The 208,793-nt window shown below is 44.0% G+C and overlaps 1 protein-coding gene across 1 annotated transcript; it reads right to left on the bottom strand.

The window, feature by feature from the left end:
- Positions 1-2,994: 2,994 nt before the first annotated feature.
- On the bottom strand, positions 2,995-141,267 carry klhl29 (kelch like family member 29). The gene is made up of 13 exons (XM_084560689.1): positions 140,715-141,267; positions 104,758-104,905; positions 101,584-102,108; positions 80,005-80,143; positions 73,095-73,291; positions 70,968-71,080; positions 69,229-69,375; positions 56,486-56,684; positions 41,587-41,769; positions 38,132-38,312; positions 16,584-16,777; positions 5,835-5,979; positions 2,995-3,193 (listed from the first exon to the last, which is right to left on the bottom strand). Exons 1-13 carry the CDS (start codon positions 140,985-140,987, stop codon positions 3,010-3,012), a joined length of 2,628 nt encoding a protein of 875 aa, XP_084416815.1. The 5' UTR covers positions 140,988-141,267; the 3' UTR covers positions 2,995-3,009.
- Between the last annotated feature and the right edge of the window lie 67,526 nt (positions 141,268-208,793).

The following is a 208,793-nucleotide window of genomic DNA, read 5'->3' as shown; positions in this document are numbered from 1 at the left end:
TCTTCCTGAGTGTTTTTTTTTTATTATTATTATTATTTTTCAAACTTCATCTCATGATTATTTATTGTTAAAAATGTTTTACACCTTAATAGTCGGCATGTTGTCTTTTTGTACTGAAATTGAACTAAATCGGGAAGCGTCGCGCGTCCATTTTAACAGTTTTTTGCTGAATTGCGTAGCGTTTGTGTAGCAGGTTTATTTGGCGTGTACGGGGGGAATAAAGGGTTTACAGGTCTCTCAGGTTCAACACGCGACAACATGCTCTTTCAGCTCTTCTATTTATTTCACTGTTCAGAGTTTCCTCGTTGAAAGTGGTTAAGGACTGCGGCATACTGGAAGAGACTAGCGTTAGCATATCAGACACTCAGCTTCTGTAGAGCACATCCCAGAAAGAGAAACAAGGACCAGATAAACTTTCCTTTAAATGTCGTTCATTTTGTCTCTGGTTTCTGCCAAAATGATTATTTTTATGGAGTTCTAAACACATTTGGACGCAAAAAACGTATATGAGTAGTTTAATGTCATACATTGTGATCTTCCTTTTTCTTATTATAAATTGTAGCCAGTTTGGACTAACAACCAATTTTTGTCTGGTAGTTGACACTACTTAGTCCAGTATGCAGAAGGAAAAGGGTCGTTCTCCCCTGAATTACTTTGTTCTTCCCTGTTCTTTTTTTTCTTCTGTTTTTTTCTCTCCACCGTTTATTTAGTCGGGTCTTTTCATAGCTTTGTCGGTTCTGTTTGTTTGTGTATTTAACACACCTGTTCGCAGTTGTTACTTTAGTGTAAGTTATATTTGAAATGAAACATTTACTGTATTTCTCAAATAAACTGCTGTGATATACTTGAATAAAAGGTGCAAACTGTAAATTTGAAGTGTTTATTTACTGTAAATATGGACCAAAAATACCCCCGAGAGCCTAATTTAAAGGGGAACTACTGTTTTTTTTACAACCTGGACCTTATTTCTGGCATAAAATAAGATTGTTTACTCACCCATATAACTTTTGTGTAAGTTGTATTCCTCCGGGAGATAATTAGATCTGCGTATATCCATATATCCGTGACTGGGGCACCGAAACACAGCCTCTAAATAATGCATTATCTGCCATGAAACGCGTTCATTTCACCAATATTTTGTTGTCATACTATTGCACGTGCTATAGTAATTTGCTACTGCCATGGTTCATCCACAACCTCAAAAAATATTTAGCCATGTTGCAAAAAACTATCAGTAGCAAATTACAGGTAAACCAGCCGACTGTCACGTGTGCGCGTGGCGCTCAGAGATGACATCGTCCAGGTCAGAAGACATCATCAGGGGGCTATAGGTCAATCTACAGACCCCGGATGATGATAACGGGCAACGCCAGACTCAACGGGTGATAGCACTAGCGTACAATAACAAAATATTGGTGAAATGAACGAGTTTCGCGGCAAATAATGCGTTATTTAGAGGCTGTGTTTCGGTGCCCCAGTCACTCCCACTATGGATATACGCTGATCTAATTATCTCCCGAAGGACTACAAATTACACAAAAGTTATATGGGTGAGTAAACGACCGTATTTTATGCCAGAAATAAGGTCCATGTTGTAAAAAACCTTTAAGTTCCCCTTTAAGTATTTTTATATGCAGATTTGTCCTTCTGACTTGTGTTTTTATTTACAACCAAAGCAAAAGTGGTATACAAAAAAAAATAAAATAATAGACTTGACACCGGGTTCATGTTCTGGTATATGTATTAGGTTTCAATAATAACAATTGTTAATTTCTCCTTTCTGGGTACAGATTTACAGACATACCATTTTGAATCCAGCCTATCAGGTTTTTTTTTTTTTTTTCTAAAAACATTTATACAGAATTGCCTTCAGGTTTTTAAAATATACATATTTCCTTCCTGTATTTACAGAATACCAACCCGACGTAATCTGTGGGGTTGCAATGAAACGTGTTGTATAAAACAGAAAAGGGAGGACTGACGATGAGAGACGGAATAAAAACATGAATCAACAGATAGTTTCCATGGTAACAGTCACAGGTGAATATTGTGCTTTTTTTCCGGAGGAACTGTCCCAACTTGAACATCTGATTGGACGGCGGCGGAAAGAGGAATTCCCTCTCTCTCTCTAAATGTAGTGCTGCTTTTGTCTCCAAGAGCCAGAGAGTGCGATTTAAAGAGTGGAAAACAAGCCTCTCGCTCTGCAGATGATATTTAAATCAGGCTGGGATCGCGCAAGAACTAAGAAAACAACGATTTTCTCTTTTTAAAACTTTAACTGACCCAGATTTGATAGCTTTTCCTATGTTTTGCGAGTCGTTAAAAGAGGTGGGTTATACAGAGTTCAGTATCTGGATTTGAAATTATCTCATGAGTCCACATAGGAGGAGAGAGAAGAAACTCGTCAAATCCACCAATAAAAAACACAACAGATTCCTTTCCTTCGCTCTTCCTCCTGTCCTGTAGAAATCACTAGTGAAAAATCGTCATACACCACAAATCAACTTTTGCTAATGAATGACTATGAAAGCTACGCCTGTCAAATGTAGTTTAATCAAAGGGACAAATATCTGGACCTGCAAAGGCTTTCACTGAGCTGATTTAAAGTATACTGAAGAAATGGGGACGTGGTGAGTTTACAGAAATCTGGAAAAAAGACAGAACTGGAAAACCAAAACAACCATCAACCAAGGAGCTTGTAAATTACTAAGAGCGTCCCTGTGCCTGTTGGATGAGCGGATGAACTACTACCATGACACATACAGTACTGGAGGTTAGGCATCGTCACCTGACATGGCTGAGTAGTTGAACATGAGTACATTCTGCACAGGGTTTTATTTAAGGGGTGGAGGGACGGGGAACAGTGTGGATGGATGCTGGCGTCAAGTCTAGAGGTCGCCGACCGACCGACTGGCCAACCGGCCCGCCTCTAAGCTGCCGTCACGCATCGTCCCACAACTGGCGCTCAGCTGGTGTTTTGGCGTCGACCCAGTGCGATCCAGTCCGCCCTCAGCCGCTCTGAATATACTTCTTGATGACCACGCAGCCGTGTCTGAAGAGCGGGCAAGGCAGTGACTGCAGCAGTGTCCAAGAGTTGGTGCAAGGGTCGAAAGTCTCCATGTTGCCGAGGGCCGGGCCCTCGCTGCTCACAATGCCTCCTGTGGCGTAGATCTTCCCGTCTAGGATGACGGCGCTGAACGGGAAGACACAGAATCTAGTTTAGTTCAGAAGAAGTTAGAATCTCGAAGGCATACATATACATTTCTGGGAAACAAGCCTATTGGTTTTTCTGTTTCCGTGGGGAGAAGCTGAAAGCTAAACAAACAAGTTCATTTGTGAGCTTTAAACGTGCTGGAAAATATTTTAAGTTCAAAGCAAAGCCAGCAACATATACAGTTACATAGATGCACCGATCATCCACAACATTAAAACCACTGACAGGAGGAGTAAATGACATATCTTGTTACAATTCGGTGTTCTGCTGTGAAACTTTTGGACCTGGCATTCATGTGGCCATGACCCCATAGCAATGACACTCAAAATGCAGGATGCAGCCTGACACAGACACACACACAAAACACTTTAGGAACAACTCAAAAGAAAACATGAAGAACAGCACAAGGTGTTGACCTGGCCTCCAGATCCACTAGATCCCAAACTGATCAAGTATCTGTGGGATGATCCACAGAGGCCCTGTCTCCTCAAAGGCCCCCACTAACAACATTCTGTTACTAGACAGAAGACCCATCTCCATTCTCTGATGAGCCGCAACTGTTTTTGGAGGCACAAGGTAGACCTACACAATAGGAAGGTGGTCATAATGTTATGCCTGGTCGGTGTATACACAGTATGAGAGAGGTATCTGTCTCCTCAGCTTAATAAATTTATGATGTGAACACACACGCTGCTCTTATCTTCTCTTGCGTTTTACAGGTAGCTGCGTCCTGCCCTCAGAACTACCCACCAAGCCACACTTCGCTGCGGCGGTAACCGCGAGGGTCGCGCCGCCGGCTCTGACAGAAATCTTCAGGATTACAAGTTCAAAGTCAAATATTAATTTCTCGTCGGAACGCAGGCCCTATTCACAGTAATGAGAGGTAATCAGTGTCAGGGAGATAAGTAGCTGAATGCGAGTGTGAGCTACTCGGGCTTTGGTATTAGCCATGAGTCACAGCGGCAGGCATATTGTTCGGGTTGCTAATCACGATCAGACAACAAAGCCGCACGAAGACAGCATCTCCACAAACACGCTGATTGTCGTGCTGGGGGCCATGCCTGAGATTATTTGACATCCCTCACACATGCTCTCTATGTACTCAACCGGGCTACTATGTAAGGTAGGGAGGAAAGAAATAAAAAGGCGCACACACACACACACACTGCATTCTCTCTCGAGGGCGAGAGAGAAAGCTAATGAAAAAGCAAATATCTGTACAAATGTGCTCATTTGATATGAGAAACAGAAACAGGAGTTTGTATGCGCAGAGGATTAAAACTTGGGCTGTAAGCTGATTAGAGCTTTGTACTCCTATTGGGGTTTGGAACGATCTGCATTTACATAAGGTGCACGCTCAAACACACACACACACACACACACACACACACACACACACACACACAGAAACGCACACGGCGAACAACATGAAGTCCTATTGCACAAATACACAACACTGTTGGGACTGAAAAAGATTATTACATAAAGCCTAAATCTACTCAGAGAGAAAGCCCAGCTGATCCAAAATGGAGAGCGCGCGGGGCAGAGCCTGGAGCTGCTCTTCCCGATAAACAGAGGGGAGGTTCGGGGGCCCGCGGAGGGCCGAATATCTCCTCTCCTGCACGATGACCTGCTCGACTTCCGTGCGGCGCCGGATATTTCCGAGTATACCCTTTATTCGACGGCGGCCTGTTTGTTGTCGTGCTCAGGCTTAGTTAAATGTAGCAGAACAGCTGCCTGCCGCGTGCTGGAGCAGCTTATCAATAACTCTGACAACATGATTTATGTTCTACGTTCTGCACATAAGATCACTGTCTGTAATTGCCTCCCAAATGTATTTCATGCATTCCTTTTTGTCGAGATTCTGCGAAAGAGAGAGAGAGAGAGAGAGAGGAAAAGAAAAGCTCAAGCCTGGAAAACTGTGAGATCATTATCCAGCAAAGTGTACACCTCAGTGGCTGGAGTTGACTGGGATATTAGGGTGTGATCCCACCGCTGCTGTTAATTCTCCATTATGTGCTCGCGTATGGTTGAAAAGTTACAGTTGTACCTCCTACCCTTTTTTTTTTTCAGGTCATTCACTAGCTAAGTGCAAATTAACCCCGCCGTCCTCACACGAGGAGGGGAGAACCTGCTCGGATCTCGCTGTCGTAACTCAAACTGAGTAGATCAAATCGAGAGTCGGAGCTGTCAGGCGGTTGCTTCCCTCCGCGTGACAGGCATCGGCGGCGCAGATGAAGCGAGCCCGTAAGAGCGAATTAGAAAGGGCTTTTTTTTTTTCTTTCTCTCTCCACCGAATTGCATCACGTCGGAAGCACTGTCAGCCCACGACCGGCTTTGTTCAAGTTTTAATTAACTGGTCTGAACGCATTTTCCCTCTGCAACCGTTTACCTGTGTTATGACACAAAGACTGACGGATTACTAATAAGCCTGAGTTTTACATTTCTGTTTGAGGCTGTGTAACAGTATCAGATTGTCATTTTTGAAGCTTCACACAAGACAGGCCTGTAATTTGAGCATTTAAGGAAAAAAAAAAAAAAACAATAACACATATATCTTTAAAAGTCCACACTGGGGATTTAACCTACATGTGGTGCTGCTACGTTAATTATCTCTTACCTGCAGAACTGCCGGGAGTGATTCATGTTGGGGCCGGCCTTGATGTTGCCTTTGTCTGGGTCATAGATAGTGGTAGCTCTGGCGTAGGCTCCTCCCAGGATGAATATAAAACCGTTTAGGCTCACCGCAGGGGCGTATTTGTTATCTAAAGATATGAGAGGAGAGACAGAGAGACAGAGAAAGAGAGAGGGGGAGAAGAAGAAGAGGAGATTACTTTTTTTTTTTTAAAACAGAGTCATTGTTCGGATGTCATCCTCACATCACAGCATTCCCATCCGGTATAATGCCATCAGCTTGTTCTTTTTTTTTTATTCTCTTTTCTTTTTTTTTCTCCCACTCGCCGCATGCAAAAACGATCATCATCAACATTCTCCTTATCGCTTTACAGATATGCCCCTCTCAAGATTGCTTTGGTGGGGGAAAAAAATAAACAGAATGGATACCAAAACCAATGAAAAAACAGAGTTCATAAATCACTCTGGCTTTATTGGGTTCTACACCAAAATATGTTTGGGCTTTGAAGCAATATAAAAGAGTTACCTAAGTCCCAATAATTCACAATTGCATTAGGCCCACTGGCACCTCCATAGATTCACAGGGGGGGAAAAAAAGTGCACATGTATTGGAAATACATGAGTGAACAGGTGGGATACTGCATACTGGGCACATTGTATAATTCATTCAGATGCAGCGTATCGCACATGTGGAAAACAGAAGCGTCGGGGCAGCACTGCTGTAGAATTATGGATGACGGGAATCTAAATGAAACAGGGGTTGGCGCGCAACGATGCCATTGGAAGCCTGGAGTTTTCCTGAGCTGCCGTGTGGGAAGAGGAAGCGTATTCCCGACTCAGAGCGATCCCTTCTGCGGTGGGCTGCAGCTGGCCAATTTGCAAGCGGCATGAATAATGCACGGGCGGAGCAGCCGTCCTCGCCGTTTGCAGCCATAGACGGACACCCCCCCCCCCATTGGAGAGGAAGAGTTAAGCCTGACGCCTTAATAACGGCGGCGGCGGAGGCAGCCTCAAAGGCTACCACGAACCACCTTCCCTTCTCCGCGCCTTTTCCCCGCTCCCCCGGCTGCTGACAGGAAGCCCGACATGTTTAATTAACAGGTCAGCTCCGGAGGTCAGAGGTGCCTCGGCAGCTCCTCGGGCTGAACCTCAGCGTGAGCATTGTGTCGTGAAGTAGTCTACTACAGCCGTGCTTTAAACTAAACGCTAATGGCAGCATGCAAACACTCAAATCATGCTCGTGTTTTGCAGGGTTTTACAACACCCACCCTCTTACTAATTAGCACTAAGAACAGCACAGTCTTAGTCGTATCTGAAGCCACAACGCTCCGGCGGAAAATGGTGGATTTTTCCTGAAGCAGAGGGTGAGTTCCAGCGTAGTGCGGGAGTTTTATCGAGGAGAGAGCTAAGCCGTAAGACAAAGCTTTTAACTTAACATTCCATCTACGTACCAACCTTCACCTGTGGTCACCAACCTTGGGTAGTGACAGAAGGAATGAATGGCTTTGGGGCTGTAATTAGGCTCCTCTTTAGCAAGGCTGGGTTCAGCCTTAGAGATAGGGTGAGGGGCTCGGACGTCCGGAGGGATCGCGGAGTAAAGCCGCTGCTCCTTCTCCTTGAAAGGCGCCGGTTGAGGGGGTTCCGGCGTCTGGTGAGAATGCCTCCTGGGTGCCTCCCTTTGGGGGATTACCAGGCAAATGGAAGGAGACCCCAGGGTTGAATTCACTGGAGGGACTTTATATCTTGACTGGCCTAAGAAGGAGTCCCCTAGGAAGAACTGAAGAGCGCTGCTGGGTAGAGGGGACGTGTGGAATTCCCTGTTTAACCTGTTGCCATCGTGTAGATGACGATAGATGGACAGCAGAGTCTGATGTGAATATCATTAGTCCTGAACGTAAACCAGTACAGGACATATTTGGACCTGATCATGGTGTCAACATAAAAGAGCAGTTATTATAGTTTATCTCGAAGGTGACATTAAAGGCGAGGTATTAACTTTTATGACTGGGGATTTGCTAGTGCGCTTCCTGTCGGAAGGTCCGACTCCGGTTGGGCTTCAGCTCTCCGACAGATGGCCCCACACTCCCTTCGCCGCTCTTTGATACAAAGCAGAGAATTCAGAGTTGAATCAGTGGCTGCAAGCTGCCCGGTCCCCGAGGCAGAGAAACAACACCAAACATAACATTTCCACCACCATGCTTCACAGTTGGTATGAGACTCCTCTCCTGAAAAACCAAACACGTCTGTTGTTTCTGTGGCCAAACGGCTCTGCCTCTGATTCATCTGCCCAGAGCGCATTAGGACCGGTCTTTGTCGACCACGGTGCAGATGATAATGGATAGGCGGTCTGATGTGAATGTCATTAGTCTTGAACATAGCTCAAAGCACGGGACATATTTGGACCTCATGATGGTGTTACAGGAAAAGTTAAGAGCAGTTGTTAAAGTTTATCCTGAGGGTGGCGTTAAATGAGGGGTATTAATTTTTACGTCCGGTAGTTGTTGAGACATTTTGCTCAAAGTCAAAAATGTCAACCTCGTGGCGGCATTAGAGAGAAAGTTAGAAGATGACCAAAGTCGTTTGTGATTTATCCTCCTGGGACCCATTTGTCTGCATGGTAAATAGCTGGATGTGACCAACCGTGCTGCTCTCGTGGCTTCCACTGCCACCATCCGATGCGTCGGCTCCAGTTTCCGCCTCCGATCAGTCCTCCTCACACTCTGCCAGACGTGTTTATTTTCTTCTTTTACCAACTTCATCTGGTTGATATGCTGCTGCCAGTCTTTCTGAGCATCCGTGTGTCTGTGTGTGCGCGCGCCGGCATGTGTACATGAGGTTTTGTGTTAGGTCCCATAAACACAGAACACTCATTTCTCTCTGCTCGGCGCCCGAGGCAGAATAATAACACGACGCTCTCAAAGGAAAAACCTTTCTCTCCCGTTTTTTTTTTCTCTCCTCCCCCCCCACAGAAACACTCGCCACCGCTTCGTGCCTCTCTCTTGCGGACTAACGGTAAGCACCGTGTTTGAGTGCTTGGAAGAGCACCAGGCAGGTAAATCTCACTCTCGTTTGGCAAGCCTCAGAGGACTGCTCCTAGGGTTCCACATCTCTTCGCCGCTTTGCTTTGGGTCTTATCTCCTGGCCTTCGATGTGGAAAATGAGCAAATCTTTTTTTTTTTTTTCTTTTTTGCTGAAACAACATTGAGATACAGTGAAGAGTGAAAATAGTGCCTGAGTCAGCCGAAAAAACTTTTTTAATTCTGAGATCAACCTTGCCGAGTCTCGGAATGGATTTTGTCTGGTTTCGCCGCTCTGAGGTTAGAAACCCACAGCTGAACACGTTGTGCGTTATAAAAAAAATGAACGCAGACGAAAGGCTGAAAAACAAGGTTTTGACACTGCAGCCGTGATAGAAGTACAGTTGTGCCTGTGGGGCAGCGCGGGCTGACGCGGACTCTCACACCCTGATAAAACAGCTTAGTCACCAAGTCTGGGACCCCTCGGGTCGAGGTCAAGGACATCAAAACAAAAGAAAGCGCACACAAGAGCGCGGCTATGATGAATTTTGTGGCTGCTGTCCAAACAAACACCTCATCGCTCCCTCGCATCTCTTCCTATCTTCGGTAAACACGGCAGGTATCTGATTCTATAAAGCCGGAACACTACCTCAGCGATAACGCACAGATATGTCACAATCCACTCAATCAAATGCGTACTGTAATCTGCACACATCTAGACAAGACCTCATTCTCTGATAAAGACTCCCAAGCAGCAGCAGCGGCAGCAACCATTGTAAAGCCGCGACGTTACATCGACGTGGAAACCTGCGGCCGGCCGAATAAACAAGAGAAGGAAGGAGGATGAGGTGATGGGGCGCCCACTCCTGCTCGCTGCATCACAAGGGAGCGTGAGGAAAGGGGACAAAGGAGCTTCAGTTCTTGCTGCCAGAAGCGAAGATAAGATTACAACAAGGTAATTGGAGCAGCGAAAACATTTCTTTTCATACAATGTCCTTTTATGTGGTGTGAGGCGAACAGGGGCAGCCTTTGAAATGACGGGGGCCAAAATAGCAGAAAGAGGATGATGTACTTTAATTCAATATGATGGAGAAATGGGAAACGGTGGGGGGATGTGTCCAATTAGGTAGCTATGGTAACACTCCACCTTCTCCACCTCATCTCGGCCCGTCACTTCCCTCTTTTTCCACCTCCGTAATGGCGCTTTCGACGGCTGCGCCCGCTCGGCTGCTGCTGCTGCTGCGTCATTCACGGGAGTAATTGTGCCGCGGTCAATTTCCCGATAGAGCAGCCTTGGCGCGGCACTTCTGCTGTCGGGTCCCCGGGGTCGAACAGTCGATGGAGGCCTGTCTGTCAGCCCGGGGGTGCGTGCCGGGAAAAAACGCCGGAGGGAGCCAGCTGGAGTTTGAAGTGCGTGTGTGTGTGTGTGTTTCCATGTGGAAGGAAAAGGGTGCGAGACTTGTGTAATAGTAAGTGACTTCTTTGTGTGCTTTTTGAAGGGGTCACTTCACTCAAGTTAAGGAAAAGTGGTCCTGTAAATAGTTCAGCTTCTGGCTGTGTGTCAAGAGCTCTTACACACAATTCTGTGAGAAAACGACTACACATCATGGAAGTTGTTGTTTTCTTTGAAGTACTTGGCCAAGCACACATTTGCCTAGGATTGTTATCCTGATGGAAGGTCCGATTCTGGTTGGGCTTCAGCTCTCCGACAGATGGCCTCACATTCTCTCCGCCGCTCTTTGATATGTGCGGAATTCAGAGTTGAATCAGTGGCTGCAAGCTGCCCGGTCCCCGAGGCAGAGAAACAACGCCCAACATAACATTTCCACCACCATGCTTCACAGTTGGTATGAGACTCCTCTCCTGAAAAACCAAACACGTCTGCTGTTTCTGTGGCCAAACAACTCTATCTCTGATTCATCTGCCCAGAGCGCATTAGGACCGGCCTTTGTCTATAAACTATGTTCATTGGCAAACTGTACTTTTAGGTTCTTTTTGGATTGCAAAGGCTTTTTTTTTTTCCTGGCACCTCTCTGATTCAAGTCAAATTTGTACAATCCTTTTGAATGTGGATTCTTGGATTTTGACACCAGCAGTTCCGGAGTTCTCAGCAGGTCTTGTGTTGAAATTGTGTGTGAAAACTTACTTTTGCACCAAATGGTCCAATGTGGCGTCCAGTCTATTGCACTTGTATCTAAAAAAACAAGCTGAAACAAGGGCAACTGGATTTGAAGAGCTTCTTAAAGACAGTCCTGCTTCATCCAAGCAGCTTCTTCTTGAGCAAAACATCATGAGAAGTCCAGTTGCCCTCGTTTCAGCTTGTTTTTTGGATATACCATGACCTGGAGAACCTCCACTGTCACTTGTAGATGATTTCCCTTGCAGTGGAATAGCTTGCTTCAAAATCCCTTACCAGACTCATCTGCTCCCGTGACCTTCTTTTCTTTTCTGAAGGCCTTAGAGAGAGCTTTAGATCTTAGCGTGATGACACCGCACGCTTCAACGGCAGACATCACCGCCTTCACCTCATCACCCCTGGTGTCTTGAGGTTTAAGTACATTTTCACCTGTCACTCATGACGGAGATTCTAATCACGGGCTTCGACTCGTAGGCTCTACGTTGCGTTACGTGTGCTCACCTTTTCCCATGTGACTGACGTTATAATTTACTTGAATTAATCAGAAAGAAATGTCAATTTTAGATGTGATTTGTTTGAGCACACAGTTTCAGCTTAGCTTGTAGGCGTTGTTTCAAAGAGGGTAAGGTGTTCAGGTACGTTGAAGAGGTCATCGATTCCCACTTCCACTGTACTTATTTCTAATTTTCTTTTAGAATTAGTTTTCATAACAGCGGCTTCCTCACTTTTTGAAATGGACATGACCCTCGTAATACAAAAAAAACAGGATACAATTTTCATTTAGATGTGGTTGGGTGATAATGTGATTGAGGCTTAACCACATTAAGCACTTTTTTTTCTGTCAAATTGCACTTAAGGTTGCTGTAAACTTCCATTTCTAAGCATTTCCCATTATATATAATAGAGTGAATTGATCAAAATAACCACCAACATCTCCTCTTTCTTTCATTCTTCAGGCACCCGTGGCTCGATGTCTCCAACAGAACATGCTGTGAACACTTCGGTCGGGGCGTTTACAGCAGAAATCAGTTAACAGAAATTAGAAAGCAGAGAAGAAAAGCCCACAAAGGGCACATACATCAGCTCTGACATGAAGAAAAACACAGCCATGGCTCTGTGAGAGCGTACACAGGCAAAGCAGTGCTTTGAGCTAAATGATAATGCCAGCCTGCTGATACGCCCGGAAGGACAATGCCGACATCCTTACCGTGCTCAACGCGGTACAGCCTGTGTACAGCAAACATTAACAGATATGCCATCAGTCCTGCACGTATTTGTTCATATTTTGACCTGACAGTGGCACTAGATAAAATAAAACTCAATAAGGGGAGCTATAAATTTGTGCACCCAATTCTGATGGCTATCTATCCAGCAGTTGTTTGGACCAAAGTGGTGGACGGTGCTGTGCCGCTGTCAAGTTTGAGGAATTCAAAAGTAAAGAAGGCAAAAGGGGCTGCAAGGATTTTAATAGAATGTTGCAAATAAAGCTCCCTTTTTGGAAGGGATGTTGCTGCGCGAATGTAATGGGTAAATTAAATAGTTCTATGGATTACAGGAGGAAAACAGTGACATTTTTAAAAACATGTTGCACGCTGATTTTCTTTAAATGTCATCCATCGGCGCTGTGAGCACCACAAACAACCTCCCTTTTCGCCTCTGTACTCTCGAGGCGGAGGAAGAAATCGCAGAGACAGATATATCTCAAAACCTTGGCATTTTGATAATTTGGGTGAGCTGACCTTTTAAGAATGAAGCAATGAGACTTCATAAATAGCTTCCTGCATGTGAGGGTGCTCGGCTACGCTCCGCGTTCCAGTACATTTACCGCCCAGGAGACGGACATCTCGAAGACAAAGGACAATGCAGATGAATGAGGCTGCAGAGACTTGGTAGATCTCAATAGACTTGTCGAAGGCACTATTTTTGGCATGAGCAATATTATTTTTCACTCTGCGAGAGATAGGAAGTCAGTCCTGATAAGTGTTTGTGAAACCCATTTGCAGTCCATGCGGGAGATGGTCCATGCAGAGGGAAAACACACACACAAACACGAATACGCACACACACGTGCAGGAGCGCAATCGCAGAAAACGCACACAGCTGTATTTGTGTCAGTCGATAAGACAGTGCTGCGAGACCGAGAGGCGAAGGAGGGGGGGAGGAGGGAGACAGTGAGACAGAAAGAGGGTGAGATGAACAGAGAGATTAGAGATGGAGAGCAACGGAGGGAGGCAGAGGGCTGTTCGAGAAGCGCTCCCCACCGGCTCACCAAAAATCATCACCGGCCCAATTTCACAGGAAGCACTAAACCCGTGCATTATCTCCTGGTTCGATGACCGTCAGACGCGGGGCTCATCTGCATCCTGACAGACGACGGTTTGTCTGTCTGTCATGCTCAACAGAAAAAGAAAACAAACACAACGCATGCACACGAGCATGTGGAGTAACCTCCTGGCTCGTTACATAATTCATGCGCTGCGTACCTGTGCCCCCGGGGACGTATGGTTGATATGAGGTAAGCAGAGATTGCGTATGTATGTCTGGATCTGTGTGTGTGTGTGTGTGTGTGTGTGTGTGTGTGTGTGTGAGACCTTTCTCTCGTTTCTCCTTTGCCAGCTGCTCTGCCAGCCCTTTAATACCATTCAGCTCTCACCCAAAACACCCATGTTACATAATCATCATTTGCCTCACAGTAGTCCCGCTCTGAAAAGGCACTAATAACAGACAGCAAGTTTCTGGGCAACAGCGCTGAAGGAAGTGCGTCTGTAGTGGCGCTTTAATGACAGAAGAACATCTTCTTGTCAGGAAACATTTGAATTTAAATACATTTTTTGACTCTCTCTCTCTCTCTCTCTCTCTCTCTCTCTGTGTGTGTTGCTTGCTGCAATGGTAATTTTGTGGCGTATTTTTCCCTCTTATTAGAACATAAATAACCAGGGAAAGGAATGGCATGCAGCACAGAGGGGGCCTGAGCTGGAATTGAACTGCGGGCCGTCAGTGTGTTTGCAACCCAAGCCGCTGTTTACGGCATGCATTCTTTTCCTTCTCAGGAAAAACAAAAAAACAGCAGCGTGTGCAACAATTTGTAATATGCGGCCAAAATGGAGTCACCAAGCAGTGAGGATGGTTTTGAGGAGCTCTTACTTCTTGAAAGTAAAAACAAGTAAATATCGAATGGATCCGATCCCAGAGAAGACATCGAGGTAAAGGAGAGAGCAAAATCATCCTGATAGTACCAGGTCTGTTTAAGGAGACCACCAGATTCCTTGATCCAACTGACCTTATCAGCAGCTGACAGGAATACCAGAACGAAGGTCGTTCAGTCGTTGCCCAACTACTGTTCCAATTCAAAGTACGCATCTGACCAAGTCCAAATGCCCAGATGTGTTCTTGCCTCGCCTCTTTTATTACGGGAGGAATCAGGAGAGTGGACTTGGGGCAGCAAGGTAACCCAGAATGCATTTCGAGTATGCTGCTGTGCCAGTTCCAGAAAGACCATCCTTGATCCTCCTGCCCTTAAGAGTCCGTACTTCAGAATCGAAATGGTCAAATCCAGACTACCAAGTGCAAGTCTGCTACTTGGTATTCATAAATGCCCACAGTTTATCAGAAGCTGTTTCAGATCACGCGGTATGGCTGTGTGGTAGCTCTGAGTGGTCAAAAAGGCTTTGCTGGAATGCGAAAAATCCAGCCTTGTCCCAACAGCTTTAATGATGGACCTAAGTTTTGGAACTGGCATGTACTTTTCCCTTACGTCAAAATGTCTTTAGGCTACCAAGATGATGATGCTATAGAGCAATGATTTGGGGACATATGTTTATTATGAGAGTGAGCAGAGAAGCTGAGTACCACTGTTGTTTCAGTATGGACAATATAAGGCTAGGACCAGCAGTTTGTTGACTTGGGTTAGCTATATAATATATTGGAAGCAGCAAGTCTGTCTCTGGCCGAAGGTCACTAACTCAGCCTCGGAGCACTTCTATATCAGATTCATTCAGAATATCTTTTGTTTAATCTACACAAAGACCAACGTGTGAAAATGACAATTCCTCAGGGTCATGTCCAAGGCTACTTCCTGGCCTGGATGAGCAACTTCCTGAAGTTAGTTGCCTAGGAACCGGCTTTAGCAAACAAATAGTCCGAGTGTACAATCCCGCATAAACTCCACATCATTCTTCTTATCAAACTCTTTTCCCAAAACGTCAAACTGTTGCTTTAGCACCAAGAAGTTTGCAGTTTTGTTTTAAATTTCACATATGTGTGTAATAGTGTTGTCCAGGTCCGAATGTGAAGCAAAAAGACTCGCGGAATATGTTCAGATCAATAGCAATCATCCCCGCGCTGCACCTTTCAAAGACGCTTCTTTGTGAGAGAGAAAAACAAACCAGCCTGTGGATAAGATCTTTGCACTGGGAACATATCTGCCGGTGCTTTGAATCACACAGAGTTGTTCGCTGTGTGTTTTTTCCTGCTACCTCGGAGTCATGGCGGCTTGGTTAAAGTATTTCTGCTGGTTCTGCGTCCTTCACAGGTCCCCGGTGGCTCGGAATGAAATGTGGTTGCAGGTTTGCGCCGGTGAATAACTTCAGAGTTTGGCCAATAACATGTCAGGAGCTACGGGGGGACTCACATATCATTTCAGCCATGGTCTTCTCATTACAATGACGGAGCAGTAACGTGGGAAGAAGGGGGAATAATGGAACGTACTGAGTAGGATGATAATAGCGATGAAGAGAAAACAGCTGGAATGGAAAAGGTCATACCCAGATAGCTGAATTTTCTGTTGCCATGGGCGTAGGTCAACATTTTCACTGGAATTACCTCAGCTGTAGAGGACTAAAACCGTACACATAGAAAGCCTCCATTTATTTGCATGGTGTTTAATTGGGAAGAACTACGGAACAGCATGGCTTCATGTTCACTTACGTAGGACTTCAGGATATAAAACCTGTCAAAATCCACACTTCCTTGGCTCCTCTTGTGTTTGAAGTGCAAAGGATAAATTATTTAGCGCCATATAGCCACCGACTGTCAAAATATTAATATGACAACATTGTGTGTTGCCTTCACATGGTTTCAATAGGAAAAGTCAAGTACATGTATGGAAGGGAAGGTGCTCAAGAGGGTAGAGTCGTGAGAACGCTGTTGCTAGGCAACCAGGCAATTGTAATTGAGGCCCAAAGACTCCTTGTTCCTCTCTAATGATATAGCAATGATGTCAAATAGTAAAGGAATGCATGCATCCCAGTGTTTACACCAAAGCTGCAGCAGTATGCGGCATTCCCGCTGTTGGGTTTGCATTGCTAATAACAAGGCAACCACTAATATTGATGTTTTTTATGACGTCTCCAAGGCTCATTCTCATTCAGAAACGAGAACAAGAAGCCGCAACCGAGCACACAAACACACACACACTGGTTTAAAAATGAAACAGCTCTGTCGACAGACAAAGGGTGATGGTAACAGCGACAACGCGTCCCCTGAGGACGTAACATGTCTTCACTTCGTGCCGCGGCGTGTTGCGGGAAATCTGTACTTGTGAATCTGTGACAAAAACACTGTGCGTCGCCACCTGTCTTACCTATCATGGGCGATTCGATGAAACTCCAGGTGTTGCTCTGCGGCACGTAGGACTGGAGGACGCCCGCCGATCGCCCGGCCTCGTTCACACCTCCGAACACGAAGACCTTCCCTCCGCACACCGTGGCCGCGGCAGAGTGGACCGGCTTGGGGAGAGGAGAAACCGTCTCCCACTGGTTGGTGATCGTGTCGTACCTGAACAGAAAGATTTTTGGTTTGGTTTAATTGCAGATTTAAAAAAAATAAATAACTAAGAGAAACAAGCGGACATGCAGGTCAAGTTCAGACTTCACTGAGAATTAAAGTCACGACCCCTCTTTCATCAAACAAATCCAGGATGGGTTGGATTACTTGTGAGTTTAATGATTCATAAACTACTCTAACGCGCAGCAGTCAGTCGTTTCCACCCACACACACACAAGCCAATAGTTTACAGAAACGCTCTGATTTTTAAGTTCCCACTGCTCTGAAATCACTGCGAAACTCTCATTTTGGCTGCAGGGCTGACAGATATAATTAGCAGAATGCCTACACCACCAGGGAAGATGAAAAAGACCAACCATTACGTACAATGACAGCAATTAAAGCAATTACACAGAACAACATATGTTGGGAGCTACAAGCCATTAGTCTCCAGAGTTGGGCTGTGTGTCAGCGCTGAGCTCTGGACCTTTCTCACTGAGCCCTCTTTGGCAGAGACTTCATCGTCGAGCCTTAAACTCAACCGACCCAAGCCGGCGCGATAACACACAAAGCCAGATGAAAGGGCCTGACACACTGGGCTGCTCATGAGACCGTGCCCTTGTCAGAGGTTGAGTGTGCGTTTATATGTATATTTCTTGGATTTGCATTCGTGTTTGGTGTGCGAGCAGCACAGGTGTGCCTTTAGACATGTGCTTGCGTGCGCGCTACTTGACTCGAGGCTCCATTAGCGCAGTGTGTTAGCGGTGTAATCCCATGTCCATGGGCCGCTGATCAAAGCAGCCATGCCGACAGCCTTCCAGCTGGAGCAGTCCTCATTAAAGAGGCGCCAACGGGTCCAGGATCTGTCATTAAAACACACATCCAATCTGACTAAACTAAACCTCCTTAATCAAGGTGGCGTCTTTGTTGTAAAAGAAAAACAGCTTTGTATGGATAAAAAACATAAAGCCGTGGCCAGAATCTCCCCAACAACAAAACCTCACACCAAAAACACTAGAGGGATGCTTTCAAAAAAAAGTACACTCCCAGAGTCTCTGTTAAATTTTTTAGCTCACAGGTGTCTTTTACTTTTCTTTTGACTCGCTCACAGAGGTATTTTTTCAAAGCTATTTTTCAGTGTTCGGAGGCTTTACCGTTGCAGGTCCTGTGGCATTTGAAGTCAGGCAGAATTTAAATGACACCTGGAAGGACTCATTGCATCCACCTTCCTGCGAGAAGGCTGTTAGATAAAGTGCAAGAGGAGATGGGCGAATTAGCCTTTGGGAATATTCTCTCAGGGGGTCCGATAATGTCCTTGGCAACAGCTGCCGAGGGAATGGCTTTAAATGGCCTGTCAGTCAGAGAATGTGGTGGCACTGGAGCCACTCTAGCTAAGGTGGACTGGAAACACTCAAGAGTGCCAATTAGCAGTGTTTAAACACGAACACACACACACGCGAGCATCGGGTTGAGTAACTGCTGAGATAGAGGGACTAGCACGTGTCTCATTTTCTGGCAGATGTAATTACCGTTCAGACCACATCGAGAGAGGTTTATACATTTAAGGGTCGGACTGCTGAGTGATGCTGATTACAAGATGGACAAAGGTCCAACAGGACGGCTGCAAACAGCTGGTCGGGATGAGAAAAAATAAAATAATATAAAAAAAAAAAACACTTGTTTTAACACAAGAATACAATATTTTTTTCATGCACACAACATTGGCAATTTGGTTCACGCTCAATGCAGACCAAGTTAGCAGCTCTCTGGAGAACACAGCAGAGTGTTTGGCTACGTGTCACGACCTAGCACGAGGGCTGCAATATAAAGTGGAGACAGACGCCGGAGTTATGAAACTAAAGAGTTTATTTCAACGAATTATATATATAAATGAATCAATTAAAAAAAAAGCAAACAGGCAACAGATGATCCGTTCTCTTCGGCCTATCCAGCCATGCCTTTCTTCTGCACCTTGTAACCAGGTATGACTGGTTAGACTAATTAAGCTCATGCACCCACCAAAGACACTTGAACTGCCTCTTCAAGGGCAGCGGAGGTACAGAGCGACGTAACGCTGCTAAAGAGGCAGTTAAGGTATTTCCCCTGGTGCCTTGTAGAGTAAAAAACACAGTATCAGGGCGTTTAAGCAGAAACCTCTAGAATGGCCACTTGGCTGACTCCAAAAGTGAGTCAGTCCCCATAGACCTCTTTGTTAAAACAACGCTGTACAAATAGCAGTTTCAGTCTCTGCAACTAATTTCCTTTTTCATTGTCATAGTTTAGGGCGTTGCTGTTTTGAATGACAGTTGGAGCCATCAAGAGTCTAGCTAGCTATCTGCCTAGGTGTCACCTACCTGCCTGCCTTAGCTCCACTCACACTTCACCACTTTGCCTGTTTTTGAAATAGCCTAAAGTATGCATTCTGCTGGGGGTGGCTGCTGCCATCAAGGAGTGTCATTGCTATGGGGCGGGGGTGCCTGGTCTGGTCTAGGTGGGTGGTACATGTCTAAGTAACATCCACATGAATGCCAGGTCCAAAAGTTTCCCAGCAGAACATTGGATGTTTTCACTTCTCCTGTCAGTGATCATAATGTTCTGGTTGACTGAACTATAGAGAACAACCTTCCTTTTTGGGAGATTTTGCACCCAGCAGCAGACAGGATTGGAGAGAAATAACAGCGAGACCCAACATTTAAAAACTGAGATCATTTTGCTGTAAGACTTCCTGGGTGTAGTTTGATCACATTATCCGGTCCAGACTCTTATACCTTTAGAATTCTGGTAAGTGTGTGAAAACACAGGGTATTACCTCTCTCCTGGCTTCAAAGCAGTGAGGCAGTGAAGGGAAGACAAAACACGGGGATATTTCATGTTAAATAACTGGTGTCGTTCTCATGCTTCCAGAGAAGAGTGTGCGCATGTGAGACCAGATCTGTTCCAGGAAGAGGCAGGGTGGGGAAGAGGGCTTTTAAATTCTGTTTCTGTAAACACAGCACAGCCATCATCCAGTCAATCAGATGTGATAATGAGCAACAGGTCAGAAGAAGCTCGGCGTCTCAGAGGTCGCAAATCCGATTGAATTCATCGCACGTTTGATTCGCCATCAAGAATTTAATACGAACCGTAACATTAGGACTGACACTGGAAAGACTGAGAGTGGGTGTATGTGCTTCGATTATATCTCCAAGGCAAAGGAGATGAAGGAAGGAGAGAGACAGAAAAATAAAGCCACCGCGTTGATTACAAAAACACATTTGCACATTCTGTATCTGGCCCTCTCTTTCCTCCGATGCTCTCCGTCAGACGGAAAAGGCGGACAGAGCATTTCATTGTCACTAAGACACTTTAGGAGTTTATCCATCAGCATGTTGCGCTGCATCGATTGCTTTTTTTTTTTTTTTAAGTGTTTATACACAAAGACTGATCACGGCATGAAGCCATGTAATCGTCTGTAGCGCCTGACAGGGCTTGTTTCATCACGCAGGGACAATCATCTCAAAAATGCAGCTGCAGGGTTACAACGGAACAAACAACGCAGGATTGTGTTCTTTTATTTTGGGCGAGGGACGGAAAGAAAGACTGATAGGAAGCGTAGAGAGAGAGATAGAGAGAGAGAGAGAGCTGCGAATGAAAGAAAGAGGCCACGATCTGCACTGGATGTGGCTCTGAATATGTAATCTGGATGAAAAAAAACATGCAAACGCTCGCGGCGCGCACTCCGACTGAGGCAGACGTCAGCGACTAAAATTAAATAAAAATTAATTGTCAGCCAGGTGTAAGTGGTGCTGGTACAAGAGAAGCAACTAACATCTCTATGGTCCTTGCTCTCACACGACAAGACCGGATAAGAATCGCGAGGTCTGATAACAACTGGCAGAAGTTGGAGAGCTGCCTCGGAAAACACGCAGTTGCACCTGCCATGTTTGTTTACGTTGACAGCAATCGGATTTCTCTACCTGCCCGGCTGCTCTGCATCGTGAAAATCCAAAATTAAATCCAACATCAGTCACCAAATCAGCGAGGGAACCATATGGGCTGAAAACGCAGGACAGCAGCTATGCATGGAGGAGGAAGTGGAGGTGGCGGGGATAGAAAATGTCCCAGCCCATGCATGGGATTCAGAGGCCGCTTCATCCACGATGGAGAGATACTGCAGGTTCCTTCCTGCCTGCTGATGTGAGACTCACCAGAACTTAATCACGTCCTTCATCTGCAGCATCTCCTCTGTGCAATAAATGCCAGTAAATACCTGTGCAATTGTTCTGACTCACTGTTTCAAGAACTTCACTCATGATAGACAACTTGACTTGTCTACTTTTGTAATGTACACATATAATTTCGTACTTATATTGTGCGCTACTGTTCTAGCTAACAGTCTGTTACCAAATGAGATAACACAGTAGTGACAGAGCCTATGACCCACTGGTGAAAGTATGGCAACATTTCTATATTTACATTATTGGATGGCTGTACGAGAATCTTGTGGAGAAAATAATTATTTACTAAGTTACTGCCCATGTAATCTCTATAAACAGACATCTGGGTGTGAATATACAGTGTTTGTGCTGTGCATTGTTATGAGATTATAGCCAATAGGCTCGGAGATTGTTGCTAATGAAAACCAAACAGTACCCACTGCCGCAGCTTCACATTCAAAGCATGCACCCGACGCGAGGCTGATTTTACCGCGAGGCAGTCTCAGAAAACACAGCGCCTTCTGTCGGTGAGCTTGGCGCTCGCCGCTCGAAACGAGACAACAGTCATTTTTTGTTACTTTTTGACAGCTCATGAGTTTGTAATACTTCAGGGGGTAACGGAAGAAGAAGGAGCAGCCGCAGTGAGCGGTTAGATGAAGAGCTGCGGGCGACAGGCTGCACTCCTCCGACTTCTCGGCGGGGTGGCGAATTCCATTCACTGTGACCTGCCGTGTGCGAGTTCAAACCGTGTGCAGTGTAGAGCCAGATCAAGGCTGCTCACAGAATGATGGGAGTTACTTCCTGACTTCTTTATTAAAACATCAGTGGTTTGTTTTCCTGCCACCGGAATGCCGCGACCTGTAGCATTAGTTGTTAAAACCAGTAACTGGGGGTGTTGGCCACTGTAATAAAAGACTGGGACTATTCACAAGCAAACCCATTTATTGGAAAATGGTGGGCTGGTTCAAAACACATCAGTTAAATCTATATAACTCAAGTTTGAGCATATCTACTACCCCTGCAGTATGGAAAAAGTCTACGTTAGTCAATCTCTTTTCAACACCGTGTCCCAAAGACCAATCATTCTTAAAGCAGACGTGAACCGCTACAAAAACAGGTCACGCAAATCTAGTTTCCAAAGTAGTTTACAACAACAGGAGCACACTGCTGTTTTTAGGAAACGTTACTCAAACACAAGTAAATAGAGCGTTTATTGGAAAGTATTTTGGGCCGCACATTAATACACATTAGGTGCCCTTGTCAGTATTTACTGCAGCGGGGCGTGTTGGTGGGACTCACTAAAAATAAACTACAATGCCCACGTTCATTGAATTAATTAGCATGTCAACTAGTCCAAATGTGTGGCTCACTGATGTGTTCTTAATAGCGTTTGGGCAACATCGGAGATCTATTGGCACAGACGAACGGATGCACTGCATCAGTTACTGATGTCATTGTTGACTCGTTGTCTTTTTTCCGTCGAGAGGAAACGGAAATTGTAACAGAACGTCCCGAGCCTGTACATTTAGCCTTTTCCTTCCGCTTTTAACAGAAAGCTGGAGGAGTAATGTAATTCTGGTGTTGCTCTAAAATCCATTTGTGTCCTCTTTTAAAATTTGGAACGCGTGCCGGTACGTGGGCATCGCCGGCTAACAATTTGTCACCCACTGATGACATCATCACAGGCAAGCTGAGAAAATGTGGCGCGTAAGCAGATCTGGCCCCTCGGGGCCTCGCTCTGTAACATTAACAGCGAAACACACACATACATGTATGTATGACTCACAGGCCATAAAAATAAATGGATGCGGCAAGGTGTTATGCAGCCTGCCATCAGATGTGGCATTACAAGGCCTTGTGTGTTTGTGTGTGTGGTCTTGCTTTCTAATGGTTATGCTGCATCAGTATGCTAAAGAAATAAAGCATCAGTCACTACGTATGACATGACGTGAGACAGAGACAGAAACGCACTGCAACTCTAACAGCTGGTCACCTAAAGACCATGGGCCGATTCCTGCCTCGTCATGCTGACCATACAGTACGCAGACCATCTGTCTCCAGAACACACAAACAACGCAATCTGATTATCAAGAAGACTCCCCAGGCGTCGCAGCAAATTCACTAATATCGTTAACAGAAGAGTGTCTCTCTCCTTTTTGCACACATGTGATTAACTATAATGGAGGAGGGGGCCAGTCACAGAGACGCTGGCATGTATCATTTCCCCCGAGATCCAAACTACAGCATTCATAGAGTGAGAAAAGAGTGTAGAGTTACTGCAAATGGAGGAATGAAAAAAAAATACCTCACTCAGATAACAAAACCACTTGGGCTCTATACACCTCAACACAGGGAAAAAAAAAATCCATTAAGAGGCAGAAGAGTGCATCATGCTGCAGTTTCAACAACACTGGAATGGTGAACTGACTGCTTAACAATAGCAACAATATCCTCCACGGTTGCTATTAACCGCCTTGAGATTCGCACGGCTAATAGCAGAGGACAGTGTACGAACAGGACAGACACACTAATACAAACCTGCATTTATTCAAGCTGTTAAGTGTGCTTCCAGTGCTCAGGTCCACAGCCCCGTAACCTTTAAAAACCCGGAACGTGCACCGGAATGCAATTGAGGATTTTATTTTATTTTATTTAAGAAACGCATTCATGGCCTGCAGAGAAGGAGCTGATACTCTAGATTCTATCGAGCAGCAACTCATGCCCTCAAGTTACAAATGCACATTAATCCCTGCAACACTCCAGCTATCTGTCTCACTCGCGTGAACACTATCTCTACATTCTCTTCAGCACTGCCCACACACACCCTCAGATACACGTGCACACTTCAATGTGGATTTCAAAAACCTGTGTTAGTCATGTGGCAGAAAAAGAAACCCGACCTTGTTTGTAAGAAAAACCATCAAGCACGGGTTTAGTAAAATGCCAGTCTGTCCTACTTAATAACTCTATAATTACAATTTTTATTCGTCCAACACTTTGATTTGTTAACAAGCACTTGCACAGTGTATTTTCTTATTGGAAAGTGTATCTTAGTAGTATTGTTACATCGGTACCGTATGCTGACATTAGAATATAGCTCAAAGCAAATGCCATTAAACACAAAGGCATCAATATGAAGACCTTTGCATGTGCAACTATGTTCAACAATAGTCTGATTCTTTAATGCCACTGGAACAGGCACGAGAATAGAGTGCATGTGTGCGTGGGGGTGCATCAGTCCCTCACTGCCGTCTGTTTCCCGTCAGAAGTAGCAAACTGAGAGGTTGTGATTTGGCTTGAGGAGAAGCAGGGTGACTGTGCAAATGAGCCTCGGCCTGGAGGGCATTCAAATCAATTTGCACACAGATATAGGCATCATTTACTTGTGTTAGCGTTTTTTTTTCGTTTTTTTTCATATTTGCCAAGAACATTCATTAGCAGAGCCATGTAGGTGTGGGAAAATCTCAACGGCACGGCGCGATCCGCTCTTTAGCGTCCAGGCGAATGACAAAATGCTGCCGATGCTTGTCTGCTGGACTTTTATTTAAAAGCAAATTGGGCCGCGCGCGCAGAACGCATTTGTGCTGCACACGAGGGCCGTTTTGACAAAGGAAGCTGCTGATGGCGCCTGTGGATGTTCATTTGAAATCATTAGCCTGTGACTTCCTGCTTCTTTCCATATTTGCAAGTGGCTCATCCAAAAACTGCGCTACTCACACCTGGGCAAGATGTCTGCGTGGTCGAAGGAAGGGCACGAGCGAAGAAACGATGGAAGAGGAAAGGAGACCGGAGAAGGAAAGTGGTGATAGATTTTTGCATTAATCGCCCTATCAAATCAACAACGGAGGCGCGTAGCAGGGGAGAATATCCACTTTGGAGAGGGAGGAGGAGTGAGAGTGGGTGTGAGAGTCTATCTGTGTTGTGTCAGCTGCCATCTGTGTGTCAGTGCACATCACAGAAACTGCGAGGCCTGTGCCCACACCTCCAGTATCACCCTGCTGTCTGCTGGGCACCAACGCTCATACAAACACGTCTCCGAACCACCGTTGTCCCTCTTCTTCCTCGTCTTGCACATTTTGGTTATAATTTACATGCGCACGGACACACGATACACGTAATCGTTCGGTTTCCGGTGCACGAAGGCCTGTGTCCAATGTTCCTCACACGTGTTTAAATGTCCTGTTCTCAAACTCAGTTGCTGCACCAGTTTACCTCTTACAGCTGAAGCCACTTATCCTTGAAAATAAAACACATGACTCATGTAAAAATGTGCCCAGAAGTCAAGCTACATTGGCTTTTTATTTATTTTTTTATGTAACACCGTGTGGCTCCTAATGGATGTGCACTTCTACTTCCAGCCGCTGTAGAGAACTGATTATGACATTGTAACATTTAATTTAACATGTAACTTGACAGTTCATCCTGTTGTTTTATTTTTTTTTTGTATACACTAATGTCCTCGAGTGCGGCAGCAGTGACTCGCATAAAACTCACCTTCTGCTACGCTCTATTTCACGAAGGACAGCTCGACGCAAATTGTCAGAGATGAAAACCAAAACAGCAGCTTTGTGACAACTAATTTGAACTCGTTTGTATGCACCTCTGTTCCCCCGAGTTGATCGTCTCCGCTGGTGACAGCTGTTTGTACCTGCGTTCCCTCTCCCCTGGTTGCTAATCAATGTCTGGCGCTGAGATGTACCGAGTCCCACCTTGTAGGGGAAGGGCTCGGCGCAGCACAGAAATGCAAATCCTATAGGAAGCGCATCATTTAGCTGACATGCCTGCAGCTTGATCGGAGGGAGGGGGTGGGGGGGGGGGGGTGAGTCATGAGAATCTAAAAGACTTGACATGAATGAGTGTTCCCTGGCTCTTTTTAGCATCAGCCTCGGCACCAATAAGTTACAAATTTAAGCAGGAAATTGCATCCCACCATTGCTTTACTGTTTGCAGATTATGTTGCACTAATGCACTCTTATGCCTGTACTATAACCGCAGCTTCCTACAGTAAGCTCATAAGAACTCGAGTCATGTGTAAATATGCTGCAGAAACCACTTGCAGCAAAGACCAAAAACAGACATGAACATATGTAAAGAGGGTATTACTGCAGCGCCACAAGCTAACAGCCAAACAGAAGAGTTTTAGTTTAGGGGAGCAAGTATGCAAGCGCCAACTCTCAGTCATTTGTAAATGTATTTATGACTTAGAACCAATATTGGTATATGTGTAAGTACATGTAGCTTACACTGTAGAGCTAACAGTGTTCATGAAGGTTAGAAAGAGTGGGGAGCAGCCAGTTCTACGTATTCTATCTTCCGAGTTCACATACAGACTATTATACACCATTTGATGTGTTACTAATATGATTCATGACTACCTGACTGAGTCACATATTACCAAGTTGCTATAAGTGTTTTTCTATCAGCACTTTATGACGTTACACCTGGCAGTAACTATTAATTAGCTGTTCATACCGGTGGTGACTGTGTGACATAACTAGGCTCTAAAGATCTGTAGCAGATGGCTCTTGGTCTCGGAATATTTTTGATTCCTACCTCTGCATGGAATGTTATCTCCTATCCTAACTAGGATGTCATACAGTGACTTCAACAAAAGTAACCAATCAAGGCATCAGCAGACCAACATCTCCCTCTTGTTCTGTAAAATCGCTGTTTTTGTCAATGGAGTTTGGTGGCTCTACAGTGAGCAACAAAACAGCTTTGGCTTCTTGTTGGAAAGTCCCGCCTGACAAGGCTGCCTGAGGAAAATATTCTAAATACAGCTCACACTTAAACTGATATTGATTTTTTTTTAGGTAGGACCTTGTTGTGGGTGGCTAAAACATGCTCTGCTGTTGACCCCATCCACACCAGGTCACTGCTCAGCTTCGATGCCCTTGCTTCTGTCTGCTTCTCCAAACTGGGTGCATGCCAACCACCAACCGCTGTAAGCAATACACTGACTACGGGCAAGTACCTCATACAACCCCACTTCAAAGAAACTATCACTATAAATAAAAAGTCAACTTTCAACATGTTGTCCCAGTTTAAAGCCGTGGTGTGGACAAAGTTGCTGAATATGCGTTTCATATGAACTCTTTTCAGAGGCGCGGCAAAGATACGTTCACAGAAATTGAAGCAATGTAACAACTGACAAACTTTTGCACTCCTTGTGATTCGTTTAATCATCTTCGGACGTGTCAGATTGATCTTAGAGCCTCTTGGGCCGGGACTCTCAAGCAGGGAACCACCAATTTGACCTCTGACACACTTCCCCATTCGTGAAATCCCAAGACCCCCTCATTTCCCTGGAGCGCCGTACAGTTTTGCTTGTTGTTTGCTCAGGGTACAAACTTCTGACAGATTCCTCGCAACGACATCTGGGGTTCTGATGGAGTCCTGCTCTCCGTATGGAGGGCCTGGGAGTGTGCTCATCAGACAGACTGAAGTCAAGGTCAGTCAAAAGACATGCACACACAAAACACACATCGCTGCCATCGCCGGTGGAGAGCGCACACACGCAACTCATTAACTCTGATGGATTACCGAACATTTCGGGCTAATAACACTGACATGGTTGTACACAACATGCATAAACACACACGGGCACACAAGTCAGACTATGGCAGCGTACACAAACACAGATGGACGCGGACTTGCCACCTCCGTGTCACCTTCAGCTAATCCTTGTGAGACAGAGAGCAATCCATCCGCTGGCAACACAGATTTACCATAATCCTCGAAAATGAACTCATTCAGTGTCCAAGTCTATGTCACACATCCACGTCCTACTGTATATGTAGAGGAAAATGAAGACGACTCAGTACACTTAAACTCCCACTTAAAAGGCACCTTGAAAGACTATCAGGAAGAGAAGTTAAGGGAGCCATGATAATAGCGAGTGTGTGTGCTCCCTCTTTTTTTTTTTTTTGGCGCGGGTGTGTGTGTACGTGCGCGCGCAGACGCAGATTTAATTGGATGGGAATGTCACGTAGGACAGGGGACATGAGTGCTGGCGGTCTTGTAGGTCGTACACCAATTACTGCTCGGCACTTTTCAAAACTAGATGGGAGACGGAAGACTGAGACCCCACTTCATTACTGAAGTAAGCCCCCGTGTTGGTAGCGGCCAAGTAGGGCAGCACGGCGGGGGGTACGGAGTGGCGGGTAGCGGGGAAAGAGAGGGAGCGGGAGAGAAGGAGAGAGAGAGGGGGAGAGAGAGAGAGAGAGAGAGAGAGAGAGAGAGAGAGAGAGAGAGAGAGAGAGACGGTGTGTGTTCAAATTAAAATTGACACCCAAATAGCTGGGGTGAAAGCGGCTGCACCCAGAGCTTGGAGTTTGATCGTGTATTTTTTCACGGATGCTAGAAACTGATATGTGCTGAGTCAAGGTTGAGAAGGTGGATTAAATAAAAGGGAAAACTATAAGCCTTTAATCAATACATACAAGGTCTAACTAAATATTAGAAAATAAAGCGCATGTTCATCCACTTAATGCAGGTGCGTATTGGCTGCCCTCACTGGAGCACATGAATTAATGTTCCCCAGTAATTCCTGACCTCTATTTAACAGCCTAAAGGACAATTATTCATAGTCTGCTATATGCCTAGCTACAGCACTGGCCCTATTGTTCATACTCTTTTTATGTATGTATATACTGTACATACTGCACACACACACATTCACTAGGAAGACCTGCACAAAAGCTGAAAATAGCATATGTGCTAACCTCGTGTCGCGCCCTCACCTTGGCCACACAAACACAACACAGGACATATCTATATATAACAGCTAACCCTCCCACCTCCAGTGTCGATCCCTCCCTGGTGGTCTGGGAGGCGCGGCATCTCGATATTGCCGCCGTTTGCCAGGGCCGTGCTTTCCAAAGGTCAGTTTTTGCTTCCTCCTGAGCGGGGACAGCAGCGCGCTGACTGCCAACCATCTTTGCGGCATCTGTCACATCCTAACCAGCGATAATTAGCCGGCGACGTTCTGCCGCAGCCTGAGTGACTGGACGACTGACTTGGTGGTGGCGGGGAGACTACACACCGCGCGTTCAAGGGGAGTATAATTGAGCCGAAGAGTGAAAGATGGAGGGTGAAGGAGGGGGGGAAAAAAAGAGGAGAGAAAAGCACAGAAGCGGGAAGAAGGGGAGAGAAAAAAAAAGACTCGCCTCTCGGTAAAGGCTGAAAATTGTCCGAAGTGCCAGCCCATCGTTTATCAACGAGGCAGAAGCACATTCACCTCGTACTACTCATTACCTGCAGTCTCTCTCTGTCTTTCCTTAATACCATCCTCGGGCACACCTGCCGCCCCTCGCCAGCATTTTTCTGTAACTGTCACACGCGCACACATACACCCACGCACACGATGCGCTGCCTCCCACCTCCATCTACCTCCGTGTCTCCGAGACCCCAGTGCCCCATTAGAAGACAATGAGGAGGAGACACTGTCTTTGCTCGAGCATGTCAGACAGATGCGACATCACCGGCCTCGCAGGCCCCAAATACACCCATCATCTTCCTGCCCGCCTAATCAGCACTGTGACGAGGCGGAGAGAGGAATGGGACACAAGGTGCAGGAGAGGTTGGAGATTGTGTTTAAAAGTGGAAACCAGGGGGAGAGGATAAAGGGGAGGTGCGGAGGCACGGCAAAAAAAAAAAAAAAAAAAAAACTGCTTTTCCCAAGAGCCTTTAAAATCATTGAAAGAGACAGTAGCTCCTCCATGGAGCAGGGAAATGACTCTGCATGTTCAGACAATACGCACAGGACAGGAAATTGCTCCTTTCTCTGTCAACACATTCATGAAGTATACAAAAACAGCATGTATACACACAGAGGGGGAATTTTGACGTGGGTGAACTACTGATGGCTTAAAGCTGTGGTTCCCAGCCTTTTATGGCTCCTTAAAACAGTTCCTACCATCAATTCAGAATCCAAAGATAAACAATTGTCAACGACATAAAGCGGAGTAAAAAAACCAATCCCCACATCCGGGAAGCTGAATCCGCAACCGACTAATTGATTAATTTACCAGTTGTTTAAGGACTTATCGTGCTGCAGCAACATCTTGGAACAACAACATCATTTTGACAAAAGCAGCCTCGATGTTGACTGTGATGGATTACACAACTCCAGAAAGAGCTTACCAATGGAGTTTCCCATTGTCCTGAAATGAAGCCACGTAAAAATTGCATTCAGATTTCTAAAACTCTGCAGCGGTTTTGAAAAAATGATTTGCCGTGCCGCCACATAGGCAGGATCTGTGGTAAACAAGCCAGAACATGCAGGAGGAAGAGTGTGAGCAGATCAGAGAGAGCCACGGCAAGAAAGACATGGGGAGTGGAAATCGATAGTGACATTTCAGAAGGGACACGGGTATCATGGAGGGGTAATGAGGGTGTGTGTGTGTGTGTGTGTGTGTGTGAAAATGCGGGGAAGGGTGGACTGGTGGAGGGCTGGTGGTGTCTGGGGAAGGGTTTTGGAGGGTGAACCAATGCCTTGACAGCGCAGTAGGGGACAGCGCTGTGAAGTTGGTTAATCCTGTGGAGCGGGGATTAGCTCTGCAGGAGGGAACTGGCTCAGCATGGGGGCTCTAGGAGTCTGTTGTCCCCGACTACAGTGCCACGCTGCGTGGCTACTGGGGCCGGCTGCACCCCGCCCCACCCTAGCCTCCTCCTTTTCCCTCCTCCGAAACCGGCCCCGGGCGTCGTCTGACCTAGTACGTGCAGACAGATCCACATAGCATCACATGCGGATGTATAAAAGACATGCACAGCAGCTCGTCAGTTCATTATTGCGGCGGCGAGGCTGGAGGGGCTGGGAAAGAAGAGTTGGGGCGTCTTCACACGAGCCCATTGGTTTGAGTGTGACTGATGGCGTATAGCTCACAGGCCCACCTGGGGCTGCTGCATCTACAATCCCCTCTCATCTTCTCCCTTCAGCTCTGCGCTACTAAATTCTTCTTGGCTTGCTCCGGTTCCCTCTCCTTCCCTCTTCCTTGACTGTTTTCCCTGCAGGGTCCTGGACACCTGGGGCTGTAGAGCTGCGGGACGCTCTGGCGTTATTAGCATCATTGCCCTGCTTGTTATTTCCCCAATATCTCCAAAAGAGAGTGCTGTTGGGCAGGAAGCTACAAACGGACAAAGGAGGACCCTCCATCTCAAAGTCTGTCTGAGACTGTACATGTAGTGAGTATGGTTGAAATGCATCTGCAGTCAGGGATTAAGATCGAGAGGTGGACGGCAGACTGTGTTAATTTGAGTGGGCTGGACCAGACGGGATCTCCTCTTTCAGAAGAAGCAGATCCCCGCAGAGTGCGCTCACACGGGGCAACCCCTGTCTCAGCGCAACTGAAAGAGCAGCTGAAGCCTTTTACTTCAACCAGACTGACGCAAGGTCTCTCCCACGCCTGGCGTCTTACACAAGGGGACCTTTCTCCGGGTGAGCGTGCACACCCCCTGCAGACAACAAATACTTGAGGACTTGTCAGTTCACAGAGCAGCCCGTGGAAGACTTGGGCTGCGTTCGGGGCGAGGCATGATGAAAGCTCCCCCTAGAATCTCCTTCTCGGTGTATGTTCTTGGCCATGCTTGAGATGATGAAATTTCCCGGGAGGCGTTCAATGCTCCTCGGCAAGGTCGACGAGGCATTACAATATGCCTCCAGTGTCAGACTAAGCCAACGTTCCTGAAACGCACCATTGTGCACTTCACTTAAGCCATGCCCACACAGTGTCCATTGTAGAAGAGCTCAACAACCTTCATGGAAATAGAAAAGCAACTCTGACCATCAGGACTCAATGACAGACTCCTCGATCGGCATGTGTATACGACAACAACAACAACAACAAGCAGCATTTTCTAAAGCTTCTACGGGCACATACACAATTAAAAAGGTCATTTTATTTTGAAAAGCCATAAAAAATGCCTCCTCTCGCTTTCAGACTCGTTAGACAGACAGCAAAACATTCCTGATGAGAGATGCTAGTTGCTGTACTCAGTGTCATGTTGCTAACAGTCTTCATGCAATATTAACTTATAATAGAGCTTGGAGGACGCACAAACCTGTGCATAGTGCGCAATAAATAAAACAAAACCATCTGTGATTGACACATCATTAGACAGCCATGAATTATTCAATATCTGCAATCATATTGGTTTGCCAAAGGATCAACATGCTGAGGAGCATGCAGGCCCAGGGTACCTGATTGCAAGTTAAAAGCCTCCCGAACTCCACTGCTCCCATCTCTAAAAATCTGTCAGTCATTAGTGTGGAGAGCGGAGACAGGAATAAGCTGGCTCAGTCCTCCGAGTGTTGATTTGGACCTCCTGCCGTTCCCAAAGAAAGGCTGCATCCTACCAGCTCTGAGATGCCTCTGATTGAAGACATAATTGTGAATGTGGGTGAATTTCACGGTTAGGAGCGTGAAAACCCTCAGTGAGATGGATGGAGAGATGGGGAGCGGGAGAAGCAGGAAGGACTACAAATTAGGTGTCAGGGTGCTCGGAGCCGGAGCTACGAGGTGAGAGGCGCTGGACGGTGCCGGCTGATGTAGGTAGACACACACAGAAATAAACACGTGCGTGTGTCGGTACAGAAGCACATACTGTACGCACATATGATCAAGGAGCACTGACTACAGGAACACGGGAGTGAGTACAACGCAGGTAATGAAAAAAGACTCGCCGTGTGTGTAAACAATCTCTGCTTCAATCAATCTATGAGTGGAGCAAATCAGCTCTCGCTGCCGCACCATTTCATGCCATTCCCCAGCCTTCAGATTCAATCCCTCCCAGCCATCTGCATATCAAACAAGGCAGCCATTCACACACACTGACTAATGATTTTGAAATGTTATTAACTCTCCATATTACAACTGCACTTCCACCGAGAGCAGTTCTTCCTGCTTGTGCAGTGGCAACAACGACGACAAATAAACAGTTCCCTTATCTCCACTGGCCAGGATTTAGTCCTGCTGTGGACTGGCTGCCTCCCAGTAGAAGTCTCTACTATCTTTAGAGTTTTGGGCCCCACAGTACCAAGCTACAGTGGAGCCAACCGTGCAGACAGCCCCGCCTCACCTGCCAAATCTGGTAGTTTGCTACAAAATAAAGGATCAGCAGTTAATGAGGCTCATTTATCAAAGCAGATAGGAAAAAAAAAAATGCCTTCAGAAATGGCCCGAAAGTGATCTCAGCAATCTTCAGCCGTTTCATTTCTCCATGTTTGACAATTTGTGATGAATCATGTGAAAGCTCAAGTCAAAAGACACATTTTTAAGACCCAAAATGTGCTATCAGTGTGCGCGGAAGCACACTTCAAGCACTTGTGCCAAGGTTGCCACTGGTGTAAAATAAGCTGTTATTTCATTTATAGATGCTCAAGAGGGAAACAAACAAAAAAAAGGGTTCAAACTGTGGAGGTCTTCACGAGGAACTCAAAACAGAAGTAATGTCAGTTTCTGTGGTGAAAAGATTTATTATTATTTTTTTTCTTGGATCAGGTTGAATGTTCAGAGGAGTTATCTTTGAAATGGTTCTATTGGCCTGTACCCCGACACAAAAATCTGCTTGGAAGAATTAAACTCCTGGTTTTGAGCCGTGCGAAATTGCTGTTGTTAATCTGCCGAGCCCCTCACCAAGCTGTTGAGATTGTCTATGATTTATAGCACCTGTCTTTGAGCTGATTTGACAGACCAGCTGTCTGTTGTTCACAAATCCTCCTTAATCTTTGAAATAGCTCATTCCTGCTCGGCAAAACAAACATGCTTTCGGTATTAAGCTGCAAAAAAAACCCCGCTATCACACTGTTTCCCTCAAATTGTTTAAGTATCTTATCTTGAAATCAATTATTACCAAATCCATTCTCTTCAGCATACATTTAGCATTTAGTGGGGTGTTTGTTACCAAATAGTTAAACGACCTCACCAGCATCTGATAAAGTGAAATTGAAAAGAGAAAGGCAATAAGGAGCAATTTCGGCTTAGCAAAGAGCAACACAGTGCGACAGCAGCACAAACTGGAAAAAAGAAGAAGTAATAATTCGGGTGCTTTCAAAGCCATATTTCGTTCTGATTCAGAGAACAATTGCTACAATATTGTGATAATGGTTCGTGTTTATGAGGAAGACAAGACTCAAGACAAAGTTCTGTTGAAACATCCAGTTTTGTGATTGGTCACAACTTTTGCAGGAAAAATTGGATTTCAGGAAATCAAAAATGGAGCATCAACAACAAGTGTGGCACTGGCATTTACTGCTGTTTTGAGGTTCATATATCACTGTTCTGCATAAGAACAACCTGTTTAGTTTGATCAAGCATCTAGGCTACGTGTAGAAAGCAACATATTCACGAAGCGAGAGCAAACTGCTGCAGCCAGACACATCTATGGGGTGCGAACTCTTCCAAAAACACATCAGGCAATCTACTCGGTTATACAATTACAAGGTAGTCATACTGGGCTGTGGGTAACGTGTGCTCGCACTGCAAAAGAATCGCTCTGGAAAGCGACTACAGTCGGGCTGAGACCACCCTCTCTAACCGGGCTCAGCCCAGAGTGCGATTGCTGTGTTCATAAAGATCCAAATGAACCGACCTGAGGGATAAACGCTCTGGTTTCAAAACAACGTCGTAGCCTGGCCTGGAAGGCCTGGAAGCCAGCCTCGAACTTCCCCTGCCCACAAAATTCTGAATGAAGTTGGTCTGGAACATACCTGTCAAGTATCCCGTTTTGGCCGGGAAAGTCCCGTATTTTACCCTTCTTTCCCGCCGTCCTCCCGTATTAGTATTTTCCCGTAAATCTCCCGTATTTTAACATGCGTTATTAAAAAATAATAATACCCCGGGCCCGGGCGGAGTAAAAAAAATAAAATAAAAATATTCCCAATCTGAGCTCTGTCACTAGCCTCGCGATAACTGCCACCTGCAGTAGCATACTTGATCGCGATGGTAGTGCGGGTAGATCGCGTGCCATTGAATTATTATTATTATTTTATTTTTTTTTTGATGTTAGTCTAAAACATGCATCCATTGCAACTCCAAAACAAACAGCAAGACAAAGCTTCATCTTTATTTTTACTTTATAGTTGCAACATGCCCTCAGTTCAGAGGCACACATCCACAGCCACGCAACAACTCCAGACTCCCGTCTTTCTTAAAGAGACAGCGCTATTTTTGTAAAGGTGCAGTGCACCAATTTTTCTTGATAAAAATAAAAACAAAGATGGATAGAGCTTTTAACACTGTAACAACTATTAATATGACAATTAAAAAAAAATGTGTATATGTATATATATATATATATATATATATATATACATATATATATACGGGTAGATCACTTTGACTTGGTCATTGTAAAAGTAGCTCGCAAGCCAGAAAAATGTGGGCACCCCTGATATAAGGGATACTGGAGCTTGGTTGGGGTGGTGGGACTGCTTGCGGCGGGCGCCGGAAAATTTCCCTTATTTTTAAATCCAAAACTTGACAGGTATGGTCTGGAAACAGTTTTGCTCAAGAAAAGATCTGGTGGGCCAATCAGATAATTTGTGCGGGCTTTATGAGGTGACGGACAGAAGAGTAACAGCAACATAGTCATACACATCAGCTGAGCGCCGTTGAGTTGACTTTAGTTACAACTAAATGCCTCTGATTGGTTGTAGGACTATCCAATTGCGTGCATTGAGTTATTTTTTTCTTTGCATCAGCTGGCACACGCCCCATGATGAAATCCAAACCATGTGTTACCAGACTCGCATTCTGATATGAATCGAGTCTGGCTACACAAGACTAAACTGCAAAATATATCTCACAGCCTCAAACATTAGCTGCGGCAGCAAAACTGCACTGAAACAAAAAAAAAAAAAAGGATGCCTCTTCCTGCTGTGGGATTCATTTTTTTTCTTGTGTAAGAATAAAAATACATTGCTTCATATTAAAAAAAAAAAAAAAGAGGCTGCATTTAGAAGATACTCTAGCTGCACGGCTGCGAGTCCTCGCTGCAGGTCAGATGGAGGTTTTCACTTAATAAGTGGGATTAATTGGCTGACTCTGGGAGTCACTGATGCAGTTTTTGTAGTGCACGACAAAGGCGACCAATTACGGAGTCTTCCTTCGTGCTTACTTTAGTTATGAAATATAAATGACGCTCAGAGGTGATGCGTGATTGTTGAGCAGCACGAGTAGCTCTTTTTTTTTTTTTAAGTTTAAGGGAAGATGCAATATCGCTCTGACAAGGGTATATCATTATATGAAAGAGTGGCCCGTATTGTATCTCTGGATATCATCGAATTTCTATCAGCAGGAAGCAAAAATATTTGCAACCTTTATAATGCCTCTGTTGTATCCCAGTAACAGCTGACACCTTCTTTATGTTAATTATAGTTAGATGTTCTGGTGTTCATAAGTGCACATGGAGCTCACACACACATTTAGTCAGGGAAATGGCAGACTACACAAACAACACATTTTAAATGGAAATCTGAGCCATGAATGATGCATGTGTAATCATTATCATAAAAGGCTGAAACACATACTTGCACAAAACAGCAGATATAACAGCTACAGGAATATCACTCGTGCATTTTCTATCAACGCCCTCTTTAAAAGCTACTCTCAGAATAGTTAATGTTTAGACCTCCTGGCTCAATTTTGACTCGACGTAGTTGTTTTCTGAAAAAGGCAAAATAAAAGCCCAGGTTGCTTAGAAACAAGCCTGTTGACCGCTCAGAATATTTACCCAAACAGCTTCAGAGACCCGTTAGCTGTTGCATGATGAGGCCGGTGAAAATAACCCTGACCCCGTGTTACAAATGGCTCGCCTTGGCCCGAGCTCCGTGCGCTTTCTTGTTAACGATTACAAGTTCCACAACACTGTTTGGCGCGTGGTTTATTCTTCCCTGCGCCGCCTGTTCCAAAGAGCAGCATTAGGGCCGGCCACGCCGAGCAGAACGGCGCGCTGGTGGTTCTTGGAGAGAGGCAAAGTAGGTTAAAGTTTTACGGCGCTGATAATTGAGTCCAGTTGCCGAGGGGCCTCCGAGAAGCTTCGTGATTGCACGAAAACGCACACGAGGGCACGGGCAGGGAAGCGCATGCAAACACACCACAGTGTAAAACGCTGATGTCTTTGGAGCCAGGAATGCCCTAGATGCATCGGCAGCTCTCAAATTAAGCAGCTCAGAGACAGAGGAATCAAATGCGTTTCCATTACGGGGCAAATATTCCATCTACCCCCTGTCATAACGACACTGTATGGCAGCATTATGGGGAAATATCAAATTAGGCTGTTTCATTTGGAGGACTGTTGTGCATTGCGAACAGCTTTGGAGATCAATTGAGCCGCTAGGTAATGAGCGGCAGCGGCCTGCTCTAATATACTCAGTAATGTTCTTTTGATTGCTTTGGTTAATCTTGCTCTGCCGTGCAGGGGAGGTAGCCCCCTCTCCCTGCTGAAGCACACTCATCAGCCCAGGTTAGAGGGAAAAATAAGGAATAGGGAGCACCATTAAAAAGTCAAGTAATATGAATCAAACTATTAAATCTGGACTATCCGTGCTCACATTTAATCCCTCAAGGAATTCATTACCGTCTGTGTCTATGTCTGGTTTTATGCCGAGGCGTTTTCAGCAAACACGGGAAAAATAAGAAGACCCGCCTGAATAACCCGCAGTGTACGACCTTAAAATGAAGTAGTGGTGATGTGCTGGAGCTGAAGTGGATGGAATCAGACACAGTGCACCACTTTGATCTCTGAAAGCAAATCCTCTCTCTCATGCGCCCCTCACAAACACGCAAAGAGGCGCTCTGTCGCTCCCCACAACAACTCTCGCAGCTGTGACCATTTAATATGCTCCAGCTCAGAATCATTCCTCTGCACCTTTTGCTCTCACAGAAAATGCTAACAAACCTGTCCAAACACTTTTGCAATATGCTGCGCCGCGCTACTGCACACCACACCATCTGCCACGTTTCGCCGCGCATGGTGAATATTTATTTGCCCAAACTCGCACTGCGTAGCACCCAACCTACTTTCGCGGGATTGTCCACGCACAGAGTTGGCGTTAAAAGAATCGGGGTTAGAGCCGGTCGGGACTGTGCAGTCACCAGCTGGGAGCTGCTGGAGGTGTTTATTGGTTGTTTTCGGAGACGAGCGGCTGTGTAGCTCGAGTGACTTTTACCTCTCCACGTGGTCCAGGTTCCCTGACACACCCAGTCCCCCGATGGTGTACAGTTTGCCGTCGTACACCAGGCTGTTGTGTCTGCAGCGAGCCACAGTCATCCGGGACACCAGGTTCCAGTTGTCCAAAAGGGACATGTAGCACCACACATCAGCCACCATCACACCTGACTCTGTGCCTCCTGAAAGATATAGAACGAGAGGTATGCAGGTTAATCAAGGCACCTTTACCTGTTTTTCAATCAGAGCTAATATGGAGCAGTGTTGCATTGTTGGTTGGTTAAACCCAGACACACAATCGTCTGTCTACTGCTTCTTTCCCAAAAAGACAAAGTACAGGGTGGTAATTCTAAATTTGATATAAAGGCTAGAAATTCAATGTCCTGACTGTTAGCGTTAATAACAAATTTATGTTGTTTGCTTTCCCGCTGCTAGGAGCTCCTTCACATTTATGTTCTAAAATAACCATTAAGACTCTCAGCACATCGTTAGAGGCAGACTGCTCAGTCTCGTTTCCCACCCCTCAGTCATTACATCCACTCAGACGCACAGAAAGTCGTGAGTCATGTCACATTAAATACAAAGAACACGAGGATTAGGAGTTAATTTAGTCCCTTAGCAGCTGCAACTGTTCAGGTCAGGAAAGGATATAGGATTTTCATACAGTCTATAGCAGGGTAATTGCTGTTTATGCAGAAAACCTCTGCATCAAGTGATGGGGAACTAAATAAAAATAAGAAGAGCGGCAGACTTGAACTGACTGAAAGTTGCCTGCTGCTGTGTTGACAAGTCAACCAGCCGGCCAAGAGAACTGTACTTGTTTCAGCTTTCTTCAAGGCAGCCCTGTTAGCGGTGCAGTTTGACATGTAACACCAGCTGTGACTCAGTGACCCTGTTCAGAGTGTGGGGAAGGTTACAGACCGGAGCCTGTTGATTGGCTACATAGAACAACCCTGATTTCCCCACTGGCTGTCTGGCTCCCGGCGGACACATGCAGACCTGTTCCAATGCCCAAACACAAATTTACATTTATATGAAAAGAGGGAGAGGAAAGGTACATGCAGGACAAATCCTGTTGCATTTCCACGGTCCAGTGTGAAGGTCTGAGTACCGTGCAAGATTCCCGCACAAATGGACCGTGGAGGGGGAAATTCAGTCTACCTCTGGAGGAGCAACTTAAAGGTGTCTTATGGAGGGAGTCACAGAGTGCACAGTGTGCCACTGTTGAGCAAAATAAACTACAGAACACTGCGGCAACTGTAAAGCCAGACAGAGAAAAGTCAAGTTCAAATAATAGAAAAAAAAACTCTATAGAAAGTAAACAGGAGAGACCTTCTACACAAACAAGAGTCTTCTGAATAGAAATACATTAAAGCTGACAGCTGTGTTGGTCTATGCAAAGCGTTTGAAGCGACATACGAGTAAACTTTGAGATTGCCACCCCTTTGTAAGACTCTTTCATAAAGGTCACGAGGAGTGAGCAACGGCCTGGGTCGTTTCACTTTGCTGAATCACGGATTGGGAGCCACAGATGGGAAAACGTCCTCAGTAAGAATTCATAAATGTCAAGCCTGCAGACCTTTGTCAAGGCTAATATTAATAACCATTACTTTAACAAAAGAAAACTGAAATTGCTTGTTTTTCTTTCGTTATCTTAAACCATATTTTTTTCCATTTACACCGCGGCAGATCCTGTCAAGGAAGAAACAAACAAAACCAGATATAACGGCAAAATAATCTCACCTCAAGGTCCATTAAGTAGCAGTCTCGGAGCTTTTGATTTGTATTATATGATCTTTGCTGTTTGGATAACTGCTTTTGTCAAGAAGAAAAATCTTAGAAACTAAAATACAAACTAGGTGGGACAGTTATTTTATATGCTGGTTGCAGTTAATGGCATGCCTTAGCAGATCATATTAGAGATACTCAAATTTAAGCTGAAGCTGTTGCTTCCTTTTCCTTTTATTCCGTTTGACTACATACCTCCAAATAGATTCCATTAGGTTCACCCATGCCTGGGTTTTTATCGCAATTTATTTTCTTCTCCATGAGAGAAATGAAGACTCAGACTTAGAGCCGTGATATCTGTCCTGTGAAGCTGTAAACAGCGTCTTCTTTAAACGATGCTAACAAGCTCAGAATGACACTGTTAATGAGGCCGTGTTTGTGCAGATTTGTTTTTGCGTTTTATTCTTTACCGATTAGCAGGTGCAAGAACAGCAGCAGCTGAAGGCAACATACTGTATCTGTAGGTATTTGGTTAAAAATCTACCTGGTGAAAAATCAGCACACCACCCGAGTCAGTAGGATCAGCATGTAGACAAACTTTCAAGGCAAGCCAACCAGTACTTGGTGAGACATTGCAGACGTTTCAAAGCAACAAAGTTGTGGGTGGAATGGCCAACCAACGCACTCACAGGCATGCTAGAAACTCTGGATGTACCGATACTACTTTTAGTCAGACCAAGTGCAAGTGCTCCTCAGTACCAGTCAAAACTTTTGAGACACCTTCTTATTCTGTATTTTTTTTTTTTTCCTCACTTTTGATTATTTTCTACATTGTAGATTAATACTGAAGACATCAAAATGATGAAGGATCCTATATGGAATTATGTTCACAGAATATTTCATATTTTATATTCTTCAAAGTTGCTTTGATGCTTTGCACAGTATTGGCATTCTCTCGATCACTTTCGGGAAAAAAATATATATACCTCACACCCAGGGTTGAGTACAATTGCACAGTCCATGTCAGTTAAGTGCTTTTGGAGAGCTGCATCTAAGGTTGCCTTCATCATTTTGATGCCGTAGTATTTGTGTGTTTCCTTGTTTCCTGTTCAAATGTCTGTGAAGCAGAGATCACATCCGGAGCTCAGCTTTTTCTGGTTAACTCCTTAAACAGAGCCAGAACAGACGGAGTACTTTCTAGAGGCGGCGAGCAGTGAGATTGCAGGGGATCTCACATTCAGACCCAAACATACCCATAGTCTGATTCTGCCTAACGAGAGACCGTAGCCTCATGCTAGAGTAGTAGCTGAGTCTTGTTGGGGTCTTTTTACAGTCTGGTTGAGCTGAACCTGAATGTTTTCCAGGACCAGACCGATGCTGAATATTTAAAGTCTGAAATCAGCAGACTGATATATGAGGGGGGCAATGGTAAAGTGGATAGAACAACAATTTAAAACCACAAGGTCACTGGTTTGCTCACCTCTATCTCCTATGCCTTGTGCTAGCACCAGTTTTTCCTTTTTGAGCTAAAGACACAATTTCAAACTCAAAAATAATGACCATACTCCACTGGTAAATGAAGTATACATTTAAATCAATGGTATGATGCTGTACTTCATCACCTTCATAACCTTGAAAGACAACTGTGTGATAGACTTATGGTAATCCCGGTCTGTGCCTCTAAGTATCTCGGACAATTGTACTGCTGGAGTGGACAATTTAGCTCACCTGACAAGTAGATGTTGTCTCCTGCCGAGATGACGCTGAAGAACTCACGGTCGTAGAAGGGCAGGCTGGCCAGCGGGTACCACTTACTGTTCTGTGGGTTAAAACAGGTGACCGCTGTCAAGGAGCGCTGGTTCATCCCGATAGCCTGACGCCCTCCCACCAGAACTATCACCTCGGCTACACCTAGAGAACAAAGGGGAGAGAGAGGAGGACAGAGGAGCGGGATGATGGGGGTGGACAAAGGAAGGAGAGAGATGGGAGAAAACAGGCCATCAGGAAATGTCTCCACCAGTAAATCAGGGCCAAGATTGAATCAAAGGCTCTTTGAGGCAGTTTAGTGCTGCTGTAAGCAGCAGGCATCGTGTTGTGGCATGTCGTCTGATGATTATAGCATTTATATATGGGATCTTTTCAACATTCACCAACTAACACACACCCAGCCACAGATAAAATGTTGGCTGCTTTGGATTCAGCAGGCCTTGGCTCTTTCTGAGTCAATAAGTTTGTCGGAAAATGCAAAACAAAATACAAACTGGAAAAGTTTCCTCTTGGTCACAAGAAACTACTGAGTTAAACAGGAAAGTATAACTCTATTAGCAAGACTGATGGGGCTGCAGTTTGTTTGGTTGCCGCCCAGCTCTCAAAGCCCTCCTTCCTACAATTCACTCGTCCACTCACTCCTAGTGAAACACACTCTGTTTGGGCACGGCATAAGAGAATCCCAAAATCAATGAGCAAATCAATTTGTGTGCATTTGTATGTGAAGGTGGAACTCGGCTGATTAAGAAGATACTTGGAAACGCGTTCAGTTCGCGTCTCGATAACCCGGGCGCACACACAAACAGAGCTGGTGGATAAAGACACCAGTGATCCAAAACACACAAACAGGTTGGCAGGCTGCCACATGCATGTCTCAGGTCCTCTCCGTCTTCAGCGGCAGCAGCAGCAGCAGGCTCCAGTGAGCAGGCAAGGCGACGGGCCGACAGACAGAAATGAGCTGTGTTTGTAAGCGGCCGGCAGGCTGGCGGGCGGGCGGAGGGAGGCGAGCCAGGGAGGGAGAGGAAGACGATAAGGAGAGATAGAGACAGTGTGAGAAAAAAGACAGAGAGAAATAAAAAAAAAGGGGATGAGAGAAAGAGGGAAAAGGGGGGAGGGGGACGGGGAGGGAGAGCTAATCTTCATACACTCCAAACCAAGGCTCACCACTGGTTCACCTGCTCGGATCGATACTCTTTCACACATACACTCTCCTGACAGGGAACATCCACAGGCGGCTGTCTTTCCCTTCTGCCTCTTCCTCTTAAAACGATCCCCTCCTTTTTTTTTTTTTTTCTAAAGCTTCTCTTTTTTTTCAAAGCTGGTAAAAACAGAAAGCCTTTCTCCAGGAAGACGAACAAGGGTAGAAGAGGAGAAAGATACAAAAATTACAATGGGCTTTGCTCAAGCTGAGCAAACAGTCAGAGCAGTAAGCACTGCCTCAGACATATCGTGGACACACAGCTTAGACTTAGTGGACAGCTTAAAGCTGGCTGGCTCTTTTCCTCTGCGAGATTCCGAGAATGTGTTCCCCCTGCATAGGACAGGAGAGAAAGTGATGGCTCAAGGAGAAGTTGTGACAGCGCCGCTGCGAAGATGAAGGTCTGGTGCACGGGCTTAAAAAAAGGACAATCATGACAAAACGTGGAAGGCGGGGGGAGTCGCCGCCAACTCTGGCGGCGCGTGAAAGATGTGTGAACTTGGAGCGCCGCTGAAAGAGATTTCGGCTTGAACTTGTTCCCATCGCGGGCTCGTTTTCGCAGCTCCGCGGCGTCACGACCCGGACTCCAAGCCTCCGACGGCCTTGAAGACCTCCAACAGACCTTGGATATCCAGTTAACAAATGGGACTGTAGCTTTATAGGACAGTCACAGCTACGGTACCTCGAGAAAAGAAAAAAAAAAAAGAAAAAAAAAGAAGAAAAGCAAAGAGTGAAAACAGGCTCTTTGTCTTCCCTCTCATGAGCCTCCAAACATACCTACACACACACACACACACACACACACCCGCACACACACACACACATTAATTATACTGACTTTGTTCCGCTATTGTTCCATTTCATGATTAGTTTGCTTCTACTGCCGCGCATGTTTGTACACCATTTCCCTTTATCACGCGCCATTTTTCAACTTTATTGGATTTTAAGAGTACGACTGCTTTCTGGGCCTTTATTGGACCGAATTTCTCCTCCCTTTTCATCTCCTTTTCTTTCATCTCATAAGCCATTTCACTTTGTTGATACTGACTGCCTCAATTAACTTGGCAAAGTTTCTGTGTCAGTCTCGGAGCCAAACTGGGGATTCTCCTTCTGCGAGCACATCAATCAGAGCTCTGCTGTTAATAAACGGCTCTTCCGTATAGGTTCGTGGTGTCCAAGGAGAACTATTAGACATCTCCTTCCTGGCATCTCCAAATATTCAGGAAGATGTGCTACATTTGCAGATACCAAAGGCTTGTTCTTCACTTTAATCATGCAAATAAAAAAAATTAAAAAAAAATCTATTTGTTGTTTTTCTACGTATGACTTCTCTCCCCCCACCACATTAGCTAATTAGGCCAACTTCAGCAATTCCATATGCTGCTACATCGTGGCGAAAAAGTACGTGTCTACGCGCGCGCAGGTTTTTATCATCACCTAGCGCACATGTGCAGGGTTCTCCTCTGCTCTTTCTGCTTGGCCGGACACGTCAGAGAGAGTCCACATCTGGGCGCCGAGGCTCTGACCCCTGAAGCCCCGAACGCGTCCGCGAGCCAACACAGCCCGACGCCGGCCTGTCAGAACGCAACAAAACACGGGAGCAGCGCTGCTGACGGGGAGGGGGGAAGTCACGGCACCGGATCAGATGGTTACGTGGGTGTATGTGTGCATATGCGCCGGTTTTTCTCAGACAATGAAGCCTCGCAGGGACGGCTGTCAGTCAGTCTGAGGTTTGACGGGAGTTAGGTGGGGGAATGAAAGGATGGAGGATCGAAGGAGGGAGACGAGCGGTTGGGGATGAAGGGATAACCAATTCTTGACAGCTCTTTTTTTTCCCTGACAGACTTAATACCCATGGCAGTTTGGGGAGAAAATGTCTCCTTCCCTTGATTGTTACTGACCTTTTCCTATAGTGTTGGCATATTTTTAACCTTCCTTCGTTTCAGGAGAAAAATCAATTTAGCCCAAGCATTGAGCAATACAGTGCTTTATCAGTCAAAAAATAAATAAAACTTCAGAGGTAGTGAATATATTTCTTCTCTGCCCTCACAGAAAATCAGATCCTTCTGATTTAAACCAAAACCTCGGTAGAACTGACAGAAACTAGCTGGAACAAAGCTTTGTTTTGGAGGTTTAAGTGAAATTCAGTGATGTAGAACACTTTCACTCGCCCCCTCTTCCTCCCTCTCACCCTACAGGAGACTTCACCTTCTCTCTCCTGCGCTCTCTCTCTCTCTCTCTCTCGTCAAGTCCTTCTCTCTCAAACCCCAGGAGTCTGTGCTCTTGTTCTGATATCCTCTCCATTTCATCGTCTCTCACTGATACAGTACATGTACTTTTCACCCAAATGTTACATCCTTTTGTGACTTTAACCAATCATATTTTCCAGACTTCATCTCGGTTGGCAGCGTGTGCTTTTGCATAGCTAAGGTTAATAGCTGATATTTCTCAGGTTTAAGAAAAATAAGAACCACCCCGATGAGCCGGAGGGTTTGTTGCACAGAACTATGTGGGAGGTCGTCCTTGAAACAGGAAGCTGTTTGGAAAGGAAAGGGAAGGCAGGTTTGGAAAGGTCAGACACTTGCCAATACTTAGACAGTGGATGTTCTTTGAAGGGAAGATTTGCACATGAAAATCTTTCTTAGGAATGGTAAATGGTCTTGCATTTATGTCGCGCCTTTCTACCTGTTGGTACTCAAAGTGCTTTACAGTCACAAGGACAAACACCTACATACACATCAGCCACAGCATTAAAACCACTGACGCTAGAAGTAAATGACATTGACCATCTTGTGACAATCCAAAGTTCTGCTAGGAAACTTTTGGACCTGGCATTCATGTGGATGTTACTTAGACATGTAGCACCCACCTAGACCAGACCAGACACCCTCACCCCATAGCAATGACACTCCTTGATGGCAACAGCCACCCCCAGCAGGATGCAGCCTGACACAGGCACACACACAAAAACAACTCAAAAAAACAGCACAAGGTGTTGACCTGGCCTCCACATTCACTAGATCCCATACTGATCAAGTATCTGTGGGATGATCCACAGAGACCCCTCTCCTCAACCCATCGGACACCACAGGACACCCTCAGAAGGCCCATGTCCACTCTCTAATCTCAGAACTGTTTTGAAGGCACAAGGCAGACTTACACAACATTAGGAAGGTGGTCATTATGTTATGCCTGATCGGTGTAGCAACCCACTTCCCCACACAAATGCACACCTTCACAGTCTTCTTGGACAGCTCGTTCTTCCTACTGAGACACAGCTGCCATCGTGGGCATTGCATGCTTGTCGAGGCTGCCAGTGGTTCCTCTGAATAGTCTGCACCACGGTGGATCAGCCACGAATGCGTAGCTTGAAGCCCGGCAACGTGTAATGCCGTGTGATCTCGTAATCTCACAAATCTCAAGAAAATCCAGCTGCCTCTCAAGGTAAAATTAGAGCAGCAAGCAGTATGGCAACGGATATGACAGAGGCTGCGATGGAAAACATCTGGAGGGCAGCATTAATTCCTTCAGAAGGAGGTGTCAGTCGTTCTGATCCAGCTACTGTGTTTAAAAAAAAATAAAAAAAGGTGTTCTGAGGGACGGAGTAGCATGTGAAGAAGCAGAATCGCAAATTGAAGCTGATGCCCACCCATGGAGCGTGTGATGTGAATACACACATACACAAAAACACACCCTGACAGTGTATTGCTTCCACCCAATTCGACTAAATGAAACCTGTCTGTGACAGGAGCATGCCGCCCTCGCTTTACCTCACGCTGCAGCGAGCGGGGGATTCTCACCGCGGACACGAACGCGCGCGGATGTGCAGTCACAACCGGAAGAAGCTGAGGCTGACGGAAAGATGAAGACAGGAAGGAACGGTTCTGCCGGTTCCTCCCCCCCTGCTGCCACAGTTGGTCTTCTCTCACCTTTTTTCTGGGTCTCCTTGCTCTCTGCCTCATGCTGTGACCATCCCTTCCTTATTCCTCTTCTCTTCTGGCCCACAGCTAACACTTCCCCTCCCAGTCTCTCGCTCTCCCAAGCTACAGGAGATTCTACCATCTCCCTCTCTCTCTTGCTTTCTCCCCCTTGAAGTCTTTCTCTGTCAAACCCCGGGAGTCTTTGCTCTTGTTCCAGTGCACTCTCCATTTCATCTTCCTTCGCTGCTTGCTGTTCTTTCACCTCATGAACCCTTTACCCAAGTGTTGCATCCTTTTGCGGCCTTGCTTTAAGCAGCCATACTTTGCAGTCGAACGTGCTTGCCGGCCGAGAGTTGTCCCCTCAACGGTCAAGATTTCCTTTGGTTTGTACTCGCCAAAACAGTTCCACCCCAACAAATAACAGCTCCAGAGTCTCCAAGGACGCGAGCAAAAACTTTCCATTAAGTGCTTCAAAGAATTTTAATATCTACAATTTTTTACCACATCTGCAGATGAATATGATAATGTGATTGACAAGTCCATAACAGCAACTAAAGAAACCTTGAGGTGTGATTGCTTTAATACCAGCTTGATTTGTAAACCTGAACCCTACTGCTGCGACATAATCTACAAACTGCAAAAACACAATGAACGCGCTGCAAATTCTCTCACGCGGCGTGCTGAACACACACCTTTTATATTTGTACAGTAGAGGAAGAACAGTAACAAACTACCTGCTGATTCAAACCGTTCCCCCCGAGTTTGATGTTCCGCCTTTAAAATGAATCGTCACATCAGCAGGTGACAGGTCACACGCTGCTTTCAAAGGCCTCTTGGTTCAGTCTGGGTTGTTTGTGCGCTGCTGATTCGAACAGTCGGATTCGTTTGAGCACAAATCTAGGCTTTTGCAAATACATTTTGTGAAGCTCAGCCCACCCCGTTCAATCAATACGACTATCTTTATCCTCCCTTTCTTTTTGCTTCTCTCATCGGCTGATTACACGAGTTTCCGGCTCGGTGTCAATCAGCCGATCATTTCGTCGCTGTCAGACTTTAAATACGCTCTCCTCTGCTGCCGTCAGCTGTCACTTCAGTTGTCCACCCCGTCCGCCCCTCATCCCAGCATGCTCTTCCTCCCATCGCCGCCACCAGCAGCGTCCAGACCCGGGTTGGTTTCCTGTACCAAGCACGGCCTCACCCTGTCCCGCTGTAATGTGATCACAGTTGGGTTATATTTCCCTCACTGTGCTCATTATTAGATGAAATCTTTACCACTCACTCGGAGAGAAATCTCTCCTGATTGAAATAAGGTTAATATCCCAGCAACTGCCTATCTGCAGTTATTGCGTTCTAACCGTGTGTGGGTTTCACTGCCCTTTGGATATACTGTAATTGTAATTGTAGGTGAGTAGACTTAGCTCTTTTAGTCACCAGTGAGGGGAGCTATTGCCAAAAGCTACTGATCCGGGCAGTGACCCCGGTCTCCCCATTAAGCTTGGGGATTCAGTGTTAAAGATTTGTATGTTAATATAACCACCACTTCCAAGCAACTTCTCTACTTCTTCATATTTGCTGCATACCTCCTCCTTAATGTTTAGATTGAAATTGAAACACATGCATGTCTATACTTTACGAAAGAACTATTGTTCATGAAGGGAGATTATGACAGTTTCAGCTCTGCTTTTTCATTAGTCTTTAACTTTATTACTGTCCTCTATCAAATCTATCTGGTTTGCAGACATTGAGCACATAAATCACAGGACGGCGCAGATGACAATGACAAACAACCATCTAGTCTAGTCTGACAAAAAATAAATTAATAAATAAAAAAGGAAAAATCTCACGTTAACTACAGTGCCATTTGCATGAATATATATATATATATATATATATATATATATATATATATATATATATATATATATATGGAAAAATATGCATATATTGTATAAATGGGGGAAGAAAAGTGGAGTCAATGGTTGTCACGGCCACAGTGACACCAGCAGTCTGTCTCCCTCGTAGGGCTCAGAGCCACTTATATCTCACACCGCCGGTCCATAACCATTTCCTCTTATCTCTGCCGCTTCTCTGTTCTCTCTTTTTAGTATTTTTTTTCCTTGCTAATCCCATGATTTCTTTCCCAGGGTGTTAATTTGCTATGGTGAGGATCAGGGTGCCAAAGGCTGCCGAATAATGTCAGTGTCCAAGGAGGTACGGTGTGAATCATTTCATGTGCGCGTGGGCGTCCGCGCATGTGTGCTTTGTTGCAGTCTGTCAGCAAAAAAAAAAAAAAAAAAGAGTGCTCCGGTGACTGGCTGGCGTATTTGGAAGTGAAACCCTTTTTCAAATCTATACGCATCCTCGAACCATGTCAAAAGGCTCAGTTCACTCAAATGTCTCACTCACCAGGTCAATATTCGGCCATGAAGATTTGGCTGATTTAATTTGATTGGGGAATTTTTATTTTTAAACCCAATCCCCAGTACAAGACTCAGTGTGAACATCTTTCTACAGAGGAAAGTAGTTCAGGGTTTGTGCTGTTGATTTTCCAAAGTAACTGGGACACTGTCGCCGAAAAGAGATGTTCCTATTTAATTTTTAAAGTTGTGTATCGTTTTGACAAATCTACAGGACCGATGGGACTCAAAACCTGAGTGGAAAAGAAAAAGTAGCAAGACACAGCTAGAGAGAAGAATAACTATGTTTGTGTAGTTTTGGAAGAAGTAACCCTTGAACTCAAACTTGTGGTGGTTAAATCTCATACATCATGATTTGACGTGGGCACACAGGCACCCACAATCCCCCCCCAACCAAATCTGTACCATCAGCACATGCAATGTCACAGCTTAAAGCAGGCTCCCTGTTGAATATTGGATGAGGCTGAAGCAGCCTTCCAGCCTTGAAGCAGGTACGGCAGGTCAAAGTGCCAGATGTGGCATGAACGATGCTGAGGCTGATCCGTGTTCCTGTAAATGCTGTTCACTTTGGGTCTGAGCACGAACTGCAGCTCAGGAACAGAATGAGTCAAGTTTTTTGGCAGCAGCCGAGGCAATCGCTCACCCGTCTCCAGCTCCCTTTCCCTCCTTCCCAGTAGCTCAGGCTGACAGTAGTCACTAGTCAAAAGGTCAAGCGGAAGGAACCTTAATTTTGGCTGCAGACCAGAGGTTACTAATCTGGATTTACTGCCACCATGTTACATTTATGAGCCAAGATTGGCGTGTTTGCTTGAGATTTCGCCGGTAAGCTGAAGGAATATCAAAACCGCATACTCCCAATTCTCCAGTGAATTGCTGCATCCGACTTTCACTCTGTTGAGCTTACTTGTTCTGTTTCTTTCTCCCTCCCTCTCCCTTCCTCAAATACCATCTCCGACTCCAGAAATAAAATCGGAAGAGGATCCGCTGAAGGGCACTCTTCACACAGAGCGATTAAGACATTTCTGGCACATTCTCCTGCATCCTGCTTTTTCCAGTATGAGAGGTGAAACAGAGTAATCTCACGCTGCATTGGCTCTAAAAGACAAACCAGGCTGAATAATTACACAGAACAGGACAATAATCAACACAGTCCTGACATGAAAAAAAAAAAAAAAAAAAAAAGGCAAAGCTTATAATTGTCTTTCCAAACTGCTGACAGCTTCCCCGTCACCATCGCCTTGCTTAACGGTTAGTGTTGAGGGTGTGCAGCCAGACAGAAAGATGACAAATAAATTCAATTATTCCACAAAAAAAAAAAGTAGAAAGGAGCCACTGTCACTGCGGTTGAGGAGCAGTTGAGGAAACGAGAAGGGGGATCACTGAGGCAGACTGTTAATCGAACCAGAGCCAAAAGCAGTAGGTGGCAGACTTCTGAGGAAAGTCATCTGGCGATCTTTTATGCTCCCCTTACAAGGTGTGAATCTTGTACTCCTTTTCTTCGCAGCGGCGGCACGTTACGCCGGCTCTCCAAGGAGCTGCTGGCTGGCGGAGGTGTGAATGAATAGACGAATGTCATGCCCACGGGCCCTCGGACCCTCGGACCCCACGGCACAGCCTGTTTTTTTCTTTAATCGTGGCACAAACCACTTCATTGTGCGGGCTGCTCTAATGAAACCAAGCCGTATCAGACCACCACACAACCTGCGCAGTAGTGTTTTATTTGGCTTGCCTTGTGCTGCAGGAATGTGAAATGGTCAATAAGATTTGATATCAACATTTCCAGAGTGATTTTGGGAGCAGAGTATGTCCTGCTGTAACACAAGGCACAGGTCTGATCTCAGTTTAAGAAGAAAATTTTGTTCTAGGCGGCTTTGGAGTCAGTATTCTGCAACTGCAAACATGTATAAGGCATGATTACATACACAAACGCCCAAGTGAACCTGCAACATGCACAAAGTCTCATCTCAGTTGCGGCTGCCCCTGCTGTGTGTTACTGTAGTTTTTAACTCTGCTGCCTTTTTATACATGAACGCTTGATAGACAGATGATGAAAGGGACACGGAGAAAGACGGAGCGGGAGGAAAAAGTAGGGCTACTGTTTAAGGATTCCCTCCCACAGTGTATGCATTTAAAGGTTTAACAATGTGAGTGTGTGCGAGCGAGACAGAGAAACAGTGTGAGCCGAGCTGGACCCCCGCGTCTCCTAGTCATTACAGCTCATTTGTCTGAGTGCTATTCCACTTGGCTGGGTTGAGTTAACAGTTTGCCCTGGCGCTCTCCACCCTCCTCTGAGCCGAGGCACAGCGACACATGTGGAGACAAGAAAATGGGAGCGTAATATATGAGTTCGTCTGGACGCACGCGCGCGCACGCTCACGCACACACACAGCATGTACGCTAAAGAAAACTTTCCTCTCTGGCGCACAAACACGTGTTTTGTGCATATGTCAGCAACGAGAAAGTCAGAGTGCAGCCTGTGACTTACGCCTAAACTGTTTGTGTGGAAATTCACTGCACCGGCGGCTGTTTAATCCCCCCCCCCCCGGAAAGTCTAATGACAGTTAATCAGATGCACATCCACAGTCTAATTAACCAATTAGCAGCAAATGGATACACATAAACCACACGAAACGCCACCGATTCATTACAAAATGCTCTTAGTTTTCACTTTACACAAGACTCTTCTCTGGCCGAATGAGACAGACAGGAAGCTGTTACTGGCTACATACCCCCTGCCTTCCTGAAAAGTTCACAGTTGCAGAAAAAAACTGAGGTACGATACAAAAAAAACATTCAAACTGTTGTTTTCTGAAAAAAAAACACCATCTAGGCTTAGAAAAACCCAAGCTTACGTACCACTCTTTAAATTTAAAACTCAGATGAAGATTACACAGAGACAATTTTTATGCTCAATATCTTTTTCTGTCTCCTTAACTAGCGTCTAATAAAATGAATGAGCAGAGCATCCACTCAATAAAGCCCTCCAGAATTGAAAAATGAGTTAAAAAGCGAGACAAAAGACTCCCAGTCTTAGTTAACAAGGCAGTTAAAAAATAAATAAAACTGCATGTCACGGCCGTTCCACTGACTTTTATGACTCTCCCCCGCTCACGTGACACTCAAGAGTTTGCTTCAAACCTATTCTAAGCGGCGAACACGCAGAGCGGAACGGTGTGTTGATACGCCAGGACCTGTTGAAGTGACTGATCCACAATCAATAAACACTGAGGAACTGAGTAAAGAAGTTCCAACAAAGCAGCGCAGCGGGAGTCTATTTAAAGAAAAGCCTGGAAAAACAAGACAATTAAAGGGCGTGTAAAAACCATCTGCTTCTATTCAGCCACGACAGAACTAAGTTTTTCTTTTTTCTTTTTTTTTTTTTGTTGCTTACAGCTAATGGAGCAAGTGCTCATTAAAATGTCTCCATTTTTGTTGAACTGAAAAAAAAAAAAAATCATCCATGTTATTCTATCCTATAAACACACTGCAGATTGTGTCTTCATAGGCCATTAATATTCATATTAGCGGTTATCTAATCCTTGACATGAGTTATGAGCTTAATTTGTAAAAAACATGGAACTAGTAAATGTACATCATCTCAGAAATGATGCAAGCGCATTTATGCAACTGGTAACATTTTGACTGTCAAAAAATAAATCCATATTTATGTATAAAAACTGGTCAAATCTGCAGCCGTTTTGCAGTTCCCCTCGGCTGAACAGAATCTTTTAGTGTGCTTCATAATAATTTAGCGTCCTGTAACTTTATGTTTTTAAATTCATTTGCACGGCTCCCTCGTCGGGGTGTTTTTTTCCACCAACAGCCGACAGGTGTTTTCAGCAGGAAAGCCACTATTCACTAACTGCCCAGCATGCTCAGACTGGCAATCTGGCAAATCTGGCAATTGCCAGATGGGCTGGCCCACATAGTGGGTTGCAAGGCCACCAGCAATGTGGGATAAAATTGTGGGGGAAAAAAAAATTCAACCTGCTGATTGCGGTCCACTAGATGTTGGAACAGTGCCTCTGACCTTTGCTTGTGGTTAAAAAGACAATGGCTTCTTTATTTTCTGCTTTAATTGGGTTTATTGTCTCCTTATCTCCTACAAGAACTAAGTTCACACTGCATAATTATGTCTTACAAACACTACTGTCCATGCCAGCTTTATACTATATTTATATTCCTTAGCCCATATACTGCGTGTTATAAATAGCAAGATATTGCTGCGTGGTTGTTGGGAAAAATGGAGACAGTCCAGACAAAAATCTACGCAACCATGCTGGCCAGCATCAAACTGCAGTCAAGGTGAGCAACTAGCTATCAACACTGGAGCAACATTGACGTTATCATTGTTAACACGTTTGCCGCGACAACCTTAGGAGACGTACTGGTCTTGATGCTGAAATTGTTGTATGCCAACCACATGGTGGTGTTTTAGCAGCACAGTATGGTGTTGCAGCGAACTGACCTTTGACCTTTTGGATACAAAATGACCTTTCTTGAGTTCTGGCCACTTTAACTTACACAACTGTAATAATTTCAACTATAAGTCAAAGTAGACATGTGACAAATTTTAAAAAAAATCCATCAAGGCATTCCTGAAATATCGCTTTCACAATAACAGGCTGTATGGACGTATCGGACAACCTAAAGACATGCGGCCTCCGCACTTGAATTATACTCTAATAACGTCCTAATCCTTATTTCTTTAAAAGAGGCAATTATTTGAGAAGATTGATAGAGCTCTCCTATCGATCCATCAGGCGACATAGCCATCAGCCGATTAGCTTAGCTTCAAAAGAGACTGAAAGCGGAGAGAAAGCAGCTGGTCTGGCTCCGTCAGAGCCAACAGATTCCGCCTCCTCGCAAGTCTAAAGCGCGCTAATTAACATACCGAGTCTCATCGTCTCCCGTGATAAACCCATGTGAAGAAAAACAATAAGCATACTCCCCAAATAGCACACTTCTTGCTTTGCCAAACAATTTAAGAGATTGTAATAAAAATTGCTTATCTTATACGCTTGTTAAAAATGAATATATATCACTAGCGTTCCTTGTTTCGTGTTTTAGACTCCAATATTGTTTTGGTCACAGTAATCTAGCACTGGTTGGTCTCTACGAACAAATGGTATAGAAATACCTGAGGTCAGGGCTCCGAATGTGAAAAAATGTTAATTAAAAATCTGTCTCACAAGAGTAACTTAAATTTAGAGGCTGAAAGAGGGCAATTCAATTCCTGTTTATCGCAAGCGGAATGAATGAATGTGTGAGGTCTTCAGACATGTGCCCATGCATGAACAGACACACACTCACGCGCGCGCAAAGTAATACACCGCACATATGCACGCGACTCACAAGTTCACAGATTGACTGCGCTCAGCAAGAAGTGCTTCACGGATGGCAGTTTTCCTTTCTTTTTCCGCTTGACAGACTTATCAGCCCAGCTCAGGTGGTGCCCCATCTGCTTGTGCACATTTAAAATACACACACAAACACCCACTTACTGCTTACACAAGGAGACACATGCTCAAGGAATAAACTCAATCAAATGTCTGCCCTTCAAATTTCATTTCTGATCCCCCTGGCTCCTTCTCTTCCTCTCTCCCTCCCTCTTTCCCTCCCTCTCTCTCTCTCTCTGACCACGTGTTGACCTCTCCTCCTGTTCTCTCACGTCCTTCCACTTTCTTATCCAACAACCTCGAACTCCCCTTCCAGGCTGTATCTCATCTTTCTTGCCGCCGCCACTGCCGCGTCTTCACTGCAGTCCCAGTGACCACGCGCCCCGCTGTGCAGAGCCCACCCTGTCCAGTGCAGCAGATGGTTGAGCTGCACATGCATGCAGACAAGCAATCACGACTGCTGACACATACACGCTCAGGCATAATAAACACACTCGGGCCTACAAGCGTACATATGATCACACTGGGTGCCAGGTACAGAATATTTACGGCCGGAGTACACAAACAGAGATGAAACGCTCGGCTCAGCTAGTCAGTCATAATAAGAACTTTGGCTTCAAGACGAGTTCAAAACTTGATCGGGAAAACTTACATATATTTCTTATTCATCGAGCCATTGGGGTATAATGCATCATGAATGTATTCATCCCGGCAGCATTTATGCATTTATATAATTCTGTTGTACAGAGCCACGGGCTACTGTGAATCAATACACACTTCAGCCTGCATAATGGGGATGTAGAACGCATAACATATGCACATACCAAACACAATAAAATGGGCCTTGACAGAATATGCTTCAAGAAAGTGCTGGGAACAAAAAGAAACAACTGGATCGTGGATGAGTAATGGGATGGCGCTTAGGGTATGTAATGCCACAAATGTCTTTTCCCATGAGGCTTTATAAAGCCTGCATGCGACTGCATTAAGGGCAATTAAAGATGCTAAAATACTGACCCAACACAATACTCTCCATGTTTGTTTATTAGCAAATAAACACGATGGCTGGACAACAATCGGCTGGTAAACTGACCTCTCCATAAAGTGCCATTTGTTAGGCAATTATCTTTATTCTACCAAGCAGAAAATAACTTGTGCTGAATGGTAAGGTGTGCTGGTGCGAAACTCATAATACCATGCAGACACTATAATTAGGCAGCTCTTTACAGGGGAAAGAGTGGAGTCCTGGCCGACCTGGGGGAAAAATCCAACGGCCAAAAGCAATTTGCAGGCGCCTTCCAATTTCCATGAATTATTCTTTGATTTTAACGATGTAAACAAACGCCGTCTTCAAACGGCTTGGACATCGGTGGCAGTCAGACAGTGAATGATTGTCGGCATGCTCAGAAGGCAAGAAACCTGACTGCGCCTAGCTGGTGTTAAAAAGTCATTAGGGGATGTTTATGTGCTGAGGTTGTTCTTTAGCACGTAAAGCCCTGATAAAAGTCGCTGCTGTTGGCCGAGTTCGACTTTTCATGGAAGAGATTTGTCTGAAAAAACAATAAAGCCGTTGTGATGTTTGGAAATATGAACTGTTGCCAAAGTGCACATTCAGGTATTTTGAGGTGGCTTTGTGCAAAACAACATTACGGAGGTCTAAATCATTCTTTTCCAGTTGTGGGCTAGAATCAATAAAATGCAGTGGCAACTCGAGGGTCTCCTTGTGGAGATCTGACCTCTCTGTCACCGGGCCGCAGTGAAATATGAATAGCGGATGTGTGTGTGGATGCACGCTGTGTTCTGGGTCAGTTAACTGGGAGGCAGCTCGTGTGACCTCCACCAAAGCCAGGCCAAGGATGATGCACACCAGCAAATCTGTGTTTTGCTTATATGTGCGCGCGTGTGTGTGTGTATATATATATATACCAGCGGAAAGTCTTGGCCGAGTCCTGGGCGTCTGCATCTCTTGCCGGGCGTGCGGCAGCATGTGGTAGCGCTTGGCTTCGTTGACCAGATCGCGGCACGCCTCGGACGATTTTATCAGCTCCTCGTTGTCCACGACGTTCAGCAGGTAGGACGGATGGATGAAGGGAAGACGCACCGTCGCTAACAGCTCCGACAGATGCTGAGGAGGCAGACATAAAGGAGGAAGAGGAATGATTAGATGTTGGATCCTGCAATCAGGACTCAGAACACAAAGGGGGAAAAGGAAGAGACAAAAGCAAACACTGGTTAAAAGAAAAAAAAGAGCTTAACTTAAGTTACTTTGTGTGAAACCGTGGTGATCAAAGAGCTGCGGATCAGAATCAGTAAATAAAGACAGAACGGCTTTGACGGAACAGTTGGAATAAGACCCAAATTCACTATAAATGTTTATCTGCTCTTCAAATACCTTCTCTTACAATATCTTGAAAGAAGACGGGAAAATAAACTATAGTGTGAAGAAATCCGGCAGTATCCAACCCATTAGATCTGTCAGTGTCAAGGCCTCAAAGCTTTAGTTTAATTATGTTCATACCTGCAACTAAATGCAGAAAAACCTTCAAAGATCCCGACTTTTGCTTTAACAACATCATAAGCGGATTCACACACGTAGTTTTTTTTTCAAAAGCAGCTCTCGGGACCCACTCTTAATTCAGTCATTAAAAGTTATTCATCACCGAACAAGAAGCCTCGGATAACATTTTGCAAACTTTTCTGTAAGATCTGAGTGCCATCTCACTTTCATATGTGCATTTGGTTGCGCTGTCAGAGCTGAAACGAGGCAGCGGGGGGTACATCTAGCTTCTGCTTCTGATTTTTATTAATTTTTTTTCTTTTTTTTCCATCTCCAAATTAAATCTTTCAGCAGATAGCTAATGTTCTTTCGCAGCTAAATTTATACCCAGTTCTGGCTAATCACAAGCCATTCAAGCCAAGATGCTGCAGCGCCGTCAGCTAGTTTATTTTGTTTCGACGTAGAAGGAAAAATAAAAAGATTCATTTGACATGATTTTAAGGAAAAATAAAAAGATTCATTTGACATGATTTTGGCTTAAAGAATTTGCCCCTTTAATTCCCCGGGACGCTAAACTGGTTCGTGATGATTAGGCTTTGAACCTGAATGGTGAAAATCGTCGACTAAAGCAACGTGAACGTTTCTGCTAATGTCTGTTCCATCGCTGGGTATACATTCATTTATGTATGCTTATACTATATAGGTGTTCAGACACAGAGGAAGGGCAGACTGTTGCCATGGCAACCTTGTCTATAGCTCTGGCTGCAGTTTTTATTTATTTATTTATTTTGCCCCCAGTATGTGTGTACAAGTGCATGTATGCCCACATGGGAGTCTCATCTAAGTGGACAGTAAAAGCTGTAAACAAGCTTGGACAGAGCGATAGAGAGCTGGGTGGAGATTGACCCCGCTGACCTCTCGGCTCAGAGCGATGTGACCGAGTGGCGCTGGGAGGGCGACAAAACAACAGACTCAGAGAAACATCATTGAGGGAAGGACGAATAATAAGCTGACACTCTGCCTAAGCATCTCTCTCCCTCTCCCCCACCTGAGGCCTTTTTACTCTGGCATGTGTCCCATTTGTTCTCTACCGATGTCCTGGGCTCATCTGACCAGAAGGAAAGAAATAAGACAGCGCAGAGAGGGACCGAGAGGAGAGGAGACTTGCAAGAGGGAGCGAGGGAGAGGGGAGGCGGGAGGACAAGTAAAGCCATGGTATGTGGAAAAAAAAAACAGAAGACTAGCAGTAAAACATAAAGGATGAGATGAGCTGAAGTGATTTGACGGGAAGACAACAAAGATCGGAGAGAGGATGTGATGTTCCGCGGCAGTCGGAGAAATCTGCTGATGACGTCCCTCCTCTACGGGTGAGCTGGGAGTGAGACGCTGTCCTGCAGTTGGGAGTGTCTGCTTCTCTTATCCAGCGAATGCACAGAGCACAGTTGATCACACAAACAGCTCAATACCCGCATAAACACTTCAGCTCAAACACAGCAAGAAGGTAAAGCAAGCTACTTAGAATGCCAAGATATTCTTGTGGGAAGACTTCCGAGCTCAAGAGAGGCTACCACTTCCAATTAAATTGCCTCCATAGTGGGAGATTTGCCCCAGTAGTTACCGAGTCATGTCACACTCAAATGGAGGACTTAATCTTCAGGCTTACTGCCCTGGACTTCCATTACAAGCTACTTTTCTCCAGGTCTGCCACAACCTCACCTACATTACTCTCAGGAATTGGTATCATGTTATTAATGCCAGTGATCGGATGTGGCCAAAATAACCTGCATATGTGACCAGAAAGTGTTTTCAGAAGAATTTTGTTCAAATTATGGCAATATGAGGAAGAGGGGATAATGATTTTGTTTTATTTAAAGTAGATTTTGGATCATGAGATCATGTTTGTGCATGAGCAGGTCATCTGAAATAGGTCCGTCGCTGACCGGTCTGACCCTCAGAGCTAAATTAAAGTTGTATATGGGGCAGTCTCAGCCAGGTGGTGGCCTTAGTGGCACAGCAGAAATAAATGTGCCCAAGCGCCAGCGGGTGCATCTTGAAACTTTGCTTTTATTTGGAGCGGCAGGTGGACTGGCTTTAAATTTGTCTGCTCAGTAGTGGAATTTGCATGTTGTGTGGTTTTCGTCACTTGTTCTGGTTTCCTGTTGCGGTTTCCCAAACCTCACATATCAATTTGACTAAAATATTGAAATATACACCGATCAGGCATAACATTATGACCACCTTCCTAATATTGTGACTCATCAGAGAATGGACATGGGCCTTCTGAGGGTGTCCTGTGGTGTCTGGCAACAGGATGTTGCTAGTGGGGGCCTTTGGGTCCTATGGGTTGAGGGGAGGGGCCTCTGTGGATCATCCCACAGATACTTGATCAGTTTGGGGTCTAGTGAATTTGGAGGCCAGGTCAACACCTTGTGCTGTTCTTCGCGTTTTTTTGAGTTGTTCCGAAACTGTTTTTGTGTATGTCACTGTGTCAGGCTGCATCCTGCTGGGGATGGCTGCTGCCATTAAGGAGTGTCATTGGGGTGGGGGTGCCTGGTCTGGTCTAGGTGGGTGGTACATCCACATGAATGCCAGGTCCAAAAATTTCCCAGCAGAACATTGAATTGTCACAATATGGTCAATGTTATTTACTTCTCCTGCAAGTGGTTTTAATGTTGTGGCGGATCATTGTAGAGTAAGTACGTTCCTTTACCAGATGACTTCCTTTTTCTCGTGCATTAATGTTAGAAAATGGCTGCTTTCAGAGTTTGAAGATTTAAAACACTTTGGGCACAACCAGTCAGCAGCTCACGAGTTCAAGGCATGCTGGACATCTGTGCAACAGCTCCACGAAGCACTGTCTCTGCACATTTTATTACCACACCCACATCATTCACACACGCACACACAAGCTCAGCAGGTATGTTTTCTCTTACTTGTGGAAAACAAGAACCAAAAAAAAAAAAAAGAGCATCCTACTGTACCATCTGCAAATCCTAGCTACGTACAAACCCACATCTGTTGCAGCCTCTCTTCACTTGCCAAATATCTCTGAATGGCAGTAAAACTACCTCAAAGAGAGCATCTGGTCTCTGCAAAAAGGTAAGGAAGGCTACAGCTACCACATGCAGGTAAATATCCGCCCCAAATCACACCCACACAAGCATACAGACACAGAGATATGCACACAGGAATACAGAATGAGACAGATGGGTGCATCCAGCAGTAATGTCTGCAGTATGTTAATACTAAGAGGTAACCGTGGGTTCTTTTGGGCCTCAGCTGATGATAATTCGATGCTGTGCTCAGTGCGAAAGCTGATTTGACCATAGATCTTGTTAAAAAGGTTAAAACTATGTACAGTCCGAGGCCGACCTCTGATGATTAAATAAACGGCCATGACTCAATTGCCCTATAAACAGTGTGGGATATCCCCTGTGTGTGTGTGCAGGTTGAACAGGGGCTGTCTGCTTTTCTTTACTTTGACTCCCTTCCTCCCTCTGCCCCCCAGTTTCTAAAATAAAAGAATTACTCTCATCTCTAATTCTAACTAACTAACTCACTATCTCTCCCACTCCTTTTTCACTTTCTGCCTCGCTCTCCACCTCCATTCCCGCTCCTCGCTCGTCCTCCCACACACGCATATATCGGCATGGAAATGAGGGAGAGTTGCACACTTGGTGCTAATATTCAAATCCAAAGTGTCAGACCCTACGAAAAAAAATAAAAAAATAAATAAAAAAAGGAGTTCTGCTTCGTGCCAGCCATTGAAACTACTCAAGCAGAAATTATTGCAAATACTGTTTACTCGAGGCCGTTGTGTTTCCTTTTAAAATAAATGAGATTCACATTTGTGGTTTTGAGGGAAATGTCTCAACATCAGTCACATGGAATACTATGAAATCAGAGGTTCGTGTTCCCCTTAAGGTGCAGTGTAATCACTTTAAGACCCTGTGACCCTTAATCTGCGCTACTATGACATCAAAACTTTGCTTTCTCAAATACTGCATAATAACCAATGACTTGCAAAGCTAGCAACATTCCCAACATTTAATGCAAATTAGAAAATGTTCATGATATAAACACTATATTTTAACCTTTCTAAAAAAAATGCAAATTACTCTATAAATGGCAAGCGATTCGTATTATATTGGGTTGAACTTTCAGTTCTATTTACTGTTTAATTCAATTTTATTTATATAGCGTCCACAACGACCCAAACTGTTTTCAACACGCTCAAAGTTCCCAGAGCCTGATATCCCCAGAGCATGCACTGAGGTGACGGCGGTAAGGAAAAACTCCCTTTAAATGTGAGCAGAACCCAGCTCATATGCAGAGGGCTCATCTGCTCGATGCCAGCCGGGCAGAGGACAGGAGGAGAGGAAAGCAGAGGGAGGAACTCATACATACTAATTCATACATACTGTACATCTGAATATATGCAGCATATAATAAAGCAAGGTACAGGTGCTGTATGTTAAATGAGAGATTGATGATGAATGAAAAGAACGGGCCGAGCTGGCATTTAAAATATTCACTGTAGAAACGCTTAGTGGTTATACAGTGTGCTCATAATGTCACTGTTATGACAATAAATAGGTGCACAGGGGCATAACACAATGTCAGTGAAAATAGCAATTCAATTACAGGTGAGATGTCTGGTATGTATATGAATATATGAGTGAGCCTAATAAGCCTAAAACACAAACTGCAGAATCGTGCCTATTATGTTATGAAATCTTGGTTAAAGCAGTTTGAAAGGCTGACACTTCAGTATCTCAGAAACATATTGTAGAAGGTGAGGGCCGGGCTCCTATCTTCCCTGTTTCCCTGCAACCTACAAAATCTAGACTGACAGCTCCCTACTAAGCAGGCTCCCTCCTCAGGGCCTGGGGGCTGTTTTTGGAAGGGATCCGGTGATGGGTCGGCCCTCTCCTGGCTGGTGCCGGGCGCAGGTGTATGTGTGTGTGCATATAACACAAGTCATTAATTACCTACTTGTATTCATACAATCCATGATAGTTATATTACACTAATAGCATATTTACACCACCTTCCTGTCAGATCATATATTGTTATTATTAAAAAGTAAATTAGCAACGATCTTTCATGCATTTATTTTTTTTCTTCTATATCTGTTTTCCTCCTTTCTTTCAGACTCAATATGCGCCAATGCAACGCCAGCACGGCCTTGCACAGACCATATATGTAATCTCTGCACCAATTAGGTCCCTGTGTTCAATAACACCCTACAAGTAAGTAGAATACTTGATAAATGGGCTCCAACCTTGTGCGTTAGAGCTTTAATGCAGGACATCGGTTACAGCCGAGCTCTTGCCAAGCGAACATGGGCAGGTAAATTTCTCTCCATTTGGCAGCACACCAGAGTTTTAAATCTGGTGTCTGCGAGGTCGCTCCCACGTTGGCGCGCCGGTAGCAGTGTGATTTATATTAGCATCACCGGCAGTGACTTTTTGCCGCTTGTGAAGAGGGGAACAAACGTGGCAACGGCGTCGGAGCTGCCTACGGCGACTAGGAGCATGTTGGAGGGGGGGAAAAAAACACAGCAAACAGTCTGTAGCGGTCAGAAAGAAGGAAAAATAATCCCGACGAGAAAAAAAAGAAAAAAAAGAATAGTATCTGATGCTCCAGATTAAAAAAAAAATGAAATTCAGGGGAAGGATTACAGTCTACAAAAGAACTGATGGCGAGGACACACACAGATTACCATTGGTGTGGAGCACTGAAAGAAAAGAGGGACTGAGAGACTGCACAGTGTAGGTATAACACACATGTCAACAGTGGAATTACTGTCATTGACAGAAGGGGGAGACAAAGGTTCTGCACTGTACCTTTAACTCTTGTAAATATTGATGACGACTAAAGCGTGACAGCTTTTACCATCTTCTGGAAGCACGGAGAGTAAAGAGGGCATACTCTAAATGCATGCCGTGTAAACTGCATGCTAAAAGGCTTCGATTTTCCTTTGTCCATATGTGTGCGTGCGTGTGACATGAAACAGGTAAATGAGAGCACTCACGACACTGACAGTGACTGACGTGCTCTCAGCAGATGAGAGGAGGCGGCATGTATCCGACGGCATTTCTCTCCATCTCCAGCAAGGCTCTCAAGCAATCACTCTCATGCACAGGCACGCAGAGCGAACGCGGGCCCCCTTCCCTTTCCATCTCCTCGCCTACTCAGCCAAGCAACCCTTGTACATTTTTAAACAGAGATGGCATCTAATGGATGCAAATTATAACCGCCACTGTGCCAACGGCAACACACCGAGCCTACTGCATACGATCTTTTCCCATTTCCAATCAGGAGTTCAAACACGTGGAACATATGGAAAGTATCCACAGGAGACGGAGGACATATGGAGACGCTTCTTCTTTAGCTCGTCAGCCTGCACACACACCTCTATTCCAGGCTCCCCGCTGCATGGAGCGTTTATTCACCCACTTATACAGCGTAACACCTTTTGACTCCTTTTCACCAGTGTTCTCCATCTTGCACACACCGGTCGAGCACACAAACACTCCACGTCAACATTCACGTTGCCGGCGGATGAGCATACCCTGCAGGCCCGTCAGATTGCACCCACGAGCGAAGCTTGCGAGGAAAACTCACTTCTTCTTCACAGTTTATTCACACTCGTACACATTTTCAGGCGGGTGGACAGGAGATCTGAATAGGTCGAGCTCGCTGAAAGGCAGGGATAATGTGTCTAACAGGGAGCCTCTCGGATCTGTCAGAGGCAGCAGAGAAGCAGCCGGGAGGCCGCCATCCGCTAACACAGATGACAAATGTCCACTGAGCATTTCCCATTCCACTACTGTCAGTGAGGACTAACGCCTCTTACTGTGTGCGGGGGTGTGTGTGTGCATTTGTAAAATGATTCAGTGCCACGGCGGCATCAAATAAATGGCACACGGACGGTCATATCTATTTGCTTTGCTCTGAGCGGAGAGAAGTACGCGTCTGCTTTAGCTTGAAAAATGGACGGCGCTTAAAACACAACCCTGGATGAAAATTGAAAAATAAAAAAATAAAAAAACACACACATATGCCGACTGACTTAGAAGTGTGTGTGTGCTCAGCAGAGCGCGTGCCCATATTTACCCTCGCAGTGCTAACAAACCCACTCAGCCGAGATGACCACAGCTTTGTGGCCTTTTGAGTGCGTGCAGGTTTCTGTGAGAGAACACATGCGTGCGTTATTTTTTATTTTTTTTTCTGGTAACACATTATGGAAGAGTAAAATATGCTCCTGCAAATGGCACTTTATTTGGATTCAAGTGACGCTTTGCTGAGCGTGTTTGTGCGCTCTTGCGACTGCATGGCTGTGTGTGCAAATCAGCCAGAAGGATGGATCTGGTGGAGGGGAGGGGAGTGGAGAGGGAGAGAGAGAGAGAGACGTAGTGGACGACAGACGCTGAACGCTGCCCTGAGCAACTACTGGCAGGTGCAATGTGCTGTCCTCTGAGGCCTATTTCAGCATGACTTCATTCTTAAAAAAAAAAAAAAAAAGGCAGATTTTTTTTCAGCTGATTTAATTAAAAACTTCCCGAAAGGAAAGACTGCTTTCTCTATATATTAACATAAAACTTTGTGGCTTACTTCTCAGCTCACATCCAGCCGTGTCTCGTTGGTATTCTCCTTTTGATAACACAGTGGAATACATTTTTATTATCCTTTGTAAATCTTGGGGGGAAACAAAGACAATTGCGTCCTTTGAACACATAGCGCAATTTCGTTTGTTCTCTACAAATCATATCGCTCGTGCGGCTCTTGTGTGTTCATGAGAGAGCCCACTGGAGATGAGACGCCCTTAACTTGCTCTGGATATGCAGCGGTTGTGGTTGAGTGGCCGCGGTTCGACTGGCTGCACACATCGGGGCTGAGTGCGCTCAGGGACAACAAAGGGCACGGATGAGAATGGAGGTCCAGAGTTCACTGGCTTGCATCAGATCCCGTCCACTCTCTAATATGCAACTTAGGCCGCTACACGAGCGATTCCCAGTCTTGTGTGAACGACTGAGTGCAGAGAAGGGATGTGGAAAAATGACGGGCATTTGGTGTTAATCCCCATGTGTGTTTGTGTGCGCAATGCAAGAAAGAAACAAAGAGGAGAGGTGGCACAGAAAGCAAACATCGCCCCCCCTGCATCAGTCTCCATCGCCTGGTCTCTTCGGAGTGCGTATTCGTCACAGATCGCGGCGGCGGCCTGCGATCTGCGTTCATTCCCCGCTCACTGTGCAGCGGTTCCTCTTCGAGACGGATTGTTGTGACACAAAGCTCCTCTTATCAAAAAACAAATTAACTGTTCCTTGAGGTGTTCGAGATGATGAAAAGTTTCTATTTTGAGCGTGGAGCCCAAAAGGAGAATTCCTAAATTAGAAGTGAAGCTTGCAGAGTAAGGGTCATGTGTAGTTCTGATCATAAATGAGTAGCGAAACTGAGGGAAACTCGGTTTATATTCCTACTCAGCCTCAAAGCACTTTTGTCTTTGATAATTTTATCCTTTAACTACTCCATGATAGCATCATTTGTTTTGAAATTAGATTTTTTTTTCCTTCTTAATGAGTGCGGGAGTAAAAAAAATTTAATCACCACACCACACCAGAGTCAATTGTATAAAACCCCCCAAATAATAAGAGAAACTAATAAGCATAAAAAGTAATACCTTTCACTGTATTAATTTGGCTTGAGAACTGCAAATGTCAGGGCAGGCCATTGTTATTTCTGATGAGTGGACAGCAGGTCCTCTCTAATGGCAAGGCTGGTCTTTTTTATCACGGAAATACACCATTAACTGTCCTTTTTAGCGGTTACATTAGTTGGCCACTTTCCGAAGAGCCAATTAATCAGCCCCCTTTGTCAGGTTGAGTCACCTGGCAAGATAGGATCCTTTATGAAATATGTTGAAGTGAGGCGTAATGGAGGTCCTATTCAGGGATTTGGCACAGTGTGGCCTGTTATAATTGGAGCCATGTGTCTGTGGTCGTCCCACAAAAGACTGCTGGGTAAAAGGAAGGACAGGTCTCTGTCCATCAGCGCCTTCAGAGAGAAAACATGACGCAGGACAAGTTTTTATTTTTTTTTTCCTGTTGTTTGTCTTATGGAACCTGAGTGAATGCAGTGGACTGTTTTGGTCTCAGATGTTATTAACGGATTAGCACATAAAAAGACAAAAAAAGAGTAAGTAACAGCAAGCTTTATATTTAATGGATCACTTTACGAGTGACGTCACTGGATCTTGGAAGAAGTACAAGCTCTTTCACCTTGGATTTCTCCCCTCTCACCCCCTTTGGGTGCTACTTTAGGTGCCGTTAAAAAGCCACCGCTCGCTCGCATTGCAAACTACCCTCGTTTCCAGCAGCGAAACTGAGCAAACAAAACTGCGAAGAGAAAAGTAAAATGCATTGGCTGACTCGGGCAGACAGGCAAGCAATTCAATTTACGCTGCGGCGAGAATAAGAAGCAATCCAGTGGAGAGAAGCTGAGGCTGCAGCTGCGTTAGCTTTGCAAGAGGAAACAGCGACTGGTGGCACCTTGGCTCAAATTGCTCTCGGATTCCAGCGTGGTTTTTATTTTTGTTGGACGTTGTCATAGACACCAGTCCTGAGGTGTTTCGGTTATCTATTTAGTTATATAACCATTAACACTCAGCCACTAAATAATCAAATAAGCACATTTCCCTAAATTTTATAAAACGTATTCTTTCAAATGCTCCTCTCTTGAAAGACTCTTTTTATTTTTATTCTGAGGCTTTTATAAATCCCCTTTTCACTTAAGTGCTACGTACAGACACATATACACAACATCCAATGCTAATCAATCAAAGAGAGCTGACACTGCTCTCTACTTTCATTCGGTGGCTTTGTGTCTCTCAGCAAACCATTATCAACGCTCAAATGCTCTCCCTGTCTCTAAGCGATGTCCGGGCCCCGTTTCCTGGTGCCATCGGTTGTTAGTGACAGCATAGTGGAGAGAGAAAATTGCATATTATTTACCCAGCGCCTTCAATATGCCACTTTTCCACTCTATAGCCTGCAGCTTACAACCCACAGCACATGCAGAGACACAGAAAGCCTACAAAGACACACCGAGCACGCACGCTCAGATGAATGCAAGCACACACACAAACTTAGCTCAAGGCTTAAAGCTTTTCCTCCCCCTTGCCTGAGTTTTTGCAGCAGTGCTGTGACATTCTGCCCTGACATGTCATTAAAAAGTGTCACAGGTTCTGGGGGAGTGATTTCCGCTACTCTCTGTCTCCAAACGGGCAGAAGGGACAGAGGCAGGGGAGGGAATGATGAGCTGGAGCTGGACCAGGCGTATAAACTCAGCCTTCAGGGTCGTATAACCTTCTCCTGTGGCATTATGGAAGCAGCCTATTGTCTCTCTTCTCTCCAGGCAACAGGCTTGCAAGTTGTTTTTTTTCGGTCACACATGGGCAGGAGATTTGCGCTTGACCATGAGCTCAATCACATCCCCGCTCCCTGGATGTCATGGCTGTGTGCAGAGGCACAAACCGTTGGATATCAGATCAGAACACAAGGGCTATTTTTCCATTTCACTTTCTTCGGTCCTCGCCATCTCTTTTCTCAATCACCCCCCCACCAGTTTCTGTCTTTCTGCCTCGCTCTGATTCTTTCTCTCACTCCGACTCTCTTCCCACCACTCCTTCTTTTCTCCCTCCAGAAAGGCTGACCCGGGTGTCTCGTCTCAGGGACCAGTGCGGCGGGTTGTTCAGACAAGCGGGAAAATTTCTTCTACTTCATCCGAGTAAGTCACCTCTGCACCCCTCCAATAGAGTGTGAGATTGGAGGAGTCGGCTAGTAGCTTTACGATGCAGATGACAGGGATCGTATGCTCCAAACTGTGCATCAGGCTTGTTATGGCTAGTTGGAAATTTTGCAAAGTCCCCATCTGTGAGCCCACAAAATCAAATCTTTATGGTTGCAGAGTTTAATACACAAACCAAGAAAACCTCCTCCATATGGTTTCTTTCTTATTTCAGTCCGAGCGCCAAAGCAGATAACGGATTTTCTGGCAGGCATCACCATCTGCTCTTCAACAGTTTGTCCTTGTGCTTTGTGTTGCACTAAATACTTTAAGATTCTCCTCTACAAAAACACTACAGGGTGACATCCATCAGGAAAAATCACCGCGGTGCCACGTTATCAAAGGACAAACGCTAAATGTTCCATCCAAAAGGTGAAAAATTCTAATATTGACGTACGCGCCTCATAAATGTGGCTGCCAATAAAATAACATTGATTGCTGAGGTCTGCACCAAATCTGATCCAGCTGATATAAGGCCGCTCCCCCCACTTGAAATGAAAAGACATTACTTTGAAGGAATGATTCTCGCGCTGAAGTATTGGCGTAATTTATCTCATAATAATCTTACCTCCATTTTAAAACAGCAATAAAATACTTTAAAATCATCAGCTTCAAATTCATGGCCCTGTGAGTGATCTCATAAATATCTCATGGCCTCAGGTTCTTCCCTGCTGTATGGATATCTGTCTACAGCGCAGTCCATTTACCTTTTCATGAACGTGGGCTGGAGTTGACGTTCTGACCTCGAAGCCCATCGATTCTGTGCCTGTTAAAATTTGACCCGCTGTACCTCACTGTCAATACATATCTAGGGGATGTAACCTTTGATTATGATGAACAACTTCTAGGAATAAATCAAACACCTGTTAAGCGTACAGGAAAAAAGGGCCCGCTGGTCTCTGTGTTTTTGTCTGTTTTCCATGCACAACGGTGTCTCGCAAACAAATGAAGTGCAACTAAGAATAGAGCGCATTCTGAGGGCAAAGCACTCCTGGGATTATGAACAACTGCTGCGTTAGTAGGCTGCATCTGAAGCACAAAGTTGATGAACACTACCAAGAGAGAACAAGGAGTCACTTGTTTGGTTTTCCCTGCTGTGTGCCTCTTGGAGAAGACAGGGAGGGTCGATATAATAACTGCTCTAATACGGCTCTGCAGACGTACAGAATCTGTGCTGTCAGTGGTAAGAAGAGCTTTATCTTCTGGAGTTTTTTTCCGACGATGACGCACGTACAATATGCGCCTATTTTGGACACCGTAGTGTCGGAGCAGAGGAGACTCAGACTTCAAAAGCGCACTCATTAGCTTTCCTTTTCCTTACCTGCACTCTGGAGTTGGGGTCTTGTTTGATCCACTTGATGACCGTCTCATAGACCAGCTCCTCTGCTTTTGTGTTTAGGCTGTCGTTGGACAGATAGGCCACCAGGTCTTCCTTGGACACGCTTAAAATCTCTTCCTGACCTGCCACCTGAAAAAAGTAAAAAAAATAAAAATAAGAATAGTTCACACTTTCCATTTTCAGGAGAAGAACATGAGAACACTGCAAAGTGCAGCTCAACCATCCAAGAGAAAACAAATTAATCATACTTTTGAGCTGAGGCGGCTTTTAAAGATCTTTATAGCGTAAACCTATTATAAAGTCTGACCGCTCAAGTGCCCGCCAGCAGCAATGGTAGTTTAGAGAATTTGTCAGTGCCTGGACTGGCAATGCAATACTTCTACACCTAATAAGTATAAAACATAATCATAGCGTTTAAGAAAGCATTCTGTTCGATGTACAACACAACGCCAGCAAGGTGGTTAGCTTCCCATTATTCAAAACTGATGTGCTTTTCTTTATGAGCAATAGCTGAATTTTTTTGCTACTTTTATCTGATATATCATAGGTTTCCTCCTATTGTTTGTTAAAAACAGAAAGGTGCTGATTTCATCATTGCTAGCAGTAAGTAGTACACACCATAGTGTGTACTACTTCATACTTTGGACAATCAGATATAACAGTGGATGCAAATGCAGTAAAGTGTATTAAGTAGCGGATGGATAGCGACTTCATTTATAGTGTATGTCTTGGTGACACATTCATTTTTTATTGTCCCCAAGAATCCTGTTTTAATGCTAAATGTCTCCCGGTCACCCTTCATTTACAGTAACTGTGAGCAAGAACTGTGAAGTATATTTCCCAAAATGTAGAACTATAAATGGTTTTATAAATGGTCACAGTTGAAAGTTAAGATTACTTGTGTTTTCTCCTTTGGTGGCAAAAAAGTTCTCTTGTGTTTTTTTGTGTTTCAGAAACATTCCTACTGTTTTTCCATTATGTTATCTAAGAGCTGCTCTGTAATAAAAAAAAAACAGAGCTTAGCGCAGTACATTGTGCTCCAACAGTATGCTTTATTTTATGAGGTAAACACGCCGATCAGCCACAACATTAAAACCACTGAGAGGTGACGTGAATAACGTTGATCTTCTCATTCCACTGCAGTGTTCTGGAGGGAAACCTTTGGTCCTGGTATTCATGTGGATGTTACTTAAGACACATGCCCTAAGACAAGTGCTGACCAAGCAGCCCCCACCCCATAGCAACAACACTCCCTGACCTCAGCAGCCACCGTCAGCAGGACAATACGGCCTGCCACGGCAGCATAAAAAAACATGAAAAACAACCCAAGCTGTTGACTTGGCCTCCAAACTGATCGAGTATCTGTGGAATGCAGTGGAACAAGTCGGATTAACAAACCCAGGGGAACAACCGTACGCAATATGATGGTTTTAATGTTGTGGCTGATCGCTGTAATTTCACCTGAGAGAAGACTTTTAAGTTGTGAATTAACAGGGTTTTCTGGCATTTGATAGCTGGAGGAAAAATGCATGAAATTAAATGGGCTTCATATACGTTTTAGATGGAATACTTTAATATCATTCTACTAACCACAGATTTAATTTAGTGTGGTAGAAAACAACATTCCCTGCTGCATTGTAATATATGAAGTCATTTATTTACTCTGACTCCTGTGAAACAGGTTAACAAATAATTCAGAAAGATGACAACTCTCTACATACCTCAGGAAAGTTCTGCAGTGCAAAGGCCTTGGCCATGTTGTGGAGCTCAGTGCAACTCATGGCTTCAGCCATGGCCAGCACTCCCAGACAGTTAGCTGCAGTCAACTGTTTTTCTGGAGTCAATAAGGAAGGTCGGAGATACAAAAGAGGAGACAGACGAGGGCAGAGAAGCCAGAAGAACAAAGAAACAAAAGACACAAACAGATTGATTAAGATGAGGGAAAAGAAAAACACACCATTGAAACAGCCATAAAAAGATCACAGATGCACAAGGCTACAATGACAGACAAAGAGGCTTCAGGTAGCACAGAGCTATAGCCTACTGAGCTGTGTATTTGCCTGAGACTCGGGGAGAACGAGTCTAATAACTCAAAACAGCTCCGGGGACAAACAACGGGGGGAATCGATCGCTCACAGCACAGGCATGAGGTGGTGGATAGCGGGGAGCGGGATTTGGGATTAGCTGGGCCACTTTAAAGAAGTCCTATCGGATCTCAGGATCTACTACACACAGAGCCAAGAATATAGGAAACGACCCTGATGGCCGGGCCAGCAGGGAAAAAGCTTATGCTGCCGTCTGTGATGTCTTGTGAGGTTGCACAATTTCTGTAAATGTAGTTTTTAAACACACTTCGCCATTTAGCACATGAGAGGGAAACGTGGTTGTGTAGTGTATATTCACACAAATGAGCCGGTGGCCGGTGAAAGACACCTGATTAAACAATAGCCATCAAAGAGAGGCAACGCCGGGCCTTTCATCGCTAAAGATAGTCTTTCCTAAACAAATAACAGCACAGAAAGGTCACCAAACATCTGGTAAATCACCGCTGAACAAAAACCAAACTACAAAACAAACAAAAGCAGACTTGAAGCTGCATTAAGAGTAGGTGTTACGGATTTTGTAGAAAAAGCAGACAAGGAGCTATTTTATTCAGATACTCGGAAAATTATCTTGCCGGATCCTTTTATAAGTTTCTTCAGTGCAAAGCGGAAAGGTATGTAGTTTAACTTGTAGCCTTTACAACAGCTGAAATATGGAGCATGTAGCTAATTCCCTTTTGATCTCACAATAATAAAAAAGTCATGATTTCTCAGGAAGCAGCAGGCACACAATCAGCGACTGAGCTCGTATTTGCTTCAGTCTGAAGTTGTGTGAGTAACAGTCAAAGTGGTATAAGTAGGTCGAGGAGATATTTGCTACGTCTCCATGGTGTATTTGTTTCAAACTTCAATAATTTCTGACACGGTATCAATTTCTCTTCGCTCAAGGACACGCGCTCGCGCCTGTATTTCTCGCCTTCTTATGCAGCGAAATGTCATGAATCTTGTCGAGGAAGAGTGGATTGACGTCAGGCTGGCAATGAAGTCTACAAATGGCTCCCCTGTTTTCCCCGTTTTATTTTTTTCGCCCCTCAAATCGAGAAAAACAAATCAATAAGCCGCTGGTTCTCTTTTACTTCCCTTTCAAGCCTTTCCTGCCGCTGACCTTTTTGTTAACATGTACTTCCCTTGTGTTACTGATACCCAAAACAATTTAATAAATGCAATGCAAAACCTGACATTTGCAGCCTTTTGGTTGCCCGACTGACCCAATAAAACCTGGAACATGCCATTTGCTTTCCGTGCGACCCCCTTGGGCTGCCGGAAATCGCGGTCCCTTCCTGTGCTCCCCGTTCCATACCTTGTCAAGCACCAATCTGTTTTGCTGTTTTTTGATTCCATCACGGTTCAGGCCAGAGGATTTGACATTTAAGTGACAATTGTTCCCTGACCTTTTCATAAATCTGCCCCTAACCGTGGCCCTGCCCTGTGGGACGGGATCAGAGGCATCGTGCCTGACTGAAAGCGTCAGCAGGCAGAATTCTAACATGGCACAAAAGAAGCATGATGTGCCAGGGTTATTCATTTAGCTTCTGACGTCCCGTAAGGTCATGCATATGATAAAGCACAGCTGCGTTATGATGTAGATGTAGATGTTTGTAGCAAGAAAGGTTGCACGGGCACATCTGATGTAATGAGCATACACACACTTGCTGATATAAGCATACTAAGCACACTTGAGCACACACACACACACACACACACACACACACACAACCCTCCTCCTATTTTCTGAGCCATTCCTACCTAAGAAGGAGACACAGACTTTACAGAAGGTGTTGAACTGGAACTTGTTGGCAGCCTCCAGCAGCGTCTTGGCGTTGGCCGAGTCGATGACCAGCGAACCCGTGTAGACGAACTCCAGCAGCAGCTCCAGCACATCCGCGCTGATGTTGCTCATGTTCAGCTCCAGCGTCTCCCCGCTCCTCGTCTCCCCCGATGACCTGATCAACCAATCACGACAGAGAGAGGGAGAGAGGGAGAGAGGGAGAGAGGGAGAGAGAGAGAGAGAGAGAGAGGGAGAGAGAGCAAGAGAGGCGAGTTAGGGGTATTCTCGGAGGAGCAGCGGAACAAAAAAAAAAAAAAAAAGAAACGGAACCAAAAAAAGAGGATAGGGACACGAATACATGTATGCTACACACAACAGCTAAACACACCTGGGCCAGTACGAGAGTGGGGAGAAAATAAGAGAGTCGTTACACAATAAGATAACAACGTAAAGTGAAAAAAGGGACAAAAACAGAACTTTGGATGATTTCTACTTTTCTATGGGGCTAGCAGATTTGCAACTATAGCGCTGCATCTGAAACAAAATGTCCTCTCTGAACAAAGATTAGGCAAACAAAAGTTATTGCTTTGCTTCAACAGGCATGCTCTTGTGTGGTTTCATGTATGCATAGTCTTAGAAAGGGCACATGCATACATGGCAGGGTGCGTATGAGCTATAAGACAGACAGGAGAGGACAGAGAGGCAGAAAGTGATGGCACAGCTCATACACGGGCGCGTGATGGAATGTGAAGGGCGCTGGTTGTAGCACGTCGCACTGGAGAGCCCACACCGCTGCCGTGTGTGCGTGTTGGGTATCAAAGTGGAGTATCCAGTCCTGCTGGCATGATGTAAGAGGTGCCAGGGAGTGCTTGGGTGAGCAAATTAAATAGAATATGATATCCCTTTGGTAATGCAGAGCCCGAGCTGCGCGGGGAGAGGAGGGCTGCTTTCAGAACTGGGCCGCGTTGTGACTTCACCGGGATCAAATGGCCGAGATTAGTCCGCATGCAGGAGCCCCTCGGGGAGGTATGAGAGCGTTAAGTAACACCTCACCACCCATGTTTAATGTCCCGTGTGAAACAATAATCCACTCAAGGGCAAAATAAATGGAATCAAAGCCCCGCAGAACGCATGCCCCCACTACTATGTCTCGCTCCCTGTGGATACGGACATCAACAATATGAAAAGTAGCCTGCATTAAGATGGATGGAGGCTGTTTGCTTCTGCCAGTCAAGGTAGTGCAATGATAACACAGACTGTTTCTCTCTCTTTGTCTGCCTGTGTGCGTGTGTGTGTGTGCATTTGTCTCTTTTTTTTTTTTTTTTCGTAGAAGTCAACGCGTTGGATTAGAAATCATGACAAACAGTCAGCATTCGCGGAGGACACAGACAGCAAAACAAACAAGATGAGACAGATAGAGAGTGTGGCTGGAGTGAAGACGGGTGATGAGAGGCTGGGAGGGGTGGAGGTCGATGAGGAGGAAGCAAGAGGAAGGGAGGCAGGGCGAGACGGTTCTTCCACAGGGAGCCAGCAGCCATCCTTCTGAGGGAGGGTTTGGGTTGTTCCATGACTGTGCCTTGGTCTTTTAAATAAGAGATATCCCCGCCCCACCCCCGAAAAAAATACACCATCACACCTAAACGGAGCCTTTGTCCCCGCTGCAATAATCATCAGTAGCCTGTGGTGTATGAACTGAGACATTAGTCGTCATTTAAAGCGCACTCAGGAGGTGAGAGGGGAGAAGGACATCCAAATAAAATGAAAGACAATGGCATTTGTCTCTGGATGGACATTGGCTGAAAAAACCAAGGTAGTTACTCTTTTTCCTCCTGCAAAGCAAAAAGCCACATAGCGTTATTGCCCCCTTTTCCGCACAAAGCCCTGCAGTGGGGGCAGGTGGTGAGACAGAGAGAAGGGAAGGGGAGTGTTGTTCAGGGTTAAAGTGATGAAGGGAGGTGGGAAGAAAAGATGGGGGGGGGGGCTAAAAATAAAAGAAGAGCATGCTCATCAACCTGGTCAATTAGTGGAATAGGAACCAGCTCGAGTGGCAGTTTGTTTTGTCTGAGCACTTATGGAAATGACTTTTCCGGAGCTTCTAAAAGAGGTGGATATTTATGCTGCGTTTGATTGCAGACTTGAATTTAAATGGTGAAAAGAGGGAGGCAGGGAGGACAGGAGAGACAGAGGAGGGGAGATAGGGCAGAGGAGGGGAAAAAAAGATGGGCACACTCAGGCAAAGAAATTTGTTTGTGAAAAATGCACCACTTATTCAAGAGGAAGTCTAAAAAAAAAAATAAAAAATCGGCAGAGACTGTCAAAATGGTGGCGAGCAGAGGCGGAGAGGAGGGAGGGGAGCACGTGCACACATGCACACACACACACACACACACAAACACGCACATTTCCTAATACATCCTTCAACCTAAAAAAAAAAAGAAGCCCATTTACAGGGAATACATTTAGCTTGTTCTTACAAGACCATTTATTCTGTGGGAGTATATACACTACCAAGACATCTTAAGATAGAAGCTTATTTAGATGCAAAGCCCGGACCGTCTGGGCTAAAAATGGCTCGCATTTACGCCTTGTCGTGACATAAATCAGGAATAAATTATAAAAATAAATACAATGCAGTCACTTTATCAGTGTTAGGATTTGTGTTTTGTTTTGTGTTTGTTCTCCAGTATTGAGGCCACGGTATTGCATCCTCAAGAGACTTCAAGGCTACCTGGCGAGAGCAAGCCCAGCCTGTGTCAGATGCTCTATAAGGACAAATAAAGGAAAGGGTGACGCGTGGAGAGTTTTGAAGCTAAAACGTCCATCCAAGTGTGAACATGAGGGCAACAACACAAGAGGAGGAAAAAAAAAAATATATATATATAATATTAACATGATATTTAAAATTTACACAATTTGTGTAGCTTTTTAGAAGCTTGTAGCCTCACAACTCAATTCGCTAAACTACTCTTCTCCACAAAAAAATTTTGGTTGCTCAAGTCTGAATCCTTTTGGATTTCATTCTTCTTTCCACTGCAAGAGCTGTCAACAGGACTTCAACTGTGGTGTTTCAAGCGCTGAAACGTGAAAAACATTCCACAGTAGTGTTTCTTTCCACAAATGACGTGGTGGTTATTCTGGATGCTCTTCAGATGTTTTCATTGGAACCGCTTTCTACCAAGAAAATCGTTGTTATGGAAAATGTGTTCTCTGAACAATTCTAGGTAACAAGGAGAACTACGCAAAATGTCTTGTATTTACAATTTTCTCTTGCGGTCCAAATCTCTTATATATGCTGTAAACAGATTTGCCTCATTCACATGGGGAAAAACGCTTGTTTGGCTATATTATAATGATGTTGTCTGGCTGGTTTTGTTTAAATGTGTTAAAAAAAAATTAAGTGAAATAATAAAAAATGACTGACATAATGAAATTATTAAACATAGTTAAACAAAGCTGAGAATAAGTGTGTCTGATGTGACAAGGAGCACGTGAAAGATAATCTGTTTTGTAATTTGAGCGACCTGGCCCTTTAAATACGGCCAGTCAGAGCAGCGTCGGAGAATTAAATTGTTGTATTACAGTAACTTGTCTTGCTCCAGGCTGAATGGTGCAGCAGTGGGTTGAACAGTGTTCACTCAGGGCCGACACTGTAATGGGCTTTAAAACAGCTCTCAGCCCATCTCATAGTCATAAGAGTCTCTGACTCACGAGCACAGAAAACCCGTGGCTCGACGCAGACAAAAGAAAGGGGGGAAGAAACAAATGGCATAAAAGCATGTGTCGGGACTGCTCAAAGATTCTGGAGCCTTTCACATTACCGTGGTGCGGAGATGCAGTGGCCATAAATTAAATGCCTGCAAGCACACTTATTGGAAAATCCCGAGGGGTAAAATGGAATTACCAGAGATGATCTGTCTCCCCGCTCTGTGCATTGGCCCTTTAAAGGGTAAGGTAATAGGTTTCTGGGAGGGGGGTGAGGGCAAACGTGCGCGTACATTTTGGAGCTGCATTACATCCTTCAGGTGTCGGTGGGTAAGATGGGCAGGTTGGCTGCACGCATACTGAAAGGGGAGGCCTGATGCTTGAGCTGAGGGAGCACAATGCAAACAAGGAGAAAGAGATTTTAGGATAGCTGTAAACTAAGAATTTGAAGACTAAATCAACGTCTTAGTAGACCTGAATATTTTGGTTTCTTTTTTTTTGTTGGAGATTTTCAGCAGTATTTAAAATTTGTGTGTGGAGCCTGCAAACTATGCTGCAACATTTTGAATTCATGCCAAGTAAGGCTTTGATTATTTCCTAAATAGGTCATTGGGCTGATGTGTGTGTGTGTGTGTGTGTGTGTGTGTGAGTGTGTGTGTGGGCAGGGCAGAAAAATAAATGTGATGTTCACTCTCTCACTCTCCAGTATTACACCTCTACAACTCCGACTAATATAGCTTCTCTGGATATCATACAAGAATTATGTCCTTCCTACACACACACACACACACACACACACAAAAGCACACATGCAGCAAAAAGAAATACACGCGCTTCCAGTGACGTACATTTGAACACATACTGTACACGCATTCTCCATTTCAAGCACATACTGTACACGCCCATACACCGCGGTGGTTTACGAGCTGACAGGGGGTCTGAGAGGCCGTGAATACCTCCTGAATGAGTTTGGTCGAGGAAGGCCGCGGTACAGAGCTTGTCTCTCTCATTTGACCTCATAAAGATGTGGACAGTGGCGAGCCACGTGCCGCATCAGCATAATTTCAGCCGCACTCTGAAAAAGGGGACCTGAGCGGCACATGGGAGGCCGTAACTCAGTGACCGACAGGCCTTTGGCTCTCTTTGCTCCTCTCTGACCGCGCTTGCGACACTCATCCCGAGTCTGCTAATGCGTCGCGGCTATTACTAAAACGCTCCCTTTCCCCTCCGCTCCTCTCGGATTGCCTTTAGTCACTTTTATTCCATTATCTGTGCTCCCTTTCCGTCGTTCTCTTGTCAACTCTTCACCGCCACCCGGTCCTCATTTCCATAAAGTGAAGGTGCCACATGCCTCGTGAAATCAACAGTGGTCGCTGCTGGTGGTGTCGTGTTAGCATAATGCTAATGATCATGACTTCACCACATCAAACCGAAGACGTCTTCCAACGTTAACAATTAGTAAAACATATTCATTAGAGATTCTCTAGTGTGAAGTCGCATGAAAGAATTTCTATTTTGGACATAATGTCAAGAAAAATGACAATGTTATGACAATAAATCAACGTTGTTTTACAATTAATTAACGAATTAATGAGAGTTTACTCTATTACACTGTCAAATTAAATAAGAAAAATCCGACAATGTAGGCGGCAGCAGGCATGGAGATGAGCTTGATGAAATTCTGCCCACTCCTCTGGGAGCCCCGAGTGTCATTCAGGGGCACTGTCTTTTCGCATAAATGATCTGGCTATGTCCCAGATAAGAGGCACAGGCGAGACAATCCGATAGACAGGTTGACCAGCATGGGGCCCTTCACTTCTACCCAAAGCCACTTCAGTCTCGCAGGAAGCTCCTCTGCTATTGTCAAGGTCAAAGGAAGACTCGGTGTCTCTGTTTTATTCATGCCGTGTGTAGCTGTCATGGAGACGAGCGGTCCTAGAACAGACGGGGCTCTGTTGCTTTTCTACCTGCGCTCTCGCTCTGGTCTTCCTCACTCCATCCCCATTCAGGAGGAACAAGTGTATCAGTAGAGAGCGAGGAGGCCACGCCGGCTGATAAGCCGCTCTCTGCTCTCTGATGAGCTCGCTGTGGCGGCAGAATGGCTGCGGGGCAAAGTGGCAAACTTCCCCAAGGCATTGCGGCTATCGCTAGCAACCGTGCATGTCTTTCTGTTTGTCTTTGTCTTTGCTGAGCATTTCATCCCTGGCTATGCAAGCAAGAAAACACACACACACTCATAACACACAAACAACATGAAGGTAGCATAACAACTTTTGGGTCCAGGGGACTTTCAATCAAGCTGAAAACACCTGCAAGGATTTGAAGTAAGGATGAGGACATTAGGGATTTATGGTATTCCCAAGCCGGAAAACAAGGCAGATAAAAAGAAGACATACTTGTGCTATCGCACTTTACACAACCATGCATGTGCACGCACACGTATAGTGACACACACTCATATGCACACAGGCGTCCACAAAAACAAAGGAGCCCAGAAGACGAAAAAAATTAAAAAAAATGAAGCATGAAGGGCAAAATTGTAGGGGAATACTTGGATCCAAATCAAATGAATACATTAGTGAAAGGTGGTGTTAACCTGTGAAAGTGGTGGTTCAGGAAGCGGTCCTAGATGTGCTTTTGTTTTGTCCTTTGTTTATGTCTCTGAAATGTCCTTTTTTATCACTCTAACCAAGATGTATTAACATATGAAAAGGCTGTTTTGAAGCAAAAACTCAGGAATTAGCAACAGAAAAATAAAGTAGCCTGGGAGACAAAAATCCCTCTGCCCAGAGAAGACAACGTGGCTTTTGTAAATTACCACCCAAAGTGCAGAATGCATGATTCTTTTGTTTTGGCCCTTTGGTGAGTTTTAGAACATCCCCAGTCATGGAACATTTTCACTGCTCATTAAAATGGAAATGTGGTTAAAACGCCCTACATGGGGAGGAAAGGTAATGACGAGGGTTGACCTTTTTCTCCGGTTTCAGATACATTCATTTGAGTGGGAAGAGGAAGGAATGGCTGCTGGCCCTGTGCTAGGAACCAAAGTCTTCACACACCTGCAAGAGAGAGAGGGGAAGGGAAAGAAAAAAAAAAAAAAAAAGCGACACAAATGCGCCCTATGAAAAGAACAGATCGGATCAACAGCTGGTGGGAGGGAGGGAGGTGGGGGGAGCGAAGGCAAACCTTTTCACCAGGTCCTTGAAATACAAGCTGCAGGAAGCTAGAACATTTTGGTGGACTTCAAACTCTTTGCCTTCAACAATAATTTTCAGGTCTGTAAACTCTTTCGCTCTGCGCTGCTGGTTCAGCTCCTTCAACATCTCTGTAGAACAAGAAAAAGAAACAGACAGTGCCACATTTGGGTTTAGAACTTTCTCTTTGCCAAACATACATGTGCATCAAATAGCATGACAAGAACAAAGAAAGCAGAACAAACAAGTTGAAAAGTGCACAGATTGCTGCTGGCTAGACTTAAGAAACAATGTTCATTAAATCATAGAGAAGAGGTGACATGTACAGATTTGATCAAACATTTCAGCAAAAAGAAAGGGCGTGTACATGAAATAGCTCACACATTAGATACTGTACCGAGGAATATGCAATACTCAAAGCATGCTCGTGAATAACGGGAGTGGGAATGAGATCAAAAACTAGGATTATTATTTAAAAAAAAATAAAATAAAAGACACTTGTTTAACTGTATTTGACTTTAGCAAATTTACTCTGCGGCACTAGAACTTCAACGAAGAGAAGCTGAATGAGATTAAAAGGCAGCTAAAAGAGATGTGGCCTGAAAACAGAGACACCGTCAATGCATTATTCATACTGAAATAAAATTCTTTGGCTTCTCACTAATGGCCTGCTCTGCGTACGGCTGACCTTCATACGTTGCTCAATGAGAAAACAGCTGCTTATCCCCAAACTCTCTCCTTATACACGTTCTAGGAAAAATAACCGCCCACGCCCCTTTTCTTCGGGAAAAAAAAAAAATATATATATATATGTAGAAAATGATATTCTGAGGGTACATGATTGGAGCAAACCAATGTGCCGTTGAAGGCCACAGCCCATAGCGAGTTGTGTTGTAGTAGAGCCACGTTACGCCTGGCCTTACTGTAGCGTCGGGTCGGAGGCGCTTGTTTCTCTGCATCTTAATGAGGCACCATGAGGGGATGCTGAGAGCGAAAACCAGCGGGATGCTAGCAACTTACTCTCCAGCTTCAGGAGGGATAACCAACACGGCTGCTCTGTTAATCTCCTATCGAGACTGCTGCTTAAAGAGAACTCTGAGGGTTCCAAATAGTAAGCTGCAGACACCACAATGTGGAACATAATGATTATAGAAGGAGCCTCCTTCCATATTGTTGTCTTAGCATTAACGAAGCATTTCATAGAGAGTGTTTGGCACAAGTCTGCATGGATGGTGTAACGGCACATATTCCACGCCGGGGAAACCACCATACCAAGAGATACAGGGCGACTTAGATAAGAAATGCTGGAAATCCTCCTTAAATTTGCACAAAGGGTGACTATTTTTTTTAAGCTTTTCTGCACACTACCTTCCCCTCTCCAGCTGCCTGAACAGTGGCAATGCTGAGTCGCTTGTTGTCAGTAAATGTCATGTGCAACAAAGCACATGCGCATGAACAAAATATGTGCTCCACAGAGCCTTGAAATGTGGGAATCAGATCGGACTCGCGATTGTGCCGGTGACACCCGAGCTGAAATAAAGGGGCTTTTTGTTATCCCGAAGGAGGTGTGCGTTCACGCCAGACTCAAAGCTGGGATTTAATTAACCTGGAATGACACTCGGCCCTCTATTTGGCTGGAATATCTTCTCATTTAGCTCCTTCCATTCTCCTGTCTGACACCGGGAGCTCAGCTCTGAATTAATTCGGTAGCTGAAATTATACAGTATAAAGACACATGACAAATAAGGTGCAATTCAGAAGCGTGCTTTGGTAAAAGCCTTTTCTCTGAGCGCCGCATCCTTCAGCATTATCACATCGAGGAATTAATGGCCAGAAAGAAAATGACCTGGTTATTAAACGTGGTGAATACCAAAAGGGGGGAGACGTAATAAGCGATGCAATTTTTGACAATGTCTTCTGTACTTTGACTAGACACACAGCTGCACGGGTAGAGTAAGCCACACACATTCATTCGCAAATACAAAGGCTGCCATTTGCCTTGTCTTTCATCCATCTCTCTCCACTTTCCACATTCCACTCCACTGCTGCTTGTCAGTTGGCCAGCTATCTGATTACTGTGTGGGCGCAGAGTGTGAATAGTGAATACACAGTAGTTGTGAGTTTGCTTTAGTGAATTCCCAGCGACCGATATGGCTCTCACCTCCAATCAGCCATACCGCGTACTGTTCATTTGGCCCAGAGAATAGGGAAAGTAAGAGGGGGAGACAGGGAACTCCACTTGTCAGCAAACAATGGCCGCCTCCCTCGGAGCCATGAAGACACACCTGAATGCCTGATGGAAAAGCTAATTATGGCTTCTTTGGGGTGCATCGGTGAGCCCCCTAGAACAACTCATCACCACCGGGGACCATGAAACTGCACATGGCGTCCCCATTCTCGTGTTTGGCGTGGAGTGTGGTGAGGCACAGCTACGCTCAATGGAGCCATGGCGGCTTTGAAACACCAAAATGTCTCAATACTCCTAAAAGGAAAGATCTGGAGGGCTGCAAAGCTCTGCGAGACCACCAGACGGATAAAATAGTGGTCGGGATTGAAGTGCACAGACTATACTGCGGACTGCAAACTGCGATGACATGTGCTAGCATAGCGTCCCGTCTCTAAGCAATTCACAGTAATAACAACACGTAGCGCTGGCTTTTCGTGATTGGTTGACGCACTGCACAGGGAGGCATGAACACTGCCAACTCTGCTGTTCAGCCTAGTAACTCTACTGTCAAATATGCCTGAGCGCTGCGGCCAATGGGGTTCACAGCTGTGATTTCCAGTAACCAATTAGAGGCCTCCCTACTACAAGGTGTAGTAAGTCGCTCCCTGAGCTGCTGATAGGCTGCTGCTAGAGGTTGACTCCCCCCATCATTGGGTGTTGAACTTGGAGCCATTTTAAGGTTCTACATGTATTTTACCCCTGCAGAGCCACCATTTTGTGTTCATACAAACATTTGTTCTTTGGGATGAATCTCCTTAAGCTCACAGGAATTTCAGTATTTTTTTTTATTTTTTTTTTCCCACACCAACTCATTGGAGCTGCTGTGCACAGTGGACTGAAAAAGTCAAGGGCAAGAATAAGAAATGTAGTAGTAAAACATATTGACACCGCTGTGAGGATGAACTGCACTTTAACTGCATTTTCCTTTCAAAGAAAATGTAAAAAACGGTGTCCATAAAATTTGTCTCACATTTATATCATTGAGTTTTCTGATACGTAGATCTAACATGTATCATTTTGCATCATCGCAATGACATATTAGATTTAATTTATTGTCAGAGTAAATTTTAAAAAATTATGCCGCGTAAAACTTTAAAAAAAAAAAAAATTTGAATAATATTTTTTCTACAATATTTAGACGATATTTCTGACAATCGTGTTGTTTGAGGTTCTGCGAAGTAAAGCGTGCACAGTAAATGCAACGAAACGTGACTTTTGTGAACTGTTTAATTATTTCTCTCCTCACACCGTGTTCGTCTTTACTCTACAGAAAGGACACCGATGTGTTCATTCTGACCTTTGTTCTCTCTTAAACATCTAACAATCAATCCCTACCACCACTCGCAGCTTAATTACCCAGAACAAACCATGCCACCTGATCAATAATTCAATGTACAACTCTACAATAATGGTTGTCTTTAGTCTTTTTTATTTTATTTATTTATTTTTTTTTTAATTGAAGCATCGCTTGATTATTTTCTACTCAACAAACGAAAGAACTTTTAAGCTTCAAAGTGAGTCGGAGATGAAGCCGCTCTACATGTGTAAAAAAAACATGGAAAATAGATTAAAGAAAGAAAAATAGAAAATACTGTTTTTGCTTGATTTGAGATCAGACGAGACAGCTTTGAATTTAATTAAAAGCTGTTATATTTGTGATGGCCCACTGACATACATTTTTTTTAGGAGAAATATGATTGAAATAAATGTACCCTTCAAAGAATATTGTTATGGATGTGTTTGTACTGTATAATAAGTATTTCTACCATGATCAAAACTATTTTAAAAAACAAGAGTAATTTACTGTGATTACAATTAAAATCACATCAAAGATCTGTGATCATTTTTTAAAAAAAAAATTAACATATATTTTTCTTTAAATAAATATATAAAATATATTTTATATATTTATTGCACAATGTCAGTTTAGGATAAGGATTGGGTATGTACCCAGTCTTTATCCTAAACTGACATTTGTTTTCCAAAAAAGAAACATTTAGGACATGACAATCACTGGGATTTATGTGGTAAAATTAAAGCCCAGTCAAAACTTTGAAGCAGCAGAAGAAGGACTGATATAGATTGGACAAAGGGACTCTCATCAAAATGCCTTTTGATAAGTAGGTATGTTTGAAATTTCATTTCAGACAGGGACATACAACGGAAGAAAAACAGGGGCCAAGATCATGGTTCATATTAAATTCACACAAAGGAAATCTTTCCAAGGAAAAAGCTTTCAAAGTGTTGAGCTGCTTCGAACACGTCTTTCCCCTGTATTCTCGACACCCACCAATAAAGCACTATATGGTGAAGTGGGACATTTCCATGTAAAGGTGTGCATCAACGTTAAAAAAAAAAGGTAGACGATCTCATTTTAATGGTGGCTTCACTTTTTTGAGTGACAGAATCCAAATGATTGTAGCGTGGGTTTAAGGAGACATTCAGGCCTTGAGTGACGTCAGAAGAAGTTTCTTGACTGAAACATTTTTATATTTCTCTTTCTTTAAACCAAGCAGCAGTAAAATATGTGAAACCATAAAAACTGGTTCTGGTTTTGGAAAAACGACATACATCTTCGCCAACATTTTCAGTATTTTATTTAAAATCAATCAGTTTGGATATGAGAACCAGTTATGGGTAATAGATAAATAAAAAATATTACTGGTTTAAATACGTTCAAGTGTTATCAAGCAAAAAATAAATAATGTAATATATTTTAAATAGCCTCTTTACATATTAGCTTACATACCTGTGCTTGTGTACCAATATTCAAGTCTGCATCAATATTTGACTAGGCCTTACCATTGTCATACAGTCAAATTTCTTGTGATAAATGAAATTTACCAAATGGGTCTACTAAAATATTATCTAAATTGTGTGTTAACAAAGAAAGCAACTTAAATTTTTATTATAATTTTTTTAAGAATTGAAAAATAATCATAATTTACTGTATGATTTGGGAGATTAGCTAACTAACTGAAAACCTTTTTTCTAAATTAATTAAATATTAATGAAACTTTCGTTAAACAGAATTTGGTTGTATGATTTTAAAGATTTTCAGTTATTTTTGCCATTTTCATAAAGCTGGTGCTATCAAAGCTAGTCATAAAAAAATGAATGGAGTTTAACTTCAACTTAGCAACTGAGTAGGGCTTAAAAGGCACCATATTTGAAATGTCAGTGCTTCCTAAAATATGTCAAAAATGGATAGAATACACTGTAAACCCCTGCTGATATAAATTTGTCCTATTTGTTAAGAAGAAAAGAGGTAACCACCATTGAAAAGGAATGGTAAGCAATCATTTTTAACACCGCCATTAAAACTTCTCAAAAGCCTCAGTGGCTAAATGTCAGGCTTTAACAGGTGCAGAATGTCATCAACACTATCAGGCCACTCATCTAGATGCCATCTGCTGAACAAACGCCGCTCTACGTGGATAAAAGCCATCAGATCTCATGTGTAACCCAATCGAGCCTGGGCCTCTTTCAAAGTGCAATTACTCTAAACAGTCTCTACAACATACCTCTAACAATCAACGCCATATTCATTTCTGGAGACGTCTCAACAGTTTGTGCCTAATTCCAGCGAAAAAGCTCGTGCGAGGCATCAGAAATCCTTGAGGCCCCTTGAGGATCTAGCTGTCCTGATTTCAGTGTGTATGCGAGCGCTGGCACCATATAGTCTTAGAGAATACTCCATGATGAGGACGCTTTATTTTTTCCCTTGCTCGATTCTGCTTGAGCCTCAGCACTGCTGTCAACAAGCCTGGACTGAGCCGGGGGGAGACACTATGACAGAGAAAAGGAACTTGTGCCCCTCAAAGGCGCCGCCTGGGCCTTTGTTTCCTTCTACAATAGGCATGCAAAAAAAAAAAGAAAAACCTGGAGTAGCAACAAGCACAGAGTTGCTCCGTCCTTCACTTTACACTCAAACCTCTGAACATACCCTCAAGACCAAGGGTCACCAGCACAAGCAAACAGCTAGTAGAACTAAGTTGAGGCAAATGCAAGTACAGGCTTAGCAGAGGAAGAACATAAATAAAAGTACCCCGGGAGCTTCGGTTGTCCTGCTGCAACAGCGCGACAGAATGTCAGGCAAAGCTCTCTTGTTCTTTGTGTTTGTGTGCAGCGAGAGGAAAGTCTGTGGTCCCGGCTGGTGCACCGGCTCCCTCATTAGTCAGGCAGGTGGGACGGTAGATGACAAGCGGTCATACACGGGCCCTTAACAAGAGGATACTCCTGCAGATAGCCAACGAGAGCAATATCACATCCCTGCCTTCCTTCAGGCACTGGTCAAAGTTTGCGAAGAAGAAGATACCGCAGACTCCTTACATGTGTCCTAATACGAGAAAAGTCCTCACGACTGTCCTCAGAAGGCAGAAAGCAGAAATATCTACAGCACCCTTATACAGTAAGTTACAAGTTAGGCCGGTTACAGTTCACAGGAGGTTAAAATTTACATTCAGTGCTGCAGTTATGATATTACAGCTCAAAGAGTCTCCTCCCTGGCTGCTGCAGCTATTTCAGCTCAAGGTTTAACTTGTCCTTGCTATTTATATTTTACTGAGGGCATGTTATCTTGAAAATTTGAGAAAAAAATCAGGCAGTTGGTATAAGGTCAGAAAAATGTATGAATTTCTCAGTTAAAGGCGAAAAAAAGAAAGAGGCCGTTTTTAATTACTTTTCAAATTGCAGGTTTGTTGCATTCTTAGACATTTCACCCAACACTAGAACAAAAGAGGACAATGTGCACAAAGTGTCTTGTAATCACCCTAGAGCGAGGCAAATCTACAACAGATGCACCACGCATGGCATATGCTCCAGAAAATACAAAGAAAGAAACAAAAACTAATTAGAGCTGAAGAGTCTACAAAAATGCTTATTTTAACTCGCACTTAAAAATGTCTCAAGACAATGTGAGAAACCGTATCAGCCGTCTTAAAATCCGCCAAAACATGGACGCACGATCAAGTGACACATCATCAATATATAGATTTTTATTCCTGGAAGGGAATGTTAGTTTATTTTTTTATGTTAAGTGTGTCCACATGTGTGTGTGTGTGTGTGTGTGTGTGTGTGGTCCCTTTATAGCTTCCCTACACACCTCGGCTGCTTTTAAATCTGTTTTTGAAGCAGCTCGAAACGTGACAGTCAACATGGTGCCAAACTATTAACGTGACAATCCCGGCCCGGCTGCGTCAACGTGCCTTCTTCGCGCTTTTTCCAATAAAACGTGACGGAAACAAAGCGCCTATTCAGGGACGCACGGGTGGAAACTCAGTTTTCAGGTTTAACCCTTTTTAAAGATGGAAAATGACTGACTCAGTGCTCGCTACCTGTTTCATCTGTAAAGCTGACCAACATCTTTAATCCAAGTTCATCGCGGGATAGTGCAGGCAATATTTTTAACAGTTCCCCGCTCGCAGGCTCAGATGATGACAGCTTCACGTAGAGTGTGCAAGGAAACCTGCTCCTGCTTTGATTTTATTCTTAGAGTGGATAAAGCTTGAAGAGCTCGACATTCAAGTCTTCTATCGTTTTTTTTTTTTTTTGCTCTATTGCATGCAAAAGATCCAAAACAACGTGTTGCCACTAGTTAAAGGGGACGTACAGGTTTATATTTTTATTCTGGGACTCTGATAGAGTAGCTTTTCATGATGCACAGATCAAAAACAAAAAGGAAAAAGAGATCTTATTCATGTCACACCACCTCTTATTCAGCCCCTCAGTTCCCCCTTTACCTGAAAACAGTCAATATTAGCTCCTGTCTCTTTAATGCCCTCCTCCCTGAGAGCCCTCTTTCTTCTGATTGGAAGGCTTTCTGGAAGCCTTTGCTTGTGAGCGCTGTCTCCCTCTCTACCCGTTGGGGAAGCTCCAAAAGCAAACCGTGAACCTACCAAGTCACATCATCTCTCATTTTTGATTTGAAGTGGTAACTTTACAAATCCACCCGGACACGTCGGAGCCGGAATCCCATCCGCAAAATGAGAGTGGACAGGCATGAGCATCTGCGGCAACAAAGATTACAGCAGGACGTCTCTGTTGGCTAAACATTAAGCTCATCGCCTGCAGACTATGAGACATAATGGTGGTTATTCATGTGCCGGAGTAAATCAAATGTATTAATACTACTCAACTGTTCTGCAAGAATGTGCACATACATTTATGAAGGAGACATAGTTTGACTTTGTGGGCGTGCTGTGCCTACAGCAGAAGACCACATAGAAAAATCTGTGTCGGGCTGATGTCAAAGTAGAGAAAAACGTTGGAAAGCAAGTGTTTAGATCAGTCAGAAGCTTTTGGTTCCCATGTTTTTACTGTCTGTTTATGTCTGTAGCTGTGTATAATTAACTTTCCAACTTTCACCTCGGTTCACCACACTAACTTGAAACTTTGGCCATAATTAAAAAACAAGATCAAACATTAAATATATGACAGAATATAAGGAACAAGCAAGACGCGGTCACAAATGTATTCAAGATGGCGGCTAAAAACAGAACACGGGTCCACATAAACATGAAGTGAGCAGAGCAGAAAGCTGAACTAATGAGATGTGATGAACACCGAATTAACTAATAATTATAAAGTAATTAGCCAAATTAAATGTTTCGATAATAAGTAGGAGGCTCACTCGCTCTCCTGTTTTTCTGCTGGGAGGAAACACAGGTGTGCAGCGGGGCTGAGGGCTCTGATTGGCTGACTGGCAACCGCAGACCGACCAATCATCACTAAGCGAAGACAGCCAATCAACACAGCATCATTTTACTTCAACAAAACTATATTTATTGAGTTTCTAACTGTGTGGATTTCATCACTCTTCTTGTCAAAAGACTACCATAGCACAAGCTCATGATTGTGATCACTCTGGGGAAGGGATGTATTGGAAAGAAGAAATATGGCTCAACACATGATTTGAAATTAGTCCAGATCTAACAATGGATTCTGATGAATGGGTTGATAATCACACGGATGAATAATTTATTAAAAAATGTCACAATGCTCATTTGTCTTTTCGGATTCCAGCTCCTTACCATAGCATTTGTTTCTCTATCAGAGAATACTTTTTTTTTTTCTTCTGATAAACCTAAGGCAAAGAAATCCAGAACTATTGTTTTTGCCAACGGAGATAAAACACTTAGAGAATACAGACCAGACCTTCTATTACATAGGCCACCGAGCTTAAGCCTTGAATTTGTGGACTGGCTTATTTGTCACAATGCCAAAGAGGCAAGATGCCAATATGAATTTAGTTGCGACATGAAATTACAACAGTGCACTGCAGCATAATGTACTGCAGATTAGCAAACATTTCTGCTTAAGCATAATAGAGGACGTCGTTGTCAAACTCGGGGCAGGGTTGAGCAGTTCATCCACAACAGATGACATTGTCATTGTGCAAAACACACAAATAAGCACATGTGTAGCCGTGCATATGCAGACACACAAATGCAAATGTACCCATCGCACAAATACATGTGTACACACGCCTGACTTTAGGCAAGACAATGTCATAAGAGAATAATCCTAATAACAATGTTGTGCTTAGGAGGAATTGCTGGCTGGTATAGATAACTGTCCGCTTAAGGGGATTTGATTGGAACTGAGTGGGTGTGCGACACTTCTCCATCTTCCCTTTTAATTAAATTGATAAGTTGTCATTATATAAATTGCTGCGAGGGCCAGTCCTGTCAAACCCGCATCATAGACCCTGGTGGAAAAACAAGGCTAATTGAGTGAAATGAATCATCTGGTCTTGCACATCAGTATGAATGGAACCTTTCAGGGAGCATCTGTGCAAACTGTTTCATTTATACTTCACCTTGAGAGGGTTGACTGAGCATCCGAGTGCTTTTGGAACATCCAGCTGTGAGTGTGTCACACTGAGTCACACGGAGAACCGAGAGTCGTCCGGTACAAACAAATGCAGGTTTCTGTTAGTCACTTCTGCCGGATCACTTCTGTTCCAAGAACTCACCGAGAATGAGAGTTGACCTTAGCCCACAACATCCTGACTACTACAAATACCACGCTAGTCTCCAGGCCCTGATTCAGCCTGTCTGCTCGAGTATTTCATCATAGGACATTTTTCACCTGACTGGAACTTTTATCACCTCAGGCAATGGGGGAAAAAACACTAAAAATATACCATGCTGTCTTGGTATACTTTCTGCACACAGCTAACCTTAACTAACAAACATGTTTATGAACCCTTTTTTACAGTCTAGTGTACACTGACGTGCAAAGCGAGACGTGCGCTCTCACAGGTCACACAATGATTGCAGAGAGGAGAGATAATTATTAGAGAGGCATTGCCGTCATGACAGTACATCAGGAGGTGCTCTCTGTGGCAGCAAAGACTGTTCGTGCAATTAAAGAAAGAATGCCAACGCTCTGAACTCAAAGGATCGCAACAAGATTCTAATAATTCAATTTTTTCTAAGGCATAACGGACACAGTGAAAGATGTGAATATATAAGTTACAACATAGTTACTATTAAAACTACTGTCAGAGTCTATCTTATTGTTTCGAACATAAAAGGTAGGGCTCTTAGGGTTGCAATCCAAGAGCTTTTCATTTAAATAAACGTTTGTTATCAGATGATTCTGGCTGGTAATAATACTCCTCAGCCACAAATTCTTGATTCTGACCATGCCAGGTTAGATATTAGCTATGGGTTCAGAGATTCTGCCAATACAAGTCGCCTAAAATGTCTACTGCTGCAGCTTCACATTAAAATCCTTTAACTGGCACCCACCCATAAGTTGACTTTTACTACAAAGTAGTCAGAGGAAATTTATGCAATTTATGTCACTGAACTTACCTACCGCTATCATCCAACAAACAAAATTATTTTGCAGTTTTTTGACAGTGGATCAGTTAGAAATTTCCGGGACTAATTGAAAAAGAAGAACCAGACTTAGTGATCTGTTAGATAAGGAGCCACAGGCGACAGGCTGCACACCTCCGACTTCTGACTGAGGCAACAGCTCTTTTCACTGCAACCTACAGATTCGTGCTGCGCGGAGTACAAAATCAGAGCACGGCTGCTTCCAGAGTGATGGAAAAAGACAGATTGTTTGAATTTTTATTTAAGTGACAAGAGTTGTCACTTTAGAAGTGTTGCTGCCCTAAAAAATCAGTGAACTGGGGTAACCATCAGTAACTACAACTGTCAGTAAATGAACCAGGACATAATGATTTGAGATTTACATTTAATTTAAAATTTAAAATCGTGTTGTCTTTACAAGGTTTCGCACTCAGACGTCTTTGAGGGCTTTGGAATCAGACGTTTGTGAATGGGACAAATATTCAGACTCGGTTTACTGCTGCTGTTGATATGAAGATGAATGAATCTGGGCCTCCTCTACACAAATACTAGCACAAAAAAACTACCCCAATGTTCCGCTAACGTGACAGCAAGGCCGTAATTATACCAATAAAAGTTTAAAGTTCTGGATGAACTACTCCATAAAAGCAACTAGCAGGAGCCAATAGGGGAATAATAAGTACAACTGGGTTTTAAATGTGGAAAATATCCCACTGAAGTTTCTACTTTACTAAGCACCGATATACTAGTGCAAATGCAAATATATCCCGAATAAAACCATGCGCAAACTGCACTTTAGTACCAATTAAAAGTTTAAAGTTACTTTCTCCTCCACTGACCAGCTTCAGCTTCAGCTGCACCAGGCCTTCTTCACATTTAACCATGTGCCGGTGGCCGAGCACGGATGCCAGCGAGTGTGTGAGAGAATGCAGATATGCTGGCCAGCTTGTCTTACACCTTCCCTGTGTTTATGAGTTGGGTTTGTATGCATTACTTACAAGCTTTGCACATGGGTGACACTTGCTTTGGGCTACACTTACTCCATGTTGGCCCTAAACAGCAGGAGAGCGGGACCACACAGACGCAGCAAAACAAAAATAAAAATCAAATCCCACGTCACCAGTGCAGCTTAAGATAAATGTCAAACCTGCCCCCGAAGACAGAATGCGTGTGTTTACTGGGTAACTTTCTGAAAGTCACAGCAGTCCAAGCAGAAAGGTTAGCGGCGGGGTTAGGTTGTATGTGGGAGTCTTCTCGGCAGACTGCACGCCCGGGATGAGCTTCCACAGCCCACAGTGGAGTCAGGCGAGTAATCTTTGCATTTCATCAGATTTTCTTTCTTTCGTTCCTCCTTCTCTTCCTGCCTCCACCTCCCTCCTTTCACCTTTTTTCTCCCCGGGGACAGAAAACAATCTGTTAGGTGACTGCAGTGCCCCCACAAATTCTGATTGTGTCCAGCATGCTCCAGTGCTTATGTATGGCTGATGTGTCCTTGTAAAGTTGTAATCTAAGTTGAAATCTTTTAATACAATACTTTTTATCCCGCGCTCCAGAAAGCTGCATTACATGAGAAAACAAAGCCTGTATCAGAGAGCGGAGAGTGGGGGACAATGACTAGACTGTAGCAGAATAATGATAATAATCAACGCTATAATTCAGAGCTGCAGCCTCTAGCAAAAACCACATTCTGTAAACTTAAAAGGGCAACAGCATATTGCTGTTTCGGCATCTCATCATGTTGTATCTTACTTCAGAGGAAGACTATCACGCTTACAGAGAGCACCACTGGCTTACAAAGATCTCTTGATTGCACTGCAGGCCATTATCATTTGTCCAAGTCACAGAAGAATTATATATCTTCATGTGCTAAGGCCGATGCTAACTCTGTGGAATAATGAGTTGGAGAGAGGAGCCATTCTTGCTAATGTCTGGTCCTGTCATTAGTATTTATTAGATGCGTGCATTATCCAACCCATTGCAAAGTTTCGGAGTAAGGAAAAAGTTTGACGACCCACTCAGATCAGTGAACATTAGCAGGCTACTACTGAGTGAACAACTTCTGGATTTTGTGCTGAGATGTTGCAGCACATCTGCTGCTGTTTTGGATACTGACTTCCCTCCCTGTTGCAATTATGCCTTCTCATTAGAGAGAAACATCCGCTATTGACTGGCTTCCTGGTAACATCTGCTGTGTTTACACTTGGCCTCATTGATAATGCATTACCGTCTATTTCAGAGCTGACATGTGGGATAGCACATCGACTTTTGACTCGTGGCAATTATTCCCGACATATCTCACGGTCTCTGACACGACGTGTTTGAAATTTGGGCCTGTTTGAGGTGGCGTAACTTGCATTCACTGCGGCAGCACGCAAATTAATCTGCTCCCGTGTAGCTGTGGGTGCGGTGAAAGTTGCACGCTGGCAAATGACACTGTTTGAGTTTGAGACCTCCACTGAATATTCAACTACAGCTCTGAGGGACATCCAAATCCAGGCAACAAGTATACTCTGCGTGTGTGTTCTCAAAATCTACAATGAGACCCACAGGTGCTCTGCACAAGATTGAGAACAAGGCTGGAACAAGGCTCTTACTTACTTTCCCTTAAAAACATGCAAAAACATAACAAAACCAAATAAAGCACCTTTACTTAATTACTGTTAAGGTATTTGTACTTTAGGGGAGACCGCTCTGGGTCGTGTTTTATGTTGTCCTTGTCCCTGCATGCATTGCCCCCCCCCCCCCCCCCATCCCATTATGTTAAGTGGCTACGTTTACAAGGACACTAGTATTCTGATACTGCAATCAGAATAAATGTAACCAGGTTATCGATTTAACCCATCGATAATCAGTTCAATATGAAGGTATTGGTGTCTCATAACCATGTGTCTGGGCTGGAATGGATTAATTTTTCCAGGAGGGGAAAGAAACATGGAGGCAGAAAAATAGTGAGTGTTTAAAAGGATGAACAAAGTCAGAACGGATGGAAAGAATTCAGCGTTGCCAATGATCCGCCACAGCCAGGAGACTAACTACACATTTTACATCCTGGTAGATGTCTTGGGGCATTTAAACCAGCATATCTTATCAGATCATTTTATTTTTAGCGTCCACATAAACAGTTAACATTGGAATCAGAATGATTTCAATCCGGTTCAATTTATATTGTCCATGTAAATGTAGCCAGTGTCAAACTACATATCTATTCATTTTATTCCATAAAAAGCATTCGGCTTTTAGCTTTCCGTTTTACCCACTTAACCCCTACCTTTTCCAAATGCTTATCAGTTTTGACTGTTAGCATAGGATGTGTGAACTGCTGCATCTTCACGCGGGACTCCAACCACTTATCCATTATTCTAGCTGCCGGGACACGATGCCGGGAGAAAAACATCATTTTAGGCCTGAGATATCTATTCCAACTATTTATCCATTCATTTAAGCAACATGGTTTTATTCTCAAGAGGAAGTAAGGAGCGGTCTCAGCCCTAACAACCAAAGAAACAAAATCACAAGTAAAGAAATATTATGAGGCCCCTTTAGAATATAATGGTTTAGCACAGAGATGAACTGTGTTCTGGAATTCAGCCTTGTCAGTGTCACTTTTCTTTGTTCAACTTCATAATGTTTTGTATTTGCTTATTATTTCATAGCAGAATACACGGTATGACAGTGTCACAGAGACTGTACAAATCTTTTGTGAAAGTTAATATAAGAAAAAATAAAAACGTAACCCCTGGCGCTACATACAATACACACATATATATATATATATATATATATATATATATATATAAAATCACAGCGAAGATAGTCATGAAGACAAAAGTTAGCAAACTAGATGGAAAAACGTACGCGTTCGCTCTTTTGTTTGACTGAGACGGCTTGTGCTCCTAATACAAAGTCTTGAGCTGTTTTTCATTCACTACTTCGACGGACAAATCCCAGGACCTTGAGCCTCTGCGTATGCAAACCTCACACAGTAGCACATGATTTATATAAAGAATCATGAGATTTCCAATTAAATATTAAGTTCTTGGAATTCTCAACCAGATAGCCCAAGCTCTGAGCACTGGCAAAACTTTTTTTGCAGGTAATGAAAGGCAAAAGAGACTGTCACCTGGTCCAGCTTTCGAGGTAAATGAGCAATCAGGGCTGACTGGGCTTTTTCACTCCGCTTTAATCCTTTCTTCTCTTAAAATTTTCACTGCCACTTTGCTAACTCAGGCATTACAGGACTAAAAAAAAAACGAAGTAAAGCTATTAGAGAAACGGCTAACAACCGCACCATCAGTGGAGTGGAGAAAGGACAGAGAGAAGTTAGAAAAGCCTGGAACAGGTGGCGGGTACTTTGCAGGTGGGGGATACGGAAGATGAGAGCGAGCGGATGAAAAGAAAAGAGGGGGGGAAAAGGCGCAAAAGAATAGGCTATAAGTAGATGTGGGAAGCAGGTGGATGTTGGGAGGGTTGAAGAGGATGCTGGGGGACAACAGCATGCGCGGATGCCTTCGGAAGTGGGAGCGGAGCTGAGGGGAAGGAAGAGACAGACAATTGCGGCGAAGAGGACAGGTGGGAGCCGGCTTGAAGGGGTTGAGGAGAAGACACGGGAGGAAGGGAGGTGTAGATATGGTGCCCCCTCTTGCATGGCACGGAGCCGTGCTGCTCCTTGGCTGCACTGCGTCTGAGATTATGCATGTAGCAGCCGGGCTGTCAGGCTTCGGGTCCTGCGACTGTGCCGCCGCTGAGCTTTATCTTGAAATCCCGGTGATTAATGAAGCCGGTGCCGCGTTCTGCACGGAGTAGGTGGACGAGGAATGATCAATCTTAATGAGCTATCTGCTGTCCCTATATTAACTGTGGGGGGATATAATGTATGGGGCTCCTGGCGGGGCTCCTCTCCTTTAAAATACGATAACGAGGGAGAGAAAGAACGAGGGCGAGCAGCTTTCCTTCCTCCGCTTATGACACACTGGCGCTGCTCCCCTCACGTTCCCTCTCCCCTCCCCTCCCCTGCCCTCCCCTGCCCTCCCTCTTCTTCCTGCTCTCTCCTGAGAGCTGGAGCCGTACTAGAAACAGTTAGACATCTCTATGGATGCCATCTTTGGCAAAGTTAAAGAGACAGTGGCAGGTAGCTTCCAGGCCTACGAGAGCAGCGACCCAGAGACCACTCCTGCCACTCAAAATTAGGTGTTTGATAATTAGGCGTTTGATATGTAGGCCCCATATGGACTTGTGTGCCAAGATAACTCAAGAAAATCACCATGGTGTCATTTCATCCATTTCATTGGACTACCTGCACATAGTGAGTCCACGGTGATTGGAATATATTTCAATCTCATCAATAATTTACAGTATTCTCAGCTCTTGTAAACCCCAATCCAGTTTCCCATGGAGCTACCTCAAATTAAGGAATGTTATGAGAGGGAGAGAGAAAAAAAACACTTTAAAATCCATTCATTTCATATTCCAATTTAAGCCTGTTTTGGAATCATAATAACCCTAGCTCTGCTTTAGCTAATCCTGATGTGGATGGCTTTAAGATAATCGCCCAGCCCAACACCGCAGTGATTTTAATTAATTTGCCGCCGCTTATTCCACGGACACTGATCTGAGTCAGCGTACGGGAAATTAACATTTTTTCGAATAACCTGCAACACTCTGGTTATTTTTGCCGTACTTTTGTCTAATTCGCTGGGAGGATGTGGTCGAGAACCTCCGCGCACCATCAAGCAAAAGAGAGACGGAGAACAGAGAAAGGAGAGGGGAGGGTTTAATTAATGTGCTCGCTGTGATTAATGGTCTCAGTGTGGCTATCACAAACTGGCTGTGTTTTTAATAACTGGTTTGAGCGGCCTGTCAAGCCAGCGGTACTTTCTCGCGGTTAAATCAAAATAAATATTTATGCATCACTAATAACGCCGGTAACACTGTCAGCTTGGTGCCCGCCTCATAACTGTAGCTACTGTGTGTCTAAGACGAATGATGTCCGGGCATGAAACGTCTTTATCACGTCCACAGGCATCATAAACCAGTAACAAGGTAAACCCACCCAATTAAATAGCATGTCAATACCAATACAAGCTTTGAGGTGCTTTGGTAAACCTGAGAGAAAAAACAAGGAAATCATCTTAAATAAACAGCAGCAGCAGCGCACACACCCTGGCCTTGTAAACAGCGGTGATCTATAACACCCTGACTCAGAGGTAATATCACGGCGATAATGTGCCACAGAACCAATATGCGAGTGGACAGTAACGCCGGAGAGCCAATATGCTCGGTTCAAAAGTAAACAAAAGTGAACCGTGTAATTAAAATCTTACGCAGGCCAAAGTATGAATAAGGCAGATAAGGAAGATGAAATGGTCGCGGCAGAGGAAAGGTGGGCCTGCGCTGGGTTTGCCGTGGCAAAGTAAAACTCTGATCTTAACTCAGCAAGACATCTTAATTGCATTCACTAGCAGTTCCAGAGCGGCTTGGTCCCCTGATGATGGCTGATGTGAGCTGACTGGAAGATGAACTTCCTGGGCACAGAGGAGGCTGGGCGATGCTGGATGTGTTTGTGTGCGAGACAGTGGAGGAGCCTGTCTACGTGTTTTCCTCTCTTATTGTAGCGAGCACCCAAATGTGTAGGTTTATGCATGCGACCGCCGGCGTGCATACAGTATGTGCATGTCAACTGATGATTGGAGCAAAGACAACGGCGCTGGTAAAGTCTGGCAAATGGCAAATGACGTTTGACATGACAAAAGAGGCCGTGAGCTGCTGCGCATGCTCGGTGCGGCAGCAGGTGTCCCGGCAGATCTGTCTTTGACCCCAAACTTAGTCTCAGCTGAGAGCCTCCAACACATATGGCCACCGCGTTTCATCTGCTCTTTATTTTTAGACAACCACCGACAAAAATGGCACAGCCTCCACTCTGACAGCATGCAGCATGACCACAACGCAGCTCCCAACAATCTAGGAAAACTAAATCAAGGGAATAAATCGGCCGGGTAACAATGGTAACTTCTAAAACAGGCTTCGATTTGAAGGAATAATAACTTCCGTTTGATATTAATGTGTTTTTCAGTCATGAGCTGCCTTTAAATAGTGCTCAATCACATGTGCAGTGAGAGAGTTCATCCCTGCTGAGCTCGGCACTAGCCTCCCCAGGCTGATATTCATCAGGACAGCCATCGATTTTAATGACTTGGTCAATAGACACACACTGACTCCGCTCTCAGCATCTCCCTCTCTCTCATGCTCACCCTCTCTCTGTATCTTTCTCTTCGACTTCCTCCTCTCCCCGTGAACTGGCTTTGTCTAGTGTCCTTTTGAACAACAATGTCAGCCATCGCCACATTCTACAAAATGCGCTAACGGCGCCGCGGCTCCAGCTGCACATGTGGACAGATTATTTAAGTGGGGACGCTCTGTGAAATTCAGCTTTTACGGCGATAATCCGCGCGACAAAGGGAAGATAATAAAAAAATAAGCAAGGAGTGGGATGTGTGAAGGAAATTAACAATTGGCAAGAAGGCGCGGAGTTTGATGTGTGCACTCTGACAGGCAGGTATTATGAAAAGCCCCGCTGTGGATGAGAAACCAGGTAGGCAGATCACAGCCGGGTGACTGGCACATCTCAGTAGGTGATGAAGTTAAAGCTGCCTTCAAGCTGCTCTGTGTGAATCTTCACACTCACACACACACACACACACGCATAAAGACAAACACATGGCATTTACATCCGCGGACGCACATGCTGTATACTGTAAACAGAAATACAAATACTTGGACACACATGCACCCGCAGAGAGAGGAGCGCACAGTTGTTGATGTGCCCACTGATGCAGAGCGAAGACAAATTGCTCCCTTTGAAGGCGAAGCCAAATCAAACGCGGAGTGTGATTTCTGTCACTGTGGTGTTTGGCTTTAAGGCTGTGAGGCTGACATCTGACAAAACATCCACGCAGTCGCACTCAAGAAGTTCTGCTACGCACACGCATTCGTACACAAACGCATGCGCGCGCACGCACACACACAAACACACGAGCGCCGCAGCTGGATTAAGGAGGAAGAGCTCCGTCAGCTCCTCCGAGATCCAGGCCTCTGCCATCAAAAAGCCACAAACCCTTCTCTGCACATCAGTGCTTACCAGCATTGTGTCAGGAGGATCAAACTTTAGTTTTTTTTCCCTTTAATGCGCCAACACAAATAGTGGTTGGCTGTCCAATAATCGCTTCTGCCCCCCACCCCCCACCCAAGGTGTGATGTTGCGACAAAGATTTGATCAAGTGGAGTGCAACTATCATGTGGAGGATGTAAATCTGTGAGCCTCATTACGTCAGAAACACTAAAAAACTGACAATGAAAGTGAAATTGTGTGCAGGCTGTGTGTGATAGCGCTCTACGTGACAGGTTTTATTGCATTTTATCAATATAAAGACTATGTTTGCGTTTTTGAGAAGCAAGAAACCAGACAGCATAGCGGCAACTTTCTGCCCAGGAATCAGATTTGCCGACTCTTCTCCTCACCTCATCCATTAAGGAGCTGCAGAATACTGACCTCTAACCTGTAGCTGCTTTCCTTTCTTTTCACAGGCTACTTCTATTTTCCTTCATATTTTTCCTGAGCAGAAAGTGCTAACCTGCAGGTCTAATGCAACTGCAACAGCCGAGGTGGAAGAGGTAAGAGTTTACCCTCCATATTTTATCACTACGCAACTACACCAGGACAGTAGGTATCCTTGGCACATTGATATGCAGCGTTAATTAATTTAAAGCGGAATACACAAAACCTGTGGGCGGTTTCAGGATTTGCGACTTCGTGGAGTAAGCCACGAGAAGGGGAGGGGATGAAAACAGGAAGTGACAGACGGAGATAATCAGAGAGATAGTAAAGCTCAGTAGTGGGCAGACCGTGAGGGGTCTGGGAGGCTTTGTTGTGATTACAGCAGCTAACTTAAGTGTTCTTGTCAGCAGAAAGGTCCGCTCAAGAGACGTCACAGCCGCTAATTCACTGGTCCTCAACATTTTACCTATTTCCACTGTCCTTGTGACATTAACACAATGACATGCTTACTAATGCCTACTCTGCGCCAAGCGGGGAGGGAAAAAAAAAAGAAACAGACGAAACGCTTGAGGAGATCTGAGATTCAAGTGCCTCTATTTACAGTTTGACCTTCATACAGGCCTGCCCAGGATTTCAAGTGCACGATGTCGAGAAATTGACACTAGGATGTTTTCCTCCTGCATTTGAACCAACGCGGCTGACAAACTGTAACCGTACACACTGAATATTTTAACCCATAATGTATCATGAACCACAGCAACTGCGCTCCCGCACCTGAATTTTAACAATCCTCCCGTCGTTCTTTCCCTGAAAAATTGATGAGAATAAATAATTCCAATTAAACTCGAGCTTCTTTGGCCTGTTAGAAGAATACATTTTGACACGTGAACGGTTAATGGATCGCGACAGTCTATTCACGACGGCAGAAGCTGAGAAGCTCTTATTCGACGGAGACCGGACCAGGCCCGACGAGCCCATCTAATTATCCATTTCCAATTCTACCTGCAGCCTCATTTCGATGTATCACAGGCAGCCGCCAAAATAATTGCTTTTTCGCAATCTACAAGTTCATTTGCACACATTTTATTGATCAAATGAGTCAGGAAAAAGAAAACAATCTAAACCTAAATTAAAAGCTTCATTAAATGTGAAAATTGGTCGGGGAATTGTGAACATCTGTTTCTGGTGCCCTGCGTCATAAACTCCAAGGTTAAAGCAAACACCAATTTATGGCTCGCAGACTCAAGCACGAGCTGGAGCTATGAAGCGCATTCACAAACACGGCGTAAGTCATCTAAGCTTCAAAAGATTTCAAGGGAGACGCGAGAGCAGGGGACTGAAAGCTCTTCCTGCCTCGTGTTTAGTAGGACGTATGTGTATGGCAACTAAGCGCAATGAAAAGATTTACTTGACGCACTCATAATCAAATCCACAGCACAACACTACAGACGTTAGTGCTGTATAGTAATTTGAGATCAGGTACAACATGTTCTTGTTACTGAAGGATCCACCATAGGGAGTGTTGCGGGTTTTCAAAAGCAGCCGCCTCTCTGCTTTTTTAGGTGCAGCACCCCCGTTCCCTGCGACCTTGGAGCAGCTTTGAAGTGAATTGGCTCTGGTTGCAAGTTGTATTTTAACAACCCCTTCCTTGAGTGTTTGCAGCCTTGTTTATGACTGTTGGCATCCAAAGCTGTTCTGGTATACAGACAGAGGGCAGAGGCTTATGTGTTTCATTCCAGAAAGGCCCCACATAAGAGGAGGTCACTAGGAACACAGAGCTAAGAGTACACTGATTTAATACCAAACACCTTCCAGGCTTGGATTAACTTCTGAGCTCAGGTTGTCAACCGAACAGACCTGCTCTGATTTAGCCTTTGAAAGCCACGGAAAGTTATTCTTCAAAACATAAAAAAGAAAAGATATCTATCTGTAGAACGTGAACCAGTTGAGGCCTTCTGTGCCTACCTTTGGGATGTCCTGGGTCGCTGAACTCGTACTTCCCACTTCCGACCGTCCGCAGCATTTGCAGCCTGTTCGGACCATCCTGATTGTCTGCAGCCGCGGCCTGGCCATGCACTGCTGCTGCCTGTCCGTTGGTGAGAGGCAGGGCGGGGTGCTGGATGAGGCTGGGGTGAGAGGTTAAGTGGCCGTTGCTCATCATGCTGTGAGGGTTTGGATGAACCACCTGGCCGGCCTGGGCAGTGAGTGCGGACGGCGTGACTGTCTGCTGAGCTGAGGGGTACGGAGGCTGGCTGGGCATGCTGAGCACCATGGAGGGCGGCTGCTGGGTCGACTGTGGCGTCAGCTGGAAGTGGGCGGTCATGAGGGGGTGTTGCGGGGGCACTTGCGTCTGGATGGACGGGGTTACTCCGATAATGGGCGACTGAGCCGTCACGCTGTGGTTGAAAGACGGCGGTTGAGGGATAGCGTAGGTGTGGGGCAGGAGGCTGGGCTGGCTAACTGCCGCCACCGGTGCAGCCCAGGCTGGACCTAATTGACAAACAGAAAAGACAATGATGAAACATTATGTATCCAGTTTATGCGTAACACCACGTGAAAGTCAAGATAAACGTATTTCTATCCTGCAGTCTCATTTGGGGTATTTGGGTAAGCTGTAGACAAAGCCGAAAACAAGGGCAGAGAGCTGACTTTAAGTCTGATATTAGATGATCAAACAACATGACAAGACAGACTCCAACTCGAGTCTGTTCCTTACCACACTACAACTGTCAGCACGCCGCTCCACTTCAGTCAAAGTTTGCTTTTGACTCGAGACTTAATATAAAACACAAAATATCTGAAGCGACGTACAGATCTGCACCCAAAGTCAACACCGTAATAAGATTAAGGGGATTTATTTCGCTACAACACAAACAAATAGTTTGCTGAATGTGAAAGCATACGTGCTCAATGCATGCAGCATTTGGCGTCATTATCTGTGCAGGAGCCTGTGTTTACCCAGACTCTCCGAGCCAATCATTTCTCTACCCTGAGGCGCTCGATGCCGAGGGTGTGCTGGGAAAATGTGGCCATGCTGGACCTGAACGCACCCTCCCTCCCTCCTGCTCCTTCATCTCTGGCTCCTCCCGCCATGGTCCAAGCTCCAAAAATATCCTTGCACTGTGCGGAGGGGCCAAAGGCTAAATAACAGCATGCAAAATCAAAAAAAAGAAAAAAAAGAAGCCCACATTATTCATGGTTCTATCCCCGCTGATATAATAGTCTGGGCAGAGATGGATGGAGAGTGAGAGAGAGAGAGAGAGAAGGATAAAGACAGGCAGCAAGAAGAAAAGAATGAAAGAGTTGAGGGTGGGAACAGAAGACCCCAGAGGAGAAGCCGGTGCACTCCATAATTCACGTGTCATTGAGCTAATCAGTACCAACACTGCATTTCATTTCCCCTCTTTGCAGCTCATCGAGATAAAGGATTCTAATCAAATGGTTGGTACAATGGCTCCACAGCTTCAAGGATCAGAATTTGACATATATACATCGTATATTTCCTCCACTTCCGTCTTTCCAGTCTTTTACCCAGAAACACAGAAACACATCTAAGAATTTCATTACCATGACCCAACAGTGACCTACGTTTTTGGACCTTGTCCACAAAGTTAAACAAAATGAAGCAACTGGATTAATATTACATGTATTCTGTGTATGTGGTTATAATCTTGCGCCTCCGAATTAGCCACGGCTCAATTTGCTTGAGTCTAAGCGCGGCATCCAAAAACTAATTCTGCACCAAGAAACAAAAGTTGAAACAAAACTTACTTTTCAAAGACAAACTTTCTCTTAACAGACACGACAGTGAGGTTTCTGTTGAAAAGAACCGTTGATTAATTCTGGCACAGTTGGCAGAGAACTTTCTGGCAACACAGTTCAGTGAAGTGTGGAGAGGAGCTGGCTTCGTTGCAAACGCCAGTCACAGTTTGGAATGTCGCACACACGCAAATCAATATGCAACACTATGCTCCGATTTGAGTGTCATATGCGACAGCGTGCCGGGTCGGTGACATCTCACTCTCCTCGCGCTTCACTCCAAACTGTGGTGTGGGTGTGGGAGCTGCTGTGCTGGGAGCAGGGAGTGAGACCTCGTGGCGAACGGCGAGGCTCCGCGCTCGCCTATCACAACTGCATCCTTCCTTAGCAGGAGCGCCGTGAATAATTTCTGCTAAAGAAACATTCCCCCAGTAACTGAACAAACTGATTAAAAATTTATCCGCAAAGATATGCGAATTCTACTAAGAAGGCGAGCTGAACAGGAGGCAGCAGGGGTTCAAACATGTTTTGAACATGATTTTTATTTATTTTTTTGCTGCCACAGAGTAGCAGCTGTCTGTGATCTGGATTTGTTGAGCCGGAACTTCCACTGGAACTCGCTCTGCGCCGGTATTATACTTAAATGAGACACATTTGTGATGAGCGGGAAGGCAGAGGCCAGGAGAGCTATGGAAGGAAATTAACAGCTCGAGGGCAGAGCCATTTTGGGCGAGTTCATTACAATAAGAGTAAAAAACTTCAACATTTGCTTAACTCGTTAATGACGGGCCTGTGCTCTGAGCAGCGGCGCGCTGCTCCGTACACTTTTATAATGACATGAATAGAATAAGGTCGACATCTAAATTAGACCTGCTGGAGAGCATTTGGAGGACTTTCAGAGTTTGGCTGTATACGTTTAATTGAGACTAAATCACCTTCAGTTAGTGACACAATAACATTAACAAGGACAATAAAAATGAAAGCAGAGTGAAGGGGCTCTGAAAGGCGTGTTGTGGTGCAATTCCACTCTTTTTCAAGATATTACACCGACATTTGTATAATTGTATGCATAATTAAGTTGGTTTATGTAAAGCTGATGTTTGTGGATGTACATTATGCATGATGTAAAGTGAGCATGTTGTGCAGGCAAGCATGTATTCTATGTAGGGCAAGGCAGTCAAGATGCCTCATTAGCATTTGATGCTAGAGTAGCCGGCCAGGGCTGTCTGGGGTGCAGTGTTGTAAATGTGTGGTCCATGTACTGTACATACATGCATGTGCTGCATGCAGGCACAGGGATGATGTAAAACTCTAAACGCATGTCAGGTTGGACCCAGCGGAGGTGCGAATGTATCTGTCAGCAAATATCCGAATCATTACCGGTGGGCTCGCCGTCTCGATGTTGCTTGGCGGGGGGCTCATCCGTATCCCATGGCGTGAGCTGGTTGATGGGAGTCTGTCCCCACCTCACCCCCGGAGCCAGCAGGAGCCCTGGGGTCTGGTTGTCTCCGGGAGACAGTCCGGAGACCTACAGCACGGCAAACAGAAAAACAACGCCGCGGATTAGCAACATCACATGAGAGGAAAGACGAAATGTGAGGAAAATGAGCGACGCTGCGCTCTCTTCTCTTTAGATCCTGCACGTTTCTAAACGGTGCGAATTCAGTATTTCATTACACGGTCTGAATGAAAAATACAACAATCACAGCCATCTGAACTGTTCTTTAAGGTTCTGAAGTGAGCTGTGATGATGGAGTACGCCGCGTAATTAGCAGTGAGTGAGTGATGATTACAGCCTATATATAATGGGAACAAGGGGGAAAGAAATCCTGTTCGCAGTCTCAAGAGTCTTTGCAGAAAGACCAATATTTCTCCTTCTATATACTAATAACAATTAACTTTCCTGTGTGGGCTAGATTCAGATCCTTCCCCAGAGATTTTGTGTATCTTAATTTTGTATTTCAGTCAAGTGAGATAATAGAATTCTGCAAGCAAATACGACAAATAGAGTAAATAAATCTTCTTTTGCAGGGATGAGAGCGACGGAAAATGTAATTTCAAAAAAGAAAATGAAAAGCTAGGTGAACAATACAGTGTGTGTGTGTTTGGTGGGGGAATCAAATGCAACTTCACCAAACCAAACTAGAGAGTTCCCTAAGCCTCTCTCTGCACCCACATCTCTAATATTTGGCTCTGGCAGGGGAGTAAGAAATGTTATCAGGCAAGCACAGGCTGATGAAAACACAGGGTCAATCACCACTGGACCCCTGAGCAATATTCGCCTCTCCCTATCTGCAGCCTGGACGCTCGGTCTAACAACCAGGCGAGGAGGGGGCAGAGCCGAGCCTTATTCCCCTGTTCGCCCTAGCCACCCTCCTGAGTTAATAGAAAAGACCTGGTCACCAGGCCCCTCCTGTGTCCTCCTGGCTGATCCCTCCATCCCTCCCTCCAGCCTTCAATTCCATTATCCCCCCTGACCCGGCGTCCACTTCATCAAGCACGCCATCATGCATTCCAACAGCTGTGTCGACAAAGCCCGACAGAGCGTGGACTCGACCGCACAGCGACAAAAACTGCAATCCAAACAGTTCGGTTCACAGTGAATTAATGCGCAGCTCTACATATTGGATCGATCCCCGCTTTTTGGACGATTTCCCTCCCTGCTTTAAGACAGATTTATGGCAGCTTTGCGGGGCCTTTAACACTTTGAGATATTACATCGTACTGGTGCAGGCTGCTGTCTCATAAACAACTTCAAAATAACAGACAAGTTCAATGAGTGTCACTTGATAAATCTATACTGAAAGTTATCTGACAGTCTGTAAGTGCTGGGGGCAAAAAAGAAAAAACAGCAAAAGGAAACAACTCAGGGCGAAGAAGAAAACGGAGTGATGGAGTGAGAGAATGGAGCTGGGTTTAGGGGAGGGGGAGACAGGCTGTCAAGTCTTTGCGTCCAGCTCAACCTGTCGACTTCAGACAAGAGAAAACTGAAATGGTTTACTCAGAGAATGCCCTCAGCGCTCAACTCCGTCTGAGAGCCCTGGGAGGGAAGATTTTGACCATTTTCAAGGTGAGGACTCGGCTTCTATAGCCCACTATTTGTTTTAATGAGCATTTTTTTTTTTCCCTCCTCCACTCCGTGCGTTTTACTGTATTTCTCTCCAGCCATGCTTTACTTCTCCACACAGGCAACTCCTCATTAACTCGCGGCATTGACTCTCTTACTTTTCTTTAGCCTTGCACCTGCCTCATAACACTCTCTCATTAACACTCCCACCCATTTACCCAAACCAGAAAAAAAAAACAGGAGAGATCTTTTCTGCTGAAAGGCAATCCATCTGTCACAGTTTTAGTGCACCAGGTAAAAGAGAGAGAGGAAAAAAAAAACAAGGTTCTTAGTCAGCGCCATCACATTGACAGCGTATCAGCCAGGCTAGGGAACAATCCTGCCTTGAAAATGATCAAGGTTAGATAGGCAATATACACACAGACACGTACACACTGGAGGCACATGCGTGTGCGCACACATGGCAGGTGGAGATGCAGGCACGTGCACAAACACACACACACACACACACAGAAGCCAGGAGATATCAGACAGGATGTTTATTAAGATGGCAGACTAGCTGCAGGCAGGAAGGAAGGTACTGTAGGTTCTGGGACAGCGCCTGCCATTTTCTCTCAATTTTATTTGCTCTCCTTATTTCCAGTCCCCTCCTCCCCGGCCACCCATTATCACCGGGCAGCAGATGGTTTCCTCTGACTCGACAAAAACCATGCTGGAGAAGAGGAGGGGAGCCAGATAAATAATTTTTGAGTCGTGCCAAGCCATTCTGTGTTTGTTGTCAAGCTGGCCGGGGAGTGCGTTTCTTTTTTTTTTTCTTTTTTTTTGTGCCGCACGCAACATCCGTGCATATGGACCACATACTGTAAGTGTGGAATGTGTCACTCAAACACAAACACACAAAGGTGCACTGGCTTTTGAGCAAAAAAAGCACAGATATCCATAAGAATCGGCATATTTAAGCGAATGATGGATCTTTTAGGCTCATAAACTGTTAAAAGAATTCTCAAAAATAGCTGATATCACAATGAAGATCACAATGACAAAAAATACTTATTTGCAACGCTCGTCTCATCAAAACAACAACTCCAGACCCAAGGATACATTGGCTAGACTCACACAATAAATATAGAACATTTTTACATTTGCTGACTCTTTTTTTTTGCCATTTTTCCATGCAAAGATTAAAGTATTTTTCAGTTATTTTAATTTAGCATAGGCTCATTTAATCATTTCAAGTCAAAAGTACAGTATGTCGGTCGGTCTCCTCAGTTGGAGCATTGCAATTAAAATGCGTACCAGCGATTTTGCTCTAAATTTAACAGAAATTTGAGGGAGTTTTGTTCAGTTTTTTTATATCCCTCATCGGTCATGCAGACACACAAGCACACACAGCAGCGCCCACCCCCCTCCCCACATCCAAACCTCTGAATGTTGCAGACATGTCAGAATCAGTGCACTGAGGAGAGGGAGATAAAATCAAGACGAATCAGACCTAAATATACACTCGTCCTCCTCTGTCCGGGCGGCAGAGACAGCAGCCTTACTCTGGTTGGCGCATCAGCTATTTTCTCTGGCATGGCAAATGCTGACATCTGTCACTATGTGCGCTCCACCATCCTGCAATAGCGGGCGGCATTATTTTACCTACCAGAACCTCTCGCTACTGGCCACCATCTGCTCTGGGTACATATAGGAGGGGCCTTGCGGTGATCCGGGGCTCTGGGTTTTGATTGCTTTGAGTTATCCACACCATCCACATCCAAATAAACAGGAAGCGTTTGCTCACGGCTCGGTGTTTGCCTTTGCATTTAGTTCGAGCCAGCCTTTGTCTGTGTGAGTTATTGCACCAGTTCAAGCCTATAAAAACACGGGAGGACACCAGGCTTCCACTTAAAACCACCACCATGGACACCCAACATAATCCACCCGGCGCTTTGTTTGCCTTTTGTGAAATGGACGGGCTATGCATAGACCTGAACATAGAGTGCTCCCATCCATTTAAGAAATGACTTTATTGTTCGACTTCGGGGAAAACAGCAAGAGGGAGAGATGTGTATGTCTGTAACACCCAGTTTCCATTGGGGTAAACAACATTAGAGCACACACTGATCAAATCAAGTAACTGCTATGAGATTTAATAACAGGCCTGGGTGGGGAAAAAAAAAAAAAAAAAAGAAAAAAGAAGAGGTGTAGCGAGAGAAAAACCCGATTTTGAGAAAGAAGGAAAAAGAGAATGAAAAAAAAGGGAGGAGGGCCTTTAATGGAGAAGGGTGCTCGCACAAACACACTGAGCTGGTCAGCAACAATGCCACATTGAAAAGCTAATCTTGTGAAATGTCATTAGCACAACTGCCAGACATAATGAGATAGCAATGTGCAGTGTGCAGGCCACTGCGACACCGGTTGATTATGTTCTACCTTTTAAGGATCAGTGTTCCTCCGGTGCCAAAACAACAGACTACAAGCAAGGATGAGGCTGTCTGATACCACTCGGCCGGTAATCAGGCAGGCCTGTTAATAGGCATTTGTATTCCTGACAAGTTTATCTTTATCGACCAGGAATGTTTGTGGACTGCCATTATGATTTAATTTAAATGCATGCAAAAAAAAAAAAAAAAGAAGAAGAATCAACAATCAGGCCGGCTATCTCTGGGGACATGTGCGTACGCAAATTTAATCATAATCAAAATTTCAATAACAGTAGTCGTGGCCATGCCTTGCTATAATGGGTGCGCCCGCAAAATAATATCACATTGTAATTCCACACCATGAACAAATCACACACACACACACACACAAAAAAAAAATATTATGTGCAGGCAAGGAAATGAAATTTAACTCTAACAGAATGGCTTTTTCTTCCCTTTGGCCAGGCATGGACGGATACAGTGAATTTGGTTGAAATGTGGAGGGTGATGGATATAATGGCTTTCCTCAGAGAAAAGAAACGGAAAGAATGGCAACCAAGGATGGAGGGAAAGATTGAGAGGTAGAGAAAGACAAACCCATCCATCACATAGCCTTGTATCACCGCCATTGACAGATCATTTTCAGCTTTTTCGAAAAATGGTGAGAGGTGGAAAAAATCTCCTCCCCCGCCTCTTCCTCCGTCCAAAGACAGCACCCGAGTGTGGTCCACAACTGACCAGGAGCACTAAGGAGCGTACAAAAGCGCACAAATCATTCTCCCTCGGACATTATTCACTTACTGTATGGAGGTATCTCCTTTCCATGACAACGCGCTGGCACCTAAATGTGAAGTGGATTTGTTCTGGACTCCCGCCATAATGGTGCTGAACGCTGGAGCCAAAGCATGGGGCGGCTGTGTCCAATCTATTAGACTGGAACATAGCAGAGCATCTCAGGAGTAAACAAAGAGACTACCGCGCCATGTTTGGCAGCCATCTTAAAACCGAGCGGCGCACCAACATGCCCGACCCGCGCTGTGCCATGGACGCCGAGGGTGCGTATTCAGTGCGATGGCTGCATGCTGAAGAGGCAGAGGGGAATCGAGGTGAAGCTTTTACCACCAGCGTGATCCGATACTCCGATTAGACATACCCTCTGAACTCTGGAAGGTAATTAGCATTAAAAAGCAAATCTTTTGTGGTGTTTATTGAGACATTATTGCGAAGTGAAGAGCTCATCACCTTATCGACAGTTTTTAAACGGGCACAGAAATAACTATCGATAAAAATCTGCGATGGACGGAAAATTTCTCTGTGCTGATTTTGATTGTAACTGAGTCGAAAGGAACTCTTGCCTGAAGGCGGTTGACCGCAAAAGCTACGGTTCAAAACCACTGTGGAGCAAGCTTGTCTTATAAAATCAGTCTGTATTTTCTCACTTGTCTCAGACCTGTAATCAATGATGACTAAGAATAAAGAACTCACCTAAGCAAAGGTCAACATGGGTAATATTAAGTAGAAATAGTATTGGCTGATGAATGTTTTAATATTTAAAACATAAACTGATCAGGTATAACATTATGACCACCTTCCTAATATTGTGTAGGTCTCCCTTGTGTCTCCAAAACAGTTGTCTCTCATCAGAGAATGGACAGGGAGGCTTCTGAGTGTGTCCTGTGGTGTCTGGCAACAGAATGTTGTTAGTGGAGGTCTTTGGGTCCTATGGGTTGAGGGGAGGGGCCTCTGTGGTTCATCCCACAGATACTTGATCAGTTTGGGATCTAGTGAATTTGGAGGCCGTTTCAACACCTTGTGCTGTTCTTCGTGATTTTTTTTTTTGTTTTAAGTTGCTGCTAAAGCATTTCTGTGTGTGTGCCTGCGTCAGGCTGCATCCTGCTGCCATCAAGGAGTGTCACTGCTATGGGGTAGGGGCGCCTGGTCTTTTCCAGGTGGGTGGTACATGTCTAAGTAACATCCACATGAATACCAAGTCTAAAAGTTTCCCAGCAGAACACTGAATTGTCACAAGATGGTCAATGTTATTTACTTCTCCTGTCAGTGGTTTTAATGTTGCGGCTGATCGGTGCACATAATGCATGTATTGTTAGACTTCAAATGTAAAATGTAAAAAGGTTCCCAGTGTCTAAATGATGTCTCTGTTTATTTTCCATGGTACTGCAGGGCTTGCCAACACTCCCAACACCTGCCTCTTTCTTAAAGGAATACAGCAGTTTACTAAAATGTCATATCCACAGTCGGCTGCTGGATTGAGGCGATATCTCTTTATACAACAGAAATGTCAGCCATTACTGGTGGTTGACTGTTCACGGCTGGCAGTATGTGCACTTAAATCTGAAAATCTAAACAAAGCAGATCCTTCCAGGCACCAGCACTTAACAAACAGACAAACATAATGAAAACACATGACACGAGTGCATGGAGGGTATCTCTGCTGTTGATGTAGCACAGAAAGGGCTACGGGTGGAGACTCTATAATTTCAAGCCCCGGGCCAAACGAGTGAAGGGGAACGGACTTCGCTTCCACTGAAATTCCAGCTAAGACACTCCGACAGCTCCTGACTATACGCACGCGTTCCAGAAAAGAGAAGCGTGATCGCAGGGGCGAGGCCGACAAGCTTCAGTGAAGAAGCAGAGCTGGAAATCCCGCCTAATATCCCATGAGTGCTCCGAGGTTGCAGCGTTTGCCCTCCAAACCTTACCTCAACACCTCCTTTTCTTCTGTTTTCTTTTCTCTTGCAGAGCAAGTGAGTGGCTAGGCTGCTGTTAACATGTCTCATCTGGGGGACGACGCGGTATTGCCCAGTCCTTGGACATGTAAGCTATAGAGAAAACCAATGTCATGGTAACACCTCCCCGAGGAGAGTGTCAGGGACCATGCTGCCCTCCTTGGGAACAGGCTGGGACAGTTAGAGACATAGGTCTGCAGCAGGCCATGACCCTGCCTGATGTGTGGTGAGTGTTTGGGGAACAAAATATCCACTGCCTGTCACAGCAGCAGCATCAGCGACCTACAGACGACGATGTAGCTCTTGTCTGTTGATGAAATTGAGGAAAAATGACCACTACGTGTGGCCCTGTGTGTTTGAGTGTGTGTGTGTCAGACTGTGGCTCTAATAAATGAGCGTTAACCGGGCAAACAGCCATTTAGTCCTAAAGAATAAATTGAATTTCTATCGATATTGCAATATGAAGGGAAACAATACCTGCTTTGCCAGGAGTGCAGCGTGGGCAGTTGTTAAATGTAGTTTATAATGCATGCAATCTGCAAGCCAACCGCCTGGATGTTTTGGCAGATAGGCCAAATTCTGGACGGCCATATGGCGGGGCTGGAAATCGGGGGGAAATGCAGTGGAAACACATCCGCAATATATAAAGCAGTGTTACAGGGATCAGACTAGCATATTGCCTCAATGAAAGAAATTAATTACCAAGATGTGCATACAGGCTTCTGGGGCTCTGCATCGCACAGTACAGTGCTTTGCAATGACAGCAGGATGCTTTTTGAATGTTTCTATTAGAACATATGACACATTTTTTGTTTTGTTTTGTTCAGTGTCAAAGCGGTCTCATGTCATCAGGTTGTTATTGCAACAGATAAAGAATTTTTGATCAGCCTGTCACTCCTTTCACGTCTTTCGGTTAAGGGCAAGTGGGGTAGCCAGACTCAATTCTTATCAGAATATGAGTCTAGTGACGTGCCGTGGTGCTCACATGATGTGTATTACTACGCTGTTGTTACTCTCCTGTCCATGTCAGCATAAAGCTTGCCCAGAAGTTTGTGTTGGCTTCCAGTCTATCAATTTGGGTGCAGTGTTTAGTATCTTTGTGCTTCAAGCTGGTAAAAGAAGCTATGGGTACCGTCCTCTGCATTTTGTCCGTCCATCCTGTGCACTCCGTGAACATGACCACAACCTCACACCCTTCTAATAGCTTTTTTTTCCCCCTTTTTTTTTTCTCTGTAACATTAACTGCCAAAAAGTTATGATGGGAAAGCTGAACACATTGCTCCTAGGAGACATTCAGTTCACACAGCATGGAGAGTTTTAATTGAACAAGAACAGAGTTCTCCAATCCACGTGTCTGCAAGCAACAGCTAAATGCTGTGCAGAACATAATTTTCAAGGATTTTATTTTCCATTTTTTGTATATGAATAGACAAGATGGACAAATATATATTAACAGCATGTGGCCAATAGATTGCCTAATGCATGTTTGATGATCAAAACAGATATTAAATCTGTGATGCTTGCTCGCACGCAGCTTAGAAATATGACAAAGCAGACGGGCAGTTACATGGACGCTACTATCCCATTGAGCTTCCTATTGACTTTTACTGGGCACTGAGAGATTTGGCAAAAAGAACAGCCTCTGGTCAACGGGGATCACAAGAACATAACAGTTAGGTTTCAGGCCAGCAAGCATGCCGAGCTGACTAAACGGCCGAATATGCACTCTGAAATAGCTCATTTCAAACGGCATTAAAATAAACAAGGCTGTATTTTGTTACACTGCCCATCCACATCCATAGGATTTAGTCTGCTGAAATGGTTCACGCTGAAGCATTATACGGCATTACATCACCTCAGCACCCAGAAGGCAAAGTCCCCAATCAGACTACAAGTGTGAGCAATTAAAAATGAAAATGCAGGCGCAGCCAATGGCCACTATTTGCTGTGAATGCTCATAATTGATGCCGCAGTGCCGCAACATTATGAGAGCACAATGGCCGAATTTATCAGCTCCACTCAGATGAACTCTGGACGCTGAAATGAATATGCCTGTTGGCTAAAGAGCACCTATCACCTTTCACTGAGGTTTCTAAAAATAACAGCATTAAGCGAGGTACGGCAGAATCTGCATTACAGCACTGTCTAACCAAATCCCTGGCAGTACCATTAAGGTATATAATTACCAGTGCACCTGCACTGCTAACACTATTATCTTTGGAGCCTTTTGGAGCATTTTCTTTGACAACTATGCACTTAAGTCGTTTTTTACCAAAGGCTCAAAAGAAAAGAAAAATGTGTATAAGAATGCAGATCTATTTCATGCAAGTGTAAGGACTAGAGAAGGGATATGGACTTTATCAGCCAAAAAGCAGTAGTGCCATAACGTGTGGTGGTGTTCCAGCCTTTGAGGTTTTCAGCCTTGGAACTCCAGCACTGCTCCCCAAAGGGTTTTTGAGGAGACTGAAAGAAGGGTTTTATCCCACAAGATGAAGTGGTCAGTGCAGCTCTGTGCTCCTGCAAGCACAGGAGGGAGTCTACACAGCGCTCTGCTTGGGGTAAGATATACACTGGAGAGACATGCTGGGATCATTAGAGACCCGAGTCTCCTAAAGAAACTGAGAAATAGCCATGAACTACACTGCGGCAGGTGGATAAGCAGACCATCGCTTGAATTATGGGAGTTTTTTTTTTTTTTTTTTTTTTTAAGCAAAAGGCTTTTCTGTTGGGAAGCTCCTTTCAACTGCCTGTGAATGAGCTTCTCTTGATTTGGCCTAATGTTGGTTTTTCAGATGCTAATGCTGCCCCATACAGATGGCAAAAGTAATTTCAAGGTCCATCTCCTGTGTTCCTGTGTCGAAAGTTACAACTGACAACTAAAATTAGGATGTTTTTAAAAACTGGTTGATGTCTCCATGCTTGTTTTTTTGTTTTAACTGCACCAAATATGTTTTGTTTTTTGTTTTTTTTAATTAAGTATTCCAAACCACTCCTGTTAGCAAAATAGAAGTCCATATAAATATATTATTATGGAAAATACAAGTCTCATCCTTTATGTCTAATGCAATTCAACAAAAGCATTAATTATCTATAATAATATCCAGAGTTATTATCGCTGAGTGAATAAAAGAAACCAGTGCTTTCCCCAGTTTTATGAATACCGGAAAAGCTCTGTGTAGTCTGCAAGTACATATTTCCTAAGGTAAAATCGAGCGCTGTGTGTCTGTCAATGAACTAGTTCACACACATTCTCGGTTCCCTTTGTTTCCTGTTTTGAAGGCGTCCGGCGCTCATCAGCAGACACGCATGCTGCCGTTAAACTAACAGCGCGGTTTTTACAGAATCAAACGCACCCGAAAAGAAAGAAAATCCTGTGACTGGTTGACATTTATATTTTCTGCTCCATTTTGCCTTAAAACTTGGGAGAATCACAGTTTAGTGCCTATTATATCTGTCCCAGTGCCAGTAAAATGGGCAGACTTACAAAGATTTGCCTTGGATCATTTTAACCGGTACACACATCGCATGTGTGAAAACCCCCCAAAACATCCTTCAAATGTGCTTTGAGGCCAATATTTATTCCCCCTGGCATCTCTAAAATGATTCAATTTTGGTTATTCGGTTTACTTATTTGTTGTGTGAGGGATGAGAGGTGTTTCTGCTCCGTGGACACCGACAGATAGCATTAATATTCATGAGTTAGATGATTAATCACTAACATGGATGAGTCACGCTATTAAAAACTGTGCAGCCAAATATAAAACGAGCATACGGCAAGGAACTGGGGCGTCACATCTGGACAGTCTTCTGTCATATGTGGGAAGGCTTCATACCCTCGCTGATCAAGAACCCGCAAAAACACAGACCGTTATTAGTTCAAATGGACCTTGGATGCCATAACAGTGGACATGTCTTTGTAGCTCCAGGCTACATCATGCAATTATACAAATGTGTCTTTCAGAGGGAACATCGTCCTACGACCTTTAACACAACAGTTCTGTTGAACTCTTCTTCCGAGTAAGGCTTTCAGAGGATTTTATCCAAAGGTCCCTCATCTTGAGCAGGAGTGTGCTCAGCCCTCTTTACTGTATCTGAATGAGGTAATGATGCCACTGGAGGAGGGCTTTAAAGGCCCCGCTGTTGTCAGCTGCAGCATCTGCGCTGTATACATTTCTATTTCCCTTACACAACCCCCGCAACCCGGTTCCCTGTGCACTTGTTGACAGGAGCTTGTAATCTGAAATAGTCTGCGGGGTTGAGCTGCTAAGTCCCTTGTAGCAACGGGATACAGTGATGGTTGCAAGGGGAGGACGAGGAGGAATAAGATGGAACATCTCCCCTCCAAAGCTTATTGAGCTGTCAGGTTTCAGTCCCTATCATAGAGCATTGATTTCCTGTCACATATTCCACTGTATGTGCTTTTACGCCCGTCTTTGACAAGTGCGCTTCGCATAATGGGCCCGCTTTGGTGGTTATGACCGCATCAGGAAGCACGTCCTCGTATTGATCTGTGTTGACGCCAAGCATAGTCCTTTATTTAAATTGATCCATAAGAGGGTAGCCAAGCGCCGTTTTAACACTCTGGTGTTTAATGAAAACTATCGGGCTGTATATTGAGCGCGACACAGCCAAGTCATCACAAGCTGACATGGGGATGACATAGAGACAGCTAACAGCGCTAATATGTCTGAATGTGAAGATTTAACATTTCCCATTTCTAATGTATTCTTGGTGAAATGTGAAGAGCTGTCTTGAAATTATATTTTTGCATTAGCATTTCCATGACCTTTCCAGCACTCAACTCGACTGTCAAAAACTATACTGCTGTGATGTAATGAACCAACTGACGAAACGGATCTATTAAACTTTTCTGGCATTTATCAAACACAACACTTTTGTCATGGTTAGGTGCATGAAAAACATACACAGCACAATCATCTGTTTGACCAAACTTTAAAAGAGAAACGGTGGTTTAAAATGCCACAGAAATAATCACTTCTGAACAGCACGGCAGAGAATCCACCACAATGTGTTGAAATTATCCTTAAGCAATGGGAGAAGACAATAAATGGGTTGTGTTTTCCATAGAGACCGGGCTTCATAATGGAGATATACAATGTGCATGCAGAGGACGTTGCTTGTGAGAACAGTCACAATCTCTCGGCCATGCCCGGACATTAGTGAGAGTCATTAGGCTCATTTAAATGAGGTTGTTAAGCCGATGAAATGAGGCCATATTTTTGAGTGCAGAAACAAAAGATAGCCTCCCATTCCTCACTGGTACACAATATCTTCAAAGTCAAATATGTGATAACTCTCAACACGAGGGAGCAGCGTTTTGGGGGCCAAAAGTCGGCAGCCGCAGGAAGTTCGCAACGCCCTCCATCACCGTCGAAGAGAACTGTAACACCAGTAACAACTGCAACAACGTCGACATGCTGTTAGTGTTGTATTTTGAATATGCCGCCATTAGGACGCTTTAATTAGGCTGCTTCCAATTGCCAGTCTATGTACATTTACTTAACACATGACAACAGTCATTCCCCTACCCAAACTATAAGGTTGTTATTGAAGCTTGAGTTTCCCACAAGATTTCGCGAGACCCTGGCCTTTTTTTTTTTTTTTTTTTTTTTTTGCTTTTTGGGTTGGGGGTGGGGGGTTCGGGGATTCTACTGCCTTAAAGGGGAACTACTGTTTTTTACAACCTGGACCTTATTTCTAGCATAAAATACGGTCGTTTACTCACCCATATAACTTTCGTGTCATTTGCACTTGCTCAGGAGATAATTAGATCAACGTATATCCATATAGCGGGAGTGACAGGGCACCGATACGCAGCCTCTAAATAACGCATTATCTGCTGCGAAACCTGTTCTGTTCGCTAATATTTTGTTATCGTACATTCATCGTTGAATTACAGGTAAACAAGTCGACCGTCGCGCTCACAGATGACATCATCCAGGTCAGAAGACATCATCCGGGGTCTGTGGGTCAATCTACAGACCCCGGACGATGATAACAGGTAACTCCGGACTCAATAGGGAATAGCGCTATCTATTATCTATTATCTCCTGAAAGAGTGCAAATGACACAAAAGTTATATGGGTGAGTATTTTATGCTAGAAACAAGGTCTAGGTCGTAAAAAAACAGTAGTTCCCCTTTAATAAAAGCCCATAATTATGATACTATCCCACCTATTAAAAGCAATTTATACAGTATATGAAATGATTGCACATAAAATAAGATCATGTGTTGTGTATCAGTCCGTCTTTAAATTACCGTAATAAGTCGGATGTTGAACTTAGCGATAAATAGTCTGTGCTGCAGTTCATACATTTTTGTCCCCCTTCTGGCAGTAGGATTAATAACAGAACACATGGGTCCACATGGGATTATTATATTATGTATGTACGCCTATAGCCGAGTTTGCAGACCATAATCCTTCCTTTGAGTTCCTTCTTTTCTCTTGAGCATCAGAAACCTTTCTTGGATCCTTCCTAGACTCTTCACTCTTTTAACTCCTGATGAAATCCTGAGACCAATGCAACATTTGTAACTCTTGTTTTTCCACTATGGGGTCTCCCACGCTCATGGTTGCCGTGTGTTACTTCATCTCCATCACCGTGGTTGTTACCCTGTTCATCTCGGATAAATAGTCTTTGGTGGTAGACATAAAATGCCTCGCTACCGGTGCACCAGCGCATGGGATGTTGCCAGAGACAACAAATTTCAAACTCTGTTATAGAGATTTACCGGGCACTTATTAGCCTAATCACATTTGTGTGAACTCCTACGGCAAGAGCTTGAACGTAATGGATGTTTATTTATATTTACAGGTGCTGCGCTAAAGGCTTTGAGGCTGAGAAATGATTGCGGTTATGGCTAATGAAAAAACACTGTTGAGTAGGAGGAAACAAGAATTAAACTGTGGTCTTTCCTACCAAAGTCAGACGCTCTGTCTGACATCCTGTTGACCCCCCAATGATCTCCCCCCTCTAATATTTCCCATCAACTGTGAGATGCCTAAATGTGTTGAGAAGTGACAACAATCCCTCATTTAGAGACAAATCCTGATCTAGAAATTATGGCTCTGATTAAAAAACTGTGTTCCTTTTATGACTCGAGTCTCATGAATCAGTCAAGGGTGATACAGCCAGAAGAAGTGTCCTGAAATTAACCACATCCCGTCTCTTTGTCTTTGATCAAAGTGGGTCCTCTTTTGCCTCCTCTTTTGTGCACAGGACTGAGGAGGAGCTCAAACATCATTCACGGCAAACGATCTCAAGATGAGATTGATGAATTATTAATTGCCTGGCTCTTTGTAATCTGCAGACAATATTAATTTACCATGTTTATTGACTGTGCGAGGTTTCGGTGCTTTTTATCTCGCAGGTTTTCTTCATTTTTTGCACATGACTGCAGTCGGGTACGGCTCCATTGAAAGTCTGGCGTATGGTAAATAGCCCTTAAATTAGGTCCCTGGCCTTCCAGCTTGGTTATCTGTGATGATCGGAACAGTGTGTGCTGCTTGAAAAGACCCATTTTCCCTCTGGCACATCATTTAACATGTCTCATTTACCGGGAAAATATGCAGGTCACACACCAAGAGATCTCTGGTCACATCTTTACCAAGCTCAATACAAATTTAAAGGATTTGAATTAGAACAACTATTAACTTTCTTCTTCTCCTTGTGTTTCTACCTGATAAATATTAATGTTTTCTTTTTTTTTCTGTCCACAATAAATTCGAAGAGGGTGCCTTCAGCAGAAAAAGAGAATATAAAAAAAAGCTTTTTACTTGGTAATGATAGCTCAACCTAGATCCTAGAGGGACGCCTTAATTTGAAATAAGGGACACTTATTCACAGGAGAGGGAACATTCTGCTAGGAAGTGAACAAATATTCTGCAATAAAGGACTTCCCCTTTGTTGCCTGCATCGGCTGAAAGGTTGAATTACAAATTTGGAGTGAAATCAGCGCTAATAACTGTGCGGCGTATTTGCATCATTCTCGGGAACACCTTTGGATTTTTTACACTCACTAAAGCAAGCTATTTCAATATATTAGCTCACAGTTTAAAGACACAGGCGGTGAGTTTAAAATATTCCTAAATGTCACCCTCGAGTACAAACATGCTATTTGGAGTGAGTAGTCGCAACACCTGAAATTCATATGCACAATGTGTGTATTCATATTTGACAAAATGTGTAGGTATCAAGCAGTCAATACTCCTTTTATGTACTTAGGTATTTTTTTCCACAGTCTTTATGATTACAGTTTACCCCTTCAGACTTGAATTTATAACAACGCAAAAAGTAAACTGTGTCATAGAGAGAGATAATAAGAGGGAGAAAAGGTGGTCTTGTCAGTAAAGATTGATTTCTGTTTTAAATGCGGTATATTCGGTACCATTTCTGCAGTTTCTTAAGGCTGATTTATTCATGAAACTTGATGATGTGTGGAAATGATGTGTGTTTGTTAGTATTAAGCATTATTTTTTTTTAAATAATCCGGTTTCAGGCGGCAACATGAAAACAAGGGCCCCTCGCGCAGTGATGAACAACCTGATTTTGTTGCTCCTCTCGGCTTTAAGGAGCTTCATTTCAGCTCATTGTTTGCCTGTGAAGACACTATAAGCAACTAGATGGAGAACATAATGGAGCCTTTATAGCAGCTAAGCAGTCAGATACTTCCCTGAGGATCTAGGAGAGACCAAAAACAAAACTAAATGAGACTAAATATTGGCCAGTTGGCCGCGACTTCAAGACGCAACATGAATCTTAATTCCCATAAGTCCTGGATGTGTAAACAAGCTTAAGATTTGCCTATATTAAGTTAAAATGATGTCAATACATGCCGATCTGGCACAAAGTCTACTATCAACTCAGTACGCAATCAAAACTCATCACTATAATATTGAATTATTTTGGGGTTAAATTTACTGTAATGTATTTTATCTCATAAAAGTTTTTAAGCCTGAAATCTACAGTTCACTGGCCATATTTTTTTACATCTACACATCTGAACAAGCGTCTTTTTTCTTAATCACGCAATAACCTCTAATTGCTGCATAATCAGTCACATTCATAGGATTTAAAATATGCAACAAGTCTTTATGCATGACAGTTACAGAGCAGAAGAGCAGATGGGATACCTAAGCAAACCATCAGCAACACCCACTTTGTCCAACGGGTGTCAATGGCAATTTTCACTTCAGTTTAGTACGCTTTGTCATGAATGGCATATGAACAATATTTTCAAGTATCAAGTACGCTGCAATTAAAGAAAAATGAGGTGAGAAAAGAAAATACAGTTCATTAGACAGAATATTACAAATACGGTGATAAAACAAGAAAATGTAATGTAAGTGTTTTGCATGTTTGTGTGTTTATACTGTATATAACAGGTTATGTTATATACATAGTTAATTATTAGTCATGTCCTGTAATGTTGTGTTAATTATGTGTTATCATCTGATGCCTCTGGGAACGTTTCGGAGCTTCTGATGGAGTCAGCAGATACCTAGATAACAGATATACAGGTGAAGACTCCTGTGCAACGTCATTGTTCACAGTCCGACTAGCAACCTTCAATGCAAGAATGGAGTTGGCACTCAGAGACGATATTTAATTTATTTACTTGACAGATGCATTGGCTTGCTTGCTCCCAAGCGTATGACGAGATGTTCTGCCTCTTTTGCTCTCCACACGGACTGTTTAACTCCATACAACCAAAGCGCCTTCAAACGTCTCGTAGTCAATACTACTGAGCCTACAAATGGAAACCAGAACGCTCCCACTACCACAGTTTTGTCTCTGGCCTACATATATATTAAGCAGTTTGTGACATGCTACATACACCAGTCAGGCATAACATTATGACCATCTTCCTAATATTGTGTAGGTCCCCCTTTTGCCTCCAAAACAGTTGTGACTCATCAGAGAATGGACATGGGCCTTCTGAGGGTGTCCTGTGGTGTCTGGCAACACAATGTTGTTAGTGGGGGCCTTTGGGTCCTATGGGTTGAGGGGAGGGGCCTCTGTGGATCGTCCCACAGATACTTGATCAGTTTGGGATCTAGAGAATTTGGAGGCCAGGTCAACACCTTGTGCTGTTCTCCATGTTTTTTTTTTGAGTTGTTCCTAAAGCAGTTTTGTGTGTGTGTCTGTGTCAGGCTGCATCCTGCTGGGGATGGCTGCTGCCATCAAGGAGTGTCATAGCTATGGGGTGGGGGTACCTGGTCTGGTCTAGGTGGGCGGTGCATGTCTAAGTAACATCCATGAATGAATGCCAGGTCCGAAAGTTTCCCAGCAGAAAATGTATTGTAACAAGATGTTATTGTTATTCACGTCACTGCTCAGTAGTTTTAATGTTGTGGCTGATAGAGTATTGTCCAATATAGCAAGATTGAGACTCCAGCAACACTTTATTAGACCAATGCATGTTCCATATATAGAAACACAGTTTTTTTTCTATAACAAATATATGTATGAAGTACTACAAAGGTTAAATATTGAAAGAAAAAGAGATAATTGTAGTTAAGTACAACACATAGTGTAACTCTGTTTGTTACAGTAACAGTGAAGCCAAACCAACTCTAGGCCATGTTTACCACTTTAGATATAATGGCATTTCTTAAATTGAGCTGCTTTTTGTGTGAATCAAAACATAGTTTCAATGGTTGCCCTTCAAGCTGGTTCCCACGAAGGTCGTGGGAGTTCAACGCCCGTGAATATCTACTGAATTACAAATCTGACACGGTTCAAGACATTCGCTATTCAGCCTGCAGTCTTTCTACTCTCTTTGTGCGCGCCTCTGTGTGCATACTGAGAAACACAATTTACTTCTATACTAAACTTTTATGAAACAATTCGATACAAGAATCCTGCAGTCTTGCGGGGAAAGAAATTTACAAAGCGGCAGCGACCTTGCTGATCTGGATGTTCTGCTTTTCTATTCGCGTCAGGCTCGCATTGTGTAGGCATCACGGCTCAAATCAGCAGCTGTCATTAAATGAATCGCAGACGCTTTATGCAACTGCACTTATTCATTTTTAACCTCGTCAAGGTAATCATTCTGCCGAGGAACACAGACACACCCCCGTGCTCATCGCACTCTCCGCCGAGAGAAGACACATATATGCGCACACACATTAATCCACAACGCTCTGCATAAAATGCTTCATTTCCAAGGTGGCAGACAAAAATTCGGAGTAACAAGGCAATCACCTTCATTTTCAATAATCTCCATTGTGGCTTCACAAAGCTCCAGATAATAATTCAGCTGATTTTCAAATGGATTGTTCAGAATTCTTTGTGATTTAATGAGACGTAGCTTTGACTGCCCTTTGAGAAGGAATTAGGAAATACTGCAAAGACTTTCCATGGGTGAATGAAAGTCGACACACAACCTTACGACGAAACTGAATATACGTTCTTTTCACCCTCTGTAAAAATCGACCCATATTCTCTGTTTAAGTGGCGTCTGACATGGCTTGCTTGTAGAAAAATACGATTAGGATTTTGTCCAGTGAACGAGTCAAACTCAGAAAGTCTTTTGCCAGCATATGTTTTGTGCATTTCGCTCTTGTCGAAATAGAGTATGCGTTTCTTTCAATTTCCATTCACTCACACTATCGTAGATGTTTTTGTTTTGTTTTGTTTTACTTGTGTGCATTTGCCAGAGGTTGCAGATTTAAACAACTGCAAGGAACTGCTGCCTTCACTTGAACAACAGAATTATTTCACTAAATAAAATGTTCGACAAGCATTTTCCCAGGTTTGTGCGACGAGTGACGAAGAGGGACACAATGAAGTCACGTTATAGCCGCCGCCCTTAGATCTGTAACCTTTAAACGGCTCTTCAAAACCCTGTCCGCAATAAACCGTGACCCTAAAAGCAACAAGCAGAGATCACCGTCTACTGTATACTCACCGCTCTTGGCTCATGTTTGGCAATATTTATTGCTCCCTCAGATGCACAGCACTTCCCATAATGACTCATGATGAAATGGTTCCAATTTCAACCTGACCTTGAGAGCGTTCTCTTCGTGCGCCGCTCTGACATGCCGCGCATCATCAGGAGACACTCAAGTTGTGGCGGGACTGCGCACAGCCCTGAAATCAGCTTCTTAATTGAGACGACAGCTGGAGAATTTCCAACAACAACAACCACAACAACAAAAAACATAGAAGGAGAGCCGCGTTGTGGGACAAAGAAATGGAAATATGACTCAAACTAGGCTGACATTCAAAGCTGTAGCGCAACAGTAATCACACCAGTGATTGATCAAATGAAAAGGGGATGTCATAAGGGAAGGGAGGAGAGAGGGAGAGCAGTCACCTCTTACATATTTGTTAAAGAATGGTACAGAATCTCTCTCCTGCTAAACGACAGATAATGACAAACAGCTCTTCCTGGGATGGCTGACAACCAACTCTGAACGCTGAAGGCCACCGAGCCCACTGGCAGCCAACACAAAGGAGCGACGCTGACATCAGTCAGTGCATCAGACAACGCAAGGAGCATCCCGCACTGATGCTGCGATGATGAGAGTCAGGACACACACCTGTATGGCAAGTATATAAAGAAGTGCGGCACCCCAGCACAAAGCAATTATAAAGCAATTACTTGATTTAATAAGGCTGTTACTCAGACAATGATTGATTATAGTGGAATTAGTTTACTTCTCTAGTTTGCTGAAAATAGCTTTGCAGATGACGTCCCCACTAAACACACTGAAGAGCAACGCCGAGGCCAAAAAGTAAAGATAAATTAATCTTAACTGTAGCAGTGAAATATAAATTTATTTATGTTTTAACACAGAACATCCGCAAATATGTCAGTGCAGCTGTGCTACAATGCACAGGCTAAGTAAAGATTTACTTGAAAAAATGTATTCGGTTAGATATTAGTGATTTGTAACAGATTACCGATTTAAAATTGACAGGCAGTAGTGTAATCCACCAGATTAATCAAATTTAGTAATCATAATCTAATTGCTTTCTATTACTTTTGGATTGCTCCGTCTCCAGACGCGGTAAAATATTATGTTGAACAGACAATTTATTCCATTCCAATTTGCAGACTAATTTGAATAGGGATATTATCCTCCTCTTCAAACATTATCAACTGTTATTTCCCAGAAGTATCTAATCTGATTACGGCTGCAATAAAGTTGCCAGCGCTGTTATTAGAGCGGAATTACGGAGGAACACAAACTGTGTGGCCTTTTGTTGTGTCTCGAGAGGGTGATCCAAACTTTTGGGCGTCGCGTGGCGGTGAGAGTTTAAAAAAAATCTGTGAGGGATTAGGAGAATTTGGAGATTACTCATTACCCAGAGATTGAAAACTGGAAATCTGATGCTGAAGCAGTCATTGGTTGTGTGGCGTATTGCTAAATCCATTCAACAAAGCATGACGTTATTCATATCATAATTCATATACCCTCTATGTTGGACATAAGTATAGTAACTGTTGATGTTTGCTGTGTCTGCTTCTATTTCAAGGACTGGTGGAATGGTTTGCTGTTTTTAATGGAAACACATTAGAATATGCAATTTCCAGATTCATTCTTTACCAGCACTTTTATTATTACGAATGGCAGCACAGTGGCTCAGTGGTTACCACAGCTGCTTTGCAGCAAGGAGGTCCTGAGTCCACACATGCTAAAATGGGTGTGTGTGCTTTTTTTTTTTTAGCCCAGATATCCAGTGTTGACCTGTCCGGGGTACACTCCAGGCCTCACCTAGCCTATCAGGCAACATAGCGCCTGGGAATATCATCTGCCAGCAAAGCAAAAGCTAAATGTAACACTACCTCCCCCCCACCCTCCAAATTCCAGTGCAGATGAGAAAATAAATACTGCGCGGGGCAAAAAAGTTTAGATGCATTAGATGTTTGGATTTGTAACCACCACGTGATACCACGAGGCAGGCATCTCAGCTGCCACAAAAAATAAACTGTGTCATTTTCACACACAAAAAAAAAACCCCACTAAACTTATGGAAGTGTTTCCACCTGGTGTGGAGATTCAAAACTGTCGAACAGACTAAAGACCAGAGAAGCAGCTATGGTACAGTTAGGTCACTGGTTTCCCTCTATGTCCCCTCTATGTCCAGGGAACATGAGGTGCGTTCAGCAAGCACCAAAAAGAATCCCCCACAACTGCTCTCTGGGAGCCTTGCATGGCTAAATTCCCATCATGTGTAAATATATACATTGCAGATGAAGCTGGTTTGATTTAAATGAGAATAAGAATGACCCAAGTTTTCGACATTAGTTCCGCCTACAGTCATCTTCTCAAACACTTGTTGGAACAACTTGTTGATTTGCTACTGTACGCATTTCTTTCTGTATAAACATGTACAGAAAGAATGTACTAACTCAAACCACGGTTGGCATGGTTATTAGGCTCTAATAGTTTTCTATTGGACAGATTTTCAATTATCATCGATTATCATCAACTTCCTTCTGGATCAGGCCGCTCTCTTACGACCGAGGTGGTCACAGGAGTCATTTTATTCTGATTTTTAGTGGAATACTACCATTCGTGTAAATTCAGCAACCGTTGTGTTGGTACTTCTACCTACTGTACAACTTCTGCCACCACTGGCTGTTTCTAATAATGTCACACACTCACTCATTTGTACTTTATTATATTTCTTTTCTGGAAGAAGCACCGACAATAGCAACAGTGTCACTCCATATTATACTCTATTAACAGCAACACTGTCGACCACTGATTAGTATGATGAATTTCACGTAATGTGTTGCTCTCTCTATAACTGTACGGCAACAGTGCTAAAGAAAAGTATACGTTAACTAATGACTTAACTCTGTAAAGATGAAAAGAATACATTTATATGGCATATAGAGTGCTTGTGGTTATAGCAGAGGGCAACTTGGTGGTGTGATGATGCGTGGAGCACCTAATGAGAAACACTGAGCTCCCAGTAATTTGTTAGCCTGAGTTAAGGTCAAACCGCAAATGCTGCATGATTGAGTCAGCCTCTAGTCCCTATTAGAATTTGCATTTAAAATATATCTATTATTTATGTGTGTATTATTAAAATGTCTGGCTTTAGATCCCTTGAGGTTGGTGCACAGGGAAGGCCCACAGCACAGTCCTGGGGACTGACAATTGAATAACGGACAGAGAAGAATGGAAGAATAAGGACAGACGGATAAAGAGTTGTCTGGAGTCCAAGGAAAGCGTCTGTCATAATGAGGACCGTGTTACATTTTAAACAATGACTTCCAGCAAAATGTAACCTTTAAAATTTTATTTGCTTGTTACTGATGAGGGAATGTACACAGAGCAGGCATAACATTATGACCACTGACAGGAAAAGTAAATAACACTGACTATCTTGTGACAATTTAGTGTTCTGCTGGGAAACTTTCAGACCTGGCATTCATGTGGACGTTACTTAGACATGTAGCACCCACCTAGACCAGACCAGACACCAAAGGCGTCCACTAACAACATCCTGTTGCCAGACACCACAGGACACCCTCTGAAGGACCATGTCCATTTTCTGATGAGTCACAACTGTTTTGGAGGCACAAGGGAGACCTACACAACAATCAACAATCTGATCACTGTAAATTATAAGTGATTTTAAGTATTTCAAAAAGTAAAAATGCAGCATGATATCAATGGCATGCACAGTATATGAAAAATAAATCCTTACTAGCAGTGGAGAGTATTACTGTCCCTAAACAGCTCCTCTGTGGGTTCATAGGAACATCGGCAGGTCAGTTTAACAGTGAAACACAGATATGCACATGGCCAACCAAAGTCCTCCAATCTGATGCAAAGAGGGCAATTATTTCATCGCCCCGGGCAGAATCGATCAGCAACCGTGTAGTGACACTTGTTTTGAACAATGACAAATGGGGGATCCAAGACTCCTTCATTAAAAGTACAAGAGATTGGCCCAGATCAAGCCTAGGTGTGTGCCAGGCTGCTAACTAATACAGGGGAAATGATGGCTGGATGCAAGTGCATTGGTTTGCATACTGAGCTCACTCTTTAAAACAGTGGGGACAGATGCAAGAAAAGTTCAGCTACTTAATGTCCTTTGCACATTATTTACACATATCATCAAATTACACATGGACAGATTATTCTATAACTGTAAAGCATTGATTTTGAGGGAGAAAATGAATAATAACGCAAACGGAAATCTTGTTTACACCAATATTAGCATTTATAATCTGGTGTCAAATGTTTATGGAGTGTTTGTAGTATGTGTTGAGTAGATGAGGAGGCAGCAATCCCTTTGGGATCAAATATCTGATCAGTTTTGAAATGCCTTTTTTTTTTTAATGGACGGAGTTTATTTGCGTTCGTTTGCAGCTCCTTCTCACCAGAAAGCTGGGAGCAAGCAAACACAGCGCATCTTGTTTGTGAAGCTTTGTTCCCCATTCCAACTTAAAAGCAAACGAACACACCGAAGTCAGTACAACATCACGGAAAACGAGACCAATCAAAAACCAATATGAATGCATTATTAGTGCGCGTAAGACCACCGGGCAGGACTTTTCACCACGGTAGCCAAGTAATTGGCGGAGAAGCCTGTTGCAGATGGTAGAACTGTGCCTCGTAAAGCATCTTTAATGTCGATATCTGTGCGCTTAAACCTAACAACATAGTTAAGTTGAATAAACAAACCAGACCGGGACTAAAAAAAGAAATAGTTATTTAAATGTGTTGAAAGTGCGGCATTTGACTAACACCGCCATCCAGCCAAGTGGACTTTTTTGCTCTTTATATGACCGACCCTACCAGGAAATTGCATATGCTGTATTTTGTTTCTGCAAACACCCGTGTGAGGTTAACAGCAATCAAAGAGTTCTGTCATTTATGTGTGAGGACCCATGGTTTGATTGACACGTTGAATTAGGTGATATTAGGATATTTATGCAGCATGCTGGCAGAACTTCCTGGAACATGACTGAACTAGAATTTTCTAATCAGCCCAACAAACAAACAGCAGCTAATACTGAGGTTATTTTACAGGAAAAGCACACAGGTGCACAGTTCACATAGGCTTACCGGAGTAATTGGGTTGCATTCGGGCCTCACGGATATCTCTACCAAATTTCATCACAATTTCAGTAAAAAAAAAACCACACATTTACAGAGAAGGTCAGGGAATTGCCGAAATCAACAAGAACAATCTCGGGGGGATGCGAATGTCTGTACACAATTTCACGCAAATGCATCCAAAATCCGCGGAGCTTTCTGAGCTGACTGGACAGACCGGCTGGCAGACATCGACATCCCTGGAGCCGCACAGCGTAAAAGGCTAAATTTATTCTCCTGTTCCATTTGCTGTGTGTTCTTCAATGGAAACATTGAAGTTAAACAAAACACGCCTAAGATCCTTCCCAGATATCAGCTCAGGGGATGAGAAGAGCACAGAGTCAATGGGCTAAGGATTTTGCTTCAAAGTATTTTCAAGCAGCCTCTCTTAAGCCTTGCTTATTGTCTCTTTTGTGCACCCAACTGCGAACCTCACCAAGTCAAGCAAAGTATTTTCAAAGGAAAGCCAGTCAATGTCTATAGTCAAAGAAAGTGCAAGCCCTTCTAGACCTCCCTTTCAAATCAGAAATAAAATAATAAATCTTTTTTTGCAGCAATTGTCCTTCACTACTCCTTTTGCAGCCATATTCTTCTGCGAAAAATACCGCCTCGGCAAAACAATAAAAACAACTCATTTTCTCTTGCTGCATGTAACTGATGCCGAGACACCCGCAGACCTTAATACCGTAGGTGTGAAACAAAGCTGAGTGAAGTGCCAGACGAGCCAGAGAGAGATGTATTGTTTACCTGTGCATCTTAAACGCTCCTCCGTCTGCCTCTTCACTGATATCTGATATTCCACATGACATGACTGATGCTTTAAAAGCCTGCATTCACCATCACCTTTCATACGGAGTTAACCTTAAGGTGGCAGCACTTTGAATGTCAACCCCCTCCACATGTGGACCTTTTTAAATGCCACCTCTCTTTATTCTGCAACTGTGGAACAGGACAGACAAAGGGATATAGGTTGGCCATGAAGGACGGGGGAAGTGGCTGGCAGATGAGGGTTTCTTTTTTTTTTTTTCCCCCGCCGCACAAAAACCAAACGACACACAATCAGCTATGCTCAGCGGGGGGTTCATTTAAAGGGAAGTATGGGCACCAAGTGTGGGTCTTTGAAGGGATAGAAAAGAGCTGATTCACTCAATTACATTGATAGATAGACGAATGGAAGCCTTGAACTTGAGCTTTAGGTTCGCAGGATTTTCTGTCTGCTGCTTAAAATGTCCTCTAAAATATGCAGAAATTACTTTTTTATGGATCAGACCTAAATGTGGATGTGTGTCAAAAAGCTCTGAGAAATTAGTGCTGCATGATATTATCAGCTACATTGCACTTCCATGGAAATGTTCGCTCCACATGTACACCTCTGATTTTATTATGGATGGAGACTGTGTTGCCAGATAGGTGGTTTCACGCCCAGCTGGGTGGTTTTGAATTTTTTATTTTTGCGGATAAAAAATGGCTAGTTTGTTGCCGGATAATGCCTATGCTTCGACAGCATTGTTTCTTATGACAGATTATACTAATGTAAGTGATCTGGGAGGTCAAAGTGCTAATCAAAATATGAATCTAATATTTTCTGTGGACGTTGGCTGTTGTTAAACAGCTTTTGGACTGGAAATTGTCAACTGTATATGGCAACCCTGGAGGGAGATGAAAATGCCTAGAATGTAGCGTCCTCTGTGACAGCCATGAGCTACATTTACGTGGACAATATTCCTCTACACTCACTGAGGCACTTTTATTCAGATTACTAGCAGAATATTTGTGTCCATGTATATGTAGCCACTAAGGTCAGTAGAACTGGTTCAAATCATAACATCGGTTTAAATTAGAACAAACAAATGAGTAAATGAAAGGACATTGGTTGAGGGGTTTCTATGTTTTGATACTATCTTTGCTTAGGAACCTTGCCTCCACGTGTGACTTCAAGCTGACAAAACGTACAAACCTTTCAAATCCACCTTTCAAGCCAACAGAGCGTGAGTGTGTGATAATCACAAGATAAATTTGTGTGAAATACAACATTCCCCTGTGACACGGACCTCTCAGCCTGTGATGAGGAAGAGGAGGAGTGACACGCAGCGGCGGCGCCTATGACAAATGATAATGGCAAATCTAAGACGACAGCCACTTCGAATTGCTCAGGGATCAACGATGACCTCTTGACACTTAAGCGAATCGAGCAAATCCGACAGCCCCCCGCACGGCAGGGGAGCGCGGCGTGCCTAGCCGTGGCCCTTGTGCGTTTTCTGTTTGTTGTTCTCCTTTAAGTTGTCATGAGATTTGTTGAGAGCATTTCCAGTCTTGAAGAGATGAGGAGTGGGAGCCGAGCGTCATCTGCGATCCCTCGGTGTCCTGTAACAGCTGTCTCCCGCGTCAGAGCATGCGGCCGCCGCTATCCCATATTACATCTCTGCCACTCAGCGCCAACGGATCAGCAATCCAATTTCACACAAGCGCGCTCAGAGGGAGGCAACGCTGACGCAGGAATGAGGATCTATGTCTCAACAAAGACAAGAAGTTGCTGGAAGAGGTAGAAGGCTGATGAACACAGGGAAAAGGAGAGATGGGCTGAGAAATTAGATGGAAACCGTGGTGTGATGATGGAAGGAGATAAAAGGTGGGGGAGGGGTTTCCACGACTTTGAAATAAGCTATTAATTTCCCTACACGTCTCTGAGCAAAGCAGACAAAGCAGTGGCGAGCACAGACACCGAGAGAAAGAAATAAAGAGCCTGTCGGACAAATTTGCTCTTTGTAAACACACCTTTGTGTATTGACGTCCACGGTTCGAGTTCCTGCTCAGTCAAAGACCAGAGGGACAATGATCCCTGTGTACCGGCGTGAGAGCAGATGTACAGTATTGAATGACAACACACTCCTCAAACCCTTTCAATATAACACCCTCATATTGCACAGTCATTGTGACATAAAAAGAGAAGGGACTCGCATCTCGTCTTTCACAAAGCAGCGAGAAGAGATCTGAATCTGAAATATCCAATGACTGCTTATTAGATTGAGCCATCAGGCCGCCAGTTTGGAGCCAGACTCGTAGGATGGCCGGTGTGTCGAGAAGGCTGCTTTCCATTTACACACACACACACGAAAAAAAAAAAAAAAAAAAAAAAAAACACAGCGGAAAAGAGAGACGAGGAAGCCCCAACCGGACAATCTTCTCTTCCCCTGCCAGAGCCGCGGATGCAGGCTTTTAGTGAAGCCAGCACAGATACACCACAAAGCCAATACCCCGAAAGGTCTCTTATTTTGGCATATCCATAGTTTCCAGAACAATAACCCTCCTCCCCGTCTCATTTTTCCTCCAAAAAAGGATTAAAACCTGGGTCGAAAGCAGAGGCAGAGAGAAGGAGGCCAGGTTGAAGAATTGTGATATAGAATTCAAGTGGTTGGCTGGAAAAAATGCAGCGCTCCACTGTTGGCACAAAAGGTCAGCTGGGATTCTACAACCACAGACAGGAAGGCAGACACAGGAGGACCCGTTGGAGAATGTGGATCGGTTGAAACACAGGGAACGTCCCGTCACGGAGAGACTGACAAGGCGGGTGGAGATAACACCAGCTGCCACATTTTCTTTGACCTGTTGCTTCGTTATCCGCCCACATCTGGCCGCCGTTTTGCCTCTTACGTGGGCTTTTTTCTTAAACCCTCGCAGCGGCTATCAATATTTTCTTTTGACAGTAAAAGATGACGGTGCCCTGACTGTGTGATGAGGCTGTGAGATTTCTGATAAATCTGTCATCAGATTCACGACTCCATTTTCCATCCATCCGATTTCAAATAATGATAACACCCCCACCCCCACCCCCCCTTTTTTTTCCCAGAGCTTTTCTTCTGACAGTTTGACAGCAGTAGCAGTCGTCATGACTGAGGTGTCTGTCTTTCTGTCTCCCAGTCCGTTTGGCTTTCTGTCTCCCTGTCTGTCACTCTGGCTCTGTGTCTCCCTGATTAGCAATCACTGCGGCGTAGCCTGGTCTGATTTTAAGTGGAAGGCTTTAATTCTCTCCACATGGTGTCAAGACACGCAAACCCCGCAGCAGCTGATCCTGGTAAACACACAATCACTGCGTCTTGTTAACACTCAAAAGTTTCCATATCTCATCTGAAGGAAAATCACGGCTTAATCCTCGCTGCGCTCCCTCGAGGTCCTCCGTTTCTTAATGACTGTGCCGCCGATGCCTGACAACAGATTTGTTTGTCCGCAAACACAAAGACGTTGCTTGTGTTTAAGGAAAACCGATGATTATGAGGAATTAATGCACAACTAATGGAAAGCAAAAGACTTAAATAGAAAAATGATGACAATTACTTCATAAACAGTCTGAATGATTTAGATCAGGTGCACACATCGAAGCAGGTGAGCTATTAATGCTTCCCTTGAAAGCAACAGCCGTAATATGTATGTGCCAGGAATTGGAATTATATTTCCCTGAGGATAAATCCAACCACAAGAAGCAAAGATTCAGTAAAAACAGTGGCATGTCTAATGCGTTGAGGACTGCCTTTATCCAAACTGGCACTTGGGCTGGACAGACGAGGCAGAAAGAGCCGACAGGTTCATCTCTGCTCGTTGTCAGACAAGCCTACTTTTAGCGCGAAAACACACTCTGACACACGCACCACTTAACCACTGGCGAAGAAGAGAGAGCGTGCAACCGACCTCTGGCGCCACATATTTAAAATTGCATAACAGTTCAAACACTGAGCGTCAGATAAAGGGGACTCTTGACTCACCTACGGGAAAAAGCCTTCAGGTTTTACGTGACGCCGTATAAATCAAAGCTAAAATAAAAGTGTTTCTCATCAATCAGTCTGCACCACTTCAGAGGGATTGTCTTTTGAGAGCTGGATTTTTTTTATTTTTTTTATTTTTTTGACATTTTCTCTGCGAGCGAAAAGGCGCCCAGCAGGTCTGTGATCGGAGGACAACACATACAGCAGAAACTAATAAATCACACTCAGGCAGCCGAGTGTGAAGCCTGCGTTTAGGTTGCTGCACCTCGGAGAGAAGATAAAGCTGCTATTTAGTATTTAGGTGGAATTCTGAGGACAGATTTGGAATTTTAATTTAAGTCAAAATGTCAGGAATTAAAACTATTAACATTCGGAATTACATGCACCATCAGTTTATGTCTATCAGCATAAAAGCAGGCTGGGCGACTTTCTTTCCAGCTGTGAAGCAATCATTTTCCTTGCTGCGATGTTCCTGGCGTTCCTCATAAGGGAGCAGAGCTTTCTATGAGACCCCCGTTGGGTCTGTCGGCGCTGGAAATGTAAAGTTTCATCTTATCTCGCCGATAGTGTTCCACTACAGTATTTGATAGAACAATTGTGGTTTCCTCTCTAGTTTTTTTTTTTCTTTTTTTTTCCAAAGCCAATTCAAAAGCAACTCTCACCTGCCACCTCGCCTTCTTCCCATCTCCCGCTCTCTCATCCAGTTTCCCCCGGCGTGCGGCTTCTTAAACTTTAATCAGTTCATTTTCAATACATTTCATGCCGGCTCTTCACAAGGTTTTCCCATTTTTCAAAAGACTTTTTTCCCCCCTTTTAGCCTCAGCCTTGGCAGACATTGTATAATTTCAGAGAGGTTTTTCAGTGAATTCATTACAAGTCACCATGACACAAGAGTGACATTTACATGGAGTGTTTTTCTTGATAAAGCTATAACAGCCCAGCACTACAAACGTGATTTCATATTGCAGTGCTATTCTAAATGTTATTTCCTTCAGAAACTCAAATGTTGTATATCATGTACATTTCTTTGCTGGGTCTGATGTCAGGAAACTGACACCTCATACTGTTGCACAAAATAGTCACTCATAAGACTTTTTGTGAGTTTTCTTCTTTTTTCTTTTTTTTGATTGTGTCACAGTGAGGTTACGACAACCTGCTGTTCGGTGTGGTGTTCGCCACACCATGGGGTCTGCTGCAATCCACTAGCTATCTGACCTGGCTGAAATCAATGACCAACAAGACACAATGTGTAATTTTCTTTTAAGACAAGCTCTATTGATCGCTGCTGCCGGTGCTTGGAAGGTGAGTTTTTTTCAAGGCGCTCACCTGAACAAAAAGGTTTTGCAAATGTCTTCAATCGGTCTTCAAAACCTACCTTTAACAGGCATATTAATATAGTTTTAAAAGAGGTGCTGATTATAAAAGAATATCTGGCAGGCGATGAGATCTGTGTGGGATGATCTTTTTATGTAGAGGGCACAGGACAAAACGAATGGATGCAAAGCAGTTTGTGTCGAGACATATTCTGAGAAACTGAATGCCTTGCTCGGCCTTGCTGCGGAAAACTGCTTTAATGGAGTGCCAGCAGCAGGTATTACATTGAATCCCTGTGAGCCGAGGATCAAAGAGCCGCCAGGCATTGTAACTGAAGCTGAAGTAATGTTCCTTGTTGGGGGTGGATTTTAATAAATAGCTCTAAAAAAATAAATATTGAATGAATGAATAAAGTTTATTCGTTGTTATTGTTTTCCAAGTGGCTGGCTTGTGTGCCACATCATGCAAGCAGCACTATAGGGATTGCATGTACAAGGAATGAAACCCATAGCATCCGTTAAAATCATTGTCTATCTGAAGCCTAAACATGGTATGATTATTACATGAAACCCTTTTTATTCCACATGGCACCAAACGCTGAAGAGCCCAAAACTGCAGTTCATCAAATGACCACTTGGGGGTGGCACCAAGAGCGAGTCAATCTTCACAGACGCCCATGTTAAAGTTCAATTTCCCCATTCATGACAACGGTACAGGGGGAATTTTTATAACTGTCAGCTTTAAATTGTATTATCCACATTGTATCACCCGCTTGCCTCAGTTCCACAGAATTTTTTGAATTAGCCGAAGGTGGAGTTGGACCTTGCCAACATGACACTGGACGATGCCACCCATATTGAGTTTCAAAACCACTCTCCACACATCCTGTGGGTGGATCCTGTGGGGGATCTTTATATACAGTGAGTTTTTTTACAGCAGAAATAATCATATTCAATAATGCGCGGTACAAAAAATAGTGCTTTATTGTCTATGGCTAATTTCCCCAATGTGCGGCAACCGTTCAGAGGTGAATTTTCACCCACTTGTTTAAATTATATGAATGATTAAAGTCATTCATAATGCACAGGTTGGTGCCATCAAAGCTTGCATGCTGTCTGCCAAGGTGTAATCCAACCGCCTCAGCTGCACTGCCACTCCACCTCTTCGCAAATATTTGGATTAGTCGGGAGTCACGAAGTCCCACAATGGCGACGGTCACACTGAGCTTCAAAACCACAATATCCTATGGGTGACGTCACAGATGGTCCGTCTATCTTTATATAAAGTTTAATATCTGCTTTAATCCTGCCCACTCCAAACAAACAAGACTAAATAAAGTGATTTTAAATGAGACTTTCCAATGGATAAAAGTCGCAGAAACACATTCTCAAAACATTTATTTTAAGGAAATTGGTTCAGGCCTTTTATGAGAATACAGTCAAAATATACACACAAAGTGTAGTCTTCACAGAAAGTCTTTAAATCAGTGGTATTGAACCTTATCTAAAGGCTTGCCATATTGCACCACAGCGCTACAGCTATGTGACCACAATAACACAGGCCTGAGCACTAGAAGAAAACAAACCTACTTAGGGTTTATTTCCAACAACATTAAACTAATGAGACAGCTCCGGGCTAGACAAATAGCAATCATGGTTTCAGACTGCAATAAAGATCAGAAATCAAATTCTATAAACAAACATTTCAACTGAGAAATGAATGCGATGTAAACAGACTAAATCAAAATGCCACTGATACAGTGAATCAAAATAAGCCTTCGAGCAAGAGACAATTATTAGTTTTTGTTACTCCTTAGATCAATATATCTGTATGCTTTTTTAATATCAGCTCTGGCTCTTGCGTTAGTGTTACATAAGAACTGCTAAAGAAATTCCGGCACTGCTACTATTAGATATCAGGGGACGAAGGATTAAAACTTTCATATTAAGGGATTAGTCCGTGCAGGAAAATCCACGTTTCACTGGGCTATCTGTGCAGAGATACTTTCTGAGTAATGCGTTAGCAGATAAAAAAATTCCAGCTTTACCCCATGTAAAAGCCCTAGAAAATCCTCAATAACAAGCTCTAACATTAATGTGCAAACATTTAACTTTTGATTTAAAAGCAGAGATATTTAAAAAAAAAAAATAAAAAAAAAAAAGCCAAATCCACAAGCATTTGACAACCTTTGAACTCTCACACTCGAAGTCCATTAAGACGAGAGCAACATCAATAACTTAAAATATCCACTGAAACCAGAAGGGCAGTTCCAGCTCTGTAATTTCTCTCTGCAACGTCACCGTTCCCTTATTTGTGACAGTGATTGAAAAAAATAAAAATAAAAATAATAAAAATGAGGTTTGGCGTTTCTGTCCTGTGTGAGCAGAGGAAGTCGCAGTTTGTGGCTGTGCAGGAAGGCCGGTTAAAGCTTGTGCTGTGAGTGAGCACGGTGTGTTAGATTAATAAAAACTGTACGGTGCCTGTCCAGTTTGTGAAGCAAATCCTCCTAGCATGCTTCAGTTGCCAGTCATTCAGTTAGCCATTCAGACAGCTGAAAGAAAATGTTGGCAATACCGGAGGCACTGGTAACCAAATGTTATTTTTACACAAGTCTAAGCACTGACACAGTGAAAAACGATGCTGAAAGTTGGTGTTTTCTTTTAATAAAGAAGGTTCTAAAAAGAGATGCGCCAACACCATTTACCGTCAGTCTGGTGAGTAGTTTCTGACAGCTTTCAAGAAGGTTATCTTTATGGTTTGGATGACATGATCCTCCTTGGTTTCTATGGATCAGAGGAGCTCACTTTTCTGGTCAACCAGACCGAATATTACACTTGTGGTCGATGAAAGACTATAGCATCATGTTACATGCTACTAGCATATAGTGCGTGCTGTCCCAGTATGCCGGCACATCCTGCTAAAGCCTCTTAATAGGGGGTTTCAGCTGCAACTAAATGTCTTCCAGGCAGGAGTAGGCTAACGTGGCATGTTTGGCATGTCCAACTATTATATTCTCTGAGCCAAAAGACTACATTAACCGACAGCTAACCTGCTCCTTGTTTTTCTTCTATTGGGTATACTTGGAGGTGCATGCTATCTACTTCTGATGCCTACTTGCACAGCAGAAGAGAGGATAAATCTCAAATAATGTCTTCATGTCTCTGCATGCTTAAAATGAACATACCAGTTGGATGGAAAAACAGTTTTTCACTGAAGATCTTTCCTGTTAACCAAACATTAACGTGTTGAGCTGCTGCCAAGATTAAAAAAATCACTTCATGTCAGTAAAGTGCATTTAATTATTATCTAGTAAATGTTTAATTTATTGTCTACGGAAATGATGGATCATATTATCACTTGGAAGAACAACTACGTAGCACACATCGTTCTTCTGGATTATTAATAACATGGACGTTTCACACGTGCAGTGTGTCTATAAGCTTACAGCAAAGGCACAAAAAGACATTTAATTGATGAATAGACCTAATTAATGATGTTGCAGGGGTTGGCAAAGTGTAGCTCTGAATTAACTCCAGTTTACTGTTCCATGTGGTTAGCTTTACATCACTGTGGATGATGCAGACAGATGGTACTTTTCAACCCTCAGCATTTGTCCTGAACACATATGCAGACGCAAGCGAATACACAGCACCACCGCTCCCAGCCCGACAAGTCTCGACTCACGAGAAACGGCAAGGTAAAGCTAAAAACAATGCTTGTGCTGCTCACTCCATTTATGATTTTATAACAGAGTAATATAAGCAGGGGTATCACTTTCAGACACACGCATGTCTGCCTATTGAACTCTGTCTCCAGTTGGGCCGCTGTGTTTACAAAGAGAGAGTCTCCAAACAGAGGAAATCAATACAGTCTGTCAGCTTTTTAGTGTAGCCATGGACAGAGCAGAGACACGGGGACCATGGAGAGAGGGCTACATCCGTCCATCAGACTCTTTGTGACCACCAACAGCTTTGATCGAAGATGACAGAAAGGGGGAGAAAGCATGTGAGCATGGCACAGAGCTAGGAAGCAGACAGTGCTCCTGTGGTGCTGGCCAGTTCTTGAGGCCTCTATATCTTTTTCTATGCCATTATTTAAGCAGAACCCAGACCATATATTTCTCTTTGTCTGGTGCTGGTTTCTATTGTCTGCGTTACAAAGGACTGTCAGAGGCAGGACAAAGTAGAACGATAAATCCCAGAATAAAGGTAAGTGAGTGACATCTTGAGAAGTATCTCCACATATTTGCACACCCATTCCCACATATAGTGTAGCTTTAAAAGAGCTGTGCACTCACGTGCAAGCCACAGAACCTAATTGGTCTGGCAGCCATTGAATGATGACAACGGCCACAGTGGGAGTTGGCGAGACTTTGTCCGAATGTATGTAATTATTCCGCTTCACAATCGGAGGGGCCGACGCGGTGCCAGAGCAGATTTACTGTGTATGTGGTCAGTGCATTCAGCAGGGAATTTAATGATGCGCACTTATGGGCTAAATTACCAGAGCATTGTTTACCTCTGCTCTTACAGTGCAGACCCTGCCGAGAGCAAGAGACCAAGAAAGTGCGAGAGGGGTTTAAATCAAAGCAAAATTATTGGATAGTAGTGAGGAGGAGGGTTGAAAAGAGGTGAATGGGATTCCATAGGAGAAGAGGCAGGGGAGAGGCTGAAAACTACTTTTGGTGAAGGGCCCTGATCTTCAAAACCAGCTCGCTGGCAAATCCCAGGGTGAGGAGTGGAGAACACAAACTTTAATGCTCTTAACTAGACCCTTCCAAGCTGCATTTCTTTCACCCTCGTTGCTACGGTGACAGCGCAGAGCATACGCAGACCCTAGCGTCGTAGGCAATGTGCACCTCCCCAGAAATGCATCTACGGGCCACGGCGACGCAGACCGCAAGAGCTGTGATTGGTCTGCTTGGTAGTAGCGTGTTTCCGCTTTAGTATTTCCGGCTGCTTCTCCATCTCCGTAAATTTCAAAATTGATTGTTTTGGACCAAGGAAGATTAACTGAGGAGGTTCGGAGTTACAAACGTGTATGACTTGTCTTAGTTTTAGTCGCCATTGTTGAAAGTGAAGTAGGAAGTGGAAACAAAAATGAACTCGACTGGTAAAAAAGACACAGTGCCGACTAGCGTTTGGGTGGCGTTGTTACAGAGTGAGCCAGACTGACAAGTGCACAAGTATAAATGGCTCGCACCGGCACACTGCAGTACCCTAAAAGAGCCTTAAAGACCTTAGTCAATTGAGACCTTAATAAAGTACCATTCTTAACCAACTTTGATTAAATGTAGTGGTCAATGACAGTGCAGCTATAAAACAGATTGTTTAATCTGTGACATAAACTCTATAATGACAAAATCCTTTACGCTGATTTGCTTCGCTAGAAAAGTCCTACTTCTAAGCATCGTCCCTGACAGCAGCACCCATCTGAGCCACTGTCAGAGGTCATTTACATAATGTAAGAGGAAAATTACCAAGGAGGCAAAGGCAGGACAAGCCTGCCATTTGGCACAGAGAGAAAATGAAGATGGAAGGAAAATGGTTTGGCAAGAATGGAGCATTGGACAGAGAAAGTGAGGAGAGAGAGAGAGAGAGCAGCAAAACTGGAGTGAGGGATAATGGCGGAGAGTGGAGGAGGTGGCCGAAAGAGAAGGAGACGGAGCGGAGGGGCTTGAAGAGCTGAGGTAGTTGAAGCATGAAGACAGGCATGGTAGTGCTGAAAAGGTTTGGACAAAGTGGGATGGGAGAACTGCGAGAATGAGAGTGTGTGAAAAAAAAAAACCTTAAAAGCATGAAAAAAGTTGGATATTCTGTCCAGTCGGGGTGTCCTCACAGATTAAAAAGTTGACACGGTGACAGAAAAAGGCTTGAAAGAACAGGAGGAGATCTCTGAGATGAGTCAGACGGAAGCAGGTGTCCCAGCATCCGTGCGGATGAGGCTCTTACCTTGGCAGACGCCGGAGCCACCGATCCTGCTGCCGTGATGCCTCGCTTGACCACTATGTCGCCGCTTGATGTTGTCACGGCAACTGTAACTGGGGTGGGCAGAAGGGAAGGGATGACTGGGAGGGGAAGGAGCCCCGGACGGTTGTTGCCATTGACGACGGCAGAGGCACAGCTATGATTGGCTCCTCCATTGTGGAGGCCAGAAGGACGGATGTCTCTCCGCTCCCAGGGTCCCCGGTAGTCCCTCTCAAAGCGGTGGTGGTGGCGTGACATCACTTCCTCTTCCTCTCAGAGGGAACAACGGGGGCAGGCCTGCACGAAACGGGGAAAAAAATTACGTGAATAGATGAGAAACGCACACTACGGCAAATTTTTCTAGGAAGGAGAGAGATACGGAACAAATTAAGGAGGGAACATGTTGACATGGAGGTGTAAATGCTCACAGCATCTGCTCCCTGTGCACCTGACTGACGGGAACACACTGCGGCTCATTTGTTGCCTCTAATTCCTATTCTCCCAGTCATTAACGGGGTCTGCGACAAGAGGGAGGGAACTGAGCAGCGCTGAGCACGTCTTTAAGAAAAACACACCGCCAGTGCCACCGTACACCATAAGAAGCAAAATGTGTTATGTGAGCCATCTAGGCTCAACAATGAGAGGTTAAAACAATACAACTGAGCAAGATGGGAACAGGTACATACTCAGCTAAGCTGTCCTGAGGGCAGCGCAGCAGTAACATGACCTTGTGGTCAAAACTCATTCATCTGAATAGATAAATACCCCCGCAATTACAGCTCATCTCATACATCTAATGGCTGGTTAATTCAATCAGATTGCCCTTGAAGTGCATTTGAGGGTTCTCCCCTTTTCAAGCACAGCAGGCTACGATAGGCTAAGAGGCGACACTGGAATTACATCAGAATGGAGCACGGCGCTATTGTGCGGGACGCGCAACACATCACTCTTATATTATATCATAAATCAAAGCGGCGAAGGATCTGAGCAGTGAAATCTATCACTGAGGGGTTTGCTGCGCCTTGCGCTCCTCCTCACCAAAGGCGCGCTGCGTTTCCAGAGCCCTTGATAACGGGTGAAATAAATAAATAACAGCCTCGCGCCAGGTTCAGCAAGCCCCATGCAAAATCCCCTGGTCTGTGAGGAGAGAATGACAGCGGATGATAAGTCTTTATTCTGCGCGCGGGGGTCTGTCACTCTGCTTCTTTTTTCTCGCTGAGGAAGGGATGCCTTGAAATGCCAGCTTCTCTGCGTGTATCTCTGCATGTGTGAGTTCACCAAAGAGGTACATGCTATATCTAAATGGTTGTCTATGTATTTCATGTTTGGCATGATATAATGAGAGCACGCATGTCAAAAATCCACAGCAGCACATGAGAATCTCTGTGAAGATTTGGTGGGAGCGATAACACCATGCCGCCTGTGGTGGGAGCACTGGCCCTACTGCAACTTTAACTGCCATCCATTTATTCACCGGCTGAAACACTCATGCCTCTTTTGCGTCTCACTCTTTTGTGGTCTCTCCCATTCTTTTTCATCACTTTTATCCCCTCTCTCGAGCCTCAGCTCGTGCATTTCTCTCTCGTGCAATGTCTGATCTGTTCAAACACGGCAAGCTGATCCGCGGCGATAGGGCCAGACGGAGCAACTAAAAGCCGTGGGACAACTCTGTCGCGCTCCCTTTCTCGCTCCCTCCGCAATAACCTTTCTCCCTCTCCACAGCAACCCCTTTTAATAACCTCGAATTTTCCAATAGAATAAGCTTGCATTATCGCTAAAAATATGTACAGGGAGAGCAACAAGGTGCTAGGCCAGTGGAACAATGGCAGAGTTAGAGCCAGGTAATAGTCTCTAATCTCTGGAGCTACACGCCTCAGCTGAGGAGAAAAAAAAAAAATAAAATAATAATTCCACAGCATAAAAACTGGGGAAGAAAAGCTAAGAAATGGGACATTGTTGCAACAAAAGTCCGAACCGAGGGCAGCATGGCCTGCACTTTCATAATTCCGCACAATTTATTTTTATCAATCCTTTTCAGATGTGAAGTGGAGACATGCCATTGTGTATCCACTCTAGTCCAGACAGTGATTTACTGAAAAAGAGAGTTTCGTCTCCTGTAAGTACTTGCATAAACCCATCCATTTGATTATGCAGAAAAGGCATTGAGCAAAGTTTGGATGTGCTCACAAGACAAGCCAAAAGCAGGACATCTACTGGAGCTTCAAGTGTCTCATGTCCAAGTGGGCTTTTTACTCTCCTTAATTCCTTCTTTTTAATTCCCCGTTCTGCTTTTCAGATGTTGTTAGGTTAGCTTCAAAACTTTAAGAGGTCATGCTTTTGGTTAAAATAGAACAGTTTTCTTGACAATCATGGGGAAAAGTGGTGCCCCAGGCCGCCACATTTTAAACGACTGCAGGAGGTTGTTTGTCTCGTTTTCAGTTCATGAATAACTGCAGAAATGATCAGGTGAGTAAAGTTGTTGTAATACATTATGAAGGACTGGGGGATGTGTGGTTTAATGTACAGCTAGGACCAAGCGAGTTAAGTATCCTTTAAGATAATGGTCACAATTTAAAAAAAAAAAAAAGTGGGTGAAATGAAAAAAGATCCTCTACATGGTATTTTTAATCACATCAATACATTGCACGATGTGGTTCACAATCAACAAACCTTTTTATACATAATATTATGAGAACACTGGCGAGTTAGCTCTTGTAAAATAAGATATTATAGGACACTGATGCAAAACTCGTTATTTAAAATCCACTTAACCACATATTCGTACTGATTATATATTATTACAGATATTCTGCTACTGTTTCCATCCGCTGCCAATTGCTGTTTTTTAACCCGGTTTTAAGTTCTTCACAAAAAGACTACAAATGAAAAACTGAACCGGTCTCAATGAGCGGCCACGATGCTCACACGACATGGCTATAAAGATCCCATCCTGGGATGTAACGCTCCGCGGTCATGGCGGTTTAACCTTTGGCAAAGCACTTATATACTGTATTAGCCAGTTATATTGTGACTGAGCTACACCGGCTAGAACTGCCTGTGCTCTTCCAGAATCAAGCATTTCAGCTGAGTCGAGCATCAAATTGAGATTAAGATGGTGCCGTGTAGTCATCTGAAGGAGGAGAGAGTGACACGGATTATAATGCGTACCACAAGCCGTAAATACATATTGGACACTTTTGAATTCAAGTTAGCAGCGGAGGACTTTCCTGCAAACAGAAGAGGAAAATAAAACCTTGCCGCGTTAAAGCTACGTGTAGGCCTAGACTCTCGTTAACAGCCTTTAGTTTAGCAGCCAATACTGATGTTTTGGTTAATCACTACTGTCCATTAAATAGTCAGACTGATATGAAGTCATTGCAGTTAATATATCTGTTTGTAACCGCTACCAAAACCTGACCGGGAAGTTTCAGATTTGTCTGGTAAAATAAATTCTGTCCAGCTATACATGAGATTCTACTGCTGAAGCCTGATTTTAAAGTAGGGTTCGAATGGTTTTTATTAAGGTTACTACTTATATTTGCTTATATTACTTACTTAATAAAGAGCTCAAAAACAGTCCTACATTTATTTTCATTATTATGACAGGTGACAGTGCCACGATGCACTTTAATCAGCACGAGGTAAATGTTTTAGAAGTGAGGTGCCAGTAAAACGCAGACAAGGCTGTTCATTTAGAAAGCTTTTAAACTTGTGGGTTATATTTTCTTACACTAATGAACCAGTCAGAGATGATACCTTAAAAAAAGAACCATGCTGTCATCACCTACATCTTTAAATAAACTCTCAGTCGGTATTTCCCCTGCCTCCTTTGCTGGTTCGATTCACAATAAATAAAATATGACTGGTGTTAAAATTCCCACTATGAAATACATTCGTTCGTTCATTCATTCATTCATTTTCTGTAGTCGCTTGTCCTCTGGAGCCTATCCCAGCTGTCATCGGGCGAGAGGCGGGGTACACCCTGGACAGGTCGCCAGTCTATTGCAGGGCTAACACAGAGAGACAGACAACCATTCACACTCACACCTAAATGTAGAATCACCAATGAACCTAACCAGCATGTCTTTGGACGGTGGGAGAAGGATGGAGTACCCGGAGAGAACCCACGCAGACACAGGGAGAACATGCAAACTCCACACTCCACACTGTGCCGCCCCACTATAAAATTATTGTTTGTTTTTTTTTTAATATGTACCCACAATGCACATGCAGAGTACTTAAAGGTGTTGGTAGCTTAGTATGCGCAAACTGTCATTGTCTAGTGTAATATAACATGATCACACTCGACTAAATGCTAATGAATGTAAACACTGGTCTCTAGAAGTACCTCAAACAATTGACAAATGCTCTTGGTTCTGTGTATAGGAGGCTCTCGCATTACCATGCTTCACATTCTACCACTCACTTGCCCATGTGGCATTTTCAGAATCTTGGCTCCACATTTCAATATGTACACAATCCTCTAAGTGAATTCCTGTCATCCTTGCACTATGCATGTCAGTTATGTACTGTGTAACTGGAGGCTGGCAACTGATCCCCGCAGAACGAGTGTCACCGAGACAAATCCCACTACACTTATGGTCCGCGGTGAACAGAAGGATTTAAGCTGCTAATTACAGAGACTTAAATTCCCTTCACAGCTACGTTTCTGCAATATTTCCGTGTCTGCGAGTGTGTGTCGGCGCATGAGCTCACATCACCTTGGGGCCGAGAGCGTGCGCCGTGTGTTTTGTGTGGGTGAGTACGAGAAGGTGATAAAAGAAAGCTCGCTCTCAGAGGTGCCTGTGGAAACCAACACCCAACACACCTGTGGACCCTGCCAGACCAGATAAACACTTAAATACATCACATCTCCAATGACACTTTGCTCTGCGCTGCGCCGCTCTAGGGAGACGGTGCCAATGAAGATTTGCCCACTTTCTTTCACATCCAATGAAGTCACTGTCAGCCTCGGACAAGAAAACGGTCTTTCAGAGGCGAGATGATACCCTTTGCTGCAAGGCTCCCGTGTTAAGTCAAGCTAAGAGCTTTTTCAATTTAGTTAGAAATAATGACAGCATTTCAGTCACACCCTGCAGCAATTAATAAGGTTCTTGATCTCCTGCAATCCTGTCAGCATGTTAATAATCTCACCTGGAGGTATCAGAGTTTCCCACGCCAAATGCTATTTTTTGACTCCCACTTAAAATAACAGCTGGTGACTGAGAATCCGTTTCTTCAAGTGAAATGGAAAATCTAAACAAATGATTACAATTGCTAATCCTCCGGAAGCCCAAAAACCAACACAAAGGCTCCGGTTTCCAGCGTGAACAGAGGTGTCGAGAAAGAAAGTGAGAAATACTATGTCAGCAATCAAGCCTAATGAGCCGACTCACTGGCATCTCCACTGTGTTGTCAGTCACATCGCGAGTTGTTGCCGGGCGATTTCGACTCTTATTGCACCAAATGGCTTTACGATCACTGCAGATGAGTCAGAATCAAACTTTCACCCGGCATACAATGTACCAGATGCATGTGCAACAGAAAGGTGAGATGTTGTGGGTGGAAAACGGTGCAGTTCAGAAGTAGAAGAGCAAATGTATGTTTGCTCTGTTTATGTGTGGGCATGCAACACTGGACGCAGTGTCCAAGGCCGGCTGTAGCCGACATCATCATGACCCCAGTGTCATCACCGTGGAGATGCCCCGCATGTTCCTCTACAAGCTGCGACTCCGTGCAGTGCGGATCGGGAGCCTTCGGTAAATTCAGTTCCAGGGCAACAACGGAGTGATTAGCCCGAGTAAAAAGTTGTCTGGCAGGTGGAAAACATGAGACACACACCCTTTTAAAGCAGCATCTGTCACTCCGAAGCGGCACGCAGCATGTCGGGCGCGTGTGACAGAGCTCCGTTAACAAAGCCATGTGGGAATACGCAGGGAGCCGCAGATAGACGTGAGGAAAGAGGGAGCGTAACAGATGGACAGAACGTGGCAACGACGCAGACACAGCCAGGCAGCGTGAGCGAGCGAGCAAATGAGATATAACAGCAGCAACGTGTGTGTGCAGCCTGAAATAGGGTGTTAAGGATGGGATTGGGGAGGAATGGGTTGGGTTGTGTGTCATACTTCTGTTCAGGGGTGCGATGTTTGCTTTGCTGGCACATTTTACCCTGCATTTAATACCCTTAGCAATTCCTCCCGCTACAGATACTCCCCAAGAGGAAAGGCTCCATTTCCAATCTGTAGTAGTGTTTACTTCTATTGACCCAGTAACAGCCGAGCTTTCACCGTGCTCACACACACACACATACACACACACACAAACAGCCACCTGCTACACTCACGAGTCTGTGCTAATGATCAATCCGTCCATCAGTAGGTCTGAATGGTACAAATGAGGGCCTGGGATAGTGGGCACGCTGTAACTTTATGAGGACAAGATATTGCTGTAAATGAGCTGCCCTGTGGGAGACATGCACAGAGCCAACACACACACTGGAAATGTCAGGGGTGCATGCACTCTGCTCTCACACGCACGCCAACTATACACCGGCCAAATCTGCATACCAGTAGATGTGCTTGACAGCTCCTCCAGGACAACAGAGCTATTCACCCTGATATTTAAATAATGGGAGAGACTGTTGGTACAGGAATAGCCCAGAGCAAAGCCAGCCAGCGTCTCGGGCCTTTCTAAATTCTCCTTTTCGACTAGAGTCCGCGTATGACACACCAGGTGATCAAGACAAACACTGGTTTCAAATGAGGTCGCGTTTATCGGGAGGAAAGTTTGCATCAGTGAGCCCTCTCGCGGTAGCGTTCACCAAAAAGTTAATATATTTGATAATAGATTAGGAGATTGCATTTTGTACATTAAGCGACCCGGTCATTAGCCTGACAAACTGTTAGCCTTAGTAGCTTCTAGACACCAACAGTTGCCTAGCAGCGGTGTTCTCTTGATTTACAGATTATTTCATGTAAAACAACTTCTCATGTCTTAACCACAAGTTCGCAAGTTCAATTTGAAGGCATCAACTGTCTTAGTTTGGAATGTGCATGTTTGATTGCCGCACGTACCGACCTCCTTTCCCAAGCATGTGCTCAACACATCACCAATCCAGACTAAAGCCCCTCTGGAAATACTCCTGTTCGGAGATTCTATTTTCCAGCATTGTTTAGAATTGTATTTCCTTTTTTTTTTTTTGTAAAAGCGCTGATTGATGAAGCAAACTGAACTGTCAGAAAAGAAAACAGGGCTTCCGGGGTATTTTTAGCTTTCTCTCTTATGAGGGTTGTTACGGGAGAAACCTAATTGATGCACCAGAAGAACACAAGAACAACAGAGCGGAAGCCAGAGGAAAAGCAAACAGAGGGATGGAAAAATGAAGTTCTGAGTATATCTCACGAGCTCAAACACAGTGTGTGTATGTGAGGAGGTGAGCTGTGGGGGTTGCACAAAGGAAGAGAAAGGGCCATCTTCAGGGATAAGAAGGAAGGATGAATGCAGCTACCTGCTGGCATGGAAACCAACAAGCCTATTGTTGGGATTGATTCCGAGCATTAGTAGGTTGAATTAATCCCAGCGGTTTGCGGGGGAATTAGTACTTTGCTACTATTCGCACACCTCATTAGCGGTCTGAGTGGAATCCAGAGACAGTCAGCAGCGTTTCATAAAAATGTAAGGCCTCTCAAAACAGAACCCACCAGCTTAGGCACCAGTGAAACCGAAAATAGAGTCCGCTTTCAGCAGATTAGAGGCGTATACGCTGGTTTTACTTAAACATCTGCTGCAACGGGACAACTGGGAAGCGTTTGGCATGCAAATATTCGCCAGTCCTTCTGAGCAGACCCAGAACTAATCTGAATCCATCCCCTCCCATTTCCTTATCTCATCTGCCTATTAGGATTTCAGAGATGATAGTCAGAGATGGCACTTTGTACATTAATCTGACACCTTGATGGATGAAACACTGGTGGCTGACATGCACACACTGCCTCATTTTGCCAGAGACAGACACTTCCTGATCATCTCTTCTTTGATAAAGCTCGCAAGCAAAGGCCAAATCATTCAAAGGGGATAAAGAAGGGGATCAGGTGTATTAGGCAGACAGAGGGAGGAGAATTAAAGAAGGAACTGAGGCCAAGGGTTAGTTTTTCTCAAGATTAAGAAATACTGCATGTACCTGCACCACTGACATAAAATTTCCTCCTCAGTGTGCATCAGCACAATTCTTTTAGCAGAGCATTAATAAGTAAAATTTTCTTCCAATCTGGGAAAAAAAAAGGCAGCTTTGTGTGTGCTGCATATGTGTCTGTGTGGGGGATGCAACATGATGCAAGGGTTTCCAAGCTGCTTGTTTACTGTAGTTTGAACACACGGGGTCTGTTTTTACTTTAGCAAGAGGAAAACAGCATGGGCCGACAGTCTTTTTTTTTTTTTTTTTTTTTCTTCTCTCTCTCTGTGCAAAAATGTCAGCGCTCATGCAGACAGGAATGACCGCGGCTTTGGGAAATATTGCAGTGACCGATTTAGTAACACCCTGCCAGTGTTTTGCCTGTCAGTGTCCCAGGCATGCGATTAGCTTAAGGAACAGAGAGGAAGTGCTACCTCCAGCACGGCACGCTGCTGCTTATTTAATTAAAACGCAGACTTTCAACAAAACAGCACATTATCACAACGCCAAGACGAGACGCTGGAGAAAAAGCCCAAGGCTAGCGTGTGCACTTCCCCATCCAGCCTTTCTAAATGCTTTTTTTTTTTTTTTTTTTTAATGGGGTGTGGGAGCAGCACACTTCCACACGCCAATCACGCAGAGTCTTTGTGCTTGCGTTTATGCGTACGTGAGTGTGTGTGTGTGTGTGTGTGTTTGTGTGTATCCTCTGCGGCCCGTGGCAGCTGTCGCCTTTTCTCTCCCGGCTGAATCCTTTTGCGAATTTCTCTGTTCCCTCAACAAAAACCAACAACGGCATCAAAACAAACAGCTCTCACTGCCGATGCCACACATGGATACACATACATATACACACACCGAGCAGCAGCAGCAGCAGCAGCAGAACGCTTTCACGGTCTATAGGCGGCTGCATTACCCGGGCTACTGTGGCATGCATGTGGCCTTGCGCATGTGGGTCGGTTTGGCAGTGGGACATGAGGCAAGTGAAAGAATAGTGACTTAATTATCTAAATGGCTGCAGTGGAGATTACTGAGGGCAGTCAGCATCCATCTCTTTCAACACCACCAGCTTAGAGTGCACGGCCAAGGAGGACAGATCAGGAGATATAGACATCAATAAGAGGGACAGACCAGCAATGAGAGAATGAGAAGAGAGACTGGGAGAATGAAACAAGAGCAACGAACAAGAGATAGGAGACAATGTGGAAGAGCGCAAGAGGAGTGGCTACAGTGACAGTGATTTACAATGGAGAAGTTTGCAAGCTGACCGGCCGTGAGGATGTGTGGTTTGTGGTTTCATCCTCAGCTACAGAGAGTTCACCAGCAGCAGGGATCATGACATCACCTCTGTCGCCATGGAGATGCCCTGCGTTTTCGATTTTGCTCTTTCCGTCATTACCATTAAGTTGCTCCAGGGCTGGATTGCATGTTGACCCCCCCCCCCCCCACTCATGAAGCAACAAAGCCTCCACCTTTCAGCCTTTCCCTCGCTTACACGAGCGCGCATTATTGACTTCTGAACGGCCAAGTCGCTACAGAGGTCATCCTCAGAGTGGACGGCCTCAGGTTTGATCCTCCTTGTGTGCGCACGGCGTTCCCTCAAGCAAGATATTTAACCCCTGCCCGCTACAGAAGCTGTGCTCCTGCTAGCTAGCCATTCGCCAACAACGGAGAGCAGAGAATTTCCATCCGGAGGGCTGAAAAGCATATTAAAATGAAAACATTTATGCTGTGAGCTTGCATGGGAACACACTAATAGGCAAATTTAACACGGAACCAAATCCTACCACCACCACGACCCAAAACACACTGTTCCTGAGAAGAAATGTTATTAAATGTCTTCATTAAAATGTTCTTATACCTTCATTTTAGAGGAAATGAGAGGGAAAATGACAACTTCCCTTCCCATTTCCCCGGTTAGAACTTTAGTCTCTGACAAGCGGGGACAATGGCAAAGAAAGCATCCTCATGACCGGAAAGCTCACTGGTCTGAATCCGCAGACTGTCTTGTGAAAACAGAAAATGAACAACTAACACACTCTGCCTTCAACAGCCACTGCCAATGAACCGCTGAACAAGATACACTGTTCTAGAAATTCAAGTCAACCCGAAATGTCTCGACAACAAAACTCTCTCCTTGCATGGACACATCCAAGTTCAATGTCAGTCGGTTATTTTTGTGATTTCAGGGTATCCCCGTGAGGCATGGTCTGCCCTTACACTGCCTTGCTCTCCCATAGTGACACCCTAGACAACATTAACAACCAGGTTGTACCGTTCAGCTCCCTGGTGAGAACACGCTGGTCTCCGAAGAAGGACAAAAAAGTAAACACTAACTCAACTTTCAGTCCGGGGTCAAAAATCAAATAACTGCCAGAGATAATAATGTTGGTTTATCACGCATATGATTACACAAACATTCATTTAATTTCAAAGTTACTGTCAGTGAGTTTTTTTTTTCCCCCCCTGAGTGACAGATGGTGTCTAAAGGCAATGCGCTCCCTTTGCTAAATGATATTGTTCAAAAGCAGGTTTTGATTAATGCGTTGCTTTGTGTACTTAAATGGATAAACAGGAGCTTTGATAGATTTAAGTCAAAATGCAACAGTACAAGGAAATATCTGATAAATCAAAGGCTGATGTTTCCTTCTCAAAGAGTAAATTACATTAAAGGCAAATGGAGTTCAGATGTGCTGAGCACCAAATTCCCAACACAGTCAGCTCCAATACATTCAACGATGGTTACTGACAGCGCTTTGAGTCAGGCAGTCTTTATTGCCAAGTTCTCTCCACTGCTCTTTCTCGCTAAACCCGCACTCTTGAGGATCGATGTTTGCTTCCAGAGTACAAACTCAGATATTTCTTCCTCCAAGTCACGTGCGCATTATCTCCAACCCAGGTAACGTACAAATGTAGACCCTGGACAACGATGGGTCCCTGATTAAGCCAGGCCATCTGCTCCAGTCCCCCCATCACCACTGACGGCTGCTGCCTGTCCAGGCCGGCTCCGGGCGAGCCAGAAATCCCCCAGTGTGATCCAACGGCATATTAATCTCCTCAAACCTCAACCTTTTGAAAAGGGCAGACGCCACGGTAACCTCAGTGCAGTTGTTCGGGGCAACATCATCTCACACTCTCAAATACATGATGTTTTTCACTTCGGTCTTCCACGACATGAAAAGTGAAGTAGGGCCGGGAGTATTTTCGTTTCTCCTCGTATGTTTCTCTTTCTCTCCACTTATCTCGTGTCTCTAGGTGCTTTCTCTAAAAGCCATTCTCTGTCTCCGTCCGTCGTTTCATATCTGTATGAACACAGTGGCCTTTCAGAGCGCACAGTGAGTGGCGCCGCAGCCTGGTCTGGCCCAGAGGAGCGGTTGGTGCGGTATAGATTAATGGCCTGGGAGACAGCCTAGGCAAGTGGAATGAACAAATAGAAAGGCCACTGAAATGACCAGAAAGGGGGAGGTAAAGATGAGGAGAATGAGGTGTACGCTAAACTCCAGGAGAGGTACTGCCTGACTTTCAGAATGTGCTCTGTCACAACAGTTTTTTTACTCCTGTCACAGTGACGGCAAATTAAATCTGAATCGGTCGATTTGTGTCATCCAACATGGATTTGCGACCCGTCCTCCCATCTAGGTTGGATGGAGGTCAGACACTCCTTAAATTCAGTGAACAGCCGTCTCTGTTAGGACTGGAAACTCCACGTTATCCCCTACACTTGACATTTGTGAACATTTTTGCCAAAAAATTCCAAAGTGCACAGACGAGCGAGAGAAGTTCAACATTCCAATTTCTTCTTCTACAGTAATTAGGTGTGATAACAGCTCAATGCGAATCATTCAACAGAAGAAAATGAGATGACAAAGATTTTTATAATCATTTAATCATTAAAATCATTTGCTGAGAAACAGGACTAAGAGTCAGGTATCTGAGGTCTACATCTTAAGAAGCCCTGTCCAACAGTTTGATGTTTCGATTGTCGCTCTGATCGAAAGGTCGGATATCACTGAGAGGTGGAGGGAGAGGGGAGATGCTTCTCTCTAACCTCTGCACAGATGGCCAATCAGGACAAGAGGCTGGTGTGAATCTCAGGTCGTCTGCAACCACGCCAGCGGCTCTAGCTCTGTGATGTTATGCTCAGGAACGGAGTGGTTAAACACAGAGGTAATCGGCAGTTTGAGCTAAACATGCTGATGCTGAGCAGATACAGTGTTTACTTTATCCTATTTTAGAGCACCGGCTATTCAGCAGAATTCAGTCTGCAGTAACGGAAAAAGTGAAGAACCGACCCAATCAGAGCAGACGTTTCACTTAAAAAAAAAATAAAATAATAATCTGAACTTTATGGTGATAAAAGAATACAACCAAGGTCATTAGGATTCAACCACCGAGGACCATAGCTAATGTTCAAAAATCCACGACAGTTAAATTTGGACATTTTGTGCTCCGGACCAACCACTCAAATCAAATATTGACACGCTGACAATGCCGTACCAATTGCCATGCCACTAGTGTGGCTTAAAAAAGGCATTTGTAGACAACAGCTTGGGCTCTGGGGAATTGTAAGAAGCATTTGTAAAGGGTTTTTTTCTGACATTTAATAGGGAAAACTGTCAGCTGCAGTCAAAAAATGTGAGCTCAGCATTCTGTAAAGCCCATCACACATGGCTCTATTTCTGAACAGAGCCATGGCCTTGGTGCTCAATTCGCCTTGAGCATTTTAAAAACCAATGTGTAGCAAGACCACTAAAGAACTTTCAATGTGCCACAAACCCGTAGTACCCGGATTTTGTGTGTGATTATCTGAACGAATGAAAGAAATGAGCTGCAGCTACAGTAGATAGAATTACAGTAGTGAAAGGGTTTTTTTTCCCCCCCTCCTTGCGCTCTCTTTGTCTCTCTTATTTTCACTTTCTTGTTCCCTCCCTCCCTCTCTCCCTCCCTGCCTCCCCCATGCCTCAGCTGTACTCTCACACACAATCAGCCACATGAGTCCAGGGCCAACACAGAGAGAGAGAGAGAGAGAGAGAGAACGAGACGGGGGAGTGGTGGAGTAGTGGAGGTTGTTGGGCAACATCAGAGATAGCGGAAGTGAAGTGAGAGATAAAAGGAGGAGAGAAAGGAGAGAAAGAGCGGGCAACGACAGAGAGGGAAAATGAGAAAGCCCAGGGAGACGGAGAAAAGGTGGAACAAACACACATGTTCTTTAATCAATACGGTGGGAATGTGGCCCCACGGTAAATCACTTTCCTGGCAATAACAGAGAGCAGCCACTATCCCTCTTTTTAATATGTTGCCAGAGTGTCAGTGGGTGATACACGGCAATATACAGCGTGGAAGAAGGGAAAGAGAAGACAGACAGTAGAGGATGGATAGGTCAATGGATGTGTGTGTGCATTGGGGGGGGGGTTGATGTATAGGCCCAGACAGCCGGTCTGCACTCAGATAAAAGAGGGGAATCATGATTAGGTTGGGTAAAGTGTCCGCGCTGGCCTGTCGGCACAAACACGCACTCACAGACTCATAAAGAGAAAAGCTTTAGCTGGTTGGAGAATCTGTCCTGCCCCCCCCCCCCCCCCCCCCCACTTTGTCGTGTGTCCTTTCACATGAGCTCTCAATGCATCAAAACTTGCCATCCGAACAACAAGGCTCTACTGTAATATGGGAGGGTCAGAAGAAATTTCATTACAGGGGGGAGACTATCACTCTCCTCTTCTGGTCACATAGATTTGAGGGGATATTAAAGGCAGCGTTTCCCTCATGGCCTTACGAATCTCGTCCAGAGAGCCACCGGATTACACAGTGCCCTGACAGGCTGACCTTCACTTAACTATCTGACCGCGGGACACATCATCCACCGTGTCTTTTATTTTTTTATTGACTTGATTCCATCTATTTTCTTTCTTCTTTTTTTTTTTGTCTGCTGTGTTTGAGACCGTTCGGCAAATGTTGTTACCGCAAACGAGAGCGGCCGCCGAATTGACTCGGGTCGCCTTTAAAGTGGTGCTAAATAAGTAATGGGGCGTCTCATCTGCTTTGGCTAGCCAGTAGCGGGATGGGTTACAGTAAAGGGAGATTAATGGATGAGCAAATGGAGATAAATGCATGAGCTGAATGGAAGAGCCCAAGCAGGCCGCGGTGAGGCCCAGTGACATATTACATTGATATAAAACTGGACAACTGTCAGAGTGTAACATTGATTCTCGGCAGGGTGCAACACGCAGGTAAGACGGAGTGTCCTTTTACCAATAATCATAGGCGCATTTACCGGTTTCACAAATGCCACTGTATCAGCTAAATCAAAGTCTGAGTACAAACTGCAGAAGTGACAATGACATGAGTAATGTGCAGCAGCGGGAACTGATTTTAAGACAAATTGGCTCGTTACTGTAGGGAGCAAAAAAAATGCAGCAGGTCTGAAATTCAAAACCCAAGACCTAGCTACAGTTTCACAGTCGGTTCAAAGTAATGAGAAACTTGCAGGTGAAACCATCAGCCTCCTTGAAATAAATAGCTTCCCATACTGTATGTGCATTCTTTAAAAATTTCTCTCCATGAAGGCTACAGCTAGTAGCCAGAAATGCACACGACTGGAGCTGAGATAATGAGCCAATTAATCAGTTAGCTGGACTACAGAAAAACTCCCGCTCTTTAGCGCGCCGCTCTTTTCGTGCTTGATATTTATCACTGTGATTAGCAGATGCTGGTGGTGTCACATCTTAAGAATGTCTGCGCGCAGTTGACCTGCATGTTGCGATAATAATAAGAAAAAAATCATCCACCTTTGAAAGTGAACCTTAACTGATTAATAATTTCAGTCATCATTCAAGCAAAGATACCAAACCTTCTCTAGGTTCGAAGGCTGATGGCTTTTTATTTTTTTTGTACAACGTACAATAGCATTCAAACATAAAAGCAAGACATGAACGGTCCAGTGGATGCAGATACTTACTGGCCGTAATTTCTCACCCACGTTGCTCAGATTTGCTACGACCCTATGGAGCTGTATGTATTTAATGTTAAAGCAGCAAGTTGGGATTTGTGTCTGAATATAGCCGAAACAGTTGATGAGTTGTCACCTCCTTCGCACGCCGAGAGACTAAAGCTGCTCTCATCTCTCCTTTGTTCCCTATATTCTTCCTGCTCCTCTGACAGTGCTGTTGACAGGCCAAACCATATGCAGCGCAAACCCTCCAACAATCAGTCCACTCAATTTAATCTTAATTAGCTGACCACAAAGAGCCGCACATCGCCGCCGACACTGATGAGGCGTCTCGCTTCCCTTTTAGAAGACATTTTTATGTTGTTCCGATTTCACACGACGCATTTTAATGACACGTGGGCCTAACGGCCCGTGTTAAGCCCTCGCCTGTGACAGACCTGCGGCACGCGGCCAGGCCAGCCACTTTGCTTGAGTTTTATCAGCCTCAAATGACAGACGGCTTATCTTGTGGCTGGCATCAAAGGAATTGCCATGGACGGCACAGCATCCGTCCGTGCTCCCTCTTGTAAGTTGGCTTTTAACCAGCTGCGTCTCATTTCCAGTGCTAGATATGAACTGTTTGAATCTTTTTTTTTTTTGTCATACTTCATGACTCAAATATGAGCCATGGTATAGCTAGGCTGTGATCTGCAATGCCCCTGGGTCCCTTTATGAAGAAATGTGTTCACATCAGATGGCTTCATGCGAATTCTGTATAACACTCTTCCACCAGTTCCTACACTGGGATTTTGTAACCACTAAAGATAATGGATGTCTCCGTGGGCACGTGTTCATAAATAAAACAAGCCGAGCTACTCGCCTGGTATTAACTGCACTTTTCACATGGAACTAAGGGGGGATCGATGCTAATGGAAGGCATGCAAAGCAAACAGGCACCGTTCTCTGGCCTCTCGACCTCAGGTGGCAACAAGGAGGGCTGCGCATGTAGAGCGGGGATTCAGAGAGAAACCTACATCCAGGCAGGAATAAATATGTGGATAATATTCTCGGTAGTCAGCAGTGTCAGTACAAAAAGCTGTGAAATGTAGAATTTGATACGCTGTAAGGGTCAGCCCCAGGTTCTCCGAGAGTGGCGGGAAAGCAGATGAGCCAGAAATGGAGGCGATAGAATATGCTTGTGTACAGCAGGCACTGCTATGAATCCACAGACTACGGATGGCCGGAGACCTGAGCTACAACGGCGACAGCATGGAATAACATAATAACGCGTGAAAGATGGCACACCCGCTGCTCTATGCTGTAGAGCTAAATGTTAACGCTGCTGGAGGACAGATATGTGATTTGTGTAGGGGGTATAAATGAAGAAAGTTAAAGAAACAAAGAGGGATGAGAGTGGGAAGGAGGGGAGAAAAAAAGGAGGTGAGGGGAGGCTTCACAGCAGAGCAATAATTTACAGGTATTGTAAAAGCAGGGCTGGCGGGGATGTCAGTAAAACAAAAATGCCAAACCGCTCTCTCCGGAGGGAGCGTGGTTTTATACATTTCTACAGACATTTTTCATCACGGGAGAGTGGAACACTTTCTCAAGCAGTCCCTCCAGAACATTCAAGTAGGGCAAAGTGCTTTCTTTGGAGCCATTTTTAATTGCCCTGTAAAAGTTAAATTCAAAAAATGACAAGGGTTGGTGATGGAAATGTTTGCAAATTGTATTATTATGTACAATTCAGCATTTCATCCATAGCGATGAACCATTCATTCTGGGACCATTTTGCACCTTTTCCTTGTTTTGTACCTTTCTATTGATGTTAGTTTCCGCCCCTCCACGCCTCATTCCCTCTGAAGCCCAACCACAGACCGATGGGGTTACCGAGCTCCTATTTCATGCGCTCCCTCCGGCCACTTCACTTTGATAAAGGTTGCATACCTCTGGGCATTTCTGAAAACATTTCCCCTTCTCTCCCGACACCTCCACCTTGCAACCCCTGTCCCCTCTCAGCACGCCCTTTCCCTCCGGCACAGTGCAGTTTACCGACCGTGACACAGCGTGCTGGCTGAATAATCCCAGCGAGACCGAAGCGCCATTAGGAGACGGAGGCCGCTAAAATGCCAAGCCACATTACCGACCCCTCCTCCTCCTCCTCCTCCCCCTCCTCCGCTACTGGGTTCCCTGTCTTTTTCTTACAGAGGGTACCTGGAACCGCATCTCTTTATTAATGCATGGAGGCAGGGGGAGGGTCTGCCACACACATACACAACTTCTCATTCCCTCACACAGCCATTTATCTTTTGTGAAAAGCATGACTACACTGCGGGTGCCCTCTGACAATGGGGGCCAGGGCAGGAGTGAAGGAGGTGTGTTGGTGCGTATGTGAGCACTCAAAGCAACAGTCTGGTTTAAAGCTAATCATGCAACATAATGAAGCTACCTCGAGGCACTGTTAGCCCGCAAGGTTAATGAAACACCTATATGCACACGCGTTTGCGAGACATGAAGTGTGTGTTAGAGTGCAAGACTGTTGTTTTTGTTTTTGTTTTCCTTCTTGCACGCTCATGTGGCTGGCGCATGTGACTGTGCACGGATACATTATTCACTGGGAGCGCCGCGCTCCTCGAGAAGCCGTAGCTCAAAAGCACACGGTAAAAAGAGACGCCGCCGCGCACATCTGTCGGCATTACATTACAGGAGGAGAAGAAGAAACCCTTCTCCCTCCAGCGTGAGCACGTTTCTTCGGGGGGAAATTGCGGGAGCATGCGAATACCAGCAGACCTTGAAGGTGAGACGAACCACGGAGGTACGGGGAAGCGTCAAAAGAATTAGGTTAACTTGTCACAAGACAAAATAAAACATTTGACTTTGTGCACAGTGGATCGATTTGGCTTCTTTGAAATCAGTGGCACTTCAGTGGCATATTTCTGTAGTTCTAGGCCCGATCTCTAAACAAATATTCAAATCTGATCAAACAGGCCATTATGCTGGCAGCTTTCAATTCCATTCAATGTCAGAAGCGTCTGCAGGCAACCTTTGAGGAGGAGAAAGCGGGCAGCTAAATTATGTAAATGTCTGTCAGTTTAGCGAATCAGAGGGAGAGAATTAGCAGGCTGTTAGTCTCTCTTAGACCCGCAAATGCTGCTAATACAGATGAAGGACTGGAGCCTGATTTCATTATCGCTACTCTAAAAAAGAGAGGAAGGGGGAAGAGAAAGGGAGAGAGGGAAAGAGCGAGAAATGAGAGATCAGGAGATGGAGACAAATGTATGTGAAAACACGGGCCTCTATTCAGAGCCCTATCAACTCCAAATATCAAATTAGCCAAATGAATGGTACAAGATAAAGGACAGCACGGGGAGGAGAGAGAGCACAAATGAAAGAGAGAGGGGGGCTGGGTGTGTAGGGGGGAGCTGCTTGGGTGTGTTAAGAATGGGAGGGATCGGAGAGTATTTCAATAATCGATAGAGCGTGAAGTGAAGAGAGGGTGAGACATGGAGAAGGAGAGAGAGAGAGGGGCAGGATATCACAGTTCATTAGTCATAGCTGGTGACAACTAGAGACTGTAGCAAGAAGATTGTCACTGGGTCTTAATCAGATGAGAAACGATGGGATGCCAGTCGTTAATTCCAACAGCATTATAGCGTCTATTGTCTGCCTCTGAAGGGGCTTATCGCAATCTCTCTACCTCCGACTGTTGCTGCTCCTCCCGGTTCTACGCCAGCAAACAAGCTGCCAGCAAACTCACCAGGGAAACTCTAAAGAGCTGAGGAGAAACTAAACTCTCCCTTTTTGCGAAAAAGTCTCACTCTCTCATACTTTTTTTCCTTTCTTTCAACTCCTGTCTCCCTGAGCTCGCATACACACACACAGGAGCTGAAAATCTTGTACTGCTACAGTAGCCCTTGGTGCTACACAAAAGCATCTGTGGGGCATAACCCAGGAAATCAATTCTTTCTTTTTAAGCAACCCATTAAAAGGCGCCAAGGAGGGTTAAAGCGCTTGCTCAAGACATACCATTACAGTATATTATAATGTACACTCCTTGAATGACTACACAGCACTACAGACTGTTGCAGAGAAGCATGCATGCAGAAAAGTTTTGTAAATACATATAAACTTCCATGAATACACTGAGTAAACTGACAAAAGTGCAAAGACACAAAGATAATACAGTAAAACATCATAAGCACTCTCTTCTGTACTCTCTTGCTCGTACACAGACACAAATAAATACTGCAAGATCCTCCTTAAAATGCACATCTCCACCATGTTTCCCTCTCCCAGGGTCTGTTCCTATCAGAACCATGGCCCAAAACTCTCAGTCAGCCAGCTCAGCTGGGGACGGCCTCTCCGACTCAAACAACTTCCCTGCCTGGCTGGAAATGTGTTTACTGTATTTGTACCACCACGTTGCACTGCCTGCTTCGTTCACCACAACCCAACAAAACCGACAGCAGTCAAGCAGCTACTAGGGTGTGAGCACTGCGTAAAGTCGGTGTGTAGATCTGTTTGGGGTGTGTGCTGGAGTGCATCCTTCTGTGAGTCACTGTGCAGGGGGGAGAAAGGAAAGGGGTTCATGAAAGAGCATTTTACAGCAAAGGTGGGTCATGACAGGTTGTATGCCAAACTTATTTGCAGTCAAAGCTCAGTTTATTTAGCTGTCAGTCCTTATTGCTTTGTCATCTGTCTTCCTCTTGACAGGGTACGGTTACTACAACTTTTATTTGAACATGTTCTGATTCCCGTGAAGCAGTTGCAAAAACTACAAAACCAACACTACTTCATGGTAACTTAATGTTACCCTGTCTATGGCTGTTAGGCGGTGGCAGTAGGGGGTCACAACGTACCTCCAAACTCATTTGTCAACAGCCAATAAGCCCAAAAGAAGAAGAAGGTAGGACCCAGATGCCGTAACCTGCACACACAGCCTGCACTGGTGCGAGACATTTATACTTGTGTGCTCGTCAGTCCGGCTAACTCTGTAACAACACCACCCAAACACTAGTCGGCGCTGCGTCTTTCATGCCAGTCAGGTTAATTTTTGATTCCACTTCCTGCTTCACTTTCAACCATAGCGACTGAAACTTCCGGCAAAATTTCATCATACATATGTCTGTATCTCCAAACCTTCTCAACCATACCAGTTCTTGTGTTCTGTGTTATGGCGCTAGGCTCTGCGAAGTCTCTGTCTAGGTGTCTGCATTGTCGCCGTAGCCTCTGCGTCAATTTAACACAGAAGTATATACTGCCTATTAGGTGGTTGTTATTGAGGAGTGTTTCTGAGGACCAGTTAGATTAGTTAGTTGGGACAGTTGGACATTTTTAACTTTCCTTCTTAGCCTACTATCAGATGCAGCTCAACCAGCCTATAAAAAAAAATGCAAGATGTCCTGGAACAGCACATACTGCATTCTAGTAGCATGCCCCATCTCTCATCGATCAGAAGCAGGCTCTGGGAATATTTAGGTCAAAATATGAGCTCTCCGGCAATCTCACTGCTCTGCAGCGGACATGTCTGGAAAACACTCTGGGTGTACCGAGTTAACCTAAAACGTGAGCTGTTCTGATGCCTTAGCATTAGATGATATTCTTGATTTGAAGCAAACGGACAAGGATCATGGCATCAAAACAATAATACATGAAGTGCAGCTGTCAAAAGATGTTTCAGTGACACAGAAAAAGACAGCTGTATTGCATTGCAGCTGTAGTTGACTCCAGGTAAAGTGTACACATTCATTAATACATACACCCATCAGGCATAACATTATGAGCACCTGCATAATATTGTGTAGGTCTCCTTTGTGCCCCCAAAACAGATAAAACTCATCAGAGAACGGACACGGGCCTTTTGAATGTTGTTAGTGGGGGCCTTTGGGTCCTATGGGTTGAGGGGAGGGGCCTCTGCAGATCATCCCACAGATACTTGATCAGTTTGAGATCTAGTGAATTTGGAGGCCAGGTCAACACCTTGTGCTGTTCTTCATGTTTTTTGAGTTGGGGATGTCTGCTGTCGTCAAGGAGTGCCATTGCTATGGGGAGGGGGTGCCTGGTCTGGTCTAGGTGGGTGGTTCATGTCTAAGTAACATCCACATGAATGCCAGGTCCAAAAGTTTCCCAGCAGAACACTGGATTGTCACAAGATGGTCAATGGTATTTACTTCTGTGGTAATTTTATTGAATAATGAATTTTCACATATGGTTCTAAAGAAAGAATGTCAAGCTATCTCCAATACCTGTTTCATCTACGAGATCAACCTATGCCTGGTTTTACTGAATGTGTGTTGTATTAACACTTAAAGATCCAAAATACTAGTACTTACACACTTGCGGACAATCACATTGTTCACTGCTCATTTAAGAAGGTAGTGATCTAGTCAATAAAAGGCCAGAAAATAATGGGTTGGAGTTCTATCAACAGTCCCAATTAAAATTGAAGCTCTAAAAGCGCAAAGAAATTCAGGTTTTTTATTTTTTTATTTCATCAAAATATAATTGAATTTGTAATAAGGCCACATGCAATATCCAGATCACATCACAGGAGCTACAGTTTTAATGATAAAGGTCGAATGTGTCAAAACAGATATTATACATGAAGCTTTGTGGCACTACAGAGGTGCCCCAGCCTACAAATCAAACAAAACCACACGTAAGGGAACACATTATTTGGTACAGACCAAATGCAAAAATTACCATCCCACAGATGTAGTGTCTCATATGGTACTTGCAAATATTTCATTTCAGTTTTGCATACCCGTCTCGGCTGAAACTAGTGATCATGCTGGCATTGTTTGATTAAAAGAAAAACAGCAATAACATTAAACATTTGATAGTTTTAAGACTACGTATTACACGGGAAATAGGCTGTTTTGACCAGAGCATCTAGTCTGTTAGCAGCATGTGTCGCATTAGCTTGTGTCCCATCTGAACGTGGGTGTGCCTTCTTGCCCTGAAGCGTACACTTTAATATTGGTGAATTTGATCTGCATGTGTGCTTTTCTGTCTGCCTTTGCGAGAGAGGGTGAGAGACAGTCTGGGACTGTGCGACTTAATGTGACAAAGCAATTCTGTGCTCGACTGTGTATGACTACGTGTGCCTACAAAACACGGCAGAAGTGTGTGTGAGTGCGTGCGCGCGTGTTTGTGCGCACACTACGGCATGTGCGAAACACTGGGAAATAGTGTGACTGGTTGTGACAAAAGCGACTGCGTATGTGTGTGCAGAGAGAGGTTTGTCAATGAGTGAGAGGGAAGGAAAAGAGCTTCTGCATCAGTTATTTTGTCAGTCGTGCTGGGGTTTCACTTGCCTGTAAAGACCAGTCAGGAGGGACCAGAGTACCTCCTCCCTGATGACACACTTTTCTCCCTGCACTCTGACTGACCTCACACCACGGCACACGCTTGCAGGAACACGCGCGTATGCATGAAAGCGCGCACACTCCATTGAACGGACAAGGACACAGTATCAGAGATCCATGTATGGCCGCGTATGTTCAAACGCCTAAGGCCATCCATAAGTTAACATATAGAAGTAACATGTTGCATGTGCGAACACGTAGGCACACAGGCGCATATACGCACACAGATGCTTAATAGTGTGGTGCACCTCCTGCAGCTACTGTATCCATGGAACTGGAGTCGGTTTGATCTGGTTGGAGTCACAGTGAGCATTAGTGTTCAACACTCCATAATAAATAGCCACAGCTGTGGACCCCTTGCTTGCGCGAGTCAGCTTTTGAGTGCAGCGTTTGTGCGTCGACTCCACTCCGTGTGGTCTTCTGTAGGTTTTTGTGTTTGCTCATCCTCCGTCCATGTGTGAAACCGGCCCACTCAGTAGCACACAACTCCGGGGTCCAGCAGCTCTTCTCTTATTCTGCAGATTCCACCTTTATTTCGTCCTCTTTATTACTCATTTTCTCAACCTACTCTCTATCGATCGCATGAAGAGAAAAGCGAACATTTGCCTCAGCAATTATTCCATACAAGGGCTTCGGAGTTCACGGTACAACCGTATAAATTGACTGTGGGAGGCTGTATTCATTTTATATATATATATCCTCATGTACTGAACTCAAAGACAAATTATTCCCAGGTGCTAATGGACTGAACATAAAATGGTTCACAAATGGCAATGACTTTGAACTTGGCAGAAGCCTTGAAAATCAGGTCGGGCTACACCGAAAACAGGACCCTGAGTGTGGTCGACGGCAATTCATTGGTTAAACGCTCAAATATCTATGTATAAAAAATGTAAGATATGTTTGACATTAAAATCAACCAGTTGCTGAGCTGTGTTCTCATTATTACATAAAGTACATCTTTGCTTCTTTGATTTCAGAAGCAAAACAAGGACTTCCCATGAGTACACGGAGATTGTCGATTCTCTCAGCTAAAATGACAGCTGTCCCAAGCAGAATTTAGTAGCTGTGGCTAATATTAGTACCTTGCGTTCAAGGTGGAAGCAGAGGCAGACAGTTTAACTTCAGCAGCTTGCTTATTTTACAACAAAGATACCAACACAAAATGTCTTAAATATGCACATCATGGCCTCGTGCATAATATAATGCTAAAACACTGAGGCTAAAGACAATCGTGTCTACTGTGAAGAGTGCACTACTGCTATCATCTAGTTAGCGCAAGCTAACAATTATCAGTACAACACATAAACACAAAATGTAATCATTTTTTTTGTTTTTTTTCCTTTTATGTTTTGTAAAAAGCCAAAATATAACAACATATCCGTCAAAAATCTTTAAATGCGAAATTAGCTCACCTTAGCTGCACCTAGTTAAACTTACAAACAAATTGTGATGTGAAACCTACAGCATATTTGGAAGAGGGTTGTAGTAAATGTTCGTTTTGATCCCTGTATTTTTAACATGAATGTAAAATAATGAATGCACATCTGGTTTTAAGGCTAACACTGATATCCAAACACATGTAGAGGACATCAGCTAGTCAAAGTGGCCGCTGCGCTTTGCTAATCCTTGATAAGTCACTTTAATGTGGATAAACTTCTGTCAGGGTAACTGCAGCAATCACGCTCAAACATAGCGGTAATAATAATAAGATTCAGCACTTTGAACAGTGGGAGGAAATGATACAAACAAAGTTATCTGTTAGACAAATCCATCAGCATCAGCAGCTTTGAAATTGGTTTTATCTCCAAAAATGACTAATGTGCATTTGGATGAGAGGGCCCGCACAATCAGGAATGCATGTTAAATATATTAAAATATGCACCAAACAAACTCTGCCATCAAAAACTAGGGAGAGATTGACTTGGCAACATTTTACCCTGGAGCAAAATGCAATTATCAAGGCTGTGTATGACAAAAAAATAAAAAATAAAAAAATAAAAAAACAAGGAACTAGAAAGAGTGCATGCTTGACAAGATGAATAATTTCTTCACGTGGTAGTGGAATAAACTTTACTGGACTTCTCTTAATACCTTACTTATTTCCAGAGAGGGCTCCTTTCTGTCGAGATACAACTCATGGCCACAGCTGAAAAGGTCACCCTCGGTGCCACAGCGGAGTCTAATTACCATGTATTAAATAGCTCGACCTGACTTCATTTGCATCCACCTCTGTTCTTCCCCTGCCATTCTTCTCTCTGAAGTTGTTTTGGGCAAGGATCGCTCTTGCTAATGCATGCATGTGTGGCTTTCCAGTGGAAGTTCTCATGGGCTCACGAAAGAATTCGTTACCACTGCCATTTTACAATGCGGACGTGCAACATCCTGATGCACTGCAGTGAGTTTTTTTTTTATGAACCCACAATGCGTGCATGAACTACAGCAAATAGTTTTGACTGTTGTTTTTATTTCACTGCCTCTCTTTGAGGATTCAGTGCTATAAAAATTCAGCCCTAAATAATTACGGCAAAATTAAATACAACACCATATGTAGGATGGTTCAGATGTAGGTATGTATGTATAACACATATAGGCAGGCTATACACATTTCCCCTAAGAGCACTTGGCAGTGTTTCAGGGCACTTGGCAGGTAGTTTGTTCCAAGCATCTTGTAGGGCTTGTCGACCTACACGAAACCAGTTTGGCACTCATTTACACGGGAGGTCTGGCCAAGAACCACAGAACCAGTTGCTCTGTAGCAAACCAACACGCTTTCACCAGCACTAGTTCCACAATATAAACTTGAAGAGGGTTAACCCGGTCCTTGTCCGTTATATACCATTCGCTTTTCGAGTAGAGCCTTTGAGCTTCTAGTGAAATTCAGCAGATGGCTACACAAACATTGTAAGTTGAGTTTCTTCAGACAACCAGGGAACAAACTTCTCTGTCTTGCCTGTTTTTTCTTTTCACAGGTTTAGCTCTTGACTATTCGTTCAACTTGATTTGCAAAGAGAACCAAATTGGTTCTCTGCTGATTGAAAGTTTCTATAAAAGAGGGATCTAAAGCTCTTCACGGGTTCAGGCTCCTGTCTAAACCCCTGACTGGCTCATGATGCTAAGACCAGAGCTTTGGGGGCCATATCATCTAAAACAATCAATAACTTTTGTTTGTACATCCTTTATGCGCATTATAATATGTCAAACCGATCCATGTTACACACACACACACACGCACGCAATTTCTATTGTATTTTCATTTTTTATTTTTTCTACTTATTTAATGTTTACTATTTTTTATCTCCTGTGTGCACTGTCTTAAAACTGTCTACTGCTGCAAAGTTCCCCTACTGTGGGATAAATAAAGGATTATCTTATCTTATCTTATTGGAACACCTTCCGGTTGCAGGAGATAGTTCCTTACGACTCTAGCTGTGTGTTCGGGGTCGTCGTCACACTGAAGAAGGAATGCGGGACCAATCAGGCACCTCTTCTGACTGTATTACTGATGGACTGAAAGCTACACACCTAGTGTGTCTAAACATTTTGTAGTGTACACAGATTACACTATCTGGTGGAATACACAAGAATAACAGTCTGACCCTTACCATCCAAGTGTAGGGAGCGCATGTGGCAAAATTTGAAATAGTTTTCCACTTAGGTCTGTGTGAAGGTGTCAGTCAAAATAATGAACATCCTTGTAATGGCTTTGCTAACTTGTCACTAAATTGTAATGGATACCCTGGCATCACTTATTATGAGCTATATTGCGCTGCCAATCTCCCCCTAGATGCTTTTACAAGCAAGTGCAACACTGTTGTGACGGCTATTGAGAGAGACTGAAAGTCAGTGATTTGGAGTCTCTCAGTAGATAAATCAGTCTCACGTGTGATTGATCTCTTTCCTGCTTTAATGTACTGCGATATTACCAAAGACAGCATAGACAAAGCAAAGTAACACCATCAGCTACTAAAACCACAATGTTTATTCAACCAATTATATCCAAACTGCTGAGACAGGTTGAAACACAGTGATGGGTGGAGCCGTGGGGACCAAGCGGAGGCGGAAGGGGGTTAGCCGGAGATAAAGTCTACAACTCACACAGCACACGACATAGCCAAGAGCCATCTTTGTGGCAATAACACAATAATGAGGAAATTCAATCAGCAGCGCTGGCACTGTCTGGACGATATGACTGTTGAACTCATCTGATATGGTAGAGGAGCTTTTTAGTGGCATTGTTTTCCTATTTATTACTGTAAATGAAAATGCAGAGCTTAGTACTGCTCGCCCGGCCTGCAAAAGAAATCAAACCTGAACCCAGGACTGGAGTAAATATGAATTTAAAAGTATTGATTACTGCCCTGCACCTGAGCGACCCAGACGCTTCAAGGAGCTGAATATGGGCTCTGAGCGAAACTCTGATCCTGGCACAGAAAGCGGCTGAGTGGAAATTAGAAGAGTTCCCTTTAAAAATCTCTGAATCTCTAAATCGCTGCAGCCAAATGAAACTACACACACTGTTCTACATTATTACTTGTCAAAAGAAAGCAATAAGTGGGAGAGATTTACAATAGGCAGACTAATACCTGCTAATATACTTGCGTTCCATGGGGCCTTTAGTCTGGAAATCTTCCTATAAAAGAGCCTCGACATTTCCAAATGACTGCAATATGAGCAGTTAGTGGAGCATATTGGATTTAATCAGCCATAGAGCCGAGTTCCGCGTGAACCACTAACAACTGTGTGTTTGAATACAGGTGAGAACGACACACAAGTTACAGCTCTAGTATCCTGGAGTTAGTTTTGATTTAATTCCTTTTCTTTAGGATAGGTTTTCCTTAAATCAAAGAACATAACTCTGAGGTAGTGCAGGCCTGATTGGAAAAATGCACAGTGGGCGTTAAGCTACACTCGCAGGTTGGATACCTTCAGGCGATTCAACTTTCTTTCTTTTTTTTTTTTAAACAGGGTTCTCATGGCCATTCCTCTAAATGACAGTGAAATATTATCATGGGCCCAGGGATTGACGTTACCTCTAGATACTGAACCCTATCAGCTTTTTGCAGTTATAGCCCAGCTCTCTAGAGCATTCCTGGGAAACACTCATTTTCCCCGGCTGGGTTGAACCCATGCAACATACTGACATTTAAAAGCTGCACATCTTAGCATTGCTCTGCCGGCTCATTATTTTCCCCCACAATTTACACGCATAAGCAAAAAAAAAAATCTTAAAATGCTAGAAAATGCAAACATTTTTCTTCCTCGTCTGTTTTGCCACAAAGGGATTCTTGTGTTAATTAGAACTGTTACGGTGGCTGCTCTGAGGCTGGACGGCAACTATTGTGGCTGCTTTGCGGCCACGGAGATTGCAAGTGAAGAGGAAAGCATTCTTTTTGTGCGTTTGCACAAAACAATATTAGGTAGCCTGATGAAAGGTGGCGTGCAGTGTCCATTATTTTTGTTACGGTTTATGAATATATCAAGAGATGAAAGAAATAAGGCTTGTGGGAGAAGCAGATGGAAAAAGATCACATTTCAAGAGCACACAAACGCCAACTCGCTCCCATCCCCGCGCGCTGAAGCACACAAGTCATGCGCAGGTGCAGGCACACACAGAGTTTTCAATTTGTGATCAGACCCCGCGTGGTGAACTCTCCATGTTCGCCTCCACTGTCCCTTGCATTTGGCATCAAAGTTCCTTCCCGCCATAAAAGCCAAATTCTCTATGACATAGTGGAGATTGCTCTGTCGAAAATGCAATCAGCCAAAGCCGCCTCAAGTGCTGATGAATTACTGTGGCTTAGGAAAAGACAATGACTTGTCAGTTTTGCACAGATTGGCTGCATCCAGGGACAGGAACACAGGGGACCCTTTAAAAAGTCACAACGCCGACCAGCATCCCCCAAATCTTACTGGATCAACATTCTTGAATGTTAAGTCAACACAAAATCAACTGGGTGGTTATATCTGTCCATATGTTTAATACATCTTAAGTTTGCGCACAATAAGACAACATTTTATTACAGTCGTATCAGGTTTGACAGCTTGAAAGTATTGACAACTGAAACAGAGTTGGAACTACTCCTGTGTTGTTTTGATTGAATCTAAAAAATGATATCTTTTGCAAAAATATACATATTTACTCCCCCAACTGGCTGCCGCATACCGTCTTTTCCTCACCGTGCCCCATGCTGTGAGTTGCTTCTAAGAATAACCTTTGGAAATTAAATGTATGCTACTGTATATTAATACAAGAATGTACTTCTATTCAGGCAGTCGATCTCGGTTGTAGCTCTGCATTTGGTTCATTGCTTCAGTCGCTTATATGTCTGCTTTCAAGTCTTTAAATACATTTACGGATATTATGGATTGGAGACTTCTTTTTACACTGGGACTTTACCACTGGGCCACTTTGTAAAATGCAGTTTTTGATGTTTCAATGACAAAGCGAATGGGAGATAATTTGCTTGAAGAGATGGCTCAAGTGATCGTAATATCCTTTTATTTGCAACAAAGGCATGTAGAAGCTGTTGATTACTATCAAAGGGAGGAAAATCTTCCACCTTAACCTTGACCTCAATATATCCAACTAAGAAAGAGCCACAATACTACCAAATAAATAGCATATTGTAATACAAGTAATACTCGATCCATGTTTTTTTTTTTGTATACAACCAAGGGATTTATTGAGGATGCCAGTCGCTGCCTTCTTGTCGTCATCTTCATCACTTCGTTCTCCTCCCATCCATCTCCATTTGCCTGTTCACTTGACCTCACTCAGCTAAAAAAGGTTGCTGGAGGCAAATGCGATTCAAAAGTGCGTTGACACCCACGTGGAACGCCACTCAGAGTCAGAGAGCAAAGGGGCCGCGCGAAAATACTGCGCTCCGACTGTCATCAAGTCAGCCTAAATCCTGAAACTCTCGTCCTACGAGCGTGTCAGCTGCGGCAACTGTTTGCTGTCTGCAAGTGCACAACAGACAGTGAGTCATGCATTTCGCACATTGTGTTGAGCACACAACGAATGTGTTCGGATAATGGGAGGCATTACAATTGCAGGAAATTGGCTCTCCACGACGAAGAACAGGAAGTTTACCAAGGTTTCTTCCCTTTATCCATTTCCTCCAACTTAATACAAAAAAGTATAAAATGAGTTGAAGAAATCTTTTTTGACCACAGAGATATTAGGATGTCAGTGTACTATGTGCAGAAGCTACAAGTCTCAGTGCTGAGGAGAAAAGCATAGAAAAAAAGAATATCATTCATTTAAATGATAAGGAATGAACAGTCAGTACAAACTGGACGTCAACAAAACAACATGCAAGTGTGTTACAAACTCTTTGCAATGACCACACTAAGAATTCAGCGGTATCCATCGTAGATAAAGAGAGATGATTGAAATGCCTTCCCTACTATTCAGTTTCTGTGATTACAACAGACAACGTGCCCTGGTGAACGCGGCTTCATAAATAGAAATGCTGTTAGCGATGCACGTGTTCTTTTAAAAATGGATCTTTTGCTGTTACCTCCCATCAAAAATGGATGAGGCAGGGGGTCACGAGGAGTTGGTTTTGTTTCAAAGCGCCACTCGACATCAGTTGAAAAGTGAAAATAGTCAAAATCGACACGGAGCAATAGACGATTTTTTTTATTGTCATGTGAACTCCCATTTCCCCTAGGTTCAGGAGAAAACAAACACATATAATACTCCTGCATTAAAGTGCTGACTATAGCCCATGCGGCCCCTGTCAGTCTTCATCCATGTTAATTCACAGGAGTATGGGTTCGTTCTGTGTGGCTGAAGAAAACGCACACTGGGTAAGGAGGCATGTTTCCAGGCCTGTGCCCTGGAAACGGCCATTAAATAGTCATGGGTCCCAGTGCTGAGCTGTGCAGTGCCCAGCAAGGCTGGATGGGGCTGCCTGCAGCCTTAGTGCTCCTGTTATGCTCATCGCCGCAGGGTTCAGGCAGAGTGCAAGGCTGCTCTTCGGTTACGGGACCAGCTCATCGTCACTACGTGGGAGCCCCACACACATTAAAAACTTGGGCGTACACAAGCGCACATGCACGTTCACCTCCCTATAACCCCGCTGGCTCGTCTGTGCTGAATAAGGTCACATCACGGTCACTGAGCGGTTTGACACGTCACACCTACACAGGATGGGTCCGTCTCAGTTTTTTTTTTTTTTTTTTTCAGGGAGGCTGTCCGTCTTGTCTTTTTTATGAGCAGGCATGTCAGTACATATTGTGGGTGTCTGTAAGCTGGTTATGCGAAGGTCACCAGGCAAAGCTTATGAAAAAGGAAGCAGCCTTTGAGGTGTTATCGGGTGATAAGAGCGCCGCGTGTGTGTTTGGTCAGTCACAATGGAGCCGCCCTTTGCAGCGCTCGACTGTGGAAGCCAATGAAACGCGCTTGTGAAGTGGAATGGCTTAGGAGATGGCTTCTTGATGTTTGGTTCCCTTTCATACTTTAAAGCTCACAATGGAAAGCATACATTTTGATAGCAAGTGTGACTTTAGAGCTTTATGTCACATAGGAAAATAGCAAATTCAACAACCCGAATAGTATCTTCGTGTACTTAGTTTGCATCTGTTTGATGTTGAACCATTGTTACTTGGTAGACTAAATACCAAAGACTTTGTTTATTAATGAGGGTGAAACTGAAGACTACCACGTGTACATAGTTTTCCCAGAGACGGAATGGATGGTGTGTGATGGATGGTGTACCACTTTAATCAAGACTACAATATCTCAGCAACAGTTGGATTTTAACACCCAATTCAATCCGGTATTATGTCCAAATATCTGTAAAGCCCTTTATATGCCCATCAGCCTCAGATGTACTTAGTGTTTAGTTCAAACTGTGAGCATGAGAACATGCCAAATTATACCAGCCCAATTTCAACATGTTACCATGGGGATGGTTCAGCCTCAAAGACCTGCTAGCCTGGCAGCAAACTATTGATTTAGGGTTTTTTTGTTTTTTTTTTAATGGAAAAAAAAAAGTATTCAAATGTTGAAATTCCCAACATTTGCTTTTTTTGTTTCTCCGTCGTTCCAAACGCCAAATATTTTTAATCTTCAGAAACACAAAACAAAAGAAGACAAGAAATCCATGGATTTGAGAAGCTGGAGCCGCATAATGTTTGGTGTTATTGCTTGATAACTGACTGATTAACGATTAATCTGTTAGGGTTTAAATACTGTGGAACAATACAGAGACCCCGCCTCCCCACCCCACCCCACACACACATTTTTCCCAAATTTGTACAGCCTGCAGAACTAGGATGGTCAATTAAATTCCTTCCATTTCCCTGGCGTGTTTCTTTGTACTAAATACACCTTCTTCAGATGGTCTCGGGCCCCCAAGGCAGACATCTTGCACACTCAACATATAACCAGCAAGAACTGAATCAGTGGAGTGATGAATGACTTCCAACACACTGTGGACTCAGCAAATGTTAAATATTCTCATTAGCTGGTTGAGAGATCACACACACATTCCGGCAGCACCGCTGCCGCGCTTAACGGCCTGCGCCCGAGGCGGTCAAAAACAACCACCCACCCCCTCGCCACACTCGCGCTTTCTTCTCCTCCTGAAATCATCACCCTTCGTCTTTTTCGGTCTCAGTCCATCAGCTGTGTGGCTTCGGGCGCGCGGACGACAGGTGATTTGGGCGTCGGAGCTGTCATACATGTCTCTGTCAAAGCAGAAGCAGCGTGGTGCTGCGGACGGACAGACACCTGATCTGTCGGAGCCGGTGTTCCCTTATGGGGCGGCTGATCCGGGGTTGTTAGCGCGAGGTTCAAGATTAACAGAACCAGCTGTCCTTGCAAAGTGCTGCAACCTGACTCTACCCTTGACTACTGCGGTGTCCACCATCACCGTACGCTGGAATAATTCAAAAAGCCATGGCCTGAAACCATTAAAAACAAATGGCAAGTGGCACACTGAATTGTTCCTTTGTTTTAAAATTTCCTTTAATTTGTTCTCAAGTCTCTTTCCTCTCCTAAAAAGAAACAGGCAACAAGATATTTTTGGCTCTATTTTCTGTATCAAGCTGCCAACAGTGGGCCTGTTTAGGAGAAGGGTCTAGGATAAAGGGAAAAAGGAGCAGAAGGAGACGAGCCGAGCACAGAGCTCAGGGCAGAGGTGGCTCTCGGCCATCCATCTCTGGTTTCAGGATTCAGAGAGCGCTGACAGGTCTGAGTCCCCCGGTGCAGGCCTCTGGGCTGTAACCACGGATACTCAGACAAACCAAGAGCTGTCACTCAAGCAGTACCAGCTAGACGGAGTCACAGGAGATGGCAAAACAGGAAAGCGAGACACCGGGGATGTGTGTACGCTTTTATACCTATGTGTGTGCGCATTACAGCCTGCGCGAGAGGAGACGCAGAACTGCAAGGAGAGACAGTTGCTGGTCTAGTGAGATATCATCAGTCACTCTGGGGACACACAGGCAGAGGACACACGAAAACCGAATTCTTGATACTGGAGAAGGTTTTGGGGAAACTCCAGGCTTAGACACACACGGACATGCTGATAATAGCAAACTGCCACCTCATGAATTTTGCAGCTGTCTAAATCTCCTTGACATTTTTATACAAGCCTAGTCTTCTTTGGCAAGCACCACTATGCTTCTTTTAAAACAGATAAGGAATAGTGTGAAGTGGGCACGGTAAAACAAAGCTAGGTGGTAATGGGGACTGGGGGGAAAAAAGGGGATGAATGATGAGGTTCAGTATCAGAGCAGGCAACATTCACAAATGAATAAATGCACAGGCAAGGCAATGCGAGAACTTCAGCACGCAGCTAATCGCTTTCTAAAAAGCAGTAGATGCTTTTTTTTTTTAACCAGAAGGCAATTATGGATTTGTATACTACAGTATACGGCAATTTTTCCAAGGTTTTTAGAGCACATTCGTTATAGATCTTATCTATGTATGAAAAGAAGTAAGACGGCATTGAAAGAGGCATAATGCGACCCCAAAGACTGATGAATTGAAGAAATAACAAATACTTTATTCAGATTTCAGATCTCTACGACCTCGGTTAAAGTAAGAGGGTTCTTTTTTTTTTTTTACCGTGTTCTACACCATGGTTTTGATTTCTCCAAGTAGCAAAAAAAAGTGGGACACCTGAAGGTTAGACACACACACTATGTAGATAAATGACTCCTGAGCTCTGGAGTTTGATCCAAATGAAGTAATGATGTAGCTCACTGGCCCGGGCCAACATTCGAGTAGAAGTGTGTGCTAGTAAAATGTGATGGAGCTGAGTCAGACTCTGTGTGTGTGTGTGAGAGAGAGAGAACTAGCAAGACACACATAGAGAAAACAATGAATTGATCACAATCAGGCAAAAACAGCTAATTTAGCCATGATTTCCCTGTAAAGCTTCCAAATGCTGTGGTCCACATTGTAGTATACTGTATTCTGTTAATGATGCCGATATGTTAGCTTTTCAGTTTGAGTGTCATTGCTATGGGGTGGGGGGTCCCTGGTCTGGTCTAGGTGGGTGCTACATGTCACCTACACGAATTCCAGGTTCAAAAGTTTCCCAGCAGAACAGTGGATTGTCACAAGATGGTCAATGTTATTTACTTCTCCTCTCAGTGGTTTTAATGTTGTGGATGATCGGTGCATTAAAGCTAACGTTGGCTATGTAGCAATAGCTTAAAAGGGTAGCCAAAAGACGATGGTTTCAGTTACGATTCAAAGCAAATCTTATGTGCAGCTATTTAACCACAAAACATACTGGGCCTATAATAGATCTCTACCTAGCGCTGTATCAGAAAAACAACTAGCACTATTTGTTTTGTGGGTGTCATAACTTGGGGATACGATACATATGGTAGAACAAGCTGTAAAATCTCTCTCACTCACTGAAAGCACACACATATTTATGTATTTATTCATGTCCGCCCAGTGATTTTTGAGGAAATACAGCACATAACTTTTTATGACAGAATTACACACAGCCCACTGATATTCAATAATTCATTTGTTGATTCTTGCTTTGATTTATTTATGATTTAGTTAGTTAATAACCACAAAGACCGAATATTTTCCATGGCTCTCATTACTAATGAACAGATATCCCTTACGGTGCAGTTGACTTTTCAGGTGATCATCCAAAATAGCGGCTGCGTGTTTATTTTCGGAATGAATGAGGCAAATCTCTTACAAAAGAGCACCCCTGTTGAGTGTGTGGTCTTTGATGTGACCCAGGAGGCATTGTGTGTTCGCGCCGCTGAAAGAGTGTGGTCACAAGCGGCCCAGGCCACTGGTCTGAATGATCGGCTCTCGAATGCATCCTGTGTGTGTTCACACCTTATATACCAGGTCTGAACGGGGCCTCAGTTAAAGTAAATCTTACATACTGCACCTTTAAAGCAGACACGCTAACAGTAAGCTCATGAATGTGTATGTATATCCGTGTTTGTGTCAGGATGTGCCTCTGCATCTGTGTACACAATTATGTAGGTGCTCTTGCTTTTCTCCTCGTGTACAAGTCTAAAGGTTTTTCTAAAAGCTCGTGTGACAGCCTGAGTGTTCATGCGTGTACGGCAGCAATGTTGATGTTTTCGTCCTTTCTCAATCCAATGCCCAGCGGTGCACCTGGTTGTGCAGCGCAGCAAAATTGGCTTGAGAGGTTTGGGAACATTTCCCCCTTACAAACAGGGGCAAATCAATAACGTCTCGGTTGAGGGAGCCACTCTCCATATGAAGGTGAGCTGACTCAGCAGCCCCACAAGCCAAAGGGGGAGAGCGAGGGAAGTGGGGATGGAAATGATTGCTTTACAAGCGGCAAAATGCACGGCGGTGTTGAGAACCCTCTGTGGACACCCCGCTACACGCCTTCCCAATCCTCCAGTGGAGGAGCGGGATGGAGAGGGTGAGGAGAGCCATACATACATGCTTGGCTTGTAAATACAACGGCCTGCTCTCTTAAAAGCTGCGAGTGCAATCTAGTTCTAGTGGCTTCCCTTTCTCTTATTCATACTTGCTCTCTGTCAATCTACTCCAACACACAACCTGGCAAGCTCTGATTTAGAATTTGCCAAGTCAATCACAGCTCTACAGTAGCACGATGGAGCCAGAGACCGGAGGAAAATTCCTATTGTTATCTCCCCTCTAGTCTATTTATTCCCCCAAAATCTCAGCAGCCATTGCTGTGTTGATTAAATGTGGGAGCTTGCTAATTACAGGGTGTTCAGGCAGGAGGATAGGTGAGGAGAGGGTGGACATTGCAGGGGGCGCTGACATCCTTTGGGGCACAGCGGGGAATTTGCAACGGCAGCAGTTGTCGGCAGCGGAGAGGAGAAGACTATTATCCCTCATCGGAAGTCCTGAAGGGCTGAATCATCTCTCAGCATAACCTATAGACCTATTTTCTTTGCTCTACAACTGCACACTACAGCCTAATGTAGACTACTACAGCAGCCTGTATCGACGATGCTTGGTAATTAAAGAGTCATGCCCATTAGTTAGATATTATTATATTTGCACAGATTTTCTATCTTTGGTAGAGCCACTGGTTCATTTTTACTTCACTTCACTGCAAAACCCATCTTGCAGAGCAGAGAGCACTGATTGAAATAGGTCAGCCATCCACATTCTTGTCGCAAAAGCTACTGTTGTGTGGCCATTTGTGAGTGCCGGGACCATTTTAAAAACTCCCCTTGTTGTTGTGTGATCAAGGACACACGACACCTGACATTTCAAGACTTAAAAAAAAACAAAAAAAAACAACGCATTAATGAGCTACGCTGTAGAAAACCAGATCCAGCGGAGAGTAATCCGTGAAAGCTTTGAGGTGAACTGGGTCATTTCACGCATGAAAAAGAAAAAAAGAAGGAAAATTAAAGATTAAAAGGTCCTCAAACACACCACGGACTCCACCTAAAGATGCTACCTAGGCATCAAGATAAAGTGTTGACTGCTACCATTAGTGCTGATGGCGGCAGGGAAGGTTGTCAGCGTCAGCAGCAGGAAGCGGTCAAGAACAGACGAAACCACTTGGACGAGTGGTGAAACGTCTTCAAACATCTCTCAAACGAGCCCTTTGTTTTTGGAAATAACCAGCCAGGGTGATGGGGAGAACGGAATCTAGTCTTACATGATTGGGCAAAACAATCCTGGAAGAGTCCTCAGATTTTAATAGGATAATAGAGCAAAGCGGGAGAGAATCTAAGAAGGGATAGGAGTCCCGAGGCACAGCTGAAAGGAAGTAATAAATGAAGGAGTGGGGGCCGAGAGAGAGTGAAGCAACTAAACAAAAACTAAAGGCAATGAATTGTTCAGCATGATGGATTGCTCGCTTCAAGGAAAGTTAAAGTTTGCGCGAGTTGGTTTCCAAATGTGAAATGAACAGAGACAATGGCTCCAACAATCTGCAGTACGCGGTGTTTTGCAATATAACAAGCATATATGTGCAATAACGTCACTTATACAGGCAGAGAGGATACATCTCTATGCTATGCCCGTGCAGTGACAATCCTGTTTTCCTCTCCCACAGTTGCAGACGGCAGATGTGTGGCACTCGTCGCGGTGCGCGGTGACAGTAAATAAAAATTCTGGCGCCGGGCTTCCACATCGGCGGCGCGAGAACGGCAAGCGGTTGCCATTTTGTCATCCAGTACGGCGCGGGGGACAGGAGAATTTTAAAGGAATGCTCTTTGTGACAAGCTGAACGCCGTAGCGCGTCCCCGTCCATCATTCGAATGAAATGTTAAATGACATGTGCATTGCAATATGTCACAAAGTAATAGCCCGCTGTCACGTATTCCCACATTTCGGTGCGCGGTAAAGCAGGTCTACGGCGGCGCAGGGCGACAAACGGAGGGAAAAAAAATAAAAAGCCCACAAATGTAAAGGTGTGAAAATTCTTTGTGTACATTATGTATGAAAGAAAAAACAAAAAGCACCCTATATACCAGCGGCTCTAAATAAAGCATAAGCCGCGTATCGCTGGCTTTTCACTCCATTCCGGGGGTGATAAAATCACGGAGCCCGGCTACACAAAGCTGTTGACAGTGTGAGAATACTTGGTGCACATAGCCTTTATAGCAGCTGTCTGCTCTGGTGAGGGCTAGATGAGCCAACCGAGGTGAATATATTACTCTCACTCAGTGAATGTCACAAATGCCATTTCCAACTGCTGAATGTCACCGAGACTGTTGGGGTGACTGCTAACACTGCAGAGCTCCGTGACATCTATATTCCCGCTGTTAACATCCTGCATCCCTTGCTTTTTGAATATCAAACACAATCACAGTTGCCACGAGCCAAATAAATATCAATAAGTCAGAAAGAGTGAAGGCGACCGGTTGCCGTGTTCCTCCTGGACGCTGCTTGAACTTCTGGGGGGCCGCCACTCGACTACTGCACATACATTTCTTTTTTTTTCATCTGAACGAGAGGCTTTGATATGGATTTTTTTTTTTTTTCGCCCCCTCCAAAAAAAAAGAAGCAACGATATTAATGTAGAACTGTAGGATTTTAGAGCCGTGAACAAACAAACAATAATGGAACAGTCTTAGTCTGCCGTGGTATTTGGTGGTGCGCAGAGGCAGCCTTTTTTAATGAGCGACCCCATCGGCTTGAAATGCCTCGCAGGCTCCTGAAACAAACAAACTGGAGGGAGAAAAAAAAAACAAAAAAAGAGCCGAACAAAAAGACGAAAACTGAAGCACATCTCTCTCCAACCGACTGCCCGCATCAGTGGAGCTCATTGTTTGCAGCGCAGTCATCAGGGGCATGCCGCGGCTGATTATTTCCCACATCTTCTGATATGAATGCCAAGGTCATTCTCCTCCAGCTATCCATACCTCTTATTCAGCCGTCACTCATTACAGCTATACATCATCTCCCTCGCGCGCTTTCCACTTTTTATAACTCTTGATTTCACAACGAGAAGCACTCATTTGCCAGAAAGTGCTGCTTCCACGCACTGAAAATATCTGACAATAGACAATATCTCAAACCTGACAGAGGGAGCAAGTGCCAGGTTAAGCCCGTCATTGTTTGTTTGGATTCAAGACTGATTTAATTATTTCTTTTTTTTTTTTTTTTTTTTTCGTGAAGATTAAAGTTCTTTTTAATTAAAAGGTTCTTATCAAAATCTGAATAACCTGCATAATTGGCTGAACTATTCTGGGCGAGATGCGCCGTTAATACCTTCTTGCAGCAAATAAATCACAGCGATGCGCGGCAGCCACAAAACAAGAATAGTGTTGTTAACAGTTTTGGTTTCTTACGGCTCTGATATTCCGCATGAAATAAAAAGCAAACTCTGACGGCCAGTTGTGTTCAACACAAGACACCCAGCCATAAATATAAACAGTAATTATTCTTTCAGAGCGTCTGGAGATTATAGACAGCAGAAAGACAATGGATTTCATGCACCTGCCCACAGTTTTGACTGTATTTACTCATAAACCACCTATCAATCTCTGCGCTTGCTAAGCCAAATCACGCTCGTCTTCAAGCTTTGTGCAACTGTCAAGCAGAAAAGCAGGACACTATTTTCCAAAAAAGAAAAGGGGCCCCGTGCCAACCGGTATGTAAGACAAAGGAGAAACAATCTCCAGTAATTGCCTGCCATCAAACATAGAACAGTGATTCAAAATGCAGCGTGGAGGGAGGGGATGGTGGCGCTTATTGCAAACCAGTCAAGGACGCGAGAACCATCCATCTTCCAAGAAATCTCAGGGCTAATCAAATAGGAGGAAGAGGCTTGGTGGGGATGATGATGCCGCGGTGCTCCCGGCAAGCCTCGGCTCACTAGAGCCGGACGTGACACACTAAACAATGAGGAGGTAAAAGACTGCCTGTGACCTTTTGAAGGTGAAAGGTTGGGCAGCATGCAAAGGCAAGAGTGGCGCAGACGTTTATTGATTTCGGACAGTTTATCTTTATCACGGCCGGCAGCCTACACATGGACAACATTTTCACCTGTCAGGATTAGGTGTAACAGGCCGACGGAGACAAGAAGAGCATGATGTAAACATGGACACACTGATCTGATGCCTGTCCATCAAGCCGTCTATATATAGGGGAAAGGGAAAGCGACTCACCACTGAATGGCTGAATGTGAGGAAACAAACGAAGAACATGAATGCAGGATTCAACCCTTACTGCTGACATGTTGGCACACAACTTCAAGAAGCTTTTATATAGCGCTTTTCTACCTATTGGTACTCAAAGCGCTTTACAGTCATAGACACATCTACCCATTCGTTCACACAAGCACACACACATTCACACACCAGTGCCACGCACTGGGAGCAACTGGGGATTCAGTGTCTTGCTCAAGGACACTTCGGCATGTGGCACATTCCGGGGATCGAACCGCTAACCCTCTGGTTCATGGATAACCCGCTCTACCTACTGAGCCACAGCCGCCTTGCTACTTAGACATGTAGCACCCCTCCCCTCAACCCATAGGACCCAAAGGCCCCCACTAACAACATTCTGTTGCCAGACACCACAGGACACCCTCAGAAGGCCCATGTCCATTCTCTGATGAGTCACAACTGTTTTAGAGGCACAAGGTAGACCTACACAATATTAGGAAGGTGGTCATAATGTTATGCCTGATGGGTGTATGCGCACACTTTACCTGGAGTCAGCTACAGCTGCCATAAAATACAGCTGTCTTTTTCTGTGTCACTGAAACATCTTTTGACAGCTGCACTTCATGTATTATTGTTTTGATGCCATGATCCTTGTCCGTTTGCTTCAAATCAAGAATCTCATCTAATGCTAAGGCATCAGAACAGCTCACTTTTTAGGTTAACTCGGTACACCCAGAGTGTTTTCCAGACATGTCCGCTGCAGAGCAGTGAGATTGAGTAAAGCTAATGCAGTCTAAAATAAAAATTAACAAAACAAAAAATCTGTTTCTTTTCTTTAGCTTGTCCTCACCGACTAAAAAGAGGAGGTCAAGATAATAGAAACGCACGTCAGCGCGACACAACACAATTCAGCGGCACCACAGACTCCATCCATTATCTATCAGCGCTTCATCCTTAGAGGGTCACAAGGGGGGCCGCAGTCTATCCCAGCTGTCATTGGGCGGGAGGCGGGGTACATCCCGGACAGGTCGCCAATCTATCACAGGGCTAACACGGAAACACAAACAGCCATTTACGCTCACGAGCACACCTACAGCCAATATAGAGTCACAAATTAACCTAACAAGCATGTCTTGTGAGAAGCGGGTGGAAGCCAGAAGAAAAATAAACCTACGCAGGGGTGGAGAGAACAGATTCGAACCCTGAACCTTCTTGAGTTGAGGTGTCAGTGCTAACCACTGAACCACCATGACGCCTCACCATAAACTCCAATCTTTGAAATAACTGAAGCAAATATCATGATTTTTATGAAGCTGTGGACCCATTTGCATATATGAAATGAGTTTGGCTCGTTTGTGTATCGCATTTGTAACTTCACACCTATTTGTTTGCAGATTTATGTGAAATTCATAGCGCAGCTGGTTAGTAGGAGAAAATCCACAAGATTTATTGTAAGACCTGTGTATTAGACTGCAGTAATTTAGTATTCCTGATAAACCTCATGGCCAATGTGTACCTTATTTCTGATCAATACTGAACCTAGACATTTTATATTGATTAGTATGTTTCCAGTGCACCGATACATAATTCATCAGCTCTGGTCGTACGTGTGTTAGCGCATGTGTATGTATATGGGTGCTGGAGGGGCAAAACATCAATCAAACTCAACAACGCACAATTACCAGAAGTGTTGTGGCAAAATGAAAGGCTCCCATAAATATGCGGGACGCGGCCGAGGTTCCGGGGACGGAGGCGGCAGTCACGGCGCGCCTCTCTGCCTGCTCTCCATAAAAGGTGAAGAAAGGTCCGGGTGTAGTTCATGAAAGAATTAAAAGCCCGGTGTGATTAAAAGACAAGAAAAGAACGAGTTCAGCGCCTCGCCCGGAGCGCGTTAACCTCCTCAATCTTTCAGTGGAAATTGGGTTCGGGGGCCGGAGTGCGTTTCCCCCACAGGTACGGCTCGGCTTTCTTCACAGATCAGGGATCAAGACACACACAGGTGTTCAGTCCAAAACTTGAGCCAATACAAGAACAGAAACGTTATCCAACAAGTCCTGGACCAGCGATTAGGGGAACTTTCTGTGAAGTGCTGCTCATATCGCAGAGGAACGGTACACATCCAGCCGCTGACCGGCGCCTCAAATGCTCTCCAGCAATGATTCATAGACATTGGTTAATCTTATCAGGGACTACCTGGACACAGCAGTAATAAACTGGAAATTGTCTAGTGAATCTCATATCAAATCACAACCTTGGGGACACTAAAGCAACACAGCTGCTCAGAGCAAGAACTGACAAGTCTATGGACTTTCTCGTCAGTACAGGCTATAATGTGATGGTGGTAATTAATAACATAATGAACAGATTTTAGAAGAATCTCTAATTAGTTATTATAAAATATCCGTAAGAAGTCCTGATTCATCGTTTCTCATATCATATATGCTCTGTGTAATATTTATTACAAGTCTGTAAAGAATGTAATAAAGATATATACCTAGGCTCTCAAGCAGCAATAACTTGCACAGCTTTTGCTTCAACCTTCAGGTTAATCAGACACGGAAATGTAATATCCTCGCCCTCCGTCCTTTTTTTTTTTTTTATTGAAAACTGCCGGTGAGACCTGAAACTTAACTAAATCTAAAGGTTGTTTGACTGGTCGCAGGTAGAAAATGAAATTATGGAGGGGATTTGAGTAATGAAGGAAGCCGCGTGTCCTTCCACAGTGTCTTCTCCCCTGGCCTTCCTTCGCCTCCGAGGAGGCAGTAAAGCTTCCTGCCACAGACATAAAAAATGACTGGCCACTTTAATTAGCCCAATCATAAAATATAATCTGAGGCACATCTATCCAACATGACCTGAAGACTTCGGGAAAAAAAAAAAAAAGAACTATCCTGTTGTTCATTTATTAAATATCACATTCGCTTAAGTTCTCTGTCTGGGTCATAAGTAAGACTGGAATTTAAAAATTAGCGGTCGCGCCATGGACAGGCTTTGTATTATTTAACAGGCACAGTGAATCAAATCTGAGGGATACAAAGTGAGGAGGAAAAGATTTATTATAGCCTCATTACTTCACTTAATTATTGATTGTTACTCTGTTAAGCATAACTTAGAAATGTGAGATTTTGAATGCTGAGATACTTTTCATACCATATTTCCTGTTAAGGCTGTTAACAAGTCTGCAACCTTGCTAGGTGCTTTCCGAGGCTCTTCATATTCATTCACATGCTCCTCTGATTTGACTAATTTCTCTAACTAGGTTTAGCATGTTGCTAGCCATTTGTGTGAAAACTAAAAACCTCAATTTTTATCCCAGCCGTCATTGGGTGAGAGGCAGTGGGGCAGTGGCGACTATGTGAGGAAGCCGGTGTACCCAGAGAGCCCCCAGTCGGCCGATGGATTCGAACCCGGAAGCTTCTTGCTGTGAGGCATCAGCGCTAATAGCCACACCACCGTGCAGCCCAAAAGCTTAACTGTAATTTCTGCAAGATGCATGGATCCGGTCATCGACCGAAGTACTGCACTAAGCCAATAAGTCAAAGTTTGGCCACAGATATTAGAATTTATGCTTTGGGCAATATGGTTTTCTTCACATGAATTGGGTTCGCAGAGCAACTGCCTTACAACCAAATATGTGGACGTCATGGTGGCACCACCAGAGCTGGGCAACCCTGTACGCTCACTATGAAAGCCGTACTACATCAAGGAGTCACGGTTTGCCCAGAGTTTTTAGAATTCATGCAGTTTGTGCTGGAAAAAAGTCCTTCAAACTCATTATCTGAGAACAACAGATAGACCCAAACCTCCCGTGAAATCCCGCCTGGCATAACCACTCAAATCTTATCAGAATATGAGGCTTTAGGTAACTCATCATGAAGATTTCATTATGGGGTGTGTTTTAAACAACAGAGGGGGAAAAAAGTACCTCTGCACGCAGTTGGGCAGTCCTGCAATCAGAGCAGTTTAGCTGTAAACAAATTCAACTCCACGGCGCTCAAATGAATGCATGACCACATCGTTGTTTCTCTTCTGTTCATCATTGCCTTAAGCACGCCCAAAACATATGACTGGTAAAATCAGTTCCCAACAGAGCAACTCTAGACCAAATTCTAGGCAAAGAAAGTTTGGTCTGGCTTCCAGGCTAAGTGAATTTACATCTAAAACAACTATGTCAGTGTCATGGTGATACCACCAGAGCCAGCTGTCCCCGTATGCTCAGCATGCAAGTTGAGCAAGGCTCCATGTGGAAATAAAAAAGTCACCTCTATGACCTCTGTGGGGACCAGTCCTTAAAATTTATGGGCGTGATGACACTCCTCATAGGCACACATAAAATGGAAACAACACGATGATCAGCAAGTTTCTCAGTCAAGGCTTTCTCACCGGATTGACAAAAAGCAAATAGCAAATAAAAAGCAAATAGCAAATATTCACAGCAAAATATAATATAAATAGTATTGTTTTTATTCGTCTTAATAAAGTAGGAAACATTGTGTTAGTTTAGGTCTAACGATTCTTCGACTGACAGATGGAGCAAACTGTTTAGAAGTGGGGAGGGTGCTGGTGCGAGCACTAGGGTGTCAAATGTGACTGTGTGTGGCAAAATGGTTTGCATGACTCAGGGGTTAGGTAGAAGGGGCCCCTGGCAGAATTTTGCTGAGAGCCCCAGAGAGGTCAAGACCTGATCAGGATAGCACTGTAGATGACTAGTCAGGGGAGTATTTAAGTCGCTTGGCTTCCTCTTCCGTGGACCATGTACTGTGTATGTCTGTGCCAAATGCTGATCCAACCATTAGACTGTATGACATTACCATTTGCAACATTATATCATGATTAAAACTCCTCTTACTTGAGAATTAACCTGATTTTTGCAAAACCACTACTGCTAAACAGAGTCAACATTACCTATCAGCGATATGAACCAGCAAAACAACACATATTGCCGTGATTATTCATTCATAACATAGACTGAACATTATTAATCTATGTCTTTCAGACAGGGGCCTGCACACCTATCCTCCAAAATGACTGAACAGTGTGATGTCCTGAGTGAAACCGTTTTTGTGCCCATTAACCTGCGTGAACCAGATAGCATCTCGCCTCTAGCTGTGCAATGTTTTGTGGATTATTACAATAGTTCAAGAGGGTTTACACCACCCAGGCGGCCGTGCCAGCAGTAAAACCAACTCTGAATTTATTCTCCTCTTAAAATAAGAGACGAAGAATAACGCTGATGTCACTCTGCGTGTCAGGATTGATTTCAGGTGAGCCATCGCATTTTCTCTGCAGTTTCTCCATACAAAAATGATCAAGAAACGATTGAAGCAATTTCATTTTGCCTCTTGCGCTTTGAGTATTTTCAAGCACAACATGGCCCTGAGCTTGGCGTGATCTAGGGAACACAGAATTGCTTGAATAAGCATAAAATCTTTAAAAGGTGCTGTTGAGTAGGTGTATTTTCTGAGAAAATATGCTTCTTTCAAATGAAGCCATTTGAAAAGCAATGGAAAGATCATCCTAATATAGCCTTGTGATTATTTTCACTCCCAGATACCGCCGTTTATTTTCCCCTGTGAGGTTTTGGCCTTGCATCGCCAAGAAGACGCCACTCAACAAGCTCATCTTCAAAATCTGTTTACCCGGATGCGGGGCAGCAAAGGGGGAAATTTGACTTACAAATTCAACCTCATGTGTGCTCATGTCAGTATCTTCCTATCTGATTGTTTTGGCATTCACATCTGAATGGGCCTGGGAGTGTGAGGCAAACACTGAGGCTGCGAGCTGCAGATGGCGCTCCAGTGAGAGCGAGTGGCGAAAGCGCTGCCACCAGACACGCCGTGGCTAATCAACATGAGAACACAGTCGAGCCGGGCCTGTGTGCTGGCAGGGCGCAGACTAGACAGTGATAAAACAATGTGTTGGAAACACCTGCACAATTTCCTGGACTTCTGCTCTCTGCAGTCTTCTGGGCGGAAAACTGTCTCAACAAGACAGCTTTCATTACTGTTTTATTTCTCCAGAAAAAGATCGTTTTTTCAGGGCTGTAAACCTGAGGACTGGGTTCAACTCAAACCTCAGGCACAATTATGGTTCAAAACAATTACAAATCTGTACATCTGGGATTATTAACTTGTTGCTTAGTAAAACTTTACGACAGACGGCGGCAACCAATACCACTTGCTTAGATTTCAACATAAGCATGACAGAAGCAGTTCATCAATGTGCTGAATGCACAAAATAAATACAGGTTAAAACAAGCTAATGGCACACGGTCCAATGGGCAAGAACATGTTCAGTTAAAGTCAGTCATGAGGGATTTTTGTTTTATTTGAATACAAAAGAACAAAGATCCACACCTATTAATTAAAAAGGCTGACAAGTTAATCAAATTAAATCCTTAGCCTACAAGCACAAACCATCCAAAAAGGAAACCGACTAACCCTAGTTTAGCATAAGTCTAACAAGACAAGAGTAGTCCGGCTTTAGATTAATGGGTGGGACACTATATTCCTACTGAGTATCTGTTGAGATGCTGCACTTGAACACATGTCCAGAGGTATGTGCAGCTGTACGAGGTAGATGGCAGCACTCTGTGGCGTGTGCGAGCTCTCGGTCAAAGGGCAGGAATTCCACAAGAGGCAGCTGCGTCTCGCTCCAGCTGTGTCATTGTTTCGTTCCATCCTCCCCAAAGCTTCAATCTGCACCGGTGGGTGCTGCAGAAGAGGGGCATTTTATTTAACGGATTTAGCAGATTTTTGCTGGTTGTTTTTTTTGGTTATTTCATTCATCTATTGATTTATTTTAGGTTTTTGGCGCAATATATACAATTGGATCTCTGCACAGATGTTTTATTTTGGAAATATACCTTTCTACCTTTCTTGATTATCTTTGGCTCCCGTGCAATCACATTGCAATTTATTTTGAGGGAATTCATCAGAAAGTATCCAACATTTGTGGTAGCGGATGAAAAGTTGGGGGATCTCTAAAGTTGTAATGCTTGACTTGAGACTTGAGACTTGACCTCTCCTTCTGAACATTAAAAAAAAAAAAAATAATAACTCTGTGGCGCCCGACATTTCACCCATAAACTGAGGCTAGCCCTCATTGCAGTGGCCCCTCTCTCTCACCCCATTTCCTGCTTCTTACCTTTCTCACAATAAAGGGACAAATGCCCAAAAAAACAGCTCTGTTCAATACTTCGCTAGAACAGGTCCTATATCCAATCAACGCCAAAAAAAAATTTTCAAAGGGAGCGAAAGCTGAGAAGGGAGGATGAACAACTAAATTAAATATGTTTTCGGATTTTTAAATTGGCCTTGATGCGAGAGATCCGATATCGATTCATAAAAAAGTAATTTCCTGCATCCTCACGGTAGAAATCTAGCAGTGGTCTCTGAAGACTACAGGATTAAACCAAGTGTGAGGGAGATCCAAAAACAGGACAGAAGCTACAACCCCGCAGAGCACCGTCAGGCTTGAAAGCTGATTGGATTTAAAAAGTATGACGACAGAGAAGAGCTGTGCAAAAGCAAAGCCATATGTGGGATGTGCCAGCTAGAGGAACATACTGTGGACATACCACAATGACCAATGATGCAGTAGTTTTAGTTTTAAATTAAATAATAATATCTCTAAACGAAATAATATTAGATGGAAACAGAAACCAATCGGAATCTGAACTATATCACAGCTAGAAAGCTTTTACACATCTACATGCTTGTGTTTGCTTGAAGTGGCGTTCAGTTATCATTCAGCGTATTTAAACAGATACTCAACTTGGCATTCAAAAGTCAAGATTCTGATATCACGAGAGCTGTAGGGCAAACAGAGAAGAACAACGAAACTCGGCGAAGGGAAGACGGCTTAAAGAATATGCAGGCGAAAAAAGAAACTGAATGAGAAATGTGTCTCTCTGAGTGAAAAGCTCATTAGTACCAAGTCAAGATGTGGCTTGAACAGTGGAACCACAGATCTCTGAAATCTGGGCATTTTTCCCACCAATAGCAGTTCCACAACAACAGGCCTCGTGCTTCCCAGAGGGTCTGCCTCTATTCAGCTCCCAAGATCCTTCGAAGCGCACAGTTTGGGTGACAGCTGGACTTTCACTTTTTACGAAGCTTCATTCGGACTATGTTTGGAATCCGCCACCGTGGGCCAATATACACAAGATTACAGCTCACCGGGGGATGGAAATGTTGTAAAAAACCTTTGCCTGGTCTCGTAGGGAGGGACCATCAGACTGGTAGCAGTAGCTTCCAAATGCTCATTTACGCCTGAATGTGTGAATATTACACCCAGGCTTCGGTTATGCATTTATTCTAAATTGGAAAAACACACCTTGAGGCACGAAGCAGGGTTGTTGCTATTGTGAAAGGTCATGAAAAGAGGGGTCTTATTGAGGAAGCAAACGGAGGGCAGTGAGGCTGAAATGGCAACCAGCGGGAAGGGTCTTACACTAATGCTTTCTCCAGCTGCTCCACCTTGGGCTTATTGTTCCTCGGTGCCCGTCATAGAAGGGGAGGCCACTTGAACAGAGCCTAGACCAGGGCCGGGACAGCACACCTTGGCCCTCGCATGCTTCATTAAACAGGGGGCAGGGGGAGAGTGTGGGGTCTTGACAGTTCTTGGCTCAGAGCCCTGCCGCTGACACAATTACTAGGCACTCGCTCCTTGTCTGTGCTTTGCTACCTTGTTTAAAATGGCTGCATGTAGCTGCCGAGCTTTGAAACACCCCAACAGCAAAAGTTTTACCTAGTATTAATTTATCTGTTTGTTGTGTTCAGGTGTCACGGTGTGATGTTGGATTTAAGGATGCAATGTCTAGGATGTTGTCCAACCTTTTCCAGATCCCAATACTAGTCCAATCCAGGGTTATAGGCTAATATAATAAAATAGTGAACCACAACAAACACACATGGAGAATATTACCGTGCTCCCCAAGACAGAGAAAGTTGGTCTGCGCTTCATCCCCAACACTCACATAACGTTCCCCTTTCTCCCCCAGAAACACAGACTCCACAGTGGCTGCTTTCTTTAGCCAGCGGACGCCGGGCCAAGTAAAGCTGGAAACAAAAATGATTCAAATTCATCGTCGAAAATATTTTGTTACGCAAGCCCGCTTGATTGTAAAAATAACCGAAGCATCAAACGATTTGAAGCGGTGCACCATGGTGTGCTGGCAACAATAAATAGGCGATGAAGTTAGCTTTCCGGACTTCGTTGAGCGCCTTTATGGGAGATAAGGAGAAACAGATTAAATCCTTACAGAGATAACACATTTATAGCTCAATGAGCGATACGCCTCGTGTTTGCGGAAGCGCCGACTCCTCTGGTTCGATTTGAGAGTGACTGACACGACGCTGATTGAAGTCTGCCTCCGAGCCCTCATTGGCAGAACGGTTTCTTTACATTTCACTCCGAAACGGGAAGGGCAGAGGAACGGGGTTTGCTGCTGATTTTACATTTCTGACACATCATCCCGCCCGTCCTCCGGCTGCCAAACAGGCAATTTATTTTTATTGCTTCCAAATAAGTGGTTATGCACAAAAGTTCCTGACGGCAGCTTTAACTTTCCCAAACACAATTCTACTCTGCTAAATAACAGCAGTAACGTTTTTTTTTTTTCACTTCTCTAACTGCTTTACAGCTATAGGCAGACCTGTCTAGTTGAGCCATGGTTTGATAAAACCGCAGAAACTCCTAAATAAATTACTCCACAGTGGCAATTAACAAAACGGAACAACAAATGGCAAAATTATTTGCTTAAGTTGTTGACATTAAGCTTCTCAGTCAGCCTGTAGCCTGACCTAAAGGTGCAAACAGAGAAAAGACGGTAGACAGAGAAAAAGCATGCATCACCTGAGGGAAATATAAAAGGTTAATTCTGCCGAGCCTATTTCCCATCCCAGAATAGAGCAGAGTGCATAAATGATTATCTACTGCCGCGAAAAAAAAAAAAAAAGTCTCTGATTGGATTCATTGAAACCAACCAGGGTCATCTCAGAACAAGAAACAACGCATCTTTCTCATATTCTTACTATGTTACTATGTTCTAATTGAGATAGCCCTAAAGGAGGGGGGGAAAGAGGCAGGCAGCGGGAGAGATCATGAAGAAGGACAGCCTCAAGTCAGCTCCAGCAGAGGGGCCCTGCTGACCTAGATCCAGGCTGAGTGGGGATGATATTAGCAAAGCAATTAAGGGAGATGACAGCCGTCAGGCAGGGTCAGACTGACAGGGATAGCAGCCCGTCTCCCTCCCTCTTCAGCATGTTCTCTTTCTCTCTTTTTCTGTCTGCCTCCTGTAATGGCTATTGATTTTTCACAACTAAACAAGAAGCCCTCTCAGCCCAGATAAGGCCGATTTGGTAAAAAGATTAAAAAAAATAAAGTTCAGGTGGAGGAGAGAAGAAAGTGCGGACGGCATGAGCCCAAAGGGTAGGGGCGGGGGCGGGGGCTCACAGGTTGGTGACCTTGTCTGCTCTTAATTCGGATCTGCGGGAATCATTTCAGGCATGTCAAAAAACTTCCCAGAGATGATAGCGAAACATCTCCATTTCTACTTCTGCTTCAAAAAGCTGCTCTGTGGTTCAGCCATGGGGATAAAATATGATGATATTTAGAGTAAAATAAGGCAAACCATACTCTATTTTGTGTGTTCGAGTCTGCATATTAGAGTGCATTTACTGTAGAAAACATGGAATGAAATTAAGAATCGGTGCATTTGTAAATGTTTAATTTTTGTGTATTTGATCATTTCTTTGATACACTTCATGCCCATCAAATATTTATGTACATAATCTCGCTGCACGCTTCAAGTACACTTCAGGGACCGCATATGCTCCATAATGCTTGGAAATTACGCCGCTTTTCTTGCACAAACACAGCCTATATTACACTTCTGCCGGAGCCCTCCTCAAACCACCTCTGCAAAAGAAATTATATTTTACAAACGACGCCTACAAAGTTTTATTATTTCTAAGAAACCTAGCCGCTTGACCTCAACCACACCGGCTACTGTAGCAGTTGGGGTTTGCGTTTCTTTGTTAAAGGAAGTCTGAGGAATGGCGAAAGCAACGCTGGCCAAAAACTTTCCACAGGGCTCATCATTCATTGCTACAAAAGCACTCAACCCTTTCCGAGCCCCGCTGCACGGCGACTAATCTTGTCCTCATGAACAAAAGATAGGCCACGCCGCCTAAAAGTTAAGTTGAGAAGAAACACAAAACAAAGGAGGACAAACTATATCCGCCGAAATGATCATGCAGTTGAACCACCACCTTTACTATTCATTAGGATTTGATGATTTAGTGCGGGCCTGTTCTATTAGAATGCATTTGCTTTCACAGGTGTACCTAATGTTCTGGCAAGTGAGTGTACGCCTTCAAAGGCACATGTCACAATTTCAAAGTCTGTCATTCTGATTTGAGATTGCAATTGCAGCTGTTTACGGATGCTGAAGAAAATGACATTTCTGACATGTAAAAGCAGGCGCTTCTGCCCACTTCTGTAGAGTGTCATATGTGAAGATGTGTTTCCGTTCCTTACAAACACAGAATTCATGCAATAGTAGAACACAACCAGGGCGGACAGAGATGTCCATCTGTTATAAAATATTATTCTACCGCCCTGTTTCTGTCCCTTCCAGAAACATGTCACCTCGTCCAATGCTTACCAACCATGGTGCAGAAATAACGCATTTTAACAGTCACATAAAGCATTAACATTGTTATTAGGTGCTAATATTTTCCTATTGAACAGATTACGTAAGGGTCCATCACCCTTCTCAGTCGGATTCAAAATCCCCTCTGATCAGGCCAGTCCGTTCTGACTGAGGTGCTTACACGAGACGTACATGCAGAACATTAGTGTCCATGTAAACATAGCCAGTGACAGTGAGAAGGAGCTTTGCGTTTTAAATATAGTTTCTCACTGAAGTCGAGTAAACCATTTCTCTACCTATTAAACTGTAAAAGTTGAAGGAAGTGTCAGTTTACACAAGAAATAAAAGCTGGTGTACGGAGGAACAGGATTTGACAGGGTTTTCATACGCTAAACTACAGGCCTCAGTTGACGCTGATATACAGTAATTTTCTTATTCCGACTCACGACATGTCGCATCTAACAAAAAGCATTAATCAGCATTTTTTTTTTAATTCAACACAGGTGTGAGGAACCCTACCACATCGTAAGACGAAAGACCGAACAACACGTATGCGCTGCAAGAATCCCTGCAAAAACAAGATTATGGAAAATCTCATTAAAGTAAAACACATTAAAGTGCGGCTGCGTTAAAATGCTCCACAAACTATGCATCCTAATTAGATTTACAGCAATTACAGGGCCCAGTACCACTCACATCACCGGTCCATTCAGCTGTCACAGAGCGCCGTAGCGTTATGTGTTGCAGCTTCCCGGCATGCTTTGCTCCAGGCATGCGACTCATCGGTGTCGTGCTCAACATGTCTGCTTTAATCTGATCTCAGCGGGAGGTTGTAAGCTTGACAAAAGCAGAAGAGGGTGACGTGCAGAGAGGACCGAATTCCACACAAAATACAGCTGAGTGGAACGTAAGTGACGTGACGAGACAAAATGGCAGAGGAAAATGTTTGTGACAGGCGAAAGTGGACGCTTTTGAATTCCACTGTATTCAGATATAGGTGGCATGTCTGAAGTAACACCTGCGAGGCAAACGCTGAGGGAGGCGCGGGATTTGCGCGGGCCGCACGCTGACGCATTTGTTTTTCTTTCATCAGCTAGTCTAGCCGCAGAGGGTCAGAACGTATGGAAGAGGGCTTCTTTTTCAACTCCTCTCTAAAGTCAACAGCACCTGCTCATCTGATGCCACAAGTACACTTCAGACAGCACGACTAGCCAGGCGCTGGCACTGCCTTCCCGGGTATTTTTATCAACTCAAATTTCTGCTTCAATCTCAAAATCAATTTTCCAGGCGGCACTTTCATTTTTTAGGTTTACAACTCAAAGGTAAAATTGGTTTAGATGCGGCAAGTGTGACATGGCTGATGTTTGATTACTTTAGGAGTCACAACTCAAAGCCGGTTTGTTTTGCGAAGACTTGAGGGCAGAGGAAGAGCACACATGGCGCCGCCGGAATGCAACGCTCACGAGTGCGGTGCCTATAGAACGGCTCCGACATCTGCGCCGCACATGTGTGCCGTCCATAAAACTGCACGGGGATCCGTTTAATAGCTTTACATGCGCACCAAAATGCATAACATGCGGATCAAGAGGTGCACTAGTGCGTCCTGATTATCTCATTAAAGCCGGGGAAAAGCTGTAAGAAAAAAAAAAACAAATCTTTTCATTTCAAGAGCCTGACTAAATGCATAACAGCAAATGATCTTTCGCACGCCAGTAATGGCTCGCTACTTAAGGCACGGATTTGCTCTCTCGTCTGTGCTGAAAGATGTCAACAATAACCGTTCAGATAAATGACAGAGGCCTCTCAAGTCACAGTTTAAGTGGAATTTGCAGTCGTGGTTTTTCCACCTCGCGCGCGCGCCAACCTCGCCGTCTTTTGTCACGCTTGCGAACAGCATGTGGAAAACGGCATGAAAATATCTGAGGCGTCCGCTACATATGTAGGGATAGAGATATGCGCCCGTAATGAGCTGCACTCTGCAGATGGCTATTAAAGCTTATGTCAACATTAGGGAGATATCCAAATAAAAATTTGGCAGATGATACCCGCGGTTAATTCGGAGTAAATTTTCAGGCGGCGCCATTGACCAGAAATGATAAGAAGGTACATCTGAATTCTTTGATAAGAGCCCCTGTTGGGAAATTAATTTCAGCAGAGAACAGTTGGACCTGACAGAGCCGCGATGTAATTAAGGTTAAAAAGGAGTTTTCATACCAGGCATGGAAATTACTTCCTTTCAAATATATCACTGTAAATCTGACAGGGGCTGGAGCGGGTGGACCACAGCTATTCACAACGTTTTTTAACTGATCCAGGACAGGAAGCCGCTGCACTGCGTTCACCCCAGAAGGCAAAAGGAAAGGAGAGGAAACCATTTATTTTATTTTTTTTTTTTAACACACCAAGCAGCTTGAGTCAGCTGAAAAATGTAAAACGTTCAATCAAGTTCAGCGGGCAACGAAGAGAGAGGAGCAGCAGTAAGTTATGGTTCTTATCTCCATCTCAGATATTGCATAATGCATTGTGTAGGCTCTATTTCATATGTGCGTCCTGTCAGCAACATTGCGGAGGTAACGGAAGAATAAAACAACCCATTGACCAGATGTAAAAAAATATATGACCGAAAAACAAAAGCTTACTGCCTTTTTTTATAGCAGCTCCCAGAGTCTGAGCAGGAAAGAGCAATCTAATATAATATAATGTTCTGCAAAGATGAAATTGCCAATAACTCTGTTCCTGAAGCACACACTGTTTTATATCCAAGCTCAAGCCGAGTGCTGCTCAAGACATTAAGTGAAACAATATACCTTATCTGCTGTGATAGCCATCTCACAATAGCATGGCAACTAATGACACACACTAAGCTTTGATTTACGGGTCGTGACACAACGCCAGAGCCGGAGCACAGACGCCTAGCATAAAAATCGATCACTTTGCACGGGGGGTCGAGCACAGGCGAACGGCTCAGGTGTGGATATTCTGAAATAAGACGGCCGGCGCGAGTGCGTGCCCTGACGTAGCAAAACCTGCCGCTTGATATCATCAGACACAGAGCTTTGGCAACAGAGGGTTCAGGCAAACTATGGCTGACAGGGTATTTTTTTATTTATTTATTTTTTTTTTTTACAGGCGGATGAACGGATGAGCCGGCGACGCAGAACACTTTCCCATCCATGCGCCATGTCACTGCGTTCTACTTACATTCCTCCCCTGAATTGCCCATTTAAAACGGGAATGAAAGGAGATGTTTTAAAAGGGGCCCTTCAATAAACGAACACAACCTGGCAAAGCGCGCCCGCCGATGTCCGACTGCTTGAATTGAACGATTTTTCATTGCAGGTGTGCTTTTCTAAATCCCAGTATTTCTTCGGCTCTTGGTTCCATCAATAAATTGCGGCTGGCAACGTTAAAAACAATGCGTCCGACGCTTTCCGTTTTTCTGGATGGATCTGTTATGTGGGGTTTATCTTTAGCTCAGCGCTACTGCGGCCCATCCTATTGAGAGATTTGTTTTTTTAGGTCATTGCGGTCCTCTGGTTGAAGAAAACTTTAAATGTAGCAAGTTTTTTTTTTTTTTTTTGTCAGTGGAAAATGTTACAAGGTTTCATGTAGAGAAGTTTATAATGACGCTGTAATGAATGAAATGAGCTTTTTGTAGCCTATTCAATTTACAACGCTCTTATTGGAAACGCTGCACAAAAGAGCTTCTAAAACTGCTTATTCGAACATCACGATGAGCATGTGCTGTTGAGCCAAAGCAGGAAGCCTTGCACCATTTTAACTGCAGAGTAAAGTTTCATCTTCAGAGCCAAACATGATCTGACTGTTAAACTTTAATGACTTTAAGTGTGGGAGTCTTCATTCTACTCATCTGCTCCTGATTGAGGACACTAAAGATGAAGCAGATACATACTTTTTCCTTTCCCTTATGATGTGTTCGTGCTGTGCAGTCCCTGAGGACACTTTAAGGAAAAGAGGCAACACTGATAGCACTCCTAAAAGTGCCAGCATGCCCCATTCACAGATATTAGCCTCAATGGCCTGGATAAGATGCCATGCTAAAGCCCCCCGCCGAGCAAATGTGTGTGTGTTTGTGTGTGTCAGCCTCTTCGGATTCCATGCTCCTTTAACCATGGGTCGGCCCCCTGCGGTGCCTTACGTCTTAATCACTGCAGGGGCGTGCAGGAGACAATGCCTCACTGTTTATGTGACAAGAATATAACCGGGTACGTACGGCAGCGCGAGCGGCGGCCGATGTTTATGAATGTGTGTTTATGTTCCGCCTCTGTTATGGTCTGGTAGCGGCGTGTGAATGGGAACAAAGGAGGAAGCCATTTTTATCATTAAGGCCCGGGGCTGTGCGCTGCGAAGGATGGAGGTCGTCTGTTTTGAAAAGGCTGACCTTGCTCTCCGCCTTCTCCTCCGATGCCTGATTGTGCTCAGCAGCAAAGACAATATCAAACAAGCGAGTCGGAGGTCACGTCATTAGTGACATTACTTTTCTGCTTAGAACGTACCTTTGCCCTGGACTACCCCCATCATTTTCTGTCTCTACGGCTAAAGATAAATGCCTTTCTAAAGGATTTTTTTCCCCCTTTGTCAGCAGGTGACGACTGCTTGTTTTAATAATGGAGGCAGGTGGAGGCCCATCCGCAAGCTGGCTCAGAGGTAGGGATTTAAAAAAATAAAAAATAAAAAAATTAAAAAAAACACCATTTAAAATTACATAAGGCTTCATACTTCTGCCGCAATCAACTGCGTTGAAAAAAATGCAGCTGTGGGAGATGGCATACGACAAGCCAGGAGGCACGACTAAAAACTTTTAATATAATGTCTTTATCCCCCTCACAGCAGGACCATCCATTAGGTAGAGGAACATGTGTGGATAAGCACAAGCTGTAATTACGTGTTACTGACTACTACAGACTAAAACAATACACTTACTTCATTGTCTCTGAAAACTCTGGAGTTACATTTATGACTGTAGCTGACAGCTATTAACAGTCAATGTGGGTCTTACATATCTAATCTGGTGTGGCGGCACAGTAGAGTGTGATATCAATTCCTTGTTTGAAATACTAATAAAGATGAATATCAATACTAGGGGCTGGGTTTAAATAATGAATTTTCTGATTCAAATCGATCTTCGTTTGAAACACCCAAGAAATCCTTGGATTGATTTCTTTTAAAACATGTAATTTCCTGCAATCCTGCAGAGAAGAACAGGACAAAGGCAAAGCCACACGCGAGATGTGCTAACTAGAGGTCATATATGGTGAGCACGCAAGTCTCCACAACCGATAACAACATTAGTGAAAAATGGTTCCAAAACAGAAATATATCTCATTGAATTAAAATTGAATCTAATCCAATCGGGATGTCACAACAAGCAACTGGACCGGAATCAGAGCTGCATATCTAAAGGGAGTATCTGGTATTCAGAATGGTTGGTCAAAAGCAACAAGCTGCTTAAAGACATCATCTTTGATTTGATTTTTCTTTTTTTTTTTTACAGTAAATGTTAATTCATTCATTCATTCATTCATCTTTTGTAACTACTTGTCCTGTGATGGGTCATGGGGGGGCTGGAGCCTATCCCAGCCGTCATTGGGCGAGAGGCGGGGTACACCCTGGGCAGGTCTCCAGTCTAATGCAGGGCTAACACAGAGAGACAGACAACCATTCACACTCACATTCACCCCTACGGCCAGTTTAGAATCACCAATTAACCTAACCAGCATGTCTTTGGACAGTGGGAGGAAGCCGGAGTAGTAAATGTTAATTAATTTAACAATTTCAAAACTAACTCGAGAGTAATGAAAAGAGCTGCTCTCGTGGAGTGTCTTGAAAACAAATGGCCACATTCTAAGTATCAAAGTGAATTACTGACCTTGAGGACAGTAGTTTTACAGAATGATCTAAACTCAAGTCCGACTCTCTGGCATCTCACGACCTTCATCAGTTAATGGTGTGACCGAGCTGAAGGCCAGATTAAAAAAAAGAAAATACATTAAAAAAAATCTGCCGGTCCACCGTTTCCCCTTTTACATTTATAAGACGGTATGGAGCACAATGCCGTCTCCACTGGCATTAGACATATCAGCCCTGAACCAACTGATCCAGAAAGTACTCCCAAATAAGTGCATGAAGCTGTGACTATAGATAAAATATTGATCTATCTATGAATAATAAAGGGATGGATTTAATATCCAAAGTCAAGGTTAGTCCAGAACAATGCCACAGACCTGGAATTTAATGTTCTCCTTAAAAAAAGGTGACCACTGGGTTTTATTAGTATTCACTGACAAGAAGGACACAACGCACACGCCTCCTCGCGGTAATTTACTGCACTCCTCAACAGTAGAGATGTAACTTTCTTTCTCATTAGCCGCTGCAGAGTCCCCTCCAGTCTTTTATTTACCTCCACTCACAACCTTCCTCCACCACAGTGCGGCCGGTAAGCTGCCAGCCGATGGCACCTTTGTCTGCACGTTACCAGGGGACCTGTTTTCCTCCTCGCAGAAGCTTGTCATCTATCATTACTTGAGGTAGCCTTGAGAGTGATTCTGGCAGACAGCTCCAGCTTACTGTCTGGGGGCCCAACATAAACAGCGTACCGCTGGGCAAACAAGGGTGATGATGACCATTACTTCCCAAGGTATGTGCTTTAAAAAAAGAAAAAGGAAAAAGGCACAATTGTGTTTTGTTTCAGCTAAAGCTGCAGCAGAAGACTTGGCGGGCAGTGGGATATTTTTGATGATTTGGAGTTTGTAATTTCCTTTAAAGATCATTTTTCATCACACTGTGCTGTGAGGGTTTAGGACGCATTCACACACAGAATGCCTGGTGCTGTTTAAATAAACTCTAGATCTCGGACTCTTTTTTAGTTAAACACGATAACAGCAGCATTCAGAGCTGGCTGTGCATCAAATAACCACATCACGGTTGTCGGGAAACTCCAAGCTCAGTGTGGTGCGGTTTGTTCGGTGGAAGAACATTCATGAATGGGAATGGATAACTCAGAAAGCACTCTGAATTTTACAGGCGTACCCAAGACGGATGGTGACACCTTATAGCCGGCAGTTAGTCACTGGCTTTAAGATATTTCCCTTAGACATTTTTGATAAGTGTGTAGATGGCCTAAATGCAGGGTATCAAATAGTGGATCCTGAACATTTACAACATAAAATCTGACACAAGTTGCAGTCACCTTGATACAATCGCCCAAAACCCTCCAAAGTGATCACAAAAAACAACCAAAGATCTACAAAGCATAATTCATTCATTCATTCATTATCTATTATCGTTTGTCCTCTGAGTGTCAAAATGGGGCTGGAGCCTATCCCAGGGGAGACCCCGGACGGCCATTCTCACTTACATGCACACCTACGGCCAGTTTAGAATCACCAATTAACCTGACATTGTCTTGAAAAACACATCTGAGGTACAAACTGTTGAGGTAGGATTACTGCCTTAACTTCTGGATACTGTAAGTGTCATCAAACCATCCTGGAAGGCAACAGGAGCCACGTCACACTCAAGAGCTGCAGGGAGAGGCCTACTGCTTAGAGCAAAGACGTGCCGATTGTCTAAATAGAGGGACACATTAGGATGGCAGGGCCCTGCAACCAATTTTCGAGACAGTGCGAGCATTTTCAACAACTAGTTGACCCACCGCGACCTGTGTATTTAGATTTATTTATTTTTTTCGTGCTGAAAAATTGAGTGGGGAGCGAGTCCAGCAGCCAGTGTGTGTGTGTGTGTGTGTGGGTGGGTGTGTGAAAGGGGGAGGGTCAGGATGGGATTAATCAACTGCGCGGCTCAGGTCATCTACACTCGCCGGTGTGTCTCGCTGCCAGATTTACGGTGTGGCACATCACTCCGGACGCTACGTCTCCCGGCCACTGAGCAAACACGGAAAATTCTCCCCCTTCTTCAGCCTCACACAAACAATCCACTCAGGCGTCTTCTCTCTTTCTGTGTTGCGGTGATTTAAAAGTAAACGCTCATGAGTATTTATTAGTTCTTCTGGTTATCATTGTTTGAAGCACACAGAGAAACTCAACACAGTTGACTAGCTGCCGACCAGCAATTTAGAGACATAATTACGAAACAATACCAACAACTGTGAGCTAAGGGGAGAGTGGAGAAGAATTATTTATTTACCACTTGCTCTAATTCTAAATGTATTCGTTTAGTTGTGTGTTTTTTTTTCACTGACCACATGCTATGTTTGCATCAATGGATGTGCATTTGCGAAGCTGTGGTTCCTGGTACTGCAATGCCAGTAATGCCATTTGTCAGTTACAATAGGGGTAAATGTCAATAACTGCAAGTTGACTTAAGGTGTGCCCCACATTTTTGGAGCCCTGGATGGCCTTTCCTAGAAAGCTTTAGTTGTAGTCGTCGGCAATATATGGTAGGGCTGCATTTTGGTGTGAGAATTTGTTCAAGTTCAAGCCTTGCCCCACACACGGGGGCAATTGCTGAGAGAGGTGGGTGTGATTGTCATTAACAGTCACCTGGATGCGCCGTAATTCAGACCTTAAAAAAGATGTTCTACCATCCAGCAAGCACTGTTATACCAGCCTCAATGATTGAGGCAGAGAAAGCCCCGGTGCAAAAAGGCCCTGATGTTAAACTCGAGTGGTCTTCATCAACATGTGCAACACTTGAACCAAGAAAGTGGTAAATACCAGTGGTAAACAGAAGCAGCTCCATGTTTATGAATTCTATTATTTCACTGTTACACATGACAGACTGAGGAGCAGAGCCTGCAGCAACAACCCTAAATGTAACTACCTACCAGGGTTCACACAAAGCACTAGCTGCGGGCGTGATCATAGGTGAGCCATTTAAAATGTATGCAGCACGAGAGGTAATTTGCAAAAGCTGAACGCAGCATGGACTACCACAGCTTTGCGCCAAGTACCAAAGGGCTATAGCGCGCGAGCAGCTGTCCACAAGCAAAACACCGCAGAATGATTTTACACCTGAAGCCCCCCAGTGAGAGTTGAACCCCAGCACAAGAGCACACATAATGAGTCCTGTTCATCAGTGACGCACTGACCCAGGACGGACACGAACACAAAATTACACACACACGCACACACACACACAAAGCCCAACCCCCTCCAAATGCCTGTGGCGCCCCACGCCTGGTCACCTCGCTCAGGGATCAAAGGCAGTATGTCGTTCTAATCAGTCCTCACAGTGGGCAACCCCATTAATTCAATTCTATTTCATCAGCGGTGAGCAGACCACCAGAGGGGTCTGTACATTCCTGGGGTCCCGCGGTCCGGGAGTAATCCTATCTCTTAATAACCCGAGATCAGACTCTAACCCCGTAATTGCTTGGAGACCAACGCGGTTTTGCTTGCTGACAGAATTGCGCGATCATTGCGGGAGGAGAAACAAAGACAGACATAGCTCATTTTCCGGACACGGCAGGGAAGTCAAGCAGAATTAATGGCATCATACATCACATAATTCCAGGCGATCAACCCCCCACTAAAAGCGGGCCAACGCCGCATGTACACTTGCGCACGGCAAAATGTATCACAGAATCAAATAGCGCACAACGAGGTGGGGAAAGTGGAACTCGTCAGGTTATACTAGCGTCCAATTAAATGATTTTTTTTTTTCCTTTTTATACATGCAATAATAATGTTAGTAAAATTACTGAAATGAAAAGTGTTCCATGGGAGAACACGAGTGCACAATGAAATGATGAGGCAGAATGTAACTGACTCATTTTTTATTGTGCTTTTGTGTGGCTTGTCATAAGAAGATGTTTATTGGGACATAAGATAATGAGCTTTTCATATCTTACCGTACCTTTGGTCTCTGGTGGATGGGGATGATCATCACAGACAAATTAGATCTTTTGAGTATTGCCGTCTACCCCTGCAAAACAAATAACAGTTGGTGAATGTGGTGATGCTTTACAATAAAGAAAGGAAAGGTCTCTAAATGAGAGACTAATATCCAGTTCGCCATATGTTGATGAGCAAAAATACGGCGCCCCTTCACCCAAAGCAGGAAAACAAAAGTGTGAAACAATCAGCGCCAAGAGATTTATTAGCGTCGTCTTTGTTCTGACAAACAGATGACGGACCACACAGGGACATAGTAAGCGAAACCAAAATCAATAACCCTCCAACTGTCCTGAGAGAATGTCAGAGGTCAACTGCAGATAATTTGGCAGCAGAAAAGGCCAAACTGGAAGCGTACGGCCCGAGACGCTCTCCGGGATCGGAAGCAAATGAAAGCCCGAGATGGAGATTTTGAAAATTACTTTTATGAAGACAAAATAAAACCCTGAAAGCTGTGCTGTTTTTTAAACGACAACAAAGCGGAGGGAAATGACACTTGAAAGGCCCTCATTGTCAAACGTCAACAAGAGCGCTGGTGTTCACAAAGGCAGCGATCATCTGACTCCTTGGTGGTGGCAACCGTTGGAAGTCACCGCGTCTCATTCTTTCTTTGTCTCCGTCTATTTATGAGAGAGAGCCTGTGCTTGTGTTTGCAATTACTGAGCAAGGACATTTTACCCTGAAAAACAAGTGTAAAAAAGGAAGAAAAAAAAACAAAAGACTTCCTTTATCACTCCGAGTTACCGTTTCATCCCACGGAAATGAAAGAAATAAAGATCAATGTGGCAACAAAGGATCTTTAAAAGGTAAGAAAAAAAACAACAATCCGATCTATGGATATCAGTGGTTTAGTGATGTTGTTTTTCATCCAAGATGACCCAGAAAAAAAGACATTTGCACTGCGGCTTCTGATCTAAAATCATTATAGACATCAGGTTTGGGTGGATTCCATGACGATCAAAGAACAGGAGGCATTTTTAAAGACTTAACAACCGTTTAGACGGAGATCCATGCTGATCACGAAGCGATAAGCCAAAAATGGGTCTCCATAAACCCTTGCATTCCGGTTTATGGAGCAACATTGAACTTTAAGGGCTGTGAATTCTGTCTCTTAGGTGGAAAAGCTTGCATTTTTACCCATGAATCTAACACACAGCTGTAAGTCTCAGGTACAATCATATACACAGAGGCAGTGTAGATTGGGGCAGCATGAGCGAGAGCAAAACGTTAAATTAGGCTCCATTACTCAGAACAGAAAATATCCCCGGAACAAATCAGTTGTAACAATTTCATGAAAGGTGTCGGAGAAAATCAGAGTCAAAACGTGGCTTTTATTCTCATTTAGTACTAGCATGTCGCCCTGCAAGAAAATCTAGTGTCTTTGAGCAAGGCACTGACAGGCTCTGATTATCGTGGGCAGCTAATAATCATGTCCTGCCCCCCCCTCCGGGCTTCTACAGATACCCCCTGCGTTTCTAAAGGTTTTTGATATGCAGGTAGCAGGGAAATTAGCCGGTAATTACGGGTTTTAGCCTGCAACAGTACGCAACGGTTACGGGGGGTTTAATGATTAAAACACCTTGCAAAGCACGTCTTTATCATTGACCGTACATAAAGATGGACAAACGCTCCAGGGTGTCACCTGTAGGACTCCTGAGGCGCATAATTCAAAGCTCAGTATGGCAGCAACGGTCGCTGCCATCTTGGCAGTGCCAATCTCCTGACTAATTCATAAATAACCCAAGAGATGTAGTGCAAGCGGGGCTGAGGCAGACAGCTAGCAACCTGTGAGGGCGCCCACCTGTCTATCAAAGAATGCACAACTTTATTATTTTTACTGTATTTTTTTTTCCTGAACTAGGTTGTAACCATCTTTATTTCTTCTATAAAGTTGGACATTTGAACACGGGAGCTCCACGGGGACCGACTCACTTTTGAGGCTGCACTCCAATCAGGCTGCACCAGCTAAAACTACCCGTGCTCTGCCCGTGTCATGATAGGAGAGTTTCTCTCTGCAGAATCAAATTAAGGTTAAGGTGGCACTGTGATGTTTTCTGGTGGAGGAGACTGTTTGCCGCAGTGGACATTGGTGGATTAAAAATAAATAAATAAATAAATAAACTGTTACCTGGCAGACGATATGTTTGATGCCTTCTCGACATAATGCTTTTTTAAACAGGCTACAGATCTTTTGTAATAGCGGGCATTTTAGCAGTTAATCTTGAGCATTTGATCAATCATAATTGTTCATTAAAAAGCCTAACTGACTTGAGGGATTTGTCATTCTTTCATCAGCCTGGGTATACATATTAGCCTTTGTAATATCAGTACATTTTTTTTTTTCTTTTAAACAGGAGCAAGATTTCAGATTTATCCAGTAAAATAAACAGTTTTCCGACACTGGACAGACAGTCCTAGCAGAAACCCTGGCAGGTACATTTCTCTCTTTCTTTTTTCCTTATTGTCACTCCTTAAAGTACGCTGCCAAAAATGATTTTAAGAACTGTGAAAAGGGTGAAATAGCTGCTGCTCTCCTTCAAAGTAATGCACTGGTGATACATACAGGACGGGCCGCGGAGTGGAACCATATGTCTGAGGCAAAGCAGACAGGGAAACCTTTTTAAAAAGTGAAATGTTATTGAATGCTCATTCATCATGTTTTGCTGACTCTACTCCCAAGTCACATACAGTACATCACGTCGGACTTAATAGTCTGTAGGACATGATTTTGACTGCATTTTTCTTTTCAAAGTGAAAAATGCCGGATGAATGTTTCTGTATTCTTCGCAAAAAAATTTACATTGTGATGATTGTGCAAGAATGGAAACGGCTACCTTGCCAAATCGTCCTCGGGAGGATGATAGAAGACAGTAGCTAGCGTGGTATGAAACCAACACTCTCCACCGTCAGTTTATGAAGCTAAAATGTGTTATCTTTGTTAAAAAAAATAAAAATAAAAGGTTATGACATATGCTTGTTTATGCAAAATAATCTTACGTGAAAGTTCATGAAAGGTTTCCAACAAATGTTTATTCATAAACTGAAATCAATATATACCCTAATACGTTATGTTCTGCAGCCACCTCTCATGTTTCTTATGGCAAATTACGATTAATCTAAACTATAAAAAAAATCTAATAAACTTTCAATATCATTCACAGTATGAATACTCCATAATGCAACTATTCAAAGACTTAATGACCAGCTACTATGCTGAGAACATTGTTAGGGAATCTGCTGTGTAAACAAAACCTGGAATTTCCTTCTTGTATTTTTTATTTTGTTTTTTTCCACCAGAAAATGAGATGAAACCCCCGAGGAAAAATGTTTACTTTGCCATGAAATTAGAGATGTTTTCCATTAACTCCACACAAAGCAAGATCATTAACTACCTCATTGACTTGTCCCTATAGATTTACATTTCATCTCTTCTCCTTCTAATTATCTGTTTGCATACTTGTAATGAAATAATATCCAAAAGTCACAACTGAATGACATTTAGTCATTTTTGCACTTTTTAAATGACTTGGGAAACAAAGGGACTGCAGATGAAACTATTTATTTTTTTTTGTTTTCAATTTATTTCACACAAGAACTGCTCTCTCTTGTCCACAGGTTGTACAGAAAAAAAACTTCTATCGCGCCAATTATTGTAAACTTGTCAAAATGAAGCCCGGCTATAAATCATCTACGTAATTATCAATTGATTGGAGCAGCTATCTAACTGTGAAAAACACTTGGAAGCATAATACATCAATTTTAATGGCATTTCTTAATCAGAACGCTCAGCAATCAGCAGAGACCAATTAGGGCCTGAGAGATAGAGACCCGCCATTAATAATCAAACTTGGCTGCCATTACCACTGGCTCCTTTTTCAAAAGGGTGCTGGAGCCGCTTCTCAAGTGGACTAGTCGCTGTAGGGTGAAGGTACCGTTTCAAGATTCAAGATGTGTGACACTACCGGCAAAACAAAGTAGCAGAATTCTGAGCAGCTCTGTGACAAATAACCACTCTCTCTCATAAAATCAAAAGGCTCCTTTTCCAACTGGCAATGAATTCTTGTCCAGAGAGGGCGGGATGGGTAGGCCTATCTTGCAAATGCTGAGGAAAGGAAATGTCTGCTTGGGGAAAACTATAAAACCACGCGAGGCCTGCAGGCAGCGAGCAATGACAAGACATATCTTTACTATGCCACCTTCAGCTGGAGCCTTATTAACATTATGGTCAGTTTTATCACGGACAAAGACTGTGTGTCTTTGAATACAAAACACAGTCAAACTGCAACACATAAAATGTACGTGCCGCATGGAGACTAAGCAGGAACCTTGCCCTTTAAGTCTTTCCAAGCAGGAGTTAACTTCTCTCTGATTTTCGCTGTTTGTTTCCTTGGCTGCGGATGTGAGAAGCAATTGGCTGACTTTCAAGTCTATCGACGTAAAGAGAGGCTAAGTAACAAGGGTTGCATTTGGGCGGAAGCACTGAATAACCAACGTCCCTGTGACTGCCATTTCTTTTTTAGGCCCTATATATTAATGTCAATTGACAAGGTTTGAGCCTGGTGACCCACTTAGTTCAAAGAACCCATGAAGCAGCAAGCTGTATGCCCTTTGTTTATTCTGTAAAAAATAGATCCATGGAGGACGCACCTGAAAAAACCCAGTTGGCTCTGATTAGTCACCTCCGACGGCCTGAGCGAAGCACCACCGACCGCTACCCATCAGCTTTGCCTATGGTTTAGTAACCAAGGACAACGGCTGTGAGGAACGTCTGCTCTCGGTGTTTGGGTACTGAGAGCAGGCAAGTACACGCCCCTGAGTGCAGGATGAGTCGTCAGCTTCTGTCATTATGATTTTACATAAAAATACCATGAGGAATTTGTTTGGGACAAGTGCCGTTAATTATTATTATTTTTTTTTTTATCAATTTGGGTCAGATACTAATACGTAGGTGACGCATAGTCTGAGACATACCACATAAGAACACTTCAAAACATAAAATCTGATTTCATGGGGACTTTAAGTGAATTACTTACAATTAAATGAACAGCACGCAAAAAAAAAAAAAATGCCTCTTTCATTATTATTTGTTGCCAGATGTCATACAGTAATTACTAAATAGAATTAATGATCCTGGTCATTGTGCTGAAGGTATTTATACTGGGAAATCTACTGCCAACATGAATTAATCAACGCTGGGGTGCATGCATCAAGGCATTAGGTGGCTGGGATGGGGCCAATATTTTATAAGCCCTTGTGTTCCTGGGAAGGATACGTTCAAACGAAGGCGAACAAGTTGTAAATAGGATGCAATTACAGATGCACATCACACCTTCCGCAATCACATGATTTATGTACCCTCTTAACTGAAAAGCTACTTTTCAACTTGCACTGTTGGAGTATGCAAATCGGACATGGCTGCAGCTCGCTCCCATCTATACTTCCATTAATTGTGAATCATTTACATATTCATTCCTCACCGGAGATAAATGATTCAGAGTTTTACAGTTGCAGGAATGAGCAAATCACTCAAAATAACACGCAGGCAATCTACCTAAATATCAAATACTGTCACAACTTATAATGTGCTTTGTTTTCTTGAAACAGCATATTATAAGAGAATTGACAAACAAACAAAAATGCGTAATTACTGCAGCACATAAACTATATACTGCAGATGTATAGTCGTAAATGACAGTAGCAGTAGGAAGGATTAAGTAGTTTTATTGTAATTTCCCATGGTTCTGAGGGAAAGGCGAGGGAAATGAGTTCAAGTGACTTCACTGACCGGTGAAATTTGTTTTCCTCTTGAAGTAATTTGAAGTCTGGTTCGCCTCAAGCGGACAGAGCTGGTTGGAGACTGACATTCCACCTCAAAACCTGTTCCAGCAGGCCTTTCTTTAAACCCCGCTTCTCCTGTAGGCAGATTCAATTATTCAATTTCAAATAAATGATTACATAATACATCCGTGTCCTCTTAAGGACCGGTGCACTCTCCAATAATGTCTGCCATATTTTGCATTTTTAACAGCTCAGACATACCTAGAATAGTTTTTATATTATATTATAGATGATGTTTATTCCAAAGCAGAGGTAAGATAGTAAAGTACACCTTATTAAAATGACTAAGGTTCATAAAAGAGATGCCGGGGGAGCTGTGGCTGTCAGATAGCCGCGGAGCAGATATATTCCTGTGCCCAGGTCTAATGGGGGCCTGCATAAACAACAAAAAAATAGCTGCGGACTATTGGCGGCGATGTGCTACATGATAAAAAAGATTTTCCATGTCCACCTCCTTCTCAACCCCCCTCCACCCCAGCCCCTTATGCATAGAGCAAACCTGCGGCGTCATCATATGGGACTAACAGGCTTAACCTGCCCCCTGCGGAGCCACTCACCAATGCAGCAGCTTCCCAGAGTGCAAGGGGGGCCGGAGTGGTAGCCTCACAGGCCTGAGTCCAAACCAAATCCTCACCCGCTGTCTCCAAACATGTCAAGTGAATTTAAACAGTTCATGTGGGTATTAGAATTATGGTAATGGGTTAAATTTTTCAAACTGACCTTCTTCTTTTCCTTTTCTTTTTTTTTTTTGAGGGAAACTAAACACTTACCACGCCACATTAAACGTCATTTTGGTTAAAGCTAGGGGTAAATTTAGAATTGGGTCCTTATCTGCAGTGAGCATGGCCCTTGGCCCTGGCTCTCGGTGTCAGCTTGCCTGCTCGAGGCCTAATGAGTCCCAGCATTTTGTCGGGCAACGTAGCTTGGCTCTACTTCCTGGAAAGCATTGCTGATGGACTACATAGAAAATATTAAGGCCGCCGAAACACTAGGACACGGGCTAATGCTCAGCTCTCAACAAATGGCATGTGTGTGCACAGTACGGCGCGAGACAAAGTGAATGGACTCTAAAAAAGAGTAGGCGCTTGACCAAGAGGCTGGTTGGTTTTGGATTTCTTTAAAGGAAAAATGTTTTGTGCATATATGCTTTTAAG

Source organism: Chelon labrosus (genome assembly GCF_963514085.1).
Source record: "Chelon labrosus genome assembly, chromosome: 14".
In the NCBI taxonomy this organism is placed as follows: Eukaryota; Metazoa; Chordata; class Actinopteri; order Mugiliformes; family Mugilidae; genus Chelon; species Chelon labrosus.
This window is presented reverse-complemented; position numbering and strand designations above follow the sequence as displayed.

What these genes read in the sequence shown, in the direction of transcription:
- klhl29 (XM_084560689.1), bottom strand. Translation starts at nt 140,987, where the DNA reads ATGTCACGCCACCACCACCGCTTTGAGAGGGACTACCGGGGACCCTGG. An exon ending in CGACCCAGGACATCCCAAAG is followed by an intron (nt 80,144 to 101,583) that starts GTAGGCACAGAA and finishes CTTGTTCTACAG; the next exon opens with AGATGTTGAAGGAGCTGAAC. An exon ending in CACTCCCGGCAGTTCTGCAG is followed by an intron (nt 3,194 to 5,834) that starts GTAAGAGATAAT and finishes CTTCCCGTTCAG; the next exon opens with CGCCGTCATCCTAGACGGGA.